The 243,793-nt window shown below is 39.2% G+C and overlaps 3 protein-coding genes and 2 long non-coding RNA genes across 9 annotated transcripts; 3 read left to right on the top strand and 2 right to left on the bottom strand.

Moving 5' to 3' along the window:
• Positions 1-22,492: 22,492 nt before the first annotated feature.
• On the top strand, positions 22,493-80,905 carry CDC16 (cell division cycle 16). 4 transcript variants are annotated; one of them, XR_013164550.1, is made up of 20 exons: positions 22,497-22,603; positions 25,079-25,133; positions 25,224-25,321; positions 26,273-26,311; positions 28,199-28,339; positions 29,640-29,799; positions 30,848-30,939; positions 31,531-31,664; positions 35,124-35,203; positions 37,149-37,198; positions 38,115-38,188; positions 40,363-40,488; positions 58,701-58,853; positions 59,939-60,002; positions 68,999-69,060; positions 70,077-70,212; positions 71,753-71,843; positions 74,091-74,390; positions 74,473-74,566; positions 76,049-80,905. XR_013164550.1 is itself a non-coding variant. In XM_077134965.1 (18 exons), exons 1-18 carry the CDS (start codon positions 22,556-22,558, stop codon positions 74,348-74,350), a joined length of 1,863 nt encoding a protein of 620 aa, XP_076991080.1. In that variant the 5' UTR covers positions 22,493-22,555; the 3' UTR covers positions 74,351-74,576. The 4 variants fall into 4 exon arrangements, 2 of the variants coding, with proteins under 2 accessions (XP_076991080.1, XP_076991079.1); XR_013164549.1 differs by having other exon boundaries at positions 22,498-22,603; positions 74,091-74,566; positions 76,049-80,904; XM_077134965.1 differs by lacking the exon at positions 76,049-80,905 and having other exon boundaries at positions 22,493-22,603; positions 74,091-74,576.
• A 3,436-nt stretch (positions 80,906-84,341) lies between these two features.
• Positions 84,342-132,965, top strand: UPF3A (UPF3A regulator of nonsense mediated mRNA decay). Its single transcript, XM_077134963.1, is given in 11 exon segments — positions 84,342-84,635; positions 86,034-86,140; positions 87,585-87,691; positions 89,424-89,522; positions 89,673-89,783; positions 100,989-101,044; positions 101,131-101,289; positions 124,218-124,378; positions 129,105-129,177; positions 129,179-129,344; positions 132,768-132,965. Coding segments are annotated over 11 exon segments (1,362 nt in total). The 5' UTR covers positions 84,342-84,389; the 3' UTR covers positions 132,845-132,965.
• Positions 132,966-137,068: 4,103 nt separating this feature from the next.
• LOC143661765 (uncharacterized) lies at positions 137,069-142,300 on the bottom strand. Its single transcript, XR_013164813.1, has 3 exons — positions 142,001-142,300; positions 141,350-141,522; positions 137,069-137,447 (listed from the first exon to the last, which is right to left on the bottom strand). It is a non-coding gene; the product is annotated as an uncharacterized LOC143661765 (long non-coding RNA).
• A 47,056-nt stretch (positions 142,301-189,356) lies between these two features.
• LOC143661763 (uncharacterized) lies at positions 189,357-190,056 on the bottom strand. Its single transcript, XR_013164812.1, has 2 exons — positions 189,946-190,056; positions 189,357-189,565 (listed from the first exon to the last, which is right to left on the bottom strand). It is a non-coding gene; the product is annotated as an uncharacterized LOC143661763 (long non-coding RNA).
• Positions 190,057-190,339: 283 nt separating this feature from the next.
• Positions 190,340-211,808, top strand: CHAMP1 (chromosome alignment maintaining phosphoprotein 1). 2 transcript variants are annotated; one of them, XM_077134962.1, is made up of 3 exons: positions 190,340-190,474; positions 193,624-193,750; positions 207,321-211,808. In XM_077134962.1, exon 3 carries the CDS (start codon positions 207,376-207,378, stop codon positions 209,857-209,859), a length of 2,484 nt encoding a protein of 827 aa, XP_076991077.1. In that variant the 5' UTR covers positions 190,340-190,474; positions 193,624-193,750; positions 207,321-207,375; the 3' UTR covers positions 209,860-211,808. The 2 variants fall into 2 exon arrangements, with proteins under 2 accessions (XP_076991077.1, XP_076991076.1); XM_077134961.1 differs by lacking the exon at positions 193,624-193,750 and having other exon boundaries at positions 207,321-211,807.
• The last annotated feature ends 31,985 nt before the right edge of the window (positions 211,809-243,793 follow it).

Genomic DNA, 243,793 nt, shown 5'->3' with positions numbered 1-243,793 from the left:
TTTTGGTCAGGATGGAATTGTTGATCTCATGGTATCAGGGCCTGAGTCATCTTCCATGCCGCAAGGGAGACTTTCACCCCAGGACATCATGTTCCATGTAGGGGGGACAGCAATGGTTTCTCTTGCAGAGTTGGGCTTAGAGAGAGAGAGAGGCCACGTCTGAGCCACAAAAGTTACTTCTGGAAGTGACTCTTAGGCACACCTATAGGTAGGCTAAGCTTCTCTGCTACCTACATAAGCTTCACAAGAGTAAGCCTCAAGATCATGGCCTTGGCCTATTGATTTTGGTGTCCCTGATGTTTGAGACTGTATAAGGTGTTTCCCTGGTGGTAAAGTTTAATAGTTTCATGTTTTTTCTCTCATCCTTCAAAGGATTGTGAATACTTTCCGGTTATCTGCTTAATGTACTTTGGGATGTATCCAGGCAGTACATTTACAGGATTACAGGATTAAGTGCCCTCATTCTTATTCTGGAAAATAGCGTTCCTTTGAGTTTTTGGAAATAACTTTTATTTCGCTAGAACTGTCATCTTAACAAAGTGAGAAATAGCTTGGGGGTGACCTGGGTTGGACTCTCCTTCACCTGCAACGCCCACTGCAGCAACTGACCATACCCAGGACACACATTACTGACTTCACCCGCTGAGATCCCTGAAGCATCCAAACATTGTGAAACAACGGACAGAGCCTCGGACTGGGTGAAAATGCTGTCTCTAAAGGATCCTTTGGCAGAGCTAAGCACAGTAGTCTGGGAGTCAGGAGATCAGGGTTCCAGTGCTGGTTCACTGGTATCTGCTGGGGGAAAGCAGTCCCTTACCCCTGACCCTCAGTCTCTGCATCTGTGGAATAGGGGTGAGGAGCCCTAACCCATTAGCAGCCCAGGCGGATGTCGTCCCCTGGATTGTTACACCTGGGCAGCCCTACCTGGTGGCCCATGATGGTTGTGTTTAAATGTGAAACACATTGGAAAAAGTCTAAAATAAATGTAAAGAAGTATCATTTTAACCCCAAATACCACTTTCTCATTACCCAATTAGGAAATAGGTGTTTCCTCGTGTCCGGGTCATTACACATCAAACACCGCGATAAACCCTGTTGAAGGGGAAGGCACAAAATCCAGGCATTGGAGGTGGAAATTGGCTGCTTTTAATTTGATTAGCCTTTGCCTACTTCAATAGACTCATCTGGTGCTGGCCCCAAAGAAGAAACAAATGAGATCAGATGAAGCGGAATTGTCAAAGGGAAGTAAAGCAAAGAAGATTTTGTCTCCCCTTCCATGGCTTCCCTCTCTCATGTTATCAGAGCCTTGTTGTGTGTTGAGGTCCCAGCCTTCATCAAAGGCCGGTCCCAGGCTTGGCCTCTGGACATGAAAGGCTCTGCTGGAGACCGTGCTAGTTCCATCAAAGCTCCAGGGGACCAAATGAACTGGCTTCTAAAGAAGGCATTGAGTGCAGCCCCCAAGCGGCAGGCTTGAAGCCAGCACAGTGGTGCAACTGGGAGAGAGAAAAGCAAGTTGAGATTTGCTTTTGGGATAAAGGTTAACTCCAAACTTTTAGAAGATACAGTGCAAAATGGCAGCAGCTGTTCACAAATCCTCATCATTATCTTAATAATTATTTTTGTCTTTTCAAAGCCTCAGTATTTTCTGGTTTTAGCCTACAGGGGTACACCAATAGTTAAAATCTTCTCCCATGGTGACAATATCACATCTCTCAGTCCAATGAGCAAGGTTTTGTTCTTTCCTCGTTTCAGAGTAATTTAAATTCTTGAGAAGATCCATGGGGTATTAAATATTCTGGTCAGACTGAAAATCCATGTCTTGTTTTCCTGGCAGTATTTTATAGACTAGTTTAAAGGAGTCATTTAAAGAAGAAAAAAAAAAAGCAAGCAAAACAGATTTTTTTTTTTACATATGCAATTTCACAAAAAATTAGTATTGCACAAAAATACTGTGTGCAGCTGTTCCCCAGCATTTGGCTGATTTCAGATTAGTCAACACACCAGGAAAATCATGGGTCAGGGATTTAGAAACATTTTGATGATACCTCATTATTGTCTGAACATGGTGGATAGTATTCATGTCTCATGCTGCTACACCGGGATTCTGTGGGTCCTGCCCACCTGTCACCATCTCACCAAACTCTCCGTTTGCCTAGTGCTCTAGTTTGCTAGCTGCCGGAATGCAACACACCAGAGACGGATTGGCTTTTAATAAAAGGGGATTTATTTTGTTGGTTCTTCAGAGGAAAGGCAGCTAACTTTCCACTGAGGTTCTTTCTTACGTGGAAGGCACAGGATGGTCTCTGCTGGTCTTCTCTCCAGGCCCTTGGGTTCCAACAACTTTCCCCGGGGTGACTTCTTTCTGCATCTCCAAAGGCCTGGGCTGAGCTGCAAGTGCTGAGATGAGGAATGCCTAGCTGCTTGGCTGTGCTACATTGTGTTCTCTCATTTAAGCACCAGCCAATTAAGTCAAACATCACTCATTGCAGCAGACATGCCTCCTAGCCCACTGCAGATGTAATTAGCAACAGATGAGGTTCACGTACCATTGGCTTGTGTCCGCAGCAACAGGACTAGGTATGCTCACCTGGCCAAGTTGACAACTGAATCTAACTAACACACCTAGCCATTGCAAAGTCTTCATCTGGCCCGTGGCCTCTTATCATCCCCTCAATCTTCAAAGGCCTGAACAGTAGCCTCTGATGGGTTATGTTTAGGTCACGGGCTAGTGGAACTAAATACAGCAAATACCTTCCCTACCTTGGCTTCTCTGGTGGGAGAAAGGACTTCACCACATCCTTTACCTGAATTCCCCTCACTTGGAAAGGAGTTTGGAGACTGGAGAGGCAAAATGGCAAATGTCCACAAAAGACCACACCGTGGGCTGCCTAACATACACACACATACATACCCTGGCTATCCTTTTATTTAATGTTGTTTCCTAAAATAATGCAATTATCCCTCATACATAGCAAGTCCAATTGACCCGGTGTACTTGGTTAGACCTGATGTCATGTGGGATACCTTGACAACAAATTAGGCAGTTATAAAGTCCAGGATGATGATGCCGACAAAAACATGAAAGGCAGGTGTGCTGGTTTGAAAGGATTATGTACCCTAGAAAAGCCATGTTTTAATCCTCAGGCATCTCATGGAGGCAGCGGTTTCTTTTAATCCCTATTCAGTACTGCAGGTTGGAAACTTAATTAAGAGTATTTCCATGGAGATGTGACTCACCCAATTGTGGATATTAAACTTTGATTAGTGGGAGGTGTGACTCCACCCATTCCAGGTGGGTCTTGATTATTTTATTGGAATCCTTTAAACGAGGAAATATTTTGGAAAGAACAACAGATCCACGAGAGAGTCATGAGAACCATGAGAGCCCACACAGCCAGGGACTTTTGGAGATGAAAAAGGAAAACGCCCCCAGGGGAGCTTTATGAAACAAGAAGCCTAGAAAGAATGCTAGCAGACGTTGCAATGCTCACCATGTGCCTTTCCAGTTGAGAGAGAAACCTTGAATGTCATTGACCTTCTTGAACCAAGGTATCGTTCCCTGATTGGACATATTTATATCCTTGCTTTGACTGGGACATTTTCGTGGCCTTAGAACTGGAAACTTGCAAATTATTAAATTCCCCCTTTTAAAAAGCCATTCTGTTTCTAGTATATTGCATTCCAGCAGCTAGCAAACTAGAACAGTAGGGAAAGCCAATCCATATCCAAGCTAAATCATTATTCCAGAAGGGGGGGAATAGTCCTGCTACTTCCCGTGATAGGAGTCCAATGCAATCAGCCCACCACCCAGTAGCTGACTGGACCCCTTATATACAGAAACAGTAAAAGGTCAGGATTACACATTGGGCGCCTGAGCAATGGATCCTTTAGGGTGTAGGGAAAGAAGTCTACGTTGTGTCCACATGTAACCTCACTGCCACCACAGCCACCTGCCCACCAGCTCATCAAGGTACTTCTGTGGTAGCTGGGAAGGAGGCCAGGTGACATCATGCAATGAAATCATCTCGTCATATGATTATTAAGAACATTTTCTACCATGTGAAACTCTTGGTAAGCATTCAGTTGGGCACAAATAGTCTCACATCCTGGAACCACACTGACAGGTCCACCTACACGACCCTTTCCCAAACCAGCCCTTTCATCTCATTCCTCCCAAGTTCCTGCTCATTAATCTGAATTTAACAGGTGATTTCGCCTTCCAAACATGGTTGGCAAAATGTTTAGCCCTCTGTCCCCTGGGAAGGTTTTCCTTCTCTGCTGCTCTCAGAGCTACCCTTGAGTGGTCTGTGATGTCTCAAGAAACCAGGATAGTTGTCTCAGTCCAATCAGGGGTAGAAGCCACACATCAGGTTAAACAGCAGAATTTTAATAGAATTATTAACTGTACTAGAGGAAGGACTATAAGGGAACCCTATACGGTACCTTAGGGCTGAGGGAAAGCACCCAAGGAAGGACAAATGTGGAAGGGGCTCAGATCTCACTGGAGAAGGTATGGTCTAGCCACTGGAGAGCAGAGGAGTTCACTGGTTTAGCCAACCCAGAGATGGCCCAAAGATGGTCTGGAGTTGCTGGGGCAGGCAGGGAGTAGGCATTAGCACTCTGTAGTGTGGGCATACAAGGGAGTCTGAGCACGGGAGGGGCAGAAGGCTTCAGAGTATGGCCTGCACCGCCCAGATGGGGGTGGGAACTTGCAGAGAGAATAACTTCTCAGGGCTTGAGTCTCTGTGTCAAGAGAGCTGTGGGAGCTCATCACCAGCTGAGGTGGCAAGGTCACAGCAGGACTGACTTCTCAGGCTGCGGGATGTCCTCATGCTGTCCACCTCACACCCCCTTCCCTGTCCCTGCTGGAAAGTGCTGGGAGCCTCTTCCTCTGGCAGTGTTCTCCAGTGCCCACTACTGAGAACACTTACCTTAGTGCTTACTTGAAAGGAAAAATGGGGAAAGGAATTTTGCTATTTATCGAAGAGCATATATTGAAGGTTTCATTCAGAGTGGAAAGGCAATAAATTGCTGACAGACGCACCAAGATCTGGTCCAGTTGGAACTAGCGTTCATGCAGTCGTCTACCAATCTGACTTGAGTGGTTTTTTTTCCTTCCATCACTTGGTCATACAGAGCTTCCATGAGGCCACGGGGTGCATTGAGGGAGAGGCAGTCACAGCATGGTGGTGGCAGAATGATATTCTGCACAGCTCATCAGCACACAAACAAGCTATTTCTCTTCTTTTAATCCCACTTTCCATTCTAGCTGCTGCCTCATTTTTCTATGTCCCCTCTCTATGCACTGATTCCTCTTCTTCTCATTTATTCTTTAACTCACACCAATTAGGTTTTCAAACCCTACCTCCACTATCACCATGTTAAGGTCACAAACGGATGACCCTTGGCTAAATCTAAGAGCTATTTTAGTCCTCATTTTATTTTATGATTAGAGTTTTGATATAGTTGACTTCTCTTTGTTAAAAACACTTTCTTCCTTGGCTTCTAGGATCCCAAACTCTCCTGATGTTCCTTCTTCTCCAGGACTCTCCAAAAGATATTTTGTTGTTCTTAATCATCTTCCAACCTCTAAATGTAGGTAGGTCCAGGGAGCAGTCTGTTTTTCTTAACTGTTTTCCCCTCCTTTGTGACCTCAAACAGTCTAAGGGATTTAAATAACACATATATTAACAACTTCAAAATTGTTGTCTTTAGTCAGGACCTCAACCCTGAACTCTAGGCTTATGTATTCAACAGTATTCAACTTCTCTATTTGGACATCTAAGAGTCATCTCAAAAGTAACATGTTCAAAACTGAGTTTTGGATCCCCCACCCCCACCCCCAAACTTCCCTACTTCAGTTAATTGCAGCTCCATCATTTCAGTTGCACAGGCCATAGGAATCATCCTTGACTTCTCTCTTTCTCTCACACCCTCCCCTCTGCCTCCATCTAATCAATCAGAAAATCCTGTTGAGTCTATCTTCAAAATCTGGCCATTTGTCCCCACTTTCATCCCGGTCAAAGCCTCCAACATTACTTGTTTGAATTACTGCAGTAGACTCCAAACAGGTCTTCCTGTTTCCCATGCCCTCATCCCCTTCAGTCTACTCTTAACACAGCAACCAGTTTACTTCTTTTAAATTTTGGGTCAGACCATATCACTCCACTGTTTATATATTCCCAGTGGGATTTACTCCACTGAGAATAAGACCCAAATTCTTGCAACGATCCTAAATCTCAGTAATTTAATACATCATGGGTTTATTTCTTGATGTCATCACAGTCAAGGAGGTCAGCGGTGAGTTCTGCTCCATATAGCCATTCAGGGACCCAGGCTTCTTCCATCCGGTGGCTTGACCATCTCCCAGGTCTCCGAGTTCTCCACTGCATCCAGTGGCTGACTGGCAAGAGACAGAAGTTTTAGAGGCTGGGCCTGCAAGTGGCACACATCAACTCTGAGCACATCCCATTGGCCAGAATTCAATATTGAGGTCCCCTGACTCAATGGAACCAGAAAGAATAGTTTCATGGTGTGTAAAAGGAGGGAAGACACACCAATATTGGTGCGCTCTAGCACTCTCTACTACAGTCACCTACTCCTTACCATTATTTGTATTTCCGAAACTCAATTTCTTCATTTGTAAAAATGGGGAACATAATAGTAGCACTTCACAGTGTTGCTGGGAGGTTAAATCATATCTGGCAGTTATAAGCCTTATATCAGTCATCTTCATCATCATTAACATCATTAAATCATCACAATCCTACAAGAATTATCCTCAATTAATGGTAATAGCAGATACCCTAGCTTCTTCCCTGATTTTAATGGAATGTCTACATCACCCCCACTCTAATGCTTGACATTTTAATTATAGAAATTGTCATCAATTTTTATTAAGATATTTTATTTAAGAAATGAATCATGGGTACTTTTTAAATAAGAACATAAAATCTTTATATTAAAAATTAAGTTGCAGGATTTTTTTAGGCTCATTCTCCATGGGTTTTATTTGACTTTTATTATGTTATACAATCACCTAAAATTCTGCCTTATTCAGAATTCAACTAATCATAACTATCCAGATGTATTTTCCCAAAACTTTGTTTAATGAGAGAGATGAAATAAACAATGAAACAAGAGCGTCACCATGAATAAGTTAGGAAAATATTTTAATAGAACGGCCTGAGGAAAATACATATTCAGTTCAATTCCTTGCATGCTTTTCTCTCATAACTTCTATAATCTACAAATATGTCATAACCACCCATCTTAGAATTGGGGCTCTTAGGTTAAATCTTCAATCATTATATTTCATCTACCACATTTATTAACTCATTAAAGCGAACTGACAACACCACATGCTGGGCAGGATAGGAAAAGCACAGAGTCTAGAGGTTTCACAGGCAAGTCTGACAACCTTCTGTATCTCACCCTCAGGAAAAACTGATGCTGGCTACTCTCTCCTTCTGTCCGGTCTTGGAAAATCTGACTGGGGTCTATAATATCGAGGAGACCCTCCTCAAAAAAAAAAAAAGGCTCCATATAGGCAGGGCAAGAAATAGAAAAACAGGAGCTAAAAAATTCTGATCAGTTAAACAGAGCCTATGCTAGAGGTCTAGAATAAGTTGGACTGAATGTCAAAGAACAGAGAACAAAGCAACCAGCAAGAAAACCCTAGGTAAAAGGCTGAAAACAAGTTTCATCCCCCTAATCTATATTGTCAACAGCCTCTTCCAACATGATAAAGTTAAAATGGTCATAACCCAAATACCCCTAAAGAGTGAGAGAAAGATGAAAGGTGATGGTGGAGTTATACAGAGAAGGTTGGGTTTAACAAATGAGTATGAGTGTTGAATCAGTATATTTATATTTCTTTTAGTCTCTAGAATATTACAGCAGCTAGAAATAAAAACCTAAAATTGTGAATTGCAACCCATACCAAGCTCCAAAATATATTACACAACTAATTGTTGCAATGTACTTTGAAATTTAGTGCTTTTTTGTATTTATGTTATTTTTCACAAAAAAGAAAAAAGAGAAAAAGAAAAGTATAATAGAGAAGACAAGATTTAACAAATGAATATGACTGCTGAATCAATATTTTGATATTTCTTTTGTTCTCCACTGTCTTGGAGCAGCTAGAAGAAAAAATGAAAAATTGTGGAATTATAACCCATATCTAATTGTAAAATCTGCTGTATAGCTACTTTAAATGTAGTTGGGGTTTATTGCTTTTTTGGTATATATGTTATTTTTCACAGTAAAAAAAAACATATGTGTATTACTATAAAAAAATAGTGAAAACAACCTCCAGAATAAACTAATTAAGGAAATCAAATGCCTAGATGCCAGCAAAAAATAATGTGTCATACTAAGAAAACTGAAGATATGGCCCAGTCAAAGGAGCAAACCAACACTTTAAATGAGATAAAGGAGTTGAAACAACCAATTCAGAATGTTCAAACAAACATGCAAAACTTCATTAAAAATCAAAATTTTTTGAGGGAGGATATTAAAGACATTGGGCAAATATGAAGAAATAATCAAAAGTTTGGAAAACAAATCACAGAATTTATGGGAATGAAAGGCACAACAGAAGAGATGAAAAAGACAATGGACACCTACAACAACAGATTTGAAGACGAAGAAGAAAGGATTAGTGAAATCTGACATACCAAAGAAAATATAGGTAGTGGGCCACAGTGGCTTAGCAGGCAGAGTTTTTGCCTGCCACACTGGAGACTGGGTTTGATTCCCAGTGCCTGTCCATGCAAAACACAAAAGAGAAAGAAAAAGAAAATATAGGGAAAAGAATAGAAAAATATGACCACAGTCTCAGGAAATTGAATGACAACATGAAGCACTCAAATATACACATTGTGGGTGTCTCAGAAGGAGAAGAGAAGGGAAAAGGAGCAGAAACACTAATGGAACAAAAGAATTACTGAAAATTTCCCATCTCTTATGAAGGACATAAAATTACAGATCCAAAAAGTACAGTATACCCCAAACAGAATAGATCCAAATAGAAATACTCCAAGACACTTACTAATCAGATTGTCAAATGTCAAAGATAAGAGAGAATTTTGAGAGCAGCAAGAGAAAAGCAATCCATCACATACAAGAGAAACTTGATAAGACTATGTGTGGATTTCTCAGTAGAAACCATGGAGGTGAGAAGGCAGTGGTAGGCTATATTTAAGATTCTGAAAAAGAAAACTACCAACCAAGAATTCTATACCCAGCAAACCTGTCTTTCAAAAATGAGGGAGAGACTAAGATATTTACAGACAAATAGTCACTGAGAGAATTTATGACTAAGAGACCAGCTCTACAAGAAATACTAAAGGGAGCACTACAGTCAGATAGGAAAAGACAGGAAGGAGAGTTCTAGAGAAGAGTGTAGAAATGAACACTATCAGTAAAGGTAAAAAGAGAAAAAAAGTTAGATATGACATATAAAATTAAAAAAACCCAAAATGGTAGAAGAAAGCACTGCCTTTACAGTATAACATCAAATGTTAATGGATTAAACTCCCCAATCAAAAAACATAGACTGGCAGAATGGACTGAAAAACAGGACCCGTCTATATATTCTATACAGGAGACTCACTTTAGACCCAAGGACAAAAATAGGCTGAAAGTGAATGGTTGGGAAAAGATAATTCATCCAAACAACAATCAGAAAAGAGCAGGGGTAGCTATAATAAGATCTGAAAAGTTAGACTTGAAATGTAAAACTATTAAAAGAGACAAAGAAGAACACTATATATTAATAGAAGGAACAAGTCAACAAGAGGACATAACAATCATAAATATTTATGCACCAAACTAGAGTGCTCCAAAATACATGAGGCAAACACTGACAACACTGAAGGGGTAAGTAAATACCCTTCAATAATAGTTGGAGAGTTCAGTTCCCTGCTCTCATCAATGGATGGAACATCTAGACAGAAGATCAGTAAGGAAACAGAGATTTTGAGTAATATGATAAATGAACTAAACAACATTTACAGAACATTACACCCACAACAGCAGGATACACAAGCGCTCACGGATCTTTCTCTGGGTCACAAAGCAAGTCTCAATAAATATTGAAAATACACAATAAACACTTTTCTGGTTCATATAGAATGGAGTTGGAAATCAATAAGGGGCAGAGAGCCAGAAAATTCACAAATACATGAAGGCTAAACAACACACTCTTAAACTACCAGTGGGTCAAGGAAGAAATTACAAGAGAAATCAGTTATTATCTCAAGGCAAATGAAAATGAAAAACAACATATCAAAATTTATGGGATGAAGCAAAGGCAGTGCTCTGATGGAAATTTATTGCCTTAAATACCTATATTAAAAAAAAAAAAGAAAGAGTAAAAATCAAGGAATTAACTGTCCACTTGGAAGAACCAGAGAAAGAACAGCAAACTAACCCCAAAGCAAATAAAAAGAAAGAAATAATGAAGATTAGAGCAGAAAAGAATGAAATTGAGAATATGAAAACAGAGAAAATCAACAAAACCAAAAGCTGGTTATTTGAGAAAATCAATAAAAGCAATGGACCCTTAGCTAGACTGATAGAGCAAGAGAGAGAGAGAGAGGATGGAAATAAATAAAATCAGAAATGGAAGAGGAGACATAACCATTGACCCAGCAGAAATAAAGGAGGTAATGAGAGGATAGTATGACCAACTATGTGCTTATAAACTAGACAGTATAGATTAAAAGGACAACTTTCTAGAAAGGCATGAACAACCAACATTGACTCAAGAAGAAATAGACGACCTCAACAAACCAACCACAAGTAAAAGGATTGAATCAGTTAATCTCCGCAAAAAGTTAAGTCCAGGATCAGACAGCTTCACATGTGAATTCAACCAAGCATTTAAGAAAGAATTAGTACCAATTCTGCTCAAATTCATAGAAAAAAAATTGAAGAGGAGGGAAAGCTACCTAATTCATTCTATGATGCCAACATCACCCCGATACCAAAGCCAGACAAAAATACTGCAGAAAAATAAAATTACAGACCAGTCTCTCTAATGAATATAGATGCATGAATCCTCAACAAAACAACTGCAAATCAAATCCAGCAGCACATTAAAAGAATTATACACCATGACCACATGGGATTTATTCCAGGGGTATAAGGATGGTTCAACATAAGGAAATCAATTAATGTAATACACCATATCAACAAATCAAAGCAGAAAGAACACATGATCATCTCAATTGATGCAGAAAAGGCATCTGACAAAACTCAAGATCCTTTCTTGATGAAAGCACTTCAAAGGATAGGAATAGATGGGAACTTCCTCAACATGATAAAGGGAGTATATGAAACGCCCACAGCTAACATCATCCTCAATGGGAAAAGACTGCCAGCTTTCTCTCTAAGATCATGAACGAGACAAAGATGCCCACTGTCACCATTGTTATTCAATGTTGTGCTGGAAGTTCTAGCCAGAGAAATTAGACAAGAAAAAAAGAAATAAAAGACATACAAATTGGAAAGGAAGAAGTAAAACTCTCACTGTTTGCAGAGGACATGATACTACACGTTGAAAATCCCAATCTACAGCAAAGCTACCAGAGCTAATAAATGAGTACAGCAAAGTGGAAAGGTACAAGAACAACACCCCAAAACCAGTAGCTTTCTATACACTAGTGATGCACAATCTGAGGAGGAAATCAAGAAAAAAATTCCATTTACAATAGCTATAAAAAGAATGAAATAAATTTAACTAAGGATACAAAAGACCTATACACAGAAAACTACAAGAAATTGCTAAAGGAAATTATGGAAGACCTAAATAAATGGAACGGCATACCATGTTCATGGATTGGAAGACCTAATATAATTAAGATATCAATTCTACCCAAATTGATTTATAGATTCAGTGCAATACCAATTAAAATAAAAAAACTTACTTCGTAGAAATAGAAAAACCAACAACCATTTATTTGGAAGGGCAGGGTGCCCTGAATAGCTAAAAATATCTTGGAAAAGAAAAATAAAGTGAGAGATCTCACACTACCTGACTTTAAAGCATTTTACAAAGCTATAGTGGTCAAAACAGCATGGTACTAGCATAAAGATAGATATACGACCAATGGAATCAAATTGAGTGTTCAGAAATAGACCCTTTCATCTATGGACAATTGATCTTTGATAAGGTCATCAAGTCAACACACCTGGAACAAAGCAGACTCTTCAATAAATGGTGTTTGGAGAACTGGATATTCATATCCAAAAGAATGAAAATTGTTGGATATCTATATCCAAAAGAATGAAAATTCATCCTATACAAAAATTAACTCAAAATGGATCAAAGATCTAAACATTACTGTTAAGACCATAAAACTTTTAGAAGAAAATGTAGGGAAATATCTTTATAAACCTTGTTTTAGGAGGCAGTTTCCAAGACCTTACACCCAAAGCACAAACATTGAAAAAAGAAATAAATAAATAGAATCTCCTTAAAATTAAACACTCTTGTGCATCAAAGAACTCTGTCAAGTTTGTCTGCACAATGGGAGACAATAGTTGGAGACCATATAAGATAAGGATTTAGTATCCAGAATATATGAAGAGATTCTTCAACTCAGCAACAAAAAGACAAACAACCCAACTTCAAAATGGGCAAATGACATAAATAGACACTCGTCAGAAAAGGAAATAAAAATGGCGAAGAGACACATGAAAAGATGCTCAATTTCACTGGCTATTGGAAAAATGCAAATCAAAACCACAATGAGATGTCATCTGACACCCCCTAGAATAGCCATTATCAAAAAAAAAACAGAAAACAACAAGTGCTGAAGAAGATGTGGAGAAAGAGACACACTTATTCACTGTTGGTGGGAATGTAAAATGGTACAACCACTCTGGAAAGCAGTTTGGAGATTCCACAGGTAGCTAAGTATAGAACTGCCATATGATCCAGTGTTCTAGTCTGCCAAAGCTGCCAGAATTCAATACACCAGAGATGGATTGGCTTTTAATAAAAGGGGATTTATTTAGTTAAAAATGTATAGTTCTTCAGAGGAAAGACAGCTTTCAACTGAGGTTCTTTCTTACATGAGAAGGCACAGGGTGATCTCTGCTGCCCTTCTCTCCAGGCCTCTGGGTTCCAACAACTTTCCCCAGGTGATTCCTTTCTGTATCTTCAAAGGCCTGGGCTGAGCTGAGAGTCTGAGGTGAGGTATGCTGAGTTGCTTGGGGTCTTCTACCTTAAGCTCTCTCGTTTAAGCTTCCAGCCAATGAAATGAAACATCATTCATTGCAGCAGGCACGCCTCCTAACCAACTGCAGATATAATCAGTCACAGATGAGCTTCACATGCCATTGGCTCATGTCCACAGCAACAAAACTAGGCACCTTCACCTGGCCAAGTTGACACCTGAATCTAACTACTACAATCCAGCAATCCCATTACTAGGTATATATATTCAGAGAACTGAATGCAATGACACAGACATTTGCACACCAATGTTTATAGCAGTATTATTTACAATTGCCAAGAGATGGAAATAGCCCAAATGTCCATCAATGGATAAGTGGCTAAATAAGCTGTGGTATATACATATGATGGAATATTACATAGCTATAAGACAGAATAAAGTCATGAAGCACTTAACAGCGTGAGGGAACCTGAGGACATTATGCTGAGTGAAATTAGTCAGAAAGAAAAGGACAAATACTGTATGGTCTCACTCATATGAACTAACATTAATGAGAGAACTTTAAGAGTTAAAGTTAAGAGCACAGGTTATCAGGACATACAAAGAGGGTAGAGATTAGGCATTTGGTGCTGAAGGAATACAGATTGTGCAACAGAACTGATTTCAAAAATTCAGAAAAGGATTGCACAATACTACATGATGGTATCACAATAAATGTAAGTACCCTGAGTGAAGCTGAATGTGAGTATGATTGAGAAAGAGGGACTGGGGTCTCGTATGAAACCAGAAGGAAAGATAGAAGATAAAGACTGAGACTGTATAACTTAGGAATGCCTAGAGTAGACAATGATGGTGATTAAATGTACAAATTAAAAACGTTTTTGCGGCCGGAGAAGATGGCGGCTTAGTAAGACGCGCGGGTCTTAGTTCCTCCTCCAGAAAAGCAACTAAAGAAACAGAAACAATATGAAACAGCTCCCGGAGTCACGACAGAGACCAAAAAGACAGCGTACCCCATTCTGGAACAGCTGAATGGGCAGGGAGAATCCGCTGCGGTGAGATACCCGAGGGGCGCACGTTTTCCCGGCCGGGGAGGCTGGCGACTGGGGTCCCCTCCACGCACGTGGCTCCCCGGTCTGACTGGGAACGTTGGATAGCGGGGCCCTCCCATCACGCTTGGTGTTTCGGGCCAGCTGGGAAATTAGAACCGGCACTCTCCCAAGCCGCGGTGGCCAGCGACCCCCGCCTCCACATGCGGTTTCCCGGGCCGACTGCCCCACAGACAGACGAGCACCACAAGCGCCACCTACTGGGCAGGAAAAGAAAAACAGAGCCCAGAGATTTCACAGAAAAATCTTTCAACCAGCTGGGTCCCACACCCAGGGAAATCTGATCAAATGCCCAGACACCAGCAGAAAATAATGGATGACGCTCGGAAAATTGAAGATATGGCCCAGTCAAAGGAACAAACCAATAGTTCAAATGAGATACAGGAGCTGAGACAACTAATGCTGAATATACGAACAGAAATGGAAAAACTCTTCAAAAACCAAATCAATAAATTGAGGGAGGACATGAAGAAGACATGGGCTGAACAAAAAGAAGAAATAGAAAATCTGAAAAAACAAATCATAGAACTTATGGGAGTGAAGGACAAAGAAGAAAAAATGGAAAAAACAATGGATACCTACAATGGTAGATCTAAAGAGACAGAAGCTACAATTAGTGAACTGGAGGATGGAACATCTGAATTCCAAAAAGAAACAGAAACTATAGGGAAAAGAATGGAAAAACTTGAGCAGGGGATCAGGGAACTGAATGACAATATGAAGTGCACAAATATACGTGTTGTGGGTGTCCCAGAAGGAGAAGAGAAGGGAAAAGGAGGAGAAAAACTAATGGAAGAAATTATCACTGAAAATTTCCCAACTCTTATGAAAGACCTAAATTTGCAGATCCAAGAAGTGCAGCGCACCCCAAAGAGAATAGACCCAAATAGGCGTTCTCCAAGACACTTACTAGTTAGAATGTCAGAGGTCAAAGAGAAAGAGAGGATCTTGAAAGCAGCAAGAGAAAAACAATCTGTCACATACAAGGGAAACCCAATAAGACTATGTGTAGATTTCTCAGCAGAAACCATGGAAGCTAGAAGACAGTGGGATGATATATTTAAATTACTAAAAGAGAAAAACTGCCAACCAAGACTCCTATATCCAGCAAAATTGTCCTTCAAAAATGAAGGAGAAATTAAAACATTTATAGACAAAAAGTCACTGAGAGAATTTGTGACCAAGAGACCAGCTCTGCAAGAAATACTAAAGGGAGCACTAGAGTCAGATACGAAAAGACAGAAGAGAGAGGTATGGAGTAAAGTGTAGAAAGAAGGAAAATCAGATATGATATATATAATACAAAAGCCAAAATGGTAGAGGAAAATATTATCCAAACAGTAATAATACTAAAAGTTAATGGACTGAATTTCCCAATCAAAAGACATAGAATGGCAGAATGGATTACGACCCAGCAATACCACTGCTAGGTATCTACTCAAAGGACTTAAGGGCAAAGACACAGACGGACATTTGCACACCAGTGTTTATAGCAGCATTATCTACAATTGCAAAGAGATGGAAACAGCCAAAATGTTCATCAACAGACGAGTGGCTAAACAAACTGTGGCGTATACCTATGATGGAATATTATGCAGCTTTAAGACAGACTAAACTTATGAAGCATGTAATAACATGGATGGACCTAGAGAACATTATGCTGAGTGAGTCTAGCCCAAAACTAAAGGACAAATACTGTAAGGTCCCACTGATGTGAACCGACATTCGAGAATCAGCTTGGAATATATCATTGGTAACAGAGACCAGCAGGAGTTAGAAACAGGGTAAGATAATGGGTAATTGGAGCTGATGGGATACAGACTGTGCAACAGGACTAGATACAAAAACTCAAAAATGGACAGCACAATAATACCTAAGTGTAATATAACTAGGTTGGAACACTGAATGAAGCTGCACCTGAAATATGGTTTTTTGTTTGTTTGTTTGTATCTTTTGTTTTTGTTTTTTTTCTTTTTCCTTTTTATATATATATATATATTATTAGTATTATTATTTTAATTCTCTTCTCTATATTAACATTCTATATCTTTTTCTGCTGTTTTGCTAGTTCTTTTCCTAAATCGATGCAAATGTACTAAGAAATGATGATCATACATCTATGTGATGATACTAAGAATTACTGAGTGCATTTGTAGAATGGAATGATTTCTAAATGTTGTGTTAATTTCTTTTCTTTTTTTTGATTAATAAAAAAATTAAAAATAAAAACGTTTTTGCATGAGGGAGACAAATGAATGTCAACATTGCATGCTGTTGAAAATGGATGGTATACAGGATAAAGTACAATCAATGCAAGCTAGGGTCTATAGTCAACAGTAACATTGTAATATGCCTCTACTAAATATAACAAAGGCATTATGTCAAAATGAAATGTCAACAGGTGGAGGAGGTATGGGGGAGGGGTATGGATTCTTTGTGGAAGAAAAGGAAATGTCTTCACATAGATTATGGTGGTGAGGGTAGGTCTATATATTTAAGTCTATATACTTTAGTTGTACTTAGTCACTGTTAGTAGGGAAACTGAGAGGTACAGCCCCTTGGAGGGCAGTGTGGTGGTTCCACAGGAGGCTAGGGGTGGGGTTGCCATATGATCCTGAAACCTGGCTTCTCAGTATATACCTAGAGGAACTGAGTGCAGGACACAAATGGACAGTTGCACACTGGCGTTTATGGAGGCAGTGCTCTTGATTCACAAAAGATGGAGGTGACCTAAGGGTACCACAACTGCAAAACAGAAGGGGGAACTGTGGTGTATACATACAACGGGCTACTGAGCAGCCACAGGAAGGAATGAAGTTGTGGGGCATGCAGCTAGGGATATGAACCTTAAGGACAATATGTTGAAGAAAATGTCGGAAACAAAAAGACAAATATTATCATGTATCACTCATATGGACGATCTACAACGTAGAAACTTGGTGAACTTAAGTTGAAAGCATGGATTATCAGGCTGGGGGCTATTTTAAAGGGTCCTAGATTGTAAGATGTTACAGTAGTCAATTAAATTCAGGAGGTGTAACTGTTAATTCTAAATTCCGAGATAATGAGCTGTTTGTATCTATCCTGTTTATTTCCAGAAACTTTGGGTATTTACATGACACCTGAGACTCAGAGTTAGAGCTCTGAAGCTCTGAAAGTCAGCAGTACCCCATACAGGAACTGTTTAAAGAATTGAAAAACGGATCAGACCTCCACTGAAGATATGAAGGAAGCTGATCTGGACAGGACAAAGATAGATCAGAATACACAGTAAAGGATGATATAGTCCATATTTAAAACTTCAACTTCTTTGTGAGACCAAGGGGAAAGATGCTTATTTGGCACAAAATTTATATTTTGGGTAGTGTATTACCTAATTTAACTTGAATGGTCAGTTAATTAACACCATAGGTTCATGGGATCTTGAATAGGGTGAGAGATTTTGCTGCTTTTTATAGGTTTGTGTGATGCAGTGATATAACCCAGAGTAATTTGGGCAGAGAATAAAAAATTATTTGCAAAGTCCCTTTGGTGGATTGAGGAAAAAAGAGGAGATAGTCAACTACCCCATGTGGGGAATTCCTGATATTCTCCCAAGCAGTGGGGACAACCAATTCAATAGGCTGAGCCCTCCATCTTGGGGTTCACCCCTATGAAACTTATTCCTACAAAGGAGAAACCAAGCCTACTTATAATTATGCCTATGGATCATCCCCAGAGAATGTCTTTTGTTGCTCAGATGTGGCCTCTCTCTCTAAACCAATTCAGCAGGTGAATTCATGCCCACCCTCCTAGACTCCCAGGGGTGTAAATCTCCTGGGAACGTGGGACAGGACTCCTGGGATAAGCCGGGGCCTGGCATCATGGGATTGAGAAAGCCTTCTTGACCAAAACAGTAAAAAGGGAAATGAGACAAAACTAAGCTTCTGTGGCTGAGAGATTTCAAACAGAGTTAGGAGGTGTGCTGGTTTGAAAGGAAGCATGTCCCCTAAGAAAAGCCATGTTTTAATATAAGTCCCATTTCATAAAGGTAGAATCATCCCTATTCAATACTGTAGATTTGAAACTGTAATGAGATCATCTCCCTGGTTGATGTGATTTAGTTAAGAATGGTTGTTAAACTGGATTAGGGATGACATGTCTCCACCCATTTGAGTGGGTCTTGATTAGTTTCTGAAGTCCTATAAAAGAGGAAACATTTTGGAGATTCAGAGAGACTCAGAGACAGCAGAACGATGTAGCCATGAGATGCAGAGAGTCCACGAGCCAGCAACCTTTGGAGATGAAGAAGGAAAACGCCTCCCGCGGAGCTTCATGAAACAGGAAGCCAGGAGAAGACGCTAGCAGATGATGCCGTATTCGCCATGTGCCCTTCCAGCCAAGAGAGAAGCCCTGACTGTATTCACCATGTGCCTTCTCACTTGAGAGAGAAACCCTGAACTTCATCAGCCTTCTTGAACCAAGGTATCTTTCCCTGGATGCCTTTGATTGGTCATTTCTATAGACTTGTTTTTAATTGGGACATTTTCTCAGCCTTAGAACTGTAAACTAGCAACTCATTAAATTCCCCTTGTTAAAAGCTGTTCCATTTCTGGTATATTGCATTCCAGCAGCTAGCAAACTAGAACAGGAGGTTATCCTGGAGGTTATTCTTATGCATTATATAGATATCCCCTTTTTAGTTTATGGTGCATTGGAGTGACTGGTGGGAAGTACTTGAAACTATTGAGCTGTAATCCAGCGGCCTTGATTCTTGAAGACGATTTTAGAACTATAAAACTTTTACAATGTGACTGCGTGATTGTGAAAACCTTGTGTCTGATGCTCCTTTTATCCAGGTATGGTCAGATTAGTAAAAGAATATGGGTAAAAATAAATAATAGGGGGGAAAGGGTAAAAAAAATTGGGTAGATTGAAATACTAGTGGTCAGTAAGAGGGAGGATAAGAGATATGGGAAGTATGAGTTCTTCTTTTTCTTTTTCTTTTTCTGGAGTGATGCAAGTGTTCTAAAAATGATCATGGTGATGAATACACAACTATGTGATGATATTGTGAGCCACTGATTGTACACCATGTTGGACTGTATGTGTGTGAAGGTTTCTTAATAAAAATATTAAACAACAAAAAACAGAACACTCCCTACATCTTCAGTGGAGGCAGTAGGGTGACTGAAGGAGCCCAAGATATAGAGTGAGTCAGCCCCTCTTAGGCTGAAAAGCTCAGCAAACCTGAGTCCTGGGTCCTGTCCTAAAAAACAGGGTAAAATCAATGCCTACTCTACAGGAAGCTATGAGATTTTAACGAATGAAACACACATGAAAGTGGTTCAAAAATGATAAAGTACATATCCATATTGATTGTTATATAAAATTCTTAGAACTTTGAAACGAAACTTTGAAATGTTTTGGATTCCTCAGTCAAATGCCACAGTAATCATCTTGATTTGTGTCCAGTGGAGAGAATTTTGATTTCCGGTATCAACAGTAGGAAAGAACAAACTGGAAAAAAGTAATAAATTGTGCTTTCAAATGCATATGTTTACTTTAGTAAATCCTTTAGCGGCAAAACTTTTAATACATGACAACATTTGGACAGCCTAGCTGCACAGCATGAAATAAAAGATGAATGAACTTTTAACATATCTGGAAAATGTCAACATGATTCAGTTGCTAAGAGCTTATAATCCAAACTAAATTCACTGTTTGTTTCTGTCTTTTTTTTTTTTAATGAGCTTGATGGGAAGAAAATTTTCAGCTATATTTGTGATTTTACTAATTATTCATCTCAAATATACGATCTTAACAAGGACATACAGGTTTATAAAAAAATGCTCAATAAAAACTGTAAACATTAAATTGGGTATGACAAATCACCTGGTCAACCTTGCCACAAAAGAGAAACTCCAGGCCTAGCTGAAGTTCTCCAAGCATTGCTTGGCAGCCTTGTCACTGTTTGTAGTCATTTCACAGTGATGGGCAGGCCAGATGGTAAACAAGAATCTCTTTTGGTGCAGGGACCCCAAATAGAACTGCAGCAAATTGTCTAATTCTGGAATGGACCCTACAAATAGCTAAGATGGATTTCTGTGGTGCTACTTTGTATCTCTCAGATTTGTTAGCAAGGAATACTACTACAACTAAATGCTAAAATTATAATCAGTTCTAAGAAAAATAAACATATGTAAGAATTATACACAGTATGTTCAGACTTATTCTAAACACTTAACACGAATTAGCTTTTTTAAGTCTTACATGCATCAATTCTATGAAGTATCAGCTATTTTTTTTCCTACTTTACAGACGCAGGGACAAGCACAGAGACGTTGAGAAGCACACCAAAGGACATCAAGCTAATCAATGCTCTCACTGCAGAGCCTCCATTCTTAGTCACACACTGTACCTCTTGCTGCCCTTAAAGTGTGACCTCACAGGATGCTTCTGAAGTTTTTCATAGGCCTTCCTTGGTCTTCACCTTTATTATTTTTCTTCCTCTGGCTGTATCCTAGAGATCTGCCCTCCCCTTTACAACCTTCCAATAAAGAATGGGGTGACATTCCAATAAAACATGGCTAGCATGTTGGAAAGAAGAGATGGATGTCCTGGAAGGGGTGGTTCATGTGCCTTGAGTTTTTTTTTCCAGTAGCAGGGTTAGATTTTCTCTGCTCCATCAATATTTCCTTACCTTTTTGTTACTCCAGGAAGGCCTTAAGGTGGCTGACTTCGTTGGATAGTATGGCGTCTTGGAGTTAGGTACCCCTGAAAAACATGTTCTTAACTTTAATCCATTCCTAGAGTGTGAACCCATTGTAAATAGGACCTTTTGATAAGATTGTTTCAGCTAAGGTGCAGCCCAACTACTGGAGTCCTTTATAAGCAGAATGAAATTCAGACACAAAGAGAGGCCACCGAAGAAGAGAAAAATCAAGGAAACCCAGAAAAGCCAGGAGAGGCTGCATGTGCACTGCCATGCTACAGAAAAGCCAAAGGCCAAGGATCACCAGCAGCCATCTGCAGAACACCTCGCTGACCCCTTGATTCTGGACTTCTCCTAACCTCAAAACGGTGAGCCAATAAATTCCCACTGTTTAAGCCAACCTGCTGGATGGTATTTTTTTTAGTTTCCTGGGCTGCTCAAGCAAACACTATGGAATGGGGATGTATTAGCTCACAGTTTTGAGGTTAAAGCAAAGTCCAAATCAAAATATCATCAAGGCAATGGTTTCTCCCCAAAGCTGTGGGCATTTTGGGGCTGGCTGCTGGTGATCTCAGGTCCTTAGTTTGTCACATGGCAAAGCATATGGGCACCTCCGGGTCTCTGCCTTCTCTTTCAGGTTCAGCTTTGGCCTTCTGTAGCTTTCTTAACTGAAGTAACAGCATCAAAAGATCCTACTTTCCATGGATTCACACCCATAGCAATGGGTTTAAATTTAACAACATGTTTTTCTGGGGTACATACAGTTTCAAAGCACCACAAGCACCCAGGAAACTAAACCAATGAGCATGGCCGGCCTCTATTTTTCAGTCATTACAAGAACAAAGTACGTAGTGATTGGAAAAGACCTCTAAGGTCTACCGTTGAGCAGACAAAGTGCAATTACATATTGCACCATCCCATTTTTTGTAGAAAAGAAAAATAAGATATATTTGTAGATGCATCAAAGGTAACATCATCACCTCCGATTTATAGGTGAGGAAACCGAGGCATCCAGATATTAAGTAGCTTGTGTAACAAGACACAGGAAGGGAGCAGGCGCTGGACTTGCATCCAGACAGCTGGGCGGTGGAGGCCAGGTTCCTGCCCACTGCGCATTCTGCCCTAGCTCTGCAGGAAGGTCCCCAGAGGGCTACAATATTTCTCGGGACCACCCGAGAAGGAGGGACACGTACGCGGCGCGCCCTGAGCAGACCTGAGCCGCCACAGAAGGGCGGCCCACGTGGGTCCACCCACCCCTCCCGGCGGCCTCCGACGCCCACACCGCCGGCCCAGCGCGGCCTTCAAAGGCCGGGGGGAACCCGAGCGCCTCGGAACCAACGGCGCTGCACCGGTTCCCGGCGCCGATGGGGGAGCCCGTTGACAGAGAGCACGCCGGGGGCGGGGCCTGGCCGGGAGCGCGGCGCCGACAGGAAGCGCCCGAGCCGCGGGGTGGCGGAGCGCGGGGTCGGGGTCGTGGCCGCGGTGGGCGGCAGCGAGGAGGGCCACGCGTCAGGGCTCCGCCCGACTCCGACGCTGCGGCGCGCGTCCCCCGGGCCCGCGCGGCCATGAATCTGGAGCGGCTGCGGAAGCGCGTCCGGCAGTACATCGACCAGGTAGGTGGGGCTCCCGGCGCTGGGCGGGCCCGGCACGAGCTTGCGGCCCGTTGCTCGGGAGGCGAGGCCGCCTTGAGCCGGGAAGGAGGGCGCGGCCGTCAGCAGGGCTCGCGGTGGCGAGCCACTGGGTCCCGGCCCAATGCTTTCAGTTTCGGAGTCGGCACCTGCCTCGCTCCGGAGCCCCCGAGTGGTTCTCCCAACCTCTTAGTCCTCAGGCAGCCCGGAGGCCGAGGCACGTGCGGAGTGAAAAGCTTCGGAGGCGCAGCATGAGCCTTGCCCTGGTTTATGCAGCCGGCTTGACGCCTGTTTGAGGTCCCCCCCCCCGCAGCCGGCATAACGCCTGTTTGAGGTCCCCCCCGCAGCCGGCTTGACGCCAGTTTGAGGTCCCCCCTGCAGCCGGCGTGACACCTGTTTGAGGTCCCCTCCCCCGCATCTCGCATGACGCCTGTTTGAGGTCCCCCCCGCAGCCGGCATGATGCCTGTTTGAGGTCCCCCCTGCAGCCGGCGTGACACCTGTTTGAGGTCCCCTCCCCCGCATCTCGCATGACGCCTGTTTGAGGTCCCCCCTGCAGCCGGCATGACGCCTGTTTGAGGTCCCCTCCCCCGCATCTCGCATGACGCCTGTTTGAGGTCCCCCTGCAGCCGCCATGACGCCTGTTTGAGGTCCCCCCCTGCAGCCGGCGTGACACCTGTTTGAGGTCCCCTCCCCCGCATCTCGCATGACGCCTGTTTGAGGTCCCCCCCTGCAGCCGGCATGACGCCTGTTTGAGGTCCCCCCCTGCAGCCGGCATGACGCCTGTTTGAGGTCCCTCCTGCAGCCGGCATGACGCCTGTTTGAGGTCCCCCCTGCAGCCGGCATGATGCCTGTTTGAGGCCCCCCCCCCGCAGCCGGCTTGACACCTGTTTGAGGTCCCCTCCCCCGCATCCCGCATGACGCCTGTTTGAGGTTCCCCCCCTGCATCCAGCATGACGCCTGTTTGAGGTCCCCCTCCCGCAGCTGGCATGACACCTGTTTGAGGCCCCCCGCAGCCGGCGTGACACCTGTTTGAGGTCCCCCCCCGCAGCCGGCATGACACCTGTTTGAGGTTCCCCCCCCCCCGCAGCCGGCATGACGCCTGTTTGAGGTCCCCCCCGCAGCCCGTGTGACACCTGCTTGAGGTCCCCCCCTGCAGCCGGCATTACGCCTGTTTGAGGTCCCCCCCACCCCGCAGCCGGCATGACACCTGTTTGAGGTCCCGCCCCTGCAGCCCGCATAACACCTGGGTCAAGGGAGGAGCCAAACAAGCCTATTACTCTAGATGGAAGTGGAAGGATTATGTTAGGAGGGAGGTTGCAGGGTGGTCTGCAAATTTAGCTTGCGATTAGAAATTTTTCTAGCGTATTGGTTGTAAAGCTTAGTTGGCTGAATTTAGTTGGACGGAGATATAAACAAGTTTGTTAAGTCAGTATTTTAAAAAATTCTCATTCACTGCGCCCGCCTTCCCTTCACAAGCTGATTAGCGAAAAGAGTTTTAGGAAAGAAGTGTCTCCAGAACCCGCAGTACCCGATCTATGATGTCATTTGATTTGTATTTAAATGTGTGCCCTGCTGGGGAATGGAAAGGAACAAGGGAGGGAAATGCCCTGCTCAAAACAGAGTATTGGGAATTGGACGCGAGCTGATGCAGCCGAATGTTTTGGGTACAGTTTTGTTTACTTTAAGTGAATTGAAATGAATAGCTGTTGACTGAGCATCTTTGCTTTGGCCTTGGGGATGCAGTAAGGAAATGGATAGATCCCGCCTGGTATCTAGCCCTGGGGCGCTTGCCTTAAACAGGTTTGTAACCATCGCATAAGCCTTCCTTCTTCCAGCTTAACTGGTTTGCATCCAGGGGGACTAAGACAAAGTGGTAGAAAGATAGAAGGAGAACAGGCACTAAAGATAGTAATGGGAACTTGTGATTTACAACTGCCAGTGGCTTTACATAGTTAGCCTCTTCATTTTTGTTGGCTAGAACAGGTGATTTTTTTTTCTCCCTTGTCAGTGAAGCTTAATTAACGTCTGTGTATTTTTTTTTTTTAACTTGAGTGTTATTAAAACTGTTTTATATAAGATAGTTGAGTATAGTGTTTTTCCTACCGAATTTCAGTTTGGGACTAACAGCGCATTGAAAGTCTCATATAAACACCAGCATAAGAACTACCAATGCAAAATCTTTTAAGTATTCTGTTTAAGATACCAGCTGATACACTTTTGAAGTGTACAAGTTAAAGAGGTAAAACTGCCTCTGTGAACTGTATATATCAAAGATCTTACAATAATAATAGTTACCATTGAACTAGAAGTCACACTGAAATATGAGACTCCTAGTACTTGTAAAAACATTATTGTATTAAGATATTGGTTTATTAGATAGCATTATAATAATATTAGGTGTCTGTTTAAAACTACTGAAATAACAGTGCAGTAACCACTATTTTTTTTTTTTTAAACAGCAACAGTATCAAAGTGCTCTATTTTGGGCAGATAAAGTAGCTTCTCTCTCTCATGGTAAGTGGCCAATACTATTTTTTCCTCCTGATTTATCTACTCTTTCTTCCACCTTGCACCTATGACCATATATGTATTTTTTTCTTCCAGAGGAGCCCCAGGACATTTATTGGTTGGCACAATGTCTTTACCTGACGGCACAATATCATAGAGCAGCCCATGCGCTTCGGTCACGAAAACTAGACAAAGTAAGTAATTGTATGAGCTCTATAGGGCTCCAAAGCTTTAAACAGTGTCGGTAGATTAGTGTTTTAGGTGTATATTCTTTTATGTCAAAGTTAATTAACAGATTCTGATTTTTCTTGTTGAATCTGAAGGCATAATTTCTGCTCTCGCATCTAGTCTCATTTCTACTCATATATGTCAGGCCTTTAATTTCTCTGTTCTGTCATTATAGCGTCTTTTCTTGCTTCTTTTATCCAGTGTTAGTTTTTTTTTTCTGACCTTCCCTCTCTCCAGTTCATTTTCAAACATTCACAAGGGTGATCTCCCTAAAACACAGATGTGATTATGTCACATACAAAATCAGTCAGTGATTTCCCATTACCTGCAGGAGAGGATCAGAATGCTTTAGTAGACACCAACATCCTTTATGATTTCCGTCAATCTGGCTCTAACCCACCACCACCATTAGTACATAGGCATGTATTCCAGCCGTGTTGCCTTGTAGGTCCTGGACTCAGGGACGGTTATTCATACTTAGTGCCAGGAATACTTCTCACCCCTCCTATTCCTCATTTTTCTAAGCTCTGCCAGAATATGACTCACTTGGTGAACTGTTTCCTAATTTTTCTTATTAGGTTTAAGAAGTACCACTTCTTCCCACAGATATTTCCTTCTTTAAGGAAGAATCTTTTTTTATGGTCCTACCACATTGTACTGTGCCTGTTTCCCTTCCTGTAACCTTAAGGCCAAGTCCATACACTTTGAATCCTTGGGTCCCAGTAAACAGTAGGTTCATGATGGCTCTGGGTTAAAGAGATAGCAGGGTTTTTGTTTTGTTTTGTTTTGTTTTAATGCAAGGGTCAAAGGAGAAGTTATGAAAACAGTTCTTTTCATTTTGTGCTTGTAGGATTCTTTTAAAGTGAAGGTGCTTATTGTTTCGGCTGTTTTTTAAAATAGGTTAATTTCTTTCCTAGCTGTATGAAGCATGCCGCTACCTTGCAGCTAGATGTCATGTAAGTATGCTTTCAATTTCGTTTATGTTTGGTAAAAATTTTATTTTATGACTGTAATGCCTGCCTTATGTATTTTTTTTTATTTTTATTTATTTATTTATTTTATTTTTTTTTGGTTAATTAACGGAAAAAACAAAGAAATTAACCCAACATTTAGAAATCATACCACTCTACATATGCAATCAGTAATTCCTAACATCATCACATAGATGCATGATCATCGTTTCTTAGTACATTTGATCGGTTTAGCAGAACTAGCGACACACCAAACAAAGATATAGAATGTTAATATAGAGAAAAGAAATAAAAGTAATAATAATAGTAAAAAAGAAAAAAAACAAAACAAAAAAACAAAAAGGAACAAACAAACAAAAACAAACAAACTAACTAACTAAACCTATAGCTCAGATGCAGCTTCATTCAGTGTTTTAACATGATTACTTTACAATTAGGTATTATTGTGCTGTCCATTTTTGAGTTTTTGTATCTAGTCCTGTTGCACAGTCTGTGTCTCTTCAGCTCCAATTACCCATTATCTTACCCTGTTTCTACCTCCTGCTGGACTGTTACCAATGACATATTCCAAGTTTATTCTCGAATGTCCGTTCACATCAGTGGGACCATACAGTATTTGTCCTTTAGTTTTTGGCTGGACTCACTCAGCATAATGTTCTCTAGGTCCATCCATGTTATTACATGCTTCATAAGTTTATCCTGTCTTAAAGCTGCCTAATATTCCATCGTATGTATATACCACAGTTTGTTTAGCCATTCTTCTGTTGATGGAGATTTTGGCTGTTTCCATCTCTTTGCAATTGTAAATAACGCTGCTATAAACATTGGTGTGCAAATGTCCGTTTGTGTCTCTGCCCTTAAGTCCTTTGAGTAGATACCCAGCAGTGGTATTGCTGGGTCGTATGGCAATTCTATATTCAGCTTTTTGAGGAGCCGCCAAACTGCCTTCCACAGTGGTTGCACCCTTTGACATTCCCACCAACAGTGAATAAGTGTGCCTCTTTCTCCGCATCCTCTCCAGCACTTGTCATTTTCTGTTTTGTTGATAATGGCCATTGTGGTGGGTGTGAGATGATATCTTATTGTGGTTTTGATTTGCATTTCTCTAATGGCCAGGGACATTGAGCATCTCTTCATGTGCCTTTTGGCCATTTGTATTTCCTCTTCTGGTAGGTGTGTGTTCAAGTCTTTTTCCCATTTTGTAATTGGGTTGGCTGTCTTTTTGTTGTTGAGTTGGACAATCTCTTTATAAATTCCGGATACTAGACCTTTATCTGATATGTCATTTCCAAATATTGTCTCCCATTGTGTAGGCTGTCTTTCTACTTTCTTGATGAAGTTCTTTGATGCACAGAAGTGTTTAATTTTGAGGAGCTCCCATTTATTTATTCCTTTCTTCAGTGCTCTTGCTTTAGGTTTAAGGTCCATAAAACCGCCTCCAGTTGTAAGTTTCGTAAGATATCTCCCTACATTTTCCTCTAACTGTTTTATGGTCTTAGACCTAATGTTTAGATCTTTGATCCATTTTGAATTAACTTGTATAGGGTGTGAGATATGGGTCTTCTTTCATTCTTTTGCATATGGATATCCAGTTCTCTATGCCTTATGTATTTTTGAGAGCAGTTTTGTAATGTAGCTTGGCAGGTTAATAATGTATTTAATGAGTTAATGTTCTTTATTTTAGTATTATTTGCTATAAAACATTGATTTCCCATTTACTAAAAACTGACATACATGAAAAAATTTCCTTTAGACATTCTTAAAGTAATGAATGGGTATAATATTTATTTCCATTTAAAAAATCTAGATTTTATGTGTATAGATTTAGTTATAGAAGTTATGGTAATGGCAGTATTTGTATTTTCTGCATAGTATGCTGCAAAAGAGCACCAGCAGGCTCTTGATATACTTGATATGGAGGAACCAATCAACAAAAGATTATTTGAAAAATATTTGAAGGATGAAAGTGGCTTGAAAGACTCCTCCAATGACTGGGAAATGTCACAGTCCTCAGTAAGTATGACTGATCGAAAAGATATTTTAGAATCATAAAGAAGGTTAGCATTGCTAACAGGAGTATTGAGATGTGTCACATATCATCGCAGTTCTCTATTTTAAGTATATAACTTGATGGTTTTTAGTATAATCACAGAGTTATGCAACCATCACCACAATCCATTTTAGAATACTTTCATCACTCCAGAAAGAAACTCCATATTCCTTAGCTGTCACTCACCAACTCCCCCATCTTCTCACTTCTTTTATGACATAATTATGAAAAAACTTGTTTGATCTACTTTTCACTTCAATACATATATGAAAGAGCTTGGTTGCTTTGCTTTTCACTTCATAAGGAATACATCTTTATTATCATTATTTTGGGACCTTTCAGTGATTAATTTATCTGCTAAGAAATGTATGGCTTATTTGTAGTACATTATTTATTTTATGAAATTACTTTTTTTTAATGACTCAGCCTAACTAGCCTAATATTCTCTCATGATGTCTTCTGTTATTTTATAAATTTTGATTTTATGATGAATCTCCTTCATCTCCTTAATCATGTTGATTGCCCTAATTAGATCATTTTTAAACTCAGTTATGTTTTTTTGAGGTTTAGAGTCTGGAATGTAAAAGTCACATTTCCATGTTCTTGTTGCTAACTGGTAGCAGAGTAGCTGCTGTGTATTGAACACTTTACTACATGTTGTTACTATACATATATTAACACATTTAATCCTCACAAGAGCCCTATAAGTTAGTGTCTTTGCCTTTTTACAGATGAGGAAAGGAAACTGAGGCCAAGCGAGGTTAAATAACTTGCCCAAGGTCACTGTAAGTGGCAGAGTCGGGATTTGAACTCAGGTCTGTCCAGTTCCAGAAAGCCATAGTCTTAATTTGTGCTCTACTTTCTCATATTTACTAAGATCTCTTCATTGGAACCTCTCTATCAAACTACCTGTCTTGAAGTTTAGATAGGTCAGTCAATTGATCAGTCAGTCCTCTGTTTGTGGTCTTGAAATCATTTGCCTATTTAGGACAAAGCAAATAATGAGTAAAGTAGCAGTGGTATGTACATGAGTTAAAAAGATTTGTTGGAATCGTAATCAGAGCCTAAAGTAGATAGACTAGAGAACCTTTCTAAATTGCTTTCGTGTTTCTATTAATTATACTATGCTTTGACAGTTGGGATGAAACAGATACTTTTAGATATAAATTAACTTTTCAGGGTTCTGTTAATGTATAGTTTTTGATAAAAAGTTAAGTTTAAAAGTATTGATGTAGTAGTATTTGGCTTATATTTTCCTAACAGATAAAGAGTTCTATTTGTCTCTTACGAGGAAAAATCTATGATGCTCTAGATAACCGAACCCTAGCTACCTACAGCTACAAGGAAGCTTTGAAGCTTGATGTCTACTGCTTTGAAGCATTTGATCTTTTAACATCACACCATATGTTAACAGCACAAGAAGGTTTGGAAATTAAGGTGTTTTTATGTTTAGCACAATTAATATTGTTTGTTTTTGTTTTTCTGTGAAATCTATAGAATCAAGAGTAGATTATGCATGGGTTTAAATAGGCCAATTAACTTCCTTAATATCTTCAATTATGAAGCACCTGGCAAAGTGCAATGTTGTGCAGTGCCTCTTACTATCAGAATCCTTAGGGATTGTGATGTGCTTAGGTTGTCTTTTTGAAAAGTAATTTCAGGTAGTGTAAACCAGGATTTCGGTGTCTGATTTAGTGATTCTTAACCTGGCTGCACTTTAGAATTCCTGAAGAGTTTTAAAATTGTGTCACTGTCTAACCCCAACTCCAGGTCATTTTAACCAGAATTTCTGGAGGTGGGGCCCTGGCCTCAATGTGGTTTAAAGCTTCCCAGAGGATGCTGATGTGCAGCAGGGGTTGAGAACCACTGATCTGGAATGTCTGCGGTGATTTAGAGATGTATAAACAAGAGAAATAAATAGAAAATGTGGTTATTGTATTGATGAGATTCAAACATAGGCTTGCTTAGCTTAGTATATTGGTTCTCAACCAGGGGCACTTCTGCATCCCCTCGTTGAGATATCTGATAGTGATTGGAGACCTCTTGCCTGTCATAGCATAGGGGATGAGGACGTGGGAGGCTGCTTTTGGTGTCTGGTGGACAGAGGCCAGAGATGGTGCTAAACACCCTATAATGTACAGGACATCCCCCTACGACAAAGAATTCTCTGGTCTAAAATGTCAGGAGTACTAAGGTTTGGAATTCTGGCCTAGTGGTTTTTGAGTCTGGTTGATGATTGAAATCACCTGGAAGGCTTCTTGGGCCTCCGTGTTGGGAAAGCTGCTTCAGTTCTCCAGGTGATACTCGTCATCCAGATTCGGGGACAGTTTTCTTCAGTATGTGTTGATGCTATTTTTCTCTTATGAGTTTGATTTACTTAAACCAAAACTCTGTGATATTTTTAATTGCCAACATTTTTTTAATCCCATAAATATGATGAAAACACTGTTTTTCTCCTCAACATTTTTAAGAAAAAGAACTTCTTGAATCACTACCTCTTAGCAAGTTATGTACTGAAGAACAGGAATTGCTCCGCTTTCTATTTGAGAACAAATTAAAAAAGGTAAGTTAATTTTTGCTTTAAAATGTAAATATTTTGTATCTTGCATTAAATCTGACCTCTATTCTTTTCTTAATTAATTGAACATTGGCATTCTCCTATTACTAATCTTAAGTCATTTTTCTCACGGAAGTAGAATTTAGTAATATGACAGGGAGGCTTACTCTGTCCAGTTCAATTAAAATTAAAAAAAATTAATTTAGCACATATACAAGCATACAGTTAGATTATTTAAAATCTATGATGTGATTCCTAAAAATGCTTCCAAAAACTCTGTCTTCCTCTCAAGGATTCCATATACTAAAGGATTGAATTGTCAGGTAAATGGAGTAACGTTGCATGAAAATGAGAATTTTCTCTTATGCTTCCTAAACTTCTACTTTGTAAAATGCTTCCTACCTTGGAATGCTGTGATAAAATTGAGAAGAAAATTTAAGTTATTGATAAGAACACCCATGAAACTTAAAGTTAAGGAAATTTTCAGAAGCTCACGTTCTTGTGTAAATCCTTTAAACACTTAAGCCAAATACCCATTGAGTCTGCTTTTTATTTGTTGTTGCTTATTTAGTTTATCTTTAAATTTCTCTGTTTCAGTATAATAAGCCTAGTGAAACTGTCATCCCTGAATCTGTAGATGGCTTGCAAGACAATTTGGATGTCGTAGTGTCTTTAGCTGAAAGACATTATTATAACTGTGATTTTAAAATGTGCTACAAGCTGACTTCTGTGTAAGTATATGCATCCATTTTTGTATAGGAACTTAAGGACTTCAATTTATCTTTTAATTATTTTTTATTAAAGAATTTGTAAATTTACAGAAAAATTATGTAGAAAATACAAAATTCCCATGTATCCCCTACACACATACATAATTTCCCCTTTCCTTAACACTTTGCATTAGTGTGGTAACTTTGTTAAAATTGGTAAAACAATATTATTATAATTATACAATTAACTATAGTCCATAGTTTACATGTTTAATTAGGGTTCCTTCTTTGTGTGAAACAGTTCTATTTTTTTGTTTTTAATTTTTTAGTACAATAAATACAACCTCAAATTTCCCCTTTAACCACAATTCAAATATATAATTCAGTGGTATGTATTACATTCACACTGTTATGCTACCTTCACTACCATCCATTACCAAAAAGTACCAATCACCCCAAACAGAAACCCTATACCAATTAAGTATTAACTACCCATCCTCTCTTTGAAGATGATTTTGGCTATCTGGGACCCCTTATAAATTTTTGATGATTGGCTTTTCCATTTTTGTAAAGAGCCTGTTGGAATTTTGATTGGGATTGATTTGAAACTGAAATTGCTTTGGTTAGAATTGACATCTTAATAATGTTTAGTCTTCCAACCCATGAACACAGGGTCTTTCCGTATATTTAGTTCTTTGATTTCTCACAGCAATGTTTTATACTTTTCATATATAAGTCCTTTACATCCTTGGTTAAGTTTATTCCTAGATATTTGATTTTTTTAGTTACTATTGTAAATGGAATTTTTTCTTCATTCCTCTTCAGATTTTTCATTGTTGACATATGAAAACACTGCTGAATTTTGCGTATTGATCTTGCATCCTGCCACTTTGCTGGATTTGTTTATTACCTCTAGTAACTTTGTTGTGAAATTTTCAGGAGTTTCTATACATAGGCTCATGTCATCCGCAGATAGGGAGACTTTTACTTCTTCCTTTCCAATTTGGATACCTGTTATTTCTTTTTCTTACCTAATTGCTCTGCCTAGAACTTCCAGAGACTGTTGAATAACAGTGGTGACAGTGGATATCTTTGTCTTGCTCCTGATCTTACAGGGAAAGCTTTCAGCGTTTCCGAGTGTGATGTGAGTTTTTCATATATACTCTCTATTGCGTTGAGAAAGTTTTCTTCTCCTCCTTGTTTTCTAAGTGTTTTATCAAGAAGGGATGCTGGATTTTGTCACATAACTTTTCTGTGTTAATTGAGATGATCATCTGTTTTTTCCCTCTCTATTAATGTAATTTTTTGCATTAATTATCTTATATTGAACCACCCTTGCACAACTGGGATGAATCCCACTTGACTGCGGTGTGTAATTCCTTTATACTGCTGCTGGAATAGGTTTGCTAGTATTTTGTTCAAGATTTTAGGATCTGTATTCATAAGGAATATGACTTTGTATTTTTCTTGTGGTGTTTTTATCTGGCTTGGGAATTAGGGTTTTGCTGGTCTTGTAGAATGAATTAGGAAGTATTCCCTCCTCTTCAGTTTTTTGTAAGAGTTGGAGCAGGTTTGTTGTTAATTCTTTTTGCAGCGATTCACTAGTGAAGCCATCTGGTCTTGGGCTTTCCTTTATTGGGAGGTATTTGATTACCGCTTCAGTCATTTTACTTGTTACTGGTTTGTTGAGATCTTCTGTTTCTTTCTTAATCAGTGCAAGTAGTTTGTGTTTCTGAGAATTTGTCCATTTCACCTCAGTTATCTAATTAGTTGGCCTATAGTTGTTCATAGTATCATTTTATAATCCTTTTTATTTATATGGAGTCAGTAGCAATGTCCCCCCTTTCATTACTGATTTTAGTTATTGGTTCCTCTCTCTTTTTTCCTTTGTCAGTCTAGCTAAGGTTTGTTGAATTTCTTAATCATTTCAAAAAATCCTCTTTTAATTTTGTTCATTCTATGATTTTTATTCTTTTTCATTTCTCTCTGCTCTAATCTTTGTTATTCCTTCCTTCTACTTGCTTTAGGTTTAGTTTGCTGCTTTTTCTAGATCCTCCAATTGTGAGATTAGATCTTTGATTTGAGATCTTTTTAAATATAAGCATTTGTAGCTATAAATTTTCCTCTAAGCACCTCCTTTGCTGCAATCCACATGTTTATATGTTTTCCTTTCCATTTGCCTCAAGATACTTCTTAAGTTCCTTTGTGATTTCTTCAACCCATTGGTTGTTTAAGACTGTGTTCTTGAATTTCTCAGTTCTCTCTATTATTGATCTCTAGCTTCATTCCATTGTAGTCAAAGAAGGTATGTTGTATTTTTGAATTTGTGGAAACTTATTTTATGATCCACCATATGATGCATTTTAGAGAATGATCCATGTGCAATAGAGTAGAATGTGAATTCTGCTACTTTTGAGTGAAGTGTTCTATGTATGTCTGTTAGGTCTAGCAGGTTTGTAGTATCATTCCAGTCTTCTATAGTCTGTCCAGTAATGAAAGTGCTTTGAAGTCTTCTGTTATCAAAGGTAGAACCATCTATAGCTCTCTTTAAATTTGTCAGTATTTGCATCATATATTTGGGGGCTCTGCCATACCTGTGTGTTGTGTGTAGAGAGATATAAATTATTGTCTTTTTGGTGAATTTGACCCACTTTTCCAGTATTTGGTAGCCTTATTTGTCTCTCGTAATGGTTTTTTATTTAAAATTTATTTTATTTAATGTTAGTATAGCTGCCCCAGCTCTATTTTGGTTATTATAAGCATAGTTACTTTTTTCCATCCTTCAGTTTCAGTCTGCCTGTGTGTTTGAATTTAAGGGGAGTCTTTTATAAATAGCATATATTTGGGTTGTGCTGCTTTATCCATTCTGCTCATCTAATTTGCAAATTTGATAATGCCATTTTTACATATAGTTTCATAAGTTCATACTTTAAATTGGAGACTAATAAAATTCTGTAGATAGTGGGCGCTCAGTCTGGCACATTCACTAGCTGAGCAATTCCCGTTCCTCCCCCCATGGCTCTCCAGTACGATAAGTCAAACTTTACCTTTAGCAAAACTATATATACTCTATTTTGTGGATGTTTGGAGTTACTTAAAATCATTGAAATCACAAAAAATTTAATTAGCAAATACTTGGATCTATTTAGTACTGTGTAATTTTTTTTGCCTTTTAAATGGTTGGACTACATATTTCATATCTTAAAGTTCTGTTTGTTAAAAGTAATGCATGTGATAATTTTTATTTTTATTTCTTCCATAGAAACTAGAATTTTCCTTCTCATTTATCAATAATTTTCATTTATAACCTAATTTTTGCCTTAGTTGAACCAAACTGAAAATAATTTAGTTAAGAAAGTAAAAAAGTATTGTAACCCACAATATTGTACAAATGATGTAATGATCATTTAATATGCCTAATTAAAATGGTTGCCATTTCATACTGTTTCTGGGGTAGTAATGTGTTGCCTTAACTTTCAGAGTAATGGAAAAAGATCCTTTCCATGCAAATTGTTTACCTGTACACATAGGTACACTTGTGGAACTGAATAAAGCAAATGGTAAGACTTTGTTTTTAATTAGCATGATTTTTAAGGCAAAAGTTTTCTAAAATTTTGTCTCACAAATCTTAGATAATTGTGATTGCAGGTAATTTAATGAAGTTTTACAATAAAAGTAACAGTGGAAGAAGAAATACATATCAAAATGACCAACTGTGTATTCTGTTATTCCAACAAAATACTTTCTTTATTCTTGCATCCTGCTTCATTTTCCCAAAATAAGTTGTGATTCAATGTGTATGATTTAAAGTAAAGTTTGGGGTGTCAATTTTGCTTTTTTTTCTTTTCAGTAAATTCTGTGAGGAACCTAATATGGCAGGAGTCAATATTCAGAAATTGAAAGAGCAGATATTTTTGCTCGTTTTCTGTGCTTTAACATTCAAGAGCAGTTAGTTGTGTTTGCACTGTGCTCACCTTTCAGTTTTTTTAAATTGAATCGTGAGCTCTGTCAAAAGGGGAAAACACATCCCAAACCCCTTTCCTTCCAAATGTCGTCTGTGAACACAGCATCAGCGTTGCCTAGAAGCTTGTTGGAAATGCAGAATCTCCTCCTGCCCCAAATCTACTGAATCCTTATCTGCAGTTCAGTAAGATCTTCAGGTGACTCATGTGCCTATTAAATTTGAAAAGTGCAAGTCTAAACCTAGGGAGCGTTCTTGAGTAATATGAAGTTTAAATTCCAGTATGTACCTATAGAAATGTGACCGTGAAGTGCAAGGACTCACACTTTTCCAGACATAATAATCTGGCTGATTTGGTCAACCAAATTTATTGTGGGTAATTGGAATGGTCCACAACAGGACTGTGGATTAAGGAGATACAGGATTTTTTTTGCATGGGCAGGCACTGGGAATCGAACTCGGGTCTCCAGCATGGCAACAAGAACTCTGCCTGCTGAGCCACCGTGGCCCACCCAGAAATACAGATTTTTAAGATAAGTAATGAGCTTTGAAATAACCTCTTAAGTACTGTAAATTGCTTTATCATGTGGCATCTTTTCTCACATTACACATTATTTGCCATTCATGAAGTTTTGCAGTCACTCAGCAAATACTCGGTGCCCATTTGTGGGTCTGGATCTGGATAAGGTGTTGGAGAGGGTTTTTAACGAAACAACTATAGAATCTGCTCCGTGGAATCTATATTCCACCAGGTAAATGGATTTTGTATCTAGAAGGAAAGAAAAATATGAAATTGTTGCTATGAGAACAGAATTTGTTATAACATTGTTGTAGTTTGCTAGCTGCTGGAATGCAGTATACCAGAAATGGAGTGGCTTTTAAAAGGGAATTTAATAAGTTCCTAGTTTACAGTCCTAAGGCTGAGAAAATGTCCCAGTTAAAGCAAGTCTATAGAAATGTCCAATCTAAGGCATCCAAGGAAAGATACCTTGGTTCAAGAAGGACAACGAAGTTCAGGGTTTCTTTCTCAAGTGGAAGGGCACATGGCGACCATGGCATCACCAGCTAGCTTCTTCTCCTGGCTTCCTGTTTCATGAAGCTCCCTGGGAGGCATTTTCCTTCTTCATCTCCAAAGGTGGCTGGCTGGTGGACTCTGCTTCTCATGGCTGTGTCATTCTGCTCTGCTCTCTCTGAATTTCTCATTCTCAAAATGTTTCCTCTTTTATAGGACTTCAGAAACTAATCAAAACCCACCCAGATGGGTGGAGACATGTTGTCACCTAATCCAGTTTAACAGTCACTGTTGATTAAATCACATTTCAAAGGAGATGATCTGATTACAGTTTCAAACATACAGTATTGAAAAGGGATTATTCTGCCTTTATGAAATGGGATTTTGATTAAAACATGGCTTTTCTAGGGTGTGTACATCCTTTCAAACCAGCACAAACATAAAATGTTATCATGAAGAGTTGTAATTATGGATAAAGTAGTATTTTAAAATTCATTTGACATGATTTTTTTTCTTTTTTTCCCTAACATAGAGCTTTTCTATCTTTCTCATAAACTGGTGGATTTATATCCTAGTAATCCTGTAAGTAATACAAATCTTTGTTTTCTTTATTTAAATTTTAACCTGAATTTTAAGAGAACATTTAACTTGTAGACAGCTTATATTCACGTGTAAACAAATAATGCTTTATTTTAAAGTGTTGGAATAGATTCTCCTATTGTAAGTACTTAAATTTTAAGTATTTAAGATACTTAAAAAGAAGCATTTTTTCAGTCCATTAAAGTATTTTTTTAGCAATACATTACAACAAAGTTTTTATTTTATTCTGATTAGAGAAATTATACATGCTTATTTTAAAAAATACTTAGCATACAGAAAGATATAATACTGAGAGTGAAAGTCATACTCCCATTTCTTATAAGTAATACTAATAATTTGGTGGCTTCCTCACATTTTATATATATATATATACTTATAATAACTTATTGAATCGTTCACTGATTGAATCAGTGTGCCTTTCGTACTAGGGATGGAAACTGAGAACTAGAAATTGAAAATGCAATCGGGCTGACTCCTTAAAGACAAAATTCAGGAACCAGGGTCTAGGTCTCAGATAAGACAAGAATCTGTACCTTAGATCAATTTAAGGGTGTGAAATTAGTATAAGGGAAGTCAGCTAAACAAGAATCACAATCCAGAGCCAGAGGAGTGAGGTAGGACAGGCTGACTTTTGAAATATGAAGTGCCTAGGAGCCCTTTCTTACATCAGGTGCTGATAGTACACGACTGAAGGCATCTTGAGAAAGAACTGTGGGATATCTGTCCTCTTCTCACGCAGGATCCTTAGTGGACATCCTACCTCTCAGAGAAATTTCTAATTTGAAACAGAGTATGTGATATAGGAGCATCTAATTCATTCTCTGTCTGGCCTAATTTACTAGAGATTTTCAATTCAAAATTAAACATCCTTACTTATTGTGAATTTTGAACTTTTTAGGTATCTTGGTTTGCTGTAGGATGTTATTATCTTATGGTTGGTCATAAAAATGAACATGCCAGAAGATATCTCAGGTATGAATTTATTTTCTTCCTCCTAGTGAAGTTATAAAAAGTGATTTCTTGTTCATCTGCTTCAGTGTAATAGTTAATAGTAAGTGCTTAAAACATGAGAAAGTGTTTTCTTCAACATATCCAGTTCAGTCGCACTATTTGTATACCCTCTCTTTATAAGATTGTGAAAAGAAAAGAAATCATTGTGTAGGTTTTGTTCTCAAGGAGCTTATTAATATATTTTAAATTATTTTATTAATGAGAGTTAATAAGCAATAGAGAGTGATGTAAAACAGCTTGAAAGGCTCATCCATTGAGATGCTAGCAACCTATTACTTTCAGGACTTCTGTTAATAGTCGTGAAATTCACTAACTAGGACTACAAAACAGAATTAATGACAAGATAAACTTGCTCATATAAGGGTTTGCTGTGGTTTTAGCTTAAGGAATACCATGCAGCCCAATCAAACCACTTCACCAGTTTTCTTCAAGTGCAGGAATGTCTAGTATATGAAGAATTAATACCTACAAAGATTTTAAGTGTAATAATTCCTGTGGTTGCCTCTGTGCAGACAAAATAGAAAACAGCCTCTAAGGGAAGAACATGAAGTTTGAAGTCGCGCCTTTGCTGTTATCCAGGTTCTGCAGTCTGCTGGCTGTAGTTCCTCGGGGAGGTTTATTCTCCAGACTTGCTTTCTCCCTCTCTAAAATGGCATCGATGTGTCCTGCAATTGTCAGGAAGATTAGTGAGCTGACATGAAAGGACGCTGCGCTAAAAAGAAAATAGAAAGAGACTTCTGGTTAGTTGAGTGTTCAGCATTTTAGAAAAATTTACTTGTGCTTTTTGCCTGAAAGATGAATTTATATCATAAGATTTCTTTTGAACCATGATTCTTTGATTTTGTATGATGTACTCTACATGAAACAGGAAACATTTGGGTGAAAGAAAACTTAGAAAATGCTAAGAAGTAGGGATGTTATTTTTTATATTTCTCTGTTTTGGGAGGTGTCTGTCCTCTTTGGCGCCTGCTGTGGCCTAACCATCAGCAGTGTGTCCACTGACTTTGTCGTCCAGTCTCTGTCACTACTGACTCTGATACCAGCATCAGACACATGTCTTCCTCTCCTGTACCCAGATTCAGCCCCACAGTCTAGCCCTTCAGTAGTGCTGTAAAATGGATCCTGTGAGAAGGGTTATCTGAACAAGGTGAGCAAGAGCCAGTGTAGAGGGCGGGCCACAGTGGCTCAGCAGGTAAGAGTGCTTGCCTGCCATGCCCGAGGACCTGGGTTCGATTCCCGGTGCAAAAGAGCTAGTGTAGACGCTTGAAATCGTGCCGACTGTTGGGGTCTTCATAGCTCTCTGCTTAATCCCTTAAGCGTAGAAACAGTGGTGCCAGGTAGGGCAGAAAGTCCAGAAATCCTATGTGCTGACTCATCAGCCTTAAATGAATTAAAGTTATAGCTTTACAACAAAAATTAAATTGGGATTGGAGGAATTGGTTACATTTTTCTTATTGCTATGGTCTATAGTACAAATTATTCTTGAATGAAGAATTATATGAAAAGAGATTGCTAATAAAAGGTGTTTTTATATTTTTAATGTGTAAGTCTGATATAGTGAATGGGAAGCATAATTCCCTTTTATTTCAAACCCGAGACTATCAAACCCATAGGTAGTGTAGGGTTTGAAGCCAAACCTGCTTTTGAATTCGAGTTCTGTGATGAACCATTTAGCCTTGGACAGGTCATTTAATCTCTCTGAGCATCACTACCCTTGTCTTTATAAAGTATAAATAATAGTTCATCTCACAGGTTATTAGAATGAGGTCATGTATATAAAAGCATCTAATGTGGTTCCTGGCACTAAGCAGGCCTTCATTAAATGCTTGTTGCTGTTGCTGCTACCACTGCTTACCACTGGGTGAATGGATCTCCTTTATGCTAAGGAAATACTTGTAAGTCCTGTGTAGAATGCTCAGATTCAGCTATGGACCTTTCACTTAAAATTTTGCTTGTACTAGTAAACCTTCTTCTAGTTCAAACAAATTAATATAAATGTTACTTTAGTTAGAGTTTAATACACTGATAACTCCTTTATTTAATTTTAATGTCCTTGAGCCCTTCTGCTTACCTAAAATGAATTTTAAAAATTAATAATGAGTATTATATTACGTGAATAAACTCTTTTGTTTCAGCAAAGCTACAACACTTGAGAGGACCTATGGGCCTGCTTGGATAGCCTATGGACACTCATTTGCAGTTGAGAGTGAACATGACCAAGCAATGGCTGCTTACTTCACAGCAGCACAGCTGATGAAAGGGTATGTCACAAGCAAGTTAATTAAATTCCATTAAAGGGTTTTTTTGCTAACAAAATGTAATTGTTTCATTACTTTTACTGGCATGTGGTGCTAAACTAAACAAATTTAAAACATTTTACTAGCATTTTGTCTGGTAGCTTATGTTGGGGAAATACTGTGGTAATGGAGACAGAGTGCAGCTGGTATCGTGAGCTTGCCTGGCAGTTTATCTCAACCAGTGCATGAAGGAAGGAGGAAATCAGGCCAAGGGAAGAGAAGAGTATGGAAGCCCTTTTTTACATTTCTATTCAAGCATGAAAGTATTCATGAGCAAACAGTTATTTATAGCCTGTCTTTTTCCAAAAGGTATTTGATATGATTCAGTGGCAGTGCAGGGGTGCATCTAGATACATATTAATATTATATGGATTGATACTCATTAAATCAGAGTACATTAACAGTATGCTACGTTGGGAAGGGTACAGATTACTCTGTTGACTCTGGTTGGACTCACCATTAATTAAACCTTGCAGTGCTCTTTCAGTTGTGCTGCTTCTGCTGAGTAGCTGGTGTCTCAGCCCTTTGTGTGGAGAGGCAGTAAGAGTGCTAGAGGGCTGGTCCTGCAGTCTGGTTGCCTGGATTCGGTGCCTGGCTTTTCCTCTCGGTGCCGTGTGATCTTAGGCAAACTTCTTACCCTCTTGAATAATGAAATAATGGCAATATTTATTCAGAGGTTTATTATGAGGACTAATAAAGATAACACAATTATAGATTTTTAACAGTACTTGTCATGAAAGCATTAGCTACCTAGCTTGGCTTGCTTGCTTTTTGGTATTCAGAGTGGTATCATGTATTTTTTTTTTTTTATCTCTGTTGAATTTCATGTCTTTAGATAAAAGATAAGGTTTGCCTTTTCAGACTATCATACAATTTTTGAAACCCAGTTCTGTATGAATTATTTGTCGTGATAAACTTTTTAAAGTCATTACATTTGATATGGGTCTAAGATCTGGTAATTTTTGTTTACTACTCTGGTTTCTTCAGAGTCTGTGGTAATGACCCCGTCTCATTTCTGATTGTGTTTATTGGCCTCCTCTCTTTTTTTCTTTGTCAGCCTTGCTAGTGGCTCATCAATTTTATTGATTTTCTCAAAGAACCAACTTTTAATTTTATTCTTTCTATTGTTCTCCCATTCATTTAACTCTGCTTTAAACCTTGTTATTTCTCTTCTCTTATTTGCTTTGGGATTAATTTGCTGTTCTTTCTCAAGTTCCCCCAGGTGAGCAGTTAAGCCCTTGATTTTTGCTCTTTCTTGTTTTTTTAATATAGGCATTTAAGGCAATAAATTTCCCTCTCAGCACAGCCTTTGCTGCATCCCATAAGTTCTGATATGTTGTATTCTCATTTTCATTCATCTCCATATAGCTACTGATTGCTCTAGTAATTTCTTCTTTGACCCGCTGGTTGTTTAAGAGTGTGTTATTTAATCTCCATATATTTATGAAAGTTCTCATTCTTTGGTGGTTATTGAAACCCAGCTTCATTTCATTGTGATCAGAGAAAGTGTTTTGAATAATTCTGTGTTTTAAAATTTATAAAGACCTGTTTTGTGCCCCAGCATATACTGTGTTCTGGAGAATGTTCCATGAGCACTAGAGGAGAATGTATATCTTGGTGTTGTGGGGTGTAATAACCTATATATGTCTGTTAGATCTGATTCATTTATTAAGTTAACTTCTCTGTTTCCTTGTTGATCTTCTGTCTGGTTGTTCTGTCTGTAGAGGAAAGTGGTGTATTGAAGTCTCCTCCTACTATTGTTGAAACATCTGTCACTCCCTTCAGTTTTGCCAATGTGTGTCTCATGTATTTTGAAGCTCCTTGATTGGGAGCATAAACATTTATAATTGTTATTTCTTCTTACTGAGTTGTCCCTTTTATTAATATATGTTGTCCTTCTTGTCTATTATGATATCTTTGCATTTAAAGTCTATTTTGTCTAATAATAGTATAGCTACTCCTGCTTTCTTTTGGTTACAACTTGCCTGGAATATCTTTTTCCATCCTTTTACCTTCAGTCTGTTTATATCCTTACGTCTAAGATGAGTCTCTTGTAAGCAGCATGTAGCTGGATTATATTCTTAAACCATTCTGTCAATCTGTTTTTTAGTTGGTAAGCTTAGTCTGTTAACATTTACAGTTGTTACTGAAAAGGGGTTTCTTGAATCTACCCTCTTATCCTTTGGATTTTTTTTTTTGTCAGATCTATATATTATTTTCCCTCTATCTCTTTTTATGCTTTAAGTTAATCTTACTGGTACTGTTCCATTCTGTGGCTCCTCCAGACCTGCCTCGCTTTGTCTTTTTTTTTTTTTCAACTGGCAGAATACCCTTTAATATTTCTTGTAGGGCTGATCTCTTTTTGACAGATTCTTTCAGGATTTGTTTATCTGTGAAAAATTTAATCTCTCCCTCAGTTTTGAAGGACATTTTGGCAGGGTACAGAATTCTTGGCTGGAAGTCTTTCTCTTTCAGGATCTTAAATATATCGTACCACTGCCTTCTTGCCTCCATAGTGCCAGTTGAGTAGTCTGAACTCAGCTGATGTGGTTTCCCTTGTATGTAGTAGATTGTTTTTCTCTTGCCACTTTCAGGATTTTCTGCTTCTCTTTAGCACTTGACAGACAGGTTAGTATGTGTCTTGGGGAAGGCCTGTTTGGTTTTATTCTATTTGGAGTTTGTTGGGTTTCTTTAATCTGCATGTTTAAGTCCTTTATAAGGGTTGGGAAGTTTTCCTGCATGATATCCTCAATTAATCTTCTTAGCCCATTACTCATCTCCTTCTGGGACACCAATGATTCTAATATGTGTGCTCCTTGTTTTGTCCATCTTTTCCCTGAGAGCCAATTCAGATTTTTCCATCTTTTTTGCCGTTTGCTGTTTTGAGTGTTCCAAATCAGTTGTTCTGTCCTCTAGTTTGCTTATTCTTTCTTCTGCCTCTTCAAATATGTTGTGTGTCTCAAATATGTTTTTTATTTGGTCTATAGCATCTTTAAACTCTGTGATATCTGTTATTTTTCTTTTTATTTTTCAAAATCGTCTTTATCCTCTTCTAGTGTTTTTTATTAATTTTTAAATTAAAAAATAGTACAAGTAAACACAAACATTCTTAACATATGATCATTTCATTCTACATATATAGTCAGTAATTCACAATATCATCATATACTTGCATATTCATCATCATGATCATTTCTTAGAACATTTGCATCAATTCAGAAAAAGAAATAAAAAGACAACAGAAAAATAAAAAGAAAACAGAAAAAAAATTATACATACCATACCCCTTACCCCTCCCTGATCACTAGCATTTCAAACTAAATGTATTTTAACATTTGTTCCCCCTGTTATTTATTTGCATTCCATATGTTCTACTCACCTGTTGACAAGGTAGATAAAAGGAACATCAGACACAAGGTTTTCACACTCACACAGTCACATTGTGAAAGCTATATCATTATACAATCATCATCAAGAAACATGGCTACTCCTTATTTATAATTGCAAAGAGATGGAAACAGCCAAAATGTCCATCAACAGATGAGTGGCTAAACAAACGGGTGTATACATACGATGGAATATTATGTAGATGTAAGAATAAAGGTATGAAGTATGTAACAACATGGATGGACCTTAAGGACATTATGCTGAGTGAGATTAGCCAAAAACAAAAGGACAAATACTGTATGGTCTCACTGATATGAACTGACATTAGTGAATAAACTTGGAAAATTTAGTAGGTAAAAGAGACGATCAGGAGATAGAAATATAGAGTAAGATATTGGGTAATTGGAGCTGAAGGGATACAGATTGTGCAACAGAACTGAACGTAAAAATTCAAAAATGGGCACCACAATCTTACCTAACTGTAATACAATAATATTAAAACACTGAATGAAGCTGAATGTGAGAATCAGAGAGGGAGGAGGGCTGGGGACATAAATGAAATCAGAAAGAAAGATAGACGATAAAGATTGAGATGGTATAATTTAGGAATGCCTAGAGTGTATAATAATAGTGGCTAAATGTACAAATTAAAAAAATGCCTTTGCAGGAGGAAGAACAAAGGAATGTCATTATTACAGGATGCTGAAAATAGATGGTAAAAATATTTTAAAATTTCAACTTATGTGTGAGACTAAAGCAAAAAATGTTTATTTGGTACAAAATTTATATTTTGACTAGTGCATTTCCTAATATAACTTATGTAGAGAGCTTGATTGAATACCATAAGTACATGGAACCTTGGGTAGGACATGAAATTTTGTTGGTTTGTCCAGAGTGATGCCCCAATGAATCCCAGAGTGATTTGATCAGTGAGGGGAAAAGTATTTGCAAAGTCCCCTTCGGGGAATGGTGAAAACGGGAGAAATTAAGCCTCCCCAGGTTAAATTCCTGATATTCTTATAATCAGTGTGGACAACCAAAGCTATAGGCTGAGCCCCCAGTCTTGGGGTTTGTTCTATGAAACTTAACCCCACAAAGGATAGGTCAAGCCTACTTAAAATTAGGCGTAAGAGTCACCCCCAAGAGAACCTCTTTTGTTGCTCAGATGTGGCCTCTCTCTCCAGCCAACACAACAAGCAAACTCACCACCCTCCCCCTGTCTATGCTGAACATAACTCCCAGGGGTGTGGACCTTCCTGGCAAGGTGGGACAGAAATCCTAGAATGAGCTGAGACTCAGCATCAAGGGGTTGAGAAAAACCCTAGAATGAGCTGAGACTCAGCATCCAGGGATTGAGAAAACTTTCTCAACCAGAAGGGAAAGAGTGAAATGAGACAAAGTGTCAATGGGTCAATGGCTGAGAGATTCCAAACAGCAATAGAGGTTATCCTGGAGGTTATTCTTACGCATTAAGTAGATATCACCTTGTTATTCAAGATGTAATGGACAAGCTGGAGAGAACTGCCTGAAAATGTAGAGCTGTGTTCCAGTAGCCATGTTTCTTGATGATGATTGAATAATGATATAGCTTTCACAATGTGACTGTGTGATTGTGAAAACCTTGTGTCTGATGTTCCTTTTATCTACCTTATCAACAGATGAGTAGAACATACAGAATAAAAATAAACATTAAGGGGAACAAATGTTAAAATAAATTGAGTTTGAAATGCTAGTGATCAATGAAAGGGAGGCGTAGGGGGAATGGTATGGATAATCTTTTTTTTTTTTACTATTTTCGTTTTATTTCTTTTTCTGCATTGATGCAAATATTCTAAGAAATGATGAGTATGCAACTATGTCATGATATTGTGAATTACTGATTATATATGTAGAACGGAATGATCATATGTTGATGTTTTTGTTTGTTGTTGAGGTTTTTTTTAATTAATAAATAAATTATTAAAAAAAGAAACAAGGCTACTGGAACACAGCTCTACATTTTCAGGCAGTTCCCTCCAGCCTCTCCATTACATCTTGAATAACAAGGGGATATCTACTTAATGCGTAAGAATAACCTCCAGGATGACCTCTATTGCTGTTTGGAATCTCTCAGCCTTTGACACTGTCTCATTTCACTCTTCCCTTTTTGGTCAAGAAGGTTTTCTCAATCCCTTGATGCTGGGTCTCAGCTCATTCTAGGGTTTTTCTCAATCTCTCGATGCTGAGTCTCAGCTCATTCCAGAATTTCTGTCTCACATTACCAGGAAGGTCCACCCCCCTGGGAGTCATGTCCCGCGTAGACAGGGGGAGGGTGGTGAGTTTGCTTGTTGTGTTGGCTGGAGAGAGAAGCCACATCTGAGCAACAAAAGAGGTTCTCTTGGGGGTGACTCTTACGCCTAATTTTAAGCAGGCTTGACCTATCCTTTCTGGAGTTAAGTTTCATAGAACAAACCCCAAGACTGGGGGCTCAGCCTATAGCTTTGGTTGTCCACACTGCTTGTGAGAATATCAAGAATTCAACTTGGGGAGGTTGAATTTCTCCCCATTCTTCAACCATTCCCCAAGGGGGACTTTGCAAATACATTTCCACTCACTGATCAAATCACTCTGGGATTCATCGGGGCATCACTCTGGACAAACCAACAAAATCTCATGTCCTACCCAAGGATCCATGTCCTTTGGTGTTCAACCAAGCTATCTACATAAGTTATATTAGGAAATGCACTAGTCAAAATATAAATTTTGTACCAAATAAACATTCTTTGCTTTAGTCTCACACATAAGTTGAAATTTTAAAATATTTTTACCATCTATTTTCAGCATCCTGTAATAATGACATTCCTTTGTTCTTCCTCATGCAAAGGCATTTTTTAAATTTGTACATTTAGCCACTATTATTATACACTCTAGGCATTCCTAGATTATACCATCTCAATCTTTATCGTCTGTCTTTCTTTGTGATTCCATTTATGCCCCAGCCCTCCTCCCTCTCTCATCTTCACATTCAGCTTCTTCAGTGTTTTAACATAATGGTATTACAGTCCAGTTTCTGAGTTTTTACGTTCAGTCCTGTTGCACAATCTGTATCCCTTCAGCTCCAATTACCCAATATCTTACCCTATTTCTATCTCCTGATGTTCTGTTACCAGCGAAGTATTCCAAGTTTATTCACTAATGTCAGTTCATATCAGTGAGACCATACAGTATTTGTCCTTTTGTTTTTGGCTAATCTCACTCAGCATAAATCTTTAAGGTCCATCCATGTTGTTACATACTTCATAACTTTATTCTGTCTTACAGCTGCATAATATTCCATCATATGTATATGCCACAGTTTGTTTAGCCACTCGTCTGTTGATGGACATTTTGGCTGTTTCCATATCTTGGTAATTGGAAATAATGTTGCTATAAACATTGGTGTGCAAATGTCCGTTTGTGTCCTTGCCCTCATGTCCTTTGAGTAGAGACAGCATATAGATGGGTCCTGTTTTTTAATCCATTCTGCCAGTCTATGTCTTTTGATTGGAGAGTTTAATCCGTTAACATTCAGTGTTATTACTGCACAGGTAGTACTTTCTTCTACCATTTTGCCTTTTGGATTTTATATGTCATATCTAATTTTCCTTCTCTTTACCCTTACTCATAGTCTTCCTTTCTACACTCTTCTCCACATCTCTCTTTTCTTTCTTTTTATATCTGTGTCTAGTGCTTCCTTTAGTATTTCTTGCAGAGCTGGTCTCTTGGTCACAGCTTCTCTCAGTGATTTTTTGTCTGAAAATGTTTTAATTTCTCCCTCATTTTTAAAGGACAGTTTTGCTGGATATAGAATTCTTGGTTGACAGGTTTTCTCTTTTAATAATTTAAATATGTCATCCCTCTGTCTTCTCACCTCCATGGTTTCTGCTTAGAAATCTCCGCAGTCTTACTGGGTTTCCCTTGTATGGGATGGATTGCTTTTCTCTTGCTGCTTTCAAGATTCTTTCTCTTTGACCTCTGACATTCTGATTAGTAAATGCATTGGAGGACGTCTGTTTGGATCTGTTCTCTTGGATCAGAACGCTGCACTTCTTGGATCTGTAGTTTTAAGTCTCTCATAAGAGTTGGGAAATTTTCAATGGTAATTCCCTCCATTAATTTTTCTCCTCCTTTTCCCTTCTCTTCTCCTTCTGGGACACCCACAACACGTATATTCATCCGCTTCATATTGTCATTCAATTTCCTGAGTTCCTGCTCGTATTTTTCCATTTTTTCCCCTGTGTTTTCTTTTTCTTTTCGGAGTTCAGATGTTCTGCCCTCCAGTTCACTAATCCTGTGTTCTGCCTCTCGAAATCTACCATTGTATGTTTCCATTGTTTTTTTCATCTCTTCTACCATGCCTTTCATTCCCATAAGATCTGTGATTTGTTTTTTCAGACTTTCGATTTCTTCTTTTTGTTCATTCCTTGCCTTCTTTATATCTTCCCTCAATTCATTGATTTGGTTTTTGATGAGGTTTTTCGTGTCTGTTCGTATATTCTGAATTAATTATTTCAGCTCCTGTATGTCATTTGAATTGTTGGTTTGTTCCTTTGACTGGGCCATATCTTCAATTTTCCTAGTGTGATTTGTTATTTTTTGCTGGCATCTAGGCATTTAATTACCTTAATTAGTTTATTCTGGAAATTGCTTTCACTTCTTTTATCTGGGGTTTTCTTGCTGGATGAATTTGTTGTCTCTTTGTTCTTTGACATTCAGTTCAGCTTTCCTGGACCTCTAGCTTAGATTTTGTTTAACAGAGGAGAATTTTTCAGTTCTTGTTTTCTTGTATCTTGCCCTGCTTGTATGGTGCCTCTTCCCCCCAACCCCTTGGAGGGTCTTCTTAGGTATTATAGACCCCAGCCAGATTTTCCCAGACCAAACTGACCTCCTATCAGGAGGAAAGCATCACCTGTGTCGGTTTTCCCTGAGGGTGAGACCCAGCAGGTTGAAAGACTTTGCTTTGAAGTCTCTGGGCTCTGTTTTTCTTATCCTGCCTAGTATGTGGCGCTTGTCTGCCTGCAGGTCCCACCAGCATAAGATGATGCAGTACCTTTAACTTTGGCAGACTCTTCCTGCTGGGGGCATGGTGCAGACAGAGGAGAGGTTGTAGGCTGGTTTTAATGACTTCAAATTACCAAGCCCTGGTGTCTGAATTCCTTGAGGGAGGATTCCACCTGAGTTGGGCTTCACCCCGACCCTGAGGAAGGCGCAGGCTCCTGACAAGGCCTCAAACGGACTTGTTTCTGCCTATGTCTGGGGCAGTTACAGCCTCAGAAGCCCTGCTGCTGTATCCAAAGGCAGTCAAGCCTTTGTAGAAACACAGCCACAAAAACTCCCTGTTTCCTTTTTCTTTTTTTCTTTTTCTGTCAGCCTTGCCCCCTTGGCGCCAGGACAAAAATGAGCGACCTGCTTTGACCAGGTTCACCTGAGCTGGGGACCTGTTTTTAGTAGTCAGAATTTGTTAATTAATTCCACAATTGGCGTTTGGTTGGGCTCAGCCCCTGCTGCTGGTAAAGTCTCTTTCCTTTCCTCTCTGGGAAGCAGCCTGTGGGAGAAGGGTACCGGCCGCCGCGGCTTGGGGAACTTACAATTCTGGGGGGGCTCGCAGCTGGTCCAGACTGGGGTACGCTGTGTGTCCGGTCACTGACATGTTCCCAGGAGCTGTTCTGTACTGTTTCTGGTTATTTAGTAGGTTCTGGAGGATGAACTAAAATGTGTACATTGCTAAGCTGCCATCTTGATCCAGAAGTTCTAGTGTTTTCTTGATCTCTGTCATGGTCAGGTTCATGTGTCCACTTGCCCAAGTGGTGGTACCTTTTTGTTTGGTCGTGATGAGGATATTTACCTGTTGCATTGAGAACATTTCATAGAATTAAATCATGATCACGTCAACTGCATCCACAGTTGATGCCATTTGTAATCAATCAGTCAAGGGGACTTTTTTCAGCAATGAGTGATGCTTAATCTCATCACTGGAAGCCTTTCAATGGGGACTCAGAAGAGACAGACTCTGTTCCTGCTTCGGCTGGTGACCCTCTTCTGTGGAGTTTATCTGGACCCTCCATCAGGGTCATCGGCTTCACAGCCTGCTCTACAGAGTTTGAACTCTGCATTCCCATGGTTACGTGGGGTACTTTTATAAATTTTATATTTGCGAGTGTTTCCTGTTGATTCTGTTTCTCTAGAGAACCCTAACTAAAACAGCTTGGTACCAGGAGTGGTTCTTAAGAAACAGAATCTTAAAAATGGGTTTTTATGAATGGTTTTCTACTCTGACTAGACTCAAAGGCACTAAGCACTCTGATTCCCATAATCAGAATGACACTCCCAATCCATGGAGTGAGTTGGCAAAAGTAATAGTCAAAATAATCACTATTCGATTCTCCTAATGCTTCGCTTGTACTAAGCCAGGCTCTGAGGGATAATGTTTTTGACACCTTTACGGAGTTTTCTGGAAATAAGAGGTACAGAGATGTTGACTGGTTGTTGTTAGATACACTGAATACATTAAGGAGTGAAAGGGATGGGCTTAAGGCTTCAAACGAGAAGCTTCCGTACCGTCTAACAGATGTAGACGTTTCTATGAGTATCCTGAAGGAAAATCTTATTTCCTGTAGCCATAGGCTTGAGATCTCTGAAAATCAGACTCAGAATCTTATTGTTAGAGTAGCAACTTTACAATGTAAACTGAAATCTCAGTGTTGCATGGTGTCTGCTGTTAAAGTGAGGGCATTAATTGGAGAGGAGTGGAACCCTGAAACATGGGATGGTGACATATGAATTGATAAGGATGTCGGGGGTGAGGTTGAAACCCTAGGTCATGCTGAGTCTTCTCTAGGTAACCCTGTAATAGTCTGCCCTGAGGATGTAGCTGCCCCACCTCCAGCCTGCCTTGAGGAGTTGGCCATCCAACTTCCTCCTGAAGGGATTATTAGCCCTAGAGTGATTAACCCTGTTTCATCAGATGAAACTACAAATGAAGGCCCTGAAGCAAATGGCTTGGAAAATATTTCTAATTCTTTTCATGACCCAGCCCCACCACCTGTCTTTTCTTCCAGACCTATAACTAGGCTAAAGTCCCAACAGACCCCTAAAGGTGAGGTACAAAGTCTCACACATGAGGAGGTATGTTATACTCCAGAAGAACTGTGTGAGTTTTCCAAATTGTACAGACAGAAATCAGGGGAATATGTGTGGCAATGGAATTTAAGGATGTGGGATAATGGTGGGAAGAATATAAGGCTGGATCAGGCTGAATTTATTAATATGGGCCCACTAAGCAGAGATTTTGCATTCAGTGTTATAGCTCAAGGGGTTAGAAAAGGTATTAACAGTTTGTTTTGATGGTTGGTTGAAACATGAATCAAAAGGTGGCCAACATTACCTGAGGTTGAAATGCCAGAACTGCCCTGGTATGATGTAGATGAGGGAATCCAGAAGCTTAGGAAAATTGGAATGTTAGAGTGACTTTATCATACAAAGTCTGTTCTTACACCCCAGGAATGTCCAAAGGATGCACCTTTTACCAGAACAGTAAGAAATAAATTTGTGAGACTAGCGCCATCATCCCTGAAGAGCTCTGTGGTTGCACTTCTCTGTAGGTCAGATATTACTGTAGGAACTGCTGTCACTGACCTGGAATCCTTAAACACAATAAGGATGACTGTATCCCGAGTTGGCAGAAGCCATGTGGCAGCACTTAATCACCAAAGACAAGGTGGGTGTGGCAATTACAATAGACAGCAAACTCAAAGCAGGCGTCGAAATTATATAACACGCAGAGACTTGTGGCATTGGCTAATAAATCTTGGGGTACCTAGAAGTAAAATGGATGGGCAGTCTACTAAATTCTTGTTTGAGCTGTATAAACAAAAGAGTTCTAGGTCAAGTGAACAGAAGTCTAACCTGAATTACAAAAACACAGTCATGGCCCCTTAATCAATTCCCAGACTTGAGACAGTTTACAGACCCAGAGCCCCTTGAATGAAGGGGAGGCCAGGTCCCTTTGGGGAAAAACCCTCTTACACTGCCACAAATTTATACTCTTAGTCTGCCTCCAAGCCTTCCCCAAGGAGACTGATGGCCTTTTACCAGGATAACTGCATTGGGGAAAAGGAAATAATCAGATATTTCAGGGATTATTAGACACTGGTTCAGAAGTGACATTAATTCCAGGGGACCCAAAACATCACTCTGGTCCACCAGTCAGAGTGGGGGCTTATGGAGGCGAGATGATCAATGGAGTTTTAGTTGAGGTCTGTCTCACAGTGGGTCCAGTGGGCCCGCAGACCCATTCTGTAGTTATTTCCCCAGTTCCAGAATGTATGATTGGAATAGACATACTGAGCAACCGGCAGAATCCCCACATTGGCTCTCTAATAACTCGTGTAGTGAGGACTATTATGGTGGGGAAGGCCAAGTGGAAACCACTAGAACTGCCCCTACTGAGCAAAATAGTAAATCAGAAGCAATACTGGATTCCTGGAGGGATTGCAGAGATTACTGCCATTCTTAAGGACTTGAAGAACACAGGGGTAGTGATTCCCACCACATTCCCATTCAACACTCCTATTTGGCCTGTGCAGAAAACACATGGGTCTTGGAGGATGACAGTGGATTATTGTAAGCTCAACCAGGTGGTAACTCCAGTTGCAGCTGCTGTATCATTGCTTGAGCAAATCAGTACATCCCCTGGTACCTGGTATGCAGCTATTGATCTGGCAAATGCTTTTTTCTCAATAGCTATTAGTAAAGACCACCAGAAACAGTTTGCTTTCAGCCTGCAAGGTCAGCGGTATACTTACACTGTTCTACCTCAGGGGTATATCAACTCTCCAGTCCTATGACATAATCTTGTCTTCAGGGACCTTCATCGTTTCTCCCTCCCACAAGACATCACACTGGTCCATTATATTGATGATATCATGTTGATTGACCCTAGTGAGGAAGAAGTAGCAACTACTCTAGACTTACTGGTAAGGCATTTGCGTGTCAGAGGATGGGAGATAAATCCAACAAAAATACAGGGGCCTTCCACCTCAGTAAAATTTCTAGGTGTCCAGTGGTGTGGGGCATGTTGAGATATCCCTTCTATGGTGAAGGATAAGTTGCTGCATCTGGCCCCTCCTGCAACCAAAAAAGAGGCACAATGCCTAGTTGGTCTCTCTGGATTTTGGTGACAACATATTCCTCATTTGGGTGTGCTACTCTGGCCCATTTATCTATTGACCAGAAAAGCTGCTAATTTTGAGTGGGGACCTGAACAAGAGGAGGCTCTGCAACGGGTTCAGGCTGCTGTACAAGCTGCTTTCCCACTTGGGCCGTATGATCCAGCAGATCCAACGGTGCTGCAAGTGTCAGTGGCAAATAGAGATGCTGTCTGGAGCCTTTGGCAGGCCCCTATAGGAGAATCACAACGCAGACCCTTAGGATTTTGGAGCAAAGCCTTACCATCTGCTGCAGATAACTACTCTCCTTTTGAGAAACAGCTTTTGGCCTGCTACTGGGCCTTAGTAGAGACTGAACGCTTAACCATGGGCCACAAAGTTACCATTAAGACCTGAGTTGCCTATCATGAGCTGGGTGTTGTCTGATCCACCAAGCCACACAAAGTTGGGCATGCGTAGCAGCACTCTATTGTAAAATGAAAATGGTATATATGAGATAGGGCCAGAGCAGGTCCTGAAGGCACAAGTAAGTTACATGAGGAAGTGGCCCAAATGCCCATGGTCTCCCTTCCTGTCACATTACCTTCTCCTTCCCAGACCAGAGCTGTGGGTTCTTGGGGAGTTCCTTACAGTGACTGAGGAAGAGAAAACTCACGCCTGGTTTACAGATGGTTCAGCACGATATGCAGGTACCACCCAAAAGTGGACAGCTGCAGCACTACAACCCCTTTTGGGGTGTCCTTGAGCAACAGTGGTGAGGAGAAACCCTCCCAGTGGGCAGAACTTCAAGCAGTGCACCTGGTTATTCATTTTGCTTGGAAGGAGAACTGGCCAGAGGTGCATTTGTATACTGACTCATGGACTGTTGCTGATGGTTTGACTTAATGGTCAGGGACTTGGAGAGACCAAAATTGGAAAATTGGTGACAAAGAGGTCTGCGGAAGAAGTATGTGGATAGACCTTTCTGAGTGGGCTATAAACATGAAGATATTTGTGTTCCATGTGAATGCGCACCAAAGGGTGACTTCAGCAGAAGAAGGTTTTAATAATCAAGTGAATAAGATGACCTCTTCTGTTGGGTGCCAGTCAGTCTCTTTCCCAGCAACTCCTGTCATTGCCCAGTGGGCTCATGAACAAAGTGGTCACGGTGATAGGGATGGAGGTTGTGCATGGACTGAGCAACATGGACTTCCACTCACCAAGGCTGACTTGGCTACAGCCCAATATGGCACCATTTCCCAAGGTGACCAGCCAGCTACATGTGGCAGGTTGATTACATTGGACCACTCCCTTCATGGAAGCAGCAGCGATTTGTTCTGACTGGAATAGACACATACTCTGGATATGGGTTTGCTTTCCCTGCACGCAGTGCTTCTTCCAAAAGTACCGTCCGTGAGCTTACAGAATGCCTTATCCGTCATTATGGTATTCCACACAGCATTGCTTCTGATCAAGGCACACCCTTCACAGCGAATGAAATGTGGGAATGGGCACATGCTCAAGAAATTCTCTGGTCTTACCAGCTGGACAGTCTCCAGTTCTCTGCATCTCAATTCTGTAGCTTTTCTAACCAGGGCATCCCTGTGTGGTATAGAAGACCTTCCCAGGTTGCTTATACCCTGGAATCGCCATCTCCATCACCTTCCAGTCCCTTCTCTACCTCTTCTTTGGAGCAGGGCTGAACTCTCCCCATCTTGTTTGCTACTTAAGTCTTGGCAACCATAGAATAGTTAGGTATTAGTCCCTAGCTAAGAATCAAAGCCCAGTGATAATTAATGACATGAGTATTAACTTTGTGTTTCCTAAGCTAACAAACATTATCTCAGTACATTTTCACATAATTTGATCAAGGTAAACATTATTTTTCACTCAGTTTTCATTTCCCCATCAGAATAGCTTTGCATTCTTTTAACTTGCCCTATCTTGGGCAAATATTTGAAATTTAGTAAATATTTTTAAAGTTCCTTTGTGATTTCTTCTTTGTCTAATTGTTTATTTTAGGAATATTTTTTTTTATTTGCACATATTTATGAATTTTCCAGATTACCTTTGTTGTTGATTTCTAATTTCTGTTATGGTCAGAGGGCGTACTTTTTTTTATCTCCATTCTTTTAAATTTATTGAGTCTTGTTTTATAGCTTGCTTAACATATGGTGTATCTTGGAAAGTGTTTCGTGTATACTTGTGAAGAATGTGTATTCTGCCATTATTGGGTGGAGTTCTCTATAAATGTCTGTTAGGTCTAATTGGTTTGTAATGTTTAAGTTTCCTATTCCCTAGTTATCTTCTGCCTATTTGCCCTATCTGTTATTGAAAGTGGGGCATTAAAGTCTCCAGCTATTATTGTCAAATTGTTCGTCTCTCCCTTTAATTCTGTCAGTTTTTCATGTATTTTGAGGCTCTACTATTAGGTACATATATGTTTATAATTGTTATGTCTTCCTGTTAGGTTGACCCATTAATCATGACAAAAATGCCTTTCTTTGTCTCTAGTAACAATTTATGTCATAAAATCTATTTTGCCTGTTACTAGTATATCCATTACAGCTCTTTTGGTTATTGCTTACCATGGTATAGCTTTTTCTATCTGAATCTAAAGTGTGTTTCTCTTAGCATAGAGTTGGATCATGGTTTTGTTTTCTTCTCCCATTCTGCCAGTCTCTGCCTTTCGAAATGTTTGATTGAAGTGTTTTAGCCACTCATATTTACTGTAATTAATGATAAGGTTGTATTTTCAACTGCCATTTTGGTGTTTGTGTGTCTTATATATCTTTTGTTTCTTCCATTACTGATTTTTTTCTGGTAAATAAATATTTTCTAGTGTACGATTTCAATTCTCCTGTCATTTCCTTTATCATGTTTTTTAGTTTTTCCCCAGTAGTTTCTCTGAGGATTATCATTAGCAACAATGCAGTTATTAACTTTATTTCAGTATTATACAAAAACTTTTCTCGTAGTTCCATTCCCTCCCACTCTTTGGTGTGTATTATCACATAAATTACACTTTTATACCTTGTGTGCCCATCAGCACACAAATAAAAGTACGTTTATATAGTCTTTTATATTTATTTATATAATTACTTATGCTTGTGCTCTTTATTTCTTTGTGGGGATTTGAGTTACTGTCTATTGTCCTTTCATTTCAGCCTGGAGGACTCTGTTCAGTTATAGGACTCATCTGTTACAGTAGATTCTCTCAGTTTTTATACAAAACCTTAATTTCTTCTTCATTTTTGAAAAATAGTTTTTCTGCATATGGAATTCTTGGTGAGACATCTTTTTTTTTCAGCAGCAGAGTTGTTTTTCTCTTGCTGGTTGCAGACTTCTTTTCATTTCAGTGATTGTACTTTTTGACTCCAGAATTTGTTTGTTTGTGTTTTTTTTACAATTTCCATCTCTCTTTTTTTTTTTTAACGTGGGCAGGTACCGGAAATCGAACCCGGGTCCTCTGGGATGGCAGGCAAGCATTCTTGCCTACTGAGCCACCGTGGCCCGCCCTGATTTCCATCTCCTTATTCTGTATTTGGTGAGACATTATTCTCATGCTTTCTTTTAATTAGTACCCACTGAAAGGAGTAGAATGAATTTGAAATGTTCCACAAAGCCTCATTCTCAGAGAATTATCACTTTTCATCTGTCTGGACACCTTTTCTAATAAACTTAACATCTGGGCTTTCTTAGGGATAGTTTCTGCTTTTTTCCCTGCATACAGGCCATATTTTTCTCTTTCTTTGAATGTGTCTAAATTTTTTTTTTAATCTAAACGTTTTAGATGATATAATGGAACAACTACGGAAATCAGATTCTCCCCCTTTCCCAGAGTTTGTTGTGGCTGTTTGTTTAGTGATTGTCTGGAACTACTTTTGCCATGTCCATCCTTTGTCATGTGCAGCCATTTAAGTTTCTGCTCAGTTAACTTAATGTTCAGTTAACTTAATGGTCAGTTGTCTTACTGGTTTTCTTAAATACTTTGAAGCATTAAGTCTGCCAACTTTTGCCAAGTGTATGTTGAGACATATCTTCAACACTCAGCCAAACATTTTACAGTTCTGCCTTAGCCTTCACTTCCTGCTTGGGCAGAGCCCCAAGGTCAGCCAGAAATGAGAGATGAGGTCATTTTAGGTCTTTCCTGGAACATGTGCACAATTCTGTGTGTGCACTATTAGTGTCCTTCTAGATCCCTAAGAATATATTATAGCTTTTCAAAGTCCCCTTTGGTCCTCTCACTCCCACTCCTACCCCCAGATTTTCCTTTTAAGTTTTCTAGCCTTTCTGTTTGCCTCAACTGATGTAGCCACCTCAGGCAGCTCATGATGTTAAACAAATGTTTGTTTCCAACAAACATTCTGGGGATAAGGTTTTTCTCGCTGTGTGAGCTCTGTGGTTAAATAAACATAAATCCTATGCATGGGGCTTTTCTGGGGAGCTGCCAGACAGATGAAATAGTGGTAATTCTGTGGGGATGTGCTTTTTAGAGTGCCAAACCCATTTCCCCTCTCCAGTGACTGCTAGGGTACCAGTTTTCACAACTACTGTGGTTGTAGGGCTGCTAGTTTTCAAGGCTGCCGTGGAGCTTGGCAGATGGGAGTAGGAATAGGGCAAGTTAAAACTCTAAAGAGCTCACTCTTTATATTGACATTGAATAAATAAATGCTCCTTGGATTGTAGCAAGCCTTATGTTAATTTCCAGAGCTGTGAAAAGTTGATTTGATTTTAACAATTTTGGTCAGCGTTTTCATTGCTTCTATAAAGAAGTGGATTTCCAGAGGCCTTATTCTGCCATTCCAGAAATGCTTCCTCTGAGTAAATATTTTTTAAGGGTTCTTCATGATCCTTCTGTAGATAATAGAATCTTAATTTGATTCATGGCTGTAAATTAGAACCAAGCACATGTCAGCTAGTCCATAAATATTTGTCACAGTTCTTAGGTCCTTCTTTAAAGAAAGATTATAACATTTGCTTTAATGCAATCATTGATCCAGTCATATGAAAATTCGTTTAAAAAGTGGTTAGTTCTTTCTGTGCCTAGACTGCTTCAGAAGATGGAAAAATTGAATTAATATACATGATGTAGTTAAAGAACTCTTTGGTGGAGAACTGATAACAACTGATTATAATGGGAATTCACAGAAGGGAGAGCCATTTAGATTAGAAAAATTAGGAGTAGTTTCATAAAGGGAAGTGGAGCTTGAAGACAATCTTGAAGGATAAAATGGTGCTGAATGAATAAAGCAGAAAAGGGAAAAGCAGTCTAGAGGCATGACAGTAACCTGAAGGGAGGAAACAGTCAGAGGGATAACAGGCCATGAATATCTGCTCTTCTGCCTTAGGGATTTTTGGTTATGTTTTTTATTGTGGAATAATAAAAAAAAAATAAGATAAATAAGTTGGTGATAGATTCTAAAAGTAGCAACAGATTAGTCTAAAAGCTTGTTGCACACTCATTAAATTGCTAGAAAATGAAAGAATTTCAGAAAAAGTTAAAACTGTATTTTGTTGCAGTAGTACATTTATGTTATCTTGTGCAAAGGGTTAAAGTTGGTTAATTTATGCTAATTATGAAGTTTTTCATATTGATTATGTGAAATTTTCAAACATGTTTAGGTGTCATCTGCCAATGCTGTATATTGGATTAGAGTATGGTTTGACCAATAACTCAAAATTGGCCGAAAGATTCTTTAGCCAAGCTCTGAGTATTGCACCTGAAGATCCGTTTGTTATGCATGAGGTTGGCGTGGTTGCGTTTCAAAATGGAGAGTAAGTAGCAAAAAACCCATTCTGCTTCCTTTTTGTAAATACAGTAAAACGTAAATCACCAGAGATTAACTGTTTGCAATAACTGTTCAGTAGATTTTGATTTTGTACTATTTTAGAAGGAGGCAGAAGATTAAAAACAAAAATCTTGGATTTCTTCAAAGTATTAAACTCAGGTTTTAGTTCTCCTATCATTTAGACTACTGTGAGCTGTGAATTGCACTGTTGGACAGTTACTGTTACATCTTCAAATCGTTGGTATTCAGCAGTGTGACTTCGAGGCGCTGCAGAATACTTATTCCTCTCTATGTAGATTAGAAATTAAAGTAATACATTTGAGAAAGATTTCCTTTGAAATCAACCTCTGAAACAAAATGGTTTTATGTTATTTACCATTTAATCAGAAAATTAAACTAATCAGAACAATCCAATCTCTGTCATTATCAACTGAGGCTTTACTATACTCTTAGATGCTTTATAGAATGAATAATTCAGTTAACATACTCAAAAAGAAATATATTTAATCCTTTGCATTAAATTATATATAAATTAAAAACAGTAAGTTGATACTTCTTCAGTGTTCTTTGTGTGTGTATGTGCATGTGGTCTAAAAATTGGATTATCTGTGTATTTTAAAAATTTGGTGCTTTTTTGTTTTTATGTTTAGTGATATTTTTTATTTTTTATGTGTCTCCCTACGTATATGTATTTCTATATCTATACATATACGCACACAAGCAGATATGTAGTATGTGTATCATAGGAACTTTTGTTCAGAACTTTTTTGGGGAGTGTGGGGGGCATGGGCATGGAATCGAACCCAAGTCCTCCAGCGTAACAGGCAAGAATTCTACACTGAACTGGCCATGCACCCTTGTATGGTGATATTTTAATATACTGTCTTCTAAAATCTTGAAATCATGTGATTTTTAATGCTAGCAAATTAATAATTTATCTGACTTAAATTTGAACCTTAATAATTTCCAGCAGTTCAGTTTTGTACTACCAGAAAGAGATAGTTGGTTTTTTCTTAAATGTGTGAACTTGCTCATTTTGAATAACCTGCAACCTTTCTCCCCCTATTTTAGCTGGAAAACAGCAGAAAAATGGTTTCTCGATGCTTTGGAAAAAATTAAAGCAATTGGAAATGAGGTATTGTGTGTGTGTTTACATACCTAAGTGTGTTTCATTTGGATGAGTAAAATAACATAAAATCCCTCTTGACTACAAATTAATTACCAAGTATTTATCAAAACAAATCACTTGCTAATACTTGAGTTACCAGGGAATTAAACTTTTGACTATATGGTGAAAGTGAGTTTGTTTCTAGTTTAGAGGGCAGGTGTTAGATGTGTGCTTCTTAAGAGGGCTCTAATGGTTGTGGCAGTAATTGAATATGTCATATGATTGGAAATTGGGCGTATTTGAGGCATAGTGGAAATTAGTGGACATTTGTATATCTACTATAACATACCCTTCTTCTCTGAAACTTAAAATAGAATCATCTTTGAAGAGGTTAAATGCAGCACTTCTGCAGAAATAGGGCCAAATGTTGTTTAAATTCAGACCTATCATTTGTTGTTCCCTGCCTGTTCTTAGTTTGTTTAGATCTTTCAGTATTTGAAAATATTTAACTAGGTTCTGTGTGTGAAAGATGTGTCCTGTGGATTTGTGTTCATGAATGAACTAACTAGGAAGAATGTATATCACAGCTATTTTTTTTTTAAACAATAACAATTTTAGTATTAGAAGCTTCCATGGATAAGGGATCTGCCTGTTACTACTTCTCTGATTCCTGATTCTTTTTACTCGTATCTGTCATGTTTTTTAAATCTAAGTTTTACTTCCCAGTTTCTTTTTATTCCTGTTTGTACACAGTTGTTCACAGTTGTCCCTTCTATTGCTTCAACCTCTATTAGTCTCCCTGCCAGGTGTCAATCTGTCTGTCCTTGCAGGCATAGCTTTTTAAATTTTGGTTCTCATTTATTTTCATATGACCTTAAAAATATTATATGTCCATTTGTTTACACGTGTGTGTATATATAGCATGTTCTTGCCTTAACTGAATCTTGGTTTGGTTCTGGGAATCACATGTATAAGGTTGCCATTTTCAAAAAATTAAATGCCTTAATGCTACTCAACATGCGTTTCCTGAACCAGCAGCATCAGTATTACCTGGGAGCATCTTAGAAATGCAGAATGCCAAGTCTAACTCCAGACTTACTGAATGAGAAGCTGCATTTTAGCAAGATGCCCTGGTGATTCTCATGCACAGTGAAGTTTGAGAAGTGCTTAAACCTTGCTTAATTTGAAACTATGTTCTTTCTTTGATGATTCAGAAGACACTTTGGACTCTAATAGAAATTTAAAATAACAATTTCACATTTGAAAGGGCAATACTATTGAAATATCAGAATGCACTTTGAAGGGTTATATGAAGAGGGGAAAAAATAGTTTAGTTATAAACTGCTGCAGATGTCAGAATAACCAAAGGAAGGCAATACTGTGTAAGCATCATTAAAGGATGTGTTTTTCATTCACCTGGACTGTACCTCCTAGAGCCATTCTCAATAGAATTACAGAGTTGTGGCTCAGTTTTTTCATTTAGTTGCCTATTATGTCCTAGGAAACTAGTCCACTATTTCCTGCTCTTAGGTGTATTGGAGAATATAAACAAGTAATTGGTAGTAATAATACAACACACAAAAAGGGCTGTGATTGGGAAAATAAAGGTACCCACATAGGACAATTAATCCAGACTTGAAGATCAGAGGAGGCTTTCCTGATAAAATATCTCACTTAGTCCTGAAGGATGCATAGGTGTTGGCCACACCAAGGTGAGGAAGAAGTTTGGTCCAGATATAGAGAATGGTGTGTACCAGGCATGGTGTCTTTGGAAAATTGGAGTTAATTCAGTATGGCTTAGATTTTGAGTTCACAGAGTGTGTCAAGAAATAGTGCAGGAAGAAGGTTAAGCATGAGTCATTGAGAGCCTTGAGAATAATATTAAAAGGTCTGCAGAGACTTCCTGGAAGATGGCGGCTTAGTAAGACGCGCGGATCTTAGTTTCTTCTCCAGGACACCTACTAGGGGAGTAGAAACGATACAGAAAGCGCCCAAAGCCACAACAGAGATAAAAAAGACAGCGTACCCCATCCTGAAACGGCTGGCTGGCTGAGAGAAGCAGCTCGGGTGAGATCGCCGAGGCGCGCGGGCCTTACCGGGCGGGGTGGCAAGCGGCCGGAGTTACTCCCTTCCCCCTTCCCGGGCCAGCTGGGAGAATTGGAGAGGCGGTCCCCTGAAACAAAGACGGCTGGCGCCCACACCACGCGCAGCCCCCGGACCAACTGAGAGAATTGGATCGGAAACCCCCAGGCCGCGGAGAACGGTGACGGGTGGGGGAGGCCCCTTCCAAACCCGTGACTCCCGGGGAACGTGCACTCTCTTGGGCGGGCCGCTGCCGCTGGCGCCCTCCCGCCACGCTTGTTGCCCAGGGCCGACTAGGAAATTCGGACGGGCTCTTTCCCTGGCTGAGGCGACCAGCAACCCTCCCTGCGTTCGGACCCCGGGCCGGCTCAAGCCGTTTCGGCTAGCGAACCCCCAGGACGGCGAGAGTTTTCCAAAGTTTAAGGTCCCACAGCACCTTTTACTGGTGGGACCCGCAGACAAACGGGTGCCACGAGCGCCACCTACTGGGCAGGATAAGAAAAACAGAACCCAGAGATTTCACAGAAAAATATTACAACCTTGCTGGGTCCAACACCAAGAGAAATCTGAATAAATGCCCAGACGCCAGCAGCAGAAGATAACTGTCCACGCTCAAAAGATTGAGAATATGGCTCAGTCAAAGGAACAAACCAATAGCTCGAATGAGTCACAAGAGCTGAGACAACTAATGCTGAATATACGAACAGAAATGGAAAACCTCTTCAAAAATGAAATCGATAAATTGAGGGAGGACATGAAGAGGACATGGGCTGAACATAAAGAAGAAATAGAAAAACTGAAAAAACAAATCGCAGAACTTATGGAAGTGAAGGATAAAGTAGCAAACATAGAAAAAATAATGGATAGCTACAATGATAGATTTAAAGAGACAGAAGATAGAATTAGTGATTTGGAGGATAGAACATCTGAATTCCAAAAAGAAACAGAAACTATAGGGAAAAGAATGGAAAAATTTGAACAGGGTATCAGGGAACTCAAGGACAATATGAACCGCACAAATATACGTGTTGTGGGTGTCCCAGAAGGAGAAGAGAAGGGAAAAGGAGGAGAAAAACTAATGGAAGAAATTATCACTGAAAATTTCCCAACTCTTATGAAAGACCTAAAATTACAGATCCAAGAAGTGCAGCGCACCCCAAAGAGATTAGACCCAAATAGGCGTTCTCCAAGACACTTACTAGTTAGAATGTCAGAGGTCAAAGAGAAAGAGAAGATCTTGAAAGCAGCAAGAGAAAAACAATCCATTACATACAAGGGAAACCCAATAAGATTTTGTGTAGATTTCTCAGCAGAAACCATGGAAGCTAGAAGACAGTGGGATGATATATTTAAAATACTAAAAGAGAAAAACTGCCAACCAAGACTCCTATATCCAGCAAAATTATCCTTCAAAAATGAGGGAGAAATTAAAACATTCTCAGACAAAAAGTCACTGAAAGAATTTGTGACCAAGAGACCAGCTCTGCAAGAAATACTAAAGGGAGCACTAGAGTCAGATACAAAAAGACAGAAGAGAGAGATATGGAAAAGAGTGTAGAAAGAAGGAAAATCAGATATGATATATATAATACAAAAGGCAAAATGGTAGAGGAAAATATTATCCAAACAGTAATAACACTAAATGTCAATGGACTGAATTCCCCAATCAAAAGACATAGATTGGCAGAATGGATTAAAAAACAGGATCCTTCTATATGCTGTCTACAGGAAACACATCTTAGACCCAAAGATAAACATAGGTTGAAAGTGAAAGGTTGGGAAAAGATATTTCATGCAAATAACAACCAGAAAAGAGCAGGAGTGGCTATACTAATATCCAACAAATTAGACTTCAAATGTAAAACAGTTAAAAGAGACAAAGAAGGACACTATATACTAATAAAAGGAACAGTTAAACAAGAAGACATAACAATCATAAATATTTACGCACCGAATCAGAATGCCCCAAAATACGTGAGGAATATACTGCAAACATTGAAAAGGGAAATAGACTCATATACCATAATAGTTGGAGACTTCAACTCACCACTCTCATCAAGGGACAGAACATCTAGACAGAGGATCAACAAAGAAATAGAGAATCTGAATATAACTATAAATGAACTAGACTTAATAGACATTTATAGGACATTACATCCCACAACAGCAGGATACACCTTTTTCTCAAGTGCTCATGGATCATTCTCAAAGATAGACCATATGCTGGGTCACAAAGCAAGTCTTAACAAATTTAAAAAGATTGAAATCTTACACAACACTTTCTCGGACCATAAAGGAATGATGTTGGAAATCAATAATAGGCAGAGTGCCAGAAAATTCACAAATACGTGGAGGCTCAACAACACACTCCTAAACAACGACTGGGTCAAAGAAGAAATTGCAAGGGAAATTAGCAAATACCTCGAGGCGAATGAAAATGAAAACACAACATATCAAAACTTATGGGACGCAGCAAAGGCAGTGCTAAGAGGGAAATTTATTGCTCTAAATGCCTATATCAGAAAAGAAGAAAAGGCAAAAATTCAGGAATTAACTATCCATTTGGAAGAACTGGAGAAAGAACAGCAAGCTAACCCCAAAGCAAGCAAAAGGAAAGAAATAACAAAGATTAGAGCAGAAATAAATGAAATTGAAAACATGAAAACAATAGAGAATATCAATAAGGCCAGAAGTTGGTTCTATGAGAAAATCAATAAGATTGATGGGCCCTTAGCAAGATTGACAAAAAGAAGAAGAGAGAGGATGCAAATAAATAAGATCAGAAATGGAAGAGGAGACATAACTACTGACCTCACAGAAATAAAGGAGGTAATAACAGGATACTATGAACAACTTTACGCTAATAAATACAACAATTTAGAGGAAATGGACGGGTTCCTGGAAAGACATGAACAACCAACTTTGACTCAAGAAGACATAGATGACCTCAACAAACCAATCACAAGTAAAGAAATTGAATTAGTCATTCAAAAGCTTCCTAAAAAGAAAAGTCCAGGACCAGATGGCTTCACATGTGAATTCTACCAAACGTTCCAGAAAGAATTAGTACCAATTCTCTTCAAACTCTTCAAAAAAATCGAAGTGGAGGGAAAACTACCCAATTCATTCTATGAAGCCAACATCACCCTCATACCAAAACCAGGCAAAGATATTACAAAAAAAGAAAACTACAGACCAATCTCTCTAATGAATACAGATGCAAAAATCCTCAATAAAATTCTAGCAAATCGTATCCAACAGCACATTAAAAGAATTATACATCATGACCAAGTAGGATTCATCCCAGGTATGCAAGGATGGTTCAACATAAGAAAATCAATTAATGTAATACACCATATCAACAAATCAAAGCAGAAAAATCACATGATCATCTCAATTGATGCAGAGAAGGCATTCGACAAGATTCAACATCCTTTCCTGTTGAAAACACTTCAAAAGATAGGAATACAAGGGAACTTCGTTAAAATGATAGAGGGAATATATGAAAAACCCACAGCTAATATCATCCTCAATGGGGAAAAATTGAAAACTTTCCCCCTAAGATCAGGAACAAGACAAGGATGTCCACTATCACCACTATTATTCAACCTTGTGTTGGAGGTTCTAGCCAGAGCAATTAGACAAGAAAAAGAAATACAAGGCATCAAAATTGGAAAGGAAGAAGTAAAACTATCACTGTTTGCAGACGATATGATACTATACGTCGAAAACCCGGAAAAATCCACAACAAAACTACTAGAGCTAATAAATGAGTACAGCAAAGTAGCAGGTTACAAGATCAACATTCAAAAATCTGTAGCATTTCTATACACTAGTAATGAACAAGCTGAGGGGGAAATCAAGAAACGAATCCCATTTACAATTGCAACTAAAAGAATAAAATACCTAGGAATAAATTTAACTAAAGAGACAAAAAACCTATATAAAGAAAACTACAAAAAACTGCTAAAAGAAATCACAGAAGACCTAAATAGATGGAAGGGCATACCGTGTTCATGGATTGGAAGACTAAATATAGTTAAGATGTCAATCCTACCTAAATTGATTTACAGATTCAATGCAATACCAATCAAAATCCCAACAACTTATTTTTCAGAAATAGAAAAACCAATAAGCAAATTTATCTGGAAGGGCAGGGTGCCCCGAATTGCTAAAAACATCTTGAGGAAAAAAAACGAAGCTGGAGGTCTCGCGCTGCCTGACTTTAAGGCATATTATGAAGCCACAGTGGTCAAAACAGCATGGTATTGGCATAAAGATAGATATATCGACCAATGGAATCGAATAGAGTGCTCAGATATAGACCCTCTCATCTATGGACATTTGATCTTTGATAAGGCAGTCAAGCCAACTCACCTGGGACAGAGCAGTCTCTTCAATAAATGGTGCCTAGAGAACTGGATATCCATATGCAAAAGAATGAAAGAAGATCCATCTCTCACACCCTATACAAAAGTTAACTCAAAATGGATCAAAGATCTAAACATTAGGTCTAAGACCATAAAACAGTTAGAGGAAAATGTTGGGAGATATCTTATGGATCTTACAGCTGGAGGCGGTTTTATGGACCTTAAACCTAAAGCAAGAGCACTGAAGAAGGAAATAAATAAATGGGAACTCCTCAAAATTAAACACTTTTGTGCATCAAAGAACTTCATCAAGAAAGTAGAAAGACAGCCTTCACAATGGGAGACAATATTTGGAAATGATATATCAGATAAAGGTCTAGTATCCAGAATTTATAAAGAGATTGTTCATCTCAACAACAAAAAGACAGCCAACCCAATTACAAAATGGGAAAAAGACTTGAACAGACACCTCTCAGAAGAGGAAATACGGATGGCCAAGAGGCACATGAAGAGATGCTCAATGTCCCTGGCCATTAGAGAAATGCAAATCAAAACCACAATGAGATATCATCTCACACCCACCAGAATGGCCATTATCAACAAAACAGAAAATGACAAGTGCTGGAGAGGATGCGGAGAAAGAGGCACACTTATCCACTGTTGGTGGGAATGTCAAAGGGTGCAACCACTGTGGAAGGCAGTTTGGCGGTTCCTCAAAAAGCTGAATATAGAACTGCCATACGACCCAGCAATACCATTGCTAGGTATCTACTCAAAGGACTTAAGGGCAAAGACACAAACGGACATTTGCACACCAATGTTTATAGCAGCATTATTTACAATTGCAAAGAGATGGAAACAGCCAAAATCTCCATCAACAGAAGAGTGGCTAAACAAACTGTGGTATATACATACGATGGAATATTATGCAGCTTTAAGACAAGATAAACTTATGAACCATGTAATAACATGGATGGACCTAGAGAATATTATGCTGAGTGAATCCAGCCAAAAACTAAAGGACAAATACTGTATGGTCCCACTGATGTGAACGGACATTCGAGAATAAACTTGAAATATGTCATTGGTAACAGAGTTCAGCAGGAGTTAGAAACAGGGTAAGACAATGGGTAATTGAAGCTGAAGGGATACAGACTGTGCAACAAGACTAGATACAAAAACTCAAAAATGGACAGCACAATAATACCTAATTGTAAAGTAATCATGTTAAAACACTGAATGAAGCTGCATCTGAGCTATAGGTTTTTGTTTTGTTTTGTGTTGTTTTGTTTTGATTTTACTATTATTACTTTTATTTTTTTCTCTATATTAACATTCTATATCTTTTTCGGTTATGTTGCTAGTTCTTCTAAACCAATGCAAATGTACTAAGAAATGATGATCATGCATCTATGTGATGATGTTAAGAATTAATGATTGCATGTGTAGAATGGTATGATCTCTAAATGTTGGGTTAATTTCTTTTTTTCCGTTAATTAAAAAAAAAAAAAAAGAGAAGGGATAATTGGAGATGAAGGGATACAGACTGTACAACGGGACTGGATATAAAAACTCAGAAATGGACAGCACAATACTACCCAATTGTAATGCAATTATGTTAAAACACTGAATGAAGCTGCATGTGAGGTATAGGTTTTTTGTTTTTGTTTTTTTTTGTATTTTTTCTTTCTATTATTGTTTTAATTCTTATTCTGTTGTCTTTTTATTTCTTTTTCTAAATCGATGCAAATGTACTAAGAAATGATGAATATGCAACTATGTGATGTTATTAAGAATTACTGATTGTACATGTAGATTGGAATGATTTCTAATTGTTTTGTTAATTCTTTTTTTAATTAATTAAAAAAAAAAAGACGGGGGGACTGGATGTAAAAAAAAATAAATAAATAAATAAAAAATAAAATACAAGGTCTGCAGTTTATTGTGTGGACAGTGGGAAAATATAAGGAGTTTAAAGGGGGGACATCATGCTCAGACTTTATTATTAGAGTCCTCTTTATGGGGAAGGTAAGGGTTAAATGGATTGAAGTTCTGTTGAGTAGGTAGAGTAAACAGGAGTTGGTGATTCTTGCAATGAGAGAAGTGAGGGTGGAGGGTGAGGGATGACACTGGTGCAGTTTACTGAGTAGGGCAGGATGCTGGGAAGGGCGAGGTGGGGTTCTGGCATAGCAGAAGAGGCATGGTAGTTGGACGGGTGACACATCGAATTTCTTGTGATTGTTCTAAGTAGAAATACCTAATAGGTGAATACAAATATCTGGTGTTTCAGAAAAAGCTCTGGGTTGAAAGTATAAAATTTGAACTTCTTAAGCATTGATAGGCTATTTGACAAGATTATGCTAAACTGTAATATAGTCCTCATGAGCTCTCGTCTGATAGGAAAGAAAGATGAATAAACCAGCAGATACTCTTGCTTAGTGCTGTGGTAGAAGCATACACGGGGTCTTGTACCAGCACAAAAGAGAGACAGCCAGCTAGCATATAATTATGTGAATCATTCTGGGTAAAGAAATCTGTTTGAAAGTGATATATATAACTCATGGGTTTTAGGTAACAGTCGACAAATGGGAACCTTTATTGAACAACTTGGGACATGTCTGCAGAAAACTTAAGTAAGTGAAGTTAATCATTTTCAGAAATATATTTTGTGACTAAGTGTTTACTTAACTTTCTATAGCCTTTTCCATATTTTTATGTCATGTACTCCAACTTTCTTGTACTTGGCTGCTCAGATAAAACAAGTGTCAAAATTACTGTTTTTATTTATTTAATTTTATAAAATTAAAATTAAGTTAATTTTAGAAACTAATACTGATTTAGAAATAATAATTGTAACTTATTTTTAGATTTGAAATGTTAATGTTCAAAATTAATTTAGAAGAATATGAATAGTTGGATATAATTAAAACACCCATATTCTGACTTGTCGTTTTCCACTAGACTCTAGTTTTGTGGTGTGATAAACAGGTAGCATTTGAAAAGTGGATTCATTGGTTAAATAAGTTTGTAAAACTCTGAGAACGCGAAGTGTAACAGACTTTTTCTATTGCACCAGTTTTTAGAGTCTTTACTATACATTATAAGCTGCAGCATTTCCCAAACTTAATTGAACACAGAAATTTTTTATCAACAGAGAAAGTATTCCTAAGAACTTTGGGAAACTGAGTTTTAAAGAACTCTTTTGGACCTTAAAGCAAACCTCTTCAGTTGCTTTTCACCCCTCCTGGTGGTGGTGGTGGTACCGCCGCCACCACTGCTGCTGCCTTCACGTGGAAGAGGTGATCCTGTTGATTAAAGGACACTGGCCTCAGAGTCAAGGATTAGGGTTCTTGTTCCAGTCTCCCTCTAAGTATCAAAAGTAAAGCAACAAATATCAGTGTGGGAATGCTTAACTGAGTGAGCAGTGCCAAGAAAATACAGTTGTGGGAGATGGTGAGATGCTTGAAAGTGAAAAACAGAGGAAAGTTACAGTCTAGACTTATTCAAGTGTCGTATTTTAACATAAATGAATATTCATCTTAGACTTAGAAATTGAGTAGTTTTATTGTACCCAATAATTATTTTCTTTTTCTTCCTTCTTCTCCCCCTCCCTCCCTCTTCTCCCTTCCTCTCTTGTTTTCTCTCACAGAAAGTTTGATGAGGCATTGGATTACCATCGTCAGGCATTGGTGTTAATTCCTCAAAACGCATCTACCTATTCCGCCATAGGATATATACATAGCCTGATGGGCAACTTTGAAAATGCTATTGACTATTTCCACACAGTATGTCTTGTTTGCATCTAACTTTAAACCTGATTAAGAGTTATCACTTTAAAAAAAAATCTTTTCTAGGCAGTTTTATTTCTTTACCGTTTTAAAATTCTTTATGTAGCCTTATATTTTATTCTTTTCTTTACAGAGAAAAGCATATGCATATTATACAATATTGATCAAATTAGGAGCAAATGTGAGACTTGTTATAAGTGTGCAGTGAGGCATATAAGTATCCAGTGGAAATTTGATTAATTTGAACCAAGTGTTATATTTAGGCTGGCAAGTACCCATTAAGAATCCTATAGGAGACCCCTGTCTTTTATTTATAACTCTTATAATTAATTTCCTTAAACCAATTTGGTAGATGAACAAAATAATCTGGGCATTGATCACAAGGAAAGAATGTCTCCTTAATCTATATACCACATTTCAACTCTACAACACTACTAGTAAGCGAAGTGACTACAAAAAAAAAAGAAAAAATGCTCCAATTGAATTTTAACTTAATTCATTCCTATAACTTAAATTTTTTATACTTAGAGAAAGTATAATAAAAGTGAAATAAATTGTTTATTGAGTTTCCATATTCAAATCACAGTTGTACTCAGATGATTAAAAGCCTTGCTTTCCCAAAATACTGTCCTGGTACCATCACAGATGTCTTCGACTAGAATTTTTCTCCAAGCCATAGACAGCCATTCTGCAAGTTTTGACTGTGCCCCTCTCAATTTTACGAGAAAATGGAAAGTGTCCAGGATTTTAGATAAACAACCAGATTCATGTATCTTCTTTGAATATTCTTTACATGGTGCCATTGATTGAAATGCCAGTCATTCCACCAAGTATAATAACCAGATCCATGCTGCACAGGCAGTGACATCTACCTCATAACTACTTCCTGGCTGATCACAATAGTAAACCATCAATTGTAAGACATCACAGTTTCAGAAATGTTAAAACTTGAAAAATGTGAGTCTTAGAATCAATGGATTAACTGCTTTTGGAGGGAGACATAAAATAAGAGGAAATGCAAAATTTCGAAGATAAATTCTTGAGTGATAAATTCATAACTGATTTTCACAGGTTGATTAAAGATTTCCAGTCCATAACCCCAGATGAAGTCTCAAAGTGCCACTATGATAAGCAGAAAACTAAGCTAGTCAGAACTTTTAACTAAGCACATTTTCTAATCTTGTGTAATCTTTCAAATATTTAAATGTGGTATAATTTAGCTCTCTTCTATTATTTAATGTAGAAGACTTAGGGGGTTTTGTTTGGGCATATGCATTTGAAATCTTCTTTGAGGGGTGGAATTCAAATATGAAAAAAGAGAAAAGTGTAATGGGCCCCCCTGTACCTGTCATCCCACTTCAGTAACCATCAACTCACGGCCAATCACGTTTTGGCTGTGTACTCACTGACAACGCCTCTCCACCCCTATCTTTGATGCCCTGGAGTATTTTGAAGTGAATCAGTGCAGTAATATTTTTAAACAAAGAGAAGGAAATCCATTTTACTTTTAATGACCATGCTGAATCTTTTCTGGCAGGCCCTTGGTCTTAGGCGAGATGATACATTTTCTGTTACAATGCTTGGTCATTGCATCGAAATGTACATTGGTGATTCTGAAGCTTATATTGGTAAGATTATAATTATTCCTATTGGTTTTGTTATCCATTTTCTAGATTTTTTCTCTTTGTAGTCTACATCTGTAGACTACAGATTTTATTGGTCTACTCCTGTAGACCAATAAAAAAATGTTAACCTAGTCCAGAAATGGGCAAAATACTTGAACAGGTGCTTTACCAAAGACGATATCCAAATAGTTATTAAACAAGTGAAGGTACTCAATATCATTTACATCAGGGAAATGAAATGAAATATAGTAAGACACCACTGCACACCCATCATATTGGCTAACCATAAAAATACTGATAGTATCTAGGGTTGGTGATGATGATAATGGAGAAAGTGGAACTCTCATATTATTAGTGGAGTTATAAATGGATAATACCTCCTTAGAAAAACTGTTTAGCATTACTCTTCTAAAGTTAAATATAGGTCTACTGTGTCAGTTATCTGTTGTTGCATAACAAACCTCTCCAAAACTTAGTGTCTTAAACCAATTAAAATATTTCTCATGGATCTGTGCATTGAATGGTTCACCTGAGTTCACACAAGTGGCTGTAGTCAGGTGATTTGACTGGGGCTGAATGGTCTGAGGTGGTCACACTCATAATCTGGGACCTCAGCTGGGAGAACTAGGTATGGCTAGCATAAGCTGCTTCTCTCTACATGTGTCTTTTATTCCAGTGTAGTTTCAAGGTTCTAAAGGATAAGAACTGAGGCTTCCCAAGACCTCTTGGCCCTAAGTTGGAAGTTCCCAATATCACTTTGATGTTATTCATCAAAGGCACATAATTAGTCATTGTAGGCAGGAACTGATTCTACAAGGGTATGGATCCTAGGTTGTTTGATTCGTGGGGAATATTAATGTGATGATCTGCCATATGCTTCTATGATGTAACAGTGTATACCCAATAGAAATGAGTGCCTATATTAACCGAGGGTCATATACAAGAATTGTTCATAGCAACTTTATTTTTAATAGCATCTTGCTTGAAATAGCCCAAATGTCCACCAATAGAAGAAGGAAGAGAAGTAAGTTGTGATATATTCATACAGTAGAATACTGCATCACAGTTAAAAGAACTAACTACTGAATCATTGAATGACGTGGATGAATCTCATAAATTCTGACCAAAAAAAAAGTATATTGATTAATTCCATTTATAGGAAGATTAGTAATAAGCAAAGCTAATTGTAGGTGATAGAAAAGTCAGTATAGTGATTACTTCTGGCTTGGGAAAGGTAGCAGTATCAACTAGGAAAGGGCCTGAGGGAATCTTCTCCAAGTACCAGAAATGTTCTTTGTTCTGGTCTAGTGGTAGTGATGTGGATATATACATATGTAAGAATTTGGTCAGCTTTGTATACTTAGCATTAGCACACTTTACTGTTTTTTTATAGCTCAGGTTAAAAATAAAATGAAAAAAGGAGCTTGGGCTCTGGCATTTTAAAGACCCTGGGATGAAATGAAATCTCAGTTCTGCAACTCGGTAGCCCTGTTACTTTGGGGCAAGACTGAGTCTTGGTTTCCTTTTTTGTTCAAGAAGTTGGAAAGCTTAAATGCAAAATTCATGTAAACTAAGTAAGATCTGGAAATGCAATGAGTAAGAAAGACGTGTTCCCTGTCCTTGCAGAGTTAACAGTCTTACAAGAGGAAATTTTCAAGTTTATCATTCATTACTTACTAGCTTTGTTTTAAGAAAGCTTCTATGTCATTAGTTGCAAAAACACTTACTACTGAAAGCCATTAGTTTGAACTGTGGAAAATTGTCATCTTGGGTAGGTTAGAAATGATTGTACCTAACACATCATCTATTCAAAATCTCTTACCCAGTTTTCTTAACATTTTGGTATGTGTAAAATGAGTTTCCCTTCATTGTGGTTTCGGTATGCATAACATTAGTGATTATACCTGGCAAATATCCCACAGAGGCCCCTTGTCTGTAACAGCTAAGACAGTGTTGTCTATAGTATTTAAAGGGGCTTCCTGAATGTGGTGGCTGTTGAACCACCTGGCACTGAAACTAGCTGAGCTTCTGAAAGCCTTCCAGCTTTTCCTTTGATAATGATGAAAAATAAAAGAAAAAAAAGAAGAAGAAGAAAAAGTTTGGGAGAAAGAGTTAAACGTTTTTTGGGTTTTATTTTACGAGAAAAAGAACACTGACCTAAATGAGAGAGACAGTGCTATATAATGTTGGACGTGACAAATAAATGATGGACATTCTTATTTTATTCTAATTATGGTGTTTCTTTTTCAGGAGCAGACATTAAAGACAAACTAAAATGTTATGACTTTGATGTACATACAATGAAGACACTAAAAAACATTATTTCGCCTCCGTGGGATTTCAGGGAATTTGAAATAGAAAAGCAGACTGTGGAAGAGCCAGGCCTCGCACCGCTGGAGACCTCGAGGAAAACTCCGGATTCCAGGCCTTCATTGAATGACACCTTTGAAATCGAAATGAATGAAAGTGACATGATGCTAGAGACATCTATGTCAGACCACAGTACATGATTCCAAACAGTGGTCCAAATTCCGTTCTGTCATAGTGTAGGTTGGTATTTTCTCACATCCTTGTCATATTTTAAGAATTTTCTATTTTTCAACATGAATCCAAACTACATCTCTACATTTAGGAGCAGAAACCTGCCTTAAAAGACTGGATAGCACACCTTCGCAACAGATGTTTTCTGGTTCTACAAAATAGTTATACATAGTGGAATAAAGAAGGTAAACCATCTATTATGTCATTTTTTTCCTTTATTGTGGTACAATATATATATATAACATGCAATATATATATAACATAAAACTTGCCATTATAACCATTTTTAAAAATACAATTCAGTGGCAATTAATTACAGTTCACAACGTTGTGCAGCCATCACCACTATCTACTTACAAAAGTTTTCATCTTCCCCATCTGTACCTATTAAGCAATAACTTTCCATCCCCATGTCCCACTAGCCCCTGGTAACCTCTAACCTTATATCTTTTAAAACTGTAGCTAGATCTTTTGCTATTACTGTGATAGTATTGAGAGTCATATAAAATTGTTTAAGGTACTTACCAAAATTAACTTCCAGCATCCAATGGTCATAATAATATATAAGCTACGAAAAGAATAGCCTACTGGTAATCCCATTTTGAGACACATTGCACCGATTTTGGTGCTAAATTATAATCTTGTTCTATAAAATAACAAAGTTCTTTTGTCGTTCTGAAAAACGACCTGTTCTCTTTCATTTCTGTAGCCTGGTGTGAAGGAGATAAAATGAATTTGAGTTTTAACTTTTTTCACATTTTAACTTGATGGCATATCTTTATAACTGTTGGAAGATGTTATGGGCTCTGATGTCCTGTTTTATTCAGTCATTTTAGCATCTTTGACACTTTCCTCACATAGTAGTAAGATTGAAACTGACGTAATGTAAAATGAGATGGTTGATTATCAATAATTTATCATATTTAATGCAACTGTATTACCAAAAGCATCTGAAATTAGCTGTGTCAGAGCTAGATTGGATGATATGCCCTGTTAGAGTCAAGAAATGTTTTTACAAAGTTTCACAAATTTGACACTTCTATGTCATGAAGAATATAAGTTGAATTTTTTGTTTTTTTAAGCTTTTATGAACAAAACTATTTTACTAAATCTGTATTCTTTAAACATTTTTTACATTTTCACTGAGACTAGCAAAAGAAAGGATCTTGCTTTGATTCATAGGTGATAAATATAAGCAGAGAACTAATCAGGTACTGTAACTCATTAAACAAAACTTTGTTTTGTGTCTTACTACATTTTTTTTTCCCCTTACAGTTCTTATTAAATGGAACATAATTTTTAACCCAAGAAAATACTTCCTCTTTATGAAGAATTGCTCTTTATTTGATTCAGTGAATTGTAGGAGAAAGTTCTGAAAATCAGTTTTGAGTCGTTTTGGCTAGCTTGGCTTCTGGCAGATTAGGGCAAAGCCATAAGAAACCCACTTGTTCTTCAGTAAGGCTCGTTTCTTCCGTTGAGGAGCACCTTTAGCTGTGGTTTATTCACGTTCCCTCCTCAGACTGAGAGTGATGCCCTAGAAATTTTACTTCTGGATCTAATCTTAAGGAATTTAATAAAGACCAACATAGCAGCTAAAAATTATTAAGAACCGTAAGTTTGAACAGCCCCCGGAAGTGAAACTGCCTGACAAATGTTCTCTTTCATAGATGGAGCCTACGGAGCCTGTGGTGCAGTGTCTTTTGGTTTGCCTGAGTTATGTTAGGATACCCTTGCACAGATGAATAACTTGCGTGCTCTACCTCTGCAAAACCTCCCTTATGAAGGAGGGAGGCTTCTATCTTTATTGTTCATAACATCTCAAGTGCACAATGATTTTTCAAAAAATGTATTGTTTTTTTAAAACAATCCGCTGACTTGGATGACTCTAAGGAATGCTGGGTGTAACCTGACATGTCTAAATGAATCCTCTTTCAACTTCACTTCCATTGTCATATGAAACTGTGATTTTGTTGGCATCATGTGAAATCACCCAATTAAACCATACGGACCTTCTGCAGTGCATGATATATCCAGATTACTTTCAATAATTCAGAATTATTTTCAAGATGTAGATTACCATGTGAATTATTTTGTTTCCTGGTTTTACAGTTCTCTATGAATTTGTATAAAGCATTTTCCTTCTTTTTAAGGATGATGCCACATAATCAGAATCCAGACTTTTGCACGTTGAAGTTTTCACCTGTAGCACCGTAGAGAGAGATTTCTCCCTTTACTCTTCATGGTCATTGAGCAACTTCCATTTTACACATACAATTTTTTATTTAAAAAGTAATGGTATCCAGAGAAAGCATTTTTGTAATGTTCATGGATTAAGACAGTAGTACACAGCGGATATGAATGGAAAATTTGTCAGGATATAAAATACCACTCAGGCCATTGCTCGGGTTCACAGTAATGTCCTGTGTAGAATGAAGCTGTGCAGGTGGTCCTTAAAGACAGCATGTTATGCTATGAAACAGCTGTTTCTTTTCTTTTTTCTTTTCAATGTGCATGGCTTTTCATGTTTGTTTATTCATTACTTAATTCAATCCATATTTGTATGCCTAATCAAACATTCCTGAATACTGGGGATATGTCTATGAACAAGATAAGCATGGTCCTTTTCCTCAGGAAATGTGTAGTCTGACATGAACTATAGACATTCAGAGCAGATTATCACAAGTGCAAAATGACAAGAACTAAAGATTGGCACTTCCAAAGGGGTATAATGATCCAGTGACTAGAGTGGATGAGCAATGGCAGGCGGTAGGCAAGATGGAAGACCTTGTAGTCGCTGATGGTTTCCACTGAAGGGTTGAAAGTAGGGGAATGATATTACCTGCATGTTTTAAGTGATTATTCTGGCTGTCATAAAAATAGGTTAGAGGCAGAAAGAATTAGGTACAAAGAAGCTAGTAAGCTTGTGTGCTGGTTTGAAAGGAAGTATGCCCCCTAGAAAAGCCATGTTTTAATCAAAATCCCATTTCATAAAGTAGAATAATCCCTGTTCAATACTGTATGTTTGAAACTAACCAGATCATCTCCCTGGATGATGTGATTTAGTCAAGAGTGGTTGTTAAACTGGATTAGGTAACGACATGTCTCCACCCATTTGGGTGGGTCTTGATTGGTTTATTGGAGTCCTATAAAAAAGGAAACATTTTGGAGAGAAAAAAAAATTTTTTTTTTGACTTTCAGCAAGGGGAACTTAATAAGTTGCTAGTTTATAGTTCTAAGGCTGAGAAAATGTCCCAATTAAAACAAGTCTGTAGACATGTCCAATTTAAAGCATCTGGGGAAAGATAACCTTGGTTCAAGAAGGCCAACGACGTTCAACGTTTCTCTCTCAGCTGGAAGGGCACATGGCAAACATGGTGGCATCTGTTGGCTTTCACATAACTCTGCCAAAAGGGACTCTCTCCAAAATGTTTCCTCTTTTAAAGGATTCCAGCAAGCAACTCCACCTTCAGTGGGTAGAGACACACCTCCATGGAAATCATCTAATCAAAAGTTACTACCCACAATTGAGTGGGTCACATCTTCATGGAAACAATCAAAATGCTCCCACCCAGCGATACTGAATGAGGATCAAAGGGCATGGCTTTTCCAGGGTCCACCACAGATTCAGACCAGCACAGCTTGTCAGTGAGAGATGGTGTTGGTTTAGATGAGATTGGTGGCAGTGCAACAGGGGAAAAATAGGCAAGTTGAGTAGAGATCAAGAAAGAACTAAGACAGAAGAGATAACTTGATTATAAAAATTTCCTGAAGTCCATAAAACCTAATTTGGGGCTTTATTGGCATAATGATTATGAAGATTTTGTGAAAGTTTTTTTTTTTCCTTTAAGGAAAGTGATGCAAAATCTCACTTTGCTGTACATTAATATGCCTACTACCTTGCTTGTGTAGAAAAACTCAGATTTTCTTGACAATAGACCTGAAATTCAAATTAGTGCATCCTCTTTACTTTTTTTTTGTTGTCATTCTAAAAAAGATCCAGGATTATGTGTTTTGTTCATTGAAAATCTTTTCTTTCAGGTTTCCCTAATCCTAACTTAGAGGGCACATTATTCTGCCTTTTCATAGAAAGAAAATGTTATATAGTTATTTAAATAAGACCTTATGAATTGCCTACTGCAACTTAGAGTCAAACTAGTGTGTTTTTTAAATTTTCATTTTTTATGCTTTATCTCCTGTCAAGCATCCCATGTTCCTATTTTTATGATTTTCTACCTAGGGCTAGAAAATCAAGTAAGTGAGCTTAACATTTGTTTTAAAAATAATTTAAGATGAGGGTATTCTACTAATAAAAGTGCTGAGTTTTCTTTTATTTTGCCCCCCCTCAGAGGTTTGTTTTTTTTTTTTCAATTTGTTTTCTCATTGATATCTGTTTTTGAGTTTTGAGGTTTCTGGAAAGACAACTCCTGTTAGGTGAGCCATTACTATATTGACAGTGATTTAAGACTTAAAAGGCAAAAGCTACAAGAAATGTGATTAAGCTACATTCAGGTCAGCAACAGAGGTGCACCAGTGTTTATGGCTTCAGAGGGTGTAAAAGAGAGGACATGTTTAATTGTACTGCCAAGTATTGTTTCTGTAATTACCAATTCTCTAGTACCTTATAATGATGCATAGTTTCCTAAATGTGTCCCTGCCAGCTGTATAGCATCTGTGCTGCCATCTTCAAAGGGGAAATTGAGGGAAAGTGTTATGATGACCAGCTTCTCTAAGTCACTGTCATCTACCAATTAAATAGGGTCCACCGTGCAAAATGTAGCCTTCCTTATGACAAGCATTTTCCCCAGGGCCACATCATGGACAGAAGGAAAAAAGGTCTGTTCAGTTAAGCAAAAGTGAAGTTGTCTACTATATTCCCTGACATTTGGAGATTTAATTCTACTTTGTTTTGATATAAACTCCCATGCATACATAAAACAAATTTCAAAGGCCAAGTAATGTGTAAGAAGCTAGGTCTTCTTTGTCTTATGCTTATTTTTTGTGTGTAAAATCATAAGCTGTTTTATAAGTGTATTTTATTCACTATATTTTGACATTCATAGAAAATTTTATCTAAATTTCATCAGACAAATCTGAATTCTAAAATTATGTAATTTTTGTGAATTCATTTCTCAGCTTTATTTGTGAGTGATAATAGGGAGTAAAGAATCAGAGGGATTTTAAAAATTGGCTGTGGTAGCTATTACTTGGGGAAATGAGCACGTGGGCATTTTGCTGGCTAGATTTACAAGAATATACATCCTTATAATTTTGGAAGAGAACTGAGATTGTTTTTTTCTGAAAATTTTCATTTAGGGGTAAACTATATAATCTGATAATTTCCTGTATGTATTTATATAGACTGTTTCCATTTAATACAAATTACTAGTGTTGAATAACATCTTGAATTTAATGAAAAAAATCATTTAAAACCTGAAGGATGAACATTTGAACTTTAAAGTGTTACTAATTTCTTATTTGTAGCTTTCTAGCCAGAACACTTCATTTTTAGCATACAAGTGACATTTTTTTCTTAATAGCTTTACTGAAATATAATTCACATGCCACATAATTCACCAATTTAAATTATACGATTCACTGGTGTTCCATATAGTCACAGAGGTTTGCAACCATCACCACATCAGTTTCAGGACATTTTCATCACCCCAAAAGGAAACTGCATAACCATTAGTAGACATTTCTTATTATCCCCCACCTGTACCACCAGCCCTAGGTAACCACCAATCTAACGTGTATGGATTTGCCTCTTCCAGGCATTTTTATGTAAATGGAATCATACAATATATGGTACTTTGTATCTCGCCCTTTCACTTAGTATAATGCTTCCAAGGTTTATCCATGTTGTAGCATGTGTAACAGCACTTCATTCCCTTTTTATGGTTGAACATGAATATGCCACATTTTATTTATCCATTCATCAGTTAATGGACATTTGGGCTGTTTCTTCTTTTGACTCTTAACAACATTCATATACAAGTTTTCATGTGGGCATATGTTTTCAGTTCTCTTAGGTAAGCTAGGAGTGGTGTATGGTATCCCTGTTTAACTTTTTGAGGAACTACCAGACTGTTTTCCTACCGCAGCTGTATCATTTTACATCCCTACCACCAATGTCTGAGGGGGTTCCAGCTTCCCCACATTTTTGTCGGTACTTATTGATGATTCTGTTTTCTATTATAGCCATTCTAGTAGGCGTGACATGGTATCTCATTGTGACCATGATTTATATTTCCCTATGGACTAATGATGTTGACCCCCTTTTCTTCTGCTTATTGGCTATTATCTTATTTGGAGAAATGTCTATTCAAGTCTTTAGCCCATTTCTTAATTGGGTTTTTTCTTTGTTGTTGAGTTGTAGGATTTCTTTATATGTTCTGGATATTAAACCCTTGTGAGATACATGGTTTCCAGATATTTTCTTCCATTTAGTTGGTAATCCTTTTGCTTTGCGATTTGTGTGTCTTTGGAAAATATGTCTGCTCAGATCCTTTGCCCATTTTTAAATTGTGTTGTCTTTTTATTAACATGTACAAAAAAGCAATAAATTTCAAAGCACAGCACAACAATTAGTTGTAGAACAGATTTCAAAGTTTTGTATAGGTTACAATTTCACAATTTTAAGTTTTTACTTCTAACTGCTCTAAGGTTTTTACTTCTAACTGTAGACTAAAAGATATATCAATGTAATTGTTCTAGTTTGCTAGCTGCTGGAATGCAATATACCAGAAACGGAACGGCTTTTAACAAGGGGAATTTAATGAGTTGCTAGTTTACAGATCTAAGGCCGAGAAAATGTCCCAATTAAAACAAGTCTATACAAATGTCCAATCAAAGGCATCTGGGGAAAGATACCTTGGTTCAAGAAGGCCGATGAAGTTCAGGGTTTCTCTCTTATCTGGAAAGGCACATGGCGAACGCAGTCAGGGCTTCTCTCTCGGCTGGAAGGGCACATGGCAGACACAGCGTCATCTGCTAGCTTACTCTCCTGGCTTCTGGTTTCATGAAGCTCCCCGGGAGGCATTTCCCTTCTTCGTCTCCAAAGGTCGCTGGCTGGTGGACTCTCTGCTTTGTAGTGTTGCAACATTCTCTGCTCTCTCTGAATCTCTCTCTCCAAAATGTTTCCTCTTTTATAGGACTTCAGAAACTAATCAAGACCCACTCAGATGGGTGGAGACATGTCATCCCCTAATCCTGTTTAACAACCGTTCTTAACTAAATCTCATCAACCAGGGAGATGATCCCATCACAGTCCCAAATACACAGCATTGAATAGAGACTATTCTACCTTTAAGAAATGGGATTTATATTAAAACATGACTTTTCTTAGGGGGCATACTTCCTTTCAAACCAGCACAGTAATGGTTCAGCAATCATGCTTGTTTGTTAAACCATACCTTCTCTATATAACTCCATCATAGATGCTTTTTTTTTTTTTTTTAGGTGCATTTTCAATGTGATTCCTTTAGGCTTTCTCAAATATTGAAAACAGTTCCTGGCCCTCTTTGTGGGGTTTTAGAGAACTGCTTTATGAGACTTTTGACCCACCTAAACTGTTACATTTCAAGTGTTTTCATAGGCAGTGGTTAAAGGATAAAGTAAATAATTGTGTTAAGAGACTTGTGTTTATTTTTAAGGCTCTTTTATTTCTTAATGCCTCACTTACACATCCTCTAGTTTCTTTTTTGTTTATACTTGAAGTTCTTGAAAAAATACATGCTATAAATGAAAATTTAGCCAACAGGAACAAAGAAAATTAAAAAGCATATTTAAAAATAATTCCCATATAATCAGAAGTTCTACTGCCTGCAGGTTTGTAAAAATAAGATAAATGTGAACCTGGTTTTGATGTCCCATTAATTGAGAGCCTCAAAGTGATGAGTAAAAATGATATTGGAAAACAAAAGACAAAAATTAAACCCCCCAAAATAAAAATGTTAAGGGCCTATTTTCATCTGGTGGGTCTTGAGCTGTTAGCTACTTCCATGTCCAAACAGTAAGATCGGAGTTGAGACTGGATACTTGAACTCAAGGACTACCGGAAATAGATTGTTATATGCCATGCCAAAGATTTATGAGCAATTTCTGCTTTCAACTCTGGTAGTATTTATTCTATTCTGAATAGGAAAGCCATGTACCAAATTTGCATTGGTCAACCATTTGATTTTTCTTAATTGCTGTTCTTTGATGAAATGTTCAAATTTCCTTGGAAAATAAATAGCTTTAAAATTTTATACATACTTAATTCTCAGGGATGCAGCACTGTAGAGCCATTTATCTAAAAACATTTTTTATTATGAAGTATAACATATATACAAAACACTAAATTTCAAAGATATTGTAACAGGTAGTTACAGAACAGATTTCAGAGTTTGACATCGGCTGTCACAATTTCAGGTTTTTCCTCCTATCTACTCCAAGACACTAGAGATTAAAAGAAATATACTCATTTGTTAAATCCTGTCTTCTATCTTCTCTGTTACAACTCCTTGATTCTTCTCCCAATCTTTAGGGATGTTCAGGCTAGGTTTTCATGTTGAAAGGTGTGCTGATAATATGGGTTGGAACTAGTTGATGTTCTTGGAGAGGTTGGCCCCTCTCTGTGTTTCAGGACTAATCTGTCCTACGAACCATGTGGAGGTTGTAGGCTTCTGGAAATTAATCTTAGAGTGTGAAACTTTTTTATAAGTTCCCAAACTCTTATCTCAGATAGAGCCCTAGGTGTTCTTTAGGGTTAACAGAAATGGTTTTGTTTGGGGTTTGGCAAACTGGTAGTTAGTAATATCTAGCTGAAGCTTGCATAAGAGTAGCTTCCAGAATAGCCTTGGGACTCTATTGGACTCTCTTAGCCTCTGATACCTTATTTTGCTACATTTCTTTCCCCCCTTTTGGTCAGGAAGGCATTGTCACAGTGCCAGGGCCAGGCTCATCCCTGGGAGTCATGTCTCATGTTACCAGGGGGATTTTTACCCTGAGATGTTATGTCCCATGTAGGGGAGAGGGTCATGATTTTACTTGCAGAGTTGGGCTGAGAGAGAGAGAGACCACATCTGGGCAACAAAAGAGGTTGTTTGGAAGTAACTCTTAGGCATAGAGTTACTTATAGCCTACCTATAGGTAGGCTTAGCTTCTCCACTATAGAAATAAGCTTCATAAGAGCAAGCCTCAGATCAAGGGCTTGGCCTGCTGATCTGGGGAGTCCCAAATGCTTGAGACAGTACCTGAGGTTTCTTCATTGGTAAAGTTTAATGGAAAACTTTTGGACTATTGTTCCATATTTTTTTCATCCATCCCTTAAGAGATTTTGCTAATACTTTCCATTGCCTGCCCCACAGACTCTGGGATACATCTGGGAATTACATTAAGCTATAAAAATTTAGAAGCCCTCATTCCCATCCTGGGCTCCATGTGTTTGGGTTGTTTAAATGAGCTATCCAGACTGGTTCACAGTTAGATCCTGTCGCAGAGCCATTTTTAAAAACTCCTGCTTGAGCTAAAGAGTCCCTGACACTGGATTTCTATGGAGGTGTGCTTCTTACCTGACCAGCAAAACCACTAGTGGGAAGGAAGCAAAAAAGGAGACAGACCTTTACTCCCTATTTCCTTCTCCCACAGCCCTCTTTAATTTTGGAGAGTGGATACGATCTCAGCCATCTCCATATTATCTCCCTAAGCTGGTTTTTCTCGGTGACCCATACACCAGGACCACTGTCAAGCATCGACTTGGCTGCGGGTTGAAAATGCGGTTTCCTGACCCCAGCCCCGCCACCGGAATGGCAGCTGGGCCCCAGGGGTCTCAGACACGTTGAAGTCCCCACCCTCCGCCGCGCGGTGGGCGCTGTACCTGCCGCCAGGCCCCGGGACCCTGCGGCGGGCGGGCTGGGCTTGGGGGGCGGGGGCAGGTGGTATTCTCGCGAGATTCTGTCGGCCTCTCGGGGCCGGGGCCGGGGCCGGGGCGCGGGGAGGAGGCGGCAGCTCGGAAGTGAGTGCGAGATGCGCTCCGAGAAAGAGGTGGCCGGTGGGGCCGGAGGCTCCGGGGCGGCCGCTGTTGCTCGGGGCTCCAGCGGGAGGGAGAAGCCGCCGGTACTCGCCCCCCGTGGGGGACCGGCCACAGAGATCCAGTTCCGCCGGGAGTCGCCGCGGCTACAGGCCGAGACACCGCCCTCCGCCTTCGGCTGTGGGGGTGGCGGGGGCGGCGCGGGCAAATCGCGCGAGGAGAGGAGGGCGAGTCTAAACAAGGTCCGGCGGCGAGCGGGGGCGTGGCCAGGGGCCGGGGGCGGGGCGAAGAGGGCGATTCTGAGCTAGGTGCGGGCGGGGGCGGGGCCGGGACGGGGAGAGGAGGGCGCCTCTGAGCAGGAAGGCTTAGGCGAGGGGGGCGGGGCGGGGCGGGGCGGGGCGGGAGGAGCGCATTCAGGACCGGGGAGAGCGCCCGGCCGTCGCGCGCTGGATGGCGGAGGGAACGCCGACCTAGGCTGAGCTTGTGCACTTTGGGTTTGTCCTCTGATGGGGGAGGAAGAGGAGTGACTTAAGGTCTGTGGCTGTTCTCCACTTGGGTTAGTCACACCCATGGTATAAGCAGCATGTCCAGAGCGACCCACATCTTCCTCGCCCCGTCACTGTTTTCGGTTCCAGCAGCCTTTATTAATGATGACCACCCCTGCAGGTAAGATTCAGGACGCTTCCAAATTTGAAGCATGGCCCCGAATCGCTCACAAGAAAGTAGGTGATTGCCTGGCTGGTAGTCACACTCGGAGGCTGGAGCACGGATCTGATCGCATGAACAGTTTCATGCCCAGACCACGTTGGGATGCGGGGGAGACAGCGCTGGAAGGAGCTGCTGCAGGGGCCTCCCAGCAGCCCTGTGATGCAGGCAGAAGGGCCCACAGCGAGCGTTAGAGCCGCCAGCAGCGCTGACACGAGGGTGCGAGGTGGAAAGTGTCCACCGGGGCGGCCAGAATGCCGGCACCACGAAAGGAAACCGGAAGAATTCCTGACTGCAGTAGCAGATATGCTTTTCCTTGATTGCTGTTTGTATTTCCCTGAATGTAGTTTACCTTTTACTATTACTTTATAATGTGGCTAGAGCATGGGAGAAGATTTCACGCTTCAACTCTGACACAAACTGTATATATCACATGCCAACAATTTTCTTGATGTAGTGATAAAGTGATTACAAAGATACCCATACCTTCCGACCTCACAATACCCTGTAAATTATTCAGCCCACTTCCTCTTCTGACAGGCATGCTCTCCATGCATGTATTTCCTCAAATGTGCGTTTCTTCTGGACTCCAGGTTTAGATTTGCCTTTGAGCATAAACATAGGACCGCAAGCGTTCAGATAGTGCTCAGTGCATTAATAGTGAAAACAAATCCAATCAGGGTCGTTTTTTTGTTTTGTTTTGTTTTGTATACTGTCTGGCAGGGTCACATTTCATTATTTTTCCATGTGAGTATCCCGTTATTACAGCACCATTTGTTGAATTTTTTGGTTTGTTTTTGCTTGTTTTTGGGGAAGTGCATGGGCCTGGAATCAAGCCTGGATATCCCACATGGCAGGCGATTGTTCTACCACTGAACCACCCTTGCACCCCCTCCCCCCCCCAGTCAGCATGGATTTATTTTGGTGTTTCTCAGGTGGTCATCCGGCGGCTTCCACCCAGCCTCACCAAGGAGAAGTTGGAGGAGCAGCTGCATCCACTCCCTGCACACGATTATTTTGAATTCTGTACTGCCGACCTTAGGTGAGGAGAAACCTCATCAATGTTAAGAAGCTGAGAGATGTGGTCAGCTGATGGGTGATTATGATGAATTTTAGAAGTCTTCATCTATTCCATATTCCTTTCCAAATGGAGCCAGAAATGAATACAGACCTTTCTTTATTTCTACAAGTTACTTCTGAGTAGGGAGTTCATTAAATTCCTCTAAAATAGAATATTGGAATATGCCTCTCTCTACTAGCATCTTCATAGTATAGAAAGAAAAACAGGCAGACTTAAAACATATGACTTAATGTTTGTATTCTGGACACCAGTAGACCTTACATAACTTTTAAAATAAATTGTATTGAGCCTGATGAATTTTCACAAGTAGACATACCTGTGTAACAGTCATGCAGATAAAGAAACTATTTCCAGAGCCCCAGAGGCCCCCTTGTGACCCCAACACTAACACCCCTTTTTTCAGTACTTTTTTACAGCTTCATGATAGGATGACTCTAACATCACTTTAATACTTCCTAATCTAATTTTTAATGGAGACCTTCAAAAGGCAACTGTTCAGCTAGAATTTAAAGATTTTCATTGTATTTATATTGTATTTCTTCATTCTCTTACTTCAAATCATTTTTACCCATTATGGTAGTCATATTAACTTTCCTTTTCAATAAATACATTTAAATTTAAAATGTCACTTCATTCAAAGAAAAATATTATTAAGAAGTAAACATAAGTACGGTAAAGAAGATAAACAAGATTTATCTTCTTTATGACTAAAGTTTAGGAAAAAGAACCTAATATAGTGAAAAGATATAGTGAAAGATATAGTGAAAAGAGGACAGGCATTGAAATCAAAATGGCTCAGGTTGGAATCCCAGTTCCACCATTTAGCAAACCAAATGACCCAATACAAATATCTGCTTTCCCTGAGCCTTGGTATTCTTATTTGTAAAATAGGATCACAGGTATCTTCGTATGAAAAATGGGTGGCTGTGAAATAGGAGACGAAGGCTTAATTCTCACTGTAGATACCGCTGAGCCTTTTGAATTCCGTACCATATGCTATCTATAATTAATAACTCTTTTAAAATACTTAAAGATGTTCTTGAAATCAGTAAGGGATCTCTATTAAACATAATGTTTTCTTCTATGAAGTGAATCGTGCCTAGAGCTCTGTTCCACTTGTGGTGCATGCCGTAGGAATAATCTTTTCCTGAGGACCAGTATTTCAATACTGGCTTTGTACAATAGAGAAACGGACCCTAAATAGTCAATCCCAAGTCAAAACATCTCAGTTAACTTTTTTTTTTTTGCCAGAGAGTATCCAGATTATTGAAGTAATTCAGTGATGATTCTTAGTCATAAAGGTTTTATCTGAACTAGTTTGTTGTATCCAGAAAAGACGAAAAAGGCAAAATTAAAGAAGTCTTGCATTTTTTATTAACCAATTTCACCATTGTCTCTATTTCAGTCTTTATCCTCATCTCTACTCAAGAGCATACATTAATTTTAGAAATCCTGATGACATCCTTCTTTTTAGAGATCGTTTTGATGGATATATCTTCATTGACAGTAAAGGTTGTATCGTTGGTTTTTTTAAAACTCTTTATTGATGTTTGGCTGGAATATTTATGTATTCTAAGGATTAAGTTCTCAGATACTACTCTAAAATAAATTCATAAATTTTGATTATGTCACTGTGATTGTGTTCTGAGATTAAAAAATTAAAATGAACTATTAACCAAGAAAATTCCAGTAGTTCTATGTAATAGTGACAACCCATTTATATTAATATCAGGGAATGAAGTTTTCCATATAAGTAGATTTTCTGGATGACTAAACTTTACTATTTTGTGTCCCAAGACTAAATTATTTTACCCATGTTTGACATAAATTTTCTAATATGTATTATACGTTTACTTCTATGTCTTCCTAAACAAGTACTCTATATAATTTTAGCATTTCTTGATTATGTCATGGAGAGGATAGGATTATAATGACGAACCTCAGTTATTGACTGCTGATAAAAATGTTGTCTACAGGAACAATGATATTTACTCCTGCACTAAATGGTTCCAGTTCCCTATTCTTTTCGTTTTATACATTCACTTTTAATATATATATATTTCTTTTTCCTCCTTTAGTGTCCAACTACAGCCCTAGCATTCACTGCTGTCGTGTCCTTATACCCTTAGCAGTATACCTCACCCACCAGTCCCTTCCCATCCCATGCCTACCACCACTACTTATTTGTTTATTCTTCTCTTCTATGGGCTAACAAACTAGAAAGGATTGTTTAAAAGTTACAAAACTAAAGGTTGAAAGGTTCTTCCTATGAGCAAAAGGAGTTTTATTGCTTGAACTATTTATGTTGATTGCTCATTTATTCAGTAATTTATTCAACTATTGTTTAACGTATGTCTGCTGGGTACCAGACATAGGTGGGCAGACAGCGTGGACAGTGAATCTGACATTGTCTCCACAGATCCAAAGCCTGGTTTTCTTACTGCTTCTTTCCTTTATTCTGGATAACTGAGTTTAGCACAAAACTGTCTTCCAGATAAAAGAGTTACAGTTTCATAGTCATCTGAACATTAGAGATGAGACTGAAAATGATTATTCAGTGGGTTTACTGAGTTATAAGTATTCCGCTGGTTGAATAAGTATATAGTAGATTCTCTTAGTTAAAGTTTTGCGTGTGTGTTTATTTTATGCCTCACATAACAATGTCAGTTTCTAGTGAATTCCATTCTAATGTTTGCTATTTGAAGCAAATTGTACGTGGATTACATATACATTTTTGAAGCCTGACTTTTAGCCATGTGTCTCCCTAAGCAAAATCATTTCTTTGAGTTCATATAGCAGACTGATAACTGAATTAACCTTCTAAAAATCAAATTTAAAAAAAATGTAACTAAGACACCTGAGTATTTAAAAGTATTCCATATGCTAAATCTTGTTTTTAAGGAGTGAGGAGCTCAGGTTTATTAACGTATAAACTACATATGGTAAAGTTTACCCTCCAACATGGTATAGTTTGATGAATTTTGAATATATACAGTGGTGTAATCACCTTTACAACATAATGAAACTTTTTGTTTAATAAATAAATATTCTTCTTACCATCAGTTTATCCTTTGTTTAAATATGGATTTTGACAAGCCAAATTTGCTTAAATGTATAATTAAATTATGGTTTAAATCAGTAGTAATATATTGTCATTGTTATACTTCATTCTGTAAGTAAACATGATGCTTATTTTCCAAGATAAATTTGAGAATGTTTTTTTGGAATTTGTTTCCTCTTAAAGGCCTAGAATATCCTGCAGTAGTAGAATTTGCTCCTTTCCAAAAAATATCCAAAAAGAAGCAAAAGAAAAAAGATATCAAAGCCGGAAGCATTGAAGATGGTGAGCCCTTTTACAAATGCTGAATTATGAAACTACCAAATTAAATATACGGTTCAGATATAATTTCCTCTCCAATAATTGTAGAGAAATGTTTTCCCTTTTATTTCCTTCTTTCTTTCATTCATTCTTTTTATTTTTTTCAATTTAAAGATCCAGAATATAAGAAGTTTTTAGAAACTTACTGTCTGGAAGAAGAGAAAACTACTGCTAATCCTGAAACTCTTTTGGGAGAGATTGAGGCAAAGACAAGAGAACTCATTGGTCTGTTTCATTTATTTCTTCTCTCTACTTTATTGAGATAGATATTTATAGAGTGTGTATTTTTTATTTTTATGATTTTAATTAAAAAATTGAAACTTTTTACAAGCTTGGCAGAAACGTAGAGAATTTTCTAGTTTTGACAAAAGGGTGATGTATCATTGGGTTTCTCCAGAGAAACAAAACCAATAGAATTTACACACACACATGTATATATGCATATAGGGGTGTGTATGTGTGTGTGTGTGTGTGTGTGTGTGTTTGTGTATGTGTGTATGATCGTGTGGGGCAGACAAGTCCAAAATCTGTAGGGCAGAATGGCAGGCTGGAAACTTCAGCAGGAATTGAAGTTCCTTCTTACAGAAATTTCTTCTCCAGAGACCTCAGTATTTGCTGTTAGTCTTTAACTGACCAGATGAGGCCAGCCCACAGTATCGAGGATAATCTCCTTAAAGTCAATTGATTGAAGATGTTAATCACATCTGTAAAACACCATCACAATAACATCTAGATTAGTGTTAGATTAAATAACTGGGTACTGTAGGCAGCCAGTATATAAATTAATTATCACATAATGACAGGATGCAAATTGGGAAATTATTTCCAAGTATATGTTAAAAGAAAGCAGGTAGATTTTTAGTTCAATCATTTTCTTTATGATTTTATTTTTATTAGAGTGGTTGCATGTTTACAAAAAAATCATGTAGAAAATACGGAGTTCCTATATACCCACCCTCACATCCACACTTTGAGTTAGTGTGATAATTTTATTCGAATTGATGAAACAGTATTTTTGTAATTATGCCATTGAGTTTAGTCCATAATTTACATTAGGGTTCACTGTTTCTGTTGTAGTGTTCTATAGTTTTCTTTTTTTTCAGTTATGATTCAAGTAGCATATATGGAACCTAAAATATCCCCTGTAACCACATTCAAGTATATAATTCAGTAGTGTTCATTATATTCACAATGTTGGGCTACCATGACCACTATCCATTACTAAAGCATACCCATCACCACAAATAGAAACTCTGTACCAAACGGGCATTAATTCCCATTCTTAGCCCCTGCCTAGGCCCCTGCCAACCTATCTTCTAGTTTCTGACTCTTTTGAAATACTTATTTTTTTATTTCATATCAGAAGTTATACAATATTTTACCTTTTGTGTCTTATTGCTCAAAGTGGTGTCTTCAAGGTTTATCCGTGTTGTTCCATGTATCAGAACTTCATTCCCTTTTATGGATGAATAATATTTCATTGTACATAAATATCATGATTTGTTTATCCATTCATCTGTTCATGGAACTTGGTCTGCTTCCATCTTTTGGCAATTGTGAATAATGTTGCTGTGAATACCAGGGTGCAAATGTCTGTTCACGTCTTTCCTTTAAATTCTTTTTGGCATGTGCTAGAAGTGGAATTACCAGATCATATGGTAATTCTTTATTTAACTTTCTAGAACTGCCAAACTGTTTTCTAAAGTGGTTGCACCATTTTACATCCCCACCAACAATAAACGAGATTCCTATTTCTCCATGTCTTCTCCAAAACTTGCTATGTTCTGTTTGTTTGTTTTTTGTAGTAGCCATTCTAGTGGATGTGAGCTGGGATCTCACTGGGATTTTTGATTTGCAATTCCCTAATGGCTAACAATGTTTGAGCATCTGTTCACATGCTTTTTGGCCATTTGTATATATCCTTTGCAGAAATAGCTATGCAAATCTTGGCCCATTTTGTTAATCAGGTTGTTTATCTTTTTGTTACTGAGGAGTAGGATTTCTTTATATAGTCGGAATATTAAATCCTTCCCAGATATTCCAAATATTTTCTCCCATTGAGAAGGCAATCTTTTTACTTTCATGATGAAGTCCTTTGATATGCAAAAATTTCTAATTTTGATTAAGTCGCATTTCCTATTTTTTCTTTTCTCAGTTGTGCTTTTGCTGTGAAGTCCAGGAAACCAGTGCCTAACAGAAGGTCCTGAATATGCTTCTTTATGTTTTCTTCCAGGAGTTTTATAGTTGTAATTCTTATCTTTGGGTCTTTGTTCACTTAAAATTAATTTTTAAGCAGTTTTATTGAGACATATTCATATACCATACAGTACATCCAAGGTATACAATCAGTGGCCTTCAGTATAATCACAGTTGTCTATTCATCATCAGAATCAATTCCAGAACATTTTCATTACTCCAAAGAAGAAAAGCCCCATACCCCTTAGCAGTCACCACTCAATCTCTCTATCCTTCCCTAGCTCTACATAATCACCAAATCACCAATCTCCAATCCGATTCTATCTCTATAGATTTATTTATATTTAAAAAATACTAAAATATTAATAACTATAGTCCGTAGTCTGCATTAGATGTATTTTTCCATATACCACTCTCATAGTAGTATCTGATAATTAGTGATGTGCATCTGTTATAGTTCATGAAAGAACATTCTTATATTTGTACTATTGGCCACAGACTTCATCCCCTAGAGGGTTAACTATGTTATTCAGACCATGTTTTATCATCTAGCTTTCCTTCTACTAGTATGCATGCATACCCCTTTCATCCACATTCACACACACAATTCAGTGCTGTTAATTACACTCACAATAGTGTGGTGCCATCACCTCTATCAATTCCGAACATTTACACTCAACCTAATTACATATTCTGTACAAATTAAGCATTAGCTCCCCACCTTTTCCCCATTCTATCTCCTGGTAATCTATATTCTAGATTCTGCTTTATGAGTTGCTTATTATACTCAGCTCATACTAGTGAAATCGTACAATATTTATCTTTTTTGTGTCTGGCTTATTTCACTCTGCATAATGTCCAAGGTTCATTCTTGCTGTCACATGCATCAGGACTTCATTCCTTCTTACTGCTAAATAATGTTCTATCACACTTATGCACCACATTTTATATATCTATTTGTTGGTCGATGGACACTTGGATTGCTTCCATCTTTTGGCAACTGTGAATAATGGTGCTATGAGCATCAGTGTGCAAATACCTGTTTGAGTCCCTGCTTTCAGTTCTTCTGGGTATATACCTGGTGGCAGGATTGCCGGATCATAAGGCAATTCTGTGTTTAGCTTCCTGAGGGACACCAAACTGTCTTCCACCACCATTGTTCCATTCTGCATCCCACCAGCAGTGAATGAGTGTTCCTACGTATCCACATCCTCTCCAACACTTGTAGTTTTCTGTTGTTTTTTTTTAATAGTGACCATTCTAGTTGGTTTGAAATGATATCTCGTTGTGGTTTTGATTTACATTTCCCTATTAGGTAGTGATGTTGAGTGTCTGTTCATATGCTTTTTGGCCATTTGTGTATCTTTTTTTGAGAAATGTCTATTCAAGTCTTCTGACCATTTTTTCATTGGGTTGTTTGTCTTTTTATTTTGCGTTGTAGGATTTCTTTATATATTCTGGATATTAAACCCTTACTGGATATACGGTTTAAATACTTTCTCCTAGTGTATAGGCTGCTTTTTTAACTTTCTTGACAAAGTCCTTTGAAGCACAGAAGTTTTTATTTTTGAGGAAGTTTCATTTATCCATTTTTGTTTTCATTGCTTGAGCTTTGGGTATAAAGTCTAAGAAACCATTGGCTACTATGAGATCTTGAAGATGCTTCCCTGCATTCTCTTCTAGGGGTTTTATAGTGCTGATTCTTACATGTAGAACTTTGATCCATTTTGCATTAATTTTTGTATAAGATGTCAGATAGGGATCCACTGACATTCCTTTACACATGGACATCCAGTTTTCACAGCACCTTTTGTTGAAGAGACTATTCTTTCTCCATTGAGTAAATGGGCCCCCTAGTGAAAAATTAAATCGCCATTGGTGTGAAGGTTTATTTCTGAACTCTCAATTTTATTCCTTCGGTCTGTATGTCTGTTGCTATGCCAGTGCCATGCTGATTTGATTACTGTACATATGTAGTTAATTTTGAAATATGGAAGTATGAGTCCTCCAACTTCATTTTCTCTTTCAAAATAATTTTGGCTATCTGTGACCCCTTATAAATTTGGGATCCTCCATATAAATTTAATGATAACTTTTCCATTTTTGTAAGGAGGCCTGTTGGAATTTTGATTGGGTTTGATTTGACACTGAAAATTGCTTTGGGTAGAACTGATATCTTAACAATATTTAATTTTCCAATCCATGAGCACAGAATGTCCTTCCATTTATTTAGGTCTTCTTTAATTTATCATAGTAGTGTTTTGTACTTTTCCATGTATAAGCCCCTTACATCCTTGGTTAAATTTATTCCTAGATATTTTCTTTTTCTAGTTACAATTGTACATGGAATTTTTCCTTCATTTCCTTTTCAGATTGTTTATTACTAGTGCATGGAAACACTTCTGAATTTTGCATGTTGACCTTATACCCTGCCACTTCCCTGAATTCGTTTATTACCTCTAGTAGCTTTGTTGTGGATTCTTCAGGAATTTTTATATATAGGTTTGTGCCTCTTGTGTACCCCAGAAAAGCCAAGTTCTTTAATCCTCATTCAGTAATGCTTCTTGATTGTTTCTGTGGAGATATGACCCACCCAATTGTGGGTGGTAGCTTTTGATTAGATGGTTTCCATGGAGATATGACTCCACCCATTCAAGGTGGGGTTGCTTATTAGAGTTCTTTAAGAGGAAACCATTTTGGAAAGAGCCAACAGAACCAACAGAGTTCACACAGCCAGAGACCTTTGGAGATGCCAAAGGAAAACGCCCCTGAGGAATCCTTAAGAAACGAGAAGCCAGTAGAGGAAGCTAGCAGACGTTGCCGTGTGCCTTTCCAGCTGAGAGAAAAACCCCAAATGTTATCAGCCTTCCTGAGCCAAGGTATCTTTACCTGGATTCCTTAGTTTGGACATTTTTATAGCTTTGCCTTAATTTGGACATTTTCATGGCCTTAGAACTATAAGTTTACAACTTAATGAATTCCTCTTTTTAAAAGCCATTCTATTTCTGGAATATTGCATTCCAGCAGCTTTTACAAACTAAAACAAGGTTCATACCACCTGCAAGTAGGAAAAGCTTTATTTCTTCCTTTCCAATTTGGATACCCATTCTTTCTTTTTATTACCTAATTGTTTGGCCTAGAACTTTCAATATAACGTTGATTAACAGTGTTGACCAGAAGCATCCTTGTCTTGCGCCTGATCTTACAAGGAAAGCTTACAGCCTTTCACCTTTGAATGGGATGTCAGTTTTTCATATATGCCGTTTATCATGTTGAGGAAGTTTCCTTCTCTTCCTAGTTTTCTAAGTGTTTTTTTCTCAAGAAGTGATAAAATGTCTTTTTTGCAAAAACTGAGATGATCATGTGGGTTTTTTTCCCCTTCATTCTGTTAATGTAGAGTATTGCATTAATTGGTTTTCTTATATTAAACCACCTTTGCATACCTGGATGAATTCCACTTGACCACAGTGTATAATTCATTTATACTGCTGTTAGAATAGGTTTGCCTGTATTTTGCTCAAGATTTTAGGGTCTATATTTATAAGGAATATTGCACTGCACTTTTCATTCTGGTAGTATTTTTTATCTGGCTTGGGTATTAGGGTGATGTTGGCCACATAGGATGAGCTGGGAAGTGTTCCCTCCTCTTCGGTTTTTTGGAAGAGTTGGCATAACTTTGTGGTTAATTGTTTCTGCAGAGTTTAATAAAATTCACCAATGAAGCCATCTGGTCGTGGGCTTTCCTTTATTGGGAGGTATTTGATTACTTAGTCACTTTATTTGTTAATGGTCTGCTGAGATCTTCTATTTCTTCCTTAATCAGTGTAGGTTGTCTGTGTGCTTCTGAGAATTTGTCCATTTCATCTAGTTTTTCTAATTAATTGTCCTACAGTTGCTTATAGTATCTTTTTATAATCCTTTTTATTTCTGTGGGGTTGATAGCAATGGTCTCCCCTTTTAGTACTTATTTTAATTATTTGTATCTGCTCTCTTTTTTCCTTTGTCAATTTAACTAAAGTTTTTTTGTTTTATTGATTATTTCATGAAGTCCCCTTTTGATTTCATTTCCTCTCTATTGATTTTTATTCTCTGTTTCCTTTCACTTTACTCTGCTCTTTGTTGTTCCTTCCCTCTACTGGCTTTGAGTGCAGTTGTGCTTCTTTTTCTAGATCCTCCAATTTTGAGGTCAGGTCTCTAATTTGAGATCATTCTTTTTAATGTAAGCATTTAGAGCTATAAATTTCGCTCTCAGCACCACCTTTGCTACAATCCGTGTTTTATATGTTGTGGTTTCCTTTTCATTTGCCTCTTAACTTCCCTTATAATTTCTTCTTCAACCCATTGGTTGTTTAAAATTGTTGTTAAAATTTCTACATGTTTGTGAATTTTTCAGTTCTCCCTCTATTATTAATTTCTAGCTTCTTTCCATTTTGTTTGAAAAAGGTTCACTGAATGATTTTAATATTTGTTAATTTATTGAAACTTGTTTTATCCTCTAATGTATGATCTATGCTAGAGAATAATCCATGTGCAGTAGTGAAGAATGTGTATTTTGCTGCTGTAGGGTGAAGTTTCTATGTAAGTTTGGTAGGTGGATTTGACTTATAGTATTGTTCAAGTCTTCTGTTTCCTTATTGACCTTCTATTTAGATGTTCTATCCATTATTGCAAGTAGTGTATTGAAATCTTTTACTGTGAATGTAGAACTTCCTATTTCCTTCAAACCATTCAATATTTGCTTTAAAATATTTGAGGACTCTGTCATTAGATGCATATGTATTTATAATTGTTATGTCTTCTTGTTGAATTGACCCTTTTATCCATATATAGTGATCTCCTTTGTCCATTGTAATAGTTTTGGTACTTAAAGTCTATTTTGTTGATATTAGTATAGCTACCCAGCTCTCTTTTCATTATTATTTTCATGATATGAACCTTTTTTCCATCCTTTTACTTTCAACCTACTGTGTCTTTGAATTTAAGATGAGTCTCTTGTAAACAGCAGACTGTTGGGTCATACTTTTTTAGACATTCTGCCTATCTCTACCTTTTGACTGAAGAATTTAATCTACTCTTTTAAATCATTTTAATGATTTAAAATCATTACTGATAATGCAGGACTTTCTTCTACCATTTTGCTATTTGGTCATTGTAAACGTTTTTGTCCCTCAGTTCTTCTGTTACTGCCTACTATCATATTACTTGATTTTTTGTGATGTACCATTTTGTGTCTCTTCTCATTTTCTGTATAAATTTTTCATGTATTTATTTGTGGTTACCATGGGGCTTAAATATAATATCCTTAATCAATAGCAGTCACATCTGGTTTGATATCAAATGAAATGAAATAGTGGAACAGAGAGAGGGGCCATGGAAAGACCCCTCTGAGAAGATGAAATTTGAGCTGAGAACTAAGTGATAAGAAGCCAGCCATGCTACAAGATAGAAAAAGAGGAAACAGAAAATGCAAGGACCCTGAGACTGGAGCTAGCTTTGGGACCATGAGGAACAGAACTAGGACTTGTCTGGTTATTGCATAATGGGCAAGGGACAGAGTGATTAGAGAGGGTAGGGCATGGTGGGCCATAGTAAGAGGATTCCAGGGAATTCCAGGGGCAATCAAACAATGAGAGTAGTGTGATTGGATTCATTTTTCTCATCACTCTGGTTGCTCTGTACTCAGTGGATTGTGGACGCCACAAGAAGAAGCAGGTTCACCAGTTAGGAGGCCTTTGCTATAGTCCAGGAGAGCAGAGAAGGTCGTTTGTACTAGGCAGTGTAGAGTCAGGATATATTTTTGGGCAGAACTGACAGAACTGACCAGTAGATTGGATGTGGGAAGTAAAGAAACAGAAAGAATCGAAAAGTCTTTGACTTGAGCAGATCAGTGGATTGTGGTGCTATTACTGATGTAGGGAAGTCTGGGGAGAGAAACAGGATTGGGCACAAAACTGTGATTTCAGGTTAGGTGATATGAAATGTAAGAAGAGTCGAAAAGAAAGAGCAGAGTTAAAAGTACGGAGCTTGCCTTCCTTCCTCCCCCCACCCCCATTAATTTCTTACTTTTTTTTGAAGACTCCCTTGTACAGAATAGGTAAAAGAGAATCATGTCAGTTCAGTTTTGAGACATTCTCTTTGAATATGGGCGTCCATAGCCAGACACATGCTGTCTGGCAGAATCCATCTGCAGTCCTGCAAAGTAGGGACAGGTCCCTTTCATCAGTTCCCAACATCTCTGCCAGGGCTGGTGCACATAGGTGCTTAATATTTATTGAATGAATTAATTAAAGTGAGTGAGTGAGGAATTCATCCCTTGACTAGGCTATAAGAGCTTGGTTTTTGTGATTCCTGTTTTTGCCTGTTTAAACTTGAATCTTAATCAGGCAATTTGTGGCAGATTGCTTTTTTCTCTTAGCTTTTAGCCCTCAGTGGATTCTTATGATCAAGTCTGAGAGATGGGTGAAATGCAAATATTAAGCTCTTAGTGAGTAGAATATGCAGGGTCTTTTTAAAAAATATTTTTATTGACATAATCTTCACACACACACAGTCCGTACATGGTGTACAATCAGTGGCTAATAATATCATCACATAGTTGTATATTCATTACCATGATCATTTTTAGAACATTTGCATCACTCTAGAAAAATAGGTAAAAAGAAAAAACTCATTCATGCCACACTCCTTACCCTTCTCTCTCATTGACCTCTAGTATGTCCATCTAGACAATTTATTTTACCCCTTCTCCACTCTATTATTTTTTTTTCCATTTTTTTTTACTCATTTGTCCATACCCTGGATAAAAGGATTATCAGAAACAAGGTTTTCACAATCACAGTCACACTGTAAAAGTTTTATTGTTACACAATCATCTTCAAGAATGAAGGCTACTGGAAACATAGCTTAGCAGTTTCAGGAACTTCCCTCCAGCCACTCCAATACCCCATAAACTAAAAAGGGATATCTATATAATGCGTAAGAATAGCCTCCAGGATAACCTCTCGATTCTGTTTGAAATCTCTAAGCCACTGAAACTTTATTTTGTCTCATATTTCTCTTCCCCGTTTTGGTCAAAAAGGCTTTATCAGTCCCATGATGCCAGGCCCTGGTTTGTCCTGGGAGTTCTGTTCCACCTTGCCGAGGAGATTTACTTGTCTCATGTAGTGAGAGGGTAGTGCATTCACCTTCCAAACTGGCTTAGAGAGAGCACATCTGAGCAACAAAAGAGGTTCTCTAGGGGTGACTCTTAGGCATAATTTTAAGTAGGCTTAGCCTATCCTTTGCAGGACTAAGTTTCACAGGAGTGAACCCCAAGATCGAGGGCTCAGCCTATTGAAATGATTGTCCCCATTGCTTGCAAGAATATCGGAAATTCTCTCCAAATGGGGAAGTTGAATATTTCCTCCTTTCTCCCCAGACCCCAAGGGGACTTTATGCAGGGTCTTGAGAGCAGTCTTACCTGGGTTCAGATCCACATAGCCTCCCCAAGTCTCAGTTTTCAGGTTTCCTTAGATTTTATTGGGAGCTAATAAGTATAAAGCATGTAGTATGGTGTCTTATATGTAACAGTATTCTGAAAGTGGTAATGGTTATAATTATCATGGTAATTAGTATTATATTATATGGTCACACATTTTCTATTTAACAATTAATAAACTTTTATGGTTTTCAAAGCAGTCTCTTATACAGGATCTCATTTAACCTTCACTTTAGTCCTGTGCAGATAATAGGACAGATTTGATAAGAGAGAAGGGAAAGGAGGTAGAAATTCTATTTCTTAGTGTTAGCTTCTATACCACCCAGAACTGGAGCTGATCTGAGAAGGTCTTGGCCCTGCTCCTTGCAGGCAAATCCAGAACTTCTACAATTCAGAACAGTTTCCTCAGGACCTTTCAGTAAAACCAAAATTGTACTAATTTGGGATGATTTGCCTGTTACAAAAGACTGATCACTGACCTTCGCAAGTCAGTTGCCCTTGTCCTGAGCAAGAAGAGTTCATGGCTAGCCCCAGAGCCACCCCAGGGAACAAGCAGAGTTTTTCCTAGCCTTTGTGTTTGTCATGAAAATATGGGCATTTGTACCCTTGTCAGGTCTTCACTACAGCTAACCCACTGGAAGCAGAGCCCAGGGCTGGTCCTCTCCCTTATTCTGAAAGCCAGCCTAGTTCAAACTTAGTGCTGAAGGAAAATGGAGACGGTCTGATAAAAGTTTTTCTTTAGAAAATGTCCATGGGCATAATTATATAACATTTTACACATAATTTCAAGGTGTTCAGTTCTTGATTTCTCAGTAAGAACACCTGTCTAGGGACTCTTCTATAATTCCTGAATGGGCCAGCATGATCCTAGTTAATTTCTTGGTCATAGGAATTCCGGAAATGCCGTGACATTCTTTGGGTGCATCCAGGGACTCTTCCTGCTTCCCTCTTTAATCTGTAATCTCTAAGACCTGTAGAATAGATCTAAATCATCTTCCAGGTTCTCAACCATGTCTTAAATTTGCCATCCAAACTATCTCGTGCTCAGATTTTACAAAGCACAGAAAACCCATATCTCTTCAAGGTGGCCCGTCTTAGAGGAAATGCCTGCAGGCCTGCCATATGTACATGCCCCAAGCGTCCAGATCAAACCAGACTTAGGGTGTGATTAGAGTTGGAGTTTGGGAAAGCGTTCCTCGGTATTTGGTGCCTTTTGGATTAATGGGACCATATGAAATAACTTTCTAAACTATAATCTAAAATGTTTTATATCTGGTAGCTCTGATTTATAAGAAATTTCAAGTCCATGTTGTCTAAAATCATTGTCTAAAATGCAGAAAAGTAAGAAATTCCAGAAATATGTGTTGAATCAAGGTGGATGTATAAATATATTGTTTAATGATTTAAATGTCTACAAAATGTGAAGAGATATTCATAAACATCAGAAAATTTAACGCATTATATTCGTTTTCTGTTTTTTGCTTTTATACTGTCTCAGTGAGTGATATATTACAGATCCCTTAAGAATCAGGAATTATTTGCCTGGTAAATGTATAAAGTTGTCAATATCCCCAGGTTACTTGACTTTATACTGACAGAATAAGAACTCCCCCATAATACAGTATTTTCTCATGTAAATTTAAAAGTAATATTCTTCCCTTAAGTATTTTAAAAATTAAATTGAAAACGAGTATTTTAAAACAATACAAATCATATTTTAAGAGCTAAATACTGCATTATAATTTTTTGTATTTTAGCTAGAAGGACCACACCTCTTTTGGAATATATTAAGAATAGAAAATTAGAAAAGCAGGTAGGTCTGGCCTTTAATTTGATGAATATCTTCCCTGTTTCCGCCATTTCCATTCAGACAATTAATACACATTTACACGTGTTTAGAGAATTCGAGAAGAGAAGAGAGAAGAACGAAGGAGGAGGGAGTTAGAAAAGAAACGTTTGCGAGAGGAAGAGAAAAGAAAAAGAAAAGAAGAAGAAAGATGTAAGAGAAAAGAGGCAGAGAAACAAAAGAAAAGTGTTGAGAAAGAAATAAAGATCAAGGTAATTTTGAGGAAATATTTCATTTCTTTTTGCCAAAAACAGTTTGGCAGCACTTATACCCTTTGAGTGTTTTAGTTCTTTTGAACTTTCAAAACATTTTGAATAATCTATTCTTCTATTATTATAGTTCCTTTTTCTTTATTCTAAAAGAGTCATTTTTGAGCAGTGCTCCTCAAAGCCTGGGAGTGCCTCAGGAGGAATAGGGAATGGGAGAAAGTTTAAAGAAGCACCCACTAGGCTGGGGGCGAAGTCGGAAGCACTTCACCCTAGGAGCCCCCTATGTACATCTTCCTTTAAGTGCTTAAATTTTCCTTTAAAGTAAAAGTTTCTTTACTAAATTTATGTATTTGAGAACTGCTGGCTCAGTATATATTAGCCTTTCTGTATAAAGGCTGACCCTTAGAATTGATTTTGATCATTTCCTTTGTAGTAGAAGCAGTGCATTTCTATATCTCTTGCTCAGTTATTCCTATGGCTGTTGCATTCATTTATGAGGGTGATTATATGCATAGAGAGAATTTTCTTCTTTGTAAAATGTATTGGCCCAAACCAGGATCGACCCTTACCTTCTTAGTACTCTGCTTATATGACCTGATTAAATCCAAATTTCTAATCTTCTCATTTACCTTTCTAAACAGACATTAACAGCTAACCTAGTACCTCATGCTTTACATTCTCAAAAGCACTTATGTCAACAAGTGTTTTACTTAAAGCTTTTCAGGAAGAACCATTGAAACTTGTAGTGTACAATTACAACCATAGTTTCAACTAAGGCAAAGTATTTGGAGTATAGCATTTTACTTTTACATTTATGAGCATGGAATTAGAATCCAAAATTAGCCAAATAAAAACAAATTTATAAAACCATGTGCTGGGTTAGGTGCTACTCACATCAGGATTAATCAACTTCTAACCCTGGTCATGTCTTCTTTTGAGATGCACAGAAACTGTCTCAGGGAACTAAAGGTCTAGTTTTGTTAGCCTGTTGCATAATAAATAAATAAATAAATAAATAGCTTGTAAAATAAGCTTTCCATAAGATATGGAGGGAAATATGCAGTTTGATACAAAACAGTTCATTATGAACAGAGTGGCTAAGGTAAAGAAATTCTCGTTGTTACATAGTTGCTATTTCTTTGCAAACTATCATTGATGCTGGATCTCTATATGAGTGGGTTAATAATGAAAAAGGTGTATGCGAGTATTTTCTCAAACCTTCATTTCCACATTGGCACTTCTGTTTGACTCACACTAAAATACTTAAGAACTTTCAGCTCTACTCAGATGGATGTAAAAATCAATCCAGATTGTGTACATTTAAAAATAATATTTATGACATGAAAGACTAATGTAACACTAAGCAAAGTGAACATTAGGTCAGTTAGAAGATATCGCTCATGTTTCTGCTTCAGTATACATGTGAAGTGTGCATTTTTTTTAAATTTTGAAAATATGATAAACTTTGACTATGATTTGAGGCTTATTTCCACCAATCCTATTAAAGATGTTCCAATGTCATTTCTCAGAGTAATTTTTAAGAAGGAAAACAGTGATTGAGACATAGTATGAAATGCTAAGAATATTAATAAACCTGTTTATTATGAAAAAAGCTAGGTACAAGGACTGCTGGTTGACGAAAATGGCAGCATAAGTCCCACCATGGTGCTGTACCCCCACAGAATCTTTGGACAACTACTGGCAGCACCATCTTCTTCAAAACTACAAAAAAACAGTTGAATGGTTGTGGTTACTAGGCAAGTGCCAAATCAAGAAAACACATCTTTAAAATTGATAGGAGGGAGATTATTGATTATTGAAAATTGATAGGAACGGTGCACAAATAGTTCAGTGATAGAATTCTCGCCTGCCATGCAGATGACCTGGGTTCGATTCCTGGCCCATGCACTCAAAAAAAAAAAATTCAACAAATCTTGCTGCAGTAACAGGATATTCGCACTGAAAAGAATGAAATGTGATCCCCCCGGCACAGCATACAAAGAAACAAAAATTGATAGCAGCATGTGGAGCCCTTGCTGTTCCCTTCCCTAGCCCTTCCCTGGCACAGTGTAGAGCCAGTCCTGTGCACCTGTTGTGGGTCCCTGGCCCTGTTCCAGAAGGAGCAGAGTAACTCCTATGTGTATACTGTGGTGCCTATATGTCAGGTAGCAGACCAAAAGGCTGAACAAGGAAACATGTCTCTGGCTTACCCTCACCGAATTTGCCTTGTAGGCAGAAGCAACTTGCCCACAGCTAAAGCAGTATGAGAAGAAATTAAGTTTTAAAGTGTCCTGGGGCAAGAGATGACCTGCTTTAAGACATACAATTGAGCACCAGGGAAGGAGAAGAAAGTATATTTCATAAAGAGTAAAGGGAGCATTCAAATTCCTGTAAACAGGGAAAGTCCCATAGCCATGAGTGAGCACAAGCCGAGCAAAAGGCATAAACTTAGAAAAGATTCAGGGAGAATCCTGCACTTCACATTTACCTCAGATTGATCTGCTTGATAAAAGAGCTAAGCTCTGAAGGAGAGCACCAGCCAGCACAGAGCCAGTTTGCAAAGACTATGAAAGATGATTTTTTTGTGTGGTTTATTTTTGTTGCCTCCTGCCCCTCAAGTGAATCTCTATCATATTACTACTTGGATACAAACTTAGGGAACAGATAGCTCAGGAACCTAATCCCAGAATTAATGCTTTAAAATATTATTTATACAGTGTGCAACAAAAGATTATATGACAAAGAAAGAAAGAGAAAACGATTTCCCATTCAATGGAACAAGATAAAAATCCTGAAACCATCAACAAAGAAGTCCAGACTTTGGACGTACTGGACAAAGACTTTAAAAAATTATCTTCTATAGGCCAAGAAAATAAGGAAAACGTGGAGAAAGAACTAAAGGATATCAGGGAAGAGATGAATGAACAATATGAGAATCTTAGTAAAGACATACAAACTTATTAAGAGCAACAAAACACATACTGGAATTGAAGACCCCAATAACTGAAATAAAAAATTCCCTAGAGGGTTTTGACAGCAAATGGGAGCTGGGAAGAGAAAGAATTAGTGAACTCAAAGATAAAAAAATTGTAATGATTTATACTACAGAGAAGAAAGAACAAAAAATCAAACAGAGTGAACAGAGCCTTAAAATCTGTGGGGCACCATCAAGCATGCCAATGTATGCATTATGGGAGGTAGAAATAGAGAAAGAGTGAGAAGGAATATTCAAACAAAGAATGGCAGAGAAGGAATATTTAAATAAATAATGGCCAAAAACTTCAAAAAGTCTAATGAACCCCAAACAGGTTAACCCAAAGAGAGCCATGCCCTGACACATATTAGTCAAATTGTCAAATGCCAAGAACAAGGAGAGAGAGAGTTGTGAAAGGTGCAAGAGAAAATCAGCATGTTTTGTACAAGAAACCCCAATGAGATTGATTTCTCACCAGAAACCATGGAGGCAAGAAGGCAGTGGTATGAAATATCTAAAGTGCTGAAAGAAAACAATTACCAACTGTGCCAGTTTGAAGGTATTATATACCCCAGGAAAGCCATGTTTTAATCCTGACCCAGTCTTGTGGGAGCAGCCACTTCTTTTAATCCCTATTCAGCACTGTAGTTTGGAAATTTGATTAGATTATCTCCACAGAGGTATGGCACACCCAATTGTGGTGTGACCTTTGAGTAGATGGAGATGTGATTCCACCCATTCCAGGAAGGTCTTGATTAGTTCACTGGAATCCTTTAAAAGAGGAAACATTTTGGAGAGAGCCAGAAGTGACAGAAGCCTCAGAGCCAACAGAGAACTGACAGAAACTTCAGAGCAGAGTTGACACAGATGCCAACACTTAGACATGAATGTTTGCAGATGCTTGGAGCCCACAGATATAACCATGAGATATTAAACAAGCCAGAACCTGGAGAGAGCCAAGAGAAGTCAAGAGATGAAACTCAGCCTTGGAGAAGTAAAGTGGGGAAGCCCCACAGGAACAGAGGCTGTGAGCAACAGAGCCCAGGAGCAAGGACCAGCAGATGTTGGCCACATGACTTCCAGCTGACACAGGTGTATCTGACCCATTGGCCTTTCTTGAGTGAAGGTAACCTTTTGTTGGTGCCATAATTTGGACACTTTCACTTCCTTAGAATGGTAAAGTTGTATGTTATTAAATTTCTCTTCTGTAAAAGCTGTTCCAGTTCTGGTACATCACATTCTGGCATCTTCCAAACTAACACACCAGCAAAGAATTTTATATCCACTGAGACTGACTTTCAAAATAAGGGAGAGATTAAGACATTCCCAGATAAACAAAAGCTGAGGGAATTTGTCACCACTAGACCTGCCCTACAAGCATTGCTAAAAGGAATTTCTCAGGCTGAAAGGAAAGGACACTAACCAGTGGATTGAAGCAGCATAGAGAAATTAAGACCTCCAGAAAAGGTAACCATATGGGTATTTATAAATGCCAGTACTATGGTAATGTATTTTTTGGATTGTAACTCTACTTTTCATTTCTTACAGGTTCTAAAATGCTAATGCATAAAAAAGAGATGATAAAAATCTATAGTTCTGGACATGCAGTGTATAAAGATGTTTGTAAAAAGAGATGATAAAAATCTATAGTTCTGGACATGCAGTGTATAAAGATGTTTGTAAAAAGGTGGGAGGTAAATGGTATAGGAATAGTGCTGCATATGGTATTGAAGTCAAGTTCATATCAAATCAAATGTGCTTGTTATAGAATAGAATGTTAAATTAAGCCCCATGGTAAACACCAAGAAAATGTCTGAAAAATGTATCCAAGAAGGAAATGAGAAGGGACACAAAATGGTATTTGACAAAAAAAAAAAAAAAAAAAATCAAACAAATATAGGAGTATGCATTAATGGAAAAATTGAACCACATGATCATTGCAATTGATGCCAAAAGGCATTTGGCAAAATCCAGCGTCTCTTCTTGATAAAAACACTTAGAAAACTAGCAATAGAAGGAACCTTTCTCAACATGATAAACAGCATATATGAAAAACTCACATCACACTCAATGGTGAAAGGCTGAAAGCTTTTGCTCTAAGATGAGGAGCAAGACAAGGATGCTCCCTGTCATTACTTTTATTCAACATTGTCTGGAAGCTCTAGGCAGAGCAATTAAAATAACAGCTATCTAAATTGGAAAGGAAGAAATAAAACTTTTTTTATTTGAAGATGACATTATCCTATATATAGAAACTCCTCAAAAAATCCAAAACAGAGCTACCAGAGGTAATAAAGGAATTCAGCAAAGTAGCAGGGTATGAAATCAACACGCAAAAATCAGTAGTATTTCATACCTTAGTGAGGAACAGTCTGAAAAGGAAATGAAAAAGCATTATATGTGCAGTAGCAACAGAAAAAAAATCAAATAACTAGGGATAAATTTAACCAAGGATATAAAAGGCTTATACATGGCAAAGAATAAAACATTACTATGAAAAATCAAGGAAGACCTAAATAAATGGATTTTTGTGTTCATGGGTTGAAAGACTTAATATCATTAAGATGCCAATTATATCTAAAGCAATGCGCAGTTTCAAATCAATCTCAATCAGAATTCCAAAGGCTTCTTTACAGAAATAGAAAAGCTAATCATCAAATTTATATGGACACATAAGGGGCCCTGTATAGCCAAAATAAACTTGAAAGAGAGAACAAAATTGGAGAATTCATACTTCCTGATTTTAAAATTTACTACAAAGGTACAGTAATCAAATCAGCATGGTACTGAGTGCAATGATGGACATATAGACCACTGGAATTGAATTTAGATTTCAGAAATAAACCTTCACATCTATGGCCAGTTGATTTTTGATAAGGAGGCCAAGTGAAATCAGTTGGAAAGTATAGTCTTATGAACAAATGGTGCTGGGAAAGTTGGATGTCTCCATGCAAAAGAATGAAGGTGGGCCCTTTCCTTGTACCGTACATGAATATTAACTCAAAATTTCTCAAAGATCTAATTCTGAATCAAAACTATAATACTCTTAGAAGAAAACATAGGGAAGCATCTTCAGGATCTTGTGTTAGGCAATGGTCTTTTAACTTCACACCAAAAGCACAATTGATAAAAGAAAAAATAAGAACTTGGACTTAATCAAAATTAGAAGTTTTGTGCGTCAAAGGATCTCATCATGAAAGTAAAAAAGATTACCTACACAATAGGAGAAAATATTTGGAAACCATATATCTGATAAGGGTTTACTATCTGTAATATACAGACAAATCCTACTCCTCACCATTGAAAAGACAAATAACCTCTCATGGTCAGTTTCATGTGTCAACTTGGCCAGGTGGTGGTGCCTGGTTGTCAGGTTGGACAAGGGCTGGCCTGTCTTTTGCTATGAGGACGTTTCATGGACTTAAATCATGACCACTTTGGCAGCATCCACAGCTGATTGCATCTGCAAACAGCTAAGGGAGTGTCTTCTGCAATGAGTGATGCTTGATCTAATTACTAGAAGGCTGTTAAGGAGGATTCAAAACAGACAGTCACTCTTCCTGCTTCAGCCAGCCAGCCTCTCCTGAGAGTTCATTGAGGATCTTCATTGGAGCTGCCAGATTGTGGCCTGTCGTACAGACCTTGGACTCTACATCCACATAGTTACGTGAGACACTTTTATAATTTTTTGCATGGGCAGGCTCTGGAAATCTAACCTGGGTCTCCGGCATTGCAGGCGAGAATTCTGCCACTGAGCCATCGTTGTGAAGCCCCACTTTTATGAATTTTACATTTACAGATTTCTCCTTCTGATTCTTTTTCTTTAGAGAACCCTAGCTAATACAGCTTGGTACCGGAAGTGGTTCTTAAGTAATAGAATCTTAAAAATGGGTTTCTACAATTGGTTTTCTACTCTGACTGGACTCAAAGGCACAAGAGACTCTGTTTCTGATAGTCAGAATAACACTGCCAATCCATAGAGTGAGCTGGCAAAAGAGATAATAAAAATATCACCATTGGATTCTGCTAATGCTTCAATTTATATGAAGCCAGGTTCTGTGGGATAATGATTTTTTACACCTTTACATCAGGAGGTATAAAGATATTGACTGGTTGTTGTTAAATATGCTGTATACATTGATGAGAGAAAGGGATGTGCTGAAGTCTTTGAGTGAGAAATTTATGCACCGTATGACAGTTATAAAAGTTTCTATGAGTTGCCCTGAAGGAGAATCTTATTACCTGTAGCCTCAGACTTGAGATTTCTGAAAATCAGACTCAGAGTCTCATTGTTAGGGTTGCAAGTTAACTATGTAAACTGAAATTTCATTCTTGCATGGTGTTTGATGTTAAAGTGAGGGCATTGATTAGAAAGGAGTGGGACCCTGAAAAATGGGATGGTGACATATGAATTGATGATGATGTCAGTGGAGAGGTAGAAAACCTAGGTCATCCTGAGTCTTCTCTAGATAACCCTGTAATGGTCTGCCCTAAGGACATAGCCACCCCATCTCCAACCTGCCCTGAGGAGTTGGCCACCCAACCTCCTCCTGAAGGGATTAACCCTGGAGTGATTAGTCCTGTTTCACCAAATGAAACTGCAAATGAATGGCCTGAAGCAATTGACTTGGAAGATACTTCTAACTCTTTTCATGACCCACCCCCATCACCCCTCGTTACTTCCAGACCTATAACAAGGCTTAAGTCCCAACAGGCCCCAAAAGGTGAGGTACAAAGTGTCACATGAAGAGGTACATTATACTCCAAAAGACATGTGTGAGTTTTCCAATTTATATAGATAGAAATCAGGGGAATATGTGTGGCAATGGATTTTAATGGTGTGGGGGTAGTGGTGGGAAGCGTATAAAGCTGGATCAGGCTGAGTTTATTGATATGGGCCCACTAAGCAGAGATCTGCATTCAATGTTATAGCTCAAGGGGTTAGAAAAGGCATTAACAGTTTGGATGGTTGGCTGAAATGTGGATGAAAAGGTGGCCAACATTACCTGAGGTTGAAATGACAGAACTGCCCCAGTATAATGTAGATGAGGGATCCGATGGCTTAGAGAAATTGAAACGTTAGAGTGGATTTATCATGCAAAACCTGCTCATACACCTCAGGAAAGTCCAGAGGATGCATCTTTTACCAGAACTGTGAGAAATAAAGTTCTGAGACTTGCTCCATCATCCCTGAAGAGCTCTGTCATCGACCTTCTCTGTAGGTCAGATATTACTGTGAGAACTGCTGTCACTGAGCTGGAATCCTTAAACACAATGGGGATGATTGGATCCCGAGTTGGCAGAAGCCAGGTGGCAGCACTTAATCACCAAAGACAGGGTGGATATGGCTATCATAATGGACAGCAGACTCAAAGCAGGAGTCAAAATAATCTGACTCAGAGACTTGTGGCATTGGCTAGTAGATCATGGAGTACCTAGAAGTAAAATAGGTGGGCAGTCTACTAAATTCTTGTTTCAGCTGTATAAGCAAAAGAGTTCTAGATCAAATGAAAAGAAGTCTAGCTTGAATTACAAAAATTGAGAGTCACGGCCCCTTAATCAGTTTCCAGAATTGAGACAGCCAACAGACCCAGACCCCCTTGAATGAGGGGGAGGCCAGGTCCCTTTCAGGGAGGACCCTGTTGCACTACCACAAATTTATACTGTTAATCTTCCTCCAAGCCTTCCCCAAGGAGACCCAATGGCCTTTTACCAAGGTAACTGCATTGGGGAAAAGGAAATGATCAGATATTTCGGGGATTATCAGACACCGGTTCAGAAGTGACGTTAATTCAAGGAGACCAAAATATCATTCTCGTCCACCAGTTAGAGTGGGGGCTTATGGAGGTCAAGTGATTGATGGAGTTTTAGCTCAAGTCCATCTCCCAGTGGCTCCATTGGGCCCCCAGACCCATTCTGTAGTTGTTTCCCCAGTTCCAGAATATACGATTGGAATAAACATACTGAGCAACTGGCAGAATCCCCACATTGGCTCTCTGACTCATGGAGTGTGGGTTATTATGGTAGGAAAATCTAAGGGGAAGCCACTAGAACTACCCCTACCTAGCAAAATAGTAAATCAGAATACCAGATTCCTGGAGGGATTGCAGAGATTAGTGCCACTCTAAAACACTTGAAGGATGAGGGGGTGGTGATTCCCACCACATCTCCATTCAGCTCTTCTATTTGGTCTGTGCAGAAAACAGATGGGTCTTGGAGGATGACAGTGGATTATCGGAAACTCAACCAGGTGGTGACTCCAGTTGCAGCTACTGTTCCAGATGTGGTATCATTGCTTGAGCAAATGAATACATCCCCTGGTACCTGGTATGCAGCTATTGATCTGGCAAACACTTTTTTCTCAAAAAAAAAAAAATGCTGTTAGTAAGGACCACCAGAAACATTTTGCTCTCAGCTGGCAAGGTCAGCAGTATAGTTTTACTGTCCTACTTCAGGGGTATATCAACTCTCCAGCCCTATGACATAATCTTGTCCACAGAAACCTTGATCATTTCTCCCTCCCACAAGATATCACACTGGTCCATTATATTGATGATATCATGTTGATTGGACCTAGTGAGCAAGAAGTCGCAACTACTCTAGACTTACTGGTAAGGCATTTGCGTGTCAGAAGATGGAAGATAAATCCAACAAAAATACAGGAACCTTCTACCTCAGTGAAATATCTAGGTGTCCAGTGGTGTGGGGCATGTTGAGATATCCCTTCTAAGGTGAAGGATAAGTTGTTGCATCTGGCCCCTCCTATGGCCAAAAAAGAGGCACAACACCTAGTTGGACTATGGATTTTTTTTTTCACAATCACAGTCACATTGTTACAGCTGTATCATTATTCAGTCATCCTCAAGAAACATGACTACTGGAACACAGCTCTACATTTTCAGGCAGTTCCCTCCAGCCTCTCCATTACATCTTGAATAACAAGATGATATCTACTTGATGCAAAAGAATAACCTCCAGGATAACCTCTCGACTCTGTTTGGAATCTCTCAGCCATTGACACTTTGTCTCATTTCCCTCTTCCCCTTTTTGGTTGAGAAGGTTTTCTCAATCCCTTGATGCTAAGTCTCAGCTCATTCCAGGGTTTTTCTCAATCCCTTGATGTTGAGTCTCCGCTCATTCCAAGGTCTCTGTCCCACGTTGCCAGGAAGGTCCACACCCCTGGGAGTCATGTCCCACGTAGAGAGGGGTAGGGTGGTGAGACTGCTCCTTGTGTTGGCTGGAGAAAGGGGCCACATCTGAGCAACAAAAGAGGCTCTCTTGGGGGTGACTCTTAGGCCTTAATTTTAAGTAGATTTGACCTATCCTTTGCGGGGTTAAGTTTCATATGAACAAACCCCAAGACTGGGGGCTCTGCCTATAGCTTTGGTTGTGCACACTGTTTGTGAGATTATCAAGAATTCAACTTGGGGAAGTTGAATTTCTCCCCGTTCTCACCACTCCCTGAAGGGGGCTTTGCAGAAACTTTTCCACTCACTGATGGAATCACTCTGGGATTCATCGGAGCATCACTCTGGACAAACCAACAAAATTTCATGTCCTACCTGAGATTTCAAGTACTTATGGCATTCAATCAAACTATCTACATAAGTTATATTAGGAAATGCACTAGTCAAAATATAAATTTTGTAATGAATAAACATTTTTTGCTTTAGTCTCACACAGAAGGTGACATTTTAGAATATTAATTACCATCTATTTTCAGTACCCTGCAATAATGACATTCCTTTGTTCTTCCTCATGCAAAAACATTTTTAAAATTGTACCTTGTACATTTCACTATTATTATACACTCTAGGCATTCCGAGATTATACCATCTCAATCTTTAACATCTATCTTTCTGATTTCAATATGTCCCTAGCCCTCCTCCCTCTATCATTCTCACATGCAGCTTCATTCAGTGTTTTAACATAATTACATTACAGTTAGGTAGTATTGTGCTGTCCACTTCTGAGTTTTTGTATCTAGTCCTGTTGCACAGTCTGTATCCCTTCAGCTCCAATTACTCAATATCTTACCCTATTTCTATCTCCTGATGGTCTCTGTTATGAACAAAATATTCCAAGTTTATTCACTAATGTCAGTTCATATCAATGAGACCATACAGTATTTGCCCTTTAGTTTTTGGCTAATCTCACTCAGCATAATGTTCTCTAGGTCCAACCATGTTGTTACATACTTCATAAGTTTATTCTGTCTTAAAGCTGCATAATATTCCATCGTATGTATATACCACAGTTTGTTTAGACACTCGTGTCTTGATGGACATTTTGGCTGTTTCCATCTCCTTGCAATTGTAAATAATGCTGCTATAAACATTGGTGTGCAAATGTCCGTTTGTGTCTTTGCCCTTATGTCCTCTGAGTAGATACCTAGCAATGGTGTTGCTGGGTCATATGGCAATTCTATATTCAGCTTTTTTTTTTTTTTTAGGGTTATTTATTTATTTATTTATTTATTAACGGAAAGAAAAAAAAAATTAACACAACATTTAGAAATCATACCATTCTACATATGCACTCAGTAATTCTTAACATCATCACATAGATGCATGATCATCGTTTCTTAGTACATTTGCATCGGTTTAGAGGAACTAGCAACACAACAGAAAAAGATATAAAATGTTAATATAGAGAAAAGAAATAAAAGTAGTAATAATAGTAAAAAAAAAAAAAAACCCTATAGCTCAGATGCAGCTTCATTCAGTGTTTTAACATGATTACTTTACAATTAGGTATTATTGTGCTGTCCATTTTTGAGTTTTTGTATCTAGTCCTGTTGCACAGTCTGTATCCCTTCAGCTTCAATTACCCATTGTCTTACCCTGTTTCTAACTCCTGCTGGACTCTGTTACCAATGACATATTTCAAGTTTATTCTCGAATGTCCGTTCACATCAGTGGGACCATACAGTATTTGTCCTTATATTCAGCTTTTTAAGGAATCGCCAAACTGCCTTCCACAGTGGTTGTACCATTTGACATTCCCACCAACAGTGAATAAGTGTGCCTCTTTCTCCACATCCTCGCTAGCAGTTGTCATTTTCTGTTTTGTTGATAATGGCCATTCTGGTTGGTGTGAGATGATATCTCGTTGTGGTTTTGATTTGCATTTCCCTAATGGCCAGGGACGTTGAGCATCTCTTCATGTGCCTTTTGGCCATTTGTATTTCCTCTTCTGAGAAGTGTCTGTTCAAGTCTTTTTCCCATTTTGTAATTGGATTGGCTGTCTTTTTGTTGTTGAATTGAATAATCTCTTTATAAATTCTGGACACTAGACCTTTATCTGATATGTCATTTCCAAATATTGTCTCCCATTGTGTAGGCTGTCTTTTTACTTTCTTGATGAAGTTGTTTGATGCACAAAAGTGTTTAATTTTTGAGGAGTTCCCGTGTATTTATTTCGTTCTTCAGTGCTCTTGCTTTAGGTGTAAGGTCTATAAAACCACCTCCAATTATAAGATTCATAAGATATTTCCCTACATTTTCCTCTGTTTTATGGTCTTCGACCTGATGTTTAGATCTTTGATCCATTTTGAGTTAACTTTTGTATAGGGTGTGAGATATGGGTCCTCTTTCATTCTTTTGCATATGGATATCCAGTTCTCTAGGCACCATTTATTGAAGAGACTGTTCTGTCCCAGGTGAGTTGGCTTGACTGCCTTATCAAAGATCAAATGTGCATAGATGAGAGGGTCTATATCTGAACACTCTATTCGATTCCATTGGTCAATATATCTATCTTTATGCCAGTACCATGCTGTTTTGACCACTGTGGCTTCATAATATGTCTTAAAGTCAGGCAGCGTGAGACCTCCAGCTTCGTTTTTTTTCCTCAAGATACTTTTAGCAATTCGGGGCACCCTGCCCTTCCAGATAAATTTGCTTATTGGTTTTTCTATTTCTGAAAAATAAGTTGTTGGGATTTTGATTGGTATTGCGTTGAATCTGTAAATCAATTTAGGTAGAATTGACATCTTAACTATATTTAGTCTTCCAATCCATGAACACAGTATGCCCTTCCATCTATTTAGGTCTTCTGTGATTTCTTTTAACAGTTTCTTGTAGTTTTCTTTGTATAGGTCTTTTGTCTCTTTAGTTAAATTTATTCCTAAGTATTTTATTCTTTTAGTTGCAATTGTAAATGGAATTCGTTTCTTGATTTCCCCCTCAGCTTGTTCATTGCTAGTGTATAGAAACACTACAAATTTTTGAATGTTGATCTTGTAACCTGCCACTTTGCTGTACTCGTTTATTAGCTCTAGTAGTTTTGCTGTGGATTTTTCAGGGTTTTCAACATATAGTATCATATCGTCTGCAAACAGTGATAGTTTTACTTCTTCCTTTCCAATTTTGATGCCTTGTATTTCTTTTTCTTGTCTAATTGCTCTGGCTAGAACTTCCAACACGATGTTGAATAACAGTGGTGATAGTGGACATCCTTGTCTTATTCCTGATCTTAGGGGGAAAGTTTTCAGTTTTTCCCCATTGAGGACGATATTAGCTGTGGGTTTTTCATATATTCCGTTTATCATTTTAAGGAAATTCCCTTGTATTCTTATCCTTTGAAGTGTTTTCAGCAGGAAAGGATGTTGAATTTTGTCAGATGCCTTCTCTGCATCAATTGAGATGATCATGTGATTTTTCTGCTTTGATTTGTTGATATGGTGTATTACATTAATTGATTTTCTTATGTTGAGCCATCCTTGCATACCTAGGATGAATCCTACTTTTAATGTGTTGCTGGATTCAATTTGCTAGAATTTTGTTGAGGATTTTTGCATCTATATTCATTAGAGAGATTGGTCTGTAGTTTTCTTTTTTTGTAATATCTTTGCCTGGTTTTGGTATGAGGGTGATGTTGGCTTCATAGAATGAATTAGGTAGCTTTCCCTCCACTTCAATTTTTTTGAAGAGTTTGAGCAGGATTGGTACTAATTCTTTCTGGAATGTTTGGTAGAATTCACATGTGAAGCCGTCTGGTCCTGGACTTTTTTGGGGGGGAAGCTTCTTAATGACTGATTCAGTTTCTTTACTTGTGATTGGTTTGTTGAGGTCATCTATTTCTTCTTGAGTCAAAGTTGGTTGTTCATGCCTTTCTAGGAAGTTGTCCATTTCATCTACATTGTTGTATTTATTGGCATAAAGTTGTTCATAGTATCCTGTTATTACCTCCTTTATTTCTGTGGGGTCAGTGGTTATGTCTCCTCTTCTATTTCTGATCTTATTTATTTGCATCCTGTCTCTTCTTCTTTTTGTCAATCTTGCTAAGGGCCCATCAATCTTATTGATTTTCTCATAGAACCAACTTCTGGTTTTATTGATTTTCTCAATTGTTTTCATGTTCTCAATTTCATTTATTTCTGCTCTAATCTTTGTTATTTCTTTCCTTTTGCTTTCTTTGGAGTTAGTTTGCTGTTCTTTCTCCAGTTCTTCCAAGTGGACAGTTAATTCCTGTATTTTTGCCCTTTCTTCTTTTTTGATATAGGCATTTGGGGCAATAAATTTCCCTCTTAGCACTGCCTTTGCTGCATCCCATAAGTTTTGATATGTTGTGTTTTCATTTTCATTTGCCTCGAGGTATTTACTGATTTCTCTTGTAATTTCTTCCTTGATCCACTGGTTGTTTAAGAGTGTGTTGTTGAGCCTCCACATATTTGTGAGTTTTCTGGCGCTTTGCCTATTATTGATTTCCAACTTCATTCCCTTATGATCTGAGAAAGTGTTTTGTATGATTTCAAGCTTTTTAAATGTGTTGAGACTTGCTTTGTGACCCAGCATATGGTCTATCTTTGAGAATGATCCATGAGCACTTGAGAAAAAGGTGTATCCTGCTGTTGTGGGGTGTAATGTCCTATAAGTGTCTGTTAAGTCTAGCTCTTTTATTGTAATATTCAAATTCTCTGTTTCTTTATTGATCCTCTGTCTAGATGTTCTGTCCATTGATGAGAGTGGGGAATTGAAGTCTCCAACTATTATGGTAGATGTGTCTATTTCCCTTTTCAGTGTTTGCAGTGTTTGCCTCATATATTTTGGGGCATTCTGGTTTGGTGCATAAGTATTTATGATTGTTATGTCTTCATGTTGGATTGTTCCTTTTATTAGTACATAGTATCCTTCTTTGTCTCTTTTAACTGTTTTACATTTGAAGTCTAATTTGTTGTATATTAGTATAGCTACTCCTGCTCTTTTCTGGTTGTTATTTGCATGAAATATCTTTTCCCAACCTTTCACTTTCAACCTATGTTTATCTTTGCGTCTAAAATGTGTTTCCTGTAGACAGCATATAGGAGGATCCTGTTTTTTAAATCCATTCTGCCAGTCTATGTCTTTTGATTGGGGAGTTCAATCCATTAACATTTAGTGTTATTACTGTTTGGGTAATACTTTCCTCTACCATTTTGCCTTTTGTATTATATATGTCATATCTAATTTTCCTTCTTTCTACACTCTTCTCCACACCTCTCTCTTCTGTCTTGTCGTATCTGTCTCTGGTGCTCCCTTTAGTATTTCTTGCAGAACTGGTCTCTTGGTCACAAATTCTCTCAGTGATTTTTTTGTCTGAAAATGTTTTAATTTCTCCCTCATTTTTGAAGGACAATTTTGCTGGGTATGGAATTCTTGGTTGGCAGTTTTTCTCTTTTAGTGATTTAAATATATCATCCCACTGTCTTCTCGCCTCCTAGGTTTCTGCTGAGAAATCTACACATAGTCTTATTGGGTTTCCCTGGTATGTGATGGATTGCTTTTCTCTTACTGCTTTCAAGATCCTCTCTTTCTCTTTGACCTCTGACATTCTGACTAGTAATTGTCTTGGAGAACGTCTGTTTGGCTCTATTGTCTTTGGGGTATGCTGCACTTCTTGGATCTGTAATTTTAGGTCTTTCATAAGAGTTGGGAAATTTTCAGTGATAATTTCTTACATTAGTGTTTCTTCTCCTTTTCTCTTCTCTTCTCCCTCCGGGACCCCCACAACATGTATATTTGTGCGCTTCATGTTATCATTCAGTTCCCTGAGTCCCTGCTCAAATTTTTCTATTTTTTTCCCTATAGTTTCTGTATCTTGTCGGGTTTCAGATGTTCCATCCTCCAGTTCACTAATCCTAACCTCTGTCTCTTGAAATCTACCATTGTAGGTTTCCATTGTTTTTTTCATCGCTTCTACTGTATCTTTCATCCCCATAAGTTCCGTGATTTGTTTTTTCAGACTTTCCATTTCTTCTTTTTGGTCGTTCTTTGCCTTCTTCATATCCTCCCTCAATTCATTGATTTGGTTTCTGATGAGGTTTTCCATGTCTGTTCGTATATCTGAATTAGTTGTTTCAGCTGTTCTATCTCATTTGAACTATTGGTTTGTTCCTTTGACTGGGCCGTATCTTCAATTTTCCTGGTATGATTTATTATTTTTTGCTGGCATCTAGACATTTATTTACCTTAATTAGTTTATTCTGGCGATTGCTTTCACTTCTCTTACCTAGGGTTTTCTTGCTAGATGAATTTGTTGTCTATCTGTTCTTTGACCTTCAGTTCAGCTTTTTCTGGACCTCTAGCTTAGGTTTTGTTTAACAGAGGAGAATTTTTCAGTTCTTGTTTTCTTGTTTCTTGCCCTGCTTGTATGGTGCCTTTTCCCTCCCCACCCTTAGGAGAGTCTGTGTAGGTATTATAGACTCGAGCCAGGTTTTCCCAGACTAAACTGGCCTCCTATCAGGGGCAAGGAGTCACCTGCATCAGTTTTCCCTGAGGATGAGACCCAGAAGGTTAAAAGACTTTCCTGTGAAGTCTCTGGGCTCTGTTTTTCTTATCCTGCCCAGTATGTGGCGCGTCTGCCTGCGGGTCGCACCAGCAAAAGATGTTGTGGCCCTTTTAACTTTGGAAGACTCTCCCTGCTGGGGGCCTGGTGGAGATGGAGGAGAGGTTGTAGGCTGGTTTTAATGGCTTCAAATTGCCAAGCCCTGGGGTCTGAATTCCTTGCGGGAGGGATTCTACCTGAGTTGGGCTTCACCCCTCTCCTGGGGAAGGCACAGGTGGGAGACAGCCCTGAAAGCAGCCCGTTTCTGCCTATGCCTGGGGCAGTTGCAGCCCGAGAAGTCCCGCCGCTGAATCCAGAGGCTGCCAAGTCTCCGTAGAGACACAGCCACTAAAACCTCCGTTTCCTCCCCTTTCCTCTTTTTCCCTGAGCCCAATGAGCGACCTCTGCCTTGACCAGGTTTAGAGTCTCTTTCCTTTCCCTCTGGGAAGCCGCCTGTGGGGGAGGGGCGCTGGCTGTCAGAGGGGCGCCGGCCGCCGGTTTTGGGGAGGCTTGCAACCGGTCCAACTGGTCCAGACCGGGGTACGCTGTGTGTCTGGTCACTGATGTGGCTCTGGGAGCTGTTCTGTACTGTTTCTGGTTATTTAGTAGTTGTTCTGGAGGATGAACTAAAACACGCACATTGCTAAGCCGCCATCTTGGTTCTTGTTATTGGACTCTGGATTTTTGTGACAACATATTCCTCACTTGGGTGTGCTACTTCAGCCCATTTATCGAGTGATCAGAAAATCACCTAATTTTGAGTGGGGACCTGAACAAGAGGAGGCTCTGCGACAGGTCCAGGCTGCTGTACAAGCTGCTCTGCCACCTGGACCATATGATCCAGCAGACCCAATGGTGCTGGAGGTGTCAGTGGCAAGTAGAGATGCTGTGTGGAGCCTTTGGCAGGCCCCTATAGGAGAATCACATGCAGACCCATAGGATTTTGGAGCAAAGCTTTACCATCTGCTGCAAATAACTACTCTCCTTTTGAGAAACAGCTTTTGGCCTGCTACTGGGCCTTAGCAGACTAGACTGACTGCTTAACCATGGGCCACCAAGTTACCATGAGACCTGAGTTGTCTATCATGAGCTGAGGTATTGTTTGACCCACTAAGCCATAAAGTTGGGTATGCACAGCAGCACTCCATCGTAAAATAGAAATGGTATATATGAGATAGGGCCAGAGCAGGTCCTGAATGCACAAGTAAGTTACATGAGGAAGTGGCCCAAATGCCCATGGTCTGCACTCCTGCCACATTACCTTCTCCTTCCCAGGCCAGAGCTATATGGCCTCTTGGGGAGTTCCTTATAGTGAATTGACTGAGGAAGGCAAAACTCAGGCCAGGTTTACAGATGGTTCTGCACAATATGCAGGTACCACCTGGAAGTGGACAGCTGCAGCACTATGATGCCTTTCCGGGATGTCCCTGGAGTACAGTGATGAGGAGAAATCCTCCCAGTGGGCAGAACTTTGAGCAGTGCACCTGGTTGTTCATTTTGCTTGGAAGGAGAACTGCCCAGAGGTGCATTTGTATACTGACTGATGTGCTGTTGCTGATGGCTTGCCTGGATGATCAGGGACTTGGAAAGAGTATACTTGGAAAATTGGTGACAAAAACATCTGGGGAAACAGGTTTGTGAATAGACCTTTCTGAGTGGGCTAAAAACATGAAGATATTTGTGTCCAATGTGAACTCGCACCAAAGGATGACTTCAGCAGAGGAAGGTTTTAAGAATCAAGTGGATAAGATGACCCATTCTGTGGATACCAATCAGCCTCTTTCCCCAGCAACTCCTGTCATTTCCCAATGGGCTCATAAACAAAGTGGTCACAGTGGCAGGGATGGAGGTTATGCATGGGCTCAGCAACATGGACTTCCACTTACCAAGGCTGGCCTCACTGCAGCCACTGCCGAGTGCCCAATCTGCCAGCAGCAAAAACCCACACTCAGCCCCCGATATGGCACCATTCCCTGAGGTGTTTAGCCGCTACATGGTGGCAGGTTGATTACATTGGACCAGTACCATCATGGAAGGGGTAGGTGATTTGTTCTCACTAGAATAGACACATACTCTAGATATGGGTTTGCTTTCCCTGCATGCAGTGCTTCTGCCAAAACTACCATATGTGGACTTACAGAGTGCATTATCTATCGTCCACACAGCATTGCTTCTGATCAAGGAACCCACTTCCCAGCAAATGAAATGCGGGATGGGCACATGTTCATGGAATTCTCTGGTTTTACCATGTTCCCTATCATCCAGAGGCAGCTGGATTGATAGAATGGTGGAATGGCCTTTTGAAAACTCAATTACTGTGCCAACTAGGTGGCAATTCCTTGCAGGGCTGGGTTGATGTTCTCCAGGAGGCTGTGTATGCTCTGAATCAGTGTCCACTGTATGGTGCTGTTTCTCCCATAGCCAGAATCCATGGGTCCAGGAAGCAAGGGGTAGAAATGGGAGTGGCATCACTCACTATTACACCTAGTGATCCACTAGGACATTTTTTACTTCCTGTCCCTAAAACCTTGATCTCTGATGGTCTAGAGGTTTTAGTTTCAGAAAGGGGAGTGCTTCCATCAGGAGAAACAACAATGATTCCATTGAACTGGAATCTAAGACTGCCACCTGGTCACTTTGGGCTACTTATGCCTCTGGATCAACAAGTCAAGGAAGGGATTCCTATATGCCCTATGATTAAAATCAAAGGAAAATTGCAACATCCCAATCCAGGCAGGACTAGCAATGGCTCTGAAACTTCAGGAATGAAAGTTTGAATCACCTACTAGGCAAAGAACCATGGCCAGCTGAAGTGCTTGCTGAGGGTGAAGGAAACATGGAATGGGTAGTGGAAGAAGGTAGTGATAAATATAAACTATGACCACATGATTAGTTACAGAAATGAGGGCTGTAATGGTATAAATATTGCTTCCTTGCTTTGTAATTAGTATCTATGTATTAATACATAAATCAGATATCTTTGTTTTCCTCTTTATTTTATCCCCTTTATCATGATATAAGCTGGGTTTTTTCATGTTATAGTATTTAAGTTATATCAAGTTTAAGAGTGAATATTACCCAAGGACTTGCACCCTATTCTGGAGAGATTTAATGCATTTCCAGTTGTACACAGGACAGTTGAGTATTGTTAGGCAAGGAAAGAAACCTGTCTGTTACTGTTTTCTGTTTAGAGATTAAGTATGGTTTAAGGTGATGTGTATAGCTGCCAAGTTGGCAAGGGGTGGACTGTCATGGTCAGGTTCGTGTGTCAAGTTTGCCAGGTGGTGCTGCCCAGTTCTCTGGTTGGGCAAGCACTGGTCTGTCTGTTATTATGAGAACATTTCATATATTTAAATCATGACCACTTTGGCAGCATCCACAAGGGGTCTTTTGCAATGAGTGACACTTAATCTAATCACTGGAAGGCTTTTAAGGAGGACTCAAAAGCGACAATCACTCTTCCTGCTTCAGCCATCCAGGCCCTCCTGAGAGTTCATTGTGGACCTTCACTGAAGCTGCCAACTCGTGGCCAGCCCTACAGATCTTGGATTCTTACATCCCCACAGTTGCCCAGCCAGCCTCTCCTGAGAATTTGTTGTGGACCTTCACTGAAGCTGCCAGCTCATGGCCAGCCCTACAGAACTTAGACTCTATATCCCCGCAGTTATGTGAGACACTTTTGTAAATTTTATATTTACAGATATCTCCTGCTGATTCTGTTCTCTCTAGAGAACCCTAGCTAATACACAACCCAATTACAAAATGGTCAAAAGACTTAAATAGACATTTCTCAAAAAAAAAAAAGATATACAAATGGCCAAAAAGCACATGAACAGATGGCATCATTAGCCATTAGGGAATTGCATAGTAAAACCACAATGAGGTACCATTACACACCCATTCGAATGGCTAGATTAAAAAAATATGTAGAAAATAACTGTTGTTATAGAGCTGTGGGTGAATAGGGACACTCATTCATTGTTGGTGGGAGTGTAAAATGGTAGAACTGCTGTGGAAAACAGTTTGGTTAAGTATAGAATTATCATGTGACCTGGCAATCCCACTTCTTGTTACATAACTCCCAAAAATTGAAAACAGGGACTTGAATAGGTATTTTCACACCGATATTCATAGTGACATTATTCATAATTACCAAGAGATGGAGGAAACTAAGGTGCCCATCAACAGTGAATGGATAAACAAATATGGTTCATACGTACAATGGAATATTGTTCAGCCATAAAAGGGACTGAAGTTCTGATGCAACAACATGGTGAACCTTGAAGACATGTTGAATGAAGTAAGCCAGACAGAAAAGGACAAATATTATATGACTTCACTGGTAGGAAATAGTCAGAATAAGGTGATTATTTTGAACTCAGGGAGTCAGAATCTGGATAACAGATTGCCAGGGGCCAGGGTAGGGGCAGAGAGTGGGGAGTTAATGCTTATTTGTTTTTCTCTGGGGTGAGAGGTGGATTTTTTCAGTGAATGGTGATCATGGTTGTATTCACATTGTGACTATATTTGAAAGTGATTAAGAGGGAAATTTTTCAGATGTGTATATGTTACTAGAATAAAAGTTAAAAAATATCATAGGACTGTAAGACACAATGAACCCTCTTATAATGTGTGAACTAAATTTAATTGTATCATTATAATGATATTGTTTCATCAGTTAGTAACAAAGGTACCACACTAATTCAAAGTGTTAATAATAGGGAAACTGTGTAAGGGGAGTACAGAAGAACCCTATATTTTCTGTGTGATTTTTCTATGAACTTACAAGTTCTCTAATAAAAAACTTAAGAAAAAAATATGTAAGTTCAGGATTTTTCATTTAGAATAAAAGATATCAAAACCTTTAAACACTTCAAAAAAGAGGAAAGGTCAGGTTCAAATCTGGTAAAATGAAGTGTTGGTGGCAAATTTTACCTTGGTGACTGTGAGTAATCCGTGATATTATGATTAATAAACAGGACTAACATATGAAATTTAGACATCTGACCCCTTATTAGCTGTGCTCAACTTCAGGACCTCTGACTTATGAATCATTTGGAGATTTAAATTTAAAAAAAAACCACAACTGGAAAATAAAATCTGTGGAGAACTGCCAAAACAATTTATATTAATAGCCCAAAGATGGAGAGGCAGAGGGATGTCATTATAGCTAATTTTAACAAGAACAAACAGTATGGTATAAAGATAACAACCCAGCTGGTTTTTATTTTCCTTTGTTATGAGAAAGCTAAAACTAAGCAACGAATTTAGTTGAACTTAGTTGAAATAAGTCAGATCACCAAAATTACACATAAAATTCCTGAATATATACATCGTGGGCTATAGAGTACATTATCTAAAGAAGTTGTGTGATCTTCATGAAGTGCCTTTAAAATAGTCGGGTGTGTGCTTGTGTGTGTGTATGTGTAACTATGTTATCCATCTGCAGAATAAGCAAAGAAGTCTGGAAGAGTCAACAATAGACTGTTTGCAGCCCTTGGCTCTCAAGAGTGTGGGCAAAGCTCAGAAGGCCTACTGCCTGCTTCAGCTTTATCTCCTATCTTGTTCCCCTGGTTCATTCTCCAGATTCTCTCGCCATCTTTGTTTTTCCTTAAATACGTTAGGCTGGTTTTACCGCATGCCGCTTTGTGTCTGCTTCCCTCTGCAGGGAACTTTCTCCCCACAGTTACTCATGGGTGGCTCCTCTTCATTATTCTGCTCTCAGTTCACATGTTACCTCCTCAGAGAGGCTATTCCTGATCTTCTAGCTAAAACAGTGCTCCTCTTCCCCTCACCCCAGCTTTCTTTATCCCTTTATTCTGCTTTATTATATGTTCACAGCATTTAAATTTACCTGACATGATCTTGGATCATCGTGTACATTTGATTTTGTAACTTTCTTTCATTCATTAATGAGAATCTCTTTCCATCACCTTAACTATTCCACATCATTTTTCTTAACTATAAAATATTTCGTTGACTGAATGTTCCACTATTTAACCAAAAGGTTGTTCATTGCATCTTTAACTGACATTTTTAGGGCTGTTCAAACATTTGGGCTCCATAGTGTATCTGTTTAATTAAATATTTTATTAAACAACTTCTTTCATATGTTCTTAAAGTGCTTTTTACTAACATTATAATTTCTCAGCTTCTTAAGAAACCCGAAAAGGGAGAGGAAACAACTACAGAGAAACCAAAAGAAAGAGGAGAGGAAATTAATATTGGAGATGGAAAATGGGAAAAATTCCCTTGCTGTACAGTCATAAAATCCAAGCCCTTAGAAATCTCACTGAAGGAGCTCAAGGAAAAGTGAGTCATGGTTTTGTTTTTATGATCACATTAAATATTAAAAGATTATTAACAAGCCAGATTCACATATCCTTTGTCAACATGAGTACTTATATTTCATTTTATCCTTGGAATTCAAGGATTTTTGCCAGTATTTCCTTATACATTTTTGCTTTTGTTACTTATCACTCAGGCCAGAAACTTAGTAAACTCATTCCGTCTGCAGTCTCAAATCTGTCTAAAAAATCCTTATATATATTCTCCCATCCCTCAAGGGACTTTGCCAATACTTTTTGATAATCTGCTTAATATACTCTGGGATGTAACCAGGCATTACATTAAGGTATACAGGATTAAAGGCCTTCATTCTTATTCTGGGCTCCCTATGATTGGATTGTTTAAATGATGTATCCAGACAGTTTGAGTTAGATTATGTGCTACAGGAAATTTAGGTTCTGGACAAAATAAACCTTTCTTCCTTAGTCTCAAAGAGTAGATGAGGTTCTAAAATATAGACAGTGTCTTCCATACCCCTGTGTTCTGAATTACCTTAATCCCAACCTGATCAGCTTCATTCTTATCTCTAAATACCAGGTTATACATGTATAAAACAGCCTCTCAAAATCCAGAAATAATAAATATCACTGCAGACCAAATGTGACTGCTATAACAGCTTACAGTCTAGGCCCCTGTTTTCTTAGAAGCATTTTCTAAGTGAGACCATTCAATATTTGCTCTTTTGTTTCTGGCTTATTTTGCCTTACCAAATGTCCCACAGGTTCATTCACCATGTAACATTCCTCACAACTTCATTCTTTTTTGTAGCAGCACAATATTCAATCATATGTATATACCATCATTCACCAATCTACTTCTCACTCAGTGCATCCTTTAGCCACCTGTATTCATTAGGCATCATGTATAATGTCCAAAGCCAACAATCCGTCAACCCTCTCAATTTTAGATAATTTCATTGTTCCCAGGAGAAAGAGAACCAATAAATATAACCTCACCAAAGAAAAAATCAAAACCTCCCCTTAACTCTTGTCCCTCCCCCCATTATTTGCCCCTGGAGTTGCTGTCGTACTGTTGATGTTTTCTGTTAAACACAGTACATAGCATGCAATGGCAGTTTCCCCTCTATATCCCGAATTTATGCACTCTTTGTACAAGATTCATACGTTTGAAGTAGTTTATGCAAGAACTTCTATTTGTAGTGTTAATCAGTGGGACACATGGGTCTATACAACTGCTTTCAATCATGTTCACCTTCAATTTGGTGATATTACTTAGACCCACTAGTGAACCACCTTCACTCCTATCTATTCCCTTACTAGAGTTCAACCTCATTAGGTAACCGTTCACCCATCTCTAGCTTCTATGTATCTCTAAGTCCCCTATATTCTATATTATAAGCCTCTGATTTTACCTTTACCATGGTCATAAAAGTGGAAGCATGCAGTATCTATCTTTTTGTGTCTGGCTTATTTCAGTCAACATTATGTCCTCAAGGCTCATCCATCTTGTCATATGCTTCAGGATGTCATTTTGTCTTACTGATGCATAATATTCCATCGTATGTATATACCACATTTTGTTGATCTACTCATCTGTTAATGGGCATTTGGTTTGTTTCCATCTTCTGGTGATTGTGAATAACGTTTTGAAAAACATCAGTGTGTAAATGTTTGTGTTCTTGCTTCCAGCTCTTCCGGGTATATACTGAGTAAGTGCTATTGCTGGGTCATAGGGCAATTTGATATTTAGTTTCCTAAAAAACCGCCAGTCTCCCATAGTGGCTGCACCATTATACATTCCCACCAGCTGAACATAAGTGTCCCAGTTTCTCTACATCCTCTCCAACATTTATAGTTTTCTGTTTGTTTAATAGCAGCCATTCTTATAGGTGTGAGGTGGTATCTCATTGTAGTCTTGATCTGCATTTCCCTTATAGCTAATGAAAATAAGCATCTTTTTGTGTGCTTTTGAGCCATCTGTATTTGCTCTTCAGAAAAATACCTTTAAATATCTTTAGCCCATTTTATAATTGGGTTGTTTGTTCTTTTATTGTTGAGTTGTATGATTTCTTTATGTATACAAGATATCAAATCTTTGTTCAATGTGTGATTCACAAATATTTTCTCCCATTGGGTTGGCTGCCTCTTCACCTTTTTTGACAAAGTCTTTTAAGGCACAAAAGCATTTGATTTTGAGGAGTTCCCACATATCCATTTTTTCTTTTGTTGCTGTGTTTTGGGTGTAAAGTTTAGGAAGCTACCTCCTATTACTAGGTCTTGAAGGTGTTTCCCTACATTTTCTTCTAGGAGCTTTAAGGTACTAGTTCAGAATGTTTGTTTGTAACCTGACTGTTCTAGTTTGCTAGCTGCCAGAATGCAACACACCAGAGACGGATTGGCTTTTAATAAAAGGGGATTTATTTTGTTGGTTCTTCAGAGGAAAGGCAGCTAACTTTCCACTGAGGTTCTTTCTTACGTGGAAGGCACAGGATGGTCTCTGCTGGTCTTCTCTCCAGGCCCCTGGGTTCCAACAACTTTCCCCGGGGTGATTTCTTTCTCCATCTCCAAGGGCCCGGGCTGAGCTGCAAGTGCTGAGATGAGGAATGCCAAGCTGCTAGACTGTGCTACATTGCGTTCTCTCATTTAAGCACAAGCCAATTAAGTTAAACGTCACTCACTGCAGCAGACACGCCTCCTAGCCGACTGCGGATGTAATTAGCAACAGATGAGATTCACCTACCATTGGCTCATGTCCACAGCAACAGAACTAGGTGCTTTCACCTGGCCAAGTTGACAACTGAATCTAACTACCACACTGACATTTCTTATATTTAGGTATTTGATCCAATTTGAGTTAATTTTTGTATAGAGTGTAAGGTAAGGGTCTTCTTTCATTCTTTTGTCTGTTGATATCCAGTTCTCCCGTGCCCATTTATTGAAAAGACTATTTTGTCTCAGTTCACTGGATTTGGAGGCCTCGTGGAAGATGAGTTGACCGTAGATGTGATGGTCTATTTCTGCACTCTTGCTTCGATTCCTTTGGTCAGTACTTCTGTCTTTGTGCCAGTACCGTGCTGTTTTGACCACTGGGGCTTTATAGTACGTTTTAAAATCAGGAAGCGTTAATCCTCCTACTTGGTTCTTCTTTTTTAGGATGTTTTTAGCTATTTGCAGTCTCTTTCCCATTTGGGTTAATTTGGTAACTAGCTTTTCCAAGTCTTCCATCTAGGTTGTTGGAATTTTGAATGCTAGTGTGTTGAATCTATAGATCAGTTTGGGTAGAATTGACATCTTAACTATATTTAACCTTCCTATCCATGAGCAGGAAATGTCTTTCCACCTAAGAAAGAGAATTATTTTAAGTACTGTAATTCTTTTGTTCAAGTTGTTATGCATCTCCTCCAGCTATTATAAATTGACCAATACCTACTGATCCTGGGTGTTCTGCTTATCCTCCCCTCTGTCCTTGCTGAATGTCCATAGGCATATTGTTCTGTCTCTTTGCTCAGTCATGACATCCGACTCCAGTAGGGCTTATCTGTGAAAGGGAAAGCCTCAGCAGTCTCCTCCCTTCAGGCCCCATAGAGACCAGCCAGCTGCTTATCAGGAGGGAGCACTCCTGCTCTCTGTTCCTCAAGGTTTGGTCACTAACCCCACACATGCAGGCTGGAGCTGCCCTTTGTCAAGGGTTGTAGACTCTCCAGGAACCTCGGTACTGTCATCCTCACCACAGGGCGCCTGCCCACTCCCTGTTTCTGGAGTACCAAGTATGTCCCGGTCCCCAGGCCTGCTCTACTCAGAAGAGATGATAGAAGTGGAGTTTTATACAGGAGAGTAGGTGGCAAGGTCATGTAATTAGCCTGCCTTTTTTTCCCCCTTTTTTTGGAGTTTTGGTTTATTGGTTTGTTTATAAAATTGATTTATACAAGATTATCAAATCCATGATTTTTTAGTACTATGGTTTATGGTGAGGATGTTTGTTTGTTACAGCAGAGCCTATTTTTATCTTTCTGGCATGAATGCATACTATGCTTGTAGATCCAACATTGTCCCCTCTAATTTTGCCACTTCTGATACATGGATGAGTCTCAGATGGCATGAAAGACCTATTGGCTGTCGTATTCCCTCTCTATATAGCTAAGAGAGGAAAAAGACTTAGAACTAAATGAGCTAAGCTGTCATTTGTTTATTTACTAATTTAATATTTTTCTAAATGTATAATTAACCTGGCATTATTACATTGTAATTATTTTGGCTATGTCTGCAGCAGAAACTAAGCTAGTCAATACCAGCTCTCTCCTATCTTTGGATGTGCTTATAGGTGCTGTCATACCCTAGATGTATGCTCTTGGGAAAGTTACTTGACCCCTTTGTGTCTCTTTTTCTTTATCTGTTAGAAAAAGGCCGGGAAGGAGTGGGTTATGTTTACTTGGCAGGTTCTTGAGAATTAGAAAAATATGTATATAAAGTGCCTTAGCATAATTCCTATTACATATCTGTCGTTCAAGTATAACAGTAAATACTATTATTGTTTTTACTATTTATTTATCTTCTTAGTAGTCTTTTTTATAGAATACCTGCTTTGTGCCCATTGCTGTGCAAACTCTGGCAATGTGATGTTGAGCAAGAATGTATTCTCTGCCGTTTGGGAACTCACATCTAGACAGGAAGACAAGTAATCAACAAAGCAATTTACATAAGCCCTACTAATAATTTGTATTGAATCACAGGTCACAAAATGACAGTGGTAAAGAACAAAGGGATATGGAGAGAAGATTTCAAGAAAAAGAATTTGAAACGCAAAAGATATCACTTGGATGATGGTAGAAAGCATAGAATTCACTTTGACTTTGACAAGTTTTTGAGAAAGAATGAAGATGAGCTGAAATGGGGGAAAGGATTCATCCCAGACAGAGGGAAGAAAAGGAACCAGAACTGCAGCTGCACTGTGGAGGCAGGAGAGAAACTGGGTAAAGAGGAGAAGTGTGATGCCTTGGCATCCAAAAAGGAGCACATGAGAAATAAGTTTCTTTTATTCATTTAGGATAATATTTCATTAATCTACACTAAAAGTATGACCTATACTTCTGCAGTCTTATAATGGCTTTTTCCAAAACAACAATTTTTTTTAATTAAACCAAAAAAGAAAAATCTATATAGGTATCTTGAGGTATAGGATAGCACACTCTGATAACATGAGGTTCTGAATCTTACTTAGAGCATTTCCTTAGGGAGCATAAGTTTTGATGTTGCCAGCCTTTACTTTGAATAGTTATTTTTGTTCACTTAGTGGACATCAAGCCCTTAAAGTCAAATCCTAAAATGAAACCAGCCATCATCTTTTCTCAGAGAATCTAAGTTATTTTTCAGCAAGGAAAAAAAAAAAAACTAGAACATTATACCATTTGCTTGAGAAGAAATAATGGCAAAATTTCAAAGTTGACCCCTGAGGCAGTAAGGAAATACTAATGACATTTCCAGGGAGCTTTCTTTTACATTATTAACCTATTCTGGTTATTAATGAGTGATCGAATGGCTCATAAACTTCCATAGGTTATATCTCCACAGTGAGGAAGCAGGCAGGATTGGCGTATCTACAGCCCATGAATTGCCTCAGTGCTCTGGTAGACAGAGTACCCCAAGGACCTCCCCTGAGCACTGGCGAGCATATGGCAAGTACAGTCGATGGACTGTGAAACATGAACTCTTAGAACATTGACTGGAGATAAGTGTCCAGAATTCATGCAAGAATAGTTGTCTAACTCTTATTTTTACACCTGAAAGCGATGGCTAGGGATGGCTCCATAGCAGAATTCAAAGATAATCCTAATACGTATGTTTAGCTCAAAAAGCACAAATAAGTAGACTGAGCTTCATCTCCTTTTATTTACTTTTCTAGGAGACATAGAACCTAGGAGAGAAGGAGGGAGAACAAAAAATGATATGGAATATTCCCAAATCAGATAATCAGCCCCAAAAGAATTAATTTGATTAGGTAATAGTTGGCTACATTATTTTTAAAGTCAAAACCAGCCAAAGTGCATGACAGAAATGTTCTATGGCTAGGATTTCTAAAAGTATTTTCTTACTGGATGAAAAATATCCTGTGACAAGACCCGAACAGGTGTCTTTTCAGTCATCGTAAATTCTCATTTATACTGATCTCCACATCTTCCCTTCATGTCTTGTTCTCACTTCAGAAGAATTAAATAACTAATGCAAAATATTAGCCTGTCCCAAACAAACAGCTTTTCTTTCAGAAGTTTGAAGTTAATATTTATTCCGATGACCTTTCCCCAGAGGAACCTTATAAATGATATATAAGTTAATAAATCGGTCTCCATTTCTCTCCCCTTTTAGCTCCAGGCACTCTACCATTTGCTTCCCTGTCCCATCCAGCAGCCAGGTCTAGTTGGGGGCTCCTGTCATCCACTTCCTAGAGCTGAGTGAACCAGGGGGCCAGTTCACAACCACCTGCCTCTTTTCCCAACTCTGTAACCCTTGGCAACCACCAGGATGTTCTCCTTATTTTTGTTTGTGTCATTTCAAGAATAATACATGATGGAACCATTCAGAATATGACCTTTGAATTAGGCTTTTCTCACTCAACCTAATACCCACGTTGTTGCATGCATCAATGGTGTTGATTTCTCAATGCTTCCAGGAAAGGCAAGGCTGAAATCCAAAGAACAAGCATCTTGTCTTCACCCTTGACTCATCACATCTATATTGATCCAGAGATTTCTGTAGTCACCTTAACCTCAGGTTACATAAGTACTGCCGTATTTCTTTTTGGTGGGGGATTTGTTTGTATGAATACTTGTTTATCAACTGCCTATTAGTATAAGTAGTCATTGTAGCAGTAGAATAAGTGAATGATTTGGGTGGAAACTCCAGGTGTTTCTCCTCTCAGTTAGATCTAGGAATCATATAGTGGTAACGAGAGTGCTTTGTACGTAACAGCTCCTTTCTTAGCAGGTCTGAATAATAAGCACAAGGTAGGTTATAATGACTTTTAGAATCAGCTTTTGGACCTAATATATAATCACAAATGTTAGTGAAAAGCAGAACTGTGCATGTTGTCCTCTGGCAAAAGAGCAGCTGTTTGACAGTCCCCTGTAGCAGGTGACATCCTCATCTCTGCCCTGCACAAAGGGACTCAGATTCTTCAAGGACCTGCCTAGCTCTCTCCCACTCTTCTCATTGGCAGGGTTTATACGTAAGGAGAGGGAAAATTAAGTTAAACCTCCTCTTCCCCTGCGCTCCCACCTCAAGCAAAAGCAATCCTACCCACACATGGTGGCCTGCTGGGGGGCCTACACACACACACATACACCTATGATACAGGAATAGGTAAAGACCAGCTAGGGAAAATCCCCAAGAAAGCAGGTAGGACATGTCCACCTATGTTATGCAGATCCTTTTGGCCTACAGAAGGTGGCCATTGAAAGGATGCTGGTACCACCTTCCTGCCTGCACCCAGACAGGGAAGGAAGAGGGCATCTAGGCAAGGCTCTTCCTCAGTGGGCTCTAAGTTTCCCTGAACTGATGCCAGAGGGCAGAGGGTTTGTCTTCCTCCTTCACTTCTCTCCTTCAGTGCTGGCGCTCATGATAAAGCTGAGCAGCTTCTCCAAGAGAGAAAGAGTTGTTCTTGTCATTGCTGGTCCCGACCTTCAGAATGACTCTCCCCTTCCCTGCAGTCACTGCCCCTGCCGTGAAGCAACTGCATTTTACCGTCCTTGATCCAATCAACATTTTTATTCCCCCACTTCCAAGAATTCAGTAAGATGATGGGGATAGTATTTTCTGTAAAGGGAACAGTTCACAGTTTCAGTGTTACATGGTAGACAGACCATCCACACGGAAATTTATTACTGAGGTGATCCACTGTTTTAGCTCAAAGATCTAAAAAGCCATCTCTCTGAGAGTCTGTGTCCAATTTTGTTTCAGACCCCACATCCACCTTGTATGGTGGAACCTGAAGGACTGAAATAGGTATGAGTATTTCAGTTTTACTCTCTCAAAGTGGGAGGGAAAATCCCACCCAGTCACTGAATGCCCTGATTGTGCCTGGCACACAGTATTCTTGGTAGAAACAATAACATTTTCCCACATACCAATTTTTTCTTTCTTTCAAGTTATTTTAAATATTAACTATCCTTTTTTTCATAATTTTTTTTTCTTTTTTGCCTCAAGAAGCCTGGTTTCTGAGATAAAGCTGTGAAAGGGGCTGATTTTTAGCTGTAAGATTGATCTTCATTAGACATTTAGTGTCAACAGGCCCTAGAAATGCAAAGTGATATGACACCAAACCCACAGATTGATCCCTCCTGAAGTGCTGGTTTAGGAGCTTGTTTCCCTTGGGAGGCTAACTCTGCTTGTCTCTCCTCCAGGATTGTCCAGCTGTGCAGTTATACCAGCCAGGAGCTCGCGTCCGAGCATGTATGGATTCCACAAGCCAGATCTGTGAGGAGAGCTGTGATGGGAGAAAGTCTGAGGCAGAAAATCTGCCGGGAGCTGGTTCTGAGAAGAGCGAAGAGGCAGAGTAAACCACGTGCAGGCAAAGTTGGTGACGTGTATGAACTTAAGTTCAGTTTTCCAGAGACTAGCAAGGGTATTGCTGAAATCTATAAATTGCCCTGAAATATAAAATGTCAGATAAATTAACCTTTACTTAGAAATATAGAGGAGTGGCCTATAGGCATCTAGAAACCACTCCTAAGAAAGAATTATTATTTTTTTTTAATTCAGAATTTTCGTAGATTTTCCCATTCCTGATATAAACTGGTATTTATCATTTAGCCAAACAAAGGAAATGATCTTCTTAGGAAAATAGGAAAGTGTGACCAAAACAGGGAAGACGGTTAGTACTGTATCCATGTGAGTTCTGAGGCACTTTAAATATCTTGTAGGAATAACTTGTGCTTGTCTTACACATGTACAAGCATGTGGTCTGTCGGAATCTGTGTCTGATTGTGCTTTTCCTTAGTTTTACATGAGCCATAGTCAGGGAAGCGAGCGATTCTCATTTCATGATACCTTTGTAATTCAGCCACTTTTGTGCCTTCAGTTATTAGCATTTCTCAAGTTTTATTATATTTTAGAATAGTCCCTCTAACAGGAACCCTACCACTAGATAAAATCCAACAGCTTTAAATTATTGCCATTTAAGCAATGTGGTCACTGAGTATGAAAAACAGTTTTATAGTCTTTGATTGGTGTGCTCACATTATATACCCATTAAGGTATAAGGATTTGCCTAAGTTAGCATAAATGTCATCATTTGGGGACACAGATAACCTAGGTGTGGCATCAAGTATCTTTCTTTAGTCTGAAACAGATTTCTTTTTAAATAACTTACTATATCTGTCTGAAAATGTACTTCTCCTTTTAGAGAAATTTTTAAAAATTTCTTTTTAAATAACTTACTGTATCTGTCTGAAACTATGTTTCTCCTTTTAGAGAAATTTTTAAATATTCCTGCATTTTTGACACTGTGCTTTGCACCTTTTATTAAATAAAAAACTTTGTTGCTATGGATTCTTAAGTTCAGTTATGGTACTTCTCCTACATTAAATTTTACATAATCAAATATTGCTTTTTAAAATGTAGCTTTAATTATCTGAGTATTTTGCTTATTATAGTCATTCTGTGTTATTTATTAATTATTAAATGTTTCTATTTATCAAAACCTAAGAATTAGTCTTTATCATTAAAAACGATTCATGATTGTTAGACATATGGTCAGTGCCAGATAGGTGGCATAGCTGTACGCCTAACTCCTGCTTCTGAGTTCTAAGAATTTGGAGTAGGGAGAGAGAAGGTCTTGCTATGAATTGAGCGAGTATCATGTGACCCAATCTGGACCAACCTGGGCTATCAAAGGATAACCTTTTCTGTAAAGGGCTGTTTTAGTTTCCTAACTACTAAAACTACCATGCAGTGGATTGGCTTAAATAACAGGAATTTATTGACTCACAGTTTTGAGGCGAGGAGAAGTCTGAAAGGCATTACTCTATCCAAGAAGACTGGTGTTCTGGGGATGGCTGACAGCGATCCTTGCCCCTTGGGTTTTCTGCCGCATGGCACATTCTCCTTTCTTTCCTGGGTTCCGTTGACTTCCAGCTCTGGCTGTTCCCCATCATTGCTTCTCCCTCTCTCCCTCTCTCTCTCTCTCTCCCTCTCTCCCTCTCTCCCTCTCTCCCTCTCTCCCTCTCTCCCTCTCTCCCTCTCTCTCTCCTCTCTCTCTCTCTCTCTCTCTCTCTCTCTCTCTCGTCTCTTTCTGTCTTCCTCTGTCTCTCTGTGTCTGTCTCTTTCTTTCTGTCTCTCTCTGTCTCTCTGTATTGCTCACTTTGTCTTTCTGTCTCTATCTCTTTCCCCATTGCTCTCTCTCTCTGCCTCTGCCTCTCTGTCTCTGTCTCTGTCTCTCTCTCTCTCTGTCTCTCTCTCTCTCTCTCTCTCTCTCTCTCTCTCTCTCTCACTCTCTTTCACTCTGCCTTTAAAAGACTCCAGTTATCCAGATTAAAACCTGGCCTGACTCAGGTGGACAACACCTTAACTGAAGTAACATCTCAAAGAGGTCTTATTTACAGTAGGTTCACACCCACAGGACGTTGGGACCTGAGCATATCTTTTGTGGGGGGGCATGATTCAATCCCAAAGACCATACGGTCTCAGTTGCAGCTACTAAACTCTGCCTTTGGAGCATGAAAACAGCTATAGATAGGACATAAATGAAAGGGTATGATTGTGTTCCAACAAAACATTACTTACAAAAACAGGGTGGCCATCCATACTTGGCCCATGGACCCTAGTTTGCTGACCCCTGGTTAGGGTATGGACTGGAGTGGACCTCCCAAATAGTGAGCTTGCTTGTTGTCTTACCGGACTACACATTTTGGCTTTGATCTAGAGATCTGTGGACTCAAGAGTCAGGGACATGTAAAGCTGTTCCTAAACATCCGCCATCTTTTGATTCTGTTCATTTGTCAGCTTCTTTGTGTTGAGTGCCTCATCTTCCCTGGCAGTCACTGCTCTCATTTTCAGAAATGGTTATTTAAAACAGCGGTTCTCAGACTTCATGTCCGCAGGGCCTCTGTACATTCCTTACAGACAACCCCAAAGAGCTTTTGTTTATCTTTTGGGTTATATCTACTGATATTTGCTTTTTTTTTTGATATTAAAACAGAAATGTTTAAAACACAAGACTATATAAACACACATTCCATTTAGCTGCCAGAGTGATGTCATGTAGCCTCTAGAAAACTCCACAGTGCATTCATGAAAAAATTTAAAAGGCAAATAATGTCTTAGTATTAATATAAAAATAGTTTTGACCTCGAACACTCCCTGAAAAAGCCCCTGCGACCTCTTCCTAGAGATTCCCAGAACACACATCGAGAACCACTGGTTTAAAACAACAAAACATTTTTATGGTGGTTTACTTTTTTATAAAATACTTCCATATACATTTCTCGATTTGGATTTAAGATTGACCAGACATCACACACATCGTCTCCTTTTTATAAATGTGGAAACAGGTTTAAAGATGTCTAACAACTTGTGGCTTAAAAGATCAGAAAGCTATTCACATCCTTGCAGAGTTTGTATTGCCAATTACAGAAAAAAACTTTTGAGTTTATCATATATCTAAGAAATGGTACCAAAAAAAGTAAAGGAAATAATTTCCTTCACATGGGAACTAGCCCACTAGAATTAAAATGCACAATTTTGAGGCAGGGCTAAAGTTGTGGCATGACCAAGAGGCTGGTTGTGGATTGGCCCCAGTTTTTTAGACTTTTAATAATTCTTTTGCAAAGCTTTCCTTGGATATTTTCTTGTGATTCTCATTTTTGGATTCCAGTCTTTGGCTTTACCCAACTACTTAGTGGTTTTAATAATTATATTCTACATATGTACATAGCAAGAGAGAGACATTTGAGATAATTAATAGTCTTTTGATTGCTCAGAGCCTTGCTAGTAAATAGTAAATATGAAATGACTGGAGTGATTTTTCAAATCTGATATGCAATAGGCACCTTGAAAAATACTGTCTTTGAAAACAAGTTTTCTCTTGCTTAATAAAGTACTTATTGAGCAATCTTCTCCCATTTCATATATTTCAGGGCAGTCAGACACTTTGTGCAAGATGAAATAATTCATGGGAAAATAGGTTCCATATTTTAATTTTAGCAAAGCTTAGTAAATGTTTGTTGCTACCATTTATTATTGCAGCAAGGACATACCCAACATTTGGGAAGGGGTATCGTCCTCCCCACAAAGTGGAGCGCACATCGCCAATCTCTCCTGCCCCTCTAGTTACCACTAAGGTGAAAGTACAAGACTGTTTTCCAGTGGCTCACTGACTATTTAATCACCATATTTCTTCTGAAATGAACGAATTGTACACACTTAGGGACCCAAGATGTAGAAGATAATTATTAGCTTTGTGTCACTTTGTAAGAAAGGATTTTTTCCCTCTCTGTTATTTTGGTGTTTTAACTTAACTTTGGTGAAAAAAAAATGGGCTTTACCTCATTCATTAGAAGTAGATATAACCATCTACACTATAAGCAGATTTATTTTCTATCCTATTCTTTCAATCTTTAAAATTAAGGCCAAGTCCTAAAAATCAGAGATCAAAATGGAGAATCAACTAGATAGTTGATCTATCTGATTTGTGTTACTAGCCAATTAATAGCCAAAAACAGAAAAATGGAAGAAACAGAAGTTTATTTACTGAACAATATTTTTGTCTTAAAGAGGTTTCTCTTTAAAAAATATAAATTATCCTACTTAAACCTATCAGGTAATTGTTTCTACCCTGTCTCAGATATAGGCAAAATCTAAAGTAATAATTGTTATATGAAAATTCAATTTCATTTTTCATATTGTTGCTCCAATTAAGTTTAGAAAAATGCAGTCTTTCTTCTCTGTGTGGGCTTCTGATGGGCTGCATTTTGGTGGAAAGCCAGCAGTTTCTTGTAAATTGTTATCCCTGTTTTCTTTGCATCAAAAGCATGTTTATCTTGTAAAATTCTGAATTCCTCCCAGAATTCTTCACTGTTGCACATCTAAAAGAAAAATAACTTCATAAGTGACCTGGTATCACAAAAGGGATAAATGAAAGCTATCTTGGTCAATTTCAGCACCAGCAGTTTACCGCCTAGAAGGAATGGTATTTTTCAATGATAAGAATATTTTTAGGAGAATAATTTTAAATTGCCATCATGGTAGAAAAGTTAAAGTGTCATGTTGATAGCAGTATGTTTACTTAGAATTATCCCTGTGACATGTCCATGAAGCAGTTGTTTCCTACATAACAACTGTGACCATACTTTTCTGAACCATAAAAATGAAACAAATGATAAAACAGAGGATTCTTATGCCACTTTGTGATATGAGGGCTGATGTAGGAGACGCTGTTTGGACACGAAATGCTCGAATTTCTAGGCTATCTTAATGGATTATAGAAACCGTAATAGAGCATATTTAAAATCAGCCTTGTCCCAGAAAATCTGAGGGCTAAGAGTGAGCAAGATATTAACAGGAATGTAACATTGGCAGATGGAAACCTGTGGTAATGACTGCTTCTTACTCCTAGCTTGTCAGCCTCATCTCCATTGGATCATTTCTTCGAGCATTCAAACATGATTTGTTACAAAGAAAACTTCTTAGGCAAAATTGCCATATCTATCGAAATATAAAAAGGGAATATCCTTAAACCCAGCATTTGAACTCCTAATATGACCTCCTATAGCAAGACATATACACATATAAAAGTGGGCACACTGGATTTTCATTACAGTCATGTTTGTAACAGGAAAAATGGAAACAGCTCAAACGTATATCAGTGGGGAATAGTTAAGTTATAGACCCATTATATGGAATATTGACATTAAAATGTCTGCAATATATTATGAAGTTAAAGTATAAAATATGCTTTAAATCTTTAAAATGTTTAGAGATGCATGTAGAATATTTGCATGTGCCTAGAAAATATCTGGATGTGTACCAATTAGCTTACAGTGGTTAACTATGGAGAATAGGTTGCAGGAGTACATGTATTTAAATATACATTTTCAAACCTTCTTAACCCCACCTATCCCCTAATTCTTGTCCCTTCTCTCTCCTTCTTCACCCATTCTTTAAAGTGTTGTTCTTTGCAGTACCTCTGCTCACTCACCTCCTCCACTCACTCCTCTACCCAGGCACACACTAAGTCTCAGTGGTCTTCATATCCGTATGTCCTCTTCCTCCTATGGGGCCTCTCAGCAGCGCCCAGCACGTCTACCTCCCTCCCCTTCATGTCAGCAAAACCACAAGGCATCAAAATGCCTGAGTCCCACTCCACCTTCTTTCCCTAGTGATTTTATACATTCTTATGGCTCTAAATACCACCCCTGTGCCCGCATCTGTCAAAGTATGTTTACAGTGCTGGTTTATCTTTTAACTTCTGGATCCAAATCCTCAGCTCTATACTCAGCCATCATTACTTGGATACCTCACAGGCATCTAAAGTTAAAATGTCCAATACTGAATTCTTCTGTCCCATGCTACCACCGGCTACCTCCCCTGCAGAATATCTCCCTCAGTTTTCCTCATCTGAGAACATGGCATCCCCATTTTTTTCTGCTGCTCATGCCCGAAAGGAGCACAAACATTTCCACTGTTCCCATCATCGCTCCCCAGGACCACTGCAGACACCTGCTACTCTTCTGGTGTCCCCAGTCCTGTCCTCCTGCAGTCCGTTTCCACACGGTCACAGGTATCATGCCAACGTCCCTCCTGCACTCAGGTAAAAGATCAGAGCCTAAAAGCCCTATGTGCGCCAACCTCACCTGCGTCTCCAGCCTTATCACACAGGCTGTCCCCCTCAATCTGGTCACACAAGCCATTCACATCCAGGGAAGCTCCATTCTCTTCCCACCGCCCAGCAATCACAGGCTGTGCCCCTGCAGAGAAGACCACCGGTCTTTACCTGGCTAACACCTAATGGGTGTATATGTCACTCCCTCACAGTGACCTTCCTTTGTTACCCAGAACCCCCCATGACCAGCTTTCCTGGTTTCTCGCGTGTGTGTTTTGTTTTGTTTTGCTTTCTTAAACTTTTCATTTTGAAATAGTATCAAATTTGCAGAACAGCTGCACACATAATACAAACCCCATACAGAGGATCCCAACACAACTCCCCCCAGATACCCAGATCCACCAATTGTAACATTTTGTCACATTTGCCATAGTATTCTGTCCATCCATCTGTCCATCTGTCTATATCTGTTTTCTAATATTTGAGAGAAGGCTATATAGAAAATGCTTCTTGAACACATAATAGTTCCATGTATATTTCTCAAGAAGGAGGATATGCACTTATGCAGCCACCCCAAGTACATTATCAAGTTCAAGAAATTTAGCATTGATATAAAGTTTACAGCCTATATTCCAGTTTTTCATATGTCCCAATAATGTCCTTTTGAGTTGTTTCTCCTCCTTTATTAGATCCAGTCCAGGACCAAGTGTTGTCATTTAATTGTCATTATCCCTTGAGTTGTTCTTTTCTAAAAGAAATTGTGGAAACATGCATGCAATGTAAACCTTCCCATCTCAGCCACCCCTGAGCATACCATTCAATGGGACTGATGACAACTGCAGTGCTGCACTTCCCTCACCACGACTCATCCATTACTAGAACTTTCCCACCACCCCAAACAGAAACTCTACACACATTATGCTCAACATCCCAAATCTGTAACAATCTACAACAATCTCGTTTGATTTGGTACCAACTTAACATACACAAACTATATTCCTAAACCCCTCTGTCTCTTGACCTTTATTTCTTGTCACAAATTTCATCTTTGTACATTGAGTCCAAAACCATTGATTTCTCATAACTTTTTAAAAATGTTTTTTGATTGTTAAATATAACATATATACAAAGAAAAGAAAGAGAAAGCAATAATATTCAAGGTACATTTCAACAAGTAGTTACAGAATAGACTTCTCATAACTGTTTATGCATTTTCATTTTAGATCCTTCATTCAGTAAAAAGTGGAGGTACAAACCTAAGCTACAATAGTACTTATACTTTATATTTACCCATGTCACCTCTATCAGAGGTCTTTATTTTTTTTCATGTGGCTTCAATCGGTTGTCTAGTGTCCTTTCTAAGTTGGTTGTGAAGCCACACAGACTCATAATGAAATAGCTTTAAAACTATACAAGCTTTTAAAGAAAATGTTGGCAGGAAGTATACCAAATGTAAAAACAATTGAAGGAAGATATGATTACAGGTGATTTTTAGTTATTCCTTTTCCTGGGGTTTCTTTCTAATTTTGAACAATGATTATGTACAAAAAAAAGTTGATGAACACTGTTCTCTTTCCAAATGAATTCAAAATTCAGGTATTACCAAATAAGCACAAATGCCTAAAATAATATGTCTAAACCAGTGAATTTGAAAACTTAATTCAAACTAAGGTCTCCAGGGCTCGTTGATAATCTTGCCAACATGCTTGTAGCAGGCACTGGAGGAGGCCTGTGTGCAGGAATTCCTATGCAATCTTTTTTTTTTTAATTTGCTCAAGTTCAAGTATGAGTCAAAATTATGTTAGTATGTTTTTTAGCATTCTCTTTAATATTTGGCATTGTTTTTACATCCATTTGACTTGAAAGGCAGCATAAATGACCTACCCTTGCCTATGACCCTCACTGAGCTTATTTTACAAATGACTTTAATTTTTTCACCCTAAGTAAAAAAAAAAAACAACTGCATCATTCTTTCCACTTTTGCTACTATTCCCTCTGGAGAGGTAAATTAACCAGTTCCACAGATCATAGGTAGAATTTTTTTATTATTGCCCAAATCCAATACTTATCATTATATGAAGTCCATTTTCTAAATTCATTTATACATCATTCTCTTTCCCTTCAAAATCACTATCAGCAAAAAATATATATATTTTAAGGCCTTACCTTTTGGAATTTTTTACAGGTTTTTGACAATTGTCCAATATCATCCAAGTCCAGAAAAGAGAAGATCTGTATGATGATGTTGTCAGGCAAGCGAACCAACAAATCAAATTTTCCACGACACAGATTCAAAGAATAATCCAGCACTTCTTTACCAAACACTTTCTGTACTTGCCCTAAATATCAGTGAGAGAGTGAGAGAGACCGGGTTAAAACTTGCAAACTTGCCGCCACCCATCCTCAAAATATATATTTGATTTTTTTTTCCTACATGGGCAGATCCAGGAATCAAACCCAGGCAAGAATTCTGCCTGCTGAGCCACCATCACAACCACCCTATATATTTTATTTTAAATGCACATATACCCTGTGCTTTTTCACAGTGGTGTATGTCTCTTTAAAATTAAATGATAGTCCCACTGAAAAGAATGATTTCTTTCTTTACCAAGCATACCATTCAATAGGACTGATGACAATTGTAGTGCTGCACTTCCCTCACCACGACTCATCCATTACTAGAACTTTCCCACCATCCCAAACAGTGTGCATAAATCTCAAAATAATCATACTAAATGAAAAAAAATCCAGCCCCCCCAAAAAAAGTACATAACGCATGATTCCATTTATAGAAAATTCTACAAAATGTAAACTGACCTACAGTGACAGAAAGTAGACAAGCAGCTGACTGAGGAGAGAGTGAAGAAGGGCAGGAGGGGTTAAAAGGCATGCAGGCATTCACAGGGTAGATGGATATGTTCATTATTTTAACTGTGGTGAGGTGTCATAGGTGTATATATATCTCTCTCTCAAAACTCATCGAACTTCACACTTTAGACGTGTGCAATTTATTATTTGTTTTTTAAGAGAGACAGAAGTTAGATAGTTCTCCTCGTCTCTGATATTCTTGGAGGTAAGCTGGAATACACAGACGCTAAGATTCTCCCTCATGCTTCCTTTACGACATCTCTTAGGTGTGTCCCTTTCTATTCTCACAGCCACCAGTGCTGTCCGAGCCCTCCCACCCCATCGTTAGCCCTCCTCTCGGTTCTAAGTACCTCTCCAGCCTCATCATCCCATCATCCAGTGCCTCCAAAGGAAACTCTCCGTAGGTTCACACATGCTGGCTCCCAACTCAAGTTCTTTGAAACAAATCCCAGACATTGTATCATTCCACCTGTAAATACGTCAGTAGTAATCATTCAGTTTTTCATTTGTATCTCTGTGCTATTTATTCAGCTTCATGTTCTCCAAATATCCTAGCTGTAACAACAAGGCTGAGTACATGAGAAAAGCTTCACAGTCAGCCCTGATTTGTGTTAAATTATCAGACCCTTACACCGCTCTCAAAAAGGGTCAAAGCGTTGGAGGAATTTATGAACATCTCTTCTCCCATTTACTAGAACGATTCTAGGGCAACTTCCACAGTAAGTCCAGGATAGCTCAGGCTAGGTTCAAATGCCGTCTCTTCTGTTGCCTTCAATTCTTAGGGTGCAAGTGACTCAACTCCAGACTTTTTAGTTGTAACTTTAAATCCAGTCCTCTGGTCCGTATCTCGTATCTCGCCTGTCGGGGTTTCCTGAGAGATGTGTGCGCCCTGGGCGGGGGGCAGCAGCCGCGCAGACAGAAGCACCGAGCACTGGCCCCAGTCGCCGGACTCCGGAGTGCGCGCTGCTTGCGGCGCGGTGAGTGCAGGCGCCACGCGGACAATGGTGGTAGTGGGCTGTCACGGCCCGAGCGGTGACACAGGGGGCGCGGGAGTCCCGCGGCCCGGCTCAGGGCGGCCCTGGGGGTAGCTGCGACCTCTGCCAGGGCCTCCTTGGAGCCGGGTGCCCTCCACAGGCTCAGTCCCCTTTGGGATTTAAACAATTTCTTCTACCTTATAGTCACAGGGTTGAAGTAGCCACAAAATGTTGGTGTGGAATTGGTTCAATAATCCAGAAAGGATAGGACTGTATCAGGAGGAAGATATTTATGATTTCAAAATACTGAGAGAGGATGGGAGAAAGAATATGGGACTATTAAACCTTACCATTAAGGAATCCCCTGATACTGTGTCAAACTTTAGGGAATAGGCCATACCCTCGATCACGAGGCTTACTCTTGTGAAGCTAATGTAGGTAACAGAGAAGCTTAGACTACCTATAGGCATGCCTAAGAGTTACTTCTGGGGGACCTCTGTTGTTGTTCAGATGTGGCCTCAGTCCCTCTAAGACCAACACTGCAAGGGAAATCATTGCCCTCCCCTGGACATGACATCCAGGGGTGAAGATCTGCCTGGCAGCATGGGAGATGACTCCCAGGGATGAGTCCAGACCTGGCACCGTGGGATCAACAATGCCAACCTGACCAAGAGGGGAAAAAGAAGTGTAACTAATAAAGTATCAGTGGCAGAGAGAGTTCAAATAAGGTTGAGAGGCTACTCTGGAGGTTGTTCTTATGCAAGCTTCAGTTTTAGACCTTGCTACTTTTTATAACCTGCTAAACCCCAGCCAATCCTAAAGAACATCTAGGACAATAAAGATTCCACAAGGGTTTCATGCATTAGAGTAACTTTCCAGAAACCTACAACCTCCAGATGGGTCCCTGGTCCACATAAGTCCTGAAACTTAGAAGGCCCAGCCTCTCAAGAATATCAGATAGTTCCATTTTCCTACCCCCATATTAGTGACAGACCCTTCCAATATGAAAAGGTTAGAATGGCCATAGCCCAAACACCCCTAAAAAGAGGGATGGAAAGATCAAAGGTCATGATGGCGTTATATACAGAAGATCGGATTTAACAAATTAATATGAGTGCTGAATCATTAAATTGATATCTCTTCTAGTCTCCAGTATCTTAGAGCAGCTAGAAGTAAAAACCCAAAATTATGAAATCAAAACCCATGTCAAACTCTGAAATTTGTTCTACAACTGATTGTGGTGCTGTGCTTTGAAATTTATTGCTTTTCTCTATATGTTATTTTTCACAAAAAAAGAAGGGAAAAACTGTCAATTGTAATGATAAAAAGATATTTCAACCTTCTAGCTTCCTATATTCTGGAGGAGCTAGAAGGAAAAATATGGTAGCCCATGACAAACTCTGGGATCTTTCCTGTAACTACTTGTTGAAGAGTGCTTTGAAAACTATTCCTTTGCTTTGTATATATTTTATACTATACAATAAAGAAGTTAAAAAAAAAAAAAAGACTGAGAGGACATCAAACTCACATATTCTCAATATGTGTTCCTTCTTTACCCACCAAAGCAGCCTCTCCTCCCTTACCATTCCCTCCCCAAAGGAAGCCAATTTCCTAGTGGACTTCCCACATCAACATTGTTTCCAGACCTGAAGCAGAGACAGATCTTAGCAGATCAGAAAACCAATGAAAATGAATCAAAGCTAAGAAGAGTAAGCTTTCACACCTCACATTCATATGGGATGTAAGGGATCCCAAACAACCAAAACACTCTTGAAAAAGAACAAAGTTGTAGGACTCATTCTACCCAATTTCAAAATGTTCATCAAAAGTACAGTTATCAAAACAATGTGGTACTGGCATAAGGGTACACACAAACACAAATGGAATAGAATTGAGAGTTCAGAAAGAGACCCACAAATCTGTGGCCAATTGATTTTTTTCCCCACTTTCTTCAATTGTACAAGATAACGTATATATACAAAGCAAAGAAAGAAAAAAGCAACAGTTCTCAAAGCACTCCCCAACAAGCAGCCACGGGACAGGTCCCAGAGTTTGCCATGGGCCACCAGACCATCATCTCAGATCCCTCCCTCTAGCTGCTCCAGAGCACAGGAGGCCAGAAGGAACAAGCATTCTTCCATCATCACAATCCATCCTTTTCCCTTTTGTGAAAAGCAACACATATACAAAAAGCAATAAATTTCAAAGCACAGCACAACAACAAGCTACAGAACAGACCTCAGAATCTGGCACAGGCCACAATTCCACAATCCCAGGCCTTCACCTCTAGCTACTCCAAGACACTGAAGACAAAAAGAAACATCAACTCAATGATTCAGCAATCATACTCATCTGTCAGACCCCACTGGTCCAGGGACCTATCTGGAGGCTGCAGGCCCCGGAAAAGCTACGCTCATGCACGGAAGCCCTGCAGAATCCCATATAATGCCCTAGGTGTTTTTTAGGATTGGCTGGAATGGTTTCAGTTGGAATTTGCAAATTATGATAGGTAGCAATGTCTGACTGAAGCTTACATAAGAGTGACCTCCAGAGTAGCCTCTTGACACTTTTGAACTCTCTCAGCCACTGATACTTCATTAGTTACACTTCTTTTCCCCCTTTTGGTCAGGATGCCATTGTTTATCCCACAGTGCCAAGGCTGAAATCATCCCTGGGAGTCCTCTCCCACACCTCCAAGAAGACTTTCACCTCCGGATGTCATGTCCCACATAGGGGGAGGGCAATGATTGCACTTGCAGAGTTAGGCCATATTTGAGCCACAGAAGAGGTCCTCCAGAAGAAACTCTTTGGCATATCTATAGGTAGGCTAAGCTTCTCCACTATATACATAAACTTCACAAGAGCAAGCCTCAAGGGCATGCGATGGTGGCTCAGTGGCAGAATTCTCACCTGCCATACTGGAGACCTGGGTTCGATTCCCAGTGCCTGTCCATGCAAAAAAAAAACAAAAACCCAGTAAGCCTCAAGATCAAGGCCTTTATGGCCAACTGATTTTTGACAAGGGTATCACGCCCACTCAGTAGGGAAGAATAGTCTCTTCAACAAATTATGCTGGGAAAACTGGATATCCACATACAAAAGAATGAAATTGAATCCCTACCTGAAACCATATATAAAAATTAACTCAAAATGGACCAATAACTTATATATAAGAGCTAAAACCATAAAACTCTTAGAAGTTAGCATAGAGGAAAATCTTCATGACCTTAGATTCAGCAATGGCTACTTAGATATGATACCAAAAGCATGAACAACAAAAGAAAAACCAGATAAATTGTACTTCATGAAAATCAAATGTAGATCAAAGAACATTATAAAGAATGTAGAAAGACAACCTATAGAATGGGAGAAAATAATTGCAAATTGTAGATCCCATAAAGATTGAATATCCAGAGTATATAAAGAATTCCTGCAACTCAACAACAAAAAGACAGCCCAACTAAAACATGGACAAAGGACTTGAATAGGCAATTTTTCAAAGACATACAAATAGCTAGTAAGCACATGAAGAGATGTTCAACATCATCAGCCAGTAGGAAAATGCAACTCAAAAACACACTGAAGAGCGGTGCAATGGTGACTCAGTGGCAGAATTCTCACCTGCCATGCCAGAGACCCAGGTTTGATTCCCACAGCCTGCCCATGTCAAAAAATAAAAAACAAAACAAACAAAAAAAAATTGCAAAAACACTTTACACCTACTAGCATGGCTATTTATTTTAAGGATGGCTGTTATTACAATCAGAAAATAAAATGTTGGAGAGTATGTGGATAAACTGGAAAGATGTGCATTATTGGTGGGAATGTAAAATAGTGCAACTGCTATAGAAAGCAATGTAGTAGTTCCTCAAGGTTAAACATAGAATTACCATATGACTCAGCAGTTCAACCAGAGAAACTGTAGGCCAAGACCCAAATCAATAATTTGTACACCAGTGTTCCTGGCAACATTATTCACAATTGCCAAAAGGTGAAAACAACCCACAGGTTCATCAATAGTTGAATAGATAAACAAAATACGGTTTATCCATACAGTGGAATATTTTTCAGCCATAAAAAAGAAATGAAGTTCTGAAAACATCCTACAACATGATGAACCTTGAAAAAATTATGATGAGTGAAATAAACCAGGCACATAAGGATTGTATGATCCATTTGTATGAAATACCTAGAATAAGCAAAGTTTTAGAGACAGAAAGTAGATTAGAAGTCACAAGGGATTGGTGAGACAGAGAATAGGGAGTTGCTAAATGGATAAGGAGTTTCTGTTTGGGTTGATGGAAAAGTTTTGGTAATGGATGGGAGGTTATCAAACACTACACTATGAATGTAATTAATGTCATAAATTATACATACACAAATAGTTTTATGTTGCACATATGCTGCCACATTTTTTTTTCAAAGGCAGTGTGGTGAGGGAAATAAAAATGGGCCTGGAGCAAAATTTGGGTTCCAACTTGTTTTAGTTTCCTAGGCTACTCAACCAAATACCAATGCGATGGGTGGTTTAAACAATGGGAATTTATTAGCTCACAGTTTTAAGGCTGAAAGTCCAAATCAAAGCATCATCATGGTGATGCTTTCTTCCCAAAGACTGGTGCTCTAGGGCTGACTGCCAGAGATCCTTGGTCCTTGGCTCCTCTGCCACATAGCAATGCACATGGCAGCCTCTCCTGGCCTCTCTTTTCTACAGGTTCTATATCAACCTCTCTATCAGTCTGAGTTTCTTTCTGCTTATAAAGGACTCCAGTAACGGGATTAAGACCCATTGAGCCACACCTTAACTGATGTAACCTCATCAAAAGGGTTCTACCTACAATGTGTCCATACCCATAGAAACGGGTTAAGTTTAAGAACTTATTTGTCTGGGTACATACAGCCCCAATCCACCACACAACCCCTATTCTGCCTGTCACTAATCGAATAATTTGGGGCAAGTCAACTAATCTTTCTGAACTTCATTTTCTCCATCAGCAAAATAAAGGGGGTGGCCTTGATGCTCTAAAGTTTCTTCCAACTCTTCAATAAAAAAATGTAGAGTGGTCCATGCATTTCTTTACAGGTAGAAGAGCACATTTTCCATAATGGTGTAGCCACCACTTCTGGAACACTATCATAAAATACACATCCATGAAGGATTATGAGTGGAAAGTTTCCAAGGTTTTTTTTGTTTCATCCTTTTACTCTCATCTCTACCAACTCTTTTGGTGGCACACCAAAGAAATTTTCTAGAACTCCATGCTCCTAAGGGAAGGGGCTTTCTCTCTTTCTTCTGAGCAGATCTCAGAGGGCTAATCTGTACCTCAGGCTGTCCTTCAGGGTCACACACCCGAGCAAAGGAAGAAGTCAGGGATGATCATACTGTCCATCGTCCCCATGTCAGGCTTCAAGAGAAAAGCTAGCTCTTTCTCCGCGGGCGGCACTCCCGCGGCGAGCCAGCCAGCCCTCCTCTCCCTCTTTCTCCGCGGGCGGCGCTCCCGCCGCCAGCCTGCCAGCCCTCCTCTTCCATCTTGCCCTTCTCTTTCCCCTCCTGCTCTGGCACTCCATCCGCCATCTTATCCTTCCCTTTCTCCTCCTGCTCTGGCGGCTCTCCAACCACCACCGTGCCCTCTGCCACCTTCACCAGCTCCTCCGCCACCGTCCTCGACAGCCTTGCCACCCTCAATTTTCCTCCTCCAGAACAGCTACTGGGGGAGTGGAGACGATACAGAGCAGTTCCCGGAGCCACGACAGAGATCAAAGGGACAGCGTACCCCATCCTGGAATGGCTGACGGTCGGGGAGAACCAGCTCCAGTGAGATTGCCGAGGGGCGCGGGCGATCCCGGGCGGGATGGCAAGCAGCCGGAGTCCCTCCATTCCTCCTTCCCAGGCCAGCTGGCAGAATTGGGCAGGCAGTCCCCTCGGGCCGCGGCGGCTGGCGCCCCCACCACGCGAGGCCTCCCGGACCAACTGAGAGAGTTGGGTCGGAAATCCCGAGACCGCGGAGAACGGTGACCAGGGGGGGTCCCTTCCAAACACGTGACTCCCCGGTCCAGCTGGGAATGGTGCACTCTCCTGGGCCGCGGCAGCTGGCGCCCTCCTGCCATGCTTGGCGCCCCGGGCCGACTAGGAAATTCGGTCGGGTGCTCTCCCGGGCTGCGGCGGCCGGCGACCCTCCCCGTGGTCGGACCCCCGGGCCGGCTGACACTCTTCCAAGCCGCTACGGCTGGCGAACCTCCCCCACGGGGAGAGTTTTCCAAGGTTAAAGGACCCACAGCACCTTTTGCTGGTGGAACCCACAGACAAACGTGTGCCACGAGCGCCACCTACTGGGCAGGATAGGAAAGACAGAACCCAGAGATTTCACAGAAGGATCTTTCAGCTTGTTGGGTCCAATACCCAGGGAAGTCTAACTAAATGCCCAGATGCCAGCAGAGGATAACAGATCATGCTCAGAAAATACGAATTTTCTGAATATACGAACAGAAATGGAAAAACTCTTCAAAAACCAAATCAATAAATTGAGGGAGGACATGAAGAAGACATGGGCTGAACAAAAAGAAGAAATAGAAACTCTGAAAAAACAAATCACAGAACTTATGGGAGTGAAGGACAAAGAAGAAAAAATGGAAAAAACAATGGATACCTACAATGGTAGATCTAAAGAGACAGAAGCTACAATTAGTGAACTGGAGGATGGAACATCTGAATTCCAAAAAGAAACAGAAAATATAGGGAAAAGAATGGAAAAACTTGAGCAGGGGATCAGGGAACTGAATGACAATATGAAGCGCACAAATACACGTGTTGTGGGTGTCCCAGAAGGAGAAGAGAAGGGAAAAGGAGGAGAAAAACTAGTGGAAGAAATTATTACTGAAAATTTCCCAACTCTTATGAAAGACATAAAATTACAGATCCAAGAAGTGCAGCGCACCCCAAAGAGATTAGACCCAAATAGGCGTTCTCCAAGACACTTACTAGTTAGAATGTCAGAGGTCAAAGAGAAAGAGAGGATCTTGAAAGCAGTAAGAGAAAAACAACCCATCACATACAAGGGAAACCCAATAAGACTATGTATAGATTTCTCAGCAGAAACCATGGAAGCTAGAAGACAGTGGGATGATATATTTAAATTACTAAAAGAGAAAAACTGCCAACCAAGACTCCTATATCCAGCAAAACTGTCCTTCAAAAATGAGGGAGAAATTAAAACATTCTCAGACAAAAAGTCACTGAGAGAATTTGTGACCAAGAGACCAGCTCTGCAAGAAATACTAAAGGGAGCACTAGAGTCAGATACAAAAAGACAGAAGAGAGAGATATGGAGAAGAGTGTAGAAAGAAGGAAAGTCAGATATGATATATATAATACAAAAGGCAAAATGGTAGAGGAAAATATTATCCAAACAGTAATAACACTAAATGTTAATGGACTGAATTCCCCAATCAAAAGACATAGACTGGCAGAATGGATTAAAAAACAGGATCCTTCTATATGCTGTCTACAGGAAACACATCTTAGACCCAAAGATAAACATAGGTTGAAAGTGAAAGGTTGGGAAAAGATATTTCATGCAAATAACAACCAGAAAAGAGCAGGAGTAGCTATACTAATATCCAACAAATTAGACTTCAAATGTAAAACAGTTAAAAGAGACAAAGAAGGACACTATATACTAATAAAAGGAACAATTAAACAAGAAGACATAACAATCATAAATATTTACGCACCAAACCAGAATGCCCCAAAATACGTGAGGAATACACTGCAAACACTGAAAAGGGAAATAGACACATATACCATAATAGTTGGAGACTTCAATTCACCACTCTCATCAATGGACAGAACATCTAGACAGAGGATCAATAAAGAAATAGAGAATCTGAATATTACTATAAATGAGCTAGACTTAACAGACATTTATAGGACATTACATCCCACAACAGCAGGATACACCTTTTTCTCAAGTGCTCATGGATCATTCTCAAAGATAGACCATATGCTGGGTCACAAAGCAAGTCTTAAAAAATTTAAAAAGATTGAAATCATACACAACACTTTCTTGGATCATAAAGGAATGAAGTTGGAAATCAATAATAGGCGGAGGGCCAGAAAATTCACAAATACATGGAGGCTCAACAACACACTCTTAAACAACCAGTGAGTCAAAGAAGAAATTGCAAGAGAAATTAGTAAATACCTAGAGGTGAATGAAAACGAAAACACAACATATCAAAACCTATGGGACGCAGCAAAGGCAGTGCTAAGAGGGAAATTTATTGCCCTAAATGCCTATATCAGAAAAGAAGAAAAGGCAAAAATGCAGGAATTAACTGTCCACTTGGAAGAACTGGAGAAAGAACAGCAAACTAATCCCAAAGCAAGCAAAAGGAAAGAAATAACAAAGATTAGAGCAGAAATAAATGAAATTGAAAACATGAAAACAATAGAGAAAATTAATAAGACCAGAAGTTGGCTCTATGAGAAAATCAATAAGATTGATGGGCCCTTAGCAAGATTGACAAAAAGAAGAAGAGAGAGGATGCAAATAAATAAGATCAGAAATGGAAGAGGAGACATAACTACTGACCTCACAGAAATAAAGGAGGTAATAACAGCATACTATGAACAACTTTACGCTAATAAATACAACAATTTAGATGAAATGGACGGGTTCCTGGAAAGACATGAACAACCAACTTTGACTCAAGAAGAAATAGATGACCTCAACAAGCCAATCACAAGTAAAGAGATTGAATTGGTCATTCAAAAGCTCCCTAAAAAGAAAAGTCCAGGACCAGACGGCTTCACATGTGAATTCTATCAAACATTCCAGAAAGAATTAGTACCAACTCTCCTCAAACTCTTCAAAATAATCGAAGTGGAGGGAAAACTACCTAATTCATTCTATGAAGCCAACATCACCCTCATACCAAAACCAGGCAAAGATATTACAAAAAAAGAAAACTACAGTCCAATCTCTCTAATGAATATAGATGCAAAAATCCTCAATAAAATTCTAGCAAATCGTATCCAACAACACATTAAAAGAATTATACATCATGACCAAGTAGGATTCATCCCAGGTATGCAAGGATGGTTCAACATAAGAAAATCAATTAATGTAATACACCACATCAACAAATCATAACAGAAAAATCACATGATCATCTCAATTGATGCAGAGAAGGAATTTGACAAGATTCAACATCCTTTCCTGTTGAAAACACTTCAAAAGATAGGAATACAAGGGAACTCCCTTAAAATGACAGAGGGAATATATGAAAAACCCACAGCTAATATCATCCTCAATGGGGAAAAATTGAAAACTTTCCCCCTAAGATCAGGAACAAGACAAGGATGTCCACTATCACCACTATTATTCAACATTGTGTTGGAGGTTCTAGCCAGAGCAATTAGACAAGAAAAAGAAATACAAGGCATCAAAATTGAAAGGAAGAAGTAAAACTATCACTGTTTGCAGACGATATGATACTATACATAGAAAACCCGGAAAAATCCACAACAAAACTACTAGCGCTAATAAATGAGTACAGCAAAGTAGCAGGTTACAAGATCAACATTCAAAATCTGTAGCATTTCTATACACTAATAATGAACAAGCTGAGGGGGAAATCAAGAAACGAATCCCATTTACAATCGCAACTAAAAGAATACCTAGGAATAAATTTAACCAAAGAGACAAAAAACCTATATAAAGAAAACTACAAAAAACTGCTAAAAGAAATCACAGAAGTCCTAAATAGATGGAAGGGCATACCGTGTTCATGGATTGGAAGACTAAATATAGTTAAGATGTCAATCCTACCTAAACTGATCTACAGATTCAATGCAATACCAATCAAAATCCCAACAACTTATTTTTCAGAATCAGAAAAACCAATAAGCAAATTTATCTGGAAGGGCAGGTTGCCCTGAATTGCTAAAAACATCTTGAGGAAAAAAAACGAAGCTGGAGGTCTTGCGCTGCCGGACTTTAAGGCATATTATGAAGCCACAGTGGTCAAAACAGCATGGTATTGGCATAAAGATAGATATATCGACCAATGGAATAGAATAGAGTGCTCAGAAGTAGACCCTCTCATCTATGGACATTTGATCAAGCCAACTCACCTGGAACAGAACAGTCTCTTCAATAAATGGTGCCTAGAGAACTGGATATCCATATGCAAAAGAATGAAAGAAGACCCGTATCTCACACCTTATACAAAAGTTAACTCAAAATGGATCAAAGATCTAAACATTAGGTCTAAGACCATAAAACAGTTAGAGGAAAATGTAGGGAGATATCTTATGAATCTTACAATTGGAGGCGGTTTTATGGACCTTAAACCTAAAGCAAGAGCACTGAAGAAGGAAATAAATAAATGGCAGCTCCTCAAAATTAAACACTTTTGTGCATCAAAGAACTTCATCAAGAAAGTAGAAAGACAGCCTACACAATGGGAGATGATATTTGGAAATGACATATCAGATAAAGGTCTAGTATCCAGAATTTATAAAGAGATTGTTCAACTCAACAACAAAAAGACAGCCAACCCAATTACAAAATGGGAAAAAGACTTGAACAGACACCTACCAGAAGAGGAAATACGAATGGCCAAGAGGCACATGAAGAGATGCTCAATGTCCCTGGCCATTAGAGAAATGCAAATCAAAACCATAATGAGATATCATCTCACACCCACCAGTATGGCCATTATCAACAAAACAGAAAATGACAGGTGCTGGAGAGGATGCGGAGAAAGAGGCACACTTATCCACTGTTGGTGGGAATGTCAAATGGTGCAACCACTGTGGAAGGCAGTTTGGCGGTTCCTCAAAAAGCTGAATATAGAATTGCCATATGACCCAACAATACCATTGCTAGGTATCTACTCAAAGGACTTAAGGGCAGAGACAGAAACGGACATATGCACACCAATGTTTATAGCAGCGTTATTTACAATTGCAAAGAGATGGAAACAGCCAAAATGTCCATCAACAGAAGAATGGCTAAACAAACTGTGGTATATACATATGATGGAATATTATGCAGCTTTAAGACAAGATAAACTTATGAAGCATGTAATAACATGGATGGACCTAGAGAACATTATGCTGAGTGAGTCCAGCCAAAAACTAAAGGACAAATACTGTATGGTCCCACTGATGTGAACGGACATTCGAGAATAAACTTGGAATATGTCATTGGTAACAGGGTCCAGCAGGAGTTAGAAACAGGGTAAGATAATGGGTAATTGGAGCTGAAGGGATACAGACTGTGCAACAGGATTAGATACAAAAACTCAAAAATGGACAGCACAATAATACCTAAGTGTAAAGTAATCATGTTAAAACACTGAATGAAGCTGCAACTGAGCTATAGGGTTTTTTTTTTTTACTATTATTATTACTTTTATTTCTTTTCTCTATATTAACATTCTATATCTTTTTCTGTCGTGTTGCTAGTTCCTCTAAACCGATGCAAATATACTAAGAAACGATGATCATGCATCTATGTGATGATGTTAAGAATTACTGATTGCATATGTAGAATGGTATGATTTCTAAATGTTGTGTTAATTTCTTTTTTTCCGTTAATTAATAAAAAAAAAAAGAGAGAGAAAAGCTAACAGCTCAAAAAAGTCCAAAGAGTCAAGCCAACAAATGGGAAAGAAGAGGATCAGGTAAATTCCAAACCTCCGAACGTAGTCGAGCAGACGCACTGCCAGGCAGACTCAAGGCTGCCTTGCAGGATGTCTTAGCTGTCAATAATTAGGGGGAATTTAAAAACAAATGCAGATATTAATAACAGAGATAATGAAGAATTAATGAGAAGACTTTAACTCATGAAGTTAAAAAGTTACAATCCAAAGGGAGGAAAAGAAGGAACTAAAGACCGAAGCATAAAGTAGTGAAATAGAAAAAAAGGAACAATAATAAAGGAGATAAATAAAACTAAAGAGTGGTTCTTTGAAGAGACTGATGAAATACACAGGTTTGGCAAAATAAGATGAGCACTGTTGTTGCTTGACAGGTATAAAATGTTCGTAGATTTTTGAAAATTTTAAATAGAATTAACATAAAAATGAAAGAAAGCATAAAACACATGATCTTTGGAATGAAAACATCATATCTACTGGTAACAAGGAAATCTGTTGACAAGTATTTTCAGAGGACAAAGTATTCAAGTAGCAATTCATCTCTTATGAGATGGATAAGAGAAATTTAATGAATATTTCTATGCGAAGAACCAATAGTTGAATTTCTGTCTAGGTTTTCACTAAGAAACATTCTTCTTCCATTCATTAGCTGCAATACATATGTCAAAAGAGACACTCATCCATTATTTCATTACCAAAAGGTATAATTTGTCCAGGAAAATCAGAATAAATGTTCTATTCCTTCTCTCCTACCTTTATTTGTTTTACTATTTTCCCAATAATGAATTGGTTTCCTAGCATCTTCCAGTAGTGACTCAGCAGGTTTGATTTTTTTTTTTTAGTATCCTTATGAAATCATGCATTTTAACATGTTTGATATGTTTTGATTCATTGCAGTTTTTCTTATTGATGCGTAAATCATGCTTTCTTTGGCCAGTGGCGCTTCACATTATCTCAAGTCCTTTTGACATGGCCTACTGGTCGTCAAAATCTCCCTTAGTAGCTGGTATGACAAGATGTTACAGACATCTTGTATATTTCCTGTCCTAGGCATGAAATCAGCCATTTTTCCAAGGGGACCGGTTCCGTATAGTGGTAAAAAGAATGTGGAAAGCAACAGCTGGAACCCAGGGATGCCATTGACATTTTGTTAGATTTTGTTAGTCATTATTTCTAGGTTTTTTCAGTGGACAGAACTAGGGAAAAAAAATTAAAGATAAAATATTTTGTGAATTTGTTCCAATACTTAAATTCAAAATCAAGACTATAGGATTCTATTTAATCTCTTGTATTTTATGTCTGTATCTCTCCTCTCCTGGCCCTCAAGTACTTCAGAATGATAAATTTAAATAATCCATAATTAGTCATTTATTTTTATCTCATATTATTCACACAGCTGACTCAGAAACATAATTAACATTCCCACTACTAATAAGATCACTGAAAACGATTTAGCTTTTTCCTATTTTTTTAAGCTGTTCTTTTGTCCTTAGGGTATATCCTACTAGGAAATGTTTGGTCAAATTGCTATATTTTAAGTCACTTGTAATAATTCTTCCCTATATGGTTATGCCGCCAACTAAATACACAGTAATGTTAATTTGCTTTATTTTATTTTTAAGGATTGTTTTTTCTAAAATTTAATTTTGTTTTCTAATTATATACAATATTTACATTATTTCCAAGTCAAAGCCATAAAAGAAATTTATTTCTTAATTTTTAAAATCCGTTTTGGGCTATCTTATTTAACCCAGAAGCTTTTAGTGGTAATGTGTGCATGTTTGTGTCCATTTTCACAGGCTTTGCCAAGCAAGTCTCTTTCTTTCCTGTAAGGGATCAACTACCCCAGCTGGCTATGATCATATTATATTCTCTGTTGTTGATGACTTTTTGTTTTGTTTTGTTTGTTTTCACCATTCTACCACTAGATACATCTGAGAGCTAAGTCTGCATCCAGGCCACAGTGGCCCCATGGGTCATCATGGCCATCCCATCTTCTCTTGCGTCTGTGGTGGCCTGTGGAGACCATGGCCATCTGGACACTGGCTGTTTGAATTTAGGGAACACCCAACCTTCTCTGGAGCTTTTGTGGTCTTCATTCAGACAATGTGGCCACCCACTTGGTGACTTCCAGTGAATTACACTTACAGGAGGGTCAGCAGGGAACAAGCAGTCCTTGATTTCTTATCATCCTACCAAGAGGCAGCAGGGACCAGGATACAACTAGATGCATTTCATATTTGTAGGGAAGCTGGAAACGGGGCAAGGTGATCAATTATATACCACAGGGTCTTCCCAGCAAGGAAAGATGTACTTTCTGAGTTCACACAGTGTTGATAATAACCAGAAATCTTTATTTTTTCATTGAGCCACTCACTCCTGCTCAACAATCACATTGCTAAGCTATCAACAGGGGGAAAGGAGAAAGCCAGCAGGGTCAATCAGAAGGCATAGATTTGTCCTTTCTCACCTACTATATGAAGAGCTCATGGAAATTGATAATAATATCAGAACCTTGTCACAAAATAAGCAAAGGAAATAAACAGAGGTCCACAGAAAAGGAAATAGGAATGACTCAAATATATGAAGAGATGCCCACCTCACTCATGAGCAAAGTGATCATTAAAACACTGAGATTCTTCTCAGGTAGGGCATGAGATTTTGTTGGTTTGTCCAGAATGGTGCCCAGGGAATCCCAGAGTGATTTGATCAGTGAGTGGAAAAGTATTTGCAAAGCCCCCTTTGGGGAATAGTGAGAGCGGGGAGAAATTCAACTTCCCCAAGTTGAATTCTTGATATTCTCACAAGCAATGTGGACAGTCAAAGCTATAGGCTGAGCCCCCAGGCTTGGGGTTTGTTCATATGAAACTTGACCCCACAAAGGATAGGTCAAGTCTACTTGAAATTTGGGCCTAAGAGTCACCCCCAAGAGAACCTCTTTTGTTGCTCAGATGTGGCCTCTCTCTCCAGCCAACAGAACAAGCAATCTCACCACCCTCCCCCTCTCTGCGTGGGACATGACTCCCAGGGATGCGGACCTTCCTGGCAATGTGGGACAGAGATCCTGGAATGAGCTGAGACTCAGCATCAAGGGATTGAGAAAAACCCTAGAATGAGCTGAGAATTAACATCAAGGGATTGAGAGAACCTCCTCGACCAAAGGGGGAAGAGTGAAATGAGACTAAGTGTCAATGGCTGAGAGATTCCAAACAGAGTTGAGAGGTTATCCTGGAGGTTATTCTTACCATTAAGTAGATAACACCCTGTTGTTCAAGATGTAGTGGAGAGGCTGGAGGGAACTGCCTGAAAATGTAGAGCTGTGTTCCAGTAGCCATGTTTCTTGATGATGATTGAACAATGATATAGCTTTCACAATGTGACTCTGTGATTGTGAAAACCTTGTGTCTGATGCTCCTTTTATCTACCATAGCAACAGAAGAGTAGAACATATGGAATAAAAATAAATAATAGGGGGAACAAATGTTAAAATAAATTTAGTTTGAAATGCTAGTGATAAATGAAAGTGAGGGGTAAGGGGTATGATATGTATATTCTTTTTTTTCTCTATTATCGTTTTATTTCTTTTTCTGTTGTCTTTTTATTTCTTTTTCTAAATCGATGCAAATGTTCAAAGAAATGATGAATATGCAACTATGTGATGATATTAAGAATTGCTGATTATATATGTAGAATGGAATGATATTTTAATGTTTTGTTTGTTGTTAATTTTTTTAATTAATAAATTTAAAAAATTGTGAAAATAAAAAAAAAACAACACTGAGATTCTTGCTGACAATGAGATAAAGTGCCATTCCATTTTGTGGACGCATGAAGCCTTTGCTTAAAACGTCACTGACAAATAAATTTAGTTTGAAATGCTAGTGATCGAAGAAAGTGAGGGGTAAGGGGTATGGTATGTATAATTTTTTTTTTCGTTTTCATTTTATTTCTTTTTCTGTTGTCTTTTTATTTCTTTTTCTGAATTGATGCAAATGTTCTAAGAAATGATGAATATGCAACTAAGTGATGATATTGTGAATTACTGATTAAATATGTAGAACGGAATGACCACATATTAACGTTTTAATTCATTTGTTAATTTTTTTTAATTAATAAATAAATAAATTTAAAAAAAAACTTCACTAACATACTGCCACTTCTTAAAACTTACACTTAATGGTTAGGAGGTGCAAACTGGTATTTGAAATCATTACTACTTTTACATACTTTTGAACTTGGGTGAGACAATTATCCTTTCTGAGTTCAAATTTCCCCTCCAACAAGGAAAAGCCGGGGGATGTGTAATGGGACAGGCATATGATTAAACCCTATTTAAACGATGGGCTGCAGTTAATAGTACAATTGTAAAAACGTTCTTTCATGAATTATAACAAATGTACCACACTAATGCAAGGTATTAATAATAGGGTAGTGGTTTAGTTTGCTAGGTGCCAGAATGCAATATACCAGAAACAGAATGGCTTTTTAAAATGGGAATTTAATAAGTTGCAAGTTAACAGTTTTTAGGCCATGGAAATGTCCCAATTAAAGCAAGTCTATAGAAATGTCCAATTTAAGCATCCAGGGAAAGACACCTTGATTCAAGAAATCTGATGAAATCGGGGTTTCTCTCTCATCTGGAAAGGCATATGGTGAACACGGTGTCATCTGCTAACTTCTTCTCCAGCTCCCTGGGAGGTGTTTTCCTTCTTCATCTCCAAATATCACCGGCTGGTGGACTCTCTGCTTCGTGGTGCTGAGGCATTCTCTGTTCTCTCAGAATCTCTAGCTTTCTCCTATACATTTCCTCCTTTATAGGATTCCAGGAAATTAATCAAGACCCACCTGGAATGGGTGGAGACACATCTCCACCTAATCCAGTTGAACACCCACTCTTGATTGAGTCACATCTCCAGGGAGATAATCTAATTAAAGTTTCCAGCATATAGTACTGAATAGGGATTAGAAGAAACCGTTGTAATCACAAAATTGTTTAGGATTAAAACATGGCTTTCCTAGGGTACATACATCCTTTCAAATTGGCACAGGTGGTAAATGGGGAAAAATACACCCTAATGTAAATTATAGACTGTAATTAATGGTAAAATTTTAATACTCTTTCATCAGTTATAACAAAGGTACTACACTAATGTTAACAAAATTGTTAACTAGTGTTAATAAGAAAGGATATGTGAGAATGCTGTATTTTTTACATGATTTTTCTGTAGACCTACTTCTCTTATTAAAAAAAAAGGTTAATGCCCTTGAATACATGAAAGGAACTTCCATTTCTCCCATCATGAGAGAAATACAAATTAAGACTACACTGAAATTCCATTTCTCAGCTCAGATTGGCAGAAGTTCAAAAGCTTAACAAAACACTGTTGTCCAGGCTGCCCCTTTATCAGGAAGATGCAGGACAGCACGCCCAGCTCGGACCTCAGCTCACTGAGAGTCTTCTGAGCAATGGTGGAGTTTACTAGATGTTTCAAATAGAGGACACACGTGACCAGAATGGATGCTACCAATAGATGGACAATTTAGGGATGAGATTGCTGTTAATCTGGTTGTGAGATAATCTGGGCCTTACAAATACTGGAAGTTTATTTGGTCTTTCCATCCCTTTTTATCTATCAATAACCCTCCCTTGTTCCATCCTTTCTATCTATGCTCAATATGTGTGCTGCCTCTATCTTGCCTCTCTCCACTTTCATTTCCTACTGTTCTGGCCAAGCGTGCAGCCACTCCAAACTCCTTGCCCTGTGTTTCCCTTGCCTCCTGCACGAGCTCCTTGCTTCTCACATCGTGGTCTGCTGAACCAGCAGCATTAGCATTAGTTGGGAGGAAATGCAGAACCTCAGGTCACAAATATGCATGTGAATAAAATCCACCTGGTGATTCCACAGACGTGAAAGTTGAGAAGTGCTGCTCTAGACCACCATCTCTCCCCACTGCCTGAAATGACCTCTTACATTCATTCTATTTTCTAATTTATTTTATTTTATTTTTTTAAATACCAAAAAACACCAAACAAACGCAAACATTCCTATTTTGATCATTCCGTTCTACATATATAATCAGTAATTCACAATATCATCACATAGTTGCATATTCATCATCATGATCATTTCTTGGAACATTTGCATCTATTCAGAAAGAGAGATAAAACAAAAACAGAGGGGTATCCCTTACCCCTCCCTTTCATTGATCACTAGCATTTCAAACTAAATTTATTTTAACATTTGTTCCCCCTATTATTTATTTTTATCCCGTATGTTCTACTCGTCTATTGATAAGGTAGATAAAAGGAGTATCAGACACAAGGTTTTCACAATCACACAGTCACCTGTGAAAGCTATATCATTATACAATCATCTTCAAGAAACATGGCTACTGGAACACAGCTCTACATTTTCAGGCAGTTTCCTCCAGCCTTTCCATTACATCTTGACTAACAGGGTGATATCTCCTTAATGCATAAGAATAACCTCCTGGATAACCTCTCGACTCTGTTTGGAATCTCTCAGCCATTGACACTTTGTCTCATTTTGCTCTTCCCCCTTTTGGTCTTTCTCAATCCCTTGATGCTGAGTCTCAGCTCATTCTAGGGTTTTTCTCAATCCCTTGATGCTGAGTCTCAGCTCATACTAGGGTTTTTCTCAATCCCTTGATGCTGAGTCTCAGCTCATTCTAGGGTTTTTCTCAATCCCTTGATGCTAAGTCCCAGTTTATTCTAGGATTTCTGTCCCATGTCGCCAAGAAGGTTCACACCCCTGGGAGTCATGTCCCAGTAGCCAGGGGGAGGGTAGTGAGTTTGCTTGTCATGTTAGCTGGAGAGAGAGGCCACATCTGAGCAACAAAAGAGGTTCTTTGGGGGTAACTCTTAGGCCTAATTTTAAGTAGGCTTAGCCTGTCCTTTGTGGGGTTAAGTTTCATACTCCTGCATTCATTTTAAACTCAATGCATGTTTCCTCTCCCCTGCGAAGCCTGCTGGCAGAGCCCTTTGTGCTGCTGGCCCCTTCAGACCACCGACTATTTCATTATCACTCCCCTCAGTCTTTGAGAACCATAAAAGCAGGCTGCATCATTCATGTTTATACCCCAGAACCTAAAGCTATTCCTGATGCATAGTAGGTATTTAATAATTGTCGATTGGGTGAATAAGCCAACGCACCCTTCATTAGTTCTACTCATTGTGACATTCCTTGGATAGAACAAGAACAGTGAAGCTGACCATATGGTCATGATAAAATAATCCTCAAGTTTAAGCCCTCTGGGGAGGTGGGAGGAACCCATGTCACCATCAGACGCTCAGAGGCACACCAGCCTGAAGCCTAAGGATTTCCAGTAGTTCAGCTGCTGCAGCCCACAGGCAGGTCTGCAAGAGCTTCAGCTAAGCTGGTGCAGCCCTCTCCTACCCAAGCCTCTAGCGCCAGGAACAAGGGCTTTCTTTAAAGAGGGAGGAAGGGGAAGTAAAGTCAGTTGGTCTGCAACAGGGTGCCCAGAGGTTAACCTGAAACTGTGCCCCACAAACCAGCAGACCACTCCCTTTCTGTTTGCCAATCCAATACTTGCTTTGTTGTTGCACATTCAGCAGAAAATCTGCGTGGGACTTCCTCACTTCTCTTGGGAGGGCTGTTTCTTGTTCTAGGCGAAGAGAAATCATCCATGACTTCCAGATAACCTGCCCATAGAAACAAACAAACACAGTCTGGTTTAAATGTTGACCAAGTCCTACAGCAAGGAGGACAGAGATAAAGAACTTTAAAAACAAGACTTCAGCAATGACTTGGGCAAACAGAACCAGGACAAGGGTGAGGAGAGTGAGGTGTGAGACACTCCCCTGGAGTGCAAAATTTAGAGAAGTGCCCCCTAAAAACTCAGTGATCAAGATACATAATTTTTAATGCAATATTTTTAAAAATACAAACGAATGCAAAAAAAAAAATCCACGGAGGGCAAAATATCAACATTTTAAATAAAGACATCTCCTTTGGGCAGTCCATGAGTGTTGAAGTTACAGGGTCCTTAGGTGAGACTTTGAGAGGCCACTGGTACTAGCCTGTGCAAGACCCTCTCCAGCTCCAGCTCGGGAGGGGTTTTCCCAAAGTGGACCAATCACCTGCATTGAAATCTCTGGGGCCGTTACCTATAAATAAAGTTTCCTGGACTCATCCCAGAACAACTGAATCAGAGCCTGCATTTATCAAATATGCAGGGAATTCTTACGTAAGATGGGTCTGACTTTTTTTTACCTTCTCCAGTCTCCAAAGGACTGGCTGATAAACAGTATGTAGAGTTTGCATGCATCAGAAAAGCACAAGGCATGGCTGAAGAATTAGGGGAATTTTGTCCCACTTTCAGACTGACCAAGATTTATACTTAGCTAACTGTTGTTTCCTTAACAAAGGGTCCTCAAAGCTTTTTGCTCCTGTAGCTTCTACAAGAATGTTCACATTTCAGTTTTATTCCCCCACATAATATTATCCTAACAAGAGTTTTTATTCCACTCACCTGCAACAAAAATATGCATGTAAATTAAACTCTCTAAATTTTTCCATCATTATGTCCTAAGCTTTAAAAATATCTTCATTAGAATAAGTATATAATTGATCAAAGCAAATGTTAACATTTGTTGATATGTAAACAGAAAAAGTAAAATGTTAAAAGTACACTTCTTGAATTAAAAACAGCAGGATGTTAATTGTTGAAGCTGGTGAGGATATACAGGGGTCTGTTATACTGCTCTCTCTATTTTTGTGGATGTTTAAATTTCTCAGTAGTAAAATGTTAAAAACATTCATCTCAGATAGATTGGGATTTCTTCCCATCTGGTTCATGCTTTGATGGATAAATTGGAAGAAATTTTTTAAATTGACAAGACAGCTAATTCTACTCCATCTTTAAATTTTTATTGATGTAAAATTGCTAAAAAAAAAAACCTTGTCACATAAGCGGGTAGGAGGGAACAGAAGGAGTTTTGTCATATTAACATTATTTAATTCTTTGAATTTAAGTTTCATGCCAAACTGCATATCGTTTTCTATAATTCAAAAATTTCTTCTAATGGCCTATCACCCAATTATTCTTTCAATTTCATTGAAAGCAAAGATTTGGAAAACATCTGACTTTTAAAGGGATTTGCTATGCAATCACTACAGTCAGTCACTCTCAATTTCTGGGCAGTAGAATAAAAGGCTTTCCCGAGACTTATCAAATAACTATGAATTATACCTGTTACTCTTTCACTTTTGGAAGCAAACAGTTTCATCTGATGTATACAAAAAGGCTTAGGGAAAAAGAAGTCAAAGAAATAATCTTAGAACATCTTTGCCAGTTAAATATTTTTATGGTGTTTTTATTTTACCACATGCTACAAATATATTGTTGCCTAAGCCCAGGATTGTAGATTTAATTCTTTCAATTTATGGAAAATAGTCACCATGCAACCATTGCCAATTAATTCTTATTATAAAACCAATCATCCATATCGGGCTTATTTTCTCAGAAAAGTAAAACTTTGTTTCTCGATTCACATAAGTATGAAATCTACATGTCAAAATGAGGACTTATTTATAAAAAAAAAAATTAGAATACATCTTGTATGAGTTTACTAAAAGCAGTAAAGCCAAGATTATAATTATATAAAGCTAATAGAATAGTCTTTCTCACACTACTTAATTTAAAATAAGATGATATAATGTGTTGCTAAACTTATGAGTTATTAATGAAGCGAGGAGTTTGATATGAGTTATATTTCTTCAGTAAATATGTTTGCGTGAGTGTGTTAAACTCTAACATTGGGCTTTGGGGAATAATTAAATAAGATCCATTTATTTTAAAACATAAATAAATCCATTAATTTTGTTTTATACCATGGCAAACATTTCCTATCTATATAATAAAAAAGAAAAATATATAATTGCTAATAACTAATATGTCTGACAACTAGCATATAATTTTACTTTTTAATAAATGGGAAGTAGAAATAATAAAATACTTTTTATTTTATGGATGAAGAATGACTTACTTGGAAAGTATAGTTTTATGAGATTTGATAAAAATTTGATGAAACTAGGTTTTAATTATCTTAATGATTACTGCACACCTTATCAGGAAATTACATAAAACTTTTACCCATAGGTTTCATGGACTATATTTTGGAAATAATCCCTGTTCTAGTTTGCTGGCTGCCAGAATGCAATATACCAGAAACAGAATGGCTTTTAAAGGGAATTTAAAAAGTTGCTTGTTTACAGTTCTAAGGCCGAGACAATGTCCCAATTAAAACAGGTCTATAGAAATGTCCAATCAAAGGCATCCAGGAAAAGATACCTTGGTTCAACAAGGCCGATGAAGTTCAGGGTTTCTCTCTCAAGTGAGAAGGCACATGGCAAACATAGGGTTTCTCTCTCATCTGGAAGGACACATGGCAAACACGGTGTCATCTGTGTTCTCTCCTGGCTTTCGGTTTCATGAAGCTCCCCAGGAGGCGTTTTCCTTCTTCATCTCCAAAGGTTGCTGGCTGGTGGACTCTCTGCTTCTTGGTGCTGCAGCGTTCTCTGCTCTCTCTGACTCTCCTTCATTCTCCAAAATGTTTCCTCTTTTATAGGACTCCAGTAGCTTATCAAGACCCACCCAAATGGGTGGAGACATGTCGTCACCTAATCCAGCTTAACAACCACTCTTGATTGAATCACATCTCCAGGGAGATGATCTGATTATAGTTTCAAACATACAGTACTGGATAGGGATTTTTCTGCCTTTATGAAATGGGATTTAGATTAAAACATGGCTTTTCTAGGATGGACAAACATCCTTTCAAACCAGCTAACCAGCACAATCCCAGAGAACGTCCAGCCACATTAAAAAAAAAACTTTTTATTGCCGTAATATATATACAACTCAAAATTTCCCATTTTAACCTTTTTCAAATGTGCAATTCAGTAGTATTATTTACATTCATAATATTGCGCTATCAGCCACATTTTAAACAATCACCATCTCTACCATGCTTTGCTTCAGCTGTCTGTGGATACTTTGTTGCTCAGTTGGTGATATATCCTAAGGACAAGAACTGACAATAGCTGAACATTTTTTCCTATTGTTAGACATGTGGGAAAAGATCTTTTCAACATCTGAACTTTCCTTGCTTTGTCCTTAAAAAGCTCTCCCTCAAGGACTATGCACATCTTAACAACAAGTGAAAATGAAGAGGCAAAGTCACTCCTCCCAGACCCTATGATATATCCGAATTCAGAATATCCTAACCCTGTAAGACAGGCAGACTAACAGGCTCCCAAAAATGCTCATGCCCTAGTCCTGGAACCTCTGACTATGTCACCTTCCATGGCAAAAAGACTTTGCAGAATGTGATTAAAGCTAATGACTTTGAGATGAGCGTATTCTGGATTTTTCAGGTGAGCACAATCTAATCACATGATCCTTCAAAGCAAAGAACCTTCCCCAGCGCTAGAGAGAGAGGTGTCAGGAAAGAAGGGCCATTGAGGTAGGACACCCTGGCTTTCAAGATGGAGGAGGGGCCCAATGGCCGAAGAATGCAGGGAGGCTACAAACACTGGAAAAGGCAGAGAAGTGGACTCTCCTCTAGAGCCTCCATCCAGCAGCGCAGCCCTGCCAATGCTTGGATTCCAGAGAAGTGTGGTTTTAAGCTGCTCTGTGTGTGGTAATTTGTTTTGGTAGCGATGGAAAATGGATACACCCTCTAGCTAAGGTCATACTTCCAATCTAAAGAAATAGATTTCAGACGGGGAAAGATAAGCACTGACCAGATTTGAGGAACATGGATTAATCATTAATTAATGATTTCCCCAAACAAAGAATTGAAATAGTCCCTTTGTTTGGGGCTGGGGAGGTTTTTACAGGTGGGGGCAAGGCATTATAATCAGAAGGAAAAAAAAGATTATAGGAAAGGAGAGGAGGGTATGGAGAATATACAGAACTTGCAGGTCAGTTCTCAAGCAGATTGATTTTAGCAAATGTTATGCAGGCAAGTTCAGAATTACCTTAAAACCATCTAGGCTTGCATCAAATCCAGGCTTGTACACCCCTTACAAAGTCTTCAGGTACTCTCAGGGTTTGGCATGCTCCAGTGCTACCAGAGGCAGGAAATAAAAGCTTATACCAAAAGAATAATGAAATTGATCTTAAGAAAAATCAGTCAAAGATGGATTGCAGGTCCTTTCAATATTACACTGAAGTTAGTAGGTCCACCAAGGAAAATTTGATCGTTTGATTTATCTTGTAGACTTACTATTTACCATTGTTAGGGCCTAGTCTCACTGAAGTTACATGTCAAATTAGAGATTTTTGTCCAGGAGAGAACCAAATGATTTCTGTTTGGTAGAAAAGATAAGCCAAAATGTCACAGTTTTATTGCCCTATAGGATATCAAACAGTTTTCTCTAATTTAGCAAATTTATTTCAGCATGCCTCTACTAACTATATAAACCATTAATACTTTTTCTATAAATGAGTTGATTAAACTTTTACACACATTCATTCTATATTTGTGTGAGACTCATGATTATAAATTATACTTTGAGTATAATTCCACCCCCTTGACAGTTTCCCCATGTCTTTGAAGTATTTTATTCTTATTGCAATCTCATTTTAATCCTATAAAGTAAGTATTATTATCTCCCTCTTATAGGTAAAGAAACAGAAGTGATATAGGCTGGTCATTTAATGTGTTAAATAAAGATCACCAGATGGGATTCCTACATCCCAGGTCTAGCTGCTCAGAATCCCTAGTTCTTTATACAATTTGTTTCTCCCTGTGCCTTTAAATGCCATCCCCTACCAGGGCACTATTTAAAGGACTAATAGATTAAAATGTAGACTCCTTAAAAATGTGAAACTGCTAATTAATCATTTAAGTGGATTAGTCTTTTCACAATACCCTTTGCTTGCCTTACATCATACCATCCTGAGTAAATGCCCCTCCATTTTAAGTGCCTAAAGCTGGATGGGGAGATTGGACAAGACAGTCTTCCTGAGTTCTGCCACGAGCTCTGGACAAGCCGGCTTCTGTCTCTGCACTCCTCGTCAACAAAGGACGCTGTTTGCTGCACAGAGGGTTAGAATCTCCGTAAATGAAACACAGGCAGTAGGAGTTTCCCCAAACTTCCAAGTCATCCACTAGGAGCGATCATGTCATCATGTCATGAGCACTCTGACCTCCAGTTAGCCCGCACAAGATCATTTAGAGACGCTGCTGCATCGTTGGTGAGCCCAGAGGTCCTGATCCCACAAGGTCTCCTCTCCCCAGCGCTGAATTAAGAAGAGAACATGCTGGACTTGGAGAAGGACCGAGACGGTAAAAATTCTACCCACCAGGACTTCATGCGCTTGGAGGGAATGTTTGGAAACATTGTTCGGTGGGTGGGGAAGGGGCTTTTCCAAGGGCGCCCGACAGAAACCAAACTGCCTTCTCAGGAGTTTGTTCTAAGACTAGAGGTGAATTGTTGCAACCCTAGCCCCAGAATGCCCGTGTATTCCCAGAGAAAGCACTGCCTCTGCTGATGCCTCAATTTTGGATTTCTAGCCTCAAAACCGTGAGCCAATAAACTCCTAGTGTTAAGCAACTCGTTGCACAGTATATTTTAGCATCTGGGACACTTATCAGGTATTGCAATTCAACCCCACTTTGCATCTAAAGAAATAGCTTGCCCATGTTCACACTCACACACACACACAGTACGTGGCAGAGGCAGGATTCAAACATACGTTTGTTTGACTTCATAACCAAAGCTCTTAACCACTATGCTATTACCAGTATGTGAGGAAGTATTTGCTTTTTAAGCATTAAAACTGTAACTTCCAAGAAATCAGGTCCTTAACTTTGCCAGCGCTTTACCTCAGTCCTGGTGATGGCCAGGTGGTGGAAGTCCTTGCTTGGAGAAGGAGCCTGGCTACAGATTTCATACAGGACATTGGGCAGGAGAGAAGTCATGGGGATTTGCTCTGCAGTTCCACAATCACAGCCTCCAGGGCCAGGTCAGGTTGCTTCTCTGAAATGGTTTCTATGCTCACCACTGCTGCTTTTTCACCAGCAAGAGCAGGTAACCCTAGCTCCTGGAGAAGCCTGCTTGAAGAAAGGTGCCTTCTGCCCCTCCTTTCACAGGCACCCAACAGGATTGTTTGAAAAGAGGCTTGGCTTTGCACTGTCATGATAAGTTGGCAGTGCATAAAGGAACTCAACTGCCTCAGCAGGCCAGAACTGGTATCAGGGTTTCTGGTGGCCTCTTCATTTGCATGTATCTGAGAAGATCATTCATGCATCTATTCAACTAATACTTCGTCAGTACCTCCAGTGTTCCAGACACTGTACTAGGCATGAGGGAGGCAGTAGATCCCATCCGTTCCTGCCCCACCCTCACCCTGGCCAGCTGTGTGAACCCTTGATCATTAGTCAGCACAGGCAGCTCTACCTGGGAAAAAGAGATAGAGCCCCTCTCCCACCAGCAAAGGTTTCTGGGATCTGTCTACTAGCCTAAGTTGAATCCCTGGTGCACTTGGACACTGTCTCCTCCTCCCTTCAGTAAAGGGGCACAAGCATGCCAGTGGTACTCAGACCACGACTTGCGTCCAGTTCTTTCTTGCTGAGATAGAGCCCCTCTTGAGCCTGTCTGATCCACTAGCCTTGACATCCTGCTAGCCCAGGCCAAATCTCTCCCCTGACAGGGTTGAACCCTGCTCCTTGTATCCTGTGTGTGGCCTGCAGTCCTACTTGAATGACACTGACCCCTCCTGATATACCCTAGATGCCAGACTTCAGCATTCTCACCACCTCAATGCCAGGACCTGACCTTCCAGGCCCTGGAGATAACAATCAGCTTGGACTAGACTGAAGTTAGTCAGGTCACCCTAAACAGGAGGTTCAGACTTGGCCACCTCTTTGGGGAACAGTCCTGCCAGGACACATCAATTTCCTTATATTTGCCCTAGCCTCTTGCACTCATTCCTCTTTAAACGAGTCACTTGGGCCCCAGCCCATCAAGGACAAGCTTACTCATATTTAGGTAATGATTTCAGGGGTTCCAGGTGACATACATCAAGCAACGAATGACCATCAACAGTCAGCACATCAACAGATATTCTACTTTTCCCCTGTAAATGGGCTTTCTTCATTTTGTTTACTGAGCTTAGGAAAGCTATCAACAGGCTAGAGATGGCTCTTGTCCTCAAAACTTATTTGGAGGATGCTAATCAAGTTTTGTTTTACATTTTTAATAGAAGCAGTAAAATAATTCTATTAATAACCACAGGGATAGCAAATTTAATCTCCTAATTCTTAGATAAGTAGGGGCCACCTGGAGGAATTGATAGAGAACTTGGGAACCAAACACAGGTAGATTTTCTGCCTAACGCTGGCATTTAGTACTTGTCTGGTCTTGCACATGTTTTCTCATCTTTAACACAGGGATAACACCTCAGAGGGTTATTTTAATAAATAGTATTAATAGCACTTTGTAGATAGAGACTTCTAGGAAAATGGAGGAATAGGAGAGGTCCAGTTCACCCCTGTTCCAAGGAACAGCTAGAGAAGGGATGGGAAGGATTTATTCTTTCAAATAAATAAATCACCCTGAGAGGGTGATTCCAGGGTGTAAGTGACCTGGGGAGGTCTTCTCCACCGCATAGGGAGGCCCTGGTTATAAAAGCTGAAGAACGGAGACTCAGAGAACTGGAGACCATCCAGCTGGTACCAACAGCCTAATGCAGCCCTTTCCAAACAGAACCCTAGAGCCGTCAGGAATGCACAGACGGGGAGACCAGAGCCCTCAGGAATGCATGGACAGAGAGCCCGGGACCAGGAACTCTCTACCTCGCTGTCCCCCATGTCACACCCTATTCCTGTGCTCCAAGGTCTGCCTGAATGTACCCACAGCCCCCACATCACAGTTCTATAAACATCCCCATGCTCAAAGACACCAGCGTTGTGTCCCTAACCTGTGCTGCAATGCATCACCACACTGTTGTGCCCTGTATCCTGCTCCACATCCATCCCACAAATACAAAGCTTTAGACTCCTGAAGGAAATCAACTTACAAAGTAAACCCACCAAGATATTTACATGCCACAAAGGCAACAGAAGATCACTAAGCATATCAGGATGCAGATAGATACAGCCCAGCCTAATGAACAAATAAAAACACCAGAGGAAACACAGACTTTGGAACAACTAATCAATGATGTTTATATAACTCTACTAAATCAAATAAATGGCACAGCTAATGACAAAAAAAAGTGATCACAAAAACACTAGAAGAGCATAAAGAGGAATTTGAAAGAATAAATAGAAAAATAGCAGATATCATAGAGATTAAAGATGCTATAGACCAAATAAAAAATATACTCAAGACACACAAGTACAGAGTTGAAGAGGCAGAAGAAAGAATAAGCAAACTGGAGGATAGGACAACTGATTTCAAACACTCAAAACAGCAAATGGCAAAAAAGATGGAAAAATTTGAATTGGATCTCAGGGAAATGATAGACAAAACAAAGCACACAAATATAAGAATCATTGGTGTCCCAGAAGGAGAAGAGAAGAGTAAAGGCTAGGAGGATTAGTGGAGGATAAAATGGAGGAAAACTTCCCAACCCTTATAAAGGATATGAATACGCAAATTAAAGAAGCCCAAAGAACTCCAAATAGAATCCAAATAAGCCTTAACCCAAGGCACATACTAATCACTCTGTCAAATGTTAAAGAGAAGCTGAAAATCCTGAAAGTGGCAAGAAGAAGACAATTTACCACATACGGGGGAAATCACATAAGACTGAGTTCAAATTACTCAACTGGTACTATAGAGGTGAGAAGGCAGTAATATGATACATTTAAGATCCTGAAAGAGAAAGACTTCCAGCCAAGAATTCTGTACCAGCCAAACTGTCTTTCAAAACTGAGGGAGAGATTAAAATTTTCACAGGCAAACAAGTCCTGAAAGAATTTGTCAACAAGAGATAGGCCCTACAAGAAATACTAATTGGGAGTATTTCAACTGCTAGTTGAAAATAAAAAGACAAGAGAGGAAGGTCTGGAGGATGGCACAGGACTGAAGAGTACCAGTAAGGGTTACTAAAGGATAAAAAGAGATAGAGGAAAAAGAATATATAGATCTGATAAACAAAATCCAAAGGACAAGATGGTGGATTCAAGAAATGGCTTTTCAGTAATAACCTTGAATGTTAACAGAGTAAACCTAACAATTGAAAGATCCAGATTGTCATAATGAATTAAGAAATATAATCCAGCTATATGTGGCTTACAGGAGACTCTGCTTAGACACAAGATACAAATAGATTGAAAGTGAAAGGATGGAAAAAGATGTTCCATGCAGGTTGTAACCAAAAGAAAATAGGAATAGCTGTAACGGTATCAGATAAAATAGACTTTAAATGTAAAGACACCACAAGAGACAAATAAAGACACTATATATTAATAAAAGGGACAATTCACCAAGAAGAAATAGCAATCATAAATGTTTATATTCCCAATCTTGGCACTCCAAATTACATAAGAAAAACATTGGAAAGACTGAAGGGAGCAACAGATGTTTCAACAATAATAGTAAGATACTTCAATACCCCACTTTTCTCTGTAGGTAGAAGAACCAGACAGAAGATCAGTAAGGAAATAGAGAAGTTAAATAACTCAATAAATGAATTAGACCTAACAGACATAGATAGGTCATTACACCCCACAACACCAGGATATATATTCTTCTCTAGTGCTCATGGAACATTCTTGAGGATAGATTATATGCTGGGAAACAAAACAGGTCTTTATAAATTTAAAAACATTAAAATTATACAAAGCACCTTCTTGATCACAGTGTAATGAAGCTGGATATCAATAACCACCAAAGAACAAGAATTTTCAGAAATATATAGAGGTTAAATAGCACACTCTTAAACATCTAGAGGATAAATGAAGAAAATGCTAGAGAAATCAGTAGCTATCTGGAGATGAATGAAAATGAGAATACAAATATCAGAATTTATGAGATGCAGCAAAGGTTGTGCTGAGAGGGAAATGTATTGCCCTAAATGCCTATGTTAAAAAACAAGAAAGAAGGGTGCATAGGTAGTTCAGTGGTTGGAATGCCTGCCTTCTGTGAGGGAGACCCAGGTTTGATTCCCAGACCACACACCTCCCCCCCGCCAAAAAAAAAAAAAACAATAAAGAGCAAAAATCAAGGACTTTCTTACTGCTCACTTGAAAAAGAACAGCAAACCAACCCCAAAGTAAACAGAAGAAGAGAAATAACACAGATTAAAGCAGAGTTAAATGCATAGGAGAACAAAAGAACAATAGAAAGAATCAATAAAACCAAAAGTTGGTTCTTTGAGAAAAATCAATAAAATTGATGGGCCACTAGCAAGACTGACAAAGAAAAAAAAGAGAGAGGATGCAAATAAATAAGATCGGAGATGAGAGGAGGGTCATTACCACAGACACTGAGGAAATAAAAGAAATCATAATACGATACTATGAACCATTATATGCCAACAAACTAGACAACATAGATGAAATGGACAAATTCCTGGAAACACACAAACAAGCTAAACTGACTCAGGAAGAAATAGAAGATCTCAACAAACCAATCACAAGTAACAAGATTCAATTAGTCATCAAAAATCTTCCTACAAAGAAAAGTTGAGGGCTGGATGGCTTCACAGAGGAATTTTATCAAACATTCAAAAATGAACTAACACCAATCCTACTCAAACTTTTCCCAAAAAATGAGGGAAAAAAAACACTACCTAACTCATTTTATGAAGCTAACATCACTTTTATACCAAAACTGGGTAAAGATGCTATAAGAAATGAAAACTACAGGCCAATCTCCCTAATGAACATAGATGCAAAAATTCTCAACAAAATAGTAGCAAATCGAATCTAACAACACATTAAAAGAATTACACACCATGACCAAGTGGGGTTTATACCAGGAATACAAGGATGGTTCAACACAAGAAAATCAATTAATGTAATACAGCACATAAATCGAAAGGGAAAAAGCACATGATCATCTCAATTGATGCTGAAAAGCATTTGACAAAATTCAGTATCCTTTTCTGATAAAGACATTTTAATAGGTGGGAATCAATGTAACTTCATCGACATGATAAAGGGCATACATGAAAAACCCATAGCCACCATCATACTCGATGCAGAGAGGCTGAAAGCTTTCCCCCTAAGATTGGGAATGAGACAAGGATGCCGTCTGTCACCACTATTATTCAACATTCTACTAGAAGTTCTAGCTAGAGCAATCAGGCAGGAAAAAGAAATAAAAGGCAGCCAAACTTGAAAGGAAGAAATAAAACTTTCATTATTTGCAAATGACATGATACTATACTTGGAAAGTCCTGAGAAATCTACAACAAAGTTGATTGAGCTAATAAACAAATTCAGCAAGGTGGCTGGATATAGAATTAATGTACAAATTAATTTTACACAAGCAATGACCTAACTGAGGAGTCAGTTAAGGAAAAAATTTGATTCAAAACAGCAACTAAAGGAATCAAGTACTTAGGAATGAACTTAACTAGGGATGTAAGGGACTTGTACACAGAACACTATATAACATTGCTAAAAGAAATCAGAGAATGTCTAAATGGGTGGAAAAGCATTCCCTGCTCATGAATAGGTAGGTTAAATATAGTTAAGATATTAATTCTGCCCAAATTGATCTACTGATTCAACACAGTACCAACCAAAATTCCAACAACCTACTTTGAAGACTTGGAAAAGCTAAGTACCAAATTCATCTGGAAGGGAAAGAGACACCAAGTACCTAAAAGCATCCTAAAAAAGAATGAAGTGGAGGATTAACACTTCCAGATTTTAAAACTTATTATAAAGCCACAATAGTCAAAACAGCATGGTACTGGCACAAGATAGAAGTAGTGACCAATGGAATTGAATCAACAGTGCAGAAATATATCACCAAATCTATGGTCAACCAATTTTTGACAATGCCCCCAAATCCACTAACTGGGATAAAATAGTCATTTCAATAAGTGGAAAGAATGAAAGAGGACCCTTACCTCACACCCTATATAAAAATTAACTCAAAGTGGATCGAACGTCTAAATATAAGAACTAGTACCATAAAGTTTCTAGAAGAAGATGTAGGGAAACATCTTCAAGACCTAGTAATAGGAGGTAGCTTCCTAAACTTTACACTCAAAGCACAAGCAACCAAAGAAAAAATGGATAAATGGGAACTCCTCAAAAGCAAATAAATGCTCTTGCACCCCAAAAGATTTGTCAAAAAGTTGACAAGGCAGCCAACTCAAAGGGAAAAAATATTTGGAAATCACATGTAGAACAAAGGTTTGATATCCTGTATACTTAAAGAAATCATACAATTCAACAACAAAAGAACTAATTATAAAATGGACTAAAGATAGGAATAGGCATTTTTCTGAAGAACAAATATAAATGGCTCAAAAGCACATGAAGAGATGTTCATTTTCATTAGCTACAAGGGAAATGCAGATCAAGACTACCATGAGATATTCCGAGTATGAAAGCAGATTTTTATTTTGTGAGAATGAAAATATCTAAAGGCTTTTGAATACTTGGAAGGGGAACGCTTTTTGATAGAGATTCTGATCTGTTACTATTTCAGAAGAAAAATATGAACTTTTCTGTTTCCTTTTGCCCCCTCTGATGTGAGTAGCATTGCCTCAGATCTTACCCAACTGATTAACATGAGGTTCGTATTATCCAATGAAAAATATCTTTCTGAACAAGTGTGGAGTTATTTTCCAAAAGGTATCTGTGCTATTGAAAATACTCCCAGGGATTTTAAGGGAAAGCAAAAGTTGTACCCTCTGGTGGCTACTTTAACTGTTGGCATAGCTGTTCGTTATGTAGTGACAGTGACTTTTCTGCCATGCAGAAAACCCACGACATGTGCATTTTATATGACATGTGCCTCTTCATGCAGTAAATAGTTTCTTGTTAATGTATGTTTGAGGGGCTTTGAACTTCAGTGTCATTTACCCACAAAGTTATTCAAATTGTAAAACATTATACAATAAATTAACAACTACCTTTTTCATTCTGTCAGGTTACCGAGCTCACGTTATGAAAATTGCTGCAAATACATGGCATGACTAATTCAATAACTCATCTATTTCAGCATGCATAAAACTTTTTATTAGGGGAACTGATAAAGCTTGAGTCAATTAAATCTGACTTTGTACTTTACCAAAGGGGAAACCAAGCCTGCTGTGTTGTATCAGCATCTGGAAGATTTTCTTCTCCTGTAATAAATGTACACATCTCCAAACAAAGAAGAGAAACTAAATCTGCTTATATACCTACTGGTTTCAGACACCTGAATGAACCTGGATGAAGTACCGTCTGTTATGATCATGCACAAGTAAAACTGTTCTCTGACTTGTTTTTCTCTTGTCTATGGAACCTACACATTTGAATGACTTGAATGTTGCATCTTTTGAAATTATTTTTTAAGGTTCCTTGGCATTTTATCCTAGTTGTCTGTGTTTGGCAATGTGTTGTTAAAATAATAGACTTTTAACTTTTATGTATTTTTTTTGTTTTTCCTTGGAGTTCTTGGATGGATGTTATACTGGTTTCTTTAAGGAAAATCTGTCATTAAAAAACTATAGCCTAGCAAATAGCCAAAAAAAAAAAAAAAAAAAACCCTACCATGAGATACCACCTCACCCCTATAAGTATAGCTGCTATTAAACAAACAGGAAACTACAAATGTTGGAGAGGGCTGGGTCAAGATGGTGGCTTAATAACATGCGCATTTTACTTCGTCCTCCAGAACAACTACTAAATAACCAGAAACAGTACAGAACAGCTCCTGGGGCTACGTCAGTGACTGGACACACAGCGTACCCCAGTCTGGACCAGCTGGACAGGCTGCGAGCAGCCCCTAGAACTGTGAGTTCCCAAAGCTGCGGCGGCCAGTGCCCCTCCCCCATAGGCCACTTCCCAGATGGGAAAGGAAAGGACTTTACCAGCAGCAGGGACTGGGCACAATCAAACGCCAATTGTGGAACTAACTAACAAATTCTGACTACTAAAAGTAGGCCCCCAGCTTAGGTGAATCTGATCAAAGCGGAGGTTGCTCATTTTTGCCCCGGCGCCAAGAGGGGCAGGACTGACAGGAAAAGGGGGGAAAAAAAAAGAGAAGGAAACAGAGGTTTTTGTGGCTGTGTATCTACAAAGGCTTGACTGCCTCTGGATACAGCGGCAGGACTTTTCAGGCTGCAACTGCCCCAGGCATAGGCAGAAGTGAGCTCTTTTGGGGGCTTATCTGGAGCTTGTGCCTTCCCCAGGGGAGGGGTGAAGCCCCACCCAGGTAGAATCCCTCCATCAAGGAATTCAGACCCCAGGGCTTGGTAATTTGAAGCCATTAAAACCAGCCTACAACCTCTCCTCTGTCTCCACCATGCCCCCAGCAGGGAGAGTCTGCCAAAGTTAAAGGTACCGCATCACCTTATGCTGGTGGGACCTGCAGTCAGACAAGCGCCACATACTGGGCAGTATAGGAGAAACAGAGTACAGAGACTTCACAGGAAAGTCTTTCAACCTGCTGGGTCTCATCCTCAGGGAAAACCAACGCAGGTGACTCTTTCCTCCTGATAGGAGGCCAGTTTGGTCTGGGAAATCTGGCTGGGGTCTATAATATCTAAGTAGACCCTTCTAAGTGTGTGTGTGGGGTGGGGGAGGCACCACACAAGCAGGGCAAGAAACAAAAAACACGAGAACTGAAAAATTATCCTCTGTTAAACAAAACCTAAGCTAAAGGTCCAGATAAAGCTGAATGGAATGTCAAAGAACAGATAGACAACAAATTCATCCAGCAAGAAAACCCTAGATAAAAGAAGTGAAAGCAATCTCCAGAATAAACTAATTAAGGTAATTAAATGCCTAGATGCCTGCAAAAAATAACAAGTCACACTAGGAAAATTGAAGATATGGCCCAGTCAAAAGAACAAACCAACAATTCAAATGACATGCAGGAGCTGAAACAATTAATTCAGAATGTACGAACAGACATGGAAAACCTCATCAAAAACCAAATCAATGAACTGAGGGAGGACATAAAGAAGGCAAGGAAAGAACAAAAAGAAGAAACTGAAAGTCTGAAAAAACAAATCACAGAACTTATGGGAATGAAAGACACAGTAGAAGAGATTAAAAAACAGTGGAAACCTACAATGGTAGATTTCGAGAGACAGAACATAGGATTTCTGAACTGGAGGACAGAACATCTGAAATCCGACAAGAAACAGAAACTATAGGGAAAAAAAATGGAAAAATATGAGCAGGGACTCAGGGAATTGAAAGACAATATGAAGCGCATGAATATATGTGTTGTGGTGTCCCAGAAGGAGAAGAGAAGGGAAAAGGAGGAGAAAAACTAATGGAGGAAATTATCACTGAAAATTTCCCAACTCTTATGAAAGACTTAAAATTACAGATCCAAGAAGTGCAGCGTACCCCAAAGAGAATAGATCCAAATAGACATACTCCAAGACATTTAATAATCAGAATGTCAGAGGTCAAAGAGAAAGAGAGGATCTTGAAAGCAGCAAGAGAAAAGCAATCCATCACATACAAGGGAAGCCCAATAAGACCATGTGCAAATCTCTCAACAGAAACCATGGAGGCGAGAAGACAGTGGGATAATATATTTAAATTATTAAAAGAGAAGAACTGCCAACCAAGAATTCTATATCCAGCAAAATTGTCCTTCAAAAATGAGGGAGAAATTAAAACATTTTCAGACAAAAAATCGCCAAGAGAATTTGTGACCAAGAGACCAGCTCTGCAAGAAATACTAAAGGGAACACTAGAGACAGATACGAAGACAGAAGAGAGAGGTGTGGAGAAGAGTGTAGAAAGGAAGACTATGAGTAAAGGTAAAAAGAAGGAAAATTAGATATGACATGTAAAATCCAGAAGGCAAAATAGTAGAAGAAAGTACTACCCATGCAGTAATAACACTGAATGTTAATGGATTAAACTCTCCAATCAAAAGACATAGTCTGGCAGAATGGATTAAAAAACAGGACCCATCTATATGCTGTCTCTACTCAAAGGACACGAGGCCAAGGACACAAATGGACATTTACACACCAATGTTTATAGCAGCATTATTAACAATTACCAAGAGATGGAAACAGCCAAAATGTCCATCAACAGACAGTTGGCTAAACAAACTGTGACATCTACATAAGATGGAATATTATGCAGCTGTAAGACAGAATAAAGTTATGAAGTATGTAACGACATGAGTGGACCTTAAGGACATTATGCTGAGTGTGATTAGCCAGAAACAAAAGGACAAATACTGTATGGTCTCACTGATATGAACTGACATTAGTGAATGAACTTGGAATATTTCCTTGGTAACAGAGACCATCAGGAGATAGAAATAGGGTAAGATATTGGGTAATTGGAGCTGAAGGGATACAGATTGTGCAACAGGACTGAATGTAAAAACTCAGCAATGGACAGCACAATACTACCTAACTGTAATGTAATTATGTTAAAACACTGAATGAAGCTGCATGTGAGAATGATAGAGGGAGGAGGGCTGGGGACATTTTGAAATCAGAAAGAAAGATACATGGTAAAGATCGAGATGGTATGATCTAGGAATGACTAGAGTGTATAATAGTGAAATATACAATGTACAAATTTTAAAAATGTTTGTGCATGAGGAAGAACAAAGGAATGTCATTATTGCAGGGTGCTGAAAATAGATGATAATTAATACTTTAAAATGTCATCTTATGTGTGAGACTAAAGCAAAAAATGTTTATTTGTTACAAAGTTTGTATTTTGACTAGAGCATTTCCTAATATAACTCATGTAGATAGTTTGATTGAATGTCATAAGTACTTGGAATCTCAGGTAGGACATGAGATTTTGTTGGTTTGTCCAGAGTGATGTCCTGATGAATCCCAGAGTGATTTGATCAGTAACTGGAAAAGTATTTGCAAGCCCCCTTTGGGGAATGGTGAGAATGGGGAGAAATTCAACTTCCCCAAGTTGAATTCTTGATATTCTCACAAGCAGTGTGGACAACCAAAGCTATAGGCTGAGCCCCCAGTCTTGGGGTTTGTTCATATGAAACTTAACACCACAAAGGATAGGTCAAGTCTACTTAAAATATAGGCCTAAGAGTCACCCGTGAGAGAGTCTCTTTTGTTGCTCAGATGTGGCCTCTCCAGCCAACATGATGAGCAGTCTCACCACCCTCCCCCTCCCTGCATGGGACATGAGTCCCAGGGGTGTGGACCTTCCTGGCAACGTGGGACAGAGATCCTGGAATGAGCTGAGACTCAGCATCAAGGACTGAGAAAAAACCTAGAATGACCTGAGAATTAACATCAAGGGATTGAGAGAATCTTCTCGACCAAAGAGGGAAGAGTGAAATGAGACTAAGTGTCAATGGCTGAGAGATTCCAAACAGAGTCGAGAGGTTATCCTGGAAGTTATTCTTATGCATTAGGTAGATATCACCTTGTTATCCAAGATGTAATGGAGAGGCTGAAAGGAACTGCCTGAAAATGTAGAGCTGTGTTCCAGTAGCCATGTTTCTTGATGATGATTGTATAATGATATAGCTTTCACAATGTGACTGTGTGATTGTGAAAACCTTGTGTCTGATGCTCCTTTTATCTACCTTGTCAACAGATGAGAGGAACATATGGAATAAAAATAAATAATAGGGGGAACAAATGTTAAAATAGATTTATTTTGAAATGCTAGTGATCAATGAAACGTATCAGTAAGGAGTATGGCCTGTAAAATTTTTTTTTCTGTTTGTTATATTTTTCTGTTTTCTTTTTATTTCTTTTTCTGAATTGATGCTAATGTTCTGGGAAATGATCATGATGATGAATATGCAACTATGTGATGATATTGTGAATTGCTGAGTGTATGTGTTGGGAATGTTTGTTTCTTGTAATTTTTTTAATTAATAAAAATTTTTTTTTAATGTTGGAAAGAATATGGAGAAATTGGGACACTTATTCATTGCTGGTGGGAATGTATAATGGTACAGCTGCTATGGAAGACTGTTTGGCAGTTCCCTAGGAAAGTAAATATTGAGTAGCCCTATGACCCAGAAATAGCACTACTCGGCATATACCCAGAAGAGCTGAAAGCAGTGAAACAAACATACATTTGCACACTGATGTTCATAGATGCATTATTCACAATCACCTAATGATGGAAACAATCCAAGTGCCAAAACAGACAGTGGATTAACAAAATGTGGTATATACACATGACGAAATATTATGCAGCAGTAAGACAAAATGATGTCCTGAAGCACATGACAAGATAGACGAGGCTTGAGGACATAATGCTGAGTGAAATAAGCTAGACACAAATGGATAGATACTGTATGACTCCACTTTTATGACCATGGTAAATGTTAAATCACAGATTTATAATACAGAAAATAGAGGACTTAGAGACACATCAAAGCTAGAGATGGGTGAACAGTTAGCTAATGAGGTTCAGCTCAAATGTAAGGGAATAGATAGAAGTGAAGGCAGTTCACTTGTGGGTTTATAAGTAATATTACCATATTGAAGGTGATCATGAATGAAAGGAATTATACAGACCTATGGGTCCCATTAATTAACACTACACATATAAAAACGTTCTTGCATGAATTACTTCAAAGATATGATTCTTGTACAAAGAATGTTTAAGTTCAGGGTTTAAGGGGAAAACTGCTATTGCATACTAGGGCTATGTTTAACAGGAAAACATCAGTATACCACAGCAACAACAGGAGTAAAGAGTGGGGGAGGCACAAGAGTTAAGGGGAGGTTTAGATTTCCTATTTGGTGAGGGTATATTTATTGGTTGTCTTTCTCTTGGGAACAATGAAATTATCCAAAATTGACAATGTTGATGGACTGCAGGCTTTGGACATTATACATGATGCCTAATGAATGCAGGTGGCTGAAGGAGGCACTGACTGAGACGTAGATTGGCAAATGATGGTGTGTACTTATGATCAAATATTGCGCTACTACAAAAAGGAACAAAATTGCGAACCATGCAACATTGTGAATGAAATTTGTGAGGCATTTAGTGAGGCAAAATAAGCCAGAAACAAAAGAGCAATTATTGTATGGTCCTATTTAGAAAATGCTTATAAGAAAACAGGGGCCTAGACTGTTAAGCTCTTGTAGCAATCACATTTTGTTCAGAGTGGTAATCATTATTTCTGGATTTTTAGAGGCTGTTTTTATATGTATAATCTAATGTTCAGAGATAAGAATGAAGGTGATCAGGTCAGGATTAAAGTAATTCAGAATACACAGGTAAGGAAGACATTGTCTATACTTTAGAACCTCACCTACTTTTTGAGACCAGAAGAAAGTTTTATTTTGTCCAGAACCTAAATTTTCTGTAGTGTAGAATCTTATTCAATCTATCTAGATAGCTCATTTAAACAATCGAAACACAGGGAGCTCAGAATAAAAATGAGGGCCTTTAATCTTATTAGCTTAATGTAATGCCTGGATACATCCCAGGGTATATTAAGCAGGTAATCAAAAAGTATTGGCAAAGTTCCTTGAGGGATGGGAGAGAAAATATGGAACTATTAAACTTTACCACTGGGGAAACCCCAGATACTGTGTAAAACATTAGGGACACCCGGATCAATGGGCCAAGGCCTTGATCTTGGGGCTTACTCTTATGAGGCTTGTGTAGGTGGTAGAGAGGCTTGGCCTATCTATGGGTATGTCTAAGAGTTACTTCTGGAGGACCTCTGTTGTTGCTCAGATGTGCCCTCATGTTCTTTAAACCCAACTCCCTAAGTGAAATCATGGCCCTCCCTGCTATGTGGGACATGATATCCAGGGGTGAAAGTCTCCCTAGCAGCATGGGAGATGACCCCTGGGGATGAGTCTGGCCCTGGCACTGTGGGATCAACAATTCCATCCTGACCAAGAGGGGGAGAAGAAGTATAATTAATAAAATATCAGTGGCTGAGAGAGCTCAAACAGAGTCAAGAGGCTACTCTGGAGGTCACACTTACGCAAACTTTAGTTAGATCTTGCTACCTATCTGTGCTGGTTTGAAGGGAAGTATGCCCCCTAAGAAAAGCCATGTTTTAATATAAATCCCATTTCATAAAGGTAGAATAATCTCTATTCAATACTGTATGTTTGCAACTGTAATGAGATCATTTCCCTGGAGATGTGATTTAGTCAAGAATGGTTGTTAAACTGGATTAGGGGATGACATGTCTCCACCCATTTGAGTGGGTCTTGATTAGTTTCTGAAGTCCTATAAAAGAGGAGAACGATGTAACCATGAGATGCGGAGAGTCCACAAGCCAGCAACCTTTGGAGATGAAGAAGGAAAACGCCTCCCAGGGAGCTTCATGAAGCCAGAAGCCAGGAGAGAAAACTAGCAGATGACGATGCCAGGTTCGCCATGTGCCCTTCCAGCTGAGAGAGAAGCCCTGACTGTGTTCACCATTTGCCTTCTCACTTGAGAGAGAGACCCTGAACTTCATCGGCCTTCTTGAACCAAGGTATCTTTCCCCAGATGCCTTAAATTGGACATTTCTATAGACTTGTTTTAATTGGGACATTTTCTCGGCATTAGAACTGTAAACTAGCAACTCATTAAATTCCCCTTGTTAAAAGCTGTTCCATTTCTGGTATATTGCATTCCGGCAGCTAGCAAACTAGAACACTATCATAATTTGCCAAACCCCAGCCAAAACCTTTCCACCCAATCCTAAAGAACATCTAGGGTGTTATATAAGATTCTACAAAAGTTCCATGGACTAGGTAACTTTTCAGAAACCTACAACCTCCAGATGGGTCCCAGGACCAGAAAAGTGCTGAAACCTAGAGGGGCCAGCCTCTCCAAAACATCAGCTAGTTCCATCTCCCAACCCCTTATTATTGACAGCCCCTTCTAATATGAAAAAGGTAGAATGGGCATAAACCAAATACCCCTAAAAAGTGAGAGAAAGATCAAAGGTGATGGTGGAGTTATACAGAGAAGGTGGGGTTTAACAAATGAATATGATTGCTGAATCATTATATTGATATTTCTTTTAATCTCCAGTACCTCAGAGGAGCCAAGAGTAAAAACCTAAAATCATGACATTGTAACCCATATTAAACTCTGAAATCAGTTCTACACCCATAAAAAAATAGCACTTTGTATGCTGTAAGCCAGAAATCTTCAAACTGGTAGGCCAGGGCATATGAAACCTTCCAAGGGCAGAGGCATGGTTAGTTAAGGGAATCAGCTTTGTTTTTAGAATCATATACCTTTATTTTCATCAGTTATATTGGAAATCACTAGAGAATGCCCTTCGTGCTCCCTGTGCCAACCATGCAGGCTACCACATCAGATGGGACACATTGGCTGGTCACAAATCTCAATGACCCAGTGGCAAATGGACTATATCAGTCTGCTTCCACTCCCAGAGGAGGCAAGTTATGCTTTTACTGCTGAGGATACAGCTACAGGACTTTTGTTAGCTTTCCTGGTGGAGAAGTCTAACCAGAGAGCCACCATCAGATGTTTGGAATGGATGAGCACTCTGTATGGCGTCATCAGAAAACCCCTTTCACTGGGCACACAGCCCAACCCTGGGCCATGGATCAGGACATCATGTGGACGTTCCATTTACCCTATAATAACGCACAGACCTTATTGAAAGAGTGAATGGTTTGTTAAAGGAACAGCTTAAAGATGATAAGAGGTCCTTGCAGCAGTGGACTAAAAGGCTCTATCAGACTTTAGCCCACTTTCATGCAACACCAGGGGCTGCTGCACTCAACCCTGCTGAAATGCTAACAGTGGGACCAATGCAAGCTTTGAGAATTCAAGTTAAAGGCCAGCCGCTTTACAGCCTAAATGGGGAAATTCTAATAACTTGTTGCCTATGCCTCAGACCATATGAAATGGGGAAATCAAGGTCAACTGACCTTAGTGCTGTCCTATGCAGCAGCATTGGTCAGGAGTTTTAAGTCCCTGGGGAATAGGAGTCATCAAAAATATTGTAACAAGACCTCAATTTACTCAGAAAATACCTCTTAAAATCTTTATCACCAATTTGGGGCTTCCTATTTCCATGGTATCTTTATGTTTATGACCATGTGGACCATTTTTATTCCCAGATTAATAAGTGTTCTAATGGTGGAGGACTTTCAAGATTTGCAAGGGGGAAATATCTAGTATTTAAAACTTCCCCACAGGAGAAAAGAGGAAATATCCAACTTCCCCATCTGGGGAATTTCTGATATTCTTGCAAGCAATGGAGACAACCAATAGGCTGAGCCCTCGATCTTGGGGTTTGCCCCTGTGAAACTTATGCCTGCAAAGGAGAAGCTAAATCCACTTATAATTATGCCTAAGAGTCACTCCAGAGAATCTCTTTTGTTGCTCAGATGTGGCCTCTCTCTTTAAGCCAACTCAGCAGGTAAACCCACTGCCCTCCCCCCTAGATGGGACACGACTCTCAGGGGTGTAAATCTCCCTGGCAATGTGGGAGAGGACTCCCAGGATGAGCTGGAGTCAGGGTCATGGAATTGAGGAAGCCTTCTTGACCAAAAGGGGGAAGAGAGAAATTAGACAAAATTAAGTTTCAGTGGCTGAGAGATTTCAGAGTTCAGAGGTCATCCTGCAGGTTATTCTTATGCACTATCTAGATATCCCTTTTTAGATTATGGTGTTTGTGGCTAGAGGAAAGTACCTGAAACTGTTGAACTGTGTCCCAGTAGCCTTTATTCTTGAAGACAATTGTGTAGCGACATAGATTTTACAATGTGACCATGTGATTATGAAAACCTTGTGTCTGATGCCTCTTTTATCCAGGGTACAGACAGATGAGTAAAAAAATATGGATAAAAAATAAATAAATAATAGGGGGGATAAGGGGTAAAAAAAAAGGGTAGATAGAAATGCTAGTGATCAGTGAGAGGGAGGGTTAAGGGTATGGGATGTATGAGTTTTTCTTTTTGTTTCTTTTTCTGGAGTGATGCAAATGTTCCAAAAATGATAATGGTGATGAATATACAACTATGTGATGATATTGTGAGCCACTGATTGTACACCCTGTATGGACCGTATGTGTGCAAAGATTTCTCAATAAAAATATTAAAAAAATAAAATAAAACCTCCCCATAATGTTTCTCTGCCTGGTGCCTGGTTGTCAACCAAAGGAACTCTAGCACGCATATTATTAAATCAGTAGGCGTTATCTCTTATTACTCCCCATAAACATCTCTCTTTTCACCCATAGTGCCCTAGAAACCCTACCTACGGTGGGCTTCAGTGGTAGCTCATGCCCACAACTGGACCCAATGTTGGGTTTGCACAGACTCACCATCTTCAGGCACAACTGGCCTCCCTTGGGCTGTGATCCCTGCGAATTGGGCTTTGTGGAACACCTTGACGACTGGTAGAATACAGTGCATGGGGAAATACCCCTTGTCTAACCGGTGTAATTTCCTTTCTTGGCCATGGCAGCGTCTCTTTGTAGGGTGTTACTCTGTGTGGGACTCCTAATGTTCTGCTGTCTCTTATTCTGTTGTTGTGGAACATGGATGCAGTGTCTGCCCTATTGTCAATGTAGTCTGTGTGGTGGTGGTGGGGGATTGTGGGGATCCTGGGCCTGGGTTTCCTCTCCACATTGAGAACAGGTCACTGCATGTAGCCGCCTACATAAGCTGGACATACAGATTAAACGTCATCCGATCTCTGCAGAGGGGAGAGAATGTACAGATGGCATCGTAAACAAGGCATTGAAACTCCCCTCTGTTCTGGTTTGCTAGCTGCCGGAAGGCAACACACCAGAGACAGATTGGCATTTAATAAAAGGGGATTATTTCATTAGTTCTTCAGAGGAAAGGCAGCTAACTTTCGTCTGAGGTTCTTGCTTACATGGGGAGGCTCAGGGTAATCTCTGCTGGCCTTCTCTCCAGGCCTCTGGGTTCCAACAACTTTCCCCCGGGGTGATTCCTTTCTGCATCTCCAAAGGCCTGGGCTGAGCTGCGAGTGCTGAGATGAGGTATGCAGAGCTGCTTGGGCTGTGCTATGTTGCACTCTCTCATTTAAGCACCAGCCAATTAAGTCAAACATCATTCACTGCAGCAGGCACGCCTCCTAGCCGACTGCAGATGTAATCAGCAACAGATGAGGTTCATGTACCATTGCCTCATGTCTGCAGCAACAGAACTAGGTGCCTTCATCTGGCCAAGTTGACAACTGAATCTAACTACCACACCCTCCCTGATCACTGTTGATTACAAACCCCCAAACCCCTGTGTCAAGCCTCTGCTAAAACTCTGTTGTCACATGCTATGAAAATTTCTTTGTCCTGAGTCTTTAGAGTCTTTATAAGCCGCTGTCTGGCACTTCCCACCCCTTGTGATGCAGACCCTTCATTTTCTACCCCTGGCTGTCACTGTGGAAGATCTCCTGTCTGTAAGCCCTAAAAAGCTCATGCCTAACTCCGTGCCAGGCATATTCTTGGGCCTGAGCTGGGTTGCAACAGTATACTAAGGCACCAAATTGACTTAAAAATTTTTTCTGACTTTTTCCTGACAGAAACCAATTGTGAGTTTGTCTAATTTATTTGACAATGTGAACTGATTTAGTCAATTTGATTCTATGTGGGTTTGAGTATATGCAGTGACACAGTACCATTATTCTCTGGCTTATGTGTTTTTGTGTTTTGGGATCCTCCTCCCCAAAAGCTGTCAGGCTGTCACTCACTGCAATTTAGTTCACCTGACTCCACCTTCCCTTCTATAAGCTTGACTCTTGGGATATGTCACAGGTTTAAGAAAACACCCAACTAGGCTATTAAGAGTTACATGTTAAATAAGAGCATTACCTAAAGCTTTGTTTGAAAGTCTATAAGGTTCTCAATTGAGTATAGGGCTTCGTGTGTTTCTTCTGCTTTCTTGGGGTACTTTTAAGTATATGGCAATAATCTGAGAAGTGGCCAGACCAAGATTTCAATAACTGGGGTTTTATTTGCATTCTTCATCTGACCACAATACTTTGTTTATATAACTTCAACTCAAAATAATGGCAGAAGGTGTTTGGATGTTTCATTATTTTGCTGTCTTTTCTGTTAAATTCATGGAGAAAACATCAATAAAAGAGACCCAGCATTATTGCCCCATCAGAATCCAGGTTTTGGCTTCCAAAGTTGCTTCATACTAGAAGTTTGTTCACAGTCTAGGTGCAAAGAGGCCTTTGGGATAATCAACTCATTCTAACACTTCAGTAAGAAACAAGCAAAAGCAGCTCTGTTCAAATTAGGGCTTGCAGCCAGAGTGGACTTTGTTTCTTAAAGTGGAATTCACAGCAGAAGGTTAAAAGGCCTGAAAAAGCTTCTTGAAGAAAAGAAACCTAGCACTCCAGGATGCCCAGACCATTGAGAGGTGCTGCCTGGCCTGCAAAGAGGTCACTCTGTAGGTCAGCCACAAATTCCTAATCCACCTCTAGTCCTGAGAGAACTCCCTTCTGCAAGTAACAAAGCACTGAACAGCAAAGGGAAAAGTAGTTTTGCCACAAATTGATACTTCATTTAAAAACTACCTTAGAAATACCTGCTCTTCATCAACTGAATACATAGTAACTGGTAACTTGCTACCAATCTCGACTGTAAGCAATTCTTTAATTGTACAATGGCAATTGAAACTATCTTCCAGGATGTGGCCTTAAGAATGTTACCAATAAAAACAATAACAATCGTTACAAGTAATTTACATAATGCCAAAATAGCAACATCCATGATAAAATTATCACAAGACTTTGTCAATACAGACTTAACAATAAGACATTCTGTATTTGCCCATACTGAATCTTGCAACCTCAAAAGCAAACCTTTCAAAGGTTGCAACTTCAAAAGCAAACATGTAAAACCTTGAGGTTCAGAGAAAAGGAAAGAACCTCTCACTTTTAAATGAAACGCAGTTTACAAAGTGCTTTCTAAAACCTGCATTTTTACTGTCAAGGTGGAAGTTTTTCCACTGGTTTACTGAACACTTTTACTTTTCTCCTTTTGCATATTAGCTGTTAAGTTCTTTGCCCTGTATTTCTAATGGGATGTTCAACTTTTCCTTTCTTAAAAAGTGCTTTTCGGTATGTTATGAGAAGAGAGTCCATTATGGAGGCAGGCGTTTTAGGACAGGAAGGGTTTGACTAGATAAAGACGAACGGCATTCATTTATTTTATCATTCAGTAAATATTTGTGGAGCATCTATCCACTTCTTCTATGCCGGGCAATGAGACATTAGGCACAAATGATGCGAAATTAGTGACACACGGTCCCACCCTTATCTGGGTAGTGTCTACTGAGCCTTGGGGACAAAACGAGTTTCAGTTTCAAAACCGTTACTTAGACGGAAAGACATTCAATTTTTTTAAAAGTCAAATCAAACAAGAATCACTTTGACTGCAAAAACAAAATGCAAATGCAATAAATGTCCTGAAATACACCCCTAGTTAAGGTCTAAATATTCGAAATTAGAATTATTTCAGACATTAAAAAATGCACGATCCTAAGTTTGGCGTTATGGGGAGGTCAGAACGAGATACCATCACAGAGGCTTGGTAAAGGCTTATTTATTCAAGGTTAAACTTGGCTCGGACCGCGTAGGGCCGGAACGCTGGGGTGAGGATTTCTGTTTCCGTTCTTTAGGTAACCGGACCCACCCAAGTACGCTGAGGCGCGAAGAATGCGGAGCACGGTGTTTCCTCCGTCAGAACACGACCTCGCTGCCAAGCTACCAGGTACGAGGCTGCCAAGGTAACCGGGCCTATTAATTCCAAACGACGAGGCAACAAGCAGAAACAAAACAAAGAAAATAGCCCTGAGCAGCGGGCAGGGGCAGCCCCCAAGCCCAGCGCCCGGCCCAGCGTCCCCCTCCGCTGCGCCCCCCTCCGCAGCGACCCCCGGCCCAGCGCCCCCCTCCGCTGCGCCCCCCCTCCGCAGCGACCCCCGGCCCAGCGCCCCCCTCCGCAGCGCCCGGCCCAGCGCCCCCCGCCACAGCGCCCCCCTCCGCAGCGCCCGGCCCAGCGCCCCCCTCCGCTGCGCCCCCCTCCGCAGCGCCCGGCCCAGTGCCCCCCGCCGCATTGCCCCCCGCCGCATTGCCCCCCGCCGCACTGCCCCCCGCCGCACTGCCCCCCGCCGCAGCACCTCCCTCCGCAGCGCTCCCCCCGCCCACGGCGCGCAGGCCCTGCCGCCTCCGGGTCAGCCAGCCCGGCCTCCTTCCCGCGCGCGGCCGGAACCCTCTCGGAGCTCGGCGCCCCGCGCGCGCGCGGGAGGCAGGGGGCGGGACGCGCGGGCACGCGAGGCACTTCCGGTTGCGAGAACCGAGCCGCCCCACACGCCGGCTCTTCTTGGTAAACGGCGCCACGCCATCTGTGAGCTGATTGGTCCGTGCGAGCGGGCCCGCTCGGCGGAGAACTCGCTTCCCCACTCGCCCGTCAGCCCCCGCCTCGCCCCTCGCCCGCGGCCGCGCGCACGCACGCTCGCGCGCCCAGAGCCCGGTTCGCAGCGTCTGGCGTCGCCATTCGGAAAAGCAGCCGCGCGCAACGGGGGCGCCGCAGACCGGGCCGGGCCGGGCCGCCGCGGGCCCCCGACCCTCGAGGAACCGGCCCGCCCCGCAGTCCATCCCCTCTTCGGTCCTCTATCCCCACCTGGATGCGACTAGCGGGCCGGACCGGTGAGAAGCAGGAGCTGGGCCGCTAAGGAGGCGCGGGCGGCGGGGGAGGGGCGGCGATGCGCGCCCGGCAGGGCCAGGAGGCGTTGTTCGGCCCCGGCCGCCGACGCCGACCCGGGGCTGGGACCTCCGGAGGAGAGGAGGCTGCTGACCCTTCTTCCGGAAGGAGGTGTCCCGTGGGGTCTGCGCGCCCCCACGCCTGCCCTCCTTCCCGAGACCCCCGCCGGGAAGGCCCCTCTGGGGGCAGCGGGGCGGCTGGGTCGGGAACGCGCTTTTGTGCTTCCTTTCGGTCCGAACAGGCATTTCTGCGGGACGTAGCCGAGGAGTGCAGGGACCTGGTCTTTGTATCTGGCAAGGCCGGGCTTCTGAAACCTGGTGGTCCCGCAGTAGATTTAGGGGAATTGTGAGGCCCTGGGTGTCGGTCGCGCCGGAGGTTTGAAACATTTTGCTTGAAAATCCAATGGGAAGTTGGGACGTGGCACAGGAAGAAAGGTTTTCGTTCTGCATGGAATTTTTTTCTGCTTCCAGTCTGCCTCAGCTTCTGTTATTGTTTAAAAATCAGCTAGGGGTGAAGAAAACTGTCAGTATTATAGAAACAAAGAGAATCCAATTCGCTGTAAATATGTGCTACACAGAGTTTCATTTGGAAAAGCTCTACATCGAAATGTATTTTAAAAGAAAACTAGTGGTGTTAGACTTAAAGGAAGAATTTGAATGTTGAATTGGTGTAATCCCGTGTGGCATAGAACTGCACTGAGAAATACGGTACGATAGGATGGCAAAGCACCTTGGAACTATGGGTTTTTTAGAGAAAAGATGTTGGGTCTGTAAAGCAGAACAGTAGTAGAAAAGTTTTTATTACTCTGGGCAATTTAGAGTTGTTATAACTGCCAAGAGCTCTGGAATTTAGGAAAAAATTGTGCCAGAAACTGAAGGCTGGAGGAAACCTCAGATGCCTAGCTCCGGCCTACAAGATGGATTCTAGGACTAACTTCTTCAGTATGGTGTGATCTGTAACAAGTCACTCATCTCCTTCATCAGTTTTCCTAATTGTGAAATGGAGAGGTTGAACTCGGGTCCTCTGAGGAGTCCTGTATTGATCATTGGCTCATACGTTATGGGTTACTTCTACCTGATAGGAGCATCTTGTTCTAGTCCGTGACAGAGGAGTAGGTAAAACTGTCAAGCCAAAAGCTGTTTTCCTCCTGGCTTCCATGTTTCTAGGACAACTTACATGTTCTCCATAGTGCTTCCTTTTTGAACGTCAATATCTGATTCTTACAAATAACCTGTTTTGAAGACTGCCTGCTATTCTAGTTGCTTTCTTTTGGGTGTTCCCTTGTTTTTTAGAGACCCTTTTAAAAGTGTCCTTCCTGCCCAGAGCAGGAGACAGTGATCCACTAGAATCTTCTGCCCAGTGCAGAATATGGGATACAGTTCTGTATAATCCTATAATTCTGCAATTGATATTTGGACTCTAAATGCTTGCAAGCTTTTATCTTGTTTTTGGCTATTGTACTGACTTTTCATGACCTTATTAAATGCCACTGTACTAGTTTGATCATGATATGCAAAAAATAACCTACATAGTTAGCAGAATCTTATTCTAGCCTTACATCACTTATTGTTTGTTTGGCCTTGGGCTAGTTATTTAATGTTGCGGCTTGAGGTTCTTCAACTATAAAAATGAAGCTGTAAAGTAAATAATCTTTAAGAATCTTCTCTTGCCCTAAAATCTTTACTGTGAATCTGGCCTAGATGGTAGCTTAAGTCTCTTCTGATTTTAAAATCATGTGCCTGTGATACGTCTCTAGTCTTCATGAGAGAATGTTATGGATTAAACAGGTATTTTCTGAGTACCTTCTGTGTGCCAGAGATATGTGCAAGGATTACAAAAGTGAATAAATAGATAAACCCTGCACTCTAAGAGCCCAGTACTTGGTGCTGAGTCACGTTATAATGAATGCCATAGATATAGTGGAGGTGTGTGTATCGATGGGTGATCCAAGGATGATTGAGGTGGAGCTGGGGAATTGGGGAATAATTCAGAAGTATGCCTTTGAACCAGACTAAGAATTTGCCTGGTGGCTGAGTGACAAGATGGAGAGTGTAAAGGAGAGGAAAATACCTTAGGAACAACTGAAGCTTGAACAGTCAGGGAATTACAAGTAGGTCAGTACTTGGAGAACGTGGACCAGTCGGGAGATGCAAGGCTGAAGACTGGATAATAAGGCAAGGATTGCATTTATAATTAGGATGAGAGCTGTGTATACCTGTTTACATTTTCTGCTGTAGAAGTCAATGAGCCTTTGAGAAATTGTGAGCCGGTAAGCAACATTAGGTTTTTGTGTTTGAAGGATGACTCTGGTAGTAGTATGATGAATGGGTTGGAAGGAAGAGACGCTAGAGGCAGGAGATTAGGTAGCAGAATTACAGCAGTGGCAGGGTTTGGAAAAGAGAGGAAGGGATAGATGAGTGTTCTAGAGTTTATTAGAAGCAAATCGTGAACCATTGTCTAGCCGGTTTGCCCCATTCTGTTCAAGTCAACAAACTGATGCAGGTATTTTACTTTCTCTTTGAAATTCATGCTTGCAGGCAAGAGGCCATAGGAGTCCCTGAAACAGCTCCTAACTGGGTTTCAGAGTACTACCATTCTGTTCCCCCCCAGAGTTCTCTACCAAATTGCCCCTTGATCCTGTCAAGTGGTGTAACATTGTCCCTTCCTCCACTGCCTGTTAATTTGCCACTCTGCTGTGTACTCTTGCTAATTGACAAAACATCAGCTCTTCCTGTGGACTGGCTGTAGAGGCTTCTAAGTGCTTGTCAGATAAGTAAAAATGTGGGTCAATATCCCCTGAGGCTACAGAACTGAAATTAGATGGGTGGGTTTGAGAAGAGTTTGGTATACACATGGGCATTGAATCCAAAGTGAAAAGTTAGACAGAATGGTGTCGTGATGGAATCTATTAGCTTTTCCCGCAAAACTCCAGGTCTTTGGTTTTGTCTGTAAAGTTACGTGCCCAGTCTTATTTAATTGTTTTGCTCTCACTGTTGGAGGGCCTGAAGGTGGTGATAGAAATAAGCAGCATTTTATTGCAGGGTGTAAAAATCCTTGCAGAAATGTAATTTTGGCTACCCTTTATTTTTTTCAGGTTCAACTGCTCATCTTTGTCCTTTTTGTATACTACAGCCTATTTTCTGTAGTCTAGTCAAGACAATAAGCCATGTAGGTTGCCTATCTCTTGAAGACTATTATTAAGGCTTTTAATAAGACAACTGGTAAGCTTACTGGGGAAAAGCATATTTGTCTTTCTCTTCTCCACTCTAAAAGACTTGTAATGGATTTAAACTTTTTTTTTTTTTTTTTTGCATGGGCAGGAACCGGAAATCAAACCCGGGTCTCTGGCATGGCAGATGAGCACTCTGCCTGCTGAGCCAACATAGCCTTCCCATGTATTGGATTTATGAAATGTGGTTCCACTAGCATTGCTGTCATATACTTTTTGCTTGCTTTTAATATTTCTCATTTCTTAATGCTTAGGGGAATATCTTATGATGAGAAATTCTGTAAAAAGGACTTGGAGTTATTTAAAGGAAAAACTGAAAAAGTGTGTACACCTGTATTGTTTAACAAATGAGTATGATTATTGAATCATTATATTGATATTTCTTTTAGTCTTCAGTATCTTAGAGCAGCTAGAAGTAAAAACCTAAAATTGTGGAATTGTAACCCATACCAAACTCTGAAATCTGTTCTACAGCTAATTGTTGTGATGTACTCTGAAAATTATTGCTTTTTTGTTATATATGCTATTTTTCACAAAAAAGAAAAAAAAGGCAATTGTGATGATTGAAAAAAAAATTCCTTCTAGCCTCCAGTGTTTTGGAGCAGCTAGAAGGAAAAATCTGAGATGATGAAATGGTAGCCCATGACGGACTCTGGGATCTGTTCTGTAACTACTCTTTGAAGGGTGCTTTGAAAGTTATTGCTTTTTTCTTTCTTTGCTTTCTCTATATGTTATATTATAAATAAAAAAGTTATTAAAAAAAAAAAGCAGTGCACCCATATCTATGTAAAGTTGAATGTATACCGAAGTATGTATCTATGATAGAATTTGGGGTTTGAGAAGTGAATTCTGTAGCATAATTTTTTATATATTCCATTTTTATTGATAAGACAACATACACAAACATTCTTAATATTACAAACATTCCATCCATGGTTTACAATCAGTGGCTCACAATATCATCACATAATTGTGTATTCATCACCTTGATCATCTTTTGGAACATTTGCATCACTCCAGAAAAAGAAATAAAAAGGAAAAACAAAAAGTTCATACATATCATACTCGTTAACCCTCCCTCTCTTTAATCACTAGTATTTCCATCTATCCAATTTATTTTAACCTTTGTTCCCCATATTTATTTTTTTGGTTCATGTTTTTTTCTCATCTGTCCATACCCTAGATAAAGGGAGCACAGACACAAGGTTTACACAATCACCCAATCACATTGTAAAAACCATATCATTATACAATCATCTTTGAGAAACAAGGCTACTGGAACACAGCTTAACAGTTTCAGGTATTTCTCTCCACCCACTCTAATACACCATAAACTGAAAAGGGATATCTATATAATGCGTAAGAATAAACTCCAGGATAACCTCTCAGACTCTGCAATCTCTCAGCCACTGACATTTTTTTTTTCTTCTCTTCCCCCTTTTGATCAAGAAGTTTTTCTCAGTCCGTTGATGCTGGGTCCCAGCTCATCTTGGGATTTCTGTCCCATATTGCCGGGGAGATTTACACCCTTGGGAGTCATGTCCCACACAGGTGGGGAGGGCAGTGGGTTTACTTGTCATGTCGGCTTAGAGAGAGCCCACCTCTAAGCTACAAAAGGGATTGTCTAGAGGTGACTTTTAGGCATAATTATAAGTAGGCTTAACCTATCCTTTGCAGGAATAAATTTCATAGGGGTGAACCCCAAGATTGGGGGCTCAGCCTATTGATTTGGTTGTCCCCACTGCTTGTGAGAGTATCAGAAATTTTCCAAATGGGAAAGTTGAATCTTTCCTTCCTTCATCCCTATTCCCCTGAAGGGACCTGCAAATACTTCTTTATTCACTGACCATATCACTTTGGGATTTATTGGGGCATCACACTAACCCTGACAAACCAACAAAATCTCATGCCCTATTCAAGATTCCCTGTACTTAGGGTGTTAAAAAAAATGACCATAGAAGTTAATTAGTAAATGTACTACACGATATATGAATTTTGCATCAAATGAACATCTCTCCTTTTAGTCTCACACAGAAGTTGAAGTTTTAAGATATAGACGATATCATTTTTTATCCAGTCTTCTGATAAATGATATCATCCTTTATCCAGTCTTCTGATATATCTTAGTCCTATCCAGATCAGCTTTATTCATATCTCTGCTCGATGTCTGATCACTTCTTCAGCTTTTTAAACAGTTCCTACATGGGGTACTTCTGATTTTCATAGCTTCAGATCTCTGACTCTGAGTCTCAGGTGTCACATAAATACCCAAAGTTTCTGGGGAAGACCATGTTATATACAAACAGCTCAGTATCTCAGAATTTAGAAATAACAGACCTCCTGAATATATGTGACTGCTGTAAGAGCTTACAATCTAGAACCCTTTACAGTAAGCCCTAACCTGATAACCCATGCTCTCAACTTTAGTTCATCGAATTTTTGTATTATAGCTACTCCATATAATTGAGACGTGATAATATCTTTTTGTTCGTGATATTTCATTCAACATACAGCTCTTAAAGTTCATTCATCTAATTGTGTGCCTCACAACTTCATTCCTTCTGAGGGCTCAGTAGTCCAAGGTATGTATACACCATAGTTGCCCCTTCCATTCCTCAGTAGTTGTACCCTTAGACCACCTCCATTCATTGTGGCTCACGAACACTGCTGCCAGAAACACCAGTGTGCAAATGTCCATTTGGGTCCCTAGACTCAGTTTCTCCAGGTGTACACTGAGCAATGGTGTTTCAGGATCATATGGCAAACCCACCCCTAGCCTCCTTTGGAATTGCCATACTGCTCTCCAAGGGGCTGCACCTCTGATTTCCCTACCGACAGTGAATGGGTACGTCTCTTTCTCCGCATTTTCTCTAGCACATGTTTCTCTCTGACCATTTTTAAATAGTTTTATTCACACAGCATACAATCCAGCCTAAATGTATAGACATGCCTTAGCCACCATACTCTATCTGAAGATATTTCCTTTTCTTCCACAAAGAATCCCTCCCTTTTCCCAATCCCCCCTCCCCCAGCCTTCTGACATTCAGTTTTGGTGTAATGTAGCATTATTTGTAATTTTTTTTTTTAAAGCAAGAGGTTGTTAGTGTATGATAACTGAGGTTTGGTAGTAGGGAGGCATGGGTAGTAGAAAAATTGAGAATGACTAGAAGAGTTGGCGGTAGGAAGAGGAAAGAGTAGAGTAGGTGGGAGATCAAGAATCATATAGAAATCAGAGGAGCCATTGGGTTTTAATAGAGACAGAAAGAGAATGAGAATGAGTGATGTACTTATTAAGTAGCTGGGTATAAGGGGTGAGAGAGCTGCAGAATGCACAGATTTGACAGGCAGGAAAGGAGTAGGCAGTAATTAAGGACAGGCAGATTCAATCTAGCCAGAGAAGTTGAGATGGCAAGGCTACTAAAGACAAGAGGCAGGAATTAGTCCAAGTGGTATAGAACTGTAAAATGTAGTGTTGGTCTAAGATTCCCAGGGGCATGGAAGGGAGAAATATAGTTAAAGAGTAGAAATAAGGATTTAAAAATAGTTATAGTTTTGCATGAGGAAAGAGAGAACAAGAATTGAAGTAACAATTGGGAAAGGAATGGGGGCGATGCTAAAGAGGAGGCTGGTACTCTATTGTTATACTATTAAAGATGTCCATTTTGTAAGAGGGGGCTTTGTTTTGTTAAGCCTTAATTGACGACAGAACAATGTGCTTAGTCATTTCTATTGGAATAGCACAAAAAATGCTTTACCCTCACGGTTTATTATGCAACTTCTGTTTTATATACTTACTCAGCTTTTTGATGACCTATACTTCATGATTTAGTATTAATAAGAGTTATCAAATTAGCATACAGGAAAAAGAATAAAATTATTTTGTTAATGGGACTATACATTATGCAAAGAGGGGAGGGATGGAGCTAGGTAAGTCCTGTATTGAAAATACTTTCTCCATGCTATTTAAAATTCCTGAGAAGATAGGAAAAGTTTCTGAAGTTAACAGTTTGCTTAACGAAGCTTAAGAAACTTAAACAGAAATCATGAAAATAGTATCTTTCTGCCTGAAACAGATAGGATTTAGATAAGTGAGTATCTTTTTTGGATGTGTCTGTGGAGTATCCTCTGTGTTGGTCAGCCGTAACTTCAGCAAGGTGGTTGGGACTATTTAATTTCCAGAAACGGAAGGAGTTTATTTTTTAGAGGCTACCTTGTAGTTTCTAATATAATAACAACTAATGTTAAGTGCTTACTATGTACCAGATACTGTTCTAAACACATAACAAAATGTCTATATCTATAACATAGGTGCTATTATATTTATTTTACAGATGGTGAAACTGCAGCATAGATAGATTTAGTGACTTGATGAAAGTCCACAGCCACTTACTAACTTACACTTATTTGCAACAGGACTCAAATCCAGCAAACCTGAGCTCTTAACCTCCATGCTATACAACACCTCTTTAATATGATCTTCCCTTGACTGTTTATTACCATTTAGGACCACATGGGGTTACTGAGACACCTCTTCCATTTTACTCTCAAGTCTAATTTTGTTGAATATTGGGCCCTGCGGTGGATGGTTAACCCATTATTTCTACATATTTTCTTCAGTATGTTTGTAAGTTAAAGATGCTTCTTAGAAATACTCTTTGTCGTAGTTTTCCCCCACCCCTACCCCAAATTACAGAGAATGACAAAACCCTGAAAGTTTTCTAAAAGATAGGACAGAGATCCTGGAATGAGCTGAGACTCAGCATCAAGGGACTGAGAAAAACCCTAGAATGAGCTGAGAATTAACATCAAGGGATTGAGAGAACCTCCTCGACCAAAGGGGGAAGAGTGAAATGAGACAAAGTGTCAATGGCTGAGAGATTCCAAACAGAGTCGAGAGGTTATCCTGGAGGTTATTCTTATGTATTAAGTAGATATCACCTTGTTCAAGATGTAGCGGAGAGGCTGGAGGGGACTGCCTGAAAATGTAGTGCTGTGTTCCAGTAGCCATGTTTCTTGATGAGGATTGAACAATGATATAGCTTTCACAATGAGACTCTGTGAATGTGAAAACCTTGTGTCTGATGCTCCTTTTAGCTACTATATCAACAGAAGAGTAGAACATATGGAATAAAAATAAATAATAGGGGGAACAAATGTTAAATTAAATTTAGTTTGAAATGCTAGTGATCAATGAAAGAGAGGGGTAAGGGGTATGGTATGTGTAATTTTTTTTTTCTGTTTTTGTTTTATCTCTTTCTCTGTTGTCTTTTTATTTCTTTTTCTAAATCGATGCAAATGTTCTAAGAAATGATGAATATGCAACTATGTGATGATATTAAGAATTACTGATTGTATATGTAGAATGGAACGATATCTTAATGTTTTGGTTGTTAATTTTTTTAAAGAATAAAAAAAGTTAAAAAATAAAAATAAAAAAATAAAAAATAAATAAAAGCTAGGACAATTGCAGGGTAATTCAAAAGGAGCCAATACTTTCTGAAGAAACACATTTGTTGTTTTTTCAACTGTTTATCACGTTTTTAACTTTAGATGAAAAACAAAAAGATGTAAACAATATAGCACTGATTCAGGTGATAGAAAACAATACTGTCAATACTTTTATAAAAACAAGTTATAAAATTAATCCTGTGATTATAAGTGTTTCTATTCTGTACTATTCTTTGAGAAACAGTAAATGTAAAGAGTAGATTTTTACCCTGTCATTACCATTAGGACAAAGCATATTAGAAGCTCTCAGTGGTGGCTGGTGCTTTGGGTAAACAATGGAACATAATTTAATGAGGAAAGATTCTTTAATCTGTTTGGTGAATAAAATTCACTGTCTATATTAGTTACAGAATCTATTTTAGTAGTTGTTGAATACCATGCTGAGGAGAGCCACACCAGATGGAACTGGTGCAAAAATAGATCAATAAAACAGAGGCCAGAATAGAATTGTACAAATGAAATTTAGCAAATGCTAAATGGAACATTACCAATCAGTGTAAAAACAGTTTCATATTCAGTGTTGTTGAGACAACTAAACTCGTTGTTTTGGGTGAAAAAATAGGCCAGATCCCTGTTATTTCACTCCTTCTACCACATGGGTTAAAAATATTAATGTGAAAAAAGGATCAGAATCAGGAAAAAATATTGAATGATTAAAAAAAAAGTTGGAGTGGGAAGTTCTTTTAAACATAAGTTAAAGCCCAGAGACATAAGGAAAACATTTTTAAGTTTTTATTATTTATGTGACCCAATTGTGCATAGATGGTTTAAAAAAAAAAAAACAAAAAAACCTGTCAAAGTCAAAAGACAAATAAGCTGGAAAAATATTTTCAATGAAGTAGCTGATTTCTTTTATATAGGAAAAAATGGACAAGGAGATGAACCTGTACTTCACAGAAATAGAAATAGGTAATAAGAAAAAATGTTTAATCTGACTCATTAAAAACAATAGAGGTTCCGGGTCAAGATGGCGGCTTAACAACGTGTGCATTTTAGTTCGTGCTCCAGAACAACTACTAAATAACCAGAAACAGTACAGAACAGCTCCTAGGGCCACGTCAGTGATCAGACACACAGCGTACCCCAGTCTGGACCAGCTGGACTGCCTGCGAGCCCCCCCAGAACCATGAGTTACCAAAGCTGTGGCGGCCAGCGCCCCTCCCCTACAGACTGCTTCCCAGAGGGGAAAGGAAAGGACTTTACCAGCAGCAGGGACTGGGCACAATCAAACGCCAATTGTGGAACTAATTAACAAATTCTGACTACTAAAAATAGGCCCCCAGCTTAGGTGAACCTGATCAAAGCAGAGGTTGCTCATTTTTGCCCCGGTGCCAAGGGGGGCAGGACTGACAGGAAAAGGGGGGGAAAAAGAAGGAAACAGAGGTTTTTGTGGCTGTGTATCTACAAAGGCTTGACTGCCTCTGGATACAGCAGCAGGACTTTTCAGGCTGCAACTGCCCCAGGTATAGGCAGAAGTGAGCTCTTTTGGGGGCTTATTCACCCCAGGGGAGGGGTGAAGCCCCACCCAGGTGGAATCCCTCCATCAAGGAATTCAGACCCCAGGGCTTGGTAATTTGAAGCCACTAAAATCAACCTACAACCTCTCCTCTGTCTCCACCACGCCCCCAGCAGGGAGGTCTGCCAAAGTTAAAGGTACCGCATCATCTTATGCTGGTGGGACCTGCAGTCAGACAGGTGCCACATACTGGGCAGGATAAGAAAAACAGAGTCCAGAGACTTCACAGGAAAGTCTTTCAACCTGCTGGGTCTCACCCTCAGGGAAAACCGACACAGGTGACTCTTTCCTCCTGATAGGAGGCCAGTTTGGTCTGGGAAAATCTGGCTGGGGTATATAATATCTAAGTAGACCCTCCTAAGTGTGTGTGTGTGGGGGGGGAGGCACCACACAAGCAGAGCAAGAAAACAAGAACTGAAAAATTCTCCTCTGTTAAACAAAACTTAAGCTAAAGGGCCAGGTAAAGCTGGATGGAATGTCAAAGAACAGATAGACAACAAATTCATCCAGCAAGAAAACCCTAGATAAAAGAAGTGAAAGCAATCTCCAGAATAAACTAATTAAGGTAATTAAATGCCTAGATGCCTGCAAAAAATAACAAGTCACACTAGGAAAATTGAAGATATGGCCCAGTCAAAGGAACAAACCAACAATTCAAATGACATACAGGAGCTGAAACAATTAATTCAGAATGTACGAACAGACATGGAAAACCTCATCAAAAACCAAATCAATGAACTGAGGGAGGATATAAAGAAGGCAAGGAAAGAACAAAAAGAAGAAACTGAAAGTCTGAAAAAACAAATCACAGAACTTATGGGAATGAAAGACACAGTAGAAGAGATGAAAAAAACAGTGGAAACCTACAATGGTAGATTTCGAGAGACAGAACATAGGATTTCTGAACTGGAGGACAGAACATCTGAAATCTGACAAGAAATAGAAACTATAGGGAAAAAAGTGGAAAAATATGAGCAGGGACTCAGGGAATTGAAAGACAGTATGAAGCGCATGAATATACGTGTTGTGGGTGTCCCAGAAGGAGAAGAGAAGAGAAAAGGAGAAGAAAAACTAATGGAGAAAATTATCACTGAAAATTTCCCAACTCTTATGAAAGACTTAAAATTACAGATCCAAGAAGTGCAGCGTACCCCAAAGAGAATAGATCCAAATAGACATACTCCAAGACATCTAATAATCAGAATGTCAGAGGTCGAAGAGAAAGAGAGGATCTTGAAAGCAGCAAGAGAAAAGCAATCCATCACATACAAGGGAAGCCCAATAAGACTATGTGCAGATCTCTCAACAGAAACCATGGAGGCGAGAAGACAGTGGGATAATATATTTAAATTATTAAACGAGAAAAACTGCCAACCAAGAATTCTATATCCAGCAAAATTGTCCTTCAAAAATGAGGGAGAAATTAAAACATTTTCAGACAAAAAATCACCGAGAAAATTTGTGACCAAGAGACCAGCTCTGCAAGAAATACTAAAGGGAACACCAGAGACAGATACGAAGACAGAAGAGAGAGGTGTGGAGAAGAGTGTAGAAAGGAAGACTATGAGTAAAGGTAAAAAGAAGGAAAATTAGATATGACATGTAAAATCCAGAAGGCAAAATAGTAGAAGAAAGTACTACCCATGCAGTAATAACACTGAATGTTAATGGATTAAACTCTCCAATCAAAAGACATAGTCTGGCAGAATGGATTAAAAAACAGGACCCATCTATATGCTGTCTCTACTCAAAGGATACGAGGCCAAGGACACAAATGGACATTTACACACCAATGTTTATAGCAGCATTATTAACAATTACCAAGAGATGGAAACAGCCAAAATGTCCATCAACAGACAGTTGGCTAAATAAACTGTGACATCTACATAAGATGGAATATTATGCAGCTGTAAGACAGAATAAAGTTATGAAGTATGTAACGACATGAATGGACCTTGAGGACATTATGCTGAGTGTGATTAGCCAGAAACAAAAGGACAAATACTGTATGGTCTCACTGATATGAACTGACATTAGTGAATGAACTTGGAATATTTCCTTGGTAACAGAGACCATCAGGAGATAGAAATAGGGTAAGATATTGGGTAATTGGAGCTGAAGGGATACAGATTGTGCAACAGGACTGAATGTAAAAGCTCAGCAATGGACAGCACAATACTACCTAACTGTAATGTAATTATGTTAAAACACTGAATGAAGCTGCATGTGAGAATGATAGAGGGAGGAGGGCTGGGGACATTTTGAAATCAGAAAGATATATGGTAAAGATTGAGGTGGTATAATCTAGGAATGACTAGAGTGTATAATAGTGAAATATACAATGTACAAATTTTAAAAATGTTTGTGCATGAGGAAGAACAAAGGAATGTCATTATTGCAGGGTGCTGAAAATAGATGATAATTAATACTTTAAAATGTCATCTTATGTGTGAGACTAAAGCAAAAAATGTTTATTTGTTACAAAATTTGTATTTTGACTAGAGCATTTCCTAATATAACTCATGTAGATAGTTTGTTTGAATGTCATAAGTATTTGGAATCTCAGGTAGGACATGAGATTTTGTTGGTTTGTCCAGAGTGATGCCCCGATGAATCCCAGAGTGATTTGATCAGTAACTGGAAAAGTATTTGCAAGCCCCCTTTGGGGAATGGTGAGAATGGGGAGAAATTCAACTTCCCCAAGTTGAATTCTTGATATTCTCACAAGCAGTGTGGACAACCAAAGCTATAGGCTGAGCCCCCAGTCTTGGGGTTTGTTCATATGAAACTTAACCCCACAAAGGATAGGTCAAGTCTACTTAAAATTTAGGCCTAAGAGTCACCCCCAAGAGAGCCTCTTTTGTTGCTCAGATGTGGCCTCTCTCTCCAGCCAACATGACGAGCAGTCTCACCACCCTCCCCCTCTCTGCGTGGGACATGAGTCCCAGGGGTGTGGACCTTCCTGGCAACGTGGGACAGAGATCCTGGAATGAGCTGAGACTCAGCATCAAGGGACTGAGAAAAAACCTAGAATGAGCTGAGAATTAACATCAAGGGATTGAGAGAACCTCCTCGACCACAGGGGAAAGAGTGAAATGAGACAAAGTGTCAATGGCTGAGAGATTCCAAATAGAGTCGAGAGGTTATCCTGGAGGTTATTCTTATGCATTAAGTAGATATCACCTTGTTGTTCAAGATGTAGCGGAGAGGCTGGAGGGAACTGCCTGGAAATGTAGGGCTGTGTTCCAGTAGCCATGTTTCTTGATAATGATTGAACAATGATATAGCTTTCACAATGAGACTCTGTGAATGTGAAAACCTTGTGTCTGATGCTCCTTTTAGCTACTATATCAACAGAAGAGTAGAACATATGGAATAAAAATAAATAATAGGGGGAACAAATGTTAAAATAAATTTAGTTTGAAATGCTAGTGGTAAATGAAAGCGAGGGGTAAGGGGTATGGTATGTATGATCTTTTTTTTTCTCTGTTATCATTTTATTTCTTTTTCTGTTTTTTTATTTTTCTAAATCAATGCAAATGTTCTAAGAAATGGTGAATATGCAACTATGTGATGATATTAAGAATTACTGATTGTATATGTAGAATGGAATGATATCTTAATGTTTTGTTTGTTGATTTTTTTAATTAATAAAAAAAGTTTAAAAAAAAACAAAAACAATAGAAACCAGTTTTCACCTAAAACAGCAAGGATTAAGAAATTTAATTGTATTCAGTGTTGATAAGGGAGTGGGACTAATATCCCTCACTATTGATTGGTGTTCTAGTTTGCTAGCTGCGGGAGTGCAACACACCAGAGATGGATTGGCTTTTAATAAAAGGGGATTTATTTTTGTTAGTTCTTCAGAGGAAAGGCAGCTAACTTTCCACTGAGGCTCTTTATTACGTAGAAGGCACAGAATGGTCTCTGCTGGTCTTCTCTCCAGGCCCTTGAGTTCCAACAACTTTCCCCGGGGTGACTTCTTTCTGCATCTCCAAAGGCCTGGGCTGAGCTTCAAGTGCTGAGATGAGGAATGCTGAGCTGCTTAGGCTGTGCTACATTGTGTTCTCTCATTTAAGCACCAGCCAATCAAGTCAAATGTCACTCCTTGCAGCAGACACGCCTCCTAGCCTACTGTAGATGTAATTAGCAACAGATGAGGTTCATGTACCATTGGCTTATGTCTGCAGCAACAAGACTAGGTATGCTTACCTGGCCAAGCTGACAACTGAATATAACTAACACAGTTGGTATGTCATAGTATTCCAAGCTTTTGAGAATTTGGTCAAGTATATTAGTTTTAAAGGTAGATGGGCTATGAACCAAATTCCCACTTTTAGGAATTTGCCTTTCACATTCAAAGTTGTGTACAAGGAAATTCAGTGCTTACTATATATGTAAAAATGTCCTAGATAAGTTCTTAAATCAAGTTGTAGAACAATTTGTTTAATATTCCATTTGTGTAAAATGTGTATTGATTCGTATGTGCTTAGAAAATCTCTGCAGTGATACATCTGTGCTATAGTGGGTAGCCCACAATAGCCAGTGATATAGTGCCTAACTCTGGGAGTGATACTATATTGGTATCTTGGTACTATATGAGTTTATTTTTATCTATGAGCTTCTACTTTTACCACCCAAAAAGACTGGCTTAAAATTTTAAAAAGTCGTCTTTTCTGGCAAGTGAGTTCCTGCCTCAAGGTGTTTAAATTGCCATGTCTTCCATCTGAATTACCTTTTGCTTGGTATACTCCTGCACTCATTCAAGATCTCTGCTCACATATCATCTCGGAGTGGTCCTTCTTGAAGGGCTTATTGATATTACTTTCCACACTATCGCCCCAACTAATATAAGCTCCATATTTCAAGTCACTGCTGAAACAGCACAGAGTACAAAATCATTCATTTATTACAATGAATAACTAAAAAATTTTATGTTAGGATAGATAAAACAGTACAAGATACTTTGACATTTGATCAAACCAGCAACAGGTTTTCAAAAAATGCTGTTCTTTCATAATTAGTTTAATAACTTTTCTGAAAAGGATTTAAAGTATAAGGTATATCATGCTATTGCAAGGCCTTAAATAACCTAGATTTAATTTTTTTTCTTTATTGTATAATATAACATATATACAAAGCAAAGAAAGGAAAAAGCAATAGTTTTCAAAGCACTTTTCAACAAGGTGTTACAGGACAGATTTTGTCATGGGCTTCCATACAATCCTCTGAGATTTCTCCTTCTAGCTGCTCCAGAATATAGGAGGCTAGAAGAATAAATATTTTTTTATCATCACAATTGACTTTTTTTGTGAAAAATTAACATATATGCAAAACAATTCATTTCAAAGCACAACACCACAATTAGTTGTAGAACAGATTTCAGAGTTTGGCCTGGGTTACAATTCCACAGTTTTAGGTTTTTACTTCTAGCTGCTCTAAGATACTGAGACTAAAGGAGATACCAATTTAATGATTCAGCATTCATATTCGTTAAATCCATTCTTCTCTGTATAACTCCACCAGCACCCTTGATCTTTCTGTCCCTCTCTTTAGAGGTATTTGGGCTATAGCCATTCTAACTGTTTCATCTTCGAAGGGGCTGTCAATACTATGGGGTAGGGAGATGGAACTAGCTGATGTTTTGGAGAGGCTGGGCCTTCGAAGTTTCAGGACTTATCTGGTCCAGGGACCCATCTAGAGGTTGTAGATTTCTGGAAAGTTACTCTAGTGCAGAGAACCTTTGTAGAATCTTATATTGCCCTAGGTGTTCTTTAGGATTGGTAGGAATGGTTTTGGTTGGGTTTTGGCAAGTTATGATAGTAGCAATGTCTAACTGGAGCTTGCATAAGAGCAACCTTCAGAGTAGCCTCTCGACTCTATTTGAATTCTCTGTTACACTGATACTTTATTAATTATACTTCTTTTCCCCCTTTTGGTGAGGATGGAATTGTTGATCCCACAGTACCAGAGCTGGACTCATCCCTGGGAGTCATCTCCCACTCTGCCAGGGAGACTTTCACCTCTGGAAGTCATGTGTCACGTAGGGATAGGCCAGTGCTTTCACTTGCAGAGTTGGGCATAGAGAGTGAGGCCACCTAGATTTAATTTGGCTATTTATTGAACTTTGTTTGCTGAGCTTGTTTGATTCAGGTTTTTGAGAGTTCAAATAAGGCACATGTAATAAATAATTATGGAGCCAGACTCAGGTATGAACCTTAGCTCCACTTTTAGAGTCCTTTAGCTTTTGCTAAGTCATTTAACTTCTCTGAGCTTCAGTTTCTTCATCAATTAATGAAAATATAGAATTTATGTCATAATGTTAGGATTAAGTGAGTTGATATATATAAAACCCCTGGCAGAGTGCCTGAGACCCAGTTTAAAACTAGTTTAATTTTTCCTTGTCATCCAAAATCTTTATAGAATTATATTATCTAATAAATGCAGTTGCCATTCAAGTCAGTTAATAGAATAAACTAGGACAGCATTTTATTCAAAATATGTTCCATGAAAATAATTTTTTTCTGCTTTATTGCAGCAACATTGAATATTTTTGAAGAAATATAATCGCTTGTGTCGTAGCAGAAAGAAGGATGGAAGTATTCCAGGAACTTCGTAAACCATCAGCACATTTGGAGTGTGACCACTGCAGTTTCAGGGGCACAGATTATGAAAATGTGCAAATTCACATGGGTACCATCCATCCAGAATTTTGTGATGAAATGGACACTTGTGGATTAGGTAAAATGATATTTTACCAGAAAAGTGCAAAGCTATTTCACTGCCATAAATGCTTCTTCACCAGCAAGATGTACTCTAATGTTTACTATCACATCACATCCAAACATGCATCCCCAGAGAAATGGAATGATAAACCAAAAAATCAGTTGAACAAAGAAACAGATTCTGTTAAAAGCCCTCCTCTTCCTGAACACCAGAAAATGCCCTCTAATTCTGCAGAACTGTTGAAACCTACATCTGTGCTTTCCATAGAAACTCAGAAAGTTGGCCCAGTTATGTCTCCAGAATCACCAAAACCTACTACTCTTGCTCCCCTGGAGTTTCAGAAATCTGGCCCTGTTGTTTCTCCTGAGCCATTGACACCTTCTCTTTCTTCTCCTGAGCCTCTAAAACCTGCCCCTGTTTCTTCTCCTGAACTTCCCAAACCAGTCCCTCTTGTTTCTGAATCTCAGAAACCTGTCCCAGTTCCTTCTCCAGAACCACAGAAACTTGCCCCTGTATCTCCTGAGCCAGTAAAGGCTACACTTATTAATCCTAAGCCCCAGAAACATTCACATTTCTCAGAAACATTGGGGCCACCATCAGCCTCGTCTCCGGAGTCACCAGTTCTGGCTAATTCCCCTGAACCTTGGGGGCCATCCCCAGCTGCATCTCCAGAATCTCGGAAACCAGCTCGGACTATCTCTCCTGAGCCCAGAAAGCCATCCCCATCTGAGTCACCTGAACCTTGGAAGCCTTTTCCTGCTGTCTCTCCAGAGCCTAGGAGACCAGCCCCAGCTGTTTCACCAGGTTCTTGGAAGCCAGGGCCACCTGGTTCCCCTAGGCCTTGGAAATCCAGTCCTTCAGCATCATCAGGACCTTGGAAGCCAGCTAAACCTGCCCCATCTGTGTCTCCTGGACCTTGGAAACCAATTCCTTCCATATCACCTGGACCTTGGAAACCAACTCCATCCGTGTCTCCTACGTCCTGGAAATCTTCATCCGTGTCAACTGGTTCCTGGAAAACTCCCCCCACCTCTCCTGAGTCATGGAAGTCCGGGCCACCAGAACTCCGAAAGACAGCTTCCACCTTGTCACCTGAACATTGGAAGGCAGTTCCCCAAGTGTCTCCTGAACTGCGTAAAGCAGGGCCTCCCTTGTCTCCTGAGCTTCGTAAACCAGGTCCACCACTCTCCCCAGAGGGCCGTAGTCCAGCGGGATCTCCAGAGCTCAGAAAACCCTCAGGGTCACCAGAGCTTTGGAAGCTTTCTTCTGATCAACGAAAAACTTCTCCTGCCTCACTTGATTTTCCTGAGCCCCAGAAAAGCTCCCGTGCTGGTTCTCCTGATCTCTGGAAGTCTTCCTTTTTCATTGAACCTCAGAAACCTGCTGTCTTCCCTGAGACACGGAAAACAGGTCCTTCTGTACCATCTGAATCCCCTAAAGCAGCCTCAGATATCTGGAAACCTGTCCTCTCTATTGATACTGAGCCTAGAAAACCTGCTCTTTTTCCTGAGCCCACCAAAACAGCCCCTCCTGCTTCTCCAGAACCACGAAAACGTGCTCTTTTTCCAGAATCCAGAAAGCATCCCCTTTTCCCTGAACTTCCTAAACCTGCTATATTTTCAGAGTCTCAAAAGGCAGTTGAACTTGGTGATGAACTGCAGATAGATGCTGTAGATGAACAAAAGTGTGATATTTTGGTTCAGGAAGAACTTCTAGCTACTCCCAAGAGACTCTTAGAAGACACTTTATTTCCTTGCTCAAAGAAGCTCAAGAAAGACAACCAAGAAAATTCAGATGCTGAGCTTAGTAGTAGTGAGTATATGAAAACAGATTTGGATGCAATAGATATTAAAGGCCAAGAATCAAGCAGTGATCAAGAACAAGTTGATGTGGAATCTATTGATTTTAGTAAAGAGAACAAAATGGACATGACTAGTCCAGAACAGTCCAAAAATGTACTACAATTTACTGAAGAAAAGGAGGCTTTTATCCCTGAAGAGGAGATAGCAAAATATATGAAGCGTGGAAAAGGAAAATATTATTGCAAAATTTGTTGTTGTCGTGCTATGAAAAAAGGTGCTGTTTTGCATCATTTGGTTAATAAGCATAATGTTCATAGCCCTTACAAATGCACAATTTGTGGAAAGGCTTTTCTTTTAGAATCTCTTCTTAAAAATCATGTTGCAGCCCATGGGCAAAGTTTACTTAAATGTCCACGTTGTAATTTTGAATCAAATTTCCCAAGAGGCTTTAAAAAACATTTAACTCACTGTCAAAGCAGGCATAATGAAGAGGCAAATAAAAAGCTTATGGAAGCTGTTGAGCCGCCACTGGAGGAGCAGCAAATTTAATTTTAAACACTGTATCTATTATCTTTATGCTCTACAAAGTTTGTTAAAACTATCCTTTGAAAGTGTAGCTAATGAATTAGCCTAGTTGGATCAGTAGATGTTGATGCATATGGTTGTAATGTATCTATTATCTCAGTAGTGTTACAAAGAATAAGCATTTGGTTATTTTTTCATGGTTTCTGTTTATGTGGTTGTCTTGAAAATTAATAAATTCATACTGTATATTCCAGATGGATAAGATTTCTCTTATTTCTTTTAAATATATTTGAATAATGTGAAGGATAGACATTCCATTTAACTAGCAATCGAGCAAGTTAGTGTTGTCTGATTTCAGACAATAGAAATTATTAGCTTTGTTTAAGAATCAGAATGAAATTTCTTGGGAGAAATTTTATCGCCTTTCATTAAATGTATTTTCAGATCCTAAAATTTATTTTGAAGTTTCTATTTGATCATGTGAAGTCAGTTTATTTATAAATCTTTGAACAGTTTCTGGATGTTTATTAGCTTTTATGTCACAGAGAATTGGAGTCTCAGGGTTAATTTTCTGCTAAAAGGGGAAAATTTTAGTAAGTTTTAAAAATAGTTTGCAGCCTTCTCCTTTGGGGGAGCAGTACTTACAAAAATGGAGTATAACTTAGAGAAAAGTTAGTATGATGTTACATCTTTTTCTGTCCTTAGTTGTAGAATAAGCTTTCACTGGAGTCTTCCATTCTTGTGTCTTATCCCAAGATCTCTTTTCTGCCCTGCCAGCTCACCTAAGGAGATGATCTTTAATTGTCAAATGCGTTAGAAATTGTACCTCCTACTTCTGGACCTTACAGATCAATCACCTATTGGGGCTTAAGACCAGGGTAATGAGTAGGAACTGAAAGTCTTCCAGATTCACAGAAAACTGTGTAAATAGACATTTTGAAAAATTTATCATTTTTATGTTTTTCACAGTTCTGTTACTGTAAATACCTCGTACCTGTTCATGAATTATTTTATTCTAAAGTATGTTGTCAAAAGTGTATGAACCAAATTAAAAACAAAGACTTTTCTGTCTGCAGTCTTTTATGTTTGTGTTTTGAGTAATTTCCATCATATGGTAGCTAAATTCCATTATTTCCTATTTCCACTATTTTTAACATACTAGCTCATATCTGAAGCAGCATTTTGTAAGCTGTTTTCTTCTCTAAGGGGAAAAATAATTTTGTGGGTCCTGTAAATTAGAGAAACACTGTATACTAGCACCCTCTTTTGGAAAATCACATTAAGCTCATTAGCATATTAAAGGTTCTCAGAGGTTTAGCTTGTTTTATCACAGTGGTTCTCAGCGCTGTCTGCATCATTTGAAGAATGTGGGGTACTTGGTATCATAAGAGAGCCTGACATATAAGCCAGGATTGAGAGGACTGGGTTTAATGAGTTATTCCCAGACCTTTGTGAACAAGGAACGCTTTTCATCTCATCTCTATTAACATGCTAGTTGAGAAGACTTGAATATTAGATGATATTAGTATTATCTCTGGTGATCACAGTCAGGGCAGGGAAAGCACTGATTAGTCCATTGCTATAATTGCCACTTTATTCTGGGCACTTGGTTCTGAGCTTCCAGTTCTGGAGTTTCTGAAACCAACAAGGAGAACTGTAAGATAATTTGGGTATACAGTCTTTTTTCCATACACACTAATTGATTAAAGTGATGAAACAAGGTGTGGAGCACCCAGAAACCCTCTTGTAGCTTGTATTCTCAAATCACTCATGTTATACATAACTTAAATAATATTTCTTGTGACTTCACCCTTTTTGGTGCAAGAATCCTTCCTAGACTTTAGCTCAAAGTGGAGCCAACTAGATGACATCTTGCCATCTGATTTCTGTAACTTGTGGGTTTTCTCTTGAAACTGCTGTAAGATGGGGAATACTTTGCTAGGGTAAGCGGTGGTGGTGCATGTTAATAATTTTTCCTTTAAAACAGTAATGAAACATGCACATAAAATGTGCTAGAACTCAAACAAAATGTGGTATATACACACAATGGAATATTATGCAGCAGTAAGACAAAATGAGGTCCTTAATTTGTTGAAATGAAAAATGTTTTTATATTTACCTACCCATCTTGCATTTCCAGTGCATTTTTTTCTCTTTTTTAGAATATTATGAATGGTCAGTGTTAAAATGTGAAACGTGGAAGCTGTTGCTTGTGAAGTCATGTGTGTACTCTAGCTCCAGAGATGCAACATCTAGTTCATTGCTGAATGAATACAGATTTGCTTCCTGGGCCATATGATTTGGAGTTTGCTCCCTTTACAGAGTCATAATAGTGAAATATAGTACATGCATATTTCCTTATTTCAGCATTATATCCTCTAGGTTGGTTCATTTTGTTTTGTTTCTGGACCTCATTTTGTCTTACTGTTGCATAATAATCCATTGTGTGTATATACCACATTTTATTTATCCACTCGTCAGTTGATGGGCATTTGTATTGTTTCCATCTTTTGGCAATTAATAGTGCTGCTGTGAACATCGGTGTACAAAAGACTGTGGCTGTGCTCTCAGCTCCTCGGTATACACCTGGTACTGGTATTGTTGGGTCATAGGGCAACATGATAAATTTAGTTTTCTAAGGAACCACCAAACTATCTTCTGTACCATTATATGTCCCCACCAGCAATGAGTAAGTGTTCCAGTTTCTCCACATTTTCGCCAACATTTGTAGTTTTCTGTTTGTTTAATAGCAGTCATTCTTATAGGTATGAGATGATACCTCGTAGTTTAGATTTGCAGTTCCCTCACAGCTATGAAGATGAGCATCTCTATGTGCTTTTTAGCCATCTGTATCTGCTCTTCAGAAAAATGTGTTCATATCTTTTGCCCATTTTATAATTGTGTTGTTCTTTTGTTGAGTTGTATAATTTCTGTGTGTATATACACACAGGATATCAAGCCTTTATTGAATATATGGTTACCAAATACTTTGCTTTTATTTTTGTTTAAATATTGATTTGGATTCTATACCTTTGTGTTAGATGAAGACAGAAGGATGCTTATCAAATCTACAAGCATCACAAAATGGGAGAGATGCTTTTCTGGGTTGAATTACAACGCCAGATATAAAAAAACTAGACTTGCCTGTGTTTTTCAGTTTAGCCATTTCCATCATATGTAATTCTGATAACATGGTGTATTATTTTCCTATCACTGCTACAACAAATTACCATAAACTGTGGCTTAAAATAAAAATTTATTATGCAGTTCTGTAGTTCACGGGGCTAAAATTAAGGTTGTTGGCAGGGCTTCCTTCTTTCCAGAGGCTTTTGGAAGAATATGTTCCCTTGTGTTTTCCAGCTCCTAAAAGTCATCACATTTCTTGGCTCATGGTTGCCTTCCCTCTTCAAAGTCAGCAACATAGCATCTCTCTGTTCCTGCTTCTGTCATTACATCCCTTTCTCCAACTCCTGCTTGCCTCTTTCCCTTTTAAGGATCCTTGTGATGACATTGAGCCCACCTAGATAATTCAGGGTAATCTCCCTTTTTTTAAAACTTTTTTTTTAAACATAACAAACAAGAACATTCTTACCATGTGATCATTCCATTCTTGGGATATAATCAATAACTCACAGTATCATCAGATACTTGTATATTAATCACCATGATCATTTCTTAGAACATTTGCATCAATTCAGATAAAGAAAAGAACTCGTGCATACCATACCCCTTACCCCTCTCGTTGACTGCTCGTATTTCTATCTACCCAATATATTTTAAACTTTGTTTCCCCTTTTTTTTTCTATACCCCTTACCACTCCCTTTCATTGATTACTAGCATTTCAAGCTACTAAATTTATTTTAACATTTGTTCCCCCTATTATTTTTAATCCATATGTTTTACTCATCTGTCCATACTATAGATAAAAGGAGCATCAAACACAAGGTTTTCACAGCCACAGTCACTTTGTGAAAGCTATATTATGGCTACTGGAACACAAATCTACATATTCAGGCAGTTCCCTCCTGCCTCTCCATTACACCTTAACTAAAAAGGTGATATCTATACAATGCGTAAGAATAACCTCCAGGATAACCTCTCAACTCTGTTTGGAATCTCTCAGCCATTGACACTTGATTTTGTCTCACTTCTCTCTTCCCGTTTTGGTTGGGAAGGTTTTCTCAATCCCTTGTGCTGAGTCCCAGCTCATTCTAGGATTTCTGTCCCACACTGCTAGGAAGGTCCACATCCCTGGGAGTTATGTCCCACGTAGATGGGGAAGGGCGGTGAGTTTGCTTGTTGTGGTTGAGAGAGAGATCTCCCTCTCTTAAGGGCATCTAATTAGCAACTTTAATTCCCCTTTGCCATTAACTCTGAAGTTCATGATTGGGGTTTGCAAATTTTCCTTGTTTGTTGCATTGATGTTCCCATGTAGCAGTTCTTAAGTTTGGTTGTAAAAAAATTAACCCTGGGTTGAAATTAGCGTATTAATTTTTTTTAACTGAATTTTCCCAGATTTAAAAACTTGTAATAAAAATTGAAGCATATTAGTTTTTCAATTCCTTTTTGAGCTCTTGTAATTGAGGGTTTTAATTTTATATTAAAGTGGGTGACACGTGGGGAAAAAAAATTCCCCTTTGCCAAGTAGCCTTATTTACTCACAGGTTCTAGGGATTATAGTTTGGGTATCTTTGGAGGTCCACTCTGCCTATCACACATGGGCTCGAAAATCAGGGTTGTGATTCCACTGGCCTCTTGGAACAGCCAGGATGAGTTTGGTTTTCTTTGACAATTATCTGTTCCCACTGCTTTACTGGTCTTGACCCTTTTCACTGTGTGCGTAGATTAGTGCAGTAGATTTCTCAGTCGTCTTAGGACCTCCAGTGTCAATTCCAACTCACCCTTTACAAACAAAAATTAGTACATTTCGACAACACTTAGGTTGCATTCTTAGAACAAAATAACCCCTTACGTAGTACCTACCTAGGCCAGTTACTTAAGGCTTTCCATATGTAAAGTCTTTCTCAAGCAACTTTTCCACCCCAGCTGAACATCTCAAATACTATGCACATTGTTCTTTCCCAGCCTGTAATGCTCACCCTCTTTACTAAATCTAGCACAGTTATTTCTCTCCACCTTCTAAGGCTACTTTTGCCACACTGCTTTTTTATTTTCTGAATTGGAAAATAAAATCCTATAGGATTGTATTGGACCTCATTTAATAGTAAGTGCAGGAGTGCTACTTTTTTTTATGACAAATTCTCCAGATCCTACCTCTTTCCTAAAAGTGAGTATACTGTTAGAATAAAATCAAAGTTCGTCTGAGCACCAGGTCAATTATTAACTTTTTTGCTTCTAACACCAAAAAATCTCTTGCAAATACCCTAGAAAATTAACCACAGTGAAACCAGCCCAGCCTTGGCCCCTATCACACATTGAGTTCCTGGAAAAGCTCAGAGATAGAGATCAGCAGGCACAATATTTATTGGGGAGATCTCTTGAATCAGCATCTATGAAAGACAAGGGAAGAGAAGAAAGCAGGACTGGACAGAGGTGGAGAGTGAACAGTGGCACAATTCCAACAGAGGACTCAGGTCACCCTACGGAGAGTCCAAGAGTAAGGATGGCCCTTCAGAGATGGCCAAGTTAGAGAAACGGGCTGGGCTTTTACACCTATCATTGATAAATCACTAGATATGGATTGCCTCTGGAAGGAACTGAGATCTTGGGTGAGCTGTTTTCTTCGAAGCAATCCCCAAAGAGGGTTGACAGCTGAGGGCCATCTTCAGCTTCCTGATGGAAAATCTGAGTGGAGCATCACAGCATCACACACCCTGTACGTTCACAAACCTTGTTTGGTTAACATCCTAAGACTGGGTCAACCTCTTGTGCAGTCTCATATTAACCAAGAGCACAATTCAGATGTATAAAATCAATTTATAATGTTACAGTTAGAGCCACAATTATCAGTGGGGTCAGATGCTTGAATTCCCTGTTAAGTGCATTTTCTTCTTGTAGGTGTACTACATGGAAAGCCAAATTGTAATCAGAAGGTTGTTTAGGAAGCTTTGGATGAGAAGAGCTCCAACTGACCAAGAGAGGGGTGGTTATGGGATTTAAATGGGAGTCTACAAGAGGGATAAAATAAACAGGTAAGATTTTGAGCCTAGAAAAGAGCATTAGACTAGTCCCAAAATCTGGACCTAGGCAGGACACCACCATCTCCCCTCAACTGGGTCTGAGTGGACACCAGGGACATTCATGCCATACTCTTCCTTCCCTCTGCCTGTCCTAGGCTGGAAACAGATCTTAAATAAGCCAATACATCCACTTAGATTGAAATCAACTCATCAACCTTGGAGACTTTCTCTCTTTTCAACGCTCTGCTCTAAATCATTGCGATGTTGAAGTTTAACTCCCAGAGAGGGCAGATAATATATTGAAATTCTTCATATGAACCTAAAAAATTAAATTTTATTATAAATAAGCAGAATAAAGGGCAAAATAATATTTTAAGGGTCAAATTTTCTATCTCCTGATTAAAAGTAAAGATTACAAAATGTATGTTTTCCAACTAGGAATTTATGAGTGGTCAGACAAATCCTGTATCAGAACACCCAGAATATGTTTAGCTGAAAGGCTTTTTTATGTGAAATAAAACCCTGCTGCTCTACACAAACCTGAGGGTTTTACTGTTTGTTTGTTTTTTAAGTTGTGAGACAACTTAAAATTCAGTCTTGATTCCAGATAGGATATTCTGGTGTTAATATATCCTGAACATTTCTGAAATAGTCAACTTCACCTCTGTTTTTAGTTTTCTTATTTCTAAAGCAAACTGCATGCAATGGGTTGACTTAAACAATGGAATTTATTAGCTCACTGTTTCGAGGCCAGTAAAAGTCCAAATCAAGGTGACGCTTTCTTCCCAAAGACTGGTTTACTAGGGCTGGTTGCTGGTGATCTTGGTCCTGGACTCCTCTGTCACATGGCAAATTCATGTGGCTTATTCTCCTGGACTCTCCTCTTCTGGGTTCCACTGACTCTCAGCTGCTGGCTGCTCCCTCTCCAGCATTCTCTCTGTCTGAACTTCATTCTACATATAAAAGACTCCAGTTACAGGATTAAGACCCATCCTGATTGAGTTGGGTCTTCACTGAAGTAAGCTCATCAAAAACTCCTACATAAAATGGGTTCATGTTCACAGGAAGGGATTAAGTTTAAGAAAATTGTTTTTTGAAGTACACAGCTCCAAACCACCACAACCTAAATATTAAGACCTGCAGCTGACCCACTGCAGTAGCAAAGAGTAACCCAGGTGGGCCAGCGCTTGCTGGCTTTTCTGCCCAATCAGCAGCCAGGGGCAGCCCACTTTGACTCTTTTAACGTGCTCAAATAGCACAGGCATCCACTTTCCCTGTAAAGATCTAAATAACAAATACATATGCAGAGAAAAATGTGGAATTCCTCTTTTACCAGCGTAATCTTTAAAGTCTGTACTTCAGTTTTGTGATAGAACAAACTGGTGAGAACTAGCCCTCACCAGAGCAGTGACGAAAACTGATCTTTGGAACAAGCAGTTTGGCTGGTGTATGAGACATGATGTTTTATCAGGGAGCACAAAGGACTAGTAGGAAGAGTGGGTGCTAGTTGCCTCCACCCATACTGGCTGGGTGACCCTGGGCAAGTTCTTCATTCTCTCTGAATCTCTGCTGTGTTCAAGGCAGTAGGTTCATTCCCATCAGTCCTACTGGGTTGCTATGTGGATTGGAAAACCTAGAACAGGAAGTGCCTTGTGCACTCTCCATTCACAAGGAATTATGGCTGGAGGGAGAAACATCAGCAGGCATTTGATAACATAACATCTTTTGAAAGCTTAGATGGGCATCCATTCTAAAGCCTACACTTTCTAGTAGCCCAAACAATTGATTTTGTATTTTATATCAATACAAAGTTGAATATAAAAAGATCAGCAACTTTTTTGGCCAACTCTTCCTTGGTTTTCTGACAGAAACTGATAGGGGTACCTTCTAAATGGTTTATTACCATCTTTGGCGAAATGTGGGAAAATGAGTACAACTCTCATCCATCTGACTGTGCGAGGACAGCATGAAATGTCACCAATCAAATGAGTATCTGGGCTTCCTTTCTACTTCTTGTTTCATTCTTTGTGCAGCATTCCCCATAGTCGGTGCTGTTCCAATGTCATAGTAGAATGCACATTTCAAAGCCTTAGAAAAGAAATCAAGCATTTCAAGAAACCGTGATAAGACGAGGTCTATTTCCATTTCACCATCAGAACCCTTCTGTGGAGCCGTTTTGAGTTATTCCCTTTCTTCAGCCCTCTCCCAGCTCATATGCCTCCCACAGTTAATTAAAAATGATAGCTACATCCTACTCCCTTGCAGATTTAGTGCCAGAAAATAGAAGTTGGCTTCCTCCAACTTTCCTTTCCCTTTCCACAATCTCCCCCAGATGCTTTTGGTGCCTCATGAATCAGTTACTTTTTCAAGTTCATTTAATATAATTGATTTATTCTTGGCAAGTGTAAAAATCTGGGTTAGGAGGGAGATAGAAAATGACAAAAATATCTTCATCTGCAAATTTAAAATTAAATCTGACACTTCCCTCTACTAGTCAATGTTGTTGTTTTTTTAGACTGCTTCATGACAGATTTCTCATATCTTTTCAAATTCCACATTGCCCTAGAGTTAGAATTAATTTTCCAAACTGTCAATCAGACAGACAACCCAGCAGCTTTATTACTAAGAAGATTTTCTCTGCCTGTGACAACTCCAAAGACAGAGGATCTTAAAAAAGATAGTCAGAAGTAAGGAACAGTCTCACAAATGGTCTCATTTGTTATTCTTAATTCAGTAATCCAAAGAGCTTACTTATTAAATCCTAAAGTATTCCTGTTTGGACCTCAGCTGGCAAATAAATCAGCACAAAAATTGATTTGGGATAGAAATGAATTCTTATGTGTTATGAAATCAGGATGCCTTCATTTCAAATTCTGTTCACAATACAATGCAAAAAAGGATTAAGTCAGACATCACCATAAAAATGGAATGTTCTATTTTCATTTTCTTCAAGTACTTTGTTCATACAACAAGCCATAAAAATGTCAGTCTTTAGAAGTAGTTATGTATTGACATACATATTTAATGTATTTAAAAAGACATTTTAAGGGGGTGCGAAGGTAGTTCAGTGGCAGAACTCTCGCTTGCCATGTGAAGACCCCAGCTCAAGACCTGGATTCAATTCCCTTTCCATGCATTTCTCAAACAAAGAAACCAACAAAAACAAATAATTCAACAAAATGGTGCTGCAATAACAGGATACTCACATGGAAAAAGAATGAAATGTGACTCCTCCATACAGCATACAAAAAAAAGGGGGGGAGGGTACAATGCAGAATTCTTGCCTGCCAAGGTGGAGACCCGGGTTCGATTCCCGGAGGCTGCCCATGCCAAAAGAAAAGAATACATTTTACTAAGGTGAGATGTGAAGGTTAGAGAGTAGAAGAACCTATTAGTGATTTCTGCATAAGTAAAATTAATGGTTAATTCTCTTTGATAATGGCTGGGACGTCGATATTGAGGATAACTTTATATAGAAATGCCTTTTTATTTCAAGAACTAGTAAAAACTTAAATGTTCATAATGCTCTAAAAGTAAAATGGAGGGACAACTAGCATTATGTCCGGCCTCTCCTTGATCTCTGAGATTTGGGAGAGATCTACTCACTCTGCACACGAAGAAAGAGATTAGGGTTGGTATGACTTGCCCAGGTTCACACAGGCATAAATCCAAAACCCAATGTTACTGACCCCAGGTCTGGTCTTTATTACCCTCCTTTTCCCATGATAGAGCCTCTCTCTGGGTGACTAGTGAGGCTTCCCCTTTCCCCAGCTTCTGCTTGAAATTCCTTTACAGATGCCAGTTCTTTGACGCCACAATCATAGAAGTGGAAAAAAACAAACAAACATCTAGGAAGGCTAACAGGGCCTTTTTCTGAACAGAAGTGGCAGGAGATTTGGAGCTTTGGGAACCCAAAATGGGCAATTCCAGAAAGGGGGTGCTGCTAGTGTCGACTACAAAATTTGCCTACTCATAATTTTGCTCAACATGACTGAAAGAAAGCTTTCCCTGGGAGTTGATCTGCCCTGTTTTCCATATTTAATAAAAAAAATACAGAACCCAAATTTCCAAAGCTGGGAAAAGTTATGGGAATTAAAATACAAAAGACCTTTTCTGGAAGCAGAATCACAAACATTAGCCTTCCAGATCTTGATGAACTGCAGGATCCAGTCGGAGTGGAACAGAGATGATAATTAATCAACATGGTTGTTACATAAATGACATTAAAGAACATCAACAAATGAGTGGAAAAGAATATCTCCATCCTATTCTTAAACATAAATACTTAAGTCTCTTTTTCATACGTTGTGTTTCAAGCTCTCCCTTCAATCTTCAGAAAACACAGCCTAGGTGACACCCATGTTTCAGAACCTTATTATGTATTTGTGACCATGGCAACCATGAAAATATGCATCTTGGACCTCCTGCTGAGGGGAGCAAAATTGATTGACAGCCCCAACTGTTGCATCACTGACTATCGCCACGGCCATATCTCCCATACTCTCCAAGAGCTGTTCCCAGCCAAGGACTCAGCAGGGCACCAGTGCTAAGGCAGGCCCAGGCTGATAAGACTGGGTACCTCTGTAAGGGGCAACTTTGACTTGAGGACTTGTCAAAACTTTCTGGTACTGCACTGTAATATAAGACCAGCCCATCGGCCTGCCTCCCTGCCCCTCCTTCCTTCTATTCTTTCCTTCCTGCCCTCCTTCCTTTAGAAGGGACACATTAACACTGTGGTCTGATGGCTTTCCTGGCCTCCTCTGCTCCCTCCTCATTTTCCCTCACCATTGTGTCCCCCCCAAATCTCTTGAGCTTTAAGCCCTGTCTTTCTGTCCACATCTCAGGGGAACCTAGACTAACAGAGTAGCTAATCAAAAGATCAAAAGCTCTCTCACTTTTCATAAACATACTTTATGAAAACGAATACAGAAGGATGAAGAAAGAATAAGTTCACACCAATTAGCAAGGCAACCTTAACAAATAAACTAGATTATTCACAAGATATTTTTGTTGTTGTGTAAAAGCTTATTCCTTCTCTGATGAAATATGATAAATCGTTCAGTGTGATGTAGGAAAATTGTGTGTGGATTAAAACAACACTCTTTATACTCACTATTGGTAAAGGTGTAGGAAAAACAACACTGCCACACATTAGCAGTAGGAACATAGGTTGACATCAACTTTTTGGAAAGCAATTTGACAATATTCATCAAAAGCCTCAAATGGATGCAGTCTTTAATTCAGCAATTCTGCTTATAGGAAACATGCCAAATAAACAATCTGGAAGAAATACAAAGACATCTTTGTATTGACAATTTCACTAAAACCTCACACATTCAAGGGCTTAAGAAATAATAGTACAGCCATACCATTCAGCTATTAAAAATAATATTGTAGATGAATATTTAGTGACATCAAAAGATGTTTTTGTATATTAGTTGAAAGTGCAGATTACAGAATTTTTCATGTAGCATGCTCCAATAAACTTGCATAAATACTATATACCAAGAAACTGAGTGATGCTTTAAAATGTTTTTCCCATTTTTGCATATTTGTATTTTCTAGTACTTCTGTCATAAACATATGTAGGCTCTGTAATAAAAAAGCAAATTTTAATTAAAAATCCATTGTTCTACTTGAAACTGGAGTAACAAAAGGGCTACAGGCTTAAATCCTATGCAAAGATCTGTCTGAGGTGTGGCAAAAGCTGGGCAGTGAAGGCCTCAATTGGTTGTTCCCCAATGCAGGGAATTAGAGACCTGAGTTGGTTGTTGGGAGAGTGGACTTGTGAAAACGCTCAAGGAGGAAATGGAAGCAAGAACGATTTTTTTAAAAAGCGATAAAGGAAAGAAGGAAGGATGTTCAAGACCGAGAGAACAAACCGCAGGGATGCTGGGCAGAGTAGCCCAGAAAAAGAGGAAAGTCCACTGCAGGAACTCTATGTTCAGGGCCCAGGACACCCCCAGCTTACAAAGCCACCTGAAACGGGACCCACCAGGGCCCACCCGGAAATGACCTTTAACAGGTACAAGGAGACGGAGAGAACAGCCCTACGCTCCGGCCGGAGCGCAGAAATTAAGGCGTGCTAGGCTGGGAAGGCTGCGCTGGCCAGCAGGGGCGGGCTGGCTCTCCGGAGCGTGACCAGGAATGTCGGAGGGAGCCTGAGAAATGCCTGAAGCCAAGGGAAACGAAAGGGAAACAGGGGCCTCCGGATTCTCTCCCACCGAACAGAGCCGGGGCTCTTCGAGTAAACAGCGGACCGCGTGGAGCAGAACGGGGCGAGGTCAGGACCCGCCGGGCAGAAGGTTCCGACTCTGCGGGCGGCTTTGGAGGAGGCGCGCTCCTCGCCACAAGGTGGCAGCAGAAGGTCGCTGAAGCCTTGGTGCCTGTGGCCGGGAGCTTTCTCTTTGGCATCTTTCCTGAGCTGTCTTTTGATTCATAGGCCCTGAGTGATTCACAGGAATAAAAATGCCTTCTTCTCCCCACCCCCCTTCGTTTGCGTCCACGCTCTTCCTCCTTCTCTGGAAACAACACTCCCCGCGCCCCCCTCTTCCCGCCTTCCGCCTTCCGCAGTCCGGTTTTCCAGAGATGCAACCAGCCCCAGGCTCCGCCCCCAAACCGATGTGCACATGACCTAGCCTGACCAATCAGATCACATATCCGCCTCCACGGTGGTTGGTCCAGAGATGGACATGTGACCTTTGTGGGACCAATCAAAGCCCTTCTCCAGAGGGCTGGGAAAGGGAGGCTGGCAGCCATCGTGCCTTAGAAAAACCCAGTGAGTGGGGCCTGCGCATGGACACCCCATACCTTTTTTTTGATTTGGAGAAGAACTCCGGACACCCCAGACCTTTTTTTTGATTTGGAGAAGAACTCGTGAGTTCGTCATTCTGACCTGAGCTTCCTGGGCAGCCTTGGTTCCTGCAGCTCTTCTATTCTGCTGGCTACCTCGGTATCCTTGTCTTAAATCCCTATTGGGCGTAAGCTCTTTACGGTTGTGTTGGCCACGTGCAGCTTAAAGCTGAACTCTTCCCCAGGCTCTTCTTTTTTCTTTTCTTTTCTGTTTTTTTACCTCCGCAAGATGGCTGGATTATTTGCTTCCAGAAACAAGTGATAACGCTTATCAGTTCATCAGGCATTTGGCCACCTCCTGTCACCACCGAGCCCTGCCAGAGACGCCATTCTCCACATCCTTTAAGAGAACTGTGGCTCCAACCCCGACATCCTCCATGGCCCCCCACACAGGCCTCTGCTGATGGTTCTCACATTTCTCTTGCAGATAAAGATATTGGGAACAAGTTGCATAAGGCAGAATCCCAGATGAAGGACAAGATGGCTGTACACCTGAGACTGCCAGAGAGATTAGGAGGATGAATGCTGTTTAAAGAAGGTGACCAGTTCAGGTGTAAGAAGGGCCCGCTTCCTCTGCAGAGGCACACTTCTGAAGATGACTAGGTGGGTTGGAGACAAGTCCCAGGGCGATCTTGGGCAACCCAGCTGAAGGTGGCAGGGGCATCTGATGGAAAGAGCCTGAGTCAAAGGGGCCGTCCCTCCTACTACTCCACCCATACCCACCTCACCTTACTCCACCCCACCCTCTCTGTCCAAGAATGCTTGAACTGTACAAACTGGCTCCAGAGAAAATCAGTGATATTTTAAAACACTACCACTTATGATTGATTTTTCTGACTTCTCAGAATTGGAGTGCATGTCTCTTAGGGATTAGCTTTGGTGAAGCCCTGAAGTCCTGTGGCCCTGCCTGCCTGCAGTAACCAGACACAAAGGAGAAGGGGAGCCTCTGAGGGAAAGAGAGTCCTGTGACTTCTGCAGGAAACTTCAAATCAGAAGAATGAACCTCACCCAGGGACATAGGCACATGAGTCCCCTACTGTAGCAGGTCCCACTGTTATACCCTGAAGTACGTCGGTGCAGGGAAGGGGTTATGACACGGGGCTGCTTTGACCCCTCCTGTATTTGCTGTAGGGCCAGGTGGGGTATAGAGTGGTGGAGCTCATTGCCTTCTTCACTTCCCTAAATACACTGTACACATATTACCACTTTCTGTTTGTGCATAGAACAGAGCAATATTAGAGAAAACTTTTATATGGCCTCCTTCTCCTTCACCACACTGATAGGTCTGTTCCAGGCACTTCTTTGACTTAGAGGTAGAATGTCCCACAGGGTTCCAGGTGGTCATTTTTGGCCCAGACAATACTGGCCACCAGAGGCAGAACCATTGTCACTTTGGAGCCATGGAGGGCCTGCTGATGGTCGCAAAAATGTCTCTCCAGCTTGTCCTGGAGCTGTGTATGGTGCTCTGGAGATGCTGTCTGAATGCTGGAAACAAGGCCTAAGTCTCTGGGTGTGTGCTGCTATGATTGTTTTTAGGTCAGAGAGCCAACATACTTTAAGGAAGGGGAAAAACACGACCAAAAGATTCTCTGCCCAGGTTGAAGAATAGTGGAAGTCAGTGAGAAGATTGATTACACAAACTGTTGAAGCCCTCAAGACACCTCAGTGAAAAACCAGTCCTTTGACATTACCAATAGTGTGTTCAGTAGCAGTTAATAAAATTCTCAAACAACCATCTCTTCTTTTGAGAAACAATAGACCTTATCAACAAATAACAGAATAATGAGCCTCCTAAATTTTCATTTCGTGGGGTGATAATGGCTTGCCTTCAAGGACAGACATGGTCATAAGGATAGATCATAATCCCTCCAGACACAAGTGACTGGTGCCAAAAACATCTTAAAAGCATCTCTGAAGAATATAGACCAATTCAGAGGGAAATAATGGATGATTTGTGTGAAAGTGTTCAACTTCAGGAAAGCCTTAAATTGCTTTCCCAAGAGGCTGTGGACTTGAAGGAAATAGTATGGAAACAGACAGAACAGGAAAAAAAAATGTTTGAAAACTCAGACACTATGAATAAAACAGGTTGTAAATGACAAGATAGCCAGATAAAAATCTCTGGCTGAAAGCATGCTGAAAATGATAACGTTTTCCTGTTCTTTTTAGAGAAGAATATGTGGGTAATAGCAACTTAGACAAATTCCAAGACTGTTTAGACAAAAACATTAAGTCAGAAGTCCATCCAACAAGTCAATTTGAAGAAACTCTTGCTGCTATTAACATAAACGTTTTCTTAAAAAGTCTCAAAAGAGGGAAAGCAAGAGTTATTTTTAAAATTATGTGAATAAAATCAAATGAAGAGTCACAGGCCAAATGAAAAGTAAACATTTTTGCAGTCTGTAAATTTACCATATGAAAACAAGATTCAAAAGATTCCACTGAAACTGCAACTATTGCTTGAACTACATCAAGAACATGTAATGCAGCTTCTCAGAAAATCAGTCAAGGAGGGAATTTACTGCTTAGAAATAGAGAAGAAACCTTCCAAAGTGCAGAAAACCATCAGCCCTGCATATCAGAAGTTCAACTCCAACAGGAAGGTGCACTTTCTAGTAAAGAACCTGGCCTGGTAAGAACCATTTCCTTCCATCAAAGCCAGATTTTCTCCCCTGAGGAAAAAAGCCCAAGAAAGTTGGTTGAAGGCTCTGTTGACGGTGAACAAGCTAAGAAAAAAAGAAATGGTCACAACAGGCTAAAACTGGCTAATACCGAGTTTCAGTTTCAAGTGGCCTCTTTGCGCCTGCTGTTTCACATGCAGTGCTGTGCAGAAGCTGGACAGAATCAGAGCTTCCTCCAGATCATGCGGCCCCAGGAAAGGAGGAGGGCTAAGTGCAAGAGCTCAGGGAACCTAGACCACAGGCTTGATTCAGTTTCCGTGGCAGCCAACTCTGCAACTTCTACAGCCACAGCAAGCATATGCCTGTGTTTTCTCCCTTTAAGAGTAATCTTGATTCCTCACTTTTTAGTTTAACTGTCATTATTTAATTGATACTATGTTTATTCTTACTGAAGTTTGATAAAACCAGAACTCCTAAAATAGTGTTTTTAAAATATAGATGTTTTAATATTATCCTTGTGAATACATATTTCTACTTCGTTGGACCTTCTAAAATAAGATCATGCAAATAGTGTTTTGAATGAAATATAAGGTCCATAGCTATAATTTAGTCTGACATGATCAGGAGGAGACTTTGAAAAAAAAAGACCACTGCTGTATCCTATAAGCAGTTATTAGAAATCTGTAAAAGTAACTTAGTATTTACCCTGATAAACTTTAATGCTTTAAAAATAGTGCAGAAGTAAGAGCAAATGAGAAAACAAGCAAAACAAAACAAACAAAAATCACCTAAAATGACAAATGTTCCCCAGGTACACACCATATTTTCATTAGTTTAAATTTGTAGATTTATTGAGGGGAGTTGCTATTTGGCAACCATTTGTTTTTTGTTTTGTAATTTCTTTTTAATCTTTGTTATGTTTAGGATATTCTTTACTGTTTAAGCATTTCTAAGTTTTATGCAGTTAAAATCAAAGTTTCCCTATATGGCTTCTGAGTTTCATTTTTTACTTGAAAAGGACCTCCTCAATCTAATAACTTTTTTTAATGCACTGGTTCTATCTTTTATATATATTTATATATAATATATAATGTATGAAAATTTAAAACGCCTCCAAAGATTTCATACCTCAAGTCTCTGAAGGAAGGAAATCATAGACAGTCAGTCTTGGGTTGGAAGTTAATCGTTTCTGAAGATTCTCAGAACGTTTTCTGCTTGTCTACAGGGTCAGGAAGCAATTAGATCCATTAGAAACCCCACTTAAATATCAGTGCACAAAGAATTCAGATGCAGTGTTCTTCTTAAATGGCATCCTGGATCTGGCCTCTGAGTTTAAGGAACTCAAAATCTACTAGTAGAGAAACTACCCATCTACTAAGCTGTACTGCTCCATGCTGACCACTCCTCACGATCTGGCATTTGAACTGAACATGGAAAGGAAGAGGATTTTGAGAAATGAAGAAGGAGGTTTGATCAGCAAGGAGCAGATATTGGAGAGGGGGTAGCGTTATGGATCAAAATAGGCAAGTGACTGCCAGGAACCCTGGAGGCCCTGAAAAGGAGCTTGCACTTGATTGTCTAGATGATGGGAGACACTGATTGAAACCTCTAATGGATGGTGGGACACGACCTCTCTTCTAGGACATTCTTCAGGCATCCACATAACACCTAGTTTGGATCAAAATTTGCTTTCAAAGTAGAGTGTATCCTGGGATTCTTGTGTGCCTACAAAATTACACCTCTTGCTCCTTTAAAGAAGTTGACATAGGAACACTTATTTGAGAAAAGTATATTTCTTTTCAATACAAAAATAAGCCTGCTCATGAACTTGCCTGGGAAGTGGAGACATGAAATGCACTGACTGCCACTACTGTTCATTATTTTTCCCTCCTGTGGAGTGTGGGAATGCCTTCTAACAATGCAAATATTTCAGTTAGTTCAGATTCACTGTAGCTCTGCTGCCCTGAAGTGATGGAGAACTGGCAAACATTGCTGTTAGATTTTCCTCTTTGCTTTTCTTCCCCTGAGCTGAGGCCCCTCCCGAAGACAGGACTCACTCATTTTCTCCACCCTCCAGCCAGTCTCCCCTGAATACCTCCATTGTGCTCATTCAAGCCTAAAATGAACATTGGAGTTAACTTGCTTCTTGACTCCCTATGTTACTACAAAAAATGAACTCCAGTTGAAGAATATAAGTAGGGAAACTTACTGAAATGGACGTCAAATAGCTTCCTTCTTGTTTATTTGGAAAGATAAGAGCTCAACAGATCTGTAAATCAGCTATCAGTAAAAATCACTGTTTTAGATAACCTCTTGGTAGCAGACCTCAGTTTGAAAATAGTTTCCTAAAGCATTTATTCATTTTGTTGTAAATTCTTTCCAATAAATATTTTGAAATAAAACCAGTAGTGGCCAAATGGCCATAAAAATCAGCAAATCAGTTTTGTGCAGTTAAAATATTGACTCATATATAATCAGATCTCAAAACTGTCATGTCACTTTTTATGCTTTTTAGAGAAAGACATTTGTAAGTAAACAAAAGCCAAAAACTCATTTCAGAAATGAGTACATTTAGAGCCAGTCCAGATTTACCCTAATTTCTTATACTGATAGCCAATTTTAGCATCATAGGACAGAATAGAGTAGTATTAGCAATGATGAGCCAAGACTTTTCAAAATTCACTAAGTCCATGACTGAACTTCACTTGCATATTTGAGAAATTTCCAACAGAGACAGTTGAAGAAAACAGGAAAGGGTTTCCAGGAGGCACTCAGAATGATAGTGTTGCACTCAGGAAAGAGGGTGGAATGTTCAGGATACAGTTGAGAGTTACGAACAGGCAGGCCATAGTTTTTATAACATAAAGCAGCAAGAAAAAGGGAATTCAAGGATGCACCCTGGAGATCTTGAATGTTATGATTTGGAACTGTGATCAGCCTCTACTTCAGATTGTGAGGGACAGTCTCTTCAAAGGAAAGCTGAATTCTAGTTTATGCAAGAAGGAGGAGGGTGCATTTTGCTAAAGGTGTGTGTCTGGCTGCAGGGTGGGAGTGGGGGGAGGTAAGTGTGTGTGTTAAGATTCCAAATATTCTTGGCAGGGGAAGGATGATCAGTGTAAGGTGGCTGGGCCAGGGAAGGCGTCGCCTGTAAGGGAAATAGAGCCCTGCTGCCATTTGGGATTGAGAGAGAAGATGCTGTGGTGGCTGTAAAAGACCCATGCAGAGGTGGTTTCCATTGTCAACTTGCTGTTGCCCTTGTCCCCACTACACTCTATTCTTAACCCAGAACCAGAGTAATTCTGTAGGAGCAGGTCAAAACCTTACAGTGAGTCACCAAAGGCAAAGTCAGCAACCTAGTAAGTCAGCAAACAATTGTGCTCCTTCATGCTCTCCTCTCTCTGTGTCTCTGTCCCCATTGCTCCCCACTTCAGATCTCTGTTCAGATGTCACTTTCTCCTTGATGCCTTTCCTGTCTTACTGTTTGCAACTTCACCCTTCCCTCGCAATCACCCAATATTCCCACCCTCCTTCTAGCACTTACACTTCTAAAATACTGTCCTTTGAATTATTGTGATAATATCCCTCTACCTTCACTAGAATAGAAGCTCCAAGGTTTTGGGTCTGTTTTGTGTACTACTTTAGTCACGGTACCTGACACATGATAGATGCTCGATGAATATTTGTTAATTGCATAAATTGTGGCAGGCACACCTGTTGGGGGTAGCACTGGGGGTGAGGGCTTCTACAGTTGTTCTCCACCCAGGTTGAGGGTATGTGGGTTTGTAATTTCTTTCATTTCCCTCTGGAGAAAACTGTTCTGCCTCCAGGCCACGTGGGGGACGCTGGCTGGGCAGCCAGGTTTTGAACTACATGACCCTGCTTGCCCAAAACTGGTTGGACCAGAGGAAATGGCACACGAAGGTAGCCAATCTTTAGGCTGACCAGTGACTTAGGCCTGTTTCACACAGATGAATGGCCAACTAGAGTCCTTCTTTCAGAAAGTTGAATGGAAAATAATGAGCCAGTTTATCAATGAGGTGCTATGTCTATTCCTAGGAAAGTGGAAACCAGGAACTAAAAAGTAATAGTGGCCACCGAGGCAATGAAGGGCTGGGATCATACTCAGTTTAAGAGAGGAAAGAAACCAAGGGTCTGCTGTGGAAGCTGGTCAGTAGAGAGAGGCAGATGGAGAAGGTGTAAAGAGAGAAGCAGGAAAGCTGTGAGAGTAGCAGGTCCCTAGTGTGTGCCTATTTCTTGGGAGCTTTCCAGTTCTAGTCCCAGGCTGTGCTTATCTTTATAGTAAACTCCTTTTTTCTTGAAATATCTTAAGTACTTGAGTGGGTCTATTATGTCTTCGGCAATCAACAGAGCAGATGATAATAACTAATGTGTTACCAACTGTCATACAAAGTGGCATTTTCTGTGCTAGTAAATAGTGGTGTAGGAGAAGAACTCTTTGGGAATAGCAAAAATTAGATGAAAGCTGCCCACTGGGTTATGCTGATACCCTTCTAGGCAGGCACATTTGTTCTATTGCATTTATATTCTGTGTCATCCTATGTGATTATATATTATAACTGCATTTTATGGGACAGATGATACAGGGTAGGGATTATTTTAGTTTGCCAGGATTGCTGTAATGAATACCATACAATAAGTTAGCTTAAACAATAGGAATTTATTGTCTTATGGTTTGGGAGGCTAGAAGTCCAAAATCAAGAAGGCCATGCTTTTTCCTGGCGTCTGTAGTGTCTGGTGCTGGCTTACCTCGATTCTTGGGTTCCTTGGCTTGTATCTTTGCCTTCATCACATGGCTTCTTCTTCTGGCTTTTCCTTTACCTGCTCAGTCCCCTGTGTCTCTGACTAAATTTCATCTCTTTGTAAGGACTCCAGTCATATGAATTAGAGGCCACTCTGATTCAGTTTGATCTCATCTAAGCAGAATCTTTGAAGATCCTTTTCAAAAATGGGTTTACATCTATACATATTAATCTCTTTGAACTTCATGTTCCTCATCTGTTAAATGAAAATAACTAGTACTTTCCTCTTAGACTTATGGTGAGAATTAAACACAAGTGCCTGGAACATAGTGAATGCTCAATAAATGTTAGCTAAGATTATTATATCTGTTATGTACTTATCCTTTTTATGCAATTGGAAGAAAACCCCTAGATCCAAAGCTTAACCATAGTCCAGGACCAAGAAACTAGTAATAAGTACTCAATAACGCCTCTGGTTATTTAGATTCAGTGATGTGATTTTAACAAGTTGGAGATGGAACTGATTATTCAGGAGCGCAGGAGAATGAATTCCAGGGGAATGTGTTCACCCAGAGATGAAGAGGTTGAAACACTGCTTCAGCACAGGGATGTAATCATAGGACAGCTTATAGCAGGAAGAATCATGCCACACACATGCTAATAGTGCACCCACTGAGATGATTAAGATCAGCTGAACTAGGGAGACCAGGAGAGAAAAAAGAGCTTTGGAAGAAATGCATGGAATGAAACTTGTCAAATTCAGGATAGTAATTTCTTTAGTTGGGAGGAAAGTTCACAAAGGGGATTTAGCTTATGAGGATAGTGTTTGATTACCACCTGGAAAGGGACTGTCATGGGTTGACTTGTGTCAGTCAAAAAGATATGTCCAAGTCCTAACCCCTGGTCCCATGAATGTGATTTTATTTGGAAATAAGGTCTTTGAACAGGTGTTAAGTTAAGATGAGGCCAAACGGCATTAGGGTGGGACCCAAATCCAGTCTGAGTTAACGTATCCCAGAAAGACATGTTCTTAATTCATGTGGCTGTGTGCCCATTGTAAATAGGACCTTTTGATGAGATTACTTCAGTTAAATTTTAGCCCAGCTGAATCAGGATGGATCTTTATCCTAATACTAGAGGTCTTATAAAGAAGGCCACAGAAAGAGAAGCCGGAGCCCGGAAGAGAAGGAAGATGCCGCCATGTGTATTGCCATGTGACAGGAAAGCCAAGGACTCCAGAGTACTAGCCAGCCAGAAGATACCAACCCAGAGGAAACAAGCCTTCTATCCTCTGAAACCATGAGCCAATTTATTCTTGTTTTTAAGTTAGCCCATCAATTGGTATTTGTCTTAGTGGCCAGGAAATTTAAACAATGGATATCTTTATAAAAGAGGAAATTTGGAGACAGTGACACACAGACATGGGAGGATGCCATGTGATGATGAGGCAGACAATGAAATGCAGCAGCAAGCCGAGAATACCAGCGATTGTTGACAAACTGCCAGAAGCTTGGAAGAGGCAAGGAAGGATTTTCCCTCTACAGATTTTCTAGGGAGCATGGCCATGCTAACACCTTGATTTCAAACTTCTAGCCTACAGAACTGTGAGACAATAAATTTCTGTTGGTTTAAGTCACCAGTTGTGCATACTGTGTCACAGCAGGCAAGCTAAGACAGTGGGATACATGTGTATTCATTGTATTATTCTTTCTCTTTTTTTTCTTTTTTTGGAGTTTTTTTTAACATGGGCCGGCACTGGGAATCGAACCTGGGTCCTCTGGCATGGCAGGCAAGCGTTCTTGCCTGCTGAGCCACCGTGGCCCACCCTATTCTCTTTTTTATATTCATGCTTTTTTAAAAAGCTTTTTTATTGTATAATATGACATATATTCAAAGCAAAGAAAGAAAAAGGCAATAGATTTCAAACACACTGCAACAAGTACTTATAGGACAGATTCCAGAGTTTGTCATGGGCTACCATATGCTTCTCTCAGATATTTCCTTCTAGCTACTCCAGAACATTGGAGGCTAAAAGGAATAAATATTTTTCATCATTACAGTTGCCTTTTTTTTTCTTTTTTTGTGAAAAATTGCATATGTACCAAAAAAAAAACCAATGAACTTCAAAGCACATCACAACAATTTGTAGTAGAACAGATTTCAGTGTTTGGTATGTGTGCTGGTTTGAAAGGAAGTATGCCCCCTAAGAAAAGCCATGTTTCAATATAAATCCCATTTCTTAAAGGTAGAATAATCTCTACAATACTATATATTTGAAACTGTAATGAGGTCATCTCCCTGGTTGATGTGATTTAGTTAAGAATGGTTGTTAAACTGGATTAGGGGATGACATGTCTCCACCCATTTGAGTGGGTCTTGATTGGTTTCTGAAGTCCTATGAAAGAGGAAACATTTTGGAGAATGAGAGATTCAGAGAGATTCAGAGAGAGCAGAATGACATAGCCACGAGAAGCAGAGTCCACCAGGCAGTGACCTTTGGAGATGAAGAAGGAAAATGTCTCCCGGGGAGCTTCACGAAACAGGAAGCCAGGAGCAGACGCTAGCAGATGATGCCGTATTCGCCATGTGCCCTTCCAGCTGAGAGAGGAACCCTGACCGTGTTCACCATGTGCCTTTCCAGATGAGAGAGAAACCCTGAACTTCATCGGCCTTCTTAAACAAAGGTATCTTTCCCTGGATGCCTTAGATTGGACATTTCTGTAGACTTGTTTTAACTGGGACATTTTCTCAGACTTAGAACTGTAATCCAACAACTTATTAAATTCTCCCTTTTAAAAGCCATTCCGTTTCTGGTATATTGCATTCCAGCAGCTAGCAAACTAGAACAGTATGGGTTACAATTCCACAATTTTAGGTTTTTACTTCTAACTGCTCTAAGATACTGAGACTAAAAGAAAATATCAATATAATGATTCAACAATCATACTCATTTGTTAAACCCTACCTTCTCTGTATAACTCCACCATCTTTTATCTTTCTGTCCCAGTCTTTAGGAATATTTGGACTATGCCCATTCTATCTTTTTCATGTTAGAGATGGAACTAGCTGATGTTCTGAAGAGGCTGGGCCCTCTAAGTTTTATCTGGTCCAGGGCCCATATGGAGGTTGTAGGTTTCTGGAAAGTTACCCCAGTGCATGGAAACTTTGTAGAATGTTATATATTGCCCTTGGTGTTTTTTTTTTTAGGATTGGCTGGATGGTTTTGGTTGGGGGTTGTCAAGTTATGATAGGGAGCAATGTCTAACTGAAGCTTGTGTAAGAGTAACCTCAAAGTAGCCTCTCGACTGTACTTGAACTCTCTCAGCCACTGATACTTTATTTGCTACACTTTTCCCCCTTTTGGTCATAATGGCATTGTCAATCCCATATATTCCTGATTTTTTAAAAAAAAATTTTGAAATGATCTCAAACTAACTAAAAAGTTTCAAGTACAGCACAAATAACTTATCCTACTTAAACCATTTGAAAGTGACTGAAAAGGACACATAATCACTCCTGAATTCTCTACTGTGTATTTCCTACAAATAAAGATATTCTCCTCCTTAATCAGAATATGACTATTGAATTAGAAAGTTCTCATTTAATGGGGCCAGCCTAAACCCAATCCTAAGATATGACAAAGAGTTTACAAAAGGAAAAAGAAAAGAAGAAAAAAATCAAAGACCAATGTCTCTCATGAATATAGTCACAAATGCTTTGGCAAAATATTGAAAATTAAACCCAATATTGTAAAAGGAATATACAGCATGATGAAATAGGGTTTCTCCCAGCAATGAAAGATTGGTAAAACATTGGAATTCAATCAGTATAATTCAAAATATTGACAGAATATGGTAGACAAGCAATATAATAATTTTAATAGCTGCAGAGAAAGCATTTGACAAAATCCCATACTTATTTATGATAAAATTTCCAAGCAAACTAGGAAGTCAGGACTTTTCTTAAAGTGCTAAAGGGCATCTACAAAACCCTGCAGTTAATATCATACATAATGGTAAAAGATTGAATTGTTTCTGTCTGACACTGGAAACAGGGCAAGGATGTCCACTTTTACCACTTCTATTCAACATTGCGCTGGAGGACCTAGCCATTGCATTAAGGCAAGAAAAAGAATTTAAAACGTAAATATTGAAAATAAATAAAACTGTCTATGTTTGCAGATGATATGCTTGTTTATATAGATGCTTCTTCAGAGTAAGCCCGGGAGAGCCTAGCACTATGCCTGGCATATCCCGGGTACTCAATAAAAGTTTATCAAATTGAACTGAGTAGTTAGGAAAGAGGGAAATATCTGTTGACTGAACCCAATCCCTCAAATCAGTGCTGGGTGCCAGTGGGATGACAGTGTCTGTATCTCTCTCATAAGCAAAAGAGAATAGATGGGTGTGCATGTGTGCATTTCCAAACAATCAAATGCATTTATATTTGTAGGGAGCCACTACAGATAGATTGGAAAGAGCATGGCATTTACAGTCAAATTAACCTCATTTAAATACTGGCTCTGACGTGATCTTAGATGGATTTCTTAACATTTTTCAACTTCTGGTTTCTTCTCCAGAAATTATCTCTAATTGCAGGGTTATTATAAGGTTTAGATGAGCTGCTATGTAAGAGGCATCTGCACAAAACAACCATTTAATAAATAGTAACTTTTTAAAATCTGCCTCTCACCCAAATTACCTTCCTAGGTTTGCATTGGAAAATGGGGACTGTAGTCTACTTTGTTTCATGACTGAACTCAAGAATAGAACAAGTTGGTGTGGAATATTTAAGGTCTAGTTCAGATCTTTGATTCTCAAACATTTTGAATTCACTGGAGATTTTCTGTATGTTGCTAATTGAGGTTTGCCATTAATGAGGACATCTAGAAAAATAAAAGCCAGTAACATACATGTTACTTTAAATTTTAATCAGCAAATATATTGTCTAACATTTATTTAATAAGTCCTATGGGCAAGGCATTGGGTAAAGTTCTTTTCAGGAATGCTATCGTTTGATCTCACAACAACCTTTTGGTTCAGTACTTTTTATTATTCCTGGTTTTACTGACGTAGCTAGTTAACTTGTACAAGATCCCACGGCTTAGGTTTAATTCCAAAAACTGTATTGATAATGTGGTGGTTAGGAGCTATGTATCCCAAATACATGTTCTTAGACTTTGTCCATTCCTGTGGGTGTGACCTCTTTTAAATGGGACTTTATGATAAGGTTACTTTAGTTAAGGTGTGGCTTAGCTGAGTCAGGATGGGGCTTAATGCAGTTACTGAATGTCTTATAGCGAAGGTCACAGAGAGAGAGAGAAATTTCTGCCAGAGGGAGCAGCCAGAAACTGAAAGTCAGTGGAACGCCAAAGAGAAAGGAGAAGCCAAGAAGAGGCCGCCATGTGCATTGACATGTGACAGAAAAGCTTAGGACCCAGTATTGCTGGCAGCCAGCCCCAGAAAACCACATTCTTTTGGGAGAAAGCATTACCCTGATGATGCTTTACTTTTGGACTTCTCTTAGCCTCAAAACTGTGAGCCAATCATTCCCCCTTATTTAAGCCAACCCATTGCATGGTATTTACTTCAGTAACCAGTAAACTAAAACAGATAATAAGTTACCTCTTGTTAAATTTGGAAAGTGTGGGTGTACTTTGTTTTTTTGCCCCCCCCCCACACACACATGTTGATCAGTTCATGTGTCAGCTTGGCCAAGTGACCAAGGTGCCTCCTCCATCAATTATCAGTTTCATTAAGTGAAAAGATTTTTCTGGAGATTGTTACACTTATCTTTTTTACCAGAAGACTTGCTGTTTTTATTTAAATGCATCCATTGTGTGCTGCACAAAATTTAATATCCCTTTCAAGCTCATTTCCAGCATGAATGTGTTTTCAGTTATATGACTTCTTTGTCCTTTGTCATGACTAAAAACAGCCTGTACTGTTTAGGGTGAGCTTACACTGATATGGATTAAGAATGAACACTGGGGCGGGCCGCGGTGGCTCAGCGGGCAAAGTGCTTGCCTGCTATGCCGGAGGACCTCGGTTCGATTCCCGGCCCCAGCCCATGTAACAAAAACGGAGAAACAGAATACAATAAAACAAGAAAATGTTTAAAAAATGTTTCCCTTTCTTCCTTCCTTCCTTCCTTCTATCCTTCCTTCCTTCTCTCTGTCTTTCCTTTAAAAAAAAAAAAAAAGAATGAACACTGATTTATATGAAGCAAGGAGCTTGGATAATCTCTGATTTACCTGGAAATCAGTTTAGTGCTTTAAATGTAAACAAAAAATGAGTTACCAAATTGGAAAATAAGTTCTCAATTCAGGGTTTTTCAGGTGATGTTTCTGGAGTTATTATAGGTGATTCATTAAAAAAACAAACAAACAGAAAGGATGCTGTGGCTAAATAAATTTGGGCAGCACCAGATTATCCAGAGATAAGCTTCTTCTCTGTGGGGCTTTTCAGACCTTTAATATGCCAGTGTGGGAGCAGAATCTCCAGGAGGTGCCCATGTGTGCAGCATTTCCTAAACTTGACCCCCAAACTATTCCTTACATGCCTCGGCCAACACCTTCAGCATCTCCACTCTGGGAAATGCTGCCTTTGTTAATTACTCCTCCTTTTCAAGTAAACAGGAGTTGCTTCTTTAAACAGCATTTTTATTTGTTTCCAGAACTCTGGGCCTTAATTAGAGTCTGTTTTCTCAAGTAAGAATCCTTAAGGTCATCGACCGTCTTTGTGATTTTCGGACACTTTTCTAATCAGCATTTTAAGACACTTCTTAGTGATCATAATACTGATTTATCTTCTGTTCATGTTCTTTTCTTAAGGTAGTACATGCATAAAAAGGGGTGTGTGTATATATATATATATATATATATATATATATATATAAGTTTTCTTATACCCTTAACCCTCCAGTCCCTCAGTTCTCCCTTAAAAGCAAGTACTATTATCAGGTTCTTAAGGATATTTCCACATGTGCTCTGTGTGTATACATGTATCTCTCCCAAATTTTTTTAAACAAAATGATGATAGAGTACTCTATACACTGCTCGGCACTTTGTAGTTTTTAGTTAGCTTCATATCTTTCATATCACATATTTTTTTCACATCCTTATTCTTTCTCATGGCTGCATTATATAGTCCATTGTGTGGGCGGACCATGTAGTGAATCGAAGCTGGATGTTCCGCAGAAAAACATGTTCTTAAATCCAATCCATTCCTGTGGGTGTGAATGCATTGTAAGTAGGACCTCTGGATGAGGTGACTTCAGTTTCTGTGTGACCCAGTCCCATCATGAGTCTTCCTCCCATTATCGGAGTCCTTTATAAGTGGAATGAAATTCAGACAAAAGGAGAGAAAGCCACAGAAGCAAGAAGCTGCAATTTGATGGAATCCCGAAGAGAGGCCAGGAGAGGCCACCATGTGCACTGCCATGTGACAGAAGAGTCAAGGATCAAGGATGGCCAGCGGCCAGCCCCGAGCACCAGTCTTCGGGAGGAAAGCATCGTCTTGATAATGCCTTGATTTGGACTTTTTCCCAACCTCAAACTGTGAGTGAATAAATTCCCAGTGTTCAACCCAATCCATTTCATGGTATTTGCTTGAACAGCCTAGGAAATGAAAACAGACCACAATTTACTTAGCCTGATCCAACTATGACCATTTAAGTATTTTTTTCCCATCTTTTCTGACAAAAAATAATGTGGTCATGAGTTGCCCTGTGAGTATATCTTTCCTCATGTATGCAGAGATACAGGTAGGATGAATGCTTAGAAGTAGAATTGCTGGACGAAAGGATATTTACAATTGCATCTTGTTGCACCTAGTCAAACTGCCCTCCAAAGAGTTTATAACAATTTATGCTCTCACAGCATTTGAGACAACTTCTTTCACTGACTCCTATCAACATCATAAATTATCAAATTGTTCAGTCTTTGTCAATTTGATAAAGGAAAAACAGTACCTTTACTTTTCCTACCCCAAGTGAGGTTGAGCAACCTGCCACATGTTTAGAAAGCCATTTGGTTCTTTTTCTGTGACTTTTCTGTTTATGTTCTTTGTCTGCTTAGTTCTTGGTTTGTGTAGTTTTTCTGAAGTAACTTTATATGTTGAAGCATTTAGCTCTCAGTTATGTATATTTCACAATGTTTTCCCCACTCTCTTTAACTCTCCAATCCTGTGGAGACAAATTCAAGGGGATGCTTAGGTGCTTTTACAATTTTGTGCATTCAGGTTATCGAATCATAGCTGATACTCGAAATGCAAGCAATTCAAAGGGGGCTCTAATTACTGCCTTTCTTCAGCAGGAAACCAGGAGCCCACTTTGCCTCTGTTTTCTCTTGGAGTTTGTCTATGTGAAGATGATCTGGTGAGCCATTTGCTTTATTGCCTATTAACTTAAGGGATAAACATATTACAGATGCTCACATTGATGACACAAAGTAGCCAACTGAAAGAGCTCCCCATGGCCAAAGTTGGAACAATTTGAGCACCAAAATAAACAAAATGGTATTGGACTATAACCCAAAGTATGAAATAAATATCCACGAGTCCACATTTTTATGCATAAGTAAATTAATGAATAAACAAATATGGACAAAGAGGCAAATCTCCTGTGCAGAAGAATTCTAAATAATTGATGTCGATATACCATCCCGAAGGAGGAAGAGCAAAATTCCCCACTCTTAGGTGTGGGCTGCACACACACTGACTTCCTTCTAAGAAGTACAATGTGGAAAAGGGCCAGGGAGAGATGTTTAACAGGGGAAAGCTGACAAACACTCCCAAGCCTATGAACAAAGTCAAAATAGTCATAATCATGTTCATAGTAGTATTCTTGATATGATGTGATGAAAAAGGCACTTTACCTGTGTGACCTTCTTTCCCAAAATCCAGTCTAATCATGAGAAAAACATCCGGCAAATCTCAGTTGAGGGGCATTCTACAAAATAGCTGGCCAATACTCCTCAGAAAACTCAAGGCCATCAAAACCAAGGAAAGCCTAAGAAACTGTCACAGCTAAGAGAAGCCATGATGACTGAATGCAATGTGGTATCTGAATGGGATCCTGGAACATAAAAAGGCCATTAGAACAAAACTAAGGAAATCTGAATAAAGTATACATTAATAATAATGTATCAACATTGGCTCACTCATTGTAACGAACAGACCATACTAACGTAAGATGTTAATACTAGAGGAAACTGGATACATGGGAGTTGTGTTAACTAGGGTTCTCTAGAGAAACAGAATCAGCAGGAGATATCTGTAAATATAAAATTTATGAAAGTGTCTCACCCATCCCTGGGGGGATGTAGAGTCCAAGCCCTGTAGGGCAGGCCACAAGCTGGCAGCTCCAATGAAGACCCTCAACGAGCTCTCAGGAGATGCTGGCTTGTTGAAGTAGAAAGAGTAATTGTTTCTTCTGAGCCCTCCTTAAAAGCCTTCAGGTGATTAGATTAAGTGTCACTCATTGCAGAAGACACTCCCCTTAGCTGATGCAGCTGTGGATGCAGCCAACGTGGTCATGATATAAGTCCATGAAATGTCCTCACAGCAGCAGACAGGTCTGCGCTTACCCGACCAGACAACCAGGCACCACCACCTGGCCAAGCTGACATATGAATTGACCATCACAGAAGCCCTCTGTATTGTCTTCTCAATTTTTCTGTAAATCTAAAACTGTTCTAAATAATAAAGTCTATTAAAAATGTTACAGATTGTTGTCCTTCTTCTAGGCAAAACCAGGTGAAAATTGCAAATTGTAATGTGACATGTAAAACAGATGCTTTTTAATTTAATTCCTCAAGCATTAGAATAGCACTGACCTGGCATACTTGGCCAGAGCAAGTCTTTCTGGTGTCCTGACTCTAGAAGAAGGGCCAAGATTAGGTGGAGGCCTGTGAGTCTACACCTCATCACCCTCAAAATCTCAGAAGGTTCAGGATACCCCTTATTCTCCAGAGCAACCCATTAAGGGTCAGTGGTTCCTCCAGGAATTCAAAATGTGTCCAAGAATGCATTTACTGGGTGGCCCCCTTGCCTCCCTTAGATTGGATTCTTTCCCGCAGGTTCTGGTAGCCACAGAAGCCTGACTCTGGCCACTCCTAATCCCCCACCTGCTGCTGTTAGGAGTGCAGATGCCTGCTGCAGCTGGCTGTGTGCTTTTCCTGTCTTATCTCGTTTGACCTTTTCAACAACTGGAGGAGGCTAGGTCCTCAAGAAGTGGTAAATAAAGCTTAGAGAGGTTAAGTAATTTACCCTGAGTCATTCAGCAGGAAAGGGCAGAGCTGGAATTCAAACTCAAGACTGCCTATCCTCAAATCCCATGTTCTTAACCATTCTACTCTCCACCTTTAATATCTGCAAATAAAACTAATTTCCCCACTATTGCAGATAGATAAGCTGAGGGATTTTATTTTCTCTACCTCTTTACCAACACCATCTCCACCACCTGGGCTTTCTTACATTGCCAATAGGGGATGTCAATGTAGGCGGCCTCTGTGAGTATTGTCTTGGGGGCCACTCTGAGGACGTGACACCTCACAATGAGGATTTTGTGGCTTTGGTAGTTAGCCCCCACCCTCCACTCAGCTGAGCTCTTGGGTGCATAACATTCTCTTAATGCTCTTGGATTTAGAGTGTAAATCAGCAGATCAAGTTGTTCTGGTGTCCTCCCATTTACTCATTCAACCAACAAATATGTTAAACTCCTACTCTGGAAGGCATTAAAACTGGATAAGTGTAAAGAGCTGGACCACTCTCTGTGGCTTGAACTGAAGGAATAAAATGCAACAGGAAGAGCCAGTCTTAGCAAGTAAATATTTAGACAAGCAAAGTACTGGCTGAGTGCTGGGGGCGCTTGGATGGAGGGCTGATGGGAAGGGGCTTGTTTGTGGTCAGCTGTTCCATCCCTCTAGGGAATGCTCACTCCCCTCAATTCTTTGGCCAGATTTCCACCCTTCTCAGCATTCCCGTGCCTGGCCCCACATCCATTTTTATGTGTTCTTTTCTATGACCTGTGTCAAACAAATTCCTATTTGTTCAACAGATTAGAGAGGAAGGATATTTTTAGATTTTACCAAAATCCAGTTAGGAACAAATGCAAAGAAAACTGGAAGCCAATCAGAAGAAGCAGATGATAGCTTCTGTTGATTAAACTTAATGACATTAAACACTGAGATATGATATAGAGTAAAATTATATATACATAGGGTAAAATGCACACAAATTAAGTGCACAGATTGGTGGATTTTTACATATGTATATACCCAGATAAAAAACACCCAGACAAAGTTTTAGAATATTTTCATCATTCCAGAAAGTTTCCTTATACCCCTCACTACTCAATCCCCTTCCCTCCCAGAAGTAATCACTGTTCTGCCACGAAAGATGTGTTTTGCTTATTTCTGAACTTTGTGTAATGCAACCACATGTGCTTGTCTGTATCTGCCTGCTTTTGCTCAATATTTTGGGAAGAGTCATCCATGTTGGTGCATATATTGGTACCTTGTTCTTTTTATTACTGAGTAGGAGTCCATTTTATGAATCGACCTCAAATTTTCCCCCATTCCTCTGATGGTGGACATTTGAGTTGTTCCTAGTTGTGGCTATCTATATAAGGCTGCTCTGAACATGTGTGCACAAGTCTTCACATGGGTTATGCACTCATTCCTCTCGGGTGTACACCTAGGAATGAAATGACTGAGGAGGAACTATAAGCTTAATGATGTTATGTTCTTTCTAGACAAAATTGTGATCTCTGTCTTCTTGGTGGCCACTCTTTCATCTGGGAGTTCTTTCCTAGGTCAAGATAAGGGCAGCCAGGTTTTAAAAAAATCCTATCCTCAGAAATAATTCTGGTATCTCTCATAGACAGTGGGGAGATTTAGTTCCATATGCTGTTTCTTCCAGAATCACCTGCCCATATAGATATTTCTCACTGTGAAAAAAAGAGTTTTAATTCCCTGTTCAGTACAGTCACCCATACTAATGAGCAATGGAGGAAGACTTGCCAGTGGTAATTTTGTTCTTTTGGAGACTTGGTATATGCACTGGGTCAGCTTTGCCTGTATTGAGCTGATCAGAGTTCCATATAGGAAGAATTCTGTAGTTTACCCTGTTTCCTTGTATGCAAGGACCTGAGCTCTATTTTTATGACTACGAACAATTTCCCCACTTTAACCTGTCCATTGCACATTTTGAAAACTGCAGTGACTTTTGGATAATTCTTCCTGTTGTTTTCTTTAGCCTGTCCAGCCAGGAGAGGCTATCAGGAAGAAGGAAGCAGTGCTCCCAGGCTTGCATCTCACATAAAGCCAGACGTCTCCATGTGACCTGGTTTCCCAGAGAGCTTCCCTCTGGATTTCATTACGCTAGTGTCGCTGACCATATTGCTGTTTTATGAGCTATTCCATCCTGTGCTTTTATCCTGTACCTTCCTCTCTGGCAGTCCTTGACCTTTGCCTTCTTGAAGGCATAGCGCTCCTTTGTAGTTCACTCTATGTTCTAAATTCCATTTGCTTTAGTTCACATGGCAGACGAAGAAGCACAGACCCTGAAGATGCCTGGTCAGTGGTAGGGTGACGCAGGCCACAACTAGCATCTGCTGTTCCCAAGGGAACTCTTAGGCATGGACGCAGTTCACTGGAGCTGTCACTCAGCCAAAATCAGCTTGAATGCTATGGCTAATACAGTTGGATTCAAGGCTTTTTGGATCTTTCTCCCTTTTTCAATAAAACTGAGACCAAGTGGGGAGTAATTCAGAGTGGAATTTCTGTTGGTAGTTAGGACAGTCAAATTAACAATAAAATTTTAATTAATTCCATAAAATCTTTGGAAGAGTTGTATCATTCACCCCTTGGCTTGCAATCCAGAAAAAGCCAAAGTTCTTCAGGTTAAGCCTCATGAGTTTCTGAGATTCAATCATTTTTTCCCTAGGGAAAAACCAAAGGAAGAGAGTTTTGCAAGTTTTATGATAGAGATGCTCCACTCACATTTGTTTATCTGCTTAGTTTCTTTTTTTTATAGCTCAGATGCAGCTTCATTCAGTGTTTTAACATGATTACTTTACAATTAGGTATTATTGTGCTGTCCATTTTTGAGTTTTTGTATCTAGTCCTGTTGCACAGTCTGTATCTCTTCAGCTCCAATTACCCATTATCTTACCCTGTTTCTACCTCCTGCTGGACTCTGTTACCAATGACATATTCCAAGTTTATTCTCGAATGTCCGTTCACATCAGTGGGACCATACAGTATTTGTAGTTTTTGGCTAGACTAACTCAGCATAATGTTCTCTAGGTCCATCCATGTTATTACATGCTTCATAAGTTTATCCTGTCTTAAAGCTGCATAATATTCCATCGTATGTATATACCACAGTTTGTTTAGCCACTCGTCTGTTGATGGACATTTTGGCTGTTTCCATCTCTTTGCAATTGTAAATAACGCTGCTATAAACATTGGTGTGCAAATGTCCATTTGTGTCTTTGCCCTTATGTCCTCTGAGTAGATACCCAGCAATGGTATTGCTGGGTCGTATGGCAATTCTATATTCAGCTTTTTGAGGAACCGCC

The sequence above is a fragment of the Tamandua tetradactyla genome, chromosome 17 (genome assembly GCF_023851605.1).
Source record: "Tamandua tetradactyla isolate mTamTet1 chromosome 17, mTamTet1.pri, whole genome shotgun sequence".
NCBI lineage: Eukaryota > Metazoa > Chordata > Mammalia > Pilosa > Myrmecophagidae > Tamandua > Tamandua tetradactyla.
This window is presented reverse-complemented; position numbering and strand designations above follow the sequence as displayed.

Excerpts from the sequence above, each read along its gene's own strand:
- CHAMP1 (XM_077134962.1), top strand. The coding sequence starts at position 207,376 with ATGGAAGTATTCCAGGAACTTCGTAAACCATCAGCACATTTGGAGTGT.
- CDC16 (XM_077134965.1), top strand. The coding sequence starts at position 22,556 with ATGAATCTGGAGCGGCTGCGGAAGCGCGTCCGGCAGTACATCGACCAG. Across the intron at positions 22,604-25,078 it reads TCCGGCAGTACATCGACCAG|CAACAGTATCAAAGTGCTCT; the intron begins GTAGGTGGGGCT and ends TTTTTTAAACAG. Across the intron at positions 70,213-71,752 it reads CTATTGACTATTTCCACACA|GCCCTTGGTCTTAGGCGAGA; the intron begins GTATGTCTTGTT and ends CTTTTCTGGCAG.